Genomic DNA, 243,793 nt, shown 5'->3' with positions numbered 1-243,793 from the left:
CAGCTTTCCTAAACCCAAATATATAAATGTTATCATCACACAAGACAAAGAAAAACAGGGAATAATTACAATTACAAAAGAGGCTGAAACTGGGAACGTTTTGCATTTCTATTTGTAACAATGACATAAATGATTAATAAATTAGCTAAATAATTGCCGATAGTTTCTGTAGATCACGTAATTGAGTATTTTAAGCTCCACAGTTTATACACTACATAAATTATTTTGCCGATCTGAATGATCACCACAGATGTGATAATATATACATCACTAGTTACACCAGAGCACTCACCTGTTTTGTAAATTGAATAAGCTAAGGGTTTCAATAGCAAGCATCTAGATATATATTATATTACTTATATTGCTGTTTTATTTTTAAAAACACACCGAATAGTATAAATGGCCACAAGACTTGTTTTTCAAATGTTGACCGATGGAGGGCGCTGTAAACTCACATCAACGCTGCAGCATCATGACCAGTCAGATGTTACCGCCTTAAACACCAAGAAACTCACTTTATTATATTAAGAAAATACATTTTAAAACTCTTATCTTTATAAGATATAGAGTTTAGCCACATATACCGTGAGTATTTTAGCATGAGTCCTGTATTAAAGCTGAATTAAACTTACATAAGAGAGATGATTTAATAATTGATCACTGAGGTAAATGCAGGGAGATGATTGGTCTCTCTCTCTTTCTTTGCCTCTCTCTCTCTCTCTCTCTCTCTCTCTCTCTTTCCCTCTCTCTCCCTCTCTCTTTATCTCTCTCTCTTTCCCTCTCAGGCTTCAAGAAAAGTTGAACTCGTCTGCGCTCAGAATCAGCTTTAAAGATCTGCATGAAGCCGCATTCTTTTTGATCATAAGCTGTTCCAACTACAAGAGGAATAAGCAGCTTGCGTGTTGCCTGTGGAGGATGGTGACTGTGTTTTGAATCTACAGGGACAACGACAACAACAACAACAAAAACGTCACTTTTTTTGAATTTCTAAAGATAATTCATCGTACTGAGGCAAACATGCAGCAGCCTGAAAGTCAGCCAACAGTGGCAGAAGTAGTGGATCCAGCAGGTAGGCGACACACGACAGGTTACAGCAGCATCTTTAGAATCATTAGGACATTGTTCTAAACATGGTTTCTCACCATAGTGTGCTTTAATTCAATGAATAGGGAACGTGGCAGGAAACACAGAGCTAATTTAATGTCTAATTCATTTTAGAAATACTTGCAGAGGTGGAGAGTATTTACTTTGCTTTAAGGTGTATTTCTACTTTTTACCTAAATGAAGTATCAGAGTACTTCTTCCTCCACGGGTTATACTTTGCTGATTGAGATTTAAAAAATCTACAATAATTAACACAGTTCATGCACAGAAACCCTTATTGATGGGTGATTTAAAACAAACACTGTGGCTGTGAAAGAAACGAAAATAAATAGTTTATAAAACATGCAGCTCCACCATAGCACACACTTACACTTGTGGATCTACATGTTGATAATTACTTGAGTGAGAATATGAGTGCAGGGCTTTGACCTGCTTTACATTGTTGTACTGGTATATGTAAGTAAATGATCTGGATTCTTCCACCACTGCTCAAAAGAATAACAGGAGAAGTTAAATAAGAGCATTGTGAAATGATTTGAGTCCATGCTTATTCTAAAGATAAAAGGAGGTTGGGGTTTGGGATAAAGAGGTCCTCCTGTCGTCCATCCTCAGCTCACTACCTGCGTCGGAGGAAAGCGGCTCTGTGGGTGACGGTGTCCCTGCTGGCTCTGGCTCTGGTGGTGCTGGCTGTGGGTCTGATCTCGGCCACTCGCACAGACAACGTGCCCGTCGCTGGATATTACGCCGGCATCACCGTGAGTGGCGGACGCCTCCTCATTCTCAATCCTTAAATGCATTTGTCCTCACACTGGTACAAGTGGCACTGACCTGCCAATCACAACATGTTATCAGATGGTGTGTGTTTTCTCTAATTATGTCTTCCACTGTGATCTGTTTCAGCTGAGTTTTGGAGCTTTTCTGGGTATTGTTGGTATCCACCTGGTGGAAAACCGCAGAGCCATGGTGAGTCTGACTCTCATGTCAACCCATTTAAAATCACATTATAATGATGTTTACAATTATTCCATCCCATGTAACACCTTTATGGTCTTTATTTAGACTCCTCAACTATATAACATGTGTACTTTGAACTTCAAGAAAAGTCTTATTGTTGCATGCATGTTTGGTATTTAATTATTTAGCAGCTTTATACATTTCAATAAACTTTGACGATGACAGCTGGTAGCTAAGTGGAGTATTAAGCAGCTAAATACAGATTGGCAGACACACAAATAGATCTCTAAGGAGAGTGAATATTGGACTTCCAATCTTCAAATTAATGCTAATGTTGCTTTGTAACTGGATGTGCTAACAAGTACACCGTATCGAGGTTTTAAAGGTGAAAATATGTGTTAAGAACTTGTTCTGCTGCAGTGACCCAAAAAGGAGTGTGCAGTTGTTAAATGATTTGGCAAAAGCTTTCAATGTGATTGTTGACGGTTTTATGTTTTGTTTACAACAACAGCTCGAGTTGTGTGTCGCCTTTTATTATTTCTTTCTCAAGGTGACTTTTGTCAGCTTTTCAAGCTTCAAAATATGTATTATCTAAAAATGAGGCATTGTTCCTGGAATATGGGACATATATATATATATATACCCAGTAAATTAGAAGATTATATTACCAACTTTGCAAATTCACTAAACTGTTTTACTGGAAATTGCTCTATTATGAGCAGGAAGCAAATCCGATTACTGGATGGCGGCCGTAATGTCTTCTTGGTCCTTGTGCCCGGGTCAGAGGACGTGACGGGTTTGTTGTCCAGGGAAGTGAATGTGATTGGCTGTAGATTTCTATGACAAGAGGGGGAATTGCATTAGTATCGGTCAGCTACTGACAGCGCTGCACTATTGCAGAAAGGGACACAAGTATAACATCATCAAAGGCCTCTCTGTACAACACTCACAGGTAGACTGACGACCCGTCTGAAAAGATTATTGACTCTATTACAATTCTCACATTTCTAACTTTGTGAGCAAAGTAAAAGAACACAATTAGAAACTCCACTTCGAGACTTTGAGACTGCTCTAAAAGAAATACAGCACAACAAAAGCGCCATGAATTGATCTCTAATCATTTGTGACAACGGTCCAGAGGCAAATGCAAGTGCTCAAGAGCCGGAGAACGTCAGAAGTTGAAACTGTTCCCGAACGTTTCAGTCGGTATCACATTCACAGCACATGAAACCCAGCGAGGACCGAAGAGGACACCTGTGACACAGAAGCTTTAGCAGATTGCGAGTCCTTGTTTTCCAACTGGTGATTTGTCCCAATTATTATCTAATTTTGCCAAAAGGTTGAAGCTTGGAAGTTGATGAGAATACAGTGTTATTACATAATTAGGTTTCTTGATGACTCATATGTCATTTATTCCTATTTTAGAATATTGTATTTGTCATTTCATAATTAAGACTTAACAGTCTATTTCCCATTAGCATTCATTATATACGAGACATTACTTAAAATATGGTGAAAAAGAACAAAAAAAGAGTTACAAGGAAGAAATAAAAGGGTGAGTGAAACGTTCAGGACACAACAGACAAAACCTGGATTTTAAAGGTTCTCTATGGTTCCTACATATTTTCCATTAAAGAATTCCAGACTTCACGGTAGTTTTAGACCATATTTGACATCTGAGCCTAAATAGCTAGATGTTTTTTTTTTTTTTAAATAAATTGTTTTAGAATCAGTGTTACAATTTACGTGACATTGTGAGCCTAAATATTGCCAAATAATTGCCAGAAGACTGTTGCTTGGAAGGCTACTGTTGCTCATACAAATCAAATACCACCAAATCCAAGTTGAATTCACAGCTGTTTAAAAAAACAACCAATAAAGCATAAATATAAACGTTAGCTTGTCCGTAAATTGAGAAGTGTTTGAATGTAACGAGGGTCACATTTGTTCTCATCATACTCACAATTATTTCAGACTTTAGCCTCAGTGTTATGATATCATGTCTGTAGCCACCAAGTAGCCTAATTCAAGACTCCTTTCACTGGATTCTTGTTTTAAAACGAGCCAGCTGGAAACATTTCTTAGTTATTTCTTGTTAGCTTAATTAGCGATCGAGCTACAGTTGCTCAATCCTACTCGTGAGAGTTGTTGCTTCAGCTGATAAGAATCTACCGTCTAGAAATGAGAGTCTGCTTTCTATCGGAAAGTATTTTGAGTTGTAAATCTGCCACATTATTATTGTGGACGTCAGCGTTAGCATCGTGTGCCGTGGAGCAACAATAACAGGAGCGAAGCTTTCTCAGTTCAACTTAAATATGTTCAACTTGAAATACTATTTGATTATAAAACATCCCCAAAGTGTCAGTTTATTGGAACCAGAGTTCATACGTTTAGTTTTGGTCTTAGTCTGAAAATGGTTTTAAGTCTCAGTTGAGTAATGTTTTCGTTGTTTTAGTCAACATTAAATCAGTGTAACTAAGTGTTAATTTCAGTCCAGTTTTAGTCAGTTTTCTCAGACAGATTCATGATACTGTTATGGATTTTGCTGAAGGATATTTCTCCTGGCTGTAAAAAATTAAATGAGAAGTAACCATACCTTGGATGTGTTTAGTCATCTAGACTGTGTTACTGATTCACCACAGGCCAATTGTTTCACATCATAACAGACTTATTGCAACAACAACAAACATTATTTTTAAGCAACAAAACCACTTAGGTTTAAGTAAAACATCACGGTTGGACTTCAAATAAGTATGTAAACTATCATGAATGTAACTTTACAACAACTCAACACTTTAGGACACAAACACCGGTCTCCTGGTTTAAAGTCCTGTGTTGTTTGGACCTCCTTTTATTTAAATTGACAAACACCATGTGTAATTATTGGTACAATTTAAACGGGATAAACTAAAATCACTCTTGCCCGTTGGCTCCCGTAAATGTTTTTTTATGAAATGGCAACTCATGGTGGTCCATGAATGGGGCGGAGCTTAACCTCTATTTGATACAATACTTCAGAAACCAAACAGGTCTGACAATGATGGCGAGTAAGAGATACAGTCTGAAGTCATGGTGACCGCTGATGCTGTGGGCCCAGCCGAAAGGAAACAAAAATATTCAGTGTTCATGATGATGTCATTCTTCATATAGCCTGCAATTGTTATTAAGCAGATCATGTTGGTTCATTTTAATGGGTCACAGACATTCATCCATTCTAAATAGTACATTTTAATCTTGTCTGTAAATGACTAGTGATCGGTTAACAAGGGTTGGCTATCGGTCAGGAAAAAAAAATCTAAATTGACGTTGGCTATTTTGACTTGTCTTTACCAACCAAAGGCATCATTTAAGTTGTGGGGGAAAAAAGGACGTCAACAAATACTTATTGGAAACATTTTTGTTGACAAAGTTACCACTGATTTTAACTGCTTAAGTGCTAAAACCTCAAAATGTCCAATGAAAAACATTCAGGCACAGCTCAGAATGATGATATGAGATGACTGGTATATCAGTGTGTGTTTGTGAATATTTAATGTGGCGTCCAGGGTGTCGCTGTCTTGCGTTACGCTAGAATGTACCTTATCTAATCTGGTCTGCACAGATACCCTTCAAAGAGCTGTTCACATGAGAGTGTGTGTGTGTGTGTGTGATAATACATCCAGCTCAAACTAAAGCGCTTAATTCAACAAAGATAAAGACTACTAAATAACACTTTCTGTGGGCTCTCACTCCATTTGAGTCCTTGCATTGTTTCACTTCTTGTGTGTGTGTGTTTTGTGTGAGAGGGAAAGACATCGACAAAAGACCTTTACTACCTGCTGCATCGGTCTGCCTCTCCGGCATGGCTCCCAGGTCTGTGCTTTAAACTTTAATGATGAGATCGCTGCCACACTAGCGCCGGTCTACGGTGTCTCTTATGAGGCACATGTGGCACAATGTTCCTCTCACACAGGTGTCTTCTTCCCATCCTGTGTCTGAAGCTCAGCACTGTAACACGAGAGCCGGCTGGCAGAGCGAGGTTGCTCATTAAAGAACAACTACTGTAACCAATGTGCCGACAATGCCGGACATCTGAGATCTCTTCCCTTACTTCCTGGATCTCACAGGCCTCTCTCTGCTCCTCTGACCTCACAAAGCAGCAGATGGAGGCCATGATGTCGCTATCTCAGCCAGGCGAAAGTGCGGGGAGATCCTTAGCTCGGTCTGTGTGTGTGTGTGTGTGTGTGTGTGTGTGTTTGTGTTTGTTTATCCTTCTCTCCACAGCTAATCTTTTTTAAAAAATGGAGAAAACTGATTAACTGTAACGTAATGTAAATAGCGGTAGTAATAGTAATAGTTTAACAACAGCAAAACTATATGAAAACACAAATGTACAACCTGTGCAGTATAATACAAGTCCCATTCATCCAGTTGTATGGTAACTACTTCCCCAAAAAAAGTAATTTTCTAGTTTGAACTGTTCGCAGGCAGAAACAAGTTGATCTTCTGTTGCCAAACAGACACGTTTCCGGGTTGAGTGGACTGCTTCAATTGAGCAATTCAAATGTATTGTAATGTACTGGAGTGCTTTGCATGGTGATAAATATACAATGATAAACAAATGCACGACAAAAATAGAAACATGAACACATGAAAAAAATAAATAGCAATACACCATAAAAAACAAGCAAATAGAAGTAGATCATCTAGAATATTGAATCAACATTTTGTTGACTTTATTATATGTTGTGTCTATTTGTGGCCATGATTACAAATACATACAGATCAGTCTACCTGAGGACATGTTTTGTGTACAATACATGTTCCAAAGTACATGTATGATTTATGTACAAACACACATAGCAGCATATTGCTATGATTGTGGCCTTTTTGTTCTTCATGATTGTACCAGAGTGCATAAATGACTTGATTGTAAGTCATTGAGCCGCTGATTAAATGCACGTTAACACACATTAATCAATGCTGGAGAGGGTTTGCACTGGATTTTATTAAGTAAATGTGTGAATATTACCAGATAAATTCAGCTCAGGGATTCACATCTACTGTGGTCCTATAAAAATGGAAGGCATCTACTACAAATAAGTATAATTACCAAATATCTACAAAATGGCTATGATATCACTCCTGATAAGATTTGAGTCAGATTTATTTTGGATAAAGGTTTAGTTTGTGGTTTTGCTTGGCTTAAAAAATGTGGCACAAAAAATTGTAGTATGTGTTTCAAATTGAGACAATGTTTTGGTCATAAACAGACAGATTGTATTTTCTTCTGTGTGAGAGAACGTAAATATCAACAGCTTACACATAATAAGGTCCATAGAATAAAAAACAAGAGACCAGCCCTTTTCATGATCACATTTGTGCTCACTGACTCTTGGAGGAAGCTTTTCAAAATCTTAATGACTTGAATATCAATACTTTTTTTTCTTTTCGTCTTATCTTGTGCTCCAAAATGTTTAAAAAGGATGGTGGAGCATGACATCCTGTCTGTGGACTCCTATCTGCGCTCACCCTGCTGCCCCTAAAACAGGCTTCACTGCCCTGATACACTGAAGGATTTCTTTATGACTAAATGCTTCATGTAGCTCATGTTCTTTGTTCTGTAGTTACCGCCCGTATCTCACGGACCGTCGTCCTTTTGGTCACCTTGGAGAGCCGAGCGGGGAGCCTTTTTAAAAGGGCCGTATTTTACCCAACAAGTTTCTTATTACCGGCGTGTCCAGCTGTGGTCGTGATTGGTCACTGGACCACTGAGCAGGGGGAAAAGACCTTGCAGCGGTCAGCGACTTTAGTTACATAACATGATGGGTATCTTTACTGAAGCCATAAAATTCCCCCTTGTGTCTTTATCCCTTTGCCACTGATCTATTCTCCTCTAAAGCTTTCATCCGGCGTGTCTCTTTGTTCTTTAGTGGCTATACTGGATATTTTAATAATAATGTATCAAATATTTTTTCATGATGAACCAACGCAGAATTATCACCTGAATCTGAAGCTCTTATCAATTTTATGGAGCTTCATAACGAGGCTCAGCTCCTCGTTTAGCTGTCCAGTCGACAACGTTTTGTTTTGGTTCCCTCTCACTTCATTTTAAGCATCAGAAAGCAGCTGTTTTCAATGAAAAAGCTCTAAAAGCCCACTGAACACGACCTGCTCATCGCCAAACGACAGACACAGTTAACAACTAGCTGGTGAACATCGTGGAGCATTTAGAAACTAAAGGGCTAGATGAGAAAACAGAGCTAAAAGAAGAGTAAGTCTTGGTCTCACGGTCATTAGGTCTCCACATGAATGATAATGTTGCCTCCACGCCTGCTGGATATGTAACTAAGCAACCGTTTGCTAACAAGTGTTGCCAAATCAACTTCAAAAGTGATGACATATCACTACTTGTTTCCGCTCCCCTTAATTGCAGACTTAAGAAATGGTACCAGCAACCCGATATATAAAAAGTCTTCAAAAGTCTACCAGTACAAGAAAAAGTGCCTCATTTAGAAATCCTACTGATGTAAAAGTACAGAAGTAATATAGGCAAAATGTACTCATGTAAGTAAGATGTTAAAACTTGTAAACGTAGCTATCACTATAAATGCAGTGCAATAAAAAGTCAATTAGTTCTCCCTGAAATGCAAGTGAGTAAAAGTATAAAGTAGCATGAAATGGAAATAATTGAGAAAGTACAGCGCTTGAGTAATTATACTTTGTTTCTTTCCACCACTGGTCCTTTTAATACTTCCTCACTGACTCGACTCCTGAGAGCAGAAAACCATCTCCAGTGTGTCTGTGAGTCTTTCATCTTTTACAGCATTTGATTTCAGTTGTATCGGGGGAGATTCTGGGTTTTGGCAACCGAGTGTGTGTCGAGGTGTTTTATGTGCTGGCAGCTGGTGCTAAGGTAATGTGAAGTAATGCCGTTGTCAGGCTCTATTGTCTCTGCTACTGGCCTCATCTCCCACTTGCAGCCCATAAAAGCAGAGTCATTTAAACCGCTAATGAAGTGGAGAGTCTGGGCCAGAGGCAGATAAAACCCGCCAGAAAGGAAGCGTATTTTCTCAGCCCGGCTATTATTTCACTTTATTCAGGGCTATTCATTTTAAATGTCCCTTGTTCTCATATCCGTTTACTGAAGGTTTCTCAGCCTTAAGTGCAGCCTGTGGTTGATGTTAATTGGAAATCTCACTTAATCTCACATTTCCAGAACAGCTCCAGCAAACGTCAACCTGAACCTCAATCAGCCGCATGGAGTGAACACACCTGAGCAGGTGTGCAGCGCATCTAACGATTCATCCTGCTCGCATCACAGCCTCATCTCTCAGAAAATTAATATTTATTAGAAATTAGAAATAACCATCATTAACTATTTTATTCACATTTGATTTTCTTACCGTCACAGTAAGCCAAGTGAAAAAGGCTGTTGACTTCAAATATTAATTCTCATCCTTTCTTGGGAGCAACTTTATTATTATTTTAGGGTTGGTAGTTTCAATTGACAAAAAAAAAAATTAAAAAAAATACAAGAATACAAACAAAAAATCTACCGGAAAACGGTCTTGTTGTTCGTGGGACTTTGGGACCAAGGAAAGTAAACAATAATAAGAATTACTTACTTGTGCTTCTTCAACTTCATCAGCATAATTTAACCAGGAAAGGACTTCATGGATTAAATACATTATATTAAAGTCTGTCAAGAAAAACTGAAGATCTTAAATGGCATCAGAAATCAAGAAAAGGAGAAAAAAAGTCTCCTCAAATAAGTCAATTATGTCCATGTAGCATCGTTAGCTAAATTGATTATTTCACGACTATATAAACGACTTTACCATCTTACTTTTTATTGCTTTTGGGGACAAACTGCTTTTTACCGCATCTCCCATTAGATCCATTTTTAAAAGTGTGTTTTTAATCTGCTTCAATACAGCAGTTCGGTCCTGGAGGAGCGATTGAACGGACAGTAAGCGATGCTCAGTGATAAAGTTCAAGATCAGACATCTGTGATCAGCCAGCTGGGTCTGCTGGTGTGTGTGGGGGGTAGAGGGGGGGGGGGAATATGACAGAAAAGTACTTACAAAAAAAAAAGTACATTAAAAGCTAAATGGTGTGTGTCCCAGATTTAAGGTTCTTGATCAGTTTTCAGATTATTGGGCTCAGTTTGCAGAATTGTGTGAGATAAGCGACATTGTGTGTGTGTATGTGTGTGTGTGTGTGTCAGATTGAGAGAATTAGATTGACCTTGCTAGTACAAAAGGCCGTCCCTATGTCCTGCCCATAAATTTACCCACAAAGCACATCTGCGTTGGCAGAGCAAGAAGCCGTACATTTCCTTTATCGTCCTGCAGGACGGACGCTGCTAGCGACCAATCAGGCCACACACGTCACACGCACATACGTGTGTAAAAGCTTACAAGAATGTATACGTTGCCTTTATATTTACAGATTCTGGCATATTGATAAGTTATTAGATAGTCAGGAAAATGACTTTGCCGTCTTGATGTCTTTAAGCTGGTGGCAGCGATCATATTCATCAGCATCGGAGTCATCGCCTCTTTCTTCTGTGCCATTGTGGACGGGATCATCGCTTCAGAGTTCATCGTAAGTATAACATCTATTTACATGCTTGCACTGAGAAGAAAGAAATACTAACTAATTCACCTGTTTTTCGTTTGAACAAACTCTCAAACACACACCAATTCAATTACACATGCTAAGGCCTACAGACACGCATCTTCAGACTGGCACAGATACATCACTGAGATGAGGAACCAGACCACCTGATCTCAGGGCCCGACCTGCAGAGCGCAGGGGCTGATTACATTAAAAAGTTTAACAACTTGTGTGAACACTCTTGTTACGATGCAAGCAAATACACACTACATAAAAACACAAAATATGCACCAACCGAAGATACATACACTTTTTCAAAAAAAAGAAGAAAAATTAGCAAATGAAAAGAAATTCCACAAAGATTTTTATCTCCCTGTTATTTCATCCTGTTTCACAGGAAGAAGCCTCATTAAACTTTAGTTGGTTTAATAATAATAATAATAAATCAAATTTATATAGCGCTTTTCAAAACACACAAAGACGCTTTACATAAGGCATAGACAAACTAAACTAAATAGAAAGACAAAGAGCAAACAAAAACAAATAGAACATTTCAGGTAAAAAGAAAAAGAAACATAATTTGTCCCCTTTATGGCATCAGTCAGAAGACCATTACAAACTCTCTAGATTTTAAACAACTCCCAGACTAAATGACTACATGTGAAAATTTAATTTGTAAAAAAAAAATTAATTACTGAAATGAAATGAACAGAAAATGCAGCGAGGTCAAATAAGGTCACGGCTGCTCCCTTACTGGATATCTGAGACGTTCTGGAGACGCGGACACGAACGCCTCAGTTTGTCACATCAGCCTCATGAATTTTAATGAGTATCTTAATGAGTATGAACCAGAGAGTTTAAAAAGATGGCACGAGTCACTGATATTGATCAACAGAGCTATCAAACCCTCTGCAGATACATTTATTTTGTGCTCACGGGACAGTAACAATCATATTTATTGCACCTTCAAGCTTTGGACAATGAGGATTATTAAATTACCTTTCACAATATATAGAGCCCGGGGAGGTTTATTGCTGTCGCGTTCGTAGTTCAGTGCGGTGGACGGGTTTGAGCTGCCGCACGTTGTAAAGCTTCACTGCTGCAGTGACACAGGAACAGGATGGGCAGAACAACACCAACCAGGGTTCATGCAAAAAGTGCATCGATATTGAAACCCTTAAATTATAGAGATTTACTGGAGAAAAGAAAGAGAAACATTTAGATTACAGCTGTGGTGTATACTATATCAGGTTGTGTGTTTGTGTATTCAACACATCAGTCTCTTGTCTCTCTTAATCTTTCCAACACCAGGACATAAGGCCCTTGCAGGAGGACATGTGTGACTTCTACGCCAGTGGAGCCGGCTACGCCTACGACAGCTACTATACTGAGGTGATTCAGAGACAAAATAACTATCACCGCTTTACATTTGTGTTATTGTCTTTTACATGTTGTACATGTTGCTTGAAATGCTTTTTAGGTTAATTGTAGGATCATATTCGATGTTCTTGCATCCCTTTTCTGCTTAAATTCTAAAAGAAATCCACAAAGTGTGTCGTGACATCTAGTGGTCCAATGACGTTACTGCATTTAAAACAACGACTGCATCTCGTTCCCTTTGCATCGAATTATAAGGAAATGGAAGTTGTGGAAAAGATATGCTGAGATATAGACAGTTGTCTTCATGCAAACCGTTTGTCCAGCTATTGTATTTGTTTTCTTGAGGTTAATAAAACTTTGATCACAAATGATTAAAAGCTGCCAGAGCCTCTTTAACTCATCAGGCCTCCCCTCCCGCGCTGCAGGTGACGTGCCGTTCGTTTGACAAGGCGTGCAAGCTGAAGCTGAGGAGCAACACCTGCTACTGCTGCTACCTGTACAACTGTGCCAGGTGAGCAGCCACCAGCTGTTGGCCTTTGTTGAGCCGTCCGTGTGGGACCTTACTCGGGATAAACAAAGCATACAGCTGGCTGCATGCTTTAATCCCATTCACTTCAATGTGCTTTACATTACTGCAGAGTAATTTCATTCCAACTTTTTACTTCCAGGCACAAGTCAAACTATAGCAGTTATCTCAGATACTTGAAGCTTACTGGTGCAAGAGTGTCCGTCACAGTGAACGATAGTTCAATGCTGGCTGCATCTACAGGCTCCACTGTTGGAAAAAATCACTCTTAGGATGTTGGTACTTTCTTGCATCAAAGAAGTTCCTATTCTACAGCCAACTTTCAAACCCAAGATGTTGAGAGTTTTCCATGAGCTCTTGAATGCACACCAAAGAGGAAGCGCTTTCTAATCCCCCCCATTTGTGCAACTACGTTACTCGTTATTAGCCGATGAGTGGCTAAATAAAGTCATAAAGTAATGGACAGTGTGAGGGATTCTTTGCTTTCTTTCTTCCCTCCTTGGAAGGTATAAAACAAGAATAAATACTGTGATTTGCTGTGGAAAATGGTTGCCATATATTTGCCCTTTTTTAATGGCAAGACATTTAGTTTGAGCATTACCCGCCTCTCAGAGTAGAGCGGTGCTTTTCCCGCTATGACAAGTGAAATGTCTGCTGTGAAGAAGGCCTCTTGGAGGCCTCTTGGACATACGATTTGTGATGTACGGCCAGCAGTCAGATGCAAAGCGATTAGGACCAACTCCTGCTCTCTCCATCTTCCAGCACAGAGTTCCACACACAATACTACGCGTTCACCGGGGTCAGCAGCTGCTGGGACGTGATCCACCTGCACCGCCTGCTGTGGGCCTCGGTGGTGCTCAACGTGCTCGGCTTGTTCCTGGGCATCATCACCGCCGCCATGCTCGGAGCGTACAAGGACATGGTGAGCAGAAGTCCCAAAAAAGAAAAAAAATTAAAGTGCATCTTTAGTGTGTAGGCAAGAAAAGAAATCCGTTACTTTATAGCTTTGTCTGAAATACAATTTTGATTTATGTGCGGATGTTTGTTTCACTGCCTCACTTACATGTTCCAACACTTACTGCTCACACATGAAATACCTAATTACTTATATTCCCATGAGTCAATGTTTCAAAGACATAATAAATGTCTCCGATCTCATACATTCTACGTGCTGATCATACCTCTTATGTGATGCGTTTCATGTGTAACTGCACGCTCGCTCACGTTTGCCTTCAAGCTTCATTTGATGCTTCCCCATCTTACCCGAAAGCGCTTTCCTCCCGTTTCCTGCAGCAGAAGCCGACTCCTCCGGTGGCTGCCAGCCCGACGCCGCCCCCCCACATCCTGTACAACCCGACGCAGCACATGGTCACCTACGCTGGCTTCTGCCCTTCAGGTCAAACGCTGCCCACCTACCCCAACTATCCAATGAGCATGCAGGTACACACACACACACCCTAATAGAAGACAGTTGTCACAGAGCACAGGCGTGAATAATAAAAAGAGTTAATGTTATTTGTGCTATTCTTACTGTGAGAAAAAGGCAATATTCCATTCCAGACTATTAGTTTGGCAACCAGATGTGCAGCACTGGATCCCATTTCCTAGCACAGACGTTTAACTCCAACATCAAAGCACCGGATCAGAAGAGAAGTGATCGTCTGCACTGCTGCCGCGTCACATTCCCAAAAGAGAAACACGCCAATCATACTGCTGCTCGTCTGCTGGGGGATGAACCCGGTTTCTTCATCACAAAAATGATTTGATGGATGACTATGAAATGTTGACATTCACGAAGCCCAGCTGGTGATCGTGACTTTTCCTTTAGCGCCACCAGGAGGTCGACATGTGTGGTTTTCAGTGCAAGATCTCAAAAGCCATCGTAAAAAAAATATCATGAAATGTAGGCCAAACATTCATGGTCCCCTCAAGAGGACTTGTTACTGGTTTCTGGATCCTGTAACTTTTCATCTTGCGCCATCATCGAGTCAGTTTAATTTGTCCCATACTTTAAGATCAAATACATGCAACACTAATGACATTCTCATCAGCCTCAGATGTACTTTTGCGTTTAGTGCTAATCAGCTGATATTAGCATGCTAACACACTTAACCAAGCAAATGCACATACTTGCTAAACATCAGCATGTTAGCGAGGCCATTTTGTTATTGTTACATGTTATGATTCTTCGTCTGGTATCACTTCATGGGAGGATTTGTTGTGATGCCGGTCGGCCAAGAACCTGTTGATGCTATAAAATGAACCGGGACAAAGGCTGTGATTTTTAAGCAAGCCAACCATTAATTAGCAGAGGCACAGTTTTTAAATCATATTATGGGGACTCTGGCTGAGGATTTTCTCCTCAATGTATTGCTGATTATTGCTATCATTTGCTAAAAAAAAACCTGTCTGCAACCACATGAAACTACATGAAAACCATGCCTCACATAAAAATGTCATAAATAAATGTAGGTATCTTTGGCTCTCCCACTCCCCTCCACAGCATAACAGCAACTACCAGCCCCCTGCTACTCCGCAGATGATTCCTGAGGGAGGCACTGCCTCCAACTCCTGCCTGTCTGAGGAGAACCAGAGCCAGCAGCCCTCTCAGACTCAGCCACAGGGAGCCACCCAGGAGCCGGGGGGCTACATGCTGACACCCAACGCTCCCGTCCTCTACGGATCCGCCTACAGCCCCTTTGAGAAACCGCCACCGTACGCCTGCTGAGCCGTGAGACTGACACCTGGGGCGTGATAGAGAAATAATATCTTGATCTGGTTGGACTGAACGTAGCACAAGACATTTCATGGGTGACCTTGTAGATGGACCAGAGAGCTTCTCAACTACACTGTACTGATAGATATGCTACATTTCACGTGGTGGCACATTATATAAAACACGATTACGGTCTTTCATGTGAATTCATTCAAGGAAACGGTTGGGAAATAGGCTTTTTTTGTGGTTGCTTGCGTCTCGCGAGTTGCACGAGGAGATCGATACCTCTCAGCAGCCTGCTAACTGAGTTTAGCACATTGACTGGAAACAGGGGGAGGGGGGGGGGCACCCACCAGAGCCCTTAAATCTCACTAATTAACACCATAAATCTCCATAGTTTAATCTGCACAGAAAGGTCTTTAACTGTGGACTAGAAATAGAAGATGCCATCTCACCCTCAGCAAGAAAGCAAAAAAAGTGTATTTCCTAAAACGTTTTTACGTAAACCTAAAGCCGGCCTTCAGAAGCTTCCATATTACATGTGAATAGGTGTATCATAGTATCCTTGACCCGATAGTTGTTTCTATTCTAATCTGCGTTGACTAAAGGTCGTCATTGTCTCACTATATGCTAAATACTGTAGGAGTAATTACAAAAGGGCTTTCTTGAAATGTGAAACTGAAAGTAAACTACGATGATGTTGCCGTTACTTCATTATGTAAGTGTTAATCATTTAATGTGCACTTTAAAGTCAACACACTGTATATATTATTGATGATGCATGTTAACTGCTGTGGGATGGGATGCCGTAGCTGCTATAAAATAAATTATGTACTAAAGAGGCACCTTTTAAGAAATACATAGTCACTGATGCACAAAAATAAATGGGTAGGGCCTTCGTCAAAGTCTGTATGATATTTTGGGAAATGTGCTTATTTGCTTACTCGCCCAGAGTTAACTGATCAGATTGACACCGGTCTCAATGTTGTGGTATCAATCCGCTCATGTCAAGAATGTGATGGAGCATTTCCTAACATGATGAACTGTTCCACATTTAAGAGTTTCACCAGTACTTCTTTTACTCCAGAACCAGGTGTTTTGATAGTATTGTTTCAGCTTTAAGATGAACTATACATGTAGATCACACAATGTCTTCTTACAAATAAAAAGTTACATTCATGAGGATTACAAGTATTTTGTTCAACTCAATACAGTCAGAAGCTGTATTGGAAAAAGCTAGTTTAGAACATCAACATGCCAGACACAGTAACCACACATAATACAAATGCGTTTTTTGAAAATACAATTTTACTCTATAATGTTCATACAACTGCTTTTATTTTTAAATAGTATTTTCAGTTGAGGGAAGTTAAAACTCAAAAGGCAGACTCCTCTCAGCATTGTACACATACTGGCAGTTAAAAGTGAAAAATTAAAACTAAGAGAAAATTTCAATATACAACACATGATACAAAAAATAATAACTTGTCAAGCTCTATATTCTGGCATTCATTCATCAGAAAATGTTACATTAGAGGGAAGTAAAATAACACTGGAGCCCTTTTGGCGTTCACAATGCTCCTGTAATTCTTTGTTTTTATTGTGTTTTGATTTGCTCAGCACCTATAAAATAAAATTTAAAAAACTGAGTCCCAGATTTGATCCCTGTCACCCAACTCCTACTTCAAGAAAATATTTGTTTGTGGCTTTAAATGTTTGCAGGAAGCAGATGAAGTTCAGAGACTCAGATTACCGTTTTGTTACAACTTAAATGTGCAGGAAACCTCCGTGAGCAGAAGGAAGTGTTTTTGTTTTCTGTCTTCTACAAAGCATTGTACAGTCACATTATTTACATATTCAGTATATTACAGCACTCTCTCAGTAGCTTGTGTGGTGCAATGCAGTGCTCTCTCTCTCTCTCCCTCCCTCCCTCCCTCTATGGCAAGGGCCCCTTCCTGTCTCCCTGTGCTTCTGAGACTAATCATCATCCTCAGATCGGTATATGGCAGGTATTAATGTGTTTGGGTGATTCTGAAGGAGAGAAGGTGCCTGTGATGACGTTAGTGATTGAAGATTATTGAGAATCATGGTGTCAGTCAAGTCTTTAAAAGACTGTAATACTCCAAAATGCACAGGTGGTAATGCATAGTGTATTAACTGCAATGAGTACATGTTATTAGGAGAAGCTTTAGCTCTGTTGGTGTGTTACAGTACTGCACCTTTGTGAAGGGACTCACCTGTTAGGAGGAGAGCTGTTGTGAAGTTTGGGTTGGTTGTTCTTTGTAGGCACACGGTTGATTTTTTTTTAAGGTTGCAGGCAGACATGGAGTGCTGCTTTAGTCGAGTGGAAATCAAGAAGATTCACACGCAGTCCATTGCTACCTGCAACAATGTGCAATGTTCTCTACATAACACAAAAGTGTGGCTAAGACCACGCCACCCCTGCTGTGGTATGACGGAGGGGATTCAGCTTGATAGGAGCAAATAAGATGGATTTAGTCCCCAAACAGCCCCTAAAGTCATTATGCGCCAAACACTCACGAAGATCTGAGCACCTAGTCACACATTTTCTTCATGTAGCTGATGAACGACTATATTTCTGGTCCCCATTTTTTTCATGTCATCAGATTCTACATGAGAACTTGATTATTTCAAGCTTCGTGACGTGGGTCTTAGGTGGACTGGACGTGACCACATCTTTATCAGCCGAGTTGCTGCAGCAAAGAGTCCCAGCCTACAAAGTCCCAGTCCGATCTGCACAGGATGCGAGGCATAGTAGGCTGAGCCAAGACCAACTATTGGACATTGATCTAGATAAGAGGCTGTGATGATTCATGGGCAGTTTTTGAGGCAATGTCTTATCTTCTGCCTAGTACAAGGGACATTGCTCATTGGCTGACGAGCTGCCTTACTGAGTCATTAAACTGAGAATACTGTGACAATCCCTCAAATGCCTCGAGACAGCAGTGTCATCACAGTAATAGGACAGGGTGATCCTGGGCTAAGGCTCCAGCTGCAACCACAACGCCTGGTCCAGCTTTTGTTTTTAAACATTCCAAAACGTCTCCCTACCGGTCAAAGCTTTTATCAATATATTGGAAAACAAAATCCCCATTGCCTCAATGAACTGCCAATGGATCAGCTTTGGCAGACTAATGCACTGGTCACTGGTGAGAGTCCAGCAGGGGGCAGGAGTGTGAGCGGATGTCATTGTGTTTGTGGATGGCCTGGTCCAAGTCCAGAGACTGTCCGTTAACACTGACCTCCATACAGCCGCTGTAGGGCGCCGACACCAGCGTGGACACCAGAGAGACATCTGAGGGAGGAAACGACAACATGTGATCTAGCAGATAACAAGATACGACTGTGTGGGAGCCCTAGTCTGTGTGTTGAATCAGTCAGGCAAGGAGAAAAGAACCAAATCCATATTAGGTTTTCTTTCCAGTTTGGAGATTCCTGGAGTTATAAATCAGCTGCCAGTCACTGCAGAAGTGACTGGCAGCTGATTGATGAACTATGGATCATTATTATGGTTTGCCAACTACAGTAAGGCACGAGTGTTTTGACGGAGATTAGCAGAAAAACCTAATATTTATATAATTCAATAGTTCAGCTCAAGATAACAGAACGTGCCACAAACAAAATGTGCAATCCTGAAATGTACATGTGCCAAATACTGGACGTGTTGTAGAGCTACCATTTACTGAAGTAAAATACACAAACAGCCATCAATAATGTTAAATTACAAGCTTCTCACAATAAATACATTCTGAATCCCTCATTTCCACCTGAGTATTGAATACTGTCTGGCAGCTTTAGATGCCTATACTGTTTTAACACTTTAGTGTTCTCCATTTATACTTTTACAACTCTCTACATCTCCACTAACACTTTTGCTGCTTACTGTACAACATGAATCACAATCTACTAAATGTGTACAGAAATGTGTGTGTCCTCACCAGGGAGGCCTCCGATGAAGGTGCTGGACTGTGACACAGAGTCAAAAGGAATTTCGGTGTTTTCACTACGTCCAGAATGACCATCGACCAGCAGCAGGGTTTGGTTGCCTGAGATCGTCACGTGGATTTCATGACTCTCGCCGTCACACAGGGGGGCAGGAGAGCTGGCAATGATGACATCACCGACAGATACCAGAACAAACTGAAGGCACACGAAAGGTTAGTGTTGAGATCAAACACCGTGACTCATTTCACACACACGCACACATGTTGATGTACTCACATCTCTCCATTCATCAGTGCCGGGATGATAGTTGGCCAGAGCGATGGAGAGAGGGACTCTGTCCTGGTGAACCAGTGCAAACAGCACTCCGATCGCAGAAGTTGGACGCAGGGTCAACTGTACGCTCAGGTTGTGTGACTCTGGAGCGACGATAACAGGAGGAGAGAGAGAACAGCAGGTCATGAACTTTATCCACAAAACAAACCGTTGACGGCAGCAAACATTCATGCAAACAAACAAACAAATAGGAGAAGCCATTAGGCAAAGATATGCAATCCCGAGCCCTGCTATGCACAACACTCCCACACATGCACACACTGCACCATAGCTGATGTTGAAGAGAGCGAAGCCTGTGCCGGGGTAATACGATCCAGGGTTCTCCGTGCTGAAACACTGCATGTTGTCGTTGGAGCGAATGGTTTCTTGTATGGACGTATCTTCACCAGTCAACCACCTCCACTCCTTCATACAGCCATCCAGACGGGGATTCACCTATGTGATAATCACACCAGTTGAGAACCATGTAAAGAACATCTCCGTTTGGTACACGTTCAGGGTAATACACAAGCACAAATAAACACCTGATTGACGAGGCCGTCCTCTCTGAAAGGGACTCCTCCCACGGTGAGGTTGAGTTCGTGCATGCCTTTCTTGAGCGTAAACAGATCACCGTTGACTGCAATCTTCATGACGGCCTCCCTGTCAATCTTTATCACTAGACTCCGGCCCTGCTCCTCCACCGAGATCTGAGAAGAAAACCAGACCTTTAAAGAAGCCTTCAATCAGCTTATGTACACAGCGTATGACTGTTCACAAGAGAAACTCTAACCTTTCTCCACTGGCCATCATTAACGAGGGGTCCGCTGCTGGTGACCCTGCTGACGGTGCCGTATTTAAGCTGTAGTTCCAGTTTCCCATGGTGCATTGCCAGAACAATCCATGAGCTGTTTATGTGACCTCCGGCAAAGAAGATCACCCCCTCAGGGTCGTAGCTGCGGAAGTCAAACTCTGCAGAAAAGCTGGGAGGTGCATTTAAATAGGTATGTTAGTATGACAAAGATAGTTGAGAATAAACATGAAATAAAAAAATAAAAAATGACCAACATTATTTTATCTGCAATCCACTTGGCACTCAAACTAAGTGGGAGGCATTTTTCCAGATTTTTTTTTTTTTTTTTTAAATTAGCCAATATAACTTTACAGTGACAATATATGGTAAATAAAAATGTTTGCCTTTATGACATCAAACCAAGGGACTGTTTCAAGCTTACTGTATCATTGTAATACAAAAATACAATTTGTTAAATCTTCTCAATTAGAGAAACCAACGGTCTTACCAGAAGAGTCCATTTAGTCTTTTATCCGTCTTTATACTTACTGTAACAAGGGTATAAATGTAGAAAAGGTGTGATGTTTTTGTGAAGAGACTACTGTTGAGCATGATTTCCTCACCCAGTTTGAATCCTCCGGCGGAAACGCAGCCGGACCACAGGCACACCGCTGAACATGCGGCCAAGGTAGAGGGAACGAGAGTTCCTCTTCAGAGACGGCGACATGCAGGGAGTGATAGGCTGTGAAAACACAAACATAAAGCTAGAGATCACGCATGCTGCTACTTCCTGAGAACCATTTGTGAATGCAGCACGTGGCTCATTTTAACTGGTTAAACAGGCCGAGAGTGTACTTTACGGTTCACATTCAACCATAACGGTGAGGTCTGAAGTATGAAATATGACGGTTAATATTTGCCACAGTTAATGTGTTTCACCTTACAGCTCCTGAGGTCCTGGCTCAGCTTCATGCCCTGACGACCGTCACAGAAGCAACGGAAACTCCCCGGAGTGTTCAGACACTCCTCCGCACACACACCCGCATCACACTCATCCACATCTGACGAGCGATAGAGCAGGTTGAAGACGTAAAAGAGAAGGAGAGGTGAACGTCATGAGTGAGGTATGAAGGGTTACAGACAATCAGAGAGTTCATGAATTAGCAGAGTCCCATCTGTGGAGGAATTAAAAAAGGATCTTAAAAACACATTAGTTCCACAAGCATTAATAAAAAAAACATATCGGAGAATGCAAACACTTGAGTCGAGTGGCCTTTGACCTCGACTGGGTGGTTCCTCCCCGCTGCACATACAACCTTACATGGCCATGAGAAGTTTGGCTATAATAAACGTTAATTCTCAGAGGAGGGACACTGAGGTTATGAAAAGTCTGGTTTCCACTGCAGAGCAAAACAGGGAACAGGAGTGATTAATGACTTTGGTTTAAGTTTTCTTACTCAATGTGTCCACCAACGGGCCTAATAATGTGCCTGTTTATCTTAGTATATTATGTTATTAAATACCAAGACAAGCAATAGAAGAATGTCCAAGGCCAAAAGCATGGCGAGTATTAAACAGGATATAATATTATATTTGTACATTACATTTATGAAAGCCAAAGGCTTCTTGAAGATAAGGCTTGGTGATGCTGCTGGGATTGTGTTTTAACCTGTAAACCTGTGTTTGTGAATTATGAATACTGTATTTAGTTTTTACTACATTTATTTTGCTTTGATAACCATTTCTGTCCCGTTTGATATTAAAAAAAAGACACAAATAACAAGGTCCCAGGGTCACTCTGTATTCTTTTTCCCCCGTGAATTTAACTTTTTTTAATGGCATAGAGATGGTGACCTGTTACCTACTTATAGAGTTTCTCTCGTTGCATTCCTTTCCTGACCCCACAACACAGCTGTATCACGTCCCGCTGGGACTGAAGCTGCTCCTCAGTTCGTTCTCATGAAACTATGCGTTTGTGTATGCGTATATACACACACACACACACACACACACACTTACCAACACAGCTCTTGGTTTCGTTGTCGTAGACATAGCCGACATCGCACAAGCAATCATAGCTGCCCTCTATATTCTCACACCGTGCAGTTCCACAGACACCTGGGTCCTTACACTCATCCATATCTGAAAGAAAACAGGGAAGGGTACAAAGTCAACTCTTCAGCTGGAAGGACATGATCTGAGGAGGTCATGTGTATACTTCATTCGTGTCAGGAGAACACAGATGGTTGTAAATTCTGGTCCTGATCAGGGTTGCAAAATTCCGGGAATATTCAAAGTTGGAAACTTTCCACGGGAATTAATGGGAATAAACTGGAAATGTTGGGGTAATTTAACTGTATGTACCTTGTCATAAGCAGACATGCATGCAAACATTTATAATACAACTTTTAAAAATGACATTTTTGACATTTTGTGAATAGAACTTTATTCTTTCTTCGAACAACAAAAACATGAACGGTGAATAAAAAAGGTGTATTCCCTATGATCACCACCCCCCAACCCAATTTTTTTTTTGTTGTTGTGTTTTTCCCTGAATCCTTTCAGGTCTAAATGCGTTCTTCCTGGACCTCATCAACGTCCTCCTTACTGCTGTAAAAAGTTAGTCTATTGTATACAAATAAACTTGGTATTAAAATGAACATGGCTTCAGTTTACCAAGTAATCAATATGCTAGGTAATGACAAACAGTGTTGGGAAAGTTCACTTTCTACAACACTAGTTCAGTTCATAGTTCACATATTTTAAAATGAACTAGTTCAGTTCATAGTTCATAATTCAAAATGTTGAACTAATTTCACAGCTCCAAAAAATGAACTAGTTCAGTTATTTTTTTCATTATGTTGAGAGCTATAATTGAAATCTCCATCTGTCTGCAATACCGCTCTTGGCCTCTACGCAACTCGGCGCTCTCACACTTGCCAGGCATATATGGGCTGAAACGTTCAGACAACACTGATGACAAAGACGTTCAAAAACGTTTATGTTTCTGGCAGACAATGTTCCCAACCAGCTGCATTCAGGGTCCAGCTGAGCTAGGAGTGCATAGTCTTGTTCTCAACTACATTTAAGTTCCCTGTTATATGCTTTTGCAAATAAAATTCCAGAGACAAAATTCCCGTGGAAACTTTCCGGAAATTTACGGAAACTTTCCGCCCCTTTGCAACCCTAGTCCTGATTGATGAACCACTTGAATCAAAATGCTCTAGTCCTCACGAACCTTCGTCCTATTTACACTGAAATAAATATTGTCACAGAAGACCCCATTCCCATTTTTAGAGGCTATGCCATTAAATCAAGTGGACATTTCAGGATGTCTCGATCATAACTTCTGTGGGTTTAAAGAATGATTACAAACTCATGTTTTGCAAGCAATGTTGGACCTGGCAAAAGGTCTGAGAGGCCTAATTCATTAACTAAACCATTTATTCTTCACAATGATATTTATGTCACAAGACTAAACAACACCGTTATTGGCTGACTAAAAAGGACCTGAACCAAAAAACACCTTCAAAACATTTATACAATAACTGCAAAAACATTTTTCTTTAATATAGTTTGAAGTGGAGTCAAACAAAGTGATATTCGCAGCTGTAGTTTTGCCATGATTCCAGCAGTTTGATGAACTTACCATTACACATGTGGCGTCCTACCAACATGTAGCCTTGGTGACAGGAGCAGCGGTAACTGCCCATAGTGTTGTTGCACTCGTGGTCACACCCTCCATTTCGCTTGCTGCACTCGTTGACATCTGCAAACAGGGTGATGGCACAGTCAACATCAACGCAGGAAAAGCATCATCATGGGCTGTGAGCAGCATTAGGCTGTTTGGCTGGTGGTAAGATTTCCCATAGCAATACAGGATAGCTTTGGACTCAACATAACCCATTTGGAAATCATGAATAGGAGCGCCGGTGTGAGTTGCCAGTTTGATACAGTTTGAAAAACTCAGTCCAATGTCCTATGAATTTCTACTTTGTTAAATGGCTCACAAATACATGCCACACTATGTCATTGTGGCTGAGTGTTGCAGCTGAATGTTTAGGAGCAGTGCCGTCGTCAAGTGGAAAGGGCTCAGACCGAGTCGAACTGAATCGGTTCTGGTTTCCTCTCGCAGTAAGGTGGCAGGATGAGTCACAGTGGAAATGTGTGGAATGATGGCTTTGCCATAAGTCAACATGTTTCCCTCTCCCTCAGTGTGTGTGTGTGTGTGTGTGTGTGTGTGTGTTTGCCAGTTCCTGCTTATGAACTTAATATTTGTGACATTTCCCTTGTGAAAGTAGAATCCTTGATCTAAAAAGGAAAACCTCCCCTCGTGTCTGTACATGGTAACAAGCTTTGACCTCTAATGAGACAAATAGATTACTGTTGTGACTTCCCGTACATGCAGTTCATATTGACCTGCCACATCATTAATAAAAGGCAGCAACACTTGGATATTAAAGAGGCATGTGGAACAACAACAGTTGCAATTGTAAGATAACAGAAACACTAGAAGTTTTGCAAGGTCAAAATAAAAAACAACATTATTCACATCAACATGATGAGAAACAATAAAAATGTTTGACAATTATATGACTAATATAAGTGATGGAAAGCCAGATTTTGCCATCATTGTACGAGACAGGAGTTGGCTGTCAGAAGGAAGGTCACAAAGACTGACATCTATCCAGAGATGCTGCATATGACGTAGAGTGACGGTGCAAAAATCCAACCTCTGCTGCGCTCCAGCACAGTGTGCAACTATATATGCTTTCCCACAGAGATGACAATACCTTGATCACATCTGGCTCCTGCCCAGCCTGTGAAACAGTGACAGAGGAAGTCACCCTTTTTGTCCTCGCAGCGCACCGTACCTCCGGCATTACAGGGAGAAGGAGAGCATTGGTCTGGAATATCTTCAAGTGAGAGAAAAAACAAACAGACAGACACAGAGGAAGGTTAATATTTCTGTAAAATTGAGTCTGCGCACTTCGGATGCATACAATGAGTGGAACTGTAAATTGACACCAGACATAGGAAGGGCATCTCTTATGTTCCACATATCAGGAGTTCAGTATAAATAGCCTAATGCTGGCTTAGCCCTCGTGCCAGAGATGCCCTAATTCTGTCCTTCCCAGCATACCTGACCTCTAACTCACAAAAAAAAAAAAAGAAGACCAAATGGATATTCAACCTGTTCGTTTGTCCTACTTTTCTAACTTATGTAAGTGAGCACATGCATCAATCTTTTCTCTCCCAATCCACTTTCCTTCTCCCAGCAGTGTGGGAGTTTGACTGCTCGACAAGTCTGGGCATGTCAGCCGAAGTTTAGAGAGGGAAAAGGACAGTGTTTGAAGAAAAGTAGGGGAACAGGAGAGAGATAAGCTCACGTGTGAAACTTTTTCAGTGAATGATGTCAAATACTGTCCATATAAATACCGTCATTCCATCAGTAAAACATCCCATGTTTTACAGATAATCTTTCAGCACTTTTGAATTTGCACATTGACAGCACACTACACAGTGTAGTGTGCAGCATAAAGAGGAAAATCAGTATCAAGTACCATACTCCAGCTGTGAGAGGTTGTGTTCAACATTTGAGTCGAAGTAACTCGTGCTCATCTTTTTCCATAGTTGCAGAAACTTGAACCTTTGTCACAGACCACTAAAAATAGATCATCATCAGTACACATTTATGCATATTGGATGCCTCCTTAGGGCAGTCTTGTTGGGGTCTATGAACAAGCAGGGTTACAAACCGCAGGAGCCTCACTGGTTTCTCTGCTTAACATTTTAGAGGCCCCTTAACAGCATGTCATCAATTAATATCAACATTTTATTTTAATAAAGCAAACACTGTGGGCTACCACAATGACTGTTTTCATAGGCCCCTTCCAGGGTACAGAGCTGCAACAATTCATGTAACTTACAGTAGATGCTGGCCAATGGGAAGATGTGTTTTTAAGGAGTCCATATTTTCTGTGGAGCAATTTACAAAACATGCGTGTCCGCAAACTGCAGACTAAGGGAACAGAAACGGGGTGGAGTGGCAGAACAAACAGTCTCCTGTGCTTCTCATATGAGCAAATATAAAGTTGAAACTGTATCTTTCCATAACATGCCATGTTTGTTAATTCCATGTCCTAAATGTTTCATAAATGGAATTTGTGGAATGTCATGATCGGCCACCCACTGCACTGAGGCAGCAGACAGACGGCAGAGATTTGCAGTGAGAAGTAGTGAGAGAGATAGATGGTAGAGAGATGGTGAGCTGCCGTGCCGTGATGCTGCAGCTGAGTCATGGAAACCCCCCTTGAGGTTCCTCAGCCAATAGCAGTGAAGCCGGGTTGGTCTCTTGTTTTCTGATGCAGCAGAAATTCTGTGCTCCACTCGCGTCAGACTTTTTCCTTTCACGTCAGCCCTCCGCTGAACCAACTCACCAAGACACTGGTGCAGTCACCCAGAGATAGTGAGTGAGCGAGAATGTGACGACTGAAGGGGTGTGTCCCTCATCCGCCAATCCGCAGCATCACTGAGGCAAAGTGCTGCAACGTTACTCACAGATACCTGGGCTCAGGCGCATAAAGCACACACGCTATTTCAAAAGACACAGAATCAGGTGTGTCACGCTGCAAAACTGCAGAAATTCAGCACCTTTTTTTATTATTTATTTCTTCCCTTTCAGCTTGGAGAGAGTGTGTGCCACAGTGTGATGCAAAGCAGTGATACTGCAGTGCAGCCCAACCCTACATTACAACAAGGTTGCCTCTCTCTGGATGTAGTAATACTTGTGAAAAGACAGACAGAAAAGATGGCAGTCTACAATAATGCCATTCACAGATAAGAGGGCATCACACTTACTGTGAACACATGTAATCAGATCCTGTTTCTTCTTTTCGGCATCTCCAAACTTCTCCATGCAGGCTATACAAAAAAACAACATACAAGTAAGATTAACAACATAGAATCAGTCTTCATCAATCAGATGATGTGTTTTAGTCAGAACGCTAACTTACCTAAATATTTGGGATAGAAGTAGTCCTAAATCAGAGAGAAGAGGTGGAAAGAGATGGATAAAGTTAAATAGGCAACAAAAAACTAAAACAGAAAAAGATAATCTAAATAAATGGTCACGGCTAGTTGGGGGCGGGATTCCGTTAATACTTAACACAAGCAAGGTTTCGTTTCATGTCTGATCTCTGTGCTCATGGGAGTGAAAAGAGACTTGTAAACAATAATTTATTTTGGCATTTGAGAGATCACAATATGATTAGACTAATCTCTGGGTCTGTGTGCTCTCTAATGGGTGCGGCCCTTTGCCAAAGGGAATGTTCTGCATTCCTGATAGTGGGAGCATCCCTCCCGCGTCCTAGCTGCAGTACTCCACATGTAGGTCAGAATTTGGGGATGATCTACCAATGGAAATATCTGCTGTGGAGGAATAGAGACATTAGGGAATTACTGCTGTTGCAGTAGGAGAAGCTGCAGCTGACTGAGGCAAAAAACTCTCCTGCAAGAATCAGTTACGAGACAAAATCTCTGCTGAAGCTCAAAACATATTACACAACGTAAAGCCCGATAATACCAGTGATGCAAAAAATTATTTGCAACGGTCAGGCTGAGATGCAATGTGGTCCTAAAACTGACTAAACATAATCCTTACGTCAGCTGTGACACATTATTACTCTTTTACGAACTAACAAGTGAGGTACCAGAAACTCGGCGTAATCGCGTGCATGTAGCCAAAGCGTGAGTATCAAAGAACACCCCACTCTCCCTCTCTCTTTAGAGCCAGTAAGCTGCAGCAGAAGAAAATGCAGAGTCAGAGATGGGCACTTTCAGAATGAATAATGCAGCTATGAATGAGTCGGCAGCTTTGTGATACGACATGGTAGAGGCAAGTCCAGCTGATTCAAACTCCACGAAGACAGAACGTCACCCGACTTCACCTTTTCCTCTGATCCCAGCTCAACATCGCTTTAACCCTCCATCAGCTTCCATGTCTGTCCACTTGGCTAATCTTACGAGTAATCGGAGTCATCGATTGCCTCATTCACTCCCCTGGCTGCTACAATTAACAATGGAGAAAAGTAAGAGCAATCCCTAAAGAGCAGCGCATCACTAGTGCATTGAATCTAACTTAAGAACCAAGCACTTAACATTCAGCGTTGTCAGGATGTACTTGTTGCTGGTATGTTTCGACAGTCAGGCAAGATTCTGCACTGTAAATGGTCCACACTATAACTTTGCTTACTAAGTAACAATCACATGTGCAAACACAGCACATAGAGGTATTTCTTGTAAGACTTAAAAGTCCAATAGGCCCCCATTCAACAATTTCAGACACGTCGCATCACGTTCGTTTATATCTTTGGGGATGGTTGGCATATGCAGCAGATAATACATATTCAATAAAGAGAGAAGAAAAAGAGTGTGGGAGCATGGACACTAGATGAGTGAGGCAATGGGCACTACTGGTGTGGAGTGTGGGGAGCAGCATCTTCACTGCATTTCATAAAATTGAAATTAGTCACACATTGACTCAATGTCCGTCACAGAAACAAAAAAAAAGAAGATGAAGACAACACAGCAAGTTGTTGACATGAGGATATGATGTGCACTGACAGCTATCAGCGCTCTGGACTTATTGGAGCATGAAGACCAGCAGCCCCAACGATGAATCATTAGTCTGCTGTTGCATTACAGTCATCAATTCACAGTCAATATGAACATGAACAGCTTTATGTTTTCCAACAAATATCGTGTGGCAAATCTAGTTTTTGGACTCATTCCAACTGGTGAAATGTGTTTTGACTAGATCCCAGACTTATCTGAGTGTTAAGTCTTTCAGTAGCTCAATGGGGAACAGGGAGGTGTGGTGTTGTGGTTGCTGCATTCAAACCACAACTTCAGTGAGGGGTTCGGTGCCTTAACACACTCACCGTCTCCGGGTCGTTTTCAAACACTTCTCTGGCCTCTTCTTTGCTGCACTTCTCCTCCACACACTCCCTCTCCAAGTGTCCTTGCTTTGTCTCCTCGAAAACTTGATTCGCTCTCCGGTGTCTGCTCAGAAACTGGTTCGCCTCTTGGGGAGACAGCGAAACTAAAACAAAAAAAAGAAAGACACCGTCAAATTCACACGCATTAACCCCAAACAACGAGAGAAAACAACAACTCTGGCTCGAGGCACTATTTTAGCTCCCAAAGACGAAAACATGTTCAGAAAGGTTGCGAAACACCCCCGTTAATCACGTTAATATCATGCATCATCATCATCACCAGACACAACACAAACGTCAAAGAGGACTTAGCGAGCTAGCTAGCCTTAGCATGCAACTGTTTACTCACTGCTGTCGGACCAGCGCACCAGCAGCAGGATTAGCAGGGCGCCCGGGCCAAGGGACGCGGTCGGGGTCAGCCGCATTGTTTCACCGCAGAGAGTCGGACAAACTTTCTCCTGCCTCGTCTCGTAGTCTCTCGAACCCCCCGTCTCGGTCTCCGAGTCCCTCAATGTCACCGAGCCGAGTGAGAGAGCGAAGCACACTGCAGGTATTCAGGTACTCTTCCGACCGTTGGTCGCGAGCGTCTCTGACGTGAAACCGTTGAGCACCTAAACTGTAGCGCGTGCCTCCCGCACATCAATCATCACGGGGGCACATGAGGCGGCTGCTCTCTGGGGCTCTGCTCGTCTCCCCCATTGCGGTTTGTACTTTTTATTGCGTGACCCTCCTCTCTCTCGCTCTCTCGCTCTCTCGCTCTCTCTCTCTCAGGAGGGGGAGTGCGCTCTGAAAAGTGCAGCAGGAGTTTATAACGAGGCATCCCTCCCTCCCTCCCCTTATACTGTCTGTGCGTGCGTGCGTAATGAGGGCTAATCTAACAACACTCATGCAATAACTCTCTGCAATGCACCGTTTCGGAGAAGTCACAGGTTAAAAACCTTTTTAAGGCAGTTTATTTTAGTATTTTTTCCTTTTCCTTTTTCTCTGAATCTCGTGGAACCAAACATCAGTCTCAAGTGCCCTCTCCTATTTCTATTTCTTCAGCGCTCTGCTGATTGACTTGACATTTGACCTGTGTGCCACGTGTTGAACATACGTGTTATTATACAGGGTGTCACATTGAAATCATATTGATAGATATGTGAGCCTCAACAGAGTGTGTGTGATGTACCTGACAGGTTGTAACATTATAATTGTTTAAAATTGTCTTCATATTACTGTTGAACATATAAATATAAATATGGACCCCAAGTCTAACATTGCCTGATTTATGAACAGCACTATTCACTAAACACCCCTAAAACAACTATTGCAGTCATCTCCCAAAAATGCATTGGTGAGATGTTACTAACAATGACAACTTTTACAATGTATTACTGTATTTATGATTTTGACAACCTAGTGCCAAGTACCATACTCCAGTGATTGTTGCAGAGTGGAGCATGACGGTGCAGAACCATGTTTCCTTTCGTCCCTGCAGAAATGAAGGAGGAATCTCTCGATGTTAAAACACAAACACACACACACACACACACACGGTTCAAACTGTGTGTTTTGTAAATTACTGCGATACGAGTTTGTTGTGACACCAAGGACTTAGGAAAGATGGGTTAGCCACTGGCTGTGACAAGAAGACAGATAGGTGCACTGATGCAAACGTTGTTCAATACCATCAGGTTGCTTTGAACCATTTTATTAAAACAAACAACTACATTTAAGTCATATATTAAAGATCTGAACACAGACTGACCTAAACGCTACTACACCACCTCAGGAAGGCAGACCTCCAACAACGGATGCTACTTGTGCGGTTTCCACCACCACAATTGCCAGTTGTTTCCGAGACGTTCGCCTCCCGAGACTAGAATTTAAGGGAAGTTCGAGATAGTACCGTGATTCAACAACAGGGGAAAAGATGCAGGTGGTCTCAAAGCCTGGTCAACAGTGACCGTTTGTTTATTGTTCTACACAAACACAACCACTTCTTTTCAACACATGGTATGTGGCTACAGAGCACAGCTCTTTTTGAACGTTTCTTGGAAAGCATTTCATTCATAGCAACAAACTGCTACAAGTACGTCATCTAGCCGTCCAGCTCCTGCTTGTTCACTGGCAAGCCAGCTTTTGATGTGGGCCTGACTAAAAGAAAATACTCCAAAAAAATAATGCTCCATGGACAGGAACAATAATACTGTATGGATAAAAATCAGACAAACAAAGCTTAAAATGAACCCATCGGAGAAAGTCGGCAAAAATGACTATACTCGTCTACTCCCGTCTCCTCTTCTTGTCATTTCTTTCTCATCCCTCCATCCCATCTTCTATATCTCTCTTTCAAAAATATCCTAAGATGTGGCCGCTGTGGGATGTTAAGGTCAGGTCACTTAAGGTCTGTGGTGTTGCGTTGCCTCAGGGCGACTCTCGGGGGCAGACACAGGGGGGCAGGAATGGGACTTAATACTGTTGTGTTTGCCGAGAGCCTCGTCGAAGTCCAGCTGCTGGCCGGCGATAGTGATGTCCATGCAGCCGTGGTAAAAGGCCGTCACAGGGGTCGCAGGTAATGGGACATCGTCTGAAAGAGAGACCGTCAGTGAAAATGACAATAACAAAATAGTGGTCAATATAGCCCTTTTACTAACGAGGTTATAACATGCAACACAATAAATAAATAAAACTAAAATACACACATTAACAGGTAAAAGACAGGCGAGAACTGAATTAATGTACTTTAGTTTTAGGCAAAACATGGACCATCGCACTTCTTGACTGAAGTTTAGGTTAAGAACGCTAACTACTATAATCTGACTATGTACATTTACATATTCTAGCCCACAACACGAGAGGACGGACCTTGCTGTACTAACTTAGTCATACAATTAACACATGTTTGTTCAGAGAGAGGAAAGGTAACTAATACATATTGTTAGCCATGCTACCAGGGATTACAATATCGGTCTGTTGCTATTTCCACCACTTTGGTCCAGATTGAAATATTTCAACACCCGTTGGATGGTTTGCCATGAAGTCTTTTTTCAGACATTCATGTTTCCAAGAAAAAGCCTCCTGATGATTTTGGTGATGCTCTGGCTTTCCTCTCGCTCCACCTTGAAGGTGACATTTGAATTCAAGGGACAAATCTTCTCAACCGTTGCCAGGAAATTCCTGTCCCTCACTCTGATCCCTTAACCTTTAATCTAGCGCCATCATCTGGTCAGACGTGTAAATTGTGTCCATGAATGGAGAATGTCTCATGACATTCCCGTCATCCACAGCTGTGCAGTGCTAAATAGCATACGCTAACACCCTCAACTAAGATGTAAAAATGGTAAACATGATACCTGCTCAATGGCAGCACGATAGCGTCGTCACTGGGAGTGTGACAGCATGTTGACGTTAGCATTTAGCTCAAAGCACCAAGATGCTTATGAACTCACTCCAGTTATGATGTTACAGCACACTCAAGGGAATATTATGCTTTGCTTTGAACTTCTTTTCCTGCATGAGAATGCTTTCTTATAAATAGATGAGGACCGGTTGGTGTTCATACTGAAATGATTGCAGCCAGGCTGCCACATTGGCACATTTAATGGTGACCATATATAGCGAATAAACAATGCTCATAGTTATCTTCAAAGGAGTGACTTTAGTACTTTTACTTCAAACATAAACTAACCTGGTATCCCACCAATGTATGTACTGATGGGGCTCTGCATGGTGCTGTTGAAGTGCTTCAGTGCCTCCTGCAGGGCATCAGACTTCATGTAGGTAACAGTGGAGGAGTTAGCTGAGATTTGGATTTCTGTGGGAGTCACATTCAGCTGCACCGTCAGCCGTTCAGGGTAACACAACATCAGAGAGTCCAGCGTTGCCACGGAGACGCCGTCCAAGAACACTTGCAAGTTCTGGAGCATGGAGGTCAATAACATCACAGAGTTTAATCATGTGTGCGTGTGTGAAGACATGCAGAAACACACACGTTTATTTCCAACAGAAGTGTGAATGAACTCACAGCATCTTCTTCTCCCTTCGTTACCACAGCAACTGACAGGGGGACTTTGTGGTTGTGGACGAGAGCGAAGAGGACACCTGTGCTGCTGGACGGACGTATGTTCATCTGTACATCGACCTTCCAACTCCCAGAATCACCTAAGTTACACAAACACATTTCTTTTGTCAGCTTGCACAGCCATGCTTTTACCAAAAGTGAAGGTTCTCATGTTTCTCCATCAACTCAACTCCTAATAACAATATTCAAAGTCACATAGATCAAATTCAAACCATCCCATTCAGACGGTCTGTGTTCCTAAAGCCCTGATAGGTTGTCACGATATGGAATGTCCATACACAGGTGTAACAGCTTCAGGAGAACCCACCATATATGTAGTAGGACCTGGTCTTACTACACAAGACCAGCTCAGGTCCTTGTTAGAAACCCACCAACTTGGGCCTTACTCTGTGAAATTGAATGCCCTCTTTGTTCATGCGTTTCTTTCGGGTGCTTCACTTTCCTCAAAACTACATGTGGTCCTGCGACACTGTGCCGTGACCAGAGAACAAATGTTCCTATAGGAGTGAATGTAGTACAACTTAACTTACTCACTGTAGTCAATGTTGAAGTGTGCCAGGCCTGCCCCAGTGAAGTAAGAGCCTCGTTCCACATACACAAAGCAATGTTTGCTCTTCTTCTCCTGGATGACCTCCTTTACCCCAGATGCTCCCTGATTCATCAGGTTCCAGCCTCGAATGCAGCCATCAAGTCGAGGGTTGATCTAGTGGATCGGTGGACACGTACACTGAGCACAACGCTGGCTTGGAGCTGGCCCAATGTAAACCCTGGTATATTCATGTCAGTGTTGTTTGGGTGATTTCATTAGATGCGGCGACGGGTCAAAAAAGTATAATTCATTGTGCGCGCATGCTTTCAGACGACTCGCTTACAGGTTTGATGACGTCAGTGCGGTTGGGCAGACCAGCGATGTAGACCTTCGTCTCCAGTTTACCATTAACTGAAGTAAAGAGACTATCAGGGCTGTTGATGCTCATCACAGCTTCCTTGCTGATCTTCACACTGATGCTGCTCTCCAGTTCATCCACAGAGATCTGCATGTTTCATGTAGAGCACACGGTTACACACAACCCACTTTCCATCGATTCAGTTCATCGATCAGCACTTCGGCTTTTACTTTGTTCAAGTTAAACACGTGTAGGGAATTACTGGACTTGAGCTCATTCTTACCACGTGCCACTGTCCATCGTTGATGGCTTTTCCTCCACTGGTGACCTTGAACGTGTGCTGGTTTTTAAACTGGACTTCAATGCGACCGCCTCTTAGCCCCAACATAAACCACGAGTCGTGCGAGGACTCTGCGTACAGCACAACTCCCTCTGGGTCAAATGTACGGAAGTCAAACTCCGCTGCAAACCTAGCAGCCAGAAACAGAAAGATGGAGATGCTTGAGATACGTTTTTGTTCGACATTCGCTCAGATGGAGCTTTAAGCTAGATTGATGCTCATCTACTCTCATCTTGAAAGCTAAGTTCATTCGTAGTCTCCGACTGTTATTTTGCGCTGAATGTAGTAAAAGCCATTAAAAAAACAAACACATTTGATCCTTTAAGAATACAAGTACACTAGGTGTGTACTTGTACGTGGACGTGTGTTTGTGGTAGAACCTCACTTTGTATTTTCCGGCAGACGGAAGCGCAGATAGATGACGGGAAGGCCTGCAAACTGCTCTCCCAGGTAGAGCATCTCCGGGTGTTTGTAGTCATACAGCTCCACACAAACAGGGATTCGTTCACAGTACCGCTCATTCTGCGCCAAATGCTGACCCTCGCGGCCATCACAGTGGCACGCATAGCTGCCCACAGTGTTTATACACGTCCCATGGCACACACTCAACTCGCACTCATCTATATCTGCAAAAGACAGGAAAAGACAAGATTACAGCAGCGATCTTTGGTTCAATGTCTATGGTAAAAGTCTCAAAGTCTCACCATTGCAGGTCTTGAAAGTGAAGTTGTATTTGAAGCCCAGGGGACACTGGCACTCATACATGCCCGGTGTGTTGACACATTTAGCCGGTTCCTTGCAGATACTGGGGTACATCAGGCATTCATCAATATCTGGACAACAAGAAATAAAGGGGGAAAATGGGATGCTGGTCTTGTGAGAATTTGTAATATAAACAGTCGGAGTGCTAATTAAAAAATATAATTTGTAAATATATAGGCTATATGGTGTTGATTGCAAGTACAATTGTGGTACATACGTACAAATATTAAATATTAAATTACAATAACTACAATCGCTTATATTTCCATTGTTCAACCTTTTAGACAGCAGGTACGTTTACTGTAAACCGAGCAAACATGGATATCGTGAACAAACTATAGTTAAAGTTCAACCCAGCAACACTCAAGTTTCATGCCAGTCTCCTTCAATATGGTGCTGAACCTCATTTGATAATATAATGGCTCAAATCATTTATAAAGCAAAAAATTATAATTTTAATGTACAAAGAAATCAATGATTCCCATTGAGAAAATGTAAAGTATGGTCTCCAAATATCACGGCCACTCCCCCAAAAAAGGGGCAAAGCAAATTTACCAAACTGACTCAGTTCATGTTTGTGAAGACTTTGTACTCAACAAGCCGTAACACACTAAAGATAAACACGGAGTGAACTTCCCACAGATACAAATATGCGGAAATGAGACGAAAATCATCGACAAACTGTTAGCAAGTTCGAACAGCTCAGAGATGTGAGACGGGTGGACCATCTTTCCAGATGTGAAAAGTTTCTCATATTGGGTTACCACCTCAGGTCAGCTTTAGAAATAACAAATGGTTCAGGCCCTGAGCACAACAGCTGGACAGCAGAGATTTTGTTATGAAGTGTGTAGGGTTCCACTTCCCATATGATGAAATAAAAAGGAACAATACGCCCTGGACAATGTGTGTTTGTTCAGCTGCTTCGTAGCTCTAAACGGCCCTCTTCCATAGGGACAGTGAAAAAGCTCGACGTTAGGTGACGTAACAGCATTTAATACACGAAAACTGTACCATTCTGTCTTTTGGTCTCAGTGAAATTAAACTTTAAATGATCCATAATATTACTGCGGTTTTAGCTGCACAAATTGCAACTGAAATGAACTGAGTCTTACCCACGCAGTTGACTTTGTCGTTGGTAAAGTAGCCATTTTCACACGCGCAGTGGAAACTGCCGGGTAAGTTGTAACATATCTGGTTACATCCCGCTGGAAATTCAGGATCTGAGCACTCATCGATGTCTGCCCAGTCAACACATTACACAACAGCATTCATCACAGCCAGTTCAATTGTTTCAACAGGTTGAATTAAATCAGCTTCAAGCGGAATTATGAGCCTTCCTTTTAGGGACAACATATCAACACAAAATGTTAGCCAAAAAAAGCAAAGAGATGCAGGTTTTAAAAGTTGCACAAGATATTGAAAAACCCAAATGACGCATCAGAACTTACCGTTCTCACAGCGCGTCCCCTTCCAGCCGGGTTTGCACTGACACGTGAAGGAGGCCTGTCCGTCCACGCAGAGCTTTGCGCCCTCCTTGTAGCACGGCGGCGGTGTGCACTGGTCACTGATCTCTGCCATGCAACAAACCGTGTTGGACACACACACGCATATGATCTTAATAAGAGCCATGACCAAAGCATTTCACAGGGGAAGATAACCTTTTCTAGCCTCCCAGATTTTGTGACATCGAAATTGCAATACATATGAATAAGCCCCTTACCCTTCACACAGGTGCGAAGGTCTGACGAGATGACGTCTGAATTTGGATTGTTAATGCCGACGCGGTGTGAACCCAGACACGCTGAGACAAAGAAGAGTTTTATTTGTCAGTACAGACTAGTAAAGGCAAAGCAGAACTAATATTAAAACCTGGCAACCAAACAAGTGACACAATACATTCTGCAAACTTACCAACATATTTGGGGTAGAAGTATTCCTGGGAGAGAATAAAAGATTTCAAATTCACATTTGACAATGAAGACAGGAAGACAAAGAAAAGAGAGATTACAACCAGCTGTGCTCCAAATAAATGCTCTGTTTGAAACAGAAATGTGCATTAAATAATACCACAAATAAAAGTAACGTAGGTTTAATTCATTCTATATTATACTGAAGGAAAACGTTTCAGATATATAGCATCTGATTTTTAGCTGAAATGTTTAGTCAATAAATCTACAAGTCAATTGTGAGGAAATGATCAATCCATATGAATCGTTGTGTTTCAGTAAAAGTGCAAAGAATAAAAAATAAACATGTCTCAGTTTTGGACCGTTGGAACAGAGTGGCCTTTTTTTGTGCCAATTTAGGACACTAATCCCCAATAATGAAATTAATCATTAGTCGCAGCCCGAGTCTGATCTGTCGCTTGCATTCTCTCCCACTGCTCAACCCATCTCTGGATGCATTTCTTCAGGATGTTGCAGCTCTTCTCCTACCGTCTCTGGGTGGTTCTCAAAGATCTCCCTGGCCTCCTCCTTGTCGCACAGCTCCTCGATGCACTCCCTCTCCAGGTTGCCCTTCTTGCTCTCCTCAAACAGAGAGTTGGCTCTCCTCTGCCTGCTCAGGAACTGGGTGGCTGTGCTCTGGCTCAGGACTAAAGAGTGAGAAATAGATACACATAAACACACACTTGTGTCAATAAAGAGTGGAGCTCCATCTCTTTTCATTGTCGGTGATGTTTTCTATCACAACAATCCGAAGTGAACAAACCAATAAAGGGATACAGTCACATGTGTGATTAATACAAGCGGGCATATGCAGCTCTACACGATAACAACACATGACTGATCCTCATGACAGATGGCTGATGCCTGCATGGACGACAAAGTGGACAATCTAATTATTCTTCTGTGATTTGGTTTGAAGAAAAAAAAAAAAAACGTCATTGCGAAACCTTTATTTCCCAGAAATTACCTCTAGTTGTAACAAGCAGATCATGTTGTCCAATCATTGTTTCACTGTGCAGAAAGCAGTTATGACCCCCCCCCCCCCCCCCCTCCACACACACACACACACACACACACACACTCACACACACTTTATTATTTATGTGTGTCCATTTGCTTAAAAAGATTGTCAGTCATGAAACCGTACCCAACGGGTCAAATATAGGCGGACAGCTGCTTTCAATCAGAGGCACTGTCACGAAACAGACCCACGCTATTCCGTGACTTACTCCACTACGCAGGGTTCAGACCCCGAACGCGTCCGTACTTACATCGATAAGCATCGACGAGCGTCACGAGGAACACGAGACAGGCCACGGACTCCCCAAGCGCCCGTTTCTTTCTCCACATAGTCGGGCTGTTCTTCCTGCTAGGCCACGGGTTGGCTCCGAGTAAAGACTGGCTGAGCGCACGAAACACTTGATTCTTCCCGAAAGTGTTTTCGTAGAGAGAGAGAGAGAGAAAGAGAGAGAGAGAGAGGGGGGAAAGGGGGGAGTGGAGCCCGGGGAGCAGAGACACGGGGGTATGAGCGGAGGGGAGCGCTGCTACACGCTCGCCCCCTCACACACTGCTGTTGTTTGGCGTTACTTGCATGCATGTTGCTGCATTTGAGAGGCTGAACTCTAACTACTGACATACAGCAGAACTACTGACACACAGCAACACTATTGACATACAGCACTACTGACATAGAGCAGAACTATTGACATACAGCCAAACTACTGACACACAGCAACACTATTAACATACAGCAACACTATTAACATACAGCAACACTATTGACATACAGCACTACTGACAGAGCAGAACTATTGACATACATAACTACTGACATATAGCAGAACTACTGACACACATCAGCACTATTGGCACACAGCAACACTACTGACATACAGCAGAACTGTTGACATACAGAACTACTGACACACAGCAACACTATTGACATACAGAACTACTGACACACAGCAACACTATTGACATACAGAACTACTGACATACAGCAGAACTATTGATACACAGCAACACTATTGACATACAGCAACACTATTGACATACAGCAACACTACTGACATACAGCAGAACTATTGACATACAGCAGAACTACTGACATACAGCAACACTATTGACATACAGCACTACTGACATATAGCAGAACTATTGACACACAGCAACACTATTGACATACAGCAACACTATTGACATACATCACTACTGACATACAGCAACACTATTGACATACATCACTACTGACATACAGCAACACTATTGACATACAGAACTGCTGACATAGCAGAACTACTGACACAACAACACTATTGACACACAGCAACACTACTGACATACAGCAGAACTATTGACATACAGCAGAACTACTGACATACAGCACTACTGACATACGGCAACACTATTGACGTACATAACTACTGACATAGCAGAAGTACTGACACACAACAACACTATTGACATACAGCACTACTGACATACAGCAACACTATTGACATACAGCACTACTGACATACAGCAGAACTATTAACATACAGCAGACACTACTGACATACAGCAACACTATTGACATACAGCAACACTATTGACATACAGCAGAACTACTGACACACAGCAACACTATTGACATACAGCACTACTGACATACAGCAGAACTACTGACACAGCAACACTATTGACATACAGCACTACTGACATACAGCAGAACTATAGACATACAGCAACACTATTGACATACATCACTACTGACATACAGCAACACTATTGACATACAGAACTACTGACATATAGCAGAACTACTGACTTACACCAACACTATTGACATACAGAACTACTGACATATAGCAGAACTACTGACTTACACCAACACTATTGACATGCAGCAGAACTACCGACGTACAGCAAAACTTCTGAAATACATGTCATGTAAATTTGAACGTTAAATGTATTTCGTTAGAATTTTACTTAATTTACCCTCCTCTATACTTCTACTTCTACTTATACACGACAGCTCAGATGCAAATAGTATACTTGTTTTACTCCACTTTCATTTAGTTGATAACTCATGGATAATAGCCAAAGTAGGCTAAATAAGCTGCCTACATTTCACAGCTACTCAAGTACCTTTGGCCTACTCAATTACAAGTTAGAGGTACTTGTGTTTAAGTATTTCCATTATACTACTATACTTAAACTTGACTACATTTCAGAGGCATATATTTTAGAGTGGCACATGCATTACATGCAGTAGATTCAATACAAACTGAGACCAGGATTTGAATAGACGTTTTTGATTCAACGTGACATCCATTTGAAGTTGTCAGGGAAACATTTGATGAGTCATTGGACCACGGGGGGGAAAGCTTGACATCATTTAGAAGGCATTTGTTGAAAATCGATTGTAGACGTCGGACCTTTGACGGAAAGAAAAGCACAGTTGGAAGCAATAACAATAATTTAAGCTTCGTTCCATAAGCCATACCAGGAGCATGCAAAGTAATTAATATTATAGCCTCCATGTGCTTTCCCTGCTATGTCGTGTCAAAATGCTGTTGCAGAATAATTGATTGATAAAAGGCAAAACTTGGACACAAACAGTGGACACAAAGAGTGTGTATCTGCGCCACAGCTAAACCCAAACATAACGTCTGAACTAATTGAAACAAAGTGAAGATCCTGATGTGACCACCAGTCTCAGGAGATTTCAGAGTCGGACCTAGATGCAGATGGATTCACAAGGAGGCAGCAGGAAAAGTTCAAGGATTTATTGACTCTCTTACAACCTGAGAGTCCAGCGGAGGGCCGGTAGCAGGAAACAGGTGGCAGGTAAATACAAAACTCGGGGAAAACTGAACACTACAAAACAAAAAACATGGGGAAAAACAGGCAGGAACTCAAACGATGAAACAAACAGAAGACATACACAAAGGAAGGAGGGTGTCAACGAGGGACAGATGAAATTAATCAGGTAGCAGGGCAGATGATCACAAAGGTGGGAGTAAAACCAGAACCAAGAGGTGCAGGAGACACTAAAGCATGTATGAAACACACAAAGCTCCAGAGGGAAAACAAAGACAGACTAAGAAACACAAGTGACCCCCAACAATCCCAATGCCTGAATCTTTAAAGGCACGACTCAGTTCAGACCACACAAAAAGTCGTGGGGCATCTGGACACAGAGCCAGACTGTGACCATGACTCTGTAAGTTTAAAGGCAGACGGCACTGTTGTTTTCATAAAAAAAGACACAGACAACACATTTTCATTAATATTGGTTTCATTTAGTTATTCAGGGAAAGAAAAAAAAACACATCACATTTTCACCATTCATTCAACTGTTTTATGTACACATTTAACAGGGTTATTTTAATACTTTTAAAAGATTTGTACAAAATACACTGTTCTCCCTTTATAACGTGTTTATCTGAAGAAGAATTTCACTGCAAAGGGTCAGCGGATGTGCGTTGATAATTTGGCGGTCCTATTGAGGGGTTGTTACTATTATTGCATGCTGAAACACCATTATTGCATAAGTCATTCCTTTGTGGGCTTCTGGGTGGAGGAGTTACCGTTACTGTAACTGGCATTAACTCACCAATTTAGCCCATGTTTCCGGGAAGGTTTCACTGAAAATGATAATAAATATGATTATCAAGTTAGGGATGAGAGACAGAGCTGTTTGGTGGTTTATGCTTAAGTCCGAGTCTCCTCACTCTTGGCAAAAAAATTCAAAAAATACAAACAAGCAGTGCTGCAGAGTTTCATAAACCTGAGGAGTCAGTAACCGGTGGAAACAAACACTCACCAAAGTTCAGAGGTCACAGCAACGCTGCTCTCTTAAATGTTTCATAAATATTATTACTGTGTTACAGTTATAAAATGAGTGGGGAGATTATATTGGCAATGGTTCCTTGAAATGGAACAGTGGTTCTATACAAGAGGAAAGAGGAGACACACCATATCAGGCCAGAGTACAGTAACAGTGTTTCCACACTACAGCCTTTAGTAGAATTACAGGCAGTGAGTTTCTCTCTTTTTAACAAGTGAGACTTCCCTGACCTGTAACACTGGGGTAATTCAATTGGCAATACAACTCGTCATCTCAGTCACTCACTGACATATGCACAAACACGCACATACACGCACACACACACACACACACACACACACACACACACACACACACACACACACACACACACACACACACACACACACACACACACACACACACACACACACACACACACACACACACACACACACACACACACACACACCTCAGCCATTCGATTCAGTTACACAGCAAGATTTTTGTATGACAAGACATAATTAGAAAACAGTCAGAGAACAGTTGAATACTTTCATTATAGCTCTTGGATCAACACATTTGACAGAGAAAAAGATGTAATCTGAATAATTGCTCATCTGTTTTTAAAACAGTATAGGTTTTGAGACATTTTTTATTTATATATATATATAAATAAAAAAACATATCTAAACAATTTAAATTTTTTTGTGGTTTTTGTTTTTCATAAAGGACATTTTATAAAAGTGATGACTGGCACTGTTTGTGATCCTGTGACACCCATGAGGCTACATAACCAGGTACTTAGTTTTGGAAAATACAAAATTTGTTGAGGTTTGTAGTCACCTGGTCGCACAAAAGTGTCGCTGTGACTCCAGATTATACTTCACATGCACTGATTTTGGCGAGAGTGAGTGCTGATGAATATGAATGCTGATGAGAGTGGTTGCCTTTGGGAGGCGTACAACAACACAACTGGTTAACAACAATAAAATCCTGTATCTGCCACCAATTCTGGGGTGCCGACCGGTGAGATTCACAGCAGGTAGTTTCTCAGAGGAATGCATTTAAATAGGTTGAAAACTACAGGGCGCAGCTATTTCCAAAGTAAGACGGAGATAACTCACAAAACAGAAAAACTACATTAGGCAGCCAACAGTGCGACACAACCAGTAACACGTTACCCATTTCACAATCATAACTTGAGACAAGACTGGTTAAAATGTTAGTATATCTGTTAAAAGCTAAATAACGTCCTTGTTTAGGAGCTGTGCTAGTAGTTTCTACGTTGTGATGGTGAAAAGGATAGTTTGGCTTTACTGCCTTTTTCTCATGCAGTTTGAGGGAGTGTTGAGTGGATGGTTGAATTAGTCAGGCGCAGGCTCAACTACTGGATGCCCGGAACAAATATGGGCACCCCTTAAAAATAGCAAAATACACTATTTTCCATTACTATGAACCTGCAACAGAATAATTAAATGCACCATGGATGTGCGTGACTTTCAGCCAAGGTTGGACTGGGCAACTGCCCTTGGGCCCACAGGGGCTCCGAGAGCTCTTGGTTCAGCATGTGGCAATTTGTTTGTGTTTTGTAATCCAATTACAAAATGTGTTTATTAATCCAGTATGCATTCTATATTCGATATACACTCATTGGTCACTTCATTATGTACCTCAGAGGCAGAGTTGTTATTAGATGTATACATATAAATCAAACTGACTTGACACCGTACAGTCTAATGCAGTCATATGCCGACGTCTACTTTTATAATGCCAATAACATCCAGGTTAAGTTATATGTTTATTCTTGAGGTGACAGTGATGGGACTGTTCTGGACTACATTATATTCACCCTGTTCTTATATTCTGTCCTGTGCTGTAAATAAGAAGGACAAAAACATGAGAAACACCTCTCAATGTTGTCCAGAACAACAACACCTTTAACCTAACAACACATTTCCCACAATGTCCTTTGTAATTGAGCTGAATTGCAATAGATTGTACCGGTGCACCTAATAAAGTGGCCAGTGAGTGTATATTGTCAGCACACAATTATTTCAGTTTATATTGTGGCATTTTACTGAATAGATTCACAGATTGCGTGAGTCAACAGGGCCCAACAGCACGCAGCCCAGTGTGGCCAATATCCACAGGAACTGGTTCCGAAGTCATCCTCGAACGTCTGGGTTCAGATGAAGATTTGTCTGACTTAAAAGAGAAGCTGCAACTCGACGCCCATCGAGATAAAAAAAAAAGGCATCGATGGGTTTTTCTGACTCCAAAAAAAATAATCTATTCCTTCAACCCAGGTACTGTGAACACAGGAGCATGACATCCAATCACAACAGAACAAGGCTTCAAAAGAAACGTGAACACTTGACCCTAAACATCTGTTAGAACATTGTTGATGAGGATTAAAAATGAGGGATGAAATTGAAAGATCACATTGGTAACATCGAGCTGCTCTCTGCTGTGCTTGGTCCCGACAATCCCTTCTTCTTTTCTCCTTCTTCTTCTTCTGTGCGACAAAGGTTGGGCGACAAAGAAACAGCAAAAACACCACCTAAAGGTGGAAAAGTACAGTCCTATCTTCCTTCTGGAGTGAAATACAATGGCACATCTCAACATGTCAACCATTATCATAACCAAATACAAATCAAACAGATAAAATAAGTTTTTGAACGTGTGCTGCGATGCTCGTTCATCCAGAGATGTGGAGGCGATTAAAGTGCGTGTTGGTCACTGTCAAAAACTGTCCAGTGAAAACATTGGCCTGTTCCCTCGTCACATCACAGACAGGAAACCTACGTAGTTGTACGGTATGATTGTGTCTTAATTTGTATCCCTCCTTTTCTCCACGACTGTTCCTCTATTTTTTATGCTGATCTGAGGTTTGTTCTCCAAATTTGGAGGAATGCATCTTGAGACACTGCGGAAAAAAACTGTACATCCCCACAGCTCGTTCAGTCTGGTGTGGATAATTAAAACTCCCTTTATTTTCCTAAAACTGGACAAATAAGCCAGTCAGGTGACACTTGTTTCCAAAACAGCATGCTGCTTCCTGAAAAGTCTTTTAAAAAAGGTGAAGCATGGACACATTGCTTTGGAAATAAGTGAAATGATCTCACCTTGATGCCTTTCTTTAATCTTGTTTTGAGGAAAAATAAAGTGTTAAAACTCAATACTAGAAATGGAGCATTGTCAAGATGGAATTTTTTCCCAGTAAAGAAAAATATGCTGGTTCTAGGCATTGTAGAAACAGTACACGGGGCTAGATGGAGTAGGTGGAGCTCTCAGACTGCTGCCGTATGTAGCACTGAAAACTCTTGTCTCCAATCGGATGCTCCCTGAGGAAACAAAGAGAAAGATGGTGTGTTGGCAGAAGGTTACAGAGTGGGTTTTGGAGCTAAAAATAGAACATGAATAAAAAAAAAATATTTGCAGATTATAAGGGGCTGAGGAGAGCTGGAGGCCAAAAATTATGATGCCAACATCTTTATCAACTATTAAGTATGCTTCTTTTAATCTCCAACACACTTTGTACAATTGTGGACTGTACAACTGCTACACCTGCTGGCCCAAAGGGGAAGTTGCTTGGTATCAAACTAGATTTTACACGTAACATTTTTCCAGCAGTTCTTAGTCTGAATTGCATTGAATATAGAATAACTGTAGTTTGTAACTAAACATAATCTGAGCGTAAATAAACAACAAACCACATACTGGCTGCCTATCTTTGTCTTCTTGAACTTGTCACGTTTGTACTTGGTGTGCTGCTGCTCCAAGGTCTGCACAGCTGAAACAATCAGTTTCAGGGTTTTGTAGGTCTCCTGGGGGTCATCGATGACAAAGCTGGAGTACTCCTCCTGTTCGGGTCCGTCGTACACAGATTTGCTGCCGCAGGCCTCTGCAGGCAAAAACAGAGCAGCAGCCAACAGTGTGAAAATAAACATGAGAAACGTGCTCACGGACCATTTCAAACACTCTCGTTAGCGTCTGACCTTGCATCTTGATCAGTTTGGTCATGTATGTGCTGAACAGGGAATAAATCCTCTCTGTCTCTCTGTCTCCATCTACGTCCAGCTGGATGTTTGCAGGGAGGCCGCTGAAGACGGACGCACACAGGAGGATGAGAGAGTGGAAACGAAAGGGAAAGGAACATGGCGCCGGGGGAGATTTCTTTGACAACGTTACGTACCCAGTGCAGGGCGTACACCCAGAGGCCGTGTCCGCTGAGAACTTGCAGCACAGCCAGTGGCCGTTGAGGTAGGCTGAAGGGTGGTAGGTGCTTAGGCGTTTGCGGTTGCACTGGCTGACTTTGGTCAGGATGTCGATCCAGTCGCGAGCCTCGACGCAGTTGTTGGCCTGAATGTAGAGTGCCCGCTCCGGCTGAATGACCTGGAACATCTGGAGGAGGGGAGATGGAGACAGCAGGGGAGGGAATACTCTTTACACTTGGGTCAAATGCTCTAAACTCAAAAAGGTTCATGGCTGTGTTGGGTCCTTACATTTTTCATCTTGAAAGACTCCTCCTCTAGCCGCTCCACAGCCAAAATGTTCTCTATAGGAATGCTGCAGAGAGCGCTCTCCCCTGGACATGAAAGGAAACACATCAGACATGAGACAAAAAACCAGTAAAGGAATGCGTGAACAACAGCACAGTAAAACAAGAACTGCATTTGTTTTTGACTAACTTGAAAACCTGTTGTGTAAGTATGTCATTTAGAAACAGCTTACGTGTACGTTTTTGGCCCGAGATTTGTTTGGATGCGGCACAAATGTGTTGTGAGCTCAGTAACTTAATCTCTGCCACATGTGTTGAACACATTGTGCGCAGACTAAATGTACATTCAGCAGATTCTCTCCCTCCTGCTGATTCAAACAAAAGCACACAAAAGGAAACAATGCAACTGCAAGGAGATCCCGAGAGACCTTTGACCTTTACCTTTGGTCTTGTGGTAGGTAAACTCGTGATTGGTGAGGCGAAACCATCTCTTCTTGAAATTCTTCATTCCAAAACGGTTTCTCCCTTGAGCCCGCTTTATCATAAATCTGAGGAAAAATGGAAACACCACTGACAGATGAGCTCATGTTTCACTGAATCTTTTTTTGGAATATTTCACCATAACTTGTATTTATCTGGCACAATGCATCCCTTTTATATGTATGCAGTGCCTAACGTAAAAGAGTGTAAATGAATGGCGTTGCATCAAATTATTAGCAGCTAGCATTTCATTGTGGTTAAAGGACTCCTGTGCAGTCATCAGTCTACATTTATCATTCCGTTCACATGCTTGCCGTTCCTCGTATTCATCGCTGCTGTTCATGTACAAAGCTTCAGTCCAGCGCTCATAGATTTAACCGTCTATGGGTCTAAAAGGAAGATGGGTCAGCAGATCAAAGGTAACCCCAGCGTTTGCATATTCTACCCCATTATCTAGATTGTTACTACACTGTAAATAACTTCCCACTTGACTTTTTGCCAAATCAGACCACAATATTTCAGAGTGATTTCCTTCCAAAATGTCACTGGCTTCCATTTCATAATTTTACATTATGAGAGCTAATCCATCCCACTGGACAAATTCATGCTTTTCTGTGTTTTATATCACAGACTGATTGTCTTTGGTTTTTGGACTGCTGGTTGGACAAAACAATACTTTTGAAGTCATCATATTGATAAATCAAGAAAATGATCAGCAGATTAATCAATAGTGAAACTTACTTTGAGTTGCAGCCCTACAAGAAATTCACAATAAACTCCTAACAAGGATGTTTATATTTTCTTACTTTTTAAATTCTGGGTTGTAATTTCTGTCAATATCCAAATGCTCATGAAAGCAGTATTTCTTAGGCAACTTAGTTAGCAATAAATCAATCAATACATGCATAGCTCCACCATGATGGATTATCAATCTCAAGGAAATGTCTGTGCAAGTACACTGTAATAAAATAAATGGAACCACTGGATGGCTGAAATCAATCTAAAAAAAATGATGGTATGCTTTGGAAAATGTCTGTCCTTTCAGGGACAGTACACACCAGGATGTCTTTGTTTATAGAGTTTGGAGGCCAGAGTGTACATGAAATATGAAGCAGGGTTTTAAACACCAAAGTCACAACTCTGCCACAGGAAGACGTGGACTCTTTTGACACTACTACGCCAAGAACGTGCTGGTTTCACATCTGCCATAACGCCGGGGAGTTGTGCTGGAAACTCTAATGTGTGCGGTAGGGGTGTGGTCACAGTCTGGACAAAGGGTGTAAAGGGTCAAGATGCGGGCAGATATGAGATCCCAGAAATGTCTGTACAGTAACCAACCCTTGCTGTCACTGTCACACCAAGCATGTCTGGCATGGCCAGGGTTGAGAAGGGCTATCAGCACTATGGTGAAGGCTTGAAGGCGTAAAGGTTCACACTTTACTTTATACCGTTACGGTCGGTGTGTGCACCAGTCCACTGTCATGTAAATGCAGAAAGACTCAACTCCCTCACTCAGTGTCAGACAGTAACAGACAGGTTGCTTATGTGTAGGCCAGATATAAAGTAAAGTGCAGCAGCATCTGCAGCAGCGCATGATGTTGGTGGGAGAGAATATGGCCGGCTTGGTTCGGGGAGGGGGAGGGGGGGTTGCAGTGCACACACAGGGGGGGGGGGGGGTTACAAGGGCAATGCCTTTATATAGAGAAGCTCTTCTTACCTGCCCTTCGTGCCTTTTGACCCCTTCCCATCAACCCTCTTTATAGTGAGTTTTACACTCCTACGCCCGGTAGCAGAAACAAAAGAGGGTGGGGATGTTGATGAGCGAGGCGCTGGCACAACTACCGTCGACTGGAAACTGTCCTCGCCTTTACAGCCTCATTAGAAATATCACCAAAACAACGGCCCATGTGTTGGTAGAGAGGGATCAGTTTACAGCCTCGGGTATATCTGTGCTGTAACGGTTCACTTTGGTAACCAATCAGACTGCGAGGGCTGAGACATGTAACGGTTTAATCCACTTTAATGACAATTTAAAGGACCGGGGTGGCAATTTGGGAAATACTTTTGTACGTTTTTTTTTTAGCAGAGAGTTGAATGAGAAGATTGATATAACCCTTCTGTATGTATGATGAATATAAAGCTACAGCAAAGAAATAGTCTGAGAGGAACATTTGTACACAAGAAATACACAATTACATTACGCATGTAATTAGTGTTATTAGTCACCCTTGCACAGAGCCGGGCTCGCTGTTTCCCCCTGCTTCCATTTATCCGGAATAGCTTCATACCAACATACAGACATTCGAGTGGCATCAACCTTCTCATCCAACTCTCCGGCAGAAAGAGAATATTTCCAGAAATGTCGAAACTATTCCTTTAGGTTAGTCTGGACAGTTGAGCCTTAACAGTCAAGCCAACAGCTAGAAATAATTGCCAAGACGACCTTAATAAGGTGGTAATAAGAAAAACACTGAAGATGCCTAACTGGAAGTGAAAAGGTTACTGCCACAGAACATAAAACAGTTAAAGTTATAAAATCCCAAGTTATATAGGACTTTTTAGCAGTGGTATTGAGAGAGCTGTTTATGGACCTATTTTTCTTTCCATGAATATCAGTTTAACAATCAGCTGTCTCCTTACCCCTCTTTGAGCATGATTGGTGTTTCAATACTCCTCTGATCCCATTTGCCTGAGGTGGAGATCAGGTCCAGGAACTGTGGAGGGGAGTAAAGGATGTCATATTTCAACATATTTATTGTGGCTGTAACTTTCATGTAACTCCAACCATGAAAGCCACGCTTTGACATCCAGATTGTCTTCCGACATACAAGACAAAGAAATGATCTGATCCTGTGTCTACCGACTGGAGATTTATAGCATGCAACAAGGAAGGAAACGAGACACTCACATTCTTCACAGCGTCCGCATATTTCTGCTCATTGAAGTAGTCGTAAAATGCAGCCATGTAAGACTCTTTGAAATTGGCCTTGAAAGGAATAAAAGTATAGAAAGAAAGCGTGACAGAAAGAGGAAGATGAGAACGTTTTTAGATGGAAATACAAATGAAGTCTAGGACAGTCACGAGAATCAAGATAGAAAGATGCACTTCATTTGGAGAAACTCACAGACTTAGACTTGGCGAGACTTCCCAGGGTCTGGATCGTCTTGGAGATGAGGGTGAGGGTTCGAGAGGTGGCGGGATCCTATGGAGACAAAAAGACAGGAAATCCAATCTTAAAAAGTGATTACACATGACCACATCATAAAGTGGTCGGACCAGAAAGACAAAGAAATGTACTGTCTTCAAACTCAAGTCCTTCATGTGGCAAAAAAAGAGGAAATTTGAGAAGAAACAAATGTCAGGAAAACTAAACAAACTCTGCTTTTCCGAAATTTTATCCAAAACATTTGAAGCAACATATTTTCAGCAGCAGTTATTTTCAGAGTGTGCATATATGTTGGTTGCATGTATGTTTTGCAAATCAGACTCACTGGATGGTGCGGCCGTAGATGGAACAAGTTCGGGGAGAGGATGGCCGGAGCGAAGAAACGCAGGAAAATAAAACTGCTCACTGCTGTGTATCGGACATCTTGGTCAACTAGAGAGAAGGAAGGAAAAACATTCTGATAGTGATGATTTATCCCACTATACTTACTTAAATTATATTTGTATTTGTCAGTCTGGAATAACAAAAGCATATTTGTCCAATGTGCCATCTGAATCATACAGAAAGTTCCAAAATTGAAAATCAAAACAGTGTGTTCCTCTGACTGCAGTGCCCTGTGTCAGCCAACAGGAGGCAGCACAGCATCTAACACTGGGTGAACATACTCAATACTCCACACATGACCTTAATGTGTGTGTGGGAGGCTTCAGTGTTTTCAGGTTTGACACAAATAGCAGAGCACAAGAAGAAGAAAGCGTCCTTGGACATCTTGCACATCCCGTTCTTTGTTCTCTATTTCCTGTTACTTAATAGCAGCTTGCCTTCTTTCCTCCATCACTTGTTGGTCATTCAGAGGGCGAGTTACCTTGGAAACGGGTGGCAGCGGACTCTCTCAAAGAGAAGAAGATATCACACATGACGGTGGGACAGCGAACGCCGGAGGTGGTGATAGTGTTGAAGATACGGTCCACATACTGACGAAGATTTTCCTGGAGAGGGAAGGCGGGGCAGATATGTCAGATAACACACACACACGCACACACACGCGCACACACACACACACACACACACACACACACACGTTCCTACCCTGTTCGTCTCCAGGTTCTCCGATTCTTTGAGCTTGACCGGGTCGATTTCACAGGATTTGTGTTCTGTGCAGATCTGTGAAGATTTACAAAAGCATTAAAATAACCACTGACATTCGCAAGAATGTTCTGAGGACGGAGAAGGTCACGTGACATGAATGAAATCAAGAAATGAAAAGAGTAAAAACAATCAAACAAAGACGGAGGCCATACCTCATCTATGATGGGTTTGAGTGTCACTTGCAGATAGTGCATTCCTGCCAGCTTCATGGTCTCGTCAATGCACTTGGACGTCAGGGAGTTTCCCCGGAAAATGGTGTTAGGATCTCTACACAGAGAGACAGGGTGTGCTTTTATACTTACAAATCAGTAACGCTGATTACACAGCATGAGAGTCATTTAATACCCATGAGTGACATTACTGCGGCTGCCTATATAGTCACAGTCAAATCAAAATGTGAAGCTATTTGACCTGATGACCTCATTTCTACAATCACTTCAATTGATAAGATTCAAGAATAAATCTGCACCTGATTCAGAAGTGAACTTTAGAACAAATACACGATTCAGCTGTCTTATGTTTTATGCACTCTGATTAATACTGAGAAAGAGTTGCTACAGTTCATATCCTGCTAGTACGACACATTTTCTAAGTCTGTAAATTCTCCGACATCGGATTCGTCTTCCCGCGACGAGACACTCACTGTGTGCGGTTGACTTCGGCGTGAGCGATGGTGCTGATGAAAGGCACAATCTTGCCGTAGTGGAGAAACAAACGCACCAGGGGAATGGCGGCTTCTTGTTTCTCTCGACACACCTCCCCCAGAGTGTGAGCTGGGGACGCCGACACAGGCTGAACAGAGAGGTGTGCAAAGTCAACATGCAGCATTTAAACAGCGGTGTGTAAAGCGGCAGCTAATAAGCAGGAGGTGCTGCAGGACACCAGATATGTGTGAGCAGAGCCCGAGGCACGCTCCTGTACACTCACCGCTACATTAGCAGAGTGCAGCAGTAGATCTCTGAGGGGGGTGTAGTGTTCAGAGGGGAAGACGTGGTCCTCCGTGTAAACGATGTTCAGACGCAGAGAGCCGAGCTCCTCTACCTTCACTGACTTCCCCCCGTTCTCCCTGGGCTGGAGAAAGTACCTGAAGAAGAAAAAGAGATCAGACCGCGATCAAACTCGAAGGGATGATGGGCAACAATTGTAAAATAAAGCTGTATTAAATCAGTATTTCCTTATTAACGACCACATTTACGAGCACAAAACATGCAGTTGTTACGAGAAGGACAATATTCCTACTAAGCTGTTTACATGGCTGATGAAAATTAATATTCCCATTTCCATGCAGCCCACATGATGTACATCCTACAGCTACGCACTTTAAATAAGGTACAGCCTCTGTATACCTACATCTGTGTTTTTAGTTATTCTGGCTGATTAGACCTCTGCTCTGCTGACGGTGGGTTGAGTCTTTGATGGCATTTTATTAGTCACAAATCTGTTCATAAGAATGATAAAGGTGTAATTTGTCCCACCTTAACAGGTTCAACAGCACACTCAGGGAGATGTCACTAATTCAGTCTGGACAAACCCACAGTACAGAGGCTTTAAATGTCCGTCTTTCTTTCCAGTATGTTTAAAAGTAGATGTCTGATCAGAAAAGTGAACTTTTCTTTGAGGTAAGCATCTTTATTCCTTGCAAACCGTTGGCTAGTAGATTTGTGTACAACGCACAAAATGGGCCTTAAAACAGGCAAGAGGCTGAGTGTCTCCAACTGTAGTAAAAAACACAATTGAGACGCATATTCCAAACGTGCTGTGAGCAGAATGCTCCTTAAACCTTCTAATAACGGCCTATCCAACATGTCTTGATTGAATAACGCTACATTCTGGATAAAAAATGTTACGCGACTCCGTAGCTCTACAGAGCTTTTTTGCATCTCTAAGCGTATTGTTTTGGTGTTACAGCACGCGACTTTATTGTTTTAGTTAACTCTCACTTCCGCCAGATATTTCTTCCAAAAGTAAAGAGTTTCATTCCTCAGTCTAAGTAAATGCTGATGTTGCTTGATGTGTTAAATAAGCGTTCACCTTAAGTTGTGTTTACAGCTTTTTGTCCTCCAGTTGAGCCAAAAAACTCAATTAATGAAGGTTTAACTGTCCCATGAAAATGTAGAAAATTGAGTGACTGAATTAATTCTCATTAAATGTAAGGGGGTTATTATTCCACTCTGTATTGGACTACAATGAAAACCAATGTTGTATTCTCTTTGTCCTTATTTCCAAAGCAGTGCTCCTATGATTCATGAATCCATTGGGTGAGCAATGTTGGACTGGCTTCCTGCTCAGAGAAATCGACCGTGGTAAATAAGAACTTTAACTGTTGTCAATGCCGATACTTGTTGCTATGGCTCTGCTGTTGCTTTTGCAACATATACTCATAATGTCAACTGACAATTATGATAAAAATAATAACCACCCGGGCCCAGCAGGGTACAGTACAGTATTTGTTCAGTGGAGGATAAAAAAAAACATATAAAAAGACCCAAAATGATTAAAAGAGTGTGTGAAAGGAGGATTATGTTACATGTGAGCGATGTTCCTCTCACCATGCGTCATGGACACCGGCCTGACTCAACACTCGCAGAGGAACTCGCACCCCTCCCAGGAACTCATCCCCGAACTTCAGGTTGCTGGCGTTCCACAGATCCACCCTGAACACAAACCACAACGCAGTTAACTCCCAGTAGACGCTTCGAGTTCAGCACTGGTACGAACACAGAATAATCTTCTACGGGCTCACCTCAGTGCCAGCTTGTCAACATCCTCTTCCTCAACATCAAACTGACGCTTTGTGTAGCTTAATGGCCGCGTCACCTAGAAATGGAGGCAGAGTGAACATTTAGCATAAACCATGTGGAAGTCGGTATATCCTCCTGGTGAGCTGAAGGGTCATCTACATCCAGACAAACTAGGAGGGGGAAGTGGCGACAGGACAATGAGACTCAAATAATTTGTTGATTAATTAATATACACAAATTGTGTCTCTTTGTCATATTTAATTTTTTTAAATGCTGGCTGAATAAAACGGGAACCTAATTGTCAACGATGTCATTACTTTTCAACATTTATAGAAAAAACTATTTACCCACAAAATAAATTGCTGAATTATATTATATTATATTAATTGGAAGTTGCAACCCTAATTGAGACATCAGATGCTTTATTATTACATTGCAAATCATGAGATGTGGAAAACCGGATTTTCATTATTTTGTTAAAAGTAGTCGTTTTGCTTGGCAGATTTGGATCAAAATGGGAATCTATCAGATATCAGAATGTGCATCGTCCATGGAAGTTTGGAGCCATGAGAAACAAAAATCCAAAACAATAAAAAAAAAGGACAACCACATGACAGAGACATGATAAATGGTCTGGGTTTGCCTGTGGATTGTGGCCTCAGAACGGGGGGCTGCATGCAGAAAGCACCACAGGCTATGAGTCCTGTCCATGTGGTGGTCGGGAATAAATGAGACGGTCTTGTCAGATAGAAATCAATGGGCCAGATTGTTTGGCTGTGGTTTGTCCGAATCAATCATACTCTTGTCCTGCCATCTTCTAGTGCTGCAGCGGGGAGGCCAGAGGGAGGAGCAACACAAAAATGTCAGAGCAGAGCGGCTGGTGAGCGAGGGTTAACGGGGGCAGTGTGAAAGGAGGTTTGTGTGTGTGAAAAATATATATATATATATATATATATATATATATATATATATATATATATATATATATCATCACAACTCAAAATGAATGTGAACCACGACAAGTTTTTGAGAAAACATTCAGAGAAAGAAAACACTACAAACATTTATGCGTTTCCAGTCGATTTTGCAAGATACCAATCTCAACATTTAGAAAAGTAACGGTATGAAAGGGACTTTGTGAGTGTGTTTGTACAATAAAATCTATAAATATCAACTAATTATTGATTTATTTATTTTTGAAAATTTATCAGAACTTTTTTATTTTTTAGAAAAAACTTGGTATGGTACGAATATAATCTGATACAAATATATATAACATGCTTATCTTTAGAAAAGTTGACCAGTTAGCTAATGTAATTATGCTAGCTTGCTGATGTTAATTACACAGCGCATGCTAATGTTTGTTTATCAGGAATAATTAATGTTATGTTCATAACTCAAAGTTTCTGTGACGACCTTAGAGATAAAAGCTATGAAAGACAATGTTTTAATAAACTGTCGTTAGTCGCTAAAATGTTTAGCGACTAACGACAGTGTGATGCTAGCCGAGAAAAGCCGCATGACTTGTGCACACTGCAGCCTGCCATTTTCAAGGAGCAAATAGACCCCTGGAGAGAGATAGAAACATCTCGTCAACTTTTTTAGTTACTTAAACTTTATAATTTCCATGGTCAGTTGAAATTTGTCAATGAAACTCTTTGAACAAAGGTTTTTAGTGTCCACATTTCAAACATGTTGCTGAATTGTTGTCTGTGCCCAAAGATCACATTTCATAACTCCATTGAGTTATTAATACATGATAGTTTGATTAAAAGCCCATGTTTTCCACTTTTTCTGGTGACTTGGACCTCTACTCAGATTGAAGTTGGGTGGAGCCCTGCTGGAAAACAACCCACCCACAACAGGTGCAATAACAACAACAGGATGGACAGAGAGATGAGAGAAGAAGCCCGGTTTGAGCACCCACATGCTAATTAGAGATAGTCTAACTTGGCCATGGGTGTGTGAGATAATCAACAATTACATAGAGCTGTATTGTAGGTGTACACATATGTTTTGAACCCACACTAAATATCACGCTTTGACTAATATCCAACATGAAGACACAGTTTAACAACCAACAAGCAGATATATTTACCTCAAAATAGAAAACCTCCTCAAACTGTGGATTGTTGGTTTTCCTCTTCACTTTGGTCTTCTTAGCTTCTGACCTGAGAGAAGCAGAGAGGCAGAATGAGATTAAAAAAAACACGTGTTTATCGAGAGTTAACATAAGAAAACAAAGTTGTGAAATCTCGTCCAATCGTGTGAGCGATCTGACCTCGAAGGTCCTAGTAAGGAGACAGCAGCATAGGGATCACACTGGCCGTTGACGATTGGAAGACCTTGGCACTCCAAAACACTGTTGAGAAACACACATGAAACATAAATGAAAAAGCACACTCCTGTAAGAGCATAGACACACACACACACACACACACACACACACACACACACACACACGTAACACATTAACATAGCACTGAGCGATCCCATCTAATGCTCTACTCTGAATGACTCACCTTATCGCCTAAACGTCAGGGATGACTACACTAAAAGGGGAATGGTCTAATATATAAAATATAACACAGACAAAAGGTGACTTTGACAGTATCCTCATTTATGCTGAGGTATACAAAAAAAACAATAAACAGGAAAAAATGATCTCCAAATGCCAAATTGGAGAGTATGGAGAGTATGAGCCTAATCTCAGAGGCCTCTTAAAGCTTGATTAAGTTATCACATCATCAAATGGCGAATGCAAAGGGGTTACCAGTCCTGCCAAGACCACTGAGAGGTGACACTCTGTGTGTCAACATTGCATGTACAGTATGAAAAAAATGATGAAAGCTATTTCCAGTAAACAAGAAGAGATGCTACCTGCCCAGCATGACACAGCAGAAAAGACATTCGAACATCTAGCAGCTTAAGACGCATGTATTTTTCGTGGAGACCAAAGAGTCTCCACAAAGTATCGGACCTTTATTATTATCAGGTGACCAGAAACACGACTCCATTGGAATGATCATTCTGATACTATGAGGTTGTTTTGGAGACTTTCCCCCCTCCAAAAAAAACAAGGCCCTGAAACGTGCAGCCATGATTAATGTTATCAATGACAACATCCTCTTTCCCTGTGACAATCCATCTAAATGAAAAGTTCAACTCTACCAAGTGCAAACAACTCAGACAAGTTCAAAAACATTCAGCATCGACAAATATATGCACATCATCATGTGGACGTTTACAAATAAATCTGTATTTGTGACGTGGGTCATAAACACACGAGCACACACTCAGTGTTTGAGTGACAGGAAGACGACATCTAAAGAGAGCGTCGTATCAAGCAATCCACTCAACCGCCCCCGTTTTCACAGACATAAAACATCTGGTCCATTCATGCTGCAGCTCGACTCCTACGCTGGGAGTCCTTGCTCCTCGTACATTTTGGGCCAAGTTAAGAGCTCTCTGAGAGTTTTCCCAGCATGTGAAAATGGTCCCCGGTGTCAATGCTAGGTGTGTCTGTAAGAACTGCAGAGACCGAGAGAGAGAGAGAGAGAGAGAGAGAGAGAGAGAGAGAGAGAGAGAGAGAGAGAGAGAGAGAGAGAGAGAGAGAGAGAGGGCACCGATGAAAAGAGACGGAGGGAAGTAATTCCATTTGAGCTGTTGGCGAAGAGTTGTGCCAATTTTAAATCCTGTGTGATCCAGCAACTACAAACACAGCACAAAGACCACTTGAGAGCGACGGAGAAAAAATAAAACAAAAAAGCATAGGAGAGGATATAACTTCAGACTTCTGACTCTACGACAGAGAAATCCGATTGAGAGCAAAGGAGGAAACAAAGCTCAGACGGGGCAACAAAGGGAGAGAAAAGCAGCGCGTCTTTCTTTTCCAGTTCAGCCGGAAATTCTTTTTTTCCATATCGCATCGCATGCATTCATGCGATCGTTTCATTCAATTCAACTTTATTATCTTTGTAATTGCCTAAAACATAACAGTCTTGTCGTTCGAAGATCATTTTAATTTGACGCTGTTTTATACACTATAACCATAGAGTACAAGCAAACAGATATGAGCAGTTTGTTTCACCAGAACATCTGTCTGTTTGTCTTTCTATCTATCTGTCCATCCATCCATCCATCCATCCATCTATTCCTGTGCTCTGTGTCCAATGACATCATTGCTGTGTGTAACAGGATTAGCAAATGGGACAGGACACCCAGCGGGACGAATCACTTCCTGTGTGTCACGATGATGCACTACTACTCGCACCGCATGATGAATTACACAGCAAATCGCAGCGCTGCCCACAACTGAACTGACTACATACACACACACACACACACACACACACACACACACACACACACACACACACACACACACACACACACACACACACACACACACACACACACACACACACACACACACACACACACACACACACACACACACACACACACACACACACACACACACACACACAGGTTCCTAATAAGGAATAAGGAGAGGGCTGGGTTAAGCATCACTAATGCCAGAGCGCTTCCTGTCCAATAAGCTTGTTTATATAACCCCTGCTTGGCCTACTATCCAGCCCCCTCCTCTCCGCCTCTCCCTCTCTCACCGCTGTGAGCCCTGACATGCCAGACAGTGGTGGTGGAGCAGACTTGTTTGTTTTAGTCGACATTACTCATATCAGGGTAACGTGCTTCTTTATTGTGCCCACGTAACCTGTCAAAAACAGGGGATGTGATTATGAGTCTGAGTCACTGACACTATTGCAAGTGAAATAATGAATTCACACAGAACAGAGACCTGCGTAACTTCCATAGGAAAGTAATGTGTTTCTTGTAAGATGTTTCTTGTTCTCAGATGTCATTCGTGGTTTAAACCACAAGCTAACCACACCTTACTAATTGAAAAGTGAAACACGTATATATATTCAAAGGGGAACTCCATTGATATTCACACATCCAAGTGTGTTGACAGGTTTTGGATAGTTTAGGCGCCCCAGATGGAGCTGGGAAAAATCGGATAAATTGCCAGCGCCAGTTGGGGCTGAAGACTGCAAGTTTGACAATTAAAGAAATCGCAAGGTGTGACATGAGAAAGAAGTGAGTCCTCTGCTCCTCCTCTCTGCTTGAGGCTGCACAGAATAACACACCCGAAAGTTAGACCCAACTGTCGTTGGTCCAGTTGCATTGAGGGTAATGGAGGCACCGTGTTTTGACAAGGAAGAAGAATGTGTGGAATAAAAAAAGACAATTTCTCTGGGTCTGCTGCATCAATTGTGTTATTATTAAGTAAAGGTACAGTACTAGTATGAAGTAGAAGTACTTGTGATGCAAAAACTGGCCACTGAGAGATATATCATTGTACATTGTATTATTTGGTTATTAGTACAGATGCATTATTCTTTAAGTGGTATTTTATAGTTGTAGTTGTTTTTATATATTGTATTGTTATGTACATGTTACTTGAGGCTAAATGCATTTTAATGTACACTCAGTTGACCTGCGATAAAACGTGCTGTAAAAATAACATTACTTCTCCTTGTCTAAAGACAATTTCTTTCAATCGGTTAGTTTGATGTGTGGAGCTGAATGGACGCAGCTCTCTCTCTCTCTCTCCGTCCCTCTGCTACATGTGTGTCTTCCTCGAGAAATCTGACCAGATGACCTGCTGCTCTAAGCTCCTTACCCTCAATGTGCTCTGGGAACGGAGCCACGCGGGCTCGTCATTGGACTTTACTGCTGCACGTTGCAGAAGGAGAGCCGGAGAGCAAACCAGCACACACAGAATAATCCATCCAGACCGTGAGCGTATCATTCATCCGCTGAAGTCCACACATCACATGCATGTGCGGTACCTTTAAAAACACACACAGCAACACGTGCACACTGAAACAACGAGTAACGGCAGATGTATGACGTCCACAACGTATTGATTCACATATTCAAAAACAGACTTATTCTAAATGAAATTATTCTAAATAGTACCCTGAAGAAAAATCCATGGCATTAAAACTACTTCCTTCCTGATTCAACGGCAGGTACGTGTCCAACATCTCACTTTACCACGCTCGAGAGGAAAAGTCAGGGGATCACCAAAGTCTGCAGGATACATCCTCTGGGGACAATGCATGTGTAAATGTTGTGGTATCCATCTAGTAGTGTCAGAGATTGTTCAGTTTGGACCAAAATGGTGGACCATTGCAGTCCCTAGAGCCTCATTGCCAGCGTGGCTAAAACCAAAAGTCATCAGCTGACAGTAACACTGACGTAAAACTTATTTTTCTGTAAACAGCAGAAAAGCAATCTTTGTGACTTCAGAAGTGTTCAGGAATATTATTTTCTTTGGTTTACATATCTTTTTTATAAAACTGCACAAGTCGCTGAAACATAAGGACTGTGTGTGTGTGTGTGTGTGCAGTCTCACCGTGTGGCTAGTTTATGGTTGATGACCCCACTGTCTGTGATGACTTCACTCAGTCGCAGCTCCAGGTGCACTTTCCCCTGCGGAACACAAACACACACTGATGGATACATTTAAATGTAAATGTTCAACGTTCTGCAGCCAGGTGCCCGGTGACAGGTGCAAAGCATGCACTCGCCATTTTGACACGCCTCTACCCACAACAACATGAAACTTGATCCAATTTAAACTAATTATTGTTTTAAGGCTCAGTGACAATCAATCCCTCACAATAACTAATCCAACAGATTCAGCTGTGGGTCTCAATTTATAGAAACATGTAATCCTTCAAGTTAACTGAAAACACATCTGGTGGAGATCCCTGGTTTTGATTGGACAGTGAAGATTCCAGCTGCTTCACTCTTAGATGGAATTGCCAGTTTATTAGTGTCTCTCCCAGATGCACTAGAAACAAAAAATCCCAAAACGTATATTTATACGCGCATCATACACATGTATGTATGAGGCTGGAATTGTTTGAAACTCTTTTTCAGAAAAGGCCTGATTAGGCTTGCAAAGGGGCAGAAAGTTTCCGGTAAATTCCACGGAAATTTTGTCTCGGGAATTTTGAAAAAAAGAAGTTTATTTGCAAAAGCATATAACAGGGAACTTAAATGTAGTTGAGAACAAGACTATGCACGCCTAGCTCAGCTGGACCCTGAATGCAGCTGGTTGTGAACATTGTCTGCCAGAAACATAAACGTTTTTGAACGTCTTTGTCATCAGTGTTGTCTGAACGTTTCAGCCCATATATGCCTGGCAAGTGTGAGAGCGCCGAGTTGCGTAGAGGCCAAGAGCGGTATTGCAGACAGATGGAGATTTCAATTATAGCTCCCAACATATTGAAAAAAATAACTGAACTAGTTCATTTTTTGGAGCTGTGAACTTAGTTCAACATTTTGAATTATGAACTATGAACTGAATAGTTCATTTTAAAATATGTGAACTATGAACTGAACTAGTGTTGTCGAAAGTGAACTTTCCCAACACTGTTTGTCATTACCTAGCATATTGATTACTTGGTAAACTGAAGCCATGTTCATTTTAATACCAAGATTATTTGTATACAGTAGACTAACTTTTTACAGCAGTGAGGAGGACAATGATGAGGTCCAGGAAGAAAGCATTTAGACCTGAAAGGATTCAGGGAAAAACACAACAAAAAAAATTGGGTTGGGGGGTGGTGATCATAGGGAATACACCTTTTTTATTCACCGTTCATGGTTTTTGTTGTTCGATGAAAGAATAAAGTTCTACAAAATGTCAAAAAAGTCAAAAATGTCATTTTTAAAAGTTGTATTGCAAGTGTTGTTTGTATGTTTGCATGCATGTCTGCTTATGACAAGGTACATACAGTTAAATTACCCCAAAATTTCCCGTTTATTCCCGTTAATTCCCGTGGAAAGTTTCCAACTTTGAATATTCCCGGAATTTTGCAACCCTGGGCCTGATTCATAGACGGTAAGTGTGAGCCAAGTAAATCAATGATTCTTCTCTGATATATCTCCATGCAACACAAAAAATACACAACAGTGAAAAAGGGGCATTCCTCCACCAACAGAGACACTGTATGTAAATAGCTGTGAGCACCAACGTCATGCTGGAGTTATTTTCCCTCTCTGAAGTGATTGGATTAATGACATAATGACAGCGTAGTCGTCCAGCTGTCTAGAGAAGCTCCATTAATTAACAGCATCAGTATGCAAACTCACAGGCGTTGCTCTTTCTTGGCCGATTCAAGCCGAGGGAACAAACACACGCATTTACACATGTGCACACAGGCCAAACAATGTGTCCTCTATTGAAAAGAGAAGAGAGAGACACTCTATCTTCCTACTTCATTTGATCCATCTCCCTTGCTTTCTCTTTTCTCTCATTCTCTCACACATCCTTCCTCTCCCCGGCTCCTCGGATGAATGTGTCTCTGTTTCAGATCGCTGCTCCAGGGCTACACACTCCCATCTGTCTGCAGATGTTACTGTTCACATGTGCTGGGTGTGTGCGTACGTGCGTGTGTGTGTGTGTGTAACCATGCGTGTGGGTGAGTGAGTCTGCTGAAATACTGAATAGTAGAAAATGTTGCACGTGTCAAGTGAGCATGTGGGACAAGTGAGGGGAAAAACGCATCAGCTCACGACTGGATTACGAGAAGAAAAACAAAGAGAGTTTTTACTGTCTTTAAGGCATTTCCCCCAAAATTACATTGACTGTTTAGTTTGTGTACAACTTGCTGAGAATACCCAATGAGAGGCGCTGACCGCATGGCAGATACAAACTGCTGTCAATCACAAAAAGCCACTCAGTCCACGTTTAAATGTTTCCAGGAATTGCGCAGACTTTCCTGCACGTGTCAGTTTTTCTTAGTGATGAACACACTCTTATTATTTGTGTTGTTCCTAAGTTATTTTTGGAAGTGAATTTGATTAACACAGACAGAGATGTCAGTGCTAACAAAGTAGAAGAAAGTGCAAACATTGCCGATTAAACGATCGACACTTGAGATGAAAAGTCAACATTTCATTCAACACTTCCCAAAAATGAAGGAGCGATTTGCTTCAATGTGCTTTTTTTCCTCAATCATACGAGAACCATGAACATATTTCCTTAAATATATTGATCTTGATCATACTGCGTGGTCACTCTTTCACCAGCCGATCACAAACAGAGCGAATGGGCTCCGGAGCGCACACACAGGGAGCCAGGTGACTTTGACCCTGCAGGCTCAGGTGTTTCAGGTGCACACATGCTGTGTTTGTTTGGGTTCTGCCCTGCTTCAAACATTAACATGCAGGAACACTATCCCACATCAATGCACATACGGTATGCAGGTGTCTCAGGCTGGGTGTCGCTTGAAACCCCAAAAATATATATACTTTTTTCATATCTATATTTAAAAGAGGTTAAATAACAGGTTTTTCTCCAAAAACATTTTATTTTTAATAAAAGGAGCAATATTTCTCTCCAATTTTAAAGCGTGTTTTGTGTTTTTTGCTGAACAGCACCTACTGTGGCCACAAAGTGACACTTAATGTTAAAATGCTAAAATGTAGTGTAACTGTAGAATACATATAGTAAGATCATACCATAAGCAAACCAGCTCAAACCAGCTTAGTGATGTTGCCATCTAGCGAAACAAGCTCTATCCAAAACTTGCTCAGATGAGCTAACACTCATACCAGACTATGCACGGTTGTATTAGCAAAACCCACAAGTTGAAATTAGCGAGGGTGCGTTTAATTTAATGTACATTTCCACAGTACTAATTCCATCAGTACAGAGTCAAACAATACTCATTGAAATTAGAAAACAAATCCATTCTCTAATATTATGTCCCAAATAAAGGCCTCGCTCTTTCTGCCACCAACCCGCCACTGAGAATTTGTGGAAGTCTGACGTGAAATGTTGTCTTATCTAAGGGAGTTGTACACAAAGCTTCAAAGAGCGGAGAATCAAACTAATCTGAGCAAGCGACCAGCATCAGCCCATGTTGGTCAATACCAAAACGCATCCAGCCCGAAAACTAAGTGTCATGTGGTTTCTGTGGAAAAGCTGAGAAACAAAAACAACCGGATGAACTGCGAGAGAAGAGGAAGAAAAGAAACCGAGAAGAGTGCTTTGTTTTTGTTTGTGTGTGTGTGTGTGTGTGTTTTCTCTCTGTACTGACCTGCACTTCTGAGTCAGCGCTGACAGGTTGTAGCTGGAACCAGGTGTCTTTGCCGTGATATTTCTGCAGGTCTTCTTTCTTCACTGCAACCTTGCCTACACACACACACACACACACACACACACACACACGCACACACACACACACACGCACACACACACACACACACACACACACACACACACGACAAATGAGCTCAAAACTACCTTTCTGAAAAAGACCTGCATGCTCACATCTCTTCTGAATGCACCTGGGGCCGAAATACTCACAAAGGGTACTGTCGGTGATCTGGACCTTGTCATTTCTATCTACCCTGAAACTAACAAGTCATTTATCTGTGAACAACACCCATGAACATACACACACACACACACACACACACAGTAGCTGTTGGTGATACAAATCACATCTTGAGAAAGATTTTTCAGTTGGTGGTTGGTCACACGCACACAAATACGAATAGGAACCCACAAATATGCACAGTGACACACCCAACGACACTGACAAAAACATCCGCCCTCACACAGAGAGACACACACTTTTTTAGTACGAAAAGTGTAACTATTAAGGGAACTTGAAGGAATAATTCGACAATTTGTGCCTCGGAAGATAAGAAAGTCTGTATCTCTCCTCTAAGAAGTCACTAAGTTGAGTGCAATGATGCTGATGGTTGTTCTGATCCTTCAGGTTTGATTGGAGTGAAACTGAGAGCAGTGATATAATCTGTACCCCTGTGACCACAGCTCATTTAAATACGTAACCGTTAAATATTTAAAGTAGAAAAATGTTATAGATATAAATGTTTAATTACATTAACAGGGTTTTTACTTGGCAGACACATTGTTTACTTGCTAGGAAAACCCTTGATTGCTTTGCTATATTTGATCAATACCCGTTTTTCAATATCAACTCAATTCTTCAAATTTCTTTTTATAAAACATTTTTGGGGGAAAATAGTGAAAAGTGCCTGCCACAATTTCCAAAGTGCAAGTTAAAGTGATATATATAAATTCTCAACATTCGTTCCAAATAAAATACTAAATTGTTGCCTTATTTCAATCGATCATCATATTGGATATCGTGTTTTAGACATTTAAATATTAGTCTTTTTGCTTGAACCTATAAGGTTCATGCTGACATTTCTAAATTCAAAGCAGATCTACGGCGTAGATTGCCTCCGCGCGGCTCTCAACATGGCTACGGCAAAACAAAGCACAGAGAAGTTGTGATAACAACACAAACAGAGGGAGCTGTTTACTCACCGATACTGGAGTCCCTCCTGAAGACGTCCCTGTCGAAGATGTAGAAGGAGAGGTGTCTGAAGCTACGTGGAATCTCACAGTAAAAGTCCTCCCCGTAGAATGGACTGAAGGTGAGAGGAGACACAAGGCATGCTGGGATTAGACTCCTCTAGTCGGATTGAGCATGTTTCACCACAATTTAAGTTTGACATATTTAGTTGTTGAAAGATGAGAAAGTAGCATGTTGTCATGGGAAAAAAAAGAGGTAATTGACTGAGGAATGCAAAATCTCCTGTCGAAATGAAGGAGGTGCCTGCCAGCTGGATAAAGTGTCTATGAGGAACCTTTAACTGGTTATGAAACTGTTTCTGTAATGTGTAATACCGACACCGCTATATGACCCAAGTGAACAAGGACATGAGTGAGAAGATTGCCCATTTCTTAATGCTTGTCATCGTTGACACAGATCCGGCTTCGCTGCAACCTTCGCTCGGAGGTATATTGCTGGACCGGCGTGAGGGAAGGGGGGCACGGGAGAACCAGAACCAGGACTAAGCAGGGCAGGCCGTCAGACCCTGCTGCGGTTAAACGAGAGGTTTTCTAAAGGAACTCTGGTACTCGGAAACACTGCGTTTGTCCACACGGCCGGCCAGAATCAACAGGAAATGAAAATCTTCTCAAAGCAGCTTTAAAGTGTGATAATCACCTGCGAATGCGTTGTGTGATCAACCTCTAATTTTCATTCTCGCATTCATTCGTTATCCACTTAATGATTAATTGGTTAATTTGTAAACTATTTTTCAGTGTCGCTGTCCGACTGTGTCAGTCCACTTTAACCTACACAAGTCTTTCCTCATTCTTGCCCAAAGATGATTGATTTTGTCCCTTGGCCAGACATAAAAAAAATCACATGCATTTGCATCTTGCCAGAGTCATGTGGACTCTACAGCTCGCTCGCCTCCAACAATCGACCTGTTTGTGACCATTGGCTGGACGGTACATCAACTGCCAAGCTCTGCCTTACCTAAACAACGGTCAGAGATGAATTAGTGCAATGAGAATCTCGTGAGCTGCGCCCTCGGGGTTGCTGCTAACAATTACTGACTTCATCTGTAACTCCTCAGACATTAGGACACACAGAGGGCTGGTCGATGGACGGGCAGGCAGAGCATTCATATCCAACAATATTGCAGGGCCCTGAAATAAGTGTAATTCAATGTGGTCAACTCTGTGAGCGAAAAAAGGGGAACGTGTTCTTCATGTTTTGGTTGAATCTAAAACGATAAAGTTCTTACGTCATTATCCAGGTGTTTTCTCTTTAGTCTGGTTTGATATTTGAAATATTTTACACCGTCTATACAAAAGTCTGCTAAGTTTTTATTAACACCTTGATAAAGAGTTATTCTGTGGCCAAAGAATGTACTGAATTTATATACATGTATATACATACACATAAATTATTTCATGAGAGGGATCAAGCTCGTACACAGATGAAACCTGTTTGCTGTACGACGTACAGCAAACAGGTTTCATCTTTATTAAATACTATTGACGTTCAATAACTTCACTTCTGTCAACTAACTTATAACTAAAGCTACAGCTCTAACCCGGGGGAAGTAAATGTTTAATCATCCAATTCATAAAGGCAGGGATTATAATTTCACTCTCACGGTTGCACCTTTCTGTGTACATACAGACTGAAAGGATGACAACGACAACAAAAAGTGCGGAGGGCCCCTGAACGCACCAAAGGGACTTCTCTATGATCTTGGTCCTGAAGACCTCTTCTTGGTCCAGGTTGACGGTGCAGTAGCAGTCCCTCATCCTGTTTGGCCCCGGGTACGGAGGGATGTTTTTTGCTTCTCCTGCACAAAGAAAAAGGGCAGTTATTATTTAGAAAACGCTGTCGTAAGCAGTAACAATGTGTTTATTCAGACACACTGCTGTATGTGATTACTTATTTATGAACACTGAAAGCACGCAAAGTATGATGTAAATTCACGCCTCCTTTAGCTTTGAATAATCTGACCGCTGCACGTATAAAAGGTAGACTTCTTTTAAACTGGTCGCAAAAAATATTAAGACATGTACTCTGAAACAGACACACGTAACACACGTGTGTTGGGTTCAGTGTGTGTGTGTTGTCAGATATGTGAATGAAAGAATCTGCATGGGACATTTCCTGAATCCTGCTGAAGCTTAATCTGTTCGTCAAACATGTGTGACAGATAGCATTCCCTTTGACAAGAATGTGGTCCAACCACACACCGAGACACACGCACACACACACGCTCACACACACACAGTCCTTATGTTTCTGCTGTTTACAGAAAAATAAGTTTTACATCAGTGATAAACTGCTGGTGTCCCTCAGGAGCAATACATACAGTCTCCTCTATAAAGCACAGCTTCATTTTCACTTATTCTGCCCCCCCCTTCCCCAGGACCCACGGGACTCGGTAGTCTAAAGTTACATGCGTGTAAGTGCACCGTTGTCACGGTTTGCTCCAGTAACGCTCTGTTATCTGCACGAGAATCTGATGCTGCCGTTCAGCCGACGCCTCGCGCGGTTATTTCTGGCCTTAAAAGGAGTAACTTCTCCACAATGGCAGCAGGAGTCTGCGGCTGGGTTTACGATGTTCGCAAGCTGACACTTTGTCTTTCAAATTTGATCCCCAACGTGTGTGGCTTGTTGTTCATGTGAAAGGCCAGACAGTGGACACTTTCACTTTTTAAAATTAAACAATTTGAGAGTAGACACTGCTTGATTTCACGGCTTGTCAAACACATTATAACAAGAGATATATAACAATATTGTCATCTTGTTTTTATCTTTAGGGAACAAGAGTACAAATCTACCACTGGTGTAGCTTTTTTTTCTTGGTCCTTTGTTTTGGGGTGTTACAAATATTAACTTCAATCACCCTTTTCTACAGTCTGTTCAATACAAAAATGCCTTTGGCTGCACTAGAAAACAAGTCAAAACTATAGAAATCCTGAGCTTCTCATCCCCCTTCAATGAATTCTGTGAATGAGAAACACTGCAGTGCAGTCATCCAGCTCTGACACCTCATGTTGGGGATTGCACAAGAACTGAATCCAAACACAGAACCCGTTTTCTCAATACTTGAGAAGGAAAGGGTTGATGAAAAGGAGTGAGGGGGTGAAGGTGACTTATCACATTAGTCACGAAGCAGTTCAAAACATGCAATTACACTGTTTGGAAGAAAGCTGTGATTTATGTCTACATGTGTATAAATCCACAACTAACCGCACCCAACAAATGCACCATTTACTCATGTTTGGGTAATCAGCGCTCAGCTGTTTTACTATATATTTGTATATAGTATATATCTTTTTTTTTAGCTCTGCTACACATTGGGCTGTTGCTACTGGAAACTCTTTGTCAAATACATAATTTCAATATGTAATACGAGTGACTAATGGCCAGTTGTGAAAGAGAGCTCATCTGGTACAGCTCTACCTCTGATCCATAACTCTACACAGAGGATGAATATAAAAACCCCTGACACAAACAGAGGTGATTAAGTGTCTCTCTGTGGGGGTTGTATTCATAATGCACGGCATTATGACTTCTTTCCCTGCAGGCGGATTCATACCGTGTACAGCAACAGTTCCCAACAACAACGTTCATTCACAAATTCAAAAGACACCCGAGCTGTAAAACAAGACGCACGCTCCACCGCTTCCATTTGTCGTGACAGGATCCGACTCTGTCTCTGTTTATGTGCGAGAGCAGCGGGATGACGCACGTCTCTCTTATCTCTGTCTTTATCCATTGTCTCCCATTCTCTCTCGTTTATTCTCCCACATGCATTTCATCTTCCTCCTGTAATCCTCCTCATTCCCCTCTGCTGCTCCTGAATTCCCTCCAATCTCCTTTTTTTCTCTCCCAGCTCTCATTCATGACCTGTGAGGTCCCTTGATTGGATTGCACCATCCAGGATTACCACAGCTTTCTCTCTCTCTCTCTGTGTGTGTGTGTGTGTGTGTGTGTGTGTGTGTGTGTGTGTGTGTGTGATGACTCAACTTGCAGGGTAAAAACAAATCTGTGCCAAAATCGGAGCTCTGGAGAACGTTTATATCTACGTTTATATCTACGTACATCACACACACACACACACACACACACAGTTCAAACCCTGTTAAAGTGGTTACGCATATATAAGCACATTTGTACTGCAAATATTGTATTTTTTTACATTACTGCTGACCTTTCTACAAACCCTTAGACTGATGAGTGCATTTTTTTCCTGCTTGAAAATCAACATGCGGAGACTTGAAACTTTGCTTGAGATAAGTAATCCATCCATCCCAGTGAACATCTATTTGTCTTCAGCTTTCAGTCATTTTTAAACTTGACGTTCAGAAATGTCGGTGAAAAGCACTCCACGTAGGTGGAGTCGGAATCAAAGACCAACCGGGGCAATATTATTGGACGATTATATCTCATCACAGACGGATCGGTGTCGCCGTTAAGATGCAGTGACAAAAAAGAAGATATATTTGAGGTTATTCATAAACAGGTGTCACATTACATAGTTTGATCACTAATGAGTGGTTAGAAGTTTATGTTTCCACCGTAAAATGTCACACTCGATAGACATGTTAGTCACAATGCTGAGAAAATCAATATGGCCATGGAAACAGCCGGATGGAAGCTCGGGTAAACTGTGGAAAGGTTTGTGCATCGATAAAAGCAAAATGCAACACGGTGGGATGGAAACAGGCTGAGAGAATAAATCATAAAGTACACAAAGCATGCGATGTAAACACCCACTGTTGAACAGATGAAAAGCATCGTCTATGTGGGCCGATGATGATGAGACTCTTAACGTCCTTCAAATGAACACGCACGACCAACAGAAATGGCACGTATCCGTCATGATTTGTTTTCATGGTTCGGGGTTTGACAAAACATCAACAACACGGAGCAAAAAATGGGATCAGTAAACCCCCGTAATCCCTTTCACTACTTCCAAATGCGTCACCATGCAATGTCAACATCAGTCGACTTACAATGTAGTCTGTTAGTCTGTAGCAATAACCACAGTGACAGATTCTGAGTGACATCTAGCTGCTTCCTGTTCAGGGGGAGAAGGAACTGCTGGGCAGTTGTCCTTCCAGATGAGTCGATAAGCAGCATAGTTTGCCAGTTTGGTTTATCACAACAGCGATATTGCATGAGTGTGTGTGTGTGTGCGTGTGTGTGCGTGCGTGTGTGTGTTTATGTTTGATGGAGATCGAGTCTGTTACAAAGAAAAGGATAAGCCTCTCCAGTAACCTGATGTCCACAACGTTAGATGAAAGGCTTCATTGTGAAACCAGAGGGTGTAATCCTCTGTCTCAGCGCATCTCTATATTTTTCTCTCACTTTTATTTCATCCCGGTTCATGTGCTGCAGTTTTTTTTTTAATCCAAAAGTGTTGTTATCTATGCGTTATGTTGTCCTTTTTGTTTTCTTTTTCAAAATTAGCTTCAACCTGATTTCACTTTCCTCTATTTCTGGTTGCATCCGCTTTTTCATCTCTTTCTCTCATTTGAGGCGGTGCGTTGTCCCTCCTCAAGATTCTGAATAAGTGGTACATTTAAAACAACAACAACAACAACAGCTTTCTCTTTTCATCACTCATCACTGTAGCTGCCCTTGGAGAATATCGTGCCCTAGTATCTGAGGAAAAACACAGTGCAAAGACACACACTTGTAGGCACGTGTGAGTGCTGAGGTGGTGTGTACGCTAAATTCGAGGCGCATAGAAATAATAACGATGACAGGAACACCCCAAACAGGGCGAGAGTGAAGGGGAGCACTTTGACGCATCAAAAAAGGTCGACTACCTGCCTCATTCCTGCAGAGGAAAGTGAAGAAAAGGAGGCGAAGACAGAAGAAATGAGGAAGCACGACGCGACGGACGCGCTGAATGTGTGTCCGAAAGCTTTGTTCCTTTTCCTCTGTTGGCCTGTGTCAGTCGGCCACGCTCGCGTTGCACAGTTACAGATGCGCCGCTCGACTTGTTATTCTAATCCTCTCGGACATAAAAACACATTCGAGGATACACCGACGAGAACGCTTTCAGTGGACGTGTGCTCGACGAGCAGGCCCGGGACACACAGGAAAGGATAGGAAAAGAAGGGAGGGGGGTTGTTAGTGAGGAAAATACAAGCAGTGTACTTAATCGAGGGCGAGAGAGAGAGAGAGAGAGAGAGAGAGAGAAAGAAAAAAAAGAGAGAAGTCAGTCAGATAGAAAAATGGAGAGTGGTTAGCTTTGGAGAAAGCTACAACAGGAAATGAGATGAGGGGAAAGGAATTCCAACTGGATCCAAGATGTAGTTTAAAAGGCAGTGAACAGCCCGTTACTCCTGAGTGTGTGTGTGTGTGTGTGTGTGTGTGTGTGTGTGTGTGTGTGTGTGTGTGTGTGTGTGAGAGAGAGAGAGACACCGTAAGAATGGAAAGAAGGACTGAACCCCGTAATGGGACAATTTATTGTCCCACAGTTAATACTCAGTTCCTTTGATGGTCCTAATTAGAGACTCAAAACAAGAACTGCCCCCCCTACTCTGTGGATATATAGAGCAGTGGCTTTGATCCCACAGTAAAATATTCCTGTATCATTGAAAATAGGGCTGCAACTTGCATTTAGTTTCAATATGAGTTCATTTCTTACTCATGTGCTCGATAAAATGTCGAGAAATGCAGACAACAACACTCATTAACAGTGTTCAAATCCCCCAAGTCAAGCCTGGTATTGCACTTTCAGAAAGTCGGAGCCTTGTGAGAAACAGATTAAAACAAGAGTGGTTTAACAAACAAGCACACATGCTGACTTTTAGTCCTTGTGTGTGCCAGACACACAAACAACTGAATCCTACACGTGATGCAACTAGTGTTGTTTTAGACTTCCAATGCCGACGTCTTCCGAACGCAGACTTAAACCCACACACAACGCTGCGCTGTGTGATGCAATTTTGGCGTAGTGGTCACAGTCAGAATTGCAGATCGTACGCCCGATTTCAAGTAAACGTAAAAGACAAAAAACACTCAAATGATTATCTTTTGCAAAAAAAGATGCAAATGGTAGCAAGTGTATTGGCTGCGATAATCCAAGGTGAGCACTCTTCATGAGGCCCAAATGAACTCAACACCACTGACATTAAAATGAGCAACGTCATCACCGACAGGCCGTACTTTGAACCCACTCTTGCTCATCTTGAAACCCACAGTCTGAAACCTGCATCTTTTCACTATCCAAGGGTGAGTGAGGCTTGTCGCAAATCGTCCCAGCAGCTGTGCTGAAGTTGTCGATCGGTGAGGAGGAAAAGCGTGGAGAGGAAAGAAAAAAGGGGAGTTAAAAGACTGCACACACACACACACACACACACACACACACACACACACACACACACACGCACACACTGTGATAAACCACCTCTCAGTTACTGATCAAACTCGCTCTCCATCTAGTGCGTCCAGGAGCTAATGTTCAAACAGATTCGTTAGCCTCAATGGAAAACTTGAGAAGAAAACAAAGTCAGGTGAAGTTACACTGTGTGTGGGAAAGTCAGCTGTAGAATCGGCTCACACGTTAGACATCAGGGTCTGAAACCCGGTATGTTCCCTCCTGGATGTGAGTGCCATCTTTCAGACCAGTGTGGTGCCACATCTTTACATGGCCTGTATACGGCCCGGTCAGTTCAAATACTACTTTTTTCGTAATACTTTTTGTTTTTCGTCTTTTAAAAACTTTAAAAAGCTGTCAAACGAGTACAGCTCTCGCCTCCACACACTCACTCGAAACACACAATGACGAAGGAGATATGATATCTTTTGCAAGCACAGGAAAGGGAGAGAAGGTCGGGTGTAAGTCCCTGTGTGTGGCAAGCTGACATTGCTTGTGTTGCCAGAGGAAAGCAACACTGTTGTGAAACCAGATGTAATCTCTGTGTGTGCGTGTGTGTGTGTGTGTGTGTGTGTGTGTGTGTGTGTGTGTGTGTGTGTGTGTGTGTGTGTGTGTGTGTGTGTGTGTGGGGGGCCATTTGCTACAGACATTTTTCACCACTTTCTGTTGAACCAATTCAGGTTTTTACACAAGATGGAAAACTATATGTCAACGTGCTTCTGACACCTCTCGGCATGTTGGGTTTCTCCCTCTGCTCATTAGCAGCATGGCGAGTGTTTCCCAGCTGGTAGAGGTCATCCCAGAGGGGGATCCAGTCGACTTCCCCTCACGGGGCGTGTGAAGGACATCCTGAAGGAGCTGCGCTCCGGGTGCAGTCCCTTTATTTACCCCTGCTGACCCTGCATGCTGGCCACACGGCGTTACTTCCCCACTGCGTTCTCGTGGAGGGCACGTTACCTACCGAGTGCGGTGACAGCCGCTGTACCCAACCCGGATTATTCCACCAGCCTAAAGCCGCCTGGGCCGAAAACACGGCCCGCGTCTCAACAGTCAACAAACATGTTTACAGCAAACGACTTCCCAGAGAGCCGGCCTTCGAGGACAAAATGGAGAATCTACCGCATACATAGATGCCTGTATACATACTCCCAGCTCCACCCCACTCTCACACACTTCTTAGAATTCAATCATAGCCTCATGTGATGTTTGTGATTTTTCCTAGTAATTAAATCACAAAACCCTTCAACTAAATAAGAGCCGGAGTCTTCCACAACACAAAACATACTTCCCCATCCCTCTCCCTGTAACCCCGTAGCTCATATTCAGTCTGGACAGGAGGCAGTTTGGGAACCTCTGTTGGCCAACTGTCATCCAGCCCAAGCTGCCCGAATTCATCCGCCCACTCCGGTTTCTTCCACCTTCCAGCGCTCTACCTCCTCTCCACAGTGTGTGTGAATTCCACATGCTCTTGTTCCAACCGGGTTAACGGCCTCGACAGTTCAGGTGGAGTAGCTCACGAGGAGAGCTGCACGTTCAGTGGAGATCATCTACTCTCAGGCTAATCCAATAATGGACCAAACTCTGGAAGGATCTAAATCGTTAATTAGGGCTCAAACAGCAAATTGTAAACAGGCAACAGCGAAATGTGTTTAAATAAATAAATGGTAGACATTTTCACGAGCATGACATGTGGCTGGATGTGTTTCCCCAGTGCTCTGAATCTGTCCGAGTACGTCAAACTCTTCCGGCCTGTTAGAGAGAAGTCAAAAGCACACATGTTGTCGCTAATGAGTGCAAAGTCACGACTCCAGCTGTGCCCCTGAGATTCCTTCCCGTCTCTCCGAGCGCTGAGAGAGACACCGCCGCTGACAGATGAGTCACAGCCAGCTCCCGTATGTGAGACAGCACCTCTGTGCCCCGCCTGTGTCTCCCTACATCTGCTTTGCATCAGCCTGTTGCCATGCAGGAAAAAACACAATTCTTTTGTCGTCTATTCCAGCTAATCAGGAAGTGAATTGAGGGGGATGTTTCCTGTTTCCTGTGCCCGCCAGACAGCACGGATTCGGGGGCCCAGTAGCAACGTTCGGTTTTCCGAATCTCGTGTGTTCCTCCAGGACACTGAGGAGAGTCATCACCTGGTGGAGCACAACAATAATAAGTCCTTTTCTCTCTCTCTCTCTCTCTCTCTCTCTCTCTCTCTCTCTCTCATCTCTCTCTCTCTCTCTCTCTCTCTCTCTCTCTCTCTCTCTCTCTCTCTCTCTCTCTCTCTCTCTCTCTCTCTCTCTCTCTCTCTCTCCTCTCTCTCTCTCTCTCTCTCTCTCTCTCTCTCTCTCTCTCTCTCTCTCTCTCTCTCTCTCTCTCTCTCTCTCTCTCTCTCTCCTGCAGGTATCTGGCAGACCATCAGCTCTGAGTCATCCGCCAGCCTCAGTCTCATGCCGAAGGACAATGCTTTGGTGAAGACAACGTTGTGCGAGGGCCGTGGGGGTCAGACTGACAGCGAGTGCGGCTGCTGCTATAGGAAGGCGGAGTAAACTCTCCTGTCGTCGCCGTACAATATTAATGTTCTTCAACAAGTCGTGACATATTTCTAAAGTTTGGCAGCTATTTTTCTCAAACAATGTCATTTTGCCTGTGAAGGAATGTAGCAAAGTACAGTTACTTATGTACGGCACTTGAGTACAAATGTTACTTGTACTTTCCTTAGGCATTTCAATTTGACGCACGTTATACTTCTACGACAAGCTGTGAGTTACTTGTTATTGATGTTGCCACTTGAAAATGTTTTCATTATCGATTCATCTGCAGAATATTTTCTTGATTAATCGTTTTATATTAACAAAAGTCATGAAAATGTGTCTTCAAATATCTTGTTTTTGTCCGACCATGCCATTTCTTGGCATATTTGCTTAAAAAATTATTTACGACGACAGTTTCCCATTATTACATTTGACTAATAGACACATTGTAGCAGTTCAACCCAAAAAGATTTGCAACATTTTTTTCCTGCATTGAGTCCATTGACTTTTGACGCTTTATATACATTCTAGGCACGCTACTTCTGGACTTCTACTTAAGTAACATTTTCAAAAATAGATTTGAACTCGCAAACACGCTGCAGCATCGAGTCCATTACTTAAATAATGGATCTGGCTACTTCCTGCACCACTGCACTTTGCTGCCCTGATTAGTAAGCACGATTATATCTCGGAAGGGGGTTCGTGGTCCTCCACTCATTCAGTTTTCATTCACAGGAACTCAATGCTGCTGGCTGACTGAATATTCATTCAGAAAGTGCAGCAATCGAAGAAAAAAAAAAAGGCATGGTGAGTTACCATTACAACTCCCCTCTGGCATATCATCTCACTGGGGCTGGGCTATTTGATCAACTCGGGGGTGGTTCTACCTCCAGCTGTTTCCAGACAATTTGAACAGCAGGAAAACCACAGCCTGCCTTTGTGCATCAGCTCAACTGAATGCCGGCTGGCATCATTACACAGCACCACAGCTTGTATGTGTGTTTGTTGTTCTTTTTTGATTCTTTCTCTGCTCATCCCTCCTGTCGCATGTTTGGAGTCATAACAAACCGGACAGCGGAGCCAGGATGAATGGCCCGCCAGATGTCAGGGGAAACTGCAGCAGACACTTCCAAAACGTCCCGTGTTGACCCGAGATAACGGCTTAGAGCAGGCAGAGGAAATGGTTGTTTGCTTCCAATGTTTTGATGTGAAAAAGGCGAAAACAACCAAATAAACACTGTCGTAATGGTACAGTAGGGACATTTACTATGATTGCAAGAATGGTTGGTTGGGATAATAAGGGATTTGTCGGTTGACAGAGAATTCCGTCCGACCATGAATTTGTCATTAAAATACTTTTCCAAGCAAAACTGACACAAAATCTCAGATTCCAGCTTCTCAAATAGGAATTTCTGCAGCTTTTGTTGGTTTTAATTGACTGTAAATGTGGCTTTTCAGCTCTTGGTTGGATAAAAAAAACTATTTGAAGACACCAAATACATTGAATGAGAAAATAACATTCAGATTACTGACAATAATGAATATGAGTTACACCCCTTACTGTCATACTGTACAAATCAAGGGTGCACTTCAAAGTAAGCTTTTGGTTACAGTGATTTATCCCTCCTGTTTTGTTTACTAGTATTTCTTCTCTACGGCATTATCATTATAAATGTATCATTGTCTATTGTAATCCATAAAATACTAGTGGCTGTAGTGTCCTTTATGCACATACTACCGTATTAGCAAACAAAATCAAATCAAGAAGAACAACTTCTTGTACAGACAACAATCTCTGAATAGCAACAACCACAGTCCTCTCCACTAAATCCTGCATCTCAAAATGTACTCTGCCTCCTCAGATATGCAGTCACCACATGCCTCCCACAAACCAGGGGTACTCACTGGAGACCAGCTAGATATCTATAAATAGAAATCTGGGTTAACAATCAATAGCGACAGTTAAGCATAGAGCTGTTGGGAGAGGGGGGGCTGGGGGAGGGGGGGGGGGGGGGGGGGGGTTTACAATAACATGAATGGGTGGCAGCAGCTACGGTGTAATAAAGGTTTATTTGCATCTGGATCTGTGCAGCTGCGGAGCCTTTATGTCGCACAGCCCGCTGAATACCAGCCCGCAGTTCAAGCCTCCATATGCGGACCCCGAACACACATGATTCGGATTCCGATGACAGATGCCAAATTCCCACAAGGCTTTGAATCTCTCGATTAGGCTACTTTTTAAAAATAATTTGCGGTCTAAGAGGAACGCGTGTGATTTGAATTACAATAACAGCAGGAACGAGACAGATCTGCCTCCCCCCCCCCGGCTACAGTCTCCAGCCCCCCCTGCCTGCCTGCCTGCTTGGCCCGTTAGCATGGAGCCATCCATTGAGGCGCTCAGACTGGGGGTAGGGATTTTTTTTTTCTTCTTACCTATTTTTATTTTAACGCTCTGGAAAACCCGCAGACCTTCCTCCTCTACCGCCATGCTCTCCCCGTGGCTCTTTCCCTTTCCACGACTAGATGAAGACAGTCCCCCACGGTGGTCGGTTCTGGCCTCTCCAGCGCACGGATAATCCAGGGGTTTTGCACATCTATGCTCTCCGGACAGCGATCACACACTCCGATCGCGATCGCCGCTTCTGCTGGCTGAGAACAAGCGGGCAGATTCTGCTTCAGTCCCGCAGCAGCAGCGGCAGCGCCAGTGGAGGTGTGGCTCCACACAACACCGCCCACTCATGGGTATGGAGGGTGATCCGTGCCACTTGGAGGAGGGAGGCGGTGTCATTGAGGAAAACCGAAGACGGCCTCCCACTCTTCTAGTCCTATATGGAAAAAAATGTTACCAATAACTTAAACATGATTGAGTTAGCAGAAATGCATGCGTTTTTGAGATAAGATAGACTTGCAGGTTGCAGTACATAGTTTGCCTGGGTCCAGACCTTCGAATCCACTCACTCCACAGAGTTCAACTTTACTGATTTGTTTGGCATCATGAAATGAATCAGCGGTTTCTCAGTTAAAAAGCAACTGACCAATGAGCGCTGCTGGAAGAATAACGAGTAGCAAATCAGATCACGGGGTGGGACTAACGGCGTTGTCGAGCAGTGTGCTGTGGACAGCTTGTCTTCTCAACATCATTTTTAACTTTAATCTGCTCCACTCTTAAAACTTCTGCAAAACCAGTGGCGAGTTGAAATGTCGCTCTGGTCTCTTGTGATTGGTTTGGAAGATGGTTTCATTTCCCACGAGTTACGGCAGGGCAAATGAAAGTGAACACAGTTTTTATACTAAACAGATATTGACAGTGAGAACAAGATAGTTGTCATATTTCATATTAGCTTTTTTCCCCCTTTCTTATTTTTCCTATGACTGTCACTATGTGTAAATGAGAATTACAGGTGGTTTCTCCAAACAGTGCTCAGATCAGTATGTCCCGTCAGGTTCCAAAGGGCCTCAATGTGTGTAGTTATCGGACATGCTGTATTTGATTTGTCATTAAAAGTGAATCTCCTCACTTAATAGCGAGAGCAAAGTGCTCACTAAACACATGAAACCACTGTGCACCCAGTCCCACCCACACCTAATCCCAGTAACCAACTCACATGTCTTTATATCTAACTGTGTCTTCTCTTTCAATCGCCCCTCATAGAGGCTTCATGGTTCCTGCTGCTCTTTGGCATGAATCCCCCCTCATACAGGCTACAACGTCATGAGGATGGCTAGACTCTGAATTGACAAGAACTGGCTCACAATGTTGAATGATTTAGAAATATATAATTGTAGCTGCTGGCAGAGCTAGGTCACCATACTCATATACATCAGCGTTTTATTTGTACTTTTCCTCTCTGAAGATTGACGATGCATCTTCTGTGGCTGTTCAGTGTTACTCCCCCTTTATGGGCCCCACATGCAGCAGAACTAGGTCTGACTCAACTGGATCTCTCCAGATTGTTTCCTACATCAAATAGACTGCAGATGCAAAAAACAACAACTACAAAACAGCTTTAAATAAGCAGTTATTTCTGCAGCACAAATTATTTATTGCTGTTCCCATGAATTGAGCTTTACAGGCTGTAAACGACTAAGGATTAGCCTCACTCCCATTTCAAGTGCTGCACATTATAGTCACTGCCAAACTCAGGACATAGTGTGCAATAATGTGCTTTAAAAAAGTGCAGCACTATGACATTTAAAGTTGGCCTCTTGACACTAAACAAAATTGATCAATATGTGTCATCCAGCAAAATGTTTCCTTGAGTTGAGTCAGGGGATCTTTGGTTTCCCTACCTCAGTGTGGCCTTACAATGACAGAAAAGCGAGACAAATGCAAAAAGTAAGGTCCCTCACCACTTTAACTCAAACATCATTATTGAGTGTGAAAAACACTGTTTCAAACAAACTAAAAATAGTGAGCATTAAAAAATGACAACTTATTGTCATGGTTTGCATTCTGTTCAAATCTCTTGTAAGCGTCACGGTCAATGAATATTTCTTGGATTGTCAAATAAGTCCCTGTCTCTCAGAGTTCCACCGGCATAATTAAAAACGCTATCGATTTGACTGAATTGCCACAAAACTCTTATCAAACTATCCTGGCGAAAGACAAAATGAGCTCATGGAAACAAGGTGATTCCAGAGCCAAAAGAGAATTGTTCTTAAAAGCAAAACAAGCCAGCAATAACCTGTAAATTATTAATTTGTCCCCGTTTTCCGGATGACGCTGATCTCGAGCCAAATTTAACAGATGGAAAAATGGACATGGTGCTGGTTTGCTTAGTGGGAGGGCAGTCTGGATAGGGGTTAACATCCATTCAGGTGAAAGAGGATCATCATCAGCCCACACTTGAGCCTATTGGACCACGCCTCTGAGATCACCATGACCACATTCCTCAAAATAGCCCGACTCTGGTCAGGAGCACTCTGCAAACCCAGCTGGCCGGGCCCAACCCAGCAGAGATGTGGGACTGTAAGAACAGTCGGACAGTCTCTCCACCAGAAGCGACGGTTAGCTGCAGCGCTTCCCTCTGCCAGCTGAAGTGTTAGGATTAGCTGACTCCTTGAGAACAGCTCTAAATCTAATTAGGCTGTGTGTCCCATTGCTGCCATCAGCCTGTTGGAGTCTCCTCTTAAAGAGAAATGACACGTCTCCACACAACAACCCTGACGTGCACTAAAGCTAACTGAATGCAATATCGAAGGGAATTCAGTACATTTAGTCAAGTGCATTTCTATTTTATGCCACTTCTACTTCTACTCCAGTACATTTCAGAAGGGATCGTTATACTTTTGACTTCTATTCACTTTGCAGATTCAGATCATCAGTGTTGCAAAGAAACGGACTAGATATTAACCATGGTGTATACGTGACATTAGCACAGGGGAAAACATCAACAATGTAGGTCCTTTATGTTGGCCACATCCTGCCAGCTGCATGTCTGCGCAGCTCGTGGCAACATGGAAGAGCCAACTGGGCTCTACCTTAATACAAAGTCTATTTAGCCCAGCAGGTGAACTCTCCTCTAGACCGTATTTTTTGCATGCACATATGTAACACCAGTCAAATCAGCGTAATAGAAGACAATGCAGGAGTCAAGGGTTGCCACTATCATACCACAGCAACCAAAGTAGTAGCATATCTGCAAAAATGCGAGGTGGATAATACTGTTCTTTTGTAGCTGTGTGCGCGGCATCACATAGGGAAATAATGCCTTAAAGACGTTAATGACGTGTATTCATTTCAGTTTAGCTGAACCGGCTACGCCCTGTGGTAAACCACCACAAGCCTGTGTATGACTGTATGCGGGGGTGTATGAGTGCTAATGCTATAAAACAGAGAAACAGAAAAAGGCCCCCATATTTTGGAAGTCTAACTTATCACGTGGCAAAAAAATGTGAACGAGGATATCCAAATAAGTGTACGCTTGGCATCGAACAGTGTGTGTGTGTGCCAGTCTTTGCATACGTTTGTTTGGGTATGCGTGACAATGCAGAGCCACTGACAGAAAGAGGAAGAGAAGGCAGATACTGACTCTGAGCAGATTAGTGAAAGGATGCTCACTGTTGTTTTATTATGCACAAGCCAGCCACCAGAGCAGCAACTGAGGGCGTTGGCACACTTAAAATAACTGCACACTTACAACCAACTCTGCCTACCGGGGCTTGTTCTTCATTTTTGTGTGGTACAGTGTACATACTGTATGTATGTATCTGGTATATGTGAAAGAGACAGGGATTTCTGAGTTTAATTAACAGATGGCAATTGAGATGTGTAAAGTTAATCTGGTATTATGGGGGGAAAACAATTAAAATGTTGATGAATAGTACATTAATCAAATCTTAGAAGAATTAATGTGATCTGGTAGGTGGAAAGATCACCAATTCAACTGTATCGCTAATATTTCCAACTCACATATTTGCAGAATCCAAGTTGATCCGACTTGTTTGTTTTTAGTTGATTATTTCCACAGTCCACCATTCTCAACGCTGCATCTGGAGAAAATACAAAAAGCCGATATCATGCTATAGGCTAGTTGGTGGTGGGGTTACAGAAAAACTAATCAGCAACATATGCAGATGTGCGGACAGTCCATCCTTTCAGTTAAACCAGAAATCCAAACATTTATACAAAAACACAACATTATGTTCATCTGCCACAGTCAGTATGATATTGAGGGTAAATAAATAATTTCATGGAGGACGAAATGTAGTCCTTCAAACCACGTAATGCATGCAACTCCCCCCAAAAGACTTTTGATTAGTGCAAGCAGCTACTCTTCAAATGATAGATGTTTGCACAAAGACTTGTTTAGATAAACTTGTTTGAAGGGTAAATCTTGAGACATTAATGTCCATGTCATCCCAAAATATTGTCTAAAACGCATTCATTTTGAATTGCAGTAGCGGCAATTCATTTCTTCAATTTAGTTTAGTAAGCCCTTGAGAGCAAAGAGAACAAACAGAGTGTGACTGCAGCAATGCCACAACTATCACTATTATAACACCACCTAGTGTGCACTATGGGCCAGTGACCCCAACTTCAACATTTACAGGATGGAGACAATAGTCATAAAGATATTTAAGACTGGTCTGTATATAGCAGGCCTTAATAATTCTGCTGTATAGATGATTCATTTGAATGTTTTCCTCTTTTATATTTGGTGCCACTGGTCAATACATGTCACTGGTTGTTACCATGGAAACATGAGTTAGCCAAGGGGTAAGTAGCCACATTTTAAGTCAGTCGTAATAAACCAGCTATCTCTGCACTGGGTTGAGATTATGTAACTGAATGTTTTTTTGTGTTGTTACACTCTTGGCTAATCTTTCGAGGTCAAATGTCCTTATAACTGCTAGAGTAATCCTTAGCCCAACTTGAATTAGTCAAGAATTGGACAGAAAAAGGAACCCCCAGATATTTAAATCAAATGCAGCCTCTGTTGCTTCAGTTTTGTGTTTAATATATCACAATAAATGTAATTTTGATCAAGCTGGCACATGGTGAACTTGGGGCTTTCGCACAGAAAAAACAGGATCTGAATGCCAGGTAAGACAGACTCATGTATGATCAAGAACATATAGTGAGAGGCAGTCAGACAGTTAGTTAGTTAGTTAGTTATAGAGTTCATTTCTGTGGCAGGTCCGTTAACACAGAGGTTACCTGCTTCTCTGCTTTCATCTATGCAGCACGTTGTTCATTGAAGTGCTTTGAAGCCGGTTGCAAGCAGACGTGTTTAAGGCTCATTTAGAGGCATGACATCATCATATCAGTTGTCTGTGTTCACGTTGCGTTGCAGAAAGTCAGTTTTGTCACAGATTTGTGGTTGTATCATTTAGTTTTGTGTGAACTCCATCTGGCACAATGCACGTCTCCAGCACAGCCGTGACCTTCACTTGCTATCCAGGTAACTGAGCTACATACACAAATGTTATCTTCTCCGATGTGTACATCGTGGCTTCTAGGTGTGTCGTCTTTCTAATAACATACCTTCAGTCTTATATTTCAACAGTTTTACGACAAAATGCGTAAAAAACATTTGTTAATTTAACAAACATTATGTGCAAATTCATGGCACAATTCCAACGGAATCAAAGTTATTTGTCTCTCACCATTGATATATTTTTAATGAAATAAGGTGCCGTGGTGGTCCAACATAATGGGAGGGTCTATTTGAACAGTGATGCAACACTTAGTTTGAGCCAAAAGGTTCATTAACAACAAAGTCAGTTACTACAAATCTGAACTGAACACAGTGATTCTCACCAAAGTTGCATTTAGGTACATTTTTTAAACTTTTGTTAAAAAAAGTATCTTCTTTGGACTGGTTGTAGAGTGATATGGCAGCTGGAAGGAAGGAGTCCCTGGAGCGGATCTGGATCAGTCTCTTCCTGAAAGTGCTCGACCGGGAGGACCACCCCCTCTAATGGTTCCAAGATGGTTCACAATTATGAGATGCCCTTGTCATCTCATAACAAATAATTTACTTTTGATATGTCAATGTTTCATTGATCTATAGGCCAGTATATACCTGGCAATACTCTTTGAGCCAGACCTCTGTTTGTTGCAAAGTAAAAACACAAATGTAACTTGTGATTTTCAATATACAGTATTTCTTTATTTTGTATAAATACTGTACATACAGTGTACATGATAATGTTGTATTTTATGTGACAAATTAAATGCTTTTGGGTTCAGAAGTCGACTGTGGGTCTGGGTCGTCCTGGGTTAACGGGTTGTTTGACGTCCACCCTCAGCTTCCCCAAGACAGAGACAAAAGCCCAGAGGAGTCCTGCCCTGAGAGACACAAACACAAGAGATGAATACTTTTGAACTCAACTACACAGCCTTTACATTGTTGTGTTAAATCTGGCCTCCAATGATGGAATCTTATGACTGATACTTCTGTAGTCTTGGAGAGGGATCACTTACTCAGCCCACTGAAAGAAAGGCGACCGCCGCTCTCCATCTGGTCCTGTGGTCCTCCGTCCTTCTGATCTGGTCCTGTGGTCCTCCGTCCTTCTCATCTGGTCCTGTGGTCCTCCGTCCTTCTGATCTGGTCCTGTGGTCCTCCGTCCTTCTCATCTGGTCCTGTGGTCCTCCGTCCTTCTGATCTGGTCCTGTGGTCCTCCGTCCTTCTCATCTGGTCCTGTGGTCCTCCGTCCTTCTCATCTGGTCCTGTGGTCCTCCGTCCTTCTGATCTGGTCCTGTGGTCCTCCGTTCTTCTCATCTGGTCCTGTGGTCCTCCGTCCTTCTCATCTAGTCCTGTAGTCCTCCGTCCTTCTCATCTGCTCCCGGGATGTTGCTTCTTGTGTCATGGCCATCGATACCTGAGTAAAAGAGACTTGAAGACTTTTCTTAACGTTAGTAGTTTTTATCACACATTAGTCTGGTTCAGCCACCTTCACCTAACTATAACAATACACAGAGACTAAAATGAACACCTGGAACATATCTGATTTAATGCAGAGAATACAAGCACAGCTCCTACTGCAGTCGTACAGAGACCGGATAGCTCGGCACCCCTTACTCCCGCAGCACCCCCCACAACAACCCCAGAGGAACCCAGACGAAAGCCTTCTCCAAGTCAACAAAGCACTGGTTGGGCAAACTCCCAGGACCCCTCCAGTAGTCTTGCAGGGGTAAAGAGCTGGTCCACTGTTTCACGACCGGGACGAAATCCGCACTGCTCCTCTTGAATCTGAGGTTCGACAAACGGTCGGAGCCTTCTCTCCAGCACCCTGACATCAGCTTTCCATGGGAGACCTGAGTAGTGTGATACCCCGATAGTTCGAGTCGGCAGGCGGCGCCCTTTCCCGGACCCCTCCCACCGACTCCAAGAAGGCCGGATACTCTGAACTACTGTTCGGTGCATAAGCACAAACAACAGTCAGATCTTTACTCCCCCACAACCCACAGGGAGACGACCCTCTCCTGCTCTGGGGAAATCTCCAACATGGCGGCGCTGAGACGGGGGCTTGTGAGTCCAGGCGACGTAGCTAAAGTCTGAAAGATGAACATTTCGAAATACTACTTACGGATCTTTTTAGGTGAGAAGTTAGTTGTTTAAGACATCAAATCTGTGGTCGGTTTGTCAAGATTAAGCCTCCATAAAAATGTGCTCCGACGATTTGGTGGTTTGATGGTAAAAATACTAATATGATGTCATCAAGTGAGCTGCTGTTCTAATTGCAGAATGAATCCCGTCCCTGGGAGTCTGGACTCTCAAATTCAAACGCCAAAGTACACAAGTCCAAACTTGGTGTGCTTGGTATTGAGAAACCTCTGGACCTCTGGACCTCCCTCCTCTTTGTGGAGAAGCTGACACTGCCCCCCCCCCCCCCCAAACCTACGCCCTTCTTTAGGAAGTTTACTTTGTCTGAGCGTTAGTCCAGAACCTAAATAACACTTAATAATATAATGCAGAGAAGCAGCACACAGACGCAAAGAAGAGGGAACCATGTGTCCATGCTTGTATAGATGATCAAAAACAGTATTTCTGTTGATTGTCTTATTGACAATCAACAGAAATACTGATCAATTGCATACATCATCTGTGGAGAAAGACTCCACATTCGACATCAAAGGTCCTGGAGGCTATCTGCCTCTGTTAAGGGTTTCCAATCTTGGGATCAGCAATTTATAATATGTATGCCAATGCACATATTCATTCCAATATCTTGAAGTCACGGTATATCCGAGATGGATAGATTGTGCTGTGACATGGAGTATATGTTGTTTTCTTTCTTTTAGTTTGGGGCAAAGTATTTTTTTTTTTTTTTTTTTTTAAGCATTAAAATATATATTGTAAATGTTTTTTTCTTTTGACATTGTCCCAGGTATCCCAGGACATCACCCAGCAGCACCTACTTTGTAACGGTCCAATCAAATGCAAAGGATTAGATTTAAATACTTCTTGTAACTGCACTCCGCTCGATTATTCTCTTCCATTGGATTATACTCCCAATACAGAAGTCACTGGGAATTTAAAGTGTGTGTGTGTGTGTGTGTGTGTGTGTGTGTGTGTGTGTGTGTGTGTTCGTAGAAGGATTGGAGGGAAAGTGGCCAACTCCAGCTGCAGCTCTATTCTCCTGTACTCCGACTGTGAAGGAGAGAACAGAAAGGTGTCTGCCTGATGATGACCACCGACCGGAAGAGGTAAGCGTTTGCTGTGACAGACATTGTCAGTTATGATTCAGCCTGTTTTGTGGCCTGTTTTGTCTGTCGCTGTTTAGACATCGTCTCATGTGTCCTCAGAGAGGAGCAGCTGTAGATTCAGCAGACTTCGGTGGCATAAACGACGATGAGATGCTGGCAGCCGTGCTGGAGATGAGTCGTCAAGAGGCCGGGCTCTCGGCTCCACCCCTCCTGGAGGATGAGCCGACCAGCAGCCCAGGGCTTTGGACACTCAGATGCCCGTGACCTGGCCTATCATACAGATCTGCTGGAAACGGACAGCAAACAGCCTTCAGGTAGTCCAACCTCCTTTTGGTTAAGAGATTCGGGAAATGGGGTTGATACCGAGGGCAGTCCTGTTTTTATTTTGTCTTTTTCAAATTAAATGCAGTATAATAGAGGGGTAGTGTGAATGTCGCATTGTGTTACGATGACTAGTACTGCATATGTCGATTGTCTTGCTAGTTCACACTTCACTGAAATCATTCTGGCTTTCTGCATCGACATAAAAACTGTGTTGGCCGAAATGTACGTCTTACGCAAAGTAGCGTTGCTATATCAAACTCAGGCATATGGGTGTTCACTAGTATTTCATTTATTACGGTGACTGATTGTGTATGGCTCGATCTCGTGTAGATGTGCTGGATTCCCTGGACTTCACCATGGACGAGAACAAGGAGAACCAGACTCCAGAGAGCGTGCAGCAGCAATGTGAACTGGCCTGGGTACAGCAGTCTGGACCACGAGAGAGAAAAACAGGAGCTACAACAGGCTCCAGGAGCATGTAAGATCACATGACATCTGGAGGGCTGTCCTTTAAGACTGGAGCAACAGTGCTGCGTCTAAATACTGTCGTAGCGCCATGATTCCATGAACTAACCTGTATCTAATATGCAAACGAGAAATACGAGTTGAATGTCCAAGTTATTAGTAGTAGTTCCATTGTTAACTGCAAAGTCCATAAAATAACTAATCATTCGTGGTCAACTCTGGTGACCCCCTCCCCCCCAGATCACATGACATCTGCGCAGGGCTTTTTAAGATGGGAGCAATGGGGCTGCGTGTAAAGCTGTTTTTGTTTACTTAAAAGTACACACTTCAGTATAAGCATATGCGCTGTAATTACTCAGAACTCATCATTCGTGGCACTGCTATTATATAGTTATACAACACCAGTCCTTCTGAAACTGTGAAGTGATGTCTGGAAGTGTAGTAGTCCTTTACCTTGTCAGCACCTTAACAGCACACTTGGGCCATCCCGACATCACGTAGTGTTGAACCGTGTGCAGTTCTGCGTCCTGTAAAGGTCTGCTGTTGGACCATGTGGGAGCTTAGTGGGTGAAATGGGCCACAACCAGTGGATTGCTTTCTCATAGGCTTCTATTTCAAGAAATCCTTTAAAAATAGTAATTTAATAAATATTCAATATAATATAAGTGTAAGTTCATAAATGGAATTGTATATATTCTATATTAAATCAGACACTCATGGTACAGCACTGTGTATTGATGAGAGGATGAAAACAGAGGTATAGACGGGCCTACAACGACAAGAATAACCTCAGAACTCTACCAGACCTTCAGCCTGGAACCAGCGTTGCTGTGAAGCTGGATGATGAGAGAGGCTGGACAAAGTCTGCTTCGGTCCTGAAGCAAGGTGACACACTAAGGTCATACCTAGTCCAGACGGATAAAGGAGTACTGTGCAGAAACCATCGCCATCTGAGACCTCTCCACAGGCCTTCAGAGACTTTCCAGGAGGGAAGGGACGGATGTATAGTGAACGATGGAGAATTGAAGTCACCTGGTTCTGATGCAGACACACCTCCAGTTACATCTCAAGATACTATGACACAGACTTCAACACGCACAACCTCCAGCGGCAGAGAAACCACCAGACCGATACGGAGAGTATGTTCAGTAGTCAGGGCGTAGCCTGCATCAAGTGGCAGAATAATCCACTGCAGCTATTTTGGGGACTGGTAGTCCACCCAGATCCCAATAGTTCAGATGTATGTTAAATAACTGTTTAATTAATAATAATAAAATAAAACTGTTAAGTGCCAGTACCACCACAAGTTTAAATCCTGAAGAGATTTTGAAATTAAATGTATGTTATTAAATTGTTACTAAGAACAGTTAGTCATGCAGAAGATGTTGATAGACGATATTATGCCTTTTGCAGCATGTCTTAAATTACTTTTTTTTTTTTTGTGATGTCATTGTCAAACTATTGTTTCTGACATGGACACGTTATTTATGACTCTAACATGCTACATATGTGTGTGCGTTCTGGTTTGTATGTTTCCTCCTACTTAAAATATCAAAGTACTTCTTCCACCACTGCCAATATATGTGTAATAATATATATATATATATATATATATATATATATATATATATATATATATATATATATATATATATATATATATATATATACATATATACACATATATATATTTCTGAATGGGGCCATTCTGCCCAAGAAGTTATTTTACTTTTATGCGTCAAGTGCATTTAGCTTAGTTTTGAGCAGTATTGCTGTGTTTACTGAAGTATAAGAATATATATATATATATAATGTCAAAAGGCCTGCAGAGACATGTGGCTCGCACTGCCCCTTTAAACGTCTCTCCTCCCAGCCCTTCTCACCCTGTCTGTCGCTCTCTTCCCCATTTCGCCGCTTTGTTTTCATTGTCGCCCTTTTGACCATGGCTGCTCATTCTACCGAAGAACCGTTCCCCTTCCACGGGCTGCTCCCCAAAAAAGAAACCGGCGCTGCGTCTTATCTTATCAGGTTCCCAGAGTACGATGGCCGGGGGGTGCTCATCGCCATTCTCGATACCGGCGTGGACCCCGGGGCCCCTGGCATGCAGGTAAATCTGACCGGCTGTCGGCTACTAGCTAGCTGGTGCAAGCTAGCGATGCTAAAGGCCCGACTCATTCACTTTAGTGGTGATTAATACACAGTCACGGCTGACTGAGCTCCATTCATTTAGCTACACACACACACACACGCACACACACCATACATGGCATTTAGCTTCATAGCTGTTTGTGACAACCAAATAAACGCAAAGTAATTGACAGCAAGTACTTCCCCCCCTGCTTCAGTCTGAGACATAATGCACGAGAGCTAACGTGAACGGTAACGGTTAGCACGCTAGCCCCGGCAGCTAACAGCTGAATGTGTCGGCTTCTGTTGGCCGTCAATCTCCTTGCTGGTTTTAGTTGGTCCTGCCAGTTGGTCCCCGTGGGGGGAAGTGGGGCGAGGCCGTTAATAGCAGCAATAATGACGTACGATCAGTTCGTGAGCCGTGACGTTAACGCTAGTTTACGTTAGTGCCGAATCACACCGATATATATATATATATAAGCTTGTGGAATCATACCCAAGAAGACTTGAGGCTGTAATTGCTGCCAAAGGTGCTTCAACAAAGTATTGAGCAAAGGCTGTGAATACTTATGTACATGTTGTGTTTTCGTTCTTTATTTTTAATAGATTTGCAAAAAACAGTTTTCACTTTGTCATTATGGGTTGTTGTGTGTAGAATGTTGAGGAAAATAATGAATTTAATCCATTTTGGAATAAGGCTGTAACATAACAAAATGTGGAAAAAGTGAAGCGCTGTATATATATATATATATATATATATATATATATATATATATATATATATATATATATATATATATATATATTCCGGGATCAGGGTAAGTTAGTGCTATGCATCCCTCTCAGGTTGAACTTCGTAATTGATGACTGATTGCTTTCTTCATTGCTGCTAGGTCACAACTGAGGGGAAGCCAAAGATTGTCGACATCATCGACACGACAGGCAGCGGTGACGTGAACATGACCACGGTGGCAGAGCCGAAAGATGGGACCATCGCTGGCCTCTCTGGTAGAACACTTAAGGTCAGTAGACACCCCGAAACCAATAATAAAAACAAAAGAAAATGAGTAACAGCTGTCACGTAGTAAATGTTCTATCGCAGGTATTGTCTTAAATCTTAAATAACTTTTCATTGAATCTGTGTGGCCCATTTTTATATCTAATTATACCTGACTGTATTATTAGACTTACATTGTATGTTCCCTTCTTCATATTGTCTTCCAGATCCCTCCTGCCTGGGTCAATCCTTCAGGGAAGTATCGCATTGGAGTTAAAAATGGCTATGAGTTCTTCCCTAAGGCTCTCAAAGAAAGAATACAGGTAGGAAGATAGGATATAATTGCTGTAGTCTGTCCTGGGCTTGAGTTGTACAACATTGTGGTTTTGCCCAGATATCCTCTCTCAGTCTTACTACTTTTATATTGGATTATTCCAGAGTAGTAAAACAAAAATGTATGTTGTCCTGTAGATACAATGAATGAAAAGCATTTAGCTTGCCATCCTCTGGATTTTTTATCTTACTTTTCGTTGTGCTTTCGTCACCTAGAAAGAGCGAAAGGAGAAGACGTGGGACCCACCACACCGCGCATCACTAGCTGAGGTCTCTCGTAAGACGGAAGAGTTTGACCTCTCTCACCCATCACCGTCACAGGTCAGATCTACAAAACATAGTTCTTTATGAACCCGTCAGTGTTTGCATGCAGTTGTTAGTCAAGGTAGTGTGGTGTTTCCTAATATTTCTCTACTGTAATTCTCACATGTATCCTTCCCTCCTGCTTTCTCTCTCAAGATGGAGAAATTGCAGAAGGAAGAGCTGCAGAGTCAGTCAGAGTTGCTGGTGTCATTAGAAAAGAAGTACAATGATCCTGGTCCTGTATATGACTGTGTGCTTTGGCACGATGGCGTCACATGGAGGCAAGCCATAATAACTTTTTTTACCTCTTCATTCATGTTTTTTTTTTTTTTTTTTTTTAACCTTCTACTTCTGTTTTCTAATGGTGTATTTATCCTTCTTATTTTTTCTCCTCAGGGCTGTAGTCGACACTTTCGAGAATGGAGAGCTGTCCCAGAGCACTGTGCTTTGCTCCTACAGAGAGACGCAAGAGTATGCCACATTGGGAAATGCTGAGATGCTTAACTACTCTGTTAATATTTACGATGAGGGAAACACACTCTGTATCGTCACCAGTGGAGGTGAGGTATCCCAAACGCATATAATCTACAAGATAGATGGATGGATAGATAGATACTTTATTCATCCCCAGGGGGACATTTGTTTGTAGCAGCAGCAATCATGTTTACATTATATACAATCAAATTGCAGAGCAGGACATATTACATTTAAGAATTTAATTAATAAAGGAAATAAAATAAATACAGTGTATCTAAAGTGAAAGCGGTGCAAGGTTTATTGATGTTGTTCAATTTGAGTTGGATCTGGCCAGAGGTGATTTATTATAAAGTCTATAACCTCTAAAAGGAAGCTTTTATATGATTCAGTCCGTTAACACAAAAAGCTGTTTAGCGTAACAGGAGGTTGTTTCATGTTCACCTGCAAAGGCTGCATCTTATGTAAAAGTGCACAGTGTGTTCTCCAGTTTAACTTGTTTGTGTGCTTTTAAAGGGGCTCATGGGACACATGTGGCAAGCATTGCAGCCGGTTACTTCCCAGAGGAACCTGAGCGAAACGGTGTGGCTCCTGGTGCCCAAATCCTGGCTCTGAAGATTGGAGACACCCGCCTCAGCACCATGGAAACAGGCACAGGACTCATCCGCGCGGTATACTGCTGAGACAAATGTAGATGAGCAGTTTGGTTACCCTTTTCCCCCACCCTTTAATTTGAATTTTTCTTTCTTTCTCCTGTCACTCAAAGATGATTGAAGTCATCAACTACAAGTGTGACCTGGTGAACTATAGCTACGGGGAGGCCACCCACTGGCCCAACACAGGGTAAGTTGGTTGGTTGGTTGTCTGTTGGTTGTCTGTTGCACACTGCCATAAACTGGCTCAGGGGATGTACCACGGTTATACTAAAAACCAACACAATTTATTAAGCTGCAGTGAACACAAATCAAAGTGTGCAGATCCGTAATGAAGGCCATGCATGGATGTTTGTCATGCGTGCGGCAAAGGTGTTCAAGGTACCAAAAGAATGATGCCGAGTGGTTGTCTGCTGTAGCAAGGCAGACACAGAGTGAGTGTATAGCTCAATGGCCCAGATGAGCCTAATCCACCGTTGACCCTCCCGCGTCGGCCAGTTGATTGCTGTGGGGGAGGGGCGTCACAACACTGTCTGATTTTATGTCAATTTGTCTTTCAGGAGGATTTGTGACGTGATCACAGAGGCTGTGCAGAAGCACAATGTAATATTCGTTTCAAGTGCAGGAAACAATGGTCCGTGCCTCTCCACTGTCGGCTGCCCGGGGGGAACCACCAGCACTGTCATAGGTACATATGAATTATTTACAATGTAAAACACCAACATTGTGTGGAGAACACATGTATGTAGCCATGGTCACACTGGGTCATTAACAGACATGTGCTACAGTTAATAGTTTAGCCTATTGGTTAATGATCGATTACTTGCTTCAGTCAAGATGGCTGTGTAGTTTTTATTTTTCACAGCAGGAGAGCTATATAAACGCATCAGCTTTTGGATTCTTTGGTTGTCATTGTGATGTTAAAAATAATTATCCAGATGTGTTTTATCATGAAAATTGCACTGGTGGTAAAAGAAACAAACATTGTGTCGGCGTATGTGTAATTTTTCATGTTGCCTTAATCCTGCTCCCTTCTCTAGGAGTTGGCGCATATGTGACTCCAGACATGATGGTGGCAGAGTATTCCCTGAGGGAGAAGCTGCCTCCCAATCAATACACCTGGTCGTCCAGGGGCCCCAGCACAGACGGGGCCCTGGGTGTCAGCATCAGTGCGCCTGGTGGGGCCATTGCCTCTGTACCCAACTGGACTCTTCGTGGTACCCAGCTGATGAACGGCACATCTATGTCCTCTCCTAATGCCTGTGGCGGCATCGCGCTAATCCTCTCAGGTGAGTCCAGGGTCACAGACTTATACTAGAGAAGGGAATATACTGCATGTGTGGAAGTGCAGATCTGAAGCTTGGCTCTGATTTCTGTGTGATTCTTTTAAAGGACTGAAGCAGAACGGGATCCGTGCCTCTGTTCCTGCGGTGAGGAGGGCGCTGGAGCACACGGCTCTGAAGGTTGATGACATCGAAGTGTTTGCACAGGGTCATGGAATAATCCAGGTAACTCTTATTCTGAGCATGTTCTATCATTTTTATTTAGCCATGTTCCTGTGTGCCCTCCAGTAACCTAATCCCTTTCTTCCTCTCAGGTGGACAAGGCATTAGACTACCTCACTCAACACGCCACTTTGCCCACAAGCAACCTTGGCTTCTCAGTAAGTGTGGGATCACAGAGAGGCATCTACCTCAGGGACCCAGCCCATATTCTTACCCCCTCAGATCACGGAGTAGGAATTGAACCCATCTTTCCGGAGAACACAGGTACTGTTCATACTTACAACCACAATAATTTAGAGCTTTTCAAATTAAGTGTTTTTTAAAATCTTTTACACCATCTCTCTTCTTTTGACATCCACCGCAGGAAACTCCGAGCGAATCTCCTTGCAGCTACACTTGGCGCTCACATGTGCCGCCCCGTGGGTCCAGTGCCCCTCCCATCTAGAGCTGATGAACCAGTGTCGTCACGTGAACGTCCGCATCGATCCTGTGGGACTGAGAGAGGGAGTGCACTACACAGAGGTAGCGACCGGAAAGACAGCAGGACGAAACGATTAGTTTCCAAGTGTATTGATGTAATCTGGTCACTTTTAACATGTGCTTATTTTTCTTCAGGTCTGTGGGTATGATACATCAGCACCTAGCTGTGGCCCCTTATTCAGGGTCCCAATCACAGTCATCATCCCCGCCAAGTAGGTTCTTGCATCATATTGGATTTTTTTTTCCTTCTCTTCGTCACTCTTCCACGAGGTTTGAATGTGACAGCGCCCTCTTTCATCTGACAGAGTGACAGATAGTCGTAATCAGGAGGTGTGTTACCCAGACGTCCACTTCAGACCAGGCCAGATCAAACGCCACTTCATCACTGTTCCTCAGGGTGCCTCCTGGGCAGGTCAGTACATTGTGTGCTTGAAGAAGTACATAACATTTTGATTTGTATTTGATCTAACATTCAGCTGTAGTATAGTGTGTTGGTTTAGATTTTAAATTGGATTAATTTGTTAGGGGATTTTCTTGACCGCATTCGCACCTTGTTGTGAAAATGTGTGTGCTGCGCCTGTTGGTGTCGGGAGTTATTTTTCCTCCCACGAGTGTCACTGTCAAATTGATTTATTGTTGATAACAAATGCAATATAGTATGAGGGAAATTTAAATCCATCACCACAAGTCAGTAGTAAGAGAGATGTGACTTGAATTTACTTTCATGTTTTGTTTTTTTCAAAATAGAGATCAATGTGCAAAATCTAAATATTTTCCACCTCTTGTCATCTGCATTGTCTCTTTGCTCTGCTGGTTCTCACCTCCTGTCCCCGTGTCTCTCCTGCAGAGATCACACTGACCTCTCATTCGGGTGACGTGTCATCAAAGTTTGTTCTCCATGCGGTGCACCTGGTCAAACAGAGAGCATACAGAGCGAATGAATTCTACAAGTTTTCCTCACTGTTGGAAAGAGGCTCACTAACTGAGGTTTTCCCCGTGCTGGTACGTATATATGTTTCATTTATAATATCCGATTAATTGACTGGAATTTTGCACATGAATAATTCTGTATATGTACCAGTTAGCTTTAAAAAAAGAAAAGTACCTGGAATGAAAGTCACTTCATTTCGTAGATACATGTGAAAATATCATACGGGTGGGCTAATCTCTGCTTGTTTCTTGTCTCCTCCAGTCAGGAAAGATAGTTGAGTTTTGCATTGCACGCTGGTGGGCGAGCCTGGGTGACGTCACAGTGGACTACAGCATCTCGTTCCATGGACTCAACACTTCCCCTTCACCGCTGCACATAGTGAGAAGAGAACAGTCTTACAGATTAGCAACACGGACAAGTAAACATCAGCCAACACGGTATCAGTTCTCTGTCCGTAACTGTCATTTGTCTCTGCGCAGCATGCCTCAGAGGGAGTGACAAGTTTTGATGTGTCGTCGCCACTGAGGTACGAGGAGGTGTCCCCCACGATCACCCTCAAGTCTTGGGTTCAGCCTCTCAGGTAACTGCACACGCACACGCACACACACACGCACACCAACACACCAGTGCAGTTCATTGTTTCATCCTTGTTGTTGTTGTTGTTCTAGGCCCTTAAATTCCAAGATAAAAGCCCTGGGATTGAGGGACGTTCTGCCTAACAACAGACAACTCTACGAGATTGTCCTCTCCTACAGCTTTCACCAGGTACTACCAACATCATCAGCGCTTGAGAGGGAAATGATGAGTTCTTTTTTTTGCTTTGTTTTCCATGCATGTACGTTCTTTTTCTTTTGCTCTGTCCTCAGCCTAAGAGTGGAGAGGTCACCCCCAGCTGTCCCATGCTGTGTGAGCTGCTGTACGAGTCTGAGTTTGACAGTCAGCTCTGGATGCTGTTTGATCAGAACAAGCGGCTGTTGGGGTCAGGGGACGCTTACCCACACCAGGTACATTGAGCCACATTAAGAGCTCGCCCCTGAGATAACATCTTTTTTTCTTCACCAGATGTTTACTCGTATCTTTAGTTTTTGTGCTTTTTACCCATTTAACACAACTCTCTTCTGTCTGCTTTTCTTCTTCAGTATTCTCTGAAGCTAGAAAAGGGGGACTACAGTGTGCGTCTACAGGTCCGCCACGAGCAGTCCAGCGAGCTGGAGCGCCTTAAGGACCTACCATTTGTGGTTTCTCATCGTCTGTCCACCACGCTCAGTCTAGATGTCTACGAGTCGCACCGTGCTGCCCTCATGGCAAAGAAGAAGGCAAACTCTCTCAACTTGTGCCCAGGTGCCACGCAACCCTTCTACGTCACAGCCCTGCCTGACGACAAGTGAGTCGATTTCCCGAGGGACCTTTCGTTTGTATTGTATGATCTTATAGAGGGACATTCGATAATCTGTCAGCTAAACGTGATTGGTATGATTGCTGCCAGATCACAGAACAGCAGAGACATTAAAAAAATGCAAAGAGTATTTTTTTTTATCAGGACATATTTAGGCCTCCATGACACAATAGCGCTGATGAAGAAACGGCGGTGACAATTGTCGATTCTTTCAGATTCACAATAACAGGGGACACATTATATCTGAGGCAGTGCTAATGTTGGAGAATCAAGCTTGTGCTCAGAGTTCTACTTGAGTTATTTCCAAGCTGGGAATGTGAACTCTGTTTCTCAATATCTTCTGTATAAGTACCCTTCATCAAAAGCATTAAACCTCAAAATACTTAAGTGTTGGATTTTAAAATATTATTGCGATCAAATTTAGTCTAATTTTCGCATCTTTTTTCTCTCTCTCTATTGCGGTCTTTCTCTCTTTCTTTTTTTTTTTTCAGGATCCCAAAGGGGACGAGTCCGGGATGCTATCTTTTGGGCTCTCTGGTTGTCCCCAAGAGCGAGTATGGCAAGAAAGCAGTGAGTGGCCTTATTTGTTGTTCCTTTTAACCTCCAGAGCAATAGTCAGTCCTGCTCCTCGGGATCTAAAGTTGTGCTAGTTTTCATTCTCCTCCTCAAATCAGGGAATTGTTCACATTGACCTGATTAAGTACTCATTTATTATGTGATGGACTTGTTATCCTGAGGATCAGGAGTGAAGACCGGTGCTCCAATGCTTGTTGCTTCTCCTTTTTCAAGCGTTTATCATCACTTGCTCACATGATCAAAATGAGTCGTCAATCTGTTAGCCAGCCGGTGGCTTCTAGACCTTGTTTTAACTATTTGAAAATAGGAAGAATATTACAATGATAAAGAAAATTACTTTGCACTAAGGTGGGGTATTTATTAAGTACAGACATGATGTCTCGGTTTTATTCTGAATCTGTCTAGCCTTATAGATAACTGCCAGTTATAGATACCTTAGGCAACTGATTAATTTTGGTAGATTTTCCAAAAAAGCCTTCAGGTTTGATACCCAGTCCAATTGTTCACATGTTTACTTCGGAGGGGAAATCACACAAAAGAAAATGACTTCATTATTGGCACAGCTAGTATGTGCTGATTACTTTTCTAAAAGGACTTGACTGAAATATTTATTTAAAGGTAATTACAAAAATGTAATACACGCTGAGCTCATTCTTACTATCTCTATGGGCTGCAGGTGCTCCTCTTCACACCGCTAGAGGGTGGTTTCTTCGCACACGTCTGAATACTTTTTGTTTTAACGGCCCGACTCAGCAGCTCCAATGCAAACATCTTGTCAAAATGCAGCACCCATTTACAAAGGAATGTGTTGTTTTTTTCCTCAATGTTTTTCATATTGTTATTTCACATTGCATTCCTGAAGATGTTTAAATGTTTGAATCTCTCACACACACACACACACACACACACTTGACTGTCTTCAAGTCAAAGATTCACTGTGAATTCACATCATATTTTACTGTGGTTTTCAGTTCTCAGCGAAGATGCAGATGTAGTACAAACAAGTCGATCAGATTCGTTAGATAGAAATGTGAGCTCGGACTACGCGACTGTTTGCCACCGTAGCATTTATTAAAGTGTGACAGGTCGGTGGATTAAACTCTGACTCTGAGTGAGGGTGAAAGATTAAAACAAAACATGAAGAAAGAGCGAATCCTTTTTGGTGTGTTTGTGTTGTCTCTCCCTTACTGTGTGTTGTTCTGACCACCAGGGGCAGGCCTCTGCAAAACGACAAGGGAAGTTTAAAAAGGTACTGGATGAGCTAGAAACACTGTACAACAGAGCGTCCACTGCTCTGCTTCCATCAGGAAATGGGTTATTCCTTACCTTCAGATGGGATTTGTTATATCTTCATTAATTATGTCGAAGTATGTCATCATTGCTGTATTGAAGTATGCATCTGGCTAGTCGTAATGGGTATTTAATTTTGATTTAGAGTGTTTTCTGGTGGTCAGTTAATATTACTAACATCTATATCAACATCAATTGATAATAAGCTTGAATAACTGGGTATCGAAAGGCATTTTTCTTAACTGATTTTAAAGGGAGATACACAAAAGAAGTTGGGAGTCATAGGACATAATTAGGAAGTGAGAATTTGGGATGCTGATTCAAAGTAGCAGAAGAGGTCATGGATTGTATTGAATGTATTGGTTATTATTTTTTGACTAAACATTTTTTCTTTTTGTTTTTTTTGTATTCATACAGGATATCGTGCCAGTCGTCTACCACTTAATTCCCGCTCCCAACAAATCAAAGAACGGAGGGAAGGAGAAGGACAAGGAGGGGGACAAAGAGAAAGACGTGAAGGAGGAGTTTGCTGAAGCGATGAGAGACTTAAAGATTCAGTGGATGACAAAGTGTGCACACTAGCTCTTTGGTTTTGCTCAGCCACACATTGCTTGCTTTTCTTTTTTATTCTTTAATTATCATTTAACCATTCGTCATGTTCTCTCTTTGCTCTTCAGGTTGGACTCTAGCGCCATCTATGATGAACTGAGGGAGAACTACCTGGATTACCTCCCGCTGCATGTGCAAAGACTGCACCAGCTGGACTCTGAAAAGGTAACGGTACATACCAGGAGCAGACGAGGGCCTATGGAGGAAGCTCTGGCGAGAGCATTTCGTCATTCAGCTCCAATTCTCTCTGCTCACAGTCCTTTCGGCGCCTTCCGTTTGTTTTTCAGGAGCGTGTGAAGCGTCTCGGAGAGGTTTCATCAGCAGCCGACATCGTCATATCCCACATCGACCAGACGGCCCTGGCTGTTTACCTCACCATGAAGACGGACACTCGGCCCGATGCCGCCTCTATCAAGACGTATGTCACACACCAGTCTTAATGGGGGAAATATTAACATTGTTAGGATTCTTCTTTTCTTGATGGCGAAGAGGCCACTCAACAAGTAAATTACATTACAAGTCTTTAACTGCATTGAAGATTACAGACTTTGGATATTTTACATCATTAAGTGTGGAACATAAACCCATAGATACATTATATATTGTTCAGACGAGGTAGTACGTCACTAAGATCCCGACACATCTCACCTCATGATCAAGCTAGTTTGTATTTGACAATAAGCAACAATGTGTGGCTTTTAAAAGAAGAAATGGCAGAGGAAAAGTTTAAATAAATAAGCGAGAAACAGGTACCGTAACTCTATTAAATGCACTTTAAGGGTTCTGTTGGTACAGCCTCTCTTGGTAGTCTGGTGTGACCAATAGCTTATGTTGGCTAATGTTAGACAAACTTATGGTAAACATTCCTGTATAACTGACATTTGGGAGTTTTACAACATTTTAGCATTTACCACATCCAGTAATTTGATAAAGTTACCTACCAGCGGTCTCGCTTAACTTTTTATTTCGTAAAGGTGTATTGATTATTTTAAGTTGTCAGCTGAAGTGGTCTTTGTTTTAGGTGGCTCACCTCCGAACACCCCCACCCCACCCACATCAGAGTTGCTGAAGCTCAAGGCCTTAATGCTGTTTTAACATCTGTGTTTCAGCGACATGGAGAAGCAGAAGTCGTCTCTGCTGGACGCTCTGTGTAGGAAGGGCTGCGCCCTGGCCGACCAGCTCCTGATGCCCGACGAGCTCCTGATGTCGGACCAGCTCCTGATGCCGGACCAGCTCCTGATACCCGATCAGCCCCCGGGGCCACAGGATGGCGCCGCTGCTGTCTCCACGGGACCACCAACAGCAGAGGAGGAGGAGGAGGAGGAAGTTGGGGAACAGGTGGCCATCAGTTCTGACGACAGCGTGGTTAAAGCTCTGACAGATACGTTTTGGGAAGTGCAGAAGTGGGCGGAGCTAACTGACTCCAAGGTGAGCATCGCTCAGTACTTTCTGACTTCCCTTCACTGGTTCCTAGTGAAAATGGGAATGTGTTGGCTGTACTGCATGTTGCCATCAAGCAAGCTACTCTGTATACATTTATTAAACGTTGAGCTCATATCTTTTGTTCTTTTCCACTGCTCAGGTGTTGATGTTTTCATACAAACACGCTCTTGTGAACAAGATGTACGGCCGAGCCTTAAAATATGCCTCAAAGATGGTGGAGGAGAAGCCCAGCAAAGACAACATGAAGAACTGCATCCAGGTATGAGAGTGGCGACGACGATCTGTTCAGCATGCGTACCAGATATATTCAGCTGCATACTCTCCAAAGATGAATGTCCGCTTGGTTCCCTTTGAATCACTTCCTGTTTATTTTGTTTTCCAGCTCATGCGACACCTCCGATGGACACACTGTGCCACCTTCAGTGAGAACTGGCTTCCTGTCATGTACCCCGCAGAATACACGCCGTTCTAGGCACAGACGCACATGCACGCATGAGCAAGCATGGCCATACATGGTTAAATGGATATCATGTCCCTCAGGGTCACATGATCTATGCATCTGGGTTTTCAAATTTAGATGTAGGTGGACACCAAAATGAAGGATAACGCAGTGTAACTGTTTGGAGGTACTGAACACCACATTCGGCGAGAAGGGATCCTGTTCGCCCTGTTTTTAAATGTCTTGTTGCACATCACAGCTCTGCAGACCGTGTGGCACGACGGTTCATTTGAATGCCTCCAACAGATGAAAAAACCCCAAATAATTGTGTTTACATTTTTAAAAAGCTTCACACTTTTGACAGCCTGTAGCTCAGTACTTTGGTCGTTGGGTGTTGTCCTTTATTTTGCTCTCACCTACACATTTGGAAGCTTTCACAACCCCACTCATCCTCAGCTGACTCCACTTCACAATAACCCCATTCTCTTGTGTAAATACTGTATAAGGGCCAGTGTGGACTCCAGGGATGTATCCCTAGTCATAAAAAAGAAAAGAAAACTGTGACCCCATCGACTCACACAATCAAATCAACAGCAGAAAAACTCACAACTGACTGTTATGATACTTCAGTGACCGGCCTGGAGGACTTGCTGCTGCATGATGTTCGGACATAGGGGGGCACGCAGAGTCTGCCTGGTCCCTGACTTAAAAGGGAGACGGAACTTGATATCTTTTTTTTTTTTCTCCTTCGTTTTCTTTCTCCGATTGTTCCAGCCGGGTTGATAAAGTTAATATTTAGTCTGGTCTGTCTTTTATAAACTCTGATTCATGTACCCGGAACACAAACAGTATTGAGGTGCCTTCCTACATGTACCGTACCCTTTCTTTCTTTTCTTTTTCCCCTGATGGGATGAAAAACAGTGCGAGCCTCCAGAATCTCGAGCGCCAGTCGCAACTCAGCCTCTTGCAGTCATTTCACTCATCAGCCTTGTGTCAAATGTGGTTTCACAGCTCATAGCTGCAGCATGAGGTGCAAGCTGTCGGGTAACAGGAAGCCACAAATGCACCGTCTGGGCTTTGGCGTACCTCCATAGGCGTCGGCCACCTCCTCCTGCAGTAACCTGAGCAGCGCGTTTGACGAACCATCTTAACAGACCTCACTAGCGTAAGAGATGCAGCGGAAGGATGTTCAGATTTCATTGTGAAATGTTCACTGAGTATTAGATAGTTTTCTCTTGCAGCATTCAAAATGTTGCATTTGTACACAGTGTCATAAAGTAATGTACATACACAGGTAACCTAAACATATTAAGATGCAATAGAGATATAATACAATTATTATTCCAATTGATGTATTTTGCATATATGCATGTCTTCTAGGATGTAAGGAAAAACAATAGTTTTATTTGGAAGCAGATTTTTTTTGTTTGTTTTCAATTTGAGAGGTTTTTAATCCCAAATGCGATTGTGTGTGTGTGTGTGTGTGTGTGTGTGAGAGACTTAATGTGTTACTCGTGAGCATATTTTGTGTCCATGAACATTTTCTCCCTACAGAATTGAAATGATAGACGACTAGAGAGGTTAAAGCATGATTTAGTTATTTTTCTTCAGATACTTACCATCTTAACCTTATTCAATTTAAAGGACAATGCCAGTGGTTTTGTATGTTTTACTAAAAATCACAGCTGAACATTTTCCATAGGTTTTAGAATTTCTTTAATGGCTTTTTCTTATCGACATATTGGGAGACCTTTAAGTAGTTTGCAATAAAGGCCCTTAAAACTACATTTCTCAATCACCTTTTTAATATGAGTGATTGGGTTCGACATGAACACGCAAACGGTTTCATTATTCCTCATTTCTGCTGTCTCACTGGGTTGAGGTGGTGCAGGTTTATTTCTAAGCACCTATTTATTTAGCCTTTATTTCAATCAAAATGAGATGATGGGGTTGTATGTTTATGTTGCCATTGTTGATTATAATATGCCTAAACCACACCCACATACTTGATATGAAGCAGGTTGGCTGAAAGTATCTCTTAAGGATACATTTGGTGGTTGTTCAGTTGTGAATAGAAAATCCGACATTAATGCAGACTTGACGTTCACTTTGCTGAATTATACAACTTGGAAGAGCACTCTCCAGATTGAGCATTTAAATGCTATCACAAGACTGTTTAAAATGATTTTTAGTTGATCTAAACTTGCAAAAACAATGGCATGGTCCTTTTGTTAAAACACCTCACCTGATTCATGAAACAAATGAGGACTATGCTAAAGATGCAAACTACATATTAACCGTTTATCTTTTACAATTGGGATTCTCAACCTTTTCCGCTTGTTCGGTAAAACAAAACGTTTGAGCCGTAGTTTAACCAAAGAACGATAGGTTGGTTTAGAGAAGCACAAAGGCTGAACATTATCAAATGAATCTTCACAATATTGAATAGAAGAAGGAAATAGATTTGCCCTCAACCCCCGGGGTAAGGTCACCTTGCATTTCTGTTTTTAGCTCTGACTTCCTTCTCCAGGTGTGCACGGCTGCACTGGAGCCAGTTTGGTTCGTCGAGAGTTTGTGCTCATCGTCTTTCATTTCTGCATCTTCTGTTTACGCCTGTGTCTTCGTCCTTTTCTTTTCCTCCTCTTTTCCTGCGTCGGCTTTGGTTCAGGCACATGTCTACAGTAAGCGTTGCCAATAACAGTCTCTCCAAAAATGGCCTTAACTTCCACCACAGGACTGTACCGTCCATTTCTGTCACCAAACAGACGTCTCTATATCGGTTGCTTCTTCTGGATGTTGAGTGTTTATATTTGTAGTCATAAAATCTAGTCAATGCCAATATTTTACAGAAAGTTATACGATAAGGTTGTATGCTCTTAGTATTATTTTATACCCATTCTTCCTCGATGATGTGGGAAAGACCCGAACTGTCACACTGTGTTGTGGTCACATGGAATACGTCACAAACAAGGAAAACGACACTGAATAAAAGTGATTTGGAAGAATCTTTTTTTTTCTTCTGGTCTTTTCATTGCTTCAATACTCTTTATTTTACTCTGCATTTGTAATAGCTGGGCAAGAGTGTGTCCATAAATGAAGTAAAAGAAGTTAAACAAACATTTTCTTTTTACTGTATTAAACAATATAAATGTTAAAGAAAATACAATTCACATGCCAACAAAAACAGGACATTTCAGTAACTGTTGAAGCAGAGAAAGATATATGATTATTGTATCTATTAAGCTGATTAATTGTTTTCTCTTAGAAAAGCATTAAATCTGTACTTTTGAGAAGCTATTAAACGTTTGGCATTCGTTCTTGAAAATGACTGAAAAGATGTCTCGTCAATCAATTTACAATTTGTTTCACCTCCACAATGAGTCATAATTGATTTGATTCTAATGAACCTTATGGAACACATTTGATCTTTTCTGGCTAAATATGGTGCTTCATGTGTAGTAAATATGGTCTTAGACCTCGACGACACAGTAATAAGTGTCTAGAAAAATAATAATTTGATATTTTACTAAATTAAAATTAATATAAAACATTCTGGGAACCCCCCCCCCCCAAAAAGGAAACCTGTAATGCAGGTTGAATGTTCTTAAAGCTGAACTAGTGTAGTGTTAAACTAATTTAAATAACATTACTACCTGGAGAGGCGCTTTCAGTAGAGGGAAGAGCTCAGCCAGGTGTGTCTGCAATGACCATTGCTGCATTGTGAGATTGAACTATTACAACCCACCATTGTCTAACTCCCTGTCTAGACACCAGAGGGCTGTAAGGCGACGTGTACAACACATTCATTCAAACTCAAAAACAATAAGTCACATAAGACACATTTCATCCAAAAACAAAATGAGGGTCAGATATTCACTTAGCTGTGTCACCACTAGCGCCCCCTACCACTCACAAAACTACACACAGGCACACACGCGACCGATCGCATGACCCTCCTAGTGGAGATCATTATAATTTATATCCTCGCCTTTGACTTTCCAAAGCGCAATGTTCATAAGACTCGAAACAAAGGCTCTAATCGGACTGGGCCTGTAAGGGTTGTTGAGTTATCCATCCATATTTTTCTGTCTCTCACTCTCTGCACGTTGCCATGAAGATCTTCATCTCCCCGTCTTCGGCCAGCAGACTTGTGTGAAAAGCCTTCTTAAAGCTCTCAGTGAAAGTCAGATCTGTCTCAAACCTCACCTTGTTGGCCCAGATCAAAGTGGTTCCTGGTTTGCAGAAATGCTTCATGGTGACCAGGAGCTCGTCCAGGAAGTAGTGATGGTAGACCACGTCAGCTGCCAGCACGTAGTCGTACCGGGAGACGGATGCAGGGAAGGTGCTCTCCAGGTCATGGCCCCAGGACAGAGCTGCCACCTGGGGAGTGCATCTGCAGCGCTCCCTGGTGTTCCTCATCACATTGGCCCGGAGGTTGCCCAACACCTCAGGTAGGTCTGTAGCTGTGACTGAGGCTCCTGAGGAGAACAGGACATCTGACATCAAAATAGCTACAATACCAAAAGAAAGCATACTGGCGACCTTTGTTAAGGAGTTTGTGGTGTGCAAAGACCACAACATATGATAGATATCATTGGTGTCTGTTGACACCTGTCACATCACATATGACTCTCCGGTTTGGGAATATTCCCTCAGGTTTAGCTTCAGAGAAGTGTAGCCGGACACTTTGAACTGTTTCAAGGCACGTGTAGAGCATTTAGAAGAGGAATGGACCCTTGGAAGAGCCGGGTCCCATTCCTCGTCTCACATTTATGTTTTTTGACTGACTTGCACTCTGTACTTGTGCATTGGCAAACAAAGTTGAACATAAAACGTCTTACCGAGGAGCGCTGCTACAACAGACATGAGGCCAGTTCCTGCTCCGATCTCCAGGACCGTCTTGTCCACAAGACTCAGCTGTTCACGTTGAGTGTCCAGGTAGTGACAGAGAGCCAGAGCCTGAGGGCAGTCAAGATGACTTTGAGTTACAGGAGGTACAAGAGCAGCAAAAATCAACCCGGTCTTTGTGGATGAATGTTGTCCAGGGGCCTGATAGATGATATCCCCATAATCCAGAACTGACACAAACACTGTGAGAGCCATTCCAGAAAAGAAAGTATTGACAAGTGTCATGGTAGACACAGGTGTTGTCTGTCATATTCTGGCAAATGAGGTTGGAAACAAATAAAAAGGTGCTACTCACCGCCGGCCATACCGTGCCTGCATAGGAGTCAAGAGCCCCTCCGATGACAATCTCCTGCCCGACGTAATAGTGCACCTCCTTATCGGCTCTGTAGTAGAAGCACGGAGCCCAGGCTGGTCTGTGTTGCTTCTGATCGGCTGACTCATCTGAATAAGACAGAAATCAGCTGCTCAGTTCTCTGAGGTCTCTCGCCGTGAGTTTGGAAACGTTTCACAGCCGTCCTTTTCTTGCATCCTTCATCTTACCTTTCTCCTCCTCTTTATCTTTTTCACCCCCATCTTCCGCTTCCTCTTCCTCCTCCTCTTCCTCCTCCTCCTCGTCCTCGTCCTCCTCCTCCTCCTCGTCCTCCTCCTCGACTTCCTCTCCACTTCTCATATCATGGGTTACCCCGAAAAGGTGTGTGGACAAAGTATCCATATAAAGCCCTGTATGGTGTTGGACTTGTGATTAGAGTTTGTTTCTTTTTTTTCTTAACTAAGCTATCTTGCTTATACAATAGTTAAATCATTATTATAAAGACAGGATTCATACAAGATATAAACAAGATTATACAATATTTTCTAGTCATATATTTTTGATATTTTTGCTTACTGATGCTACTGTGATGTCCACCCTTATCTGCATAATTCTGCTGTGTTTATATAATTATTTATTTTCTTTTAACTCTTAACTGCATTCCTTCAGTCTAGCCAGCTTCATAGGCAAAACAAGACCTCCAACGTGACCATAAACAGAAAACAAAGTACCTCCAACATAGCTTTTATAAATGCAATGAAAGCCTCACTTTCAAAACCTTTGACCTACCTGCTGCTGATATATTTCCCAGTGAAGGATCTCAGGAGCAGTCGGACTGCATCTGGGGACCTCTGACTTTGAGGTTATAGCATCCTGTTGGTTACACCCATCATCATCACAAGGGCACAAGGGTATTTTTAGAGCCAAGCCCAGGAGAAATGAACACAAGCAAGATCAGCGCACATGTAGACACACGCACATACACACACACAAACGCAGGCACGTGCACAAATGCACGCACGCACAAGACTGTGAAGGAGCCAAGATACAGGCTTGTATCTGTGCTTCCAGTGTCGCTTATGGACTTCTCTGCTGGTGCTTCATAGAATCCTCCACAGTGTGTAAGCTCATACTGAAAATCATTTGAAATTATATAATATGAAGTAATACTAAAGCTGTTTAAAAAACGTCTCTTGCAATAACTCTGCTGAATGATTTGCAGCTACTTTGTAGTCTACAAATAGTCACAGAGGAAAAGCAGACCAAAACCGTACTTGCGTTTTTTGCTTGAGGGCATATTGGCAGAAAGCCCTTAAATCACCCAAACATTTTTATTCCCGAAGCCCCATAAAGTAATTTTAAGTGCTGTTAAGTTGGCAACACTTTTATCAGTCTAGAGAATGTAATGTAAAGATGACACAGAAAGGCTGGAACGTGTCTATGCTGCCGTTGCCTACTCGTTTTTCTTGCAATGACCTCAATCGCTTCACCAGAGATGGGAAGTAACAGGATCAGGTTGGCATGCAACATTCCTCCAAGGAAAGAAGGGGGCTCCTGTAATATAAGACCTAATTAGACCTCCCTCGGTTACATTTGACATCTTTGGCCATGAAGTATCGCCTCCCAGTTTCAGGTATCGTCAAACTAAATACACTCACGTCCAAAAACTTGAAATCCATCCAGGACCTTGTGGTTTGACCTGTTGATCGAGTGTGCAGTGGTTAGGTCATTCCTTAACCGCGTGTTGTTGATGTGGAGCCTTACTCGGAACAAAAGATAAGAGCTGTTAAGCTTGAGTTGTTGGCAGCATCTCAGCTGTCAGTGAAAGGTTGCTCGTTATCAGGGGACTAGTGAAAGTGTGATGAAGTTAACCGATGCCTCTTCAAAGGCCTCAGACAGTTTTCAGCTGTTGAATATTTGTTTGTCTTGACAATGATACACGGCGCTTCCAGCAGAGAGCGCCTCTGTGGTCCCCCTTTAACTCAGCGGGTGTTCATGCAGCCAAACACATATCCATCCCAAGGGCAAAAAGACAGGGAATGACAGGAACGAACATGTTGGAGGATTTGGAATCATGAATTAGATATCAGATTCATAAGGTTACATTAATAGCAGATGACTTCAACTCAGTCTTTCCAATATAAATAAGCCGTACTGGTGACTTTCCAAAACATGCAAAGTTTGTGTGTGACTCATGTTACTGAAGCAGCACATGCGGCCCAATATGGATGTGATCTTTTAATTTGACCTCGTTAAAATATTTTGCAGCGGAATATTAAGTCTTTTGTGCGTACGTTGCAAAAGCATGATAACATGTGTTGGATTTGACTTGGTAGCAAACAGTTGCTCAATAATACATCCAGATGTCTTGGTCTTTACCAACAAGAACATATGCTGCTCCTCAGCTTGCTCAATGCTGAGCTATGTTCACCAGCGTGTAGCTATCTGTCTGTCTGCTGTTGGGTGCTGAGCAGGACGTGTACAGTTTTAAAAAGAAAATTACAAAAAAATGAAGCCATGACAGCAGTAAAAGTGGATGAAAGTTGAAGTGAACAATTAGCTGAAACTTGCTATAAGGTAGCAGCAGATTTGTTTGTGATAATTCTCTGAAGGTTCATAACTGCAAGCGAAACAATCACATTCGGGGAACACATGTTAAGTTTGGCCTGAGGGTGGTGCCAGAAGAAAGATTGTATTGGTTCCTAAATCCTCAGCGGGTATCCTTTGTATACAGATGGTTTTGTTAGTTTTATTAACTCTACTTCTTCAGATCTGTTAAACTTTAAAGCTCCGCTTTGCTGGCTGCTGACTGTGAATGAGATTATCAGGTTAACACTCAAGTCATTCATGGTCCCCAGAGGATTCATCGAGAAGGGAACCATCAGTGACTGATCCAACATTATAGGAAAAGTGTTTTTTGACAACTGTGACAAGTCATGATTAGGTGACAAATACAACATGCTTATAAAACATAAAAAGCCTTGAGTGAGAGACATACATTTGCCAGTTTATTCAGCTAAATTATCAGATCAGCTAGAAATAAAACTGTTCAGCTTCTGTTGACCCTGTTTTCAGATGAATTTCAATGGGCATTTTAGTGTTGCAATATAATTACATGTTTCTAGTAGTTAAATACTGTAAATAATGTAATAACGTGTAAAAACATGGATCACAACTTGAGACTTCTTGATGTAGACATTTGCACATGAGATCCACAATGTGACATTACAATCCTTCCCATTCAGCAAAACAATAGAGACATTTGACATAACTCTGCAGTAAAAACACAATAAAGAATATACAGTGAATATTAACAGGCAGCAGCCTCTCTCTGGTCCTTCGCCCTCTCGTCCTTCCTCCAGGCTCGGTACAGTTTGATCCTCAGACTGGGGAGGTCGTACAGCTCCTCCACGTGGAAGCGCTGCCGAAAGCGGTCAACGAAGCTGTTCTCTCGGTCCAGACGAAAGCGCATGGCCCACAGGATCTGTGTGTTTTCCTGGCACAGATGATCAAAGGTGTCCATCAGCTCCTCCAGGTAAGGATGGGCATACACCACGTCAGCTGCCAGGATGTAGTCGAAACAATGTGTGGCGCGCGGGAAACGCTGCTCCACCTCCGGACCCCAGATGAGCTCGGTGACCTTGAAACAGAGATGATTGAGGGGGAAACACCAACACAATGCTACAACCATTGCTGATGGTTGGATTTTTAAAGATCAACCCAACAGTATGAAATGTGAATATAAAAAAAAAAAATAAAAAATACCAGAGGGATGTACTTGCATCGGTCCTTGGTGTTGCGCATGACATTGTACTTGAGGTTCCCCAACACATCCGGCAGGTCAGTGGAGGTCACCTTAGCACCTGGAGAGAGACAGCTGGGTGTTAAAGGGAATGAGATACAAACGGCAACAGAGAGGGGAGCAAATGTAAAGTCAAAGAGGCTTGTTAGAGCTACCATGATGTGCTTTGTTTCCATACCTAACAGGCTGGACACCACGGAGACCAGCCCAGTTCCAGCACCGAGCTCTATCACATTTTGGTCCATGAGGTTGTGTTTGTCTCGGTTGGTCTCTAAGAAATGACACAACACCGTCGCCTGTTGGGGAACACAGGTTTAGAGAGTGGTGCAGCTGGTTATTTGGTGATGATGTATCGATCGGGGCGTACCGAGGGCCAGAGCACAGCTCCGTAGAGGTCTGTGGACTCTTTGATACGGATCTCAATGCCAGAAAAGACGTATCCCTCCCAGGCTTCCGGACCGAACAAGGAGGGGTGGAAACACCGAGCCATTATGGCTTTAGCTAGCTCTGCATCCACAGGAGCTAGGTGAAGAAAATAGTGTGATACTGTGGTGAGTGAGGACCATGCAGAGAAAAGATGGGACCTTTTTCCCAGCAGGCATTCTGACCACAGCACGAGATGCACAGGTGTAATTAATCACACTGACTTAAATGGTATGAAGCTATAATTAATGCTATTTGTTAACTTTTTGGTGTGAAAAAGGTAATTAGAATACACAGTTTTAACCGATACGATGCTGCTGAGGCAAAATAACCAAAATGCCTTATAACACAGTTCAGTAGCTCAATACTAGTTTTGTTAAAAATAATAATGGTTGTTTTTGATGAAAGACACTTAATGGCTAAATTTGCATCGGAATTTGATTTTGAACAAGAATAGTTCATTTGAATATTTTTGGCATGGTGTGGATTATCCAGATTAACAAGGACGTTATAGCCGAATAGACATGTGGATTTGTTTTAATGCCATTTCTCAAGATGAGACGATTAGACGGATCTCTTAAAACTTGGTATAGAGTAATTTAGGTGAAAGAGTCTCAACATGAGTTGAAAAGAAACCTGTCAACAACAAGCTGTTAAGGCTGCAGGGCTACTGTGCAGGATTGGGAGGCGTTTCCTTTTTCTTTGCACTGAAATGTGCCAAACCCTAAATCAAACAGATGGGTCACCATGTGATTATCTGCTCTAAAAATGAATCACATTTAGGCTCATAATGCCCCTCTGATCCTACGGTTTGTCCGTCACGTCATGTCGGTGTGTCAGACTCCAGCTAAGCTTCAGTGCCGACGGATACTCAAGAGCATCTGATACACAACTTCAGTTACCCTGGTTTGGGTAAAAGGTCGGTGGAGCCCATAGAGCAGCTACGCTACGGTAGGGGAGTGCATTTATAGCTGTTATGTGTATAAATATGTTCTATATTTCATTAACAGTTGTTTTCATGCAATACATACTTCAACATCTTATAAGCGCTGACATTCCATTCGTACTCAGCTGATTTATGGGATTTAAAATTAACTGTGACCTTCAAAAAATAAAGTGCACCATACTGCCAGCATCAATTAACGCCAATGATATTAGAAAGAACAATCTTTAGTTTTTAGTTGTGCATTACACATTCTCACCTTCTTCTTTGGTGTTGGAGTCCTCCTTTATGGCCTTGGACTGTTGAGTCTCCATGTTTGAAGGAGTCCAAGCAGGAGGGCAAGAATGCCCCAAACAGAAAGTATACCGCAGCAAACTGATTCTTTGGTCCCTTTGGAGTCAACCTGGATCCAGATATATGGGCTGTTGGCTGTCACCCTCCAGGGTTTTAATTTACACACAAATAAAGTGTTTCCTGACTTCTTATCCAACCACTTCAACTCCACCCAACATGTGGAGCTCTCTCTGGGCTGCCTACCCCCCTCCCTATTACAGAATGACTGACGGACAGCGACAGCTGCTCCGCCCGACTGTTGAACTGGAGCTGGGGAGCGAAGAGGAGGGGTAATGTTAAAACACTGTACTAAAATATTAAACAATATATTTAACGACAAGTTAAAATAGAACTTTGTGGACGTAATAGAAACCTCAGACACACTTGAACTTTTCCCACATGTGCAAAAGCCTGGGTTGTTTGTGTGTTTCCGAGGCAGAAGGCGGCGGGTCAGTGTATGCAGGAGCAGTTTGAATGCGACTGACATACTACCTGAAAGAAATCCGTGGCGCTGAAGACTTGGACAGACGCTGAAGCACCTGTCCCAGTCTCACGCTTAAAACCTGAATGAAACTTGCATCGACTGCAGAAATACTTCAACTACCAAAAACATCGAGCTCAAAGATTTAATGCAAAAATATTCTAATTCTTCGCACAGATCAAAAATCTCTAAACATATGAAAAAGTATTTTCAGTCATGTCAATAGTTGAAAAAAAATACATATAATACAGACGAAAGCTCAATTCATTACATTATTCATTTCCCCATTTCCTTTATAAATATCAAACAGAATATCACAGACATTATTTGGGAGTTTTGTGATTCACAACACAACTGCTTTTGTTTGTAGTCCAGTCACAACTTCTTCCCCCTTCCTCTTCCTCTCTTGCTTCCTCTCCCTCGGGTGCTTTTCGCTCCACGGCCTCGTTGGCTGCCGTCGAAGATGGATCGGGCTGTAACCATAGCAACTTCCCCGCCACCGCCGCTGTCTTCACTAGAGCTGCTGCTGCTCCTCTTGGCCCGCTGAGGTACAGCCTTAGTAGACGGGGGGGCGGCCTTCACTGAGACAGACTCCTGGCTGGTGCTGCTCACATCCTTCAGAGGTGGAAGAGGAGATTCATCAATCACCTCCGACCCCAGAAACCCTCCTCCTGCCACAGGCCTCTCCTCTTCTCTCTCTCCTCCTCCTCCTCCTCCTCCTTTTCCTTTCTTCGGACTCTTGCTTGCTGCCTTTCCTTTCTTAGTTTTGGATGGGGATGGTCTTTCCTCGTCACTGTCCTCCTCCTCCTCATCTCCTCCTTTTCTCTCCTTCCTCTTCAAGCAGGTGACGGCTCTGAGCAGTCGCTGGCTGCGAATCGCCTGCTTTTCCTGTTGCTCCATGCGGAAGAACGAGTCGATCCGCAGCTGAGTCTAAACCAAGAGTGAGAGATGAAGTGTGAATGAGCTCCGTTAGTGGCTTTTTCAAATTGACACAATCACACTGCAGACATTCAAGAGAGTGTGATTCAGAACAAGAGACGAGGGGGGGGGGGACGGGGGGGGGGGCTTTGGGGTGTGCTCACTGGACTGAAGGCCCAATTGCATCACGCAAATCTATAATCCCATTTGGCTGTTTATGTTCCATGTTAACGCAAACATGTGGATGTGTGTCCTTAAATTTTTATTTTAGATGAGTTGCTGAGTTAGCTGGCATTTCACTGCAAAAGTATCCCTCGTGGAACAAGTACACTGGATACCTGCTGGCTGCTGAGCTGCTTGATCACAGGCTGAAGAGTCTCCTCTGTCCTCTGACTGCTCCAGCCGAAACGACTCAAGCAGAATGTAAACGACTGGTTTAGGAAACGTAACACTATCATGAATACACACACACACACACACACACACACACACAGACACACAAAGGATATTCTTTGATCATGTCGAGTTGTGGCCGCCCCCAGCTGAAGACGTTGTCTGTCTGGTCCACGGCAGGCTGCAGGTAAGCCTGAGCCACCGCAGGGTTCGGGAACCCAGGATACAGTTTTAGGTCTCTCAATTTCTTCTTGACCTTCGTATCCCGAGGGTTGGCCACCAGGCGCTTTTTCTCCTGAACCTCTGACCACCATTCCCTAGAGGAAAGAAACGATAACCAGGGCAAATCAACCTAAATATGATCTTTTTTTTTTTTTTATCTAGTTCAGTTCATACACACAGGCCAATATGTACACTTATATATAAATGTAATGGATTAATGAATGGGCTTCAACAATAAGTTTATTTTGCCTGTATTTGACAGTCACAGTAGAGAGAGACTGGAGGAATTAAGGTGGTGGCGACTGCTAGCTGCAAGATGACTGCGTAGTCAGTCAAAAATAAACCACATGTTTGTGGGCCCAGTAAAGATTTGAGCAAGAACCTTTTTTGACACCTACTTTGTAAATCCATTAACTTTTGAATAACCTGTACCGGTCAACTCAAAACACACACCTGAATTGTGTGAGGGGCTCCAGGCCCGACCCTGGGAACTCATTCAGTATCTCCATGCCAGTCACACATCCGACCCCCGGCACGCCCTCTGTGTAGTCACTTCCCAGCAGGTAAGCCAGGTTGATCAGTTTAGTCCGGTCCAAACCTGAGACAGAGACAGAAAGTTGGATTGGAGACAGGGATGAGAGAATGAGAAGTGTTGATGATGAGAAGTCAAATGCTGTGCTCTCTACTAGCTCATTACAACACCAGCACCCGTCTCTGAGCTCAGGTCATTTGTTACAACACCTTGTTCTTTCATCTCTGGAGGCCACAAAACAGCTGAATAGCACCATCTGCAGTCGCGTTTCCATACAAGTAAGAATGAATAAACCAGTCATTTACAGACAGACATAAAAGTCATACAAATATATATATTGCAATATATATATATATATTATATTGAAAAATAATCCACTGGCATATTTGTCTGTGTTTTTTAAAATTAAAAACAAGATATTAATTAAGGCGTAACCTGCTTTGACTGAAAGTTGTCTGGGTTCCCCCCAAAACTAACTGTAGACACTTGTCTCATACACAATTTCAAATTATAACAATAATAATAATATTTTTAATTGATTTGGCATCTCCAATGATCTTTTAGACTCCAACATTAAAATGAACACCACTTCAACAATCACATTTTTAAAAAGCAGAGGAACTGAATTGTGAAACATGTCTTCCTACTCGATCAGGACCTGTGACGGCAGAGCACTGACCCAGTTGGTTCTGCATGTCACTGAACTGGTAGTGTTCAACATATTTGCTCTGGCTGAAGAAGTTCCTGTAGACGTGTCTCCCTCCAAACAGCCACACGTCGGAGTCGTCCGTGATGGTCCCGTGGGTGTGGTCAGCGCGGTCCAGTGATGCGCACTGAGCCTCGGCCTCCATCGGCGCCACCATGAACGGCACGCCGAACAGCCGCAGCAGCTCCTGGGATCACAGAGGAAAATAGTCATGACTCTCAAACGCCTAATAAAGATCTGGCACTTTAGATGTGTTGCCTTACGTGGGCGATGGTGGAGGACAAAATGCTTATTATACATGTACGATCGTAAAGACGGCGTGGTTTTAATGTGTCTTTCGTTCACCTGGCTCTCCAGGTGCATCTGCCCAGTGACTGTGTTCGCCATCCTCTCCTGCTGCTGTTTCAGCTGCCGCAGGCTGCTCTGCTCCACCTGCAGAGAGCTCTCCAGAGCCTCCAGCTCATCCTGTGGCACACGTCAAAGTAGAATGATGGCTACAATCTTAATTTTCCTTAAAACTGTTATTAGCATTGAAGTTAAAAGCTTGTGTGTCTCAACCATCCTGACAGGAATGCTTACCATGTCAAAGTGTTCCCATTCATTTACCGCTGGAGTTGAGCTGGATTCTGTCTCTGTTCCCTCCTTTGACTCTTTCTCTTCAGTCTGTCTCTTTTTGTCTTCTTCTTCATCATCATCATCATCATCATCATCTTCCTCCTCCTCCTCCTCCGAATCAGCAGCTGGACTGCCAGGAGCATTTTTCAAACCATCTTCTGTTTTTTCTTCCTGCTTGTTCTCCTCTTTACGGCCCTCACTGGGAGATCCTTTCATCCCAACCATTACAAGTGAATCCTCTGCACCCTCCTCTATAAATTCTTCGTCCGACACCTCGATGAAGCTCTCTGGGAAAGACAAAAGAAGCCCTTTTGTTACTGTTTAAGAAGTTATGAATAAGTGTGAGCTTTCCTATTTCCTATTACTGTACCTCCAGACTCGCTCTTCTCACCGCCCTCTGACTTCCCATCGTCTCCGTTCCTCTCCTCCAGAGCTTCGATCACCTCGTCGCTCCTCTGCTTCAACGGCCCAGGATGCATTTCAGTCTCCCCACATGCCTGAGAAGAGCGATTGGTGGATAATGTCTTTCGATTGAAAGCAGCAACAGCGTTCGTCTTTGTGATCAGCTCTTCTTGTTTCTCCGTCTGTCCTCTATTTCCCAGCCTTATGTCCTCCGCCAACTCTCTTTTCTTTGCCTCCGTTTCTGACTTCATCGGAGTGTTTTGCGGCGCCGCAAAGCGAAGTGCTTCATTTCTCCGACCCACCGTGGCCTCCGTCTCATCTTCGGAACTACTAGCGAACAAACCATCTTCCGCGTGTAAACGTTGGACTGCAGAGTTCCCCTTAAAATCAGATTTTTCATGAGGCAGAGAGTTCACACCATCAGGATCTCTCTCTTCCTCTGAGCTGCTGATGACCACTTGTGGCACAGGATGGGGAATATTGGCCTGCATTTTGGTGGTTGGGCCGTCTTCGTCCTCAGCGAGAGCTTGTTGGATGGCCAGCAGGGTACGTGGGGACACGCTACCATCCTTCTTTTCCCGATCCAGCGTCTCCTCCTCCGAGCTGTCGTTCATTGCAGCCCGGATCGCTTTAAGTGTCCGAGGCGAGGGTGGTGATGCGTCGCCCCGAGTCGGTTTCGACACCGAGGGTTTGGAGTGTTCTGAAGAGGGACCCGGCACTTCTGCCTTTCCCTCACAGGCAGGACGCCACAGGGGCTCGGGTCTGTCTCGTCTGGTGCCGCCTGCCAGGGAGCCCCCGGACCAGGCGGCAGCTGCCGGACGGCTCTCAGGGGCAGCCTCACTCTTTTTGGAGCCTGCGTAGGGAAAGCAGAGTGACGTTTCAATACATGAAAACAAAAACAAGGCAACACTTTTGGATTTAAATCATACAGTCTTTTTTTTAATTTGAAATCAAGCAAACCCTGTTAAGGTCCCATTCCTCAAATCATTGGTTCCAGACAACAATAAATTTAAATATGGCACCAAATCTGTGTCAAAATACAGTTGAGATGAGTAATCTTTTACACTGAATTAGTCTGCTTTATTATATATTAACGGAAAACTGTGTAATAAAGCAGTTATGAGCAAAATTATTTTGGAAACTTCTTTTTTTATGACGCATTCTAGAAACAGGAACACTTTCCTGAAACTGAAATCCTGTCTGAGTAAACGCAGCATCACAGCCTCCCTCACCTTTATTAATAAGGATATAGTGGGAATAGTCCTCTGAAACCAGCCGGCGTGACTCGACGCTGTGCTCGTCCCCGTCCTGTTGGCAGAGCTGTAGACTGCTGCCGGCGCTCCGCTGACTCATCTCTTTCTCCACACTCTTCAGCCGCTGGTTCAGCTGGTTCCTCTGCAGCAGGCCGGCCAACTGGTACTGGGAAAAGTCTCCTGAACACTGAGAGGAAGAGGAGTCTGTGTTGAAGCGCAGGAGATGGGTAAGTGCATGTGTGTGTGTGTGTGTGTGTGTGTGTGTGAATAAACAGTACCTCTGGGGGTTTGTGGTACATGGTCCTGCGTCTTTTGGAAAACTCTTTCATGTCTTTGAGTATCTCGTGTTTCATTTCAGGAGGCAGGCTGGCAAACTCCTCTGAGTTGATGTCCACTGAGTTGGGGTCTTCATACAATTCACCCTGAGCAGCCAGCCAACATAAGAACATGGGAATTATGGGAGGACTTTTTGTCATGAGACACCGAATACTTTCAGAAGATACTGACACATTGTAGAATTCTATGAAACTAAAAAGACTCTATGATGGCAAAAGAGAGGCCTTCACTCAGCAAAAACCCTTTATTGGAACAAAGCCAGGACGAGACCAGGACCCCACAACAACCAAGCAATATTTAAACGTTACTAAAAAAACAAACAAATTATCATCAATATTCACTTGAACAAACTATTTGAAGCTCTATCATTTGGTGGTGGTGCTATTCAATGTTTCTCTCCTGTGCACGTGATAACTTTACCTGATACATGTGATAACCGTCATCCGTCTCCTCCAACTCTCTCTCTTCCTCCTCCTCCTCTGAACTGAATGAATAAAAACACATTCAAATGATTAAAGTACCATTATTATAGGTAAAATAGCTGTATAAAACAAACAAAAAAATTCCATACTTCATGCACAGTGACCGTTTACTTGTCGTTGATTAACCCGACCCTCCCATCTAACATATGTGAAGACGGGAAGCTTTCCAGCCCGTTTAAAGCTGTGGATGGATTGCAGATATTCTGACTGAATTGGAACAATGACTAGTGAGGAGTGACCGTCCCAGACCTGCTTTTGGCCTTCTCCTCTGCAGCTGGCAGGGCTGGTAGAACATAGATGTCGTCAACCTCATCTCTCCTCACAGTGGAGAGGCTGGGCAGAGGATCCTTACTGTGGCAAGGTGGGGGAAAATAAATCTTCAATTAGATTTAAATGGACTCTACGAAGAGAATAGACAGTTCATTGTGTAGGGAGAGAGAAACATGTTATATATGTCATTCCTCCACCTGCACACGGCCCCCCATCACTCACCTGTGGTCCCCAAGTGCAGCTTTGATAGCCTGTCTCTTCAGAAATGTCTTCAGGAGTTTCTCGTTGGTCTGTTTGGACTCCCGGCTCAAGTCCTCCTTCCTCTGCCTCCTCACAGCCTGCAGGAGAGCCACAGTCGCGCGTGATCATAGAACAGAATGCATGGAAATCACGTGCATTTTTGGAAGAAATATCTATATATCTATATAATGTATCGACACGGGCATTTGTTCCAGGAAGCGCTGGACGTACCAATGTCTGTTTCTTCAGCAGCGGCGCGTCCCCGTCGAACACGAAGATCGGCCTGATGCGGAAGAAGAGCAGCTTACAGACGCGGTGGAAGAGAGTGAGCAGGTGCGCGTTCTGGACGCTGTTGCCTTCACGGTCCCTCACCCCCTTCACGGCCTGGTTCAGCCATATGCTGATGTCTGGAGGGGCACGGTTAAGGTGAACAAAGACAGGCGTAGAGAAAGGCAGACTAATAGATCACAACCAAGTCAGGGAGGATACCAACGGCCAGGATCTTCCCCTCCAGAGTCTCGGGGTTGACGGGTTTCCCTGTACTCTCCAGCAGCCTCCAGAGTCCATGCACTCCCATGTTAGAGGCCGAAACGCACGCAAAACAATGTGAATATCAAAAACCAGATAAATGTACCGGTGCATAACTAATCTAAGCACTTTATTGAGTCAACTCCGACATTACTGACGATGAATGAAGAAAAAACTGTAACGACACTTGTAACGATCGTTTTGTTGTGACGCTATATTTTTGTCCGTAGAGAAATTATTGACTACGCACGAAGGTTCCGCATTATTTACTTCGAGTCATATTTAGGTGTGACACCACCAGCTTCGGGCAGCATCCTTTTTCTGATCTGTAATCAGTTGAACAGTTAGTTGCTGTATGCATGTCAATCATAAGAATCCCTTTAGAGCAACACAGTAACGGATTGGGGATCGGTTTTGTGTTGAGTGGAGGAGGACGGACCGTTAATAAACTATCGTTATTATTTCCTGGATTTAGTCTGTCAGGTTCTCTTGCGTGACGCTGCTGTTGCTTCGACAACGTGTAGATATCGGAGATGCATTCAGATATTGTCGGCGTGAATGTTGAGCTAACGACCTTTGGGTATTGATCTGTGCACAGCTTGAGTTTGCAAAAAGAGGAGGCATTCCTTGACCGGAAGTGTTGCCTGAAACACCAATCCCGGGGCACAAATCACCATCTCCTCGTCAAAGGCCAACTGTGTCCGGTGACAAAAGCAACAGCTTGCTGCTGTTTACACAAATCAATCGAGGAGGTTGGATCCATTGTTACCAGGTATGTTATCTAACCATTTGTCGGAATCCCCCACATAACTGCTTGGAAGTGTGACGTTCAGTGTAGCAAGCACCCGTCGTGACAGCGGTGATGCTACTTTAACTCGGCATTGTTATACTTCCAGCTAACCGCTCCTTTACAAGTTAGCTGACCAGCTTAGTTAGCTACCGCTCTAATGTGAAGTTATCCAGCTGTAAACCTTAGCCTTTTGACCTTTTTGGCCTCATTTGCTCGCCGTCGTGAACACCGAATATCCCTTTTCTCTTTCGTTAACTCACAGGACGACGAGTCACCTCAACCCCAGGATTCCTCCTCAGCGGACTCCACCTCCACCATGACTGCTGCTGTGAGAGGTCAACGCCATATGTTTTGATTACATCTCCATATTTACATTTCATCAGAGTGCTGACACGTCGGCCTTGTCTGGGTCATTTGTTTCAGGCCGTTATCAGTCCACGTAATTTGACACATATAAAAACTGTTTGTTTTTATATAAAAACTTTGTTTTTATATGCAGGGAACTAGTTTATGCTCCTCCAGCTTTGCATAGTAAAAGCCAATAGTCTCCGATGTATAATCTCCAGTGTTTTTTATTTGAACTAAACACAAGCAGCTGTCCAGCTGTGTTGCCTGGAGGAGTTAAAACAAGAACTACCTGGTCCATTACGAGTCTGACCGGTTTGCAGTACTTGACACACTAGACTTAGTTGGGTACCATTACCCAGCCCTACATGCTGCTAGAGAGCGTTTGTGGCTACACCCTTGGCATCTATTTGATAGCTTGAAGTCTGTGTTTGGCATTGGACAAATCAACCGTTGCAAGACATTTTGGTGCAAAGTGTGAACCTGGCTTTATTTCTTTTCACCCAGGCTTGGCCATTGTGCCTATCCGAGGGGCTGGCGATGGCATGGAAACTGAAAAACCGCCCGCCACCATTCTGGAGGCAAACACAGACATGTTGCCACCAGGTCCGCTGGCAGTTCCCCTCCTGAAGGTGGCGAGTCCTAAACGTAGCCCCAAATCCACTCGACCTGCTCCCCCTGCGGCTCCGCAGCCTCTCGGGGTGCTCCACCTGGGCAAGGTGAGTCGAGAGGCCTGCACCGAGGTGGAGGCTGTGAGGATCATCGTCCCCCGTTCTGCTATTAGCCGGCGCACCCGCAAAGGACCTGTCGAGGGCAAAGGGGAGGCTGGGCACCAGGCGGACGTGCAGGGCTGTGCCCCGCTGCCTCTGGCGGAGGACTGGAGGGGACAGCTGGAGAAACTGCTGAACTCTGAACGCAGGCTGCTGCAGGACAAGGAAGGCCTGTCCAATCAGCTCCGTGTGCAGACAGAGGTAAGGCCCCAAATACAGCAGATGCATTCTGTTTAGATATACGGTGGCTTTGCACAGGCAGGTTCAATGCTGTTTACACGTTTCAAAAACATGCAGGAAGTATAGATACATGTGAAATAGTAGAGGGATCGGTAACATTATCAATACATTTCAATGTTTCATGTTGAATTTCTTGAGTTTATAATTCTGCATAGTTTTTACAATATAATCTTGCTCCTTATTTGTCTTGCGATTAGACCTTTTGTGTTATTGTTTTATCCTTTCAGCACTTTTAAGTGAAATATAAAGGAAAAATAAATTTATCCGGCTATGAAAGGAATTTGTTTATTTTTACTTTCGCGTGCCAGGTAAACCGTGAGCTCAAAAAGCTGCTGGTGGCGTCTGTGGGTGATGACCTTCAGTACCACTTTGAGCGTCTGTCGCGGGAGAAGAACCATCTGATTCTGGAGAACGAGGCTCTCGGCCGCAGCCTGACACACACTGCAGAGCAGCTGGAGCGAATGAACATCCAGTGTGACGTTTGGAGGAGCAAGTTCCTGGCCAGCAGGTTCGACATCAACAAAATTAAATTAGAAATGACAAATGGAAAACGTTCCCCTCGTCCTGCAAGCATATGTCGGGGACAGTCTTCTATGAGGAACAATAAGGGATGACTAATAACGTTATCGCGCTGAGTAAACACAACATCCATGTTGTCTGTTCAGAGTCATGGCAGAGGAGTTGACGAATGCCAGAGCTGCTCTGCAGAGACAGACCAGAGAGGCACAAGGAGCCATTCAAGACCTGCTGTTGGAGAGAGAAGAGTTCTCCAGCCACATGGTGCTCACTCACAGGTAACGCGCAGTATATTCATAATGACTAAATTATGGGAATGTTTTGTTATACTAGCTTGCAATTTGAAAATCATGCTGAGGAAAAGACAGGACGCACACAAATGTAATGTACCAGGACTAATTGCAGCTGCGTAGTATTCATTTGCATCCACAAGATTGCAGACAGTACATGGGTAGAGGTTGTTTTTTAAAGTCCATGTAGGCTAGACATACTTTGATTTTGAAACATTTGTAACATGAAATTATTTAATTTGACTGAATTAAAGTCGATGGACTGGCGGCCTGTCCAGGGTGTCCCCTGCCTTCGCCCTATGTCAGCTGGGATAGGCTCCAGCGCCCCCGCGACCCTAATGAGGATAAGCGGTATTGAAAATGGATGGATGGATGGATGAATTAAAGTATTTTTAAAAAAAATATTACATGAGAAAATACGCTTAATTTTGCACTTTTACCGCACTCGTTAACTTAGGACGGCTGAATTAAGTAATTGACCATTTATAGCAAATTAATATAAAAAGTGTCTGCTTATTGAGATCGTTGTGTGAACTTCACATCTTAAACGAGTCAAACATAACAAATCTTGACCACAGATGGTTCACAGCTGAACCACTGATACTTAAGTTTGTAGTTTTTTCTTCTTCCTGTTGTCAGATCTCTGGAGCAGCTCCTGGTCTCTCTGCAGTGGGGCAGACAGCAGACGTACTACCCCAGTGCACAGCCCCTTAGCACAGGAGAGCTGGCAGCAGCCAATTACAAGCTAGCAGACGCCATCAACTCCCACCTGCTGGGCAGCAGCAGCAGCAGCAGCAGCAGCAGCAGCAGCAGCAACGTGGTGGTGAAGAGCAGCACTGCAACGGCGGAGCTGCTCTGCAGCACTCCGGCTGAGAAGATGGCTGAGAAGGTACGAACTCCATACCGTTGTAGAAATCTGACCATTTACTAACAATGTTTCATAAAGTCCAGAGCGTCACCGATGTTTTGCCTGTGTTCTGTCCTAGGTGCTGAAGATTTTAGACCCAATTTCCTGTTTGGAAATCAAGGCAGACCCTCCACTCAGCGACTCCGTCCCCTCGAGCTTCCTCGGCAGTAAGAAGAGCATCGGCAGGTTTCACCCATATACCCGCTATGAAAACATCACTTTTAACTGCTGCGAGCGCTGCACTGGAGACATCCTGGTGCTGTAGCGGGGTCAAAGGGCAGCAAACACCAACCAATCCGACGCTGACGCAGCATCAGAGGTTATTTCAAATGACCGATATTCGGACAGGAGTCTACTCTGGAGATTATTGCCGCTGTGTGTCATGTGACTTGGCTGCTCCAAGTGTCCTTTGTGCCACACATCGACTGTTGGATTTCCACAATTTCAGATCATGTTTTTAAATTGTATCAACCTGCTGTTTATTTTGCTCTTTAACTTTAAAAAAGAAAGAAAAAGAAGCTAATAAGAAAATGTAGTTGTTTGTTCAGGGATCGTGACGTCATTGCAGCCTGTTTAAACTATTGAAAGGGCTATTTATGGCTGGGATGCAAGGTGCAGTATTACATGGTGAACAGACAGTTAGGGTGTCTGCTTACTCTTACTTGAACATAAGAATGATGTGCTTTAAGTTCTTTAAGTCAATGAGCCCCTGGCGTGATGAGGCAGCCTGTCCTTCCAGGAAGTTAACTGATCATGAGCTCCTCTCGTACTGCAGGGGTCGCCCAGATTTCTCAGTATGATGGTGCCGTCATGTTTTAAAAACACAGGAGGTATTTTGTATATCATGCTCCAAAAACGTTGTCATATACACTCAATATATTGGAAGCGGTTTGAAGGTACAATAGACTTATTGTACACAAATCATAACAAATATGGTTATTTGCAAAGAGTTTAACTTGATTTGTTTTCTTTGAATGTCATTTATTTTGGGTGGTTTTCTTTTGTCATTTTTTTTTCTAAGCCAAGCTGTATGATAATTAGCTTATTTTCTGTTTGGAAAAGTGTTCAATAATGTTTACGTCGTATTTTACAGTGAAAGCACACCATAAAAACATTTATACATCTTGTTTTTCATGTCAGAATGAAATAAAGACCAAAGTAGTTTCTACCTTTTTTATTAATGTCTTTTCTTGTTTATAACCTTGCATTGGAACTCAAAGCAGTCAGTAAGCACCAGTGATTACCTGTTACAACACTTCAATCCCTTCAGACACCACTTGTATGTCCTTATTGTCCACAGTTACAATTTCTGTTGACTTTACTCATCATCATCATCCCCCCACAGCTTGCTTTTGCCTGCACTTTTTCTTCCCTCTATGTGGCTCTTAAATGAGGTCCGTACTCTGGTTGCCGCCGGTTTGTTGTCACCGGGCGGTCCAGCCACTCTGCCTCTCCCACTGAACCCAGACTCTTTAGGGAATCTAGGAAGACTTTGGCCCTCATTTTTAAAAGTCCTCTCACTGTTTCTTTCTCCCGATCTAAGCGGTCTGTCGCCATCCTGTCTGCCTCTGGGGTTTGTGACTCCCCTGCCTCCGCTGTTGACCATCTCTTTCGGTGTCTGTTGGTGGAAGCAGTCATACTTCCTCTTGGGCACAAACTTAAACGCCTCCTCCCATTTCCCCGTCTCCTTAAGAGCGAGCATGATGCGGATCATCTGGTCCAGAGTCAGATTTTTGGCTCCCATCTCCCATTGGAGGAACTCGTCCAGGGGTAAACGGGCCGTGGCCAGGTTCAGACGCTTTGCATTGGCCAGTGACAGGCCCGACTGGATCGACCGGTCCACCAGCGCTCCAACGATGTAGACCTTGGAGTGGTCATACGTGCGGAGAACGTTGGGGGAGTCCGCAGTGAGATACACGAGCTGTTCCCGAGGGAACCGGTCCACGTGCTGCTGGTCAGTGCTGGTGACCAACAGACGGTCCCAGGCCTCGTCGCCGTATCGCTTGACCAGCTCGCTCCTGTAGGCGCCATCCGCCTGCAGGTTGCAAAAGTGGAGGTGGTAAGGCTCGGCGGCACGTCGATTCCACCCTTCCACCTCCAAAAGTTGTGCTACGGTGTTGTCCAACTCCCGTCTGGTCATGTTTGACTCGTAGCTCATGTCAAACACCAGTGGCTGACCGAACAGCATGGCCTGGGCGCTCCTCCAGGCCAGGTGCTTGTCCAGGGAGCGCCCCCAGAACTGGAGGAACATTGTGTTTTTAAGTCCCCTCTCGTCCTCCGCATCGCAGTCCTGTATTCTCCTCTGCTCCAGCGAGGCGTCCCTTGCCATCTTCTTCTGCTGCTGCTTCTCCTTACGGGACCTTTTGTGGCCCTCCTTGATGGCCAGGTACTTAAGGTACTTCTTCCTGGAGGACTTGGTGGTGAGCTCGGCCAGCGTCTGGACCTCATCATCGGCCATCTCTTGTGGTACAAGCTTCCCAGCTTGGCGCCACATCGCAACCAGATCGCGAGTGGCCTCCAGGGAAGAACTGCCCTTTGAATCACCACCTGGTTCTTTGAGGTTTTCACCATCCTCATCATCGCTGGCGTCCTCTTCCTCATCGCGCTGCGGCCTCTCTTCTGATGCCACTTGGGCTCTCATCACAGATTTCCATTTGTCCAGATCGAGGGTCTGTTTTTCGTCGAGGTTGTCTCTTGTTGGCTGGAGAGCATCCTTCCACGCCGGGATCCCAGTCCGGAAGTGACCAGCAGAAACGTGCGGCAGGTGACGACCCGCGCTGCGGACTAAGAGAGAAGTTCCGACTGGCCTCTTGGCGACACAGGGCGCCGAGCAGAGGCCTCTCCAGAGTTCATAAACACCCTGGGAAGCGAAGCTCCGCAACATCGCGATGCAATATATTAAACTGCAGCGGAGTATTAAAGTACAAAACAAACAAAAAAAGGAAATATAGACTGCTGGACTCTCACTCTGTCTTTGACAATTTAAACGGAACCACACGTATCGTCTGCATCTCGAGTCTCATGCGTTTTCGTCCACCTGTGCTCGCGACGTTCACGCTCGTCCAAAAATCAAGAGAAGGTCACGTTGTTCAAACGGTGTCACACTATAAAGTGTCGTAGTGAAACGACACCGGTCGTGTGGCTCCTCCTGTTTCTCTCACTCACGTTGGCGGACGATATGAAGACATGTCAGCCAGCACCGTGTGTTTGCTGCTCGCTGCTGGTGCTTTAATGTTCCACGACAGCTCGATGTGAATTATAACAATCACTTTAATACTCCTCGTCATTTCACGTGGTTTCCGGCCGGATTTGTTTTCACGGTGTCGTCGAACATTTATGACGCAACTTCCTCCTCTCCGCACAACAAGGGAAGTTAACGTTTTTCTTTTTAGCCTTCAAGATGAGTTTGTTTTTGCCCAAATTAGCATGCAAAAAAGACATCGATGAAGTCATCAAAAGCGTAGCAGAGAAGGTCGTGGTTTTGAGGTTTGGGAGAGACGAAGACTCCGTTTGTCTGCAGCTCGATGAGATTGTAAGTAGGATGTTTAATGCAGAAAATCAAATGGCTGCTCAGTGGCGAGACTGTTTAGCGTTTCAAGATTCAAGATTTTTATTTGCCATTTGTGGATAAGAGGCCATAAGAGGGCTCTCCGAGTCAACGTTTCAGAAGTAACATTATAAGAAAGAAAAATACAAAATATAAAAGAGAACACAATATAGAAGTGGTGATGTACACAGAGGGGTGGTACTATGTACAAGGACAAGAGAGGTGCTAGTAAGTACAGTTCGGGGTACAGTTTTAAATGAGACAGTTTTAAATTATATAGTTTTAAGTAATAAAAGGGCACATATTGCACATAAGTGTAGTGAGGTAGTGTTGGCTTCTTATATTTCAGTGGTTTTGTGTTGCCATCAGTCTGACAGGCAGGGAAGAAGCTGTTGAAGAAGCATGTTCTATGGGTGATGATGCTGTCCGCTCTGCTGTGTCTCAGGTTGTACGAGCATTGTTTGTGTCTGAGCAGAGAGTGAGCTGGGTGGAGTGAGTTTGCAAATGTGTCCCGTTTCTGTCCCTCCAGCTGTCAAAAACTGCCCACGACTTGAGCAACATGGCATCCATCTACATCGTCGACGTGGATAAATCTCCCATCTACACACGATACTTCGACATCAGTTACATCCCCTCCATTGTTTTCTTTTTCAACGGGCAGCACATGAAGGTGGATTACGGGTGAGTGAACGGAGGTTAACGCCGCTGAGGTTGTGATTGTCTCCTCGTCAAACTGTTTCACCAAAAGGGCGGACATTGACGATTTCCATCTTCAATTAAGATGCAGATTATTGTTCAGCCTGGTAATTGTTGACATTCTGCAGAGCCCGTTGTTATCTTCAAATGTATTGTGTTGCACTACAAAAAGTGCTAAACCCCACAATATTCAATTCATAAACTTACAAAATAGCTGAAACCATTTTTACCTAAACGGTTAATTTATAATGAAAAGGGTTGTAGTTTAATTTTCTGTAGTCGTGGTAAACAGCCATCTCCCTCTCAGTCCACACCCCAAAGCTCTTGAGAAGCTGGTTTTGCATATTTATCACAACTACAACAGATGCACACGCTGTAATAAAAAAAAAGAGTCTGACCGGCCTTATTTTCTCTCAGCTCTCCAGATCACACCAAGTTTGTCGGCAGCTTCAAGACCAAACAAGATTTCATGGACCTGATCGAGGTCATATACAGAGGGGCCATGCGGGGGAAGATGATTGTCCAGAGTCCCATAGATCCTCGAAATATTCCCAAATATGATCTTCTCTACCATGGGATTTAAACTCGACGACATCGCCACTGTGCGGCCTTATGATCATAATTGTGTCCCACTGAGTGGCGTAAACCACAGCTGAAAAACTGAAACTTTGATATTCAAGCAACCGTCTGAATAAGTTTTGTCATGTTCATTTTTATAAAGATGACAAATTGTACAATACAAGAGTAAGTTGGAAAGTCTGAAATCTATACACATGTTAGACTTAAACTTTAAGAAATGACAAGAAACAGACAGTGAAATGGGCTCTGTTAATGTTCCGATCGTCCTCCTCCATTCTCACGTTCTCCGTGTCTAATGTTTGATAGAGAAGATGTGCGTTTTGATGAAATAGGTTCTGCTAATTTATTCTGATTTTATTTGTGTCTTTTGAAAATGCAGTCATGATTTTTCCCATGGAAAATAGCTGTATTATCAGCAGTGAGATACACATTATTTATCCAATGTACATGCTCTGTTTTTTTTATAATAAACTTTTATATTTTATCTTTCATCATTAATCACAAACTGTACTGTAATTTCTGGATAATAAAGAAAAGAAATCCATACACGAATTTACGGTAAAATAAGTCATAATTACACCAAATTTGGTCTTTGGTTGGTGGCCCATACTAGTGCTTGACGATGATTGAATATGGTAATTTATCATCTTTCAATGGAAACATATTGTGAATAAATCATATCGCTTTCTGTGATCAGTGAAGTTTTCAATTAAATGAGAAAATACGCAGTACTTTTCATTTATCAAGTATTTGATTCACACAAGATGATAAAAAAAAACATTAGGTTGTTTCATAGATAGTGTTTCTATTTTATTAAATTACCAAATATCATGCTATATCTCTTTTTCTAAGATATTTAATGATTATATCTTGATGGTTTTGGCCATATTGGCCAGCCCTTGCCCATACGGTCTACAAGCTTATCTTCATTTAAGCTCTTCGTCTAATTCACTCTCCATCCCTTCGAATCGAAAGGCGCTCTTCCCCGTTTAGAGTTGACTCCGCGCTGTCTCTTCCCATTTCTGCCACAGCGTCGATGGCCGATGCTTTGTAGACGTTTCTCCCTTTAATCCAGACTGCAGAGTTGGACCTGTAAAGAAAGTAAGAAGCGATGGATGATCCAATAAGCTTTTTAGCTCAAAGAGGAAGACCATTTTCTCATAACATGAAGGAACCTTCAGTTTATCATAGACATGAAAAATCTCGAGATACCCGCTTTTCCCCGGACAGGAAGGGTATTAAAAGTGTCATGGAGTGAAAAGAGATATAATGATGCTGTATACAATGGAGATACTCAGGTAGGTAGAAGTACCTCAAATTCATACTCAAGTACATAACTTGAGTAAATGTAGTGTGCTACATTCCACCCCTGCTAATAACCCTTTTATTGCCCACACAGGCACTGGTTTCAAATAGACTTTATGAACCTCTCTTTAATTGAGTATTTGACCAATAATTACAATACTTGTCAACAAATCTGTGATGCACCATGAGTTATCGTGCCGTTAAAGTAGTTGTGCACCAGGTTGCGCATCGAGCTTTTCAAGTTTTGGGGATGGTTGGTAAACTCATAACCTGGGAGTATTGCATTTGAACTAGATTTAGGATTTTCTCACCCTATTTTCACTTCTTTTTACATCTTACTCTTTTGTTTTATTTATGTTTTAGAATTCTGACTTGCATAAATGAAGGGCAGTTGAAATTCTTGTGTCAGAGATTTGATGTAAAAGTCACCAATAAAGAAATATAACATACAAATTATACCTTCAAGCATGTTCCTGAAGCTGATCTTAGAACTCCTGTTATATGGTTGGGTGTCAAACTCTTGTTGTGCCAGTGCGTCTTCAACATCCTTGGTGGTTGGCATGCATCGTGTACTTTGGATTTTTCCCAGGGTTGCGGATCACATAGGCAGGATCCTCGTCATCAAAGGGTTCACAGATTATACTAGGATTCATATGATAGGGACATGTGATCTGTGGAGAGAAGAAAGAGGAGGACATGATACAAGTCAGAAGAAGAAAAAGCACAGGAAAAGGAGCGCTTTCTCACCGTCCAGTTGGAGAAGAGGGAAGCACTGTCTATACTTCTCTTCTTCTATTAATATAGATTAATATTACATTTTTTCCCATTAAATGGTATATTTGATACTGAACTAGTTCATCTTTATCTCAGTGATAGTGTCCAAATAAGCATAAAATATCACTATGACCCTGAAATTCTGTCTCTTGTGTTATCATATACTGAATGAAGCGAAACTACACACTCTTTCTGATTGAACCAATCTATGAACTGTCGGAAACAATGGATATCAGGGGCCCCAAGAAAAATTAGCTGCGCGCTACATGTTCACAAGGGTATCACTCCCCTTGGGGCTTAGCCCCCCCCCCCCCCCCCCCCCCCCCCACCCACCCCACCCCTTTCTTTGAATCCTACAAACGGCCCTGCTCTCCATCCATCTGATACTGTCCCGGCCCGTCTGTCAAATTTTAAAAGTCAATGTGGCCCCTGAGCCAAAAAGTTTGCCCACCCCTGGTCTATACGACCCTTTTTGCTAACTCCCCCGAAGTACTGGTTGGTGCAGATCTTGCAGTGGTTAGTTCTGGTCCAGTCCCAATAAGGAATTTAAAAATCTTGGTTCCCAGTGAGCTCCCTGATCGCTCTCTCAATAAAACACTTGGTGCCAGAAGACAAAAGCAGGGCCCTTGTGTGCAGAATGGGTGTCATACCCCTCATATCTCTTAGCTGAGTAGTAAAGCATCCACACATACATATTATAGACAGTCGCGTTGTGGAAAACATACTTCCCTTCCATTCCCATGTCATTGCTTCTCAGGATCATATACCGTCTGCTGTGGCTCTGTTTGGCCTTGTGCAGGCTCGAGAAGAAGGTCTCCCTCTCAGAATCAGTCATATCTGTTATCTCTTTCCTCTCTATGTCGTGCCGTTGCTTGCATTGGGGTCCTCTCCAGCCCGGGAGGCACTGACTACAATCAAAACCGTCATAGTTTCCCGAGCAATTAAAAGCTGCATCATAGAAGTAGCGAGGCCAGTCCACCCTGTAGTCCAGGGGTGTTGGCGAGTATTTATGCCGAGCTTCTAAACAGATTCCTCTCCCTGAACTAAACACACAAACAGAGCCGTTGAAGATGAGGAAACACGTCCGGGTGTTTAGAGCCCCTGGTGTTTAGCAGGCCCGTGGGAACTGAACCTCCACCTCTCTGGGGCTCGTCAGATACAGCACAAGGACCAGCCATAACCAGTGCAGCGACAGCATCCTGTCGGAGCAGATGGAGACAGACAACCGCCCAATAAGGTCCACTTGAACTCCTTTTGAAGAGTAAATCATGAAAGGCTCGTCAGCCGAGTACTACGCATGAAGTCATTTATCAAAATAACAACATTCTTGGTTACAGCTTCACAAATGATAGGATTCGCCACTTTACTCTCTTTAATGTCACTGGCTCATCCGCCCCTGCTGTTGCCTACTGAATTAAAGGAATAGTTTGACTTTTTAATGCCTTTTAATGTTGTCAGTTCATTTTATTTTTAGTATTATTTTGAATATTTCATGGACTGACAAATAAAATATTGGACAATTAATAGATAAACTGAGAACGAACATAGTTCCAGCTCTAGTCATGTACTGTATCGTTTCAAAAATATGTGCCAATCAAATATGTCAACCTACGAGACATTTGAATGTTATTGGTTAGTTGTTGGATAAATGTGATGATATTTAGTCTGCCAAACATGTCCGGCCCTGCGTAAATAGTACTGCTAGTCAAGAGTTTTCTTCAAGTTAACCGGGCCCACCGTCTGAATTTACTTTACTCCTCTTCTGTTTACTCAGGATGAAACGAGGTCTGCAAGGGGATGAACAGGAGGAGGAAGGTGGTACAAGCTGTGGGTCTCAGGAGACTCTTAAACGGTCCCGCAAGCAGAGGAGGGAGAACGATTTGGAGGGGGAGGGAACCCGCGGGGGGTGTCTGCCTCAGGAGATCCTGCTCCACATCTTACGGTACCTGCTTCTCCTGGATCGGGCTTACGCTTCTCAGGGACCCATAAGGAGCCATCGGCCATCAGTCACCTGTGTTGTTGTTTCATGTTGTTTTAGTTACGCCTTTACTTCATTTCATACCCTCGGGCGACTCAGAACAAACAAAGACACACCTCGTCTTTTTCTTTCTGTATATTTGTGTGGAAAGTCAACTATTACACGTGCTTTGTTAAGAAATATGTCTTCTTTAGATAGTTGCAATACTCTGTCTCATAATATTATCTAACGCTGAGTACAAGTGACAAGCTGACAAATTCAACAAAGGCATTGAGCCTTTGGCAAAATAGAAAACATACAAGATGTTCAGAATGGTTGGTAGTAATGCTTTTATTATTATCATTCATCAGAGACACACAGCTTGTTTCTGCTGCCTAAAGCAAAACACTTGTCACAGGCTTAAAGTAGTCCGTTGGACTCTTGACAATACACCAGAGAAGGTTCAACACACAAACATAAAAACACTCTTACCTGCTGTTTTTTTTCCTCTTGATATTTGAGTTAAGGTGAAGGCTTGTCTTATTTATGATTTCTGTTTTCTCCTGGGAGTCCTTGGCTGGAGTTTCAAAAAGCATTTTGTCCACAAGCCCTATTGTTTATTTCAAATACAGTGTAAAGTACATAGCGAAGCAGTGTGTCCTCAGTTTGTTTTTGCTGTGTGACATTTTTTTCTTCTTTTTTTTCTCCATTGTCTTTTGTGGAGTTTTGAATAACTAAAAAGGTCTCCAGACTAACTTTTCTACAAATTCACGTTCATATTTTTATTACTGATAAATGCTTTAAAAAAAGAAAATCTACAGTAATACAAATATGCTGTTTTATTTTAAAGACAAAGAAATCAGCAAGGGAGTAGTGGGTGACTGTGGGTCAATGGCTAGCAGGTCCGTCTTTCAATCAGGGGGTTGGCGGTTCAACCCCGGCCTAGTCGATGTGTCCTTGAGCAAGACACTTAACCCTAATTGCTCCCTGTAGCTGTGTCTACGGTGTGTGATTGTAAGTCGCTTTGGATAAAAGTGTTAGCTAAATGAAATGAAATGTAATGTAATGAGTAGCACTTTCTAAATATAGAGTAAACATATGTTCAATCACATCTTATGGGCTACTCCAACGAAGTTACTATAATTTGAACTGAAGTGTAATGATGTGTTTGAATTCTAAATTGATATGCATTAATTCATTAATTATTCAGGCTTGTGACAGCTCTAGTGTCTGTGGACCGACACACACACACACACACACACACACACACACACACACACACACACACACACACACACACACACACACACACACACTCAACCAAATACAGAAAATGTTTGAGTCGGACCACATCTGATTTAGTTTTTCTTGGTGTCACTTCAGGTGTGCTGGGGGATGGGAACCAGGCTGGAACCAGACTGGAACCAGTCTTATCACATGCCAGAGCTGTGGCGTTGCTTTGAGTTTGAGTTGAGCCAACCAGCCAGCTCCTACCTGAAGGCCACACACCCAGAACTCATCAAACAGATCATTAAAGGCACTCCTACCACTCTCAGGAACAAGTGGTATTACAAGACAGGACGGACTGGAGCGGGTTCATTTCAGTAAATGTCTTTGCAACACAATGCATAGACGTCTTTGACATAAAGTTAACACCATACTGTCTTCACATTTGATAATGTTTTAAACACAAAGTCTGAGACGCAGATGGTCTGATTATTGCCTGTGTAAAGTACGACAGTTAGAGATATAACATTTGGGAGCTTTAAAAAAACTAAATCACACTCACACATTTTCTTTTCTTCTCTTAATCTTGAAAGATAAATCACAAACAAAGTGCATCTACATCTGAAGGGGCCATGTGGAGTCGTGGATCACAGGTGGTGCTGTGGAAGATTGTTTTGATGAAATGGATCTCTGTTCCGTTTGCCTTTTGTGTTTTACAAGCACGTAAACAAGGATGCACGTACATCCAGACATGGGGCGATATGACGGCAGACATGTCTGCCAACTGCAGAGGGCAGCAAAGCAAATATATACTGTAAGTGAACTAGATGGCGGCTGCTGACTGGCAAATTGATTGATTGATGTCTTGCTGAATAAAACTAGCACTTAGAACTATGGTGTGGTGATGACTAAATGTGTTTCTCTTTTGCTCTGTTCAATACTCTCACTTCCCCTCGGTGCTGACGGTGGTCTTCGTCAACTCCAAATCGTTTTCCTCCCTGAAGATCGATGACACCCCTCAAAGTCCTGGTGGCCAATAGCAGTGACACCCTCACACTGCTGAAAATGAGCAGTTGGCCCCATGTTTCACCTGCAGGTACTAACATATAGAAGGAAGGGTCGCTCTTAGGGGTGTTAAACAAAAATAATGATTGACTAACCATTGTAAAGAATTTGACTGATCAAGACAATTATAACTGACGTCGTGAGGATGAGTTTGGCTCATTATTTCGCGATGAAATGCCCGACACGCATCTGTACTTCGGACGCTCTGCCAGTAAAGAAGTGCCGGGCCGTTGGTGGTGTGTGCCAGTGGACTGGGACCTCTGGATGAGGAGCTGATCCGCATCGGTCATCGGCTTGGGGAGTGCGTAGTGTCCTGCAGCGCCTTCGTGGAGTTCGTCAAGATTGAGACTGACACAGCTATCCATCATGGAGGAGGAGGTGCTGGTTCCAGATCAGCGCGACGGGCTGGATGATATGTCCAATGGGAGGTGTCAAAGTATTCGGGTCGCGTCTGGTTCCCAGACATGATGACTACCTGTTAGATCTACGGGAGGAGATGTACATACACATTGTGTCCAGGTTTTTGTGAGTGTCTGTATTGGTTTTCTTTTTGGAGATGGACCTCTTTTTGTTTCCCAGGCACCCTATGGATGTGTCTGTGTTTCTCCCTGACTACATGAAAACATTGCATCATATTGAGGATGGTTGTAATGAAACATATAGCATTGGTTTCAATTCTGCGATACCGTTCTATTTATTTATTTAATGTATATTTATATCTGTATTTGACCTGTTGCCACTCATAGTATCTAGCACCTTATTCTCTGAGTCCTTTATTTAGGGCTAAAAACACCCTGCAATTGTTTTCCCCGGGAATGAGTGGGAAATGATTGGGGCTGTTTTTAATGCCTTATATGTAGGCAGATAAAACATGTTATCATATCATAGGTGTACATAAGTACAAATCATTCCAAGAGAACGTTTTATTTCAGTCAAGTAACTTTACAAGCAGACACGTTTAACAGATTGTCCTCACAAAGCAAAATGTCTTTGAGACCAGGGAGAAAATAGTCTTCACGTGTACATGCCTGAAATGAGGTTGTTCACCATTATAAGCCAATATTTGTTGGTGATATTCAGTTAACGCCTCCGTCCTTTATAGTAAAGGAAGGTTTCTGATTACATTTTTAGAATAACACATTGTGACTGGACAAGAATACCAAACATTTCCTTATGAGGCGACAGTCCCCATTAAGTGGGAAGCTCGTGATAGACGGGATGGTTGATGACTAGACTCTGTCAGATCGGCCAGAGCACATATCCACGTGTCAACTGCTCCGGCCTCCTGTCGTCATGTTTCTATTGGACGTCTTGGAGTTTGTTTCTGAGTCACTGCGTCTCATTTAGAAGAATGGAGCCGTCTCTTACTCTCAGCCATATTCCTATTGAAATTGTAAATGTAAATGTTATATGGCGAACCAAATGGGAGGAAGACATTTGAACTGATATCATCTTTATATTTACTGAATCCTACTGATGCACTTATACTCGAACGAAGGACCCTAAGAGCCGCAAGATGAGCTGCAATGTCATTCGGGCACTTTGCAGTAAATTGATTTTGATAAGTTGGCCACTTATAGACTGTTATTCTTGCTAGATTTTTATCGAGTTATTTTCTATCCTCACAAACATTTTAGGTTCTAAGGAATACAATTGTTGGGTGGAATTGTCTGATTTTTGAGAGATAAGCCTTTTGGGAAAGGGACAAACCAAACCTGCCGGACCGCACCATCATTCACAATGCTCATCGTTTATACAGACAGCAAGATATATTCTGGCTGAGCATCTGTTAAACACCCTTTCGAGGTAAATGTACTCGCCATGAGAGACACTCTCAAATTGGTTGACAGCCAGGTCTTTTAATACACGTTTTTTTTCATTAGCCATGTCAGCAGCATATTCATATTTATGATCAAATGAAAAACAGTTTTTCTCCCTTTGAATTTAGCTCAGATGTATCGAGTAACATAATTGCTACAAATGTTCAAACAACATTTAGCAAGAAGTTTCTCCAGCTACCAGAAACAAATGGCTGGGATTATTTTTAAAACTTAAAATTGATGATGGTGATAAATAGTTTGTCCTAAGTCATATTTATCTGCATAAAATCAAGTGCCACATTATCCAGAAACCAGAGCGAATGTAAAGCAGACAAGACAGCGTGCCAGCTGAATGTTGATGTCACTGAATGTGAATAAGAATGAAATATTTAAGTCTCAATTGTTTTGTTTTTTTCTAATAGAATGAAAAAATAATAGTTGCAAGATGCCGTAAGGTGGATTCATCAAGGTTGATGTCTTCTGTGGACACCCTTGAACTGTGCAATGAAAGATAATTGTACATCATTGTGATCAGTTAAAATAGATACTTGTTCGCTAACCTCTAATGGGGACCTCATACGTCTTAATTTGATGTATTATGCCTCTGAATGTCACTGAGGACTTTATCCTTTACTGACATTTTGTTTTGCAATTATGAAGTCATGCCATCTGCTGATATAATATTGACTGCATTAGTATTCAGTTCTTATAGATAATCATTTTAATATACAAGGATTGGCCAATGGCCAAGTAAGGGCTGCAGCTTTCAATAGTGTATCAGTGACAACTCACAATTCACTTACATTTAATTTACTTTTAGTATCTTGTTAATTATGTATAAAAATAGATAAGAAATTATCTTAAAAATGGTCCTAAACTTAAATTCATACTTGAGCCCATTCCGACAGGATTTATTATTTCAGTTTTTTTCATCTCATAAGTCTCTGATCTTTCCACATCACTAAAAGCCCTGACTACCTGCAGTTATTCAGAGAGTCATTTTGCAAGTGTTTACACATAGGTTATGTTAACGGAGTTTCATCAACTTAGCTGTCAGTAAGACAACTGAAGTAATAGAAAAGGACATTAGTGATCAACTTGTTATCAGTCAACTCACACAGTGATGGACATATAAATTACTGGTAAATAATGCTAATATTAAAAATATCCATAAACCTCTCAGGGATGAAGATCACATGTTTTTTAATGTCGAATTACTTGTTTATTACAGAACCAGCTCCTGTCGTTAACCTAAAATACCATTTGGAACTTTTTTCTATGACATTGATAATTTTATTGATCAGTTTAGTTTAAATCACAACAGATTCCTGTACTTCTTGTTTATAGTCACCATCATGTCATACAATTGTATTAATACTGTATACATTTAACCAGAGAGAAAGAAACATAGAACATTTATTTAATTTAAAATATATATATTTGATCTTATATATATTCTATCTATTTTATTTTTTGGGATTGAGGAAGAAACATGATCCCCAGGAGAAAACCATTTCCCAATTCTGAATAAAGTTGATAATTTAGAGTTTCCAATTAACCTGTCAAGCGCCTTTCCCTGCATGTGGCTCATCATGATTTGCAGAGCCCGGCCCTCGGTAAACTGTCGATGGATTAATAAAAAGTCACAGAGGAAAATAGAGTTTATTTCTGCGTGGGCGTATTCATTTGCTTTCACTGCCAACTTTGCTGCCTGACGTGTATGCTTGATATGTGGCGAGAAATTAGCAAACAACAAAAGATTAACTTCCAGAACAAGCCCTGTTCTAAGGGACCTTGTAAGGGACCTTATGCGAACTGTGGGAACAGGGATTGAAACTGCAGGACGGCCACTCTACCCCGCTGTTTTGTTTCATTGGCTGTATGTGATTTTGGTACGTCCCAAATGGTTAAATGACACTAAATACACCCCCCCCCCCCCCCCCCGACAAAAGTATATGGTTATATTGTCGACAACAAATTATTTGATAAAACTAGTCATTTTGATCACGTATATTCTATTTTCATAATAATGTTGATTTTTTTGGTCCCTGAAATTGCTGTCTACCCTGCTCCTTTAAGAAACCCTCTAATGCTTTAAAGTGGTCAGTGGAACCATTCTGAAGAAGTACAAGCTCTCCAAAAGCATGCCTACTCTAAGAAGAGCGCAAAGTATCCTGTGGATCTTACCTACCGTGGAAGGAGGCGCATCAGTAGAAATGAGATGAGGAAGAACGTTACATCGTTTTTTCCTCGAGATGATGTTAGTTGAATGACTAACAAACAAGAAGAAAAAGAAAGAAGAAAAAGATGCAGAAGAGGTTGCTTACCGATACAATGAAGCACATAGGAGGTTTCTCTCTGAGCACATTGGCCACATGCCATCCATCTCCTTTTGCCGTCTCAGACCCTTTTGGGTGGTAAAATGTCTGAAGCAACCATGTGCGACCCAAAAGCCAAGGTCTGTGCAGTGAATACCTCCTGACGTGTCACCTGATGCTGAAAACTCCCGGGGAAGAGAATATTCGTTTATCGCAGAGGACAGAGAAGATCACGAAGGATGAGAAGGTGTCAACAATCACAATAAAAAGGGAGATAACAACTACGGAGCATAACCTTAACACAGATTTCCAGGAGAGGCTTCTCGATTTTAGGCGCCATATCTTCAACATTAAATGGCAGTTTGATGCTTACAGGGGAGCTCAGGAGGAGTTTGAAGCACAACGAGTCTGTCTTGCATATAGATTTTAGCGAAAATTACTCATGCAAGTACAGTGAAGAAATACAATCTGTGCATTTTGGAGGCTCACACCAGCAAGCGCCACACACATTCTGCTCCACCAGAAGACACAACTCTGTGGCCATCTGGGCCCATCTTGATCCAGTTCTGAAGGTAGTGAGAGAACGACACCCTCAAGTCAGCATACGTCAATTTTTCATCGACAAAAGGGACATTTCTTCAACCTCTCAACGGAACCCTACAAGATGTCTTCAAAGAAATAACGTGGAATTTCTTTGAGGCTAGTCATGGGAAGGGGGCACCAGACGGTGTGGGTTTAGCTGGTGTTCCTGTTTCATCTTATGAGTACCTCTGATATTTTTTTTAAACATAATTTCCTTTCAATTAATTGAATTTATCAGGCAATTCAATGACATTTCACAACATGTCCACCCTGTTTTACCCAAGGTACGCCCTAACATGTTATTGTTCACCCTGTAATTTTCATGTTTTATGAAAATAAACAAATTATTTTCACAATTTAGCAAAATCCTTTGTGTGATTCTTTTCTAAACAAATTGGGGTCAAATAGTATTGTTTGAAAGTTTGACCAGATATCTTTGTTGTTCGATTTTATTTAGAAAAGAACAACATTTGCAACAAAACTTCATTATTATCCAAATACTTTTTTTTTTAGAACAGGTAAAATATCAATACAATGTCAAGAATTGTCTTTATTCTTGTTCTATAATATTATACAAACAAACTATACAACTTTATAAGCTATGATATCAAATAGTTTTTGCGGCTCCAGACACATTTTATTTAGTGTAAAATAGGGCAAAATAGAGGGCCATGGGGCCTGGCCCCACCTTGAGCCACAAAAAAAATAATATATATATATATATATATATATATATATATATATATATATATATATACATACACATTTCCTTAAGTGCATTTCTTCATACGTGGTTGGGATGTAGTGCTCACTTATACAATCGGAATCGCTGCAATGGATATGAAATGTGGCTTGAAGATCTCCAGCAATATCAGAATCAGAATCAGAATCAGAAACCGTTTATTGCCAGGAATGTTTACACAAACGAGGAATTTTTTTGGGCGGAAGGTGCAACATTAGACATGACAAACAACAATCAACGTGACAGCAACAGTGCAATGTGTGTATTAACTTAAGTATAAGATAAAGTGCTCGGACAACAAATAACGTTAAAGTGTTTAGGTGTGTGTTTCAAGTGACGTGTGTTTAAGTTAAATTGTATGTTACATGTGACGTGTGTTTAAGTTAAAGTGACATGTGTGTGGAGGAGGAGGAGGAGGAGGAAAGAGGGAGGAGGAGGAAAGAGGGAGGAGGAGGAGGAGGAGCCTGAGGAGGGAAGAAGAAGGAGGAGGATGAGGAGGAGGGAGGAACCTGACGAGGGAAGAGGAAGGAGGAGGAGAGAGGAAGAAGGAGGAGAGAGGAGGAGGAGGAGGAAGAAGGAGGAAGAAGGAGGAGGAGGAGGTAGGAACCTGAGGAGGGAAGAGGAAGAAGGAGGAGAGAGGAGGGAGGAGGGAGGAGGAGGAGGAGGAAGAAGGAGAGAAGAGGAGGAGGAGGAGGATAAGGGATGAGAAGGAGGAGGAGGAGGGAGGAACCTGAGGAGGGAGGAGGAAGAAGGAGGAGAGAGGAGGGAGGAGGATGAGGAAGAGGAGGAGGAGGAGGAGGAGGAGGAGGAGGAAGGAAGAAGGAGGAGGAGAGAGGAAGGAGGAGGAGGAGCCTGAGGAGGGAAGAAGAAGGAGGAGAGAGGACGAGGAGGAGGAAGAAGAAGAAGGAGGAGGAGGAGGAAGAAGAAGAAGGAGGAGGAGGAGGAGGAAGAGGAAGGAGGGGGAAGAAGGAGGAGAGAGGAAGGAGGAGAGAGGAAGGAGGTAGTCCTGGGGGTGACAGAGTCAGTCAGTGGGGGACCCGGGCTCCATTGATGAGCCCGACTGCCGGCGGGAAAAACTTTTGGTGTGGCGGGAGGTCTTTGTCCTGATGGACCACAGCCTCCTACCAGAGGGGAGGGACTCGAACAGGTTGTGTCCAGGGTGGGAGGGGTCAGTGACAATCTTTCTGGCCCGCTTCAGTTTGTGAATGTGTGAGGAATCTGGTGACCGAGACAAACCACCAGCTGTGAGTGAACACAGTGCACGCATGCACGGAAAACCAGTAGGTTTGAGAACCAGTTTGGGTGTGGTCCCTCGAGCAGGACCTCAAATCTCCAAAATCGTCACAATAATCTTGACAGAGCACAGATTTGATGTTTAAACAACTAACTTCTCGCCTGTAAACATCCTAAAATGACATTTCCGTGACTCAACAACAGTAATATTGAGTCCTGTCTGACTGACGATATCGATAAAGTGTAATACAATAAAAAGTATTGTACTTACATCTCACTTTGGCGGCACATGAATCTTCTGTAGAAACCGCTACACTAGACTGGTTTGGCTAGCTGGATGCTGTCGTGCTAATGCCATATTTAGCTTTCCATGTTTGCTTTTTCTTATCAACATGGACAGATCCAGCATGGACAGATACGGGAGGTTAAGGGACATGAAGCACACAGAAAACATGAGAGATAACTCCTCAAGCAGCCATATTGAGCAAAGTGAACGTGGCTACCAGCTGGACGACGGACACAGGAAGAAACACAATGAAGAGGATAAAAACAGGCACATTTGAACCCTAACAAGGTTCATAGGGGCATCTTAATATAAAAACATGTTCTATTGGATAATATATTTTTATGTGATTATATGATATGTATATATATTTTATTATAATAAATTCATGAAATGTATATTAAATGATATTCATGATATTTATATTGTATATTTATGATATTTATATTATATGGTATTTATATATCATATTATATATCATATTATTATTATATATAAATATATATATATATCATATTAATATACTGAATTATATGAATAAGATGTGTTGGAATAAATATTCAATATTTAAGTAGAAGTTCAATAATTAAGTAGAAATGCGTGTTTGATACTTTTTTTTATTGAATCATACTGGGATGTTTGCTGAAATTGATTGGATGGCCCGACCAAAAACAAATTCCACCAGCCGCCACTGAAATTACATACAGACTTTGCTCAAGGGAATTACCCACAATTCATAGCAATGTGACATTAAACACGCAGTGACCTATTCACACCATTTCAGGCCCTTGCATCCTCTCACACTCAACCATTTACCAGGTGACGTCAGTAAGTCCCTGAGGGTTCAGGGTTTGAGGCCTGAGGGGGACATTGGGATTGGGCCTAAAGTTGAGTTCATAGCCACATTGATACATATGCCTGTTTGAATATATATTTCACGTCTGAAAAACAGTGTTGCTTTAATGAGCTTGTAGTTTTCTTTTTGGGGGAGCGTGGAGTTGCACAGCTATCTTGCTTCAAGACTATAAAGGTCTGATTTGTTCCGTCTGTGCCAGCATGGTCCCCAACATTTAGTATTTTTTAACTCTTAGTAAAAGAGTCACAAACTATTAGTCATTCAAAATTAATGATGTACACACACCCTCATTATTCTGGTACACAGGAGACCTGAATGTCAGATGTGGTGAATTTGGCTCATCGTTTGATTATTTGCCATCAAATCGTTTCGTTGTGCGAGCGATGCCGCTCTAACATTACAAACCTACAAAGCCTTGAAAATTAAATCATTTGCATATGTTTGTTTGAATTATTGTCAAAGCATAATGTTGTACAACAAAAATAGCATTAATGTCATGTTTAAAAAAAAGATTATTTTCTTATCTATATAATGCTCTTGTAGCCATTCATAACTCCTTTGTGTTCCTCCTGCTGAGCTCTTTTCCCTTGTCCTCAATGGGCCCCAAATAACATTTTATTAATCAAACACTGCAACATATCCTGTGTCTAATGGACAAAAATGGCATGTTTACAGAGAAATTGGCAAAACATAATAATGTTGCTAACTAGACAAATACACCTACAGGAATAACTGCGTCAACTCATTTATCTTTCAGCCAATGAAAAGGGTTATATCAAGCTTCAAACCTCCCTGTGAGAAAAGGTAATACAATACAAGTAACTGTTATTTATACTGCACTTACCTCCAAGCAGAGTGCTTTCCTTGAAGGCATATAATACCAATAGCAAACACAAAGATATAAAAATAAGCACACAGGCATTTAAATGATCCAATCTGATACAAGACAGAACCTGAGTGCTCGACCCACAGCTAATTATATTTTCTTTGTGATGATTCACATGCTGGTGGCACTTCAGGTACGGACTAAGAGCCAATAAAGTCAGATGGCTGGTATTACTCAAATCCACAATATCTCTCCATCATTCCAAACACAGTTGTATACATTTTATGAAGAGTATCAGCTCAGAGGAACATTCTTGCCTTCATTCTTTACCAAAAATATGCATTCAAATAGTTTATGTGTATAAAATTGTGCGTTAATTCAGCTGTCAACCAGCACTGTAAACAGCTCCGCCCGTCTATCAGATTATTGCATAGGGCTGTTGTTACTGTAAGCTATTATGTTGAGTTACTTTAACAGTGTTCCAGTGTATGTGTCTGGGGCTTTTATTGTGAAGGATAAAACGTAAGGAGCAAAATACATTTTCTAGGACTGTGTGAAAAGAAATAAAGTGGTTGTCGTCTTGTGCAGACTACGGAGCCTCAAGTTATTATTTGATTACAGTAATAAAGTATAGGCGCACCATAACCCTCGGCTACAATGGTGGCAGCGGTGCTGGGATTGGTACGGTGAAGGACACGCTCAGACAGTCAGGTGTTCCCCAAGCAGACAGACTGTTGACCCCACCACCCATGGTGAACATCCAGGGCTCTGATCTCATCACAGGGGGGCAGTCAGTGGAGCCGGCCAGTGAGTTAGATGACCCATCTTTCATGCATGCACTTTCACATGATGGGACTGGACTGAAGCAACTGCAACAGGCCAACCTTGATATTGGCACGGTGTTGGGTTGGAGTATTTCTAGACCACCTCAGGGTCAGATGAAAGGCAGCTCCAGGTGGCTGCGGAAGTTATGGGCTGAATATCCTTGTCTTTCGGTGGTGAATGGCCTACTCTGGTGGAGAGTGACGTCTTCCCTCACAGTATCAGGTGGTCGTACCCTCATCGCTTGTCCCTGATGTGCTGCAGCATCTTCATGGAGGCCCTGTGTCACTGGCCCTCTATGTTCAAGGACATTCGACAGTGGTGCGAGGAGTGCCTCCCATGTCAGACCTGCAGAGCCCCTGCGCCATAAGCACCGGGCACCAATGGGTGGGTCCCAAGCGACTCGACCATTCCAGAGAGTGCCAATGGACATTCTTGAATTACCAGTGACTTCTAAGTGCAACAGATATGTGTTAGTGGTAGAAGACTACTTTTACAAGTTTGTAAACTTGTATGCTCTTCCTTATCAAACGGCCCAATCAGCAACACAGTGTCTGTTTGAGGATTACGTGTTGGTACATGGCGGTCCAGAAGTAGTTCACAGTGACCAGGGCCGGCAGTTTGAAGCTGGGATTGTTTAAAGACTGTCAACTCTCAGGGATTAGGAACAAATCTGTATAATCCCAAATCAGAAGGCATGGTTGAAAGATTTAATCGGACGGATGTGTTCCTACCGTGGCATATGGTGCGCTCGGCCATACCTCTTTCTCATGCTGACTAAGTGACCTCTGGCTGAAAAGATGCAGACCAAAGATGGTGCCCATGAGAAACAAAAACTGTACTATGATGGAACGGCACGTCATGAGCAGCATGGAGAAGGGGATCTCGTATGGCTGCATAATCCTAATTTACTCCCCACTGGAAGAGACCCAACAGGGTCCTGGTAGAGCAAGCAGGGACTCATCTATCGACAAGAAATGTTCTCGGGAGTGTGTGAAAAGAAATACAGCGGTTGCCGTCTTGTGCAGACTCCGGAGTCTCGTGTTATTATTGTATTACTATTATAAAGTATAGCCGCACCATAACCCTCGGCTACACTACAATGAGACTTGTTTAAACGCCATGGAGGACAGTTCGATGGAGCAGCTAATGACGTCACACTTTTGGAGACCCTCCCTGAGGGTGGGGGTGGCCTGAAGCCGCGGCCAGCCAACAACTCGGGCGCGGTGCGTGTCTACCAGGAGGGGCACCGCGCGGCACAGGACGAGTCTCTTGGCGGACACAGCGAAAGGAACTGGCCCACCGACACACCTCGGCGGCATTAGCTCCGTTCCCCGCACACCGTCGTGTTGAGAGGGGATGCTCGCGGTGGCCGGAATGACCGGCAGGTGAGACGCTCGCTTCTGTAACTGACCGGTTAGCAGCAAAACGTTCACGCAACCGCTGACGTCATATTAGCTCGTCGACGTAAGAGCCGGGGGCGAAGTTAGCTAGCCGCTTATTTATGGCACCAGCAACAGCTGTGTGATCAATTCATAGCGCAGTCGGGCTGACCGTTTAAAACGGCCTCCTCCCGGCTGAGACATGTCGTAGCTAGCGTTAGTTAAATCACGCTGTGTGGTGCTCACTTGATGTTAGCCACTTGTTGTAGTAGTTTTTGTCTTAATACAACATATTTATGTCTAACACGCAGTGGCCTCACACTTTACTGAACTACTGGCAAAAGGTTGTGTTGTGTTGTGCGTGCGTGCGTGCGTGCGTGCGTGCGTGCGTGCGTGCGTGCGTGCGTGCGTGCGTGCGTGCGTGCGTGCGTGCGTGCGTGCGTGCGTGCGTGCGTGCGTGCGTGCGTGCGTGCGTGCGTGCGTGTGTTTTGAGCTTCCAAGGCTCCACGTCGTCATTCAGCTATGTTTCAGTACCTCTCTTCCTTTACCAAATTAGGAGGTGGCTGTGGAGGGGGTAACGGTGTTAGTGATTCGCATACTATGTGTCCACTCTCCACGGTGACAGCTGCTGAAACAATCACTGGCAGTTAACGTAGTAGCTAGTTAACTATGTGAGAAATGATAAACATTGGTCCAGCCTTGCATCCCAATGGCCAGCCTAACATTTCACAGGGACTCTGGGGGAAGTCGTGTGCTAATATCTATATTTCCTTGTCTCGTGCAACAGCATCGCGAATGCCCTGGCCAGTGCCGCCTGTGAGCGCTGCAAGAGTGGCTTTGCTGCGACCGAGAAGATCGTCAACAGCAATGGAGAGCTGTACCACGAGCACTGCTTTGTGTGTGCCCAGTGTTTCCAGCAGTTCCCAGAGGGACTCTTTTATGAGGTAGTGCACCGTAAACCGTTTCACAAATCAATACATTGATGAGTTGTACTTTATGTGCTGCACATGCGCTGGTGATTTGTCATTACTCTTTTTATATGGAGTATGTTTTCACTGTTTCTCTTGAGTGAAATACTCTGAAATCCTCTTTTCTTCACAGTTTGAAGGAAGAAAGTATTGTGAACATGACTTCCAGATGCTCTTTGCCCCTTGCTGTCACCAGTGTGGTGAGTGTTACAGGGCCTCCTTCATTTTGTGGACTGTCCAGATCTAGTGTGTGGATCCCAGAAAGATTAGACTACATTTTGTGTGAATATCAACGTATTTTGTATTTGAATATATATATTTGACCTTGTCTAGATCTAATTGAGATACACCTGGTACCAGAATGCATCTTGGTGGTCCTCAAGTGCTTATTTGAGATTAGACTTTGCCTCCCTGCTCACAACCGATTTGAAGGAATTGATTTTGATTTTTTGAAGACTCAATTTTATTAAGATTCACGACCAGTCTCAATTTTCTATTTTTTTGGGATATGGCTACTTTGTCATCAATTAATACATACAGTCAGATAAATCTGGACTTTTTATTTAGAAAGTGGTTTAAAAAAATCAGACGACAACAGTGTATTATTAAAAGTTGCATATTTTCAATATCTGACAATTTAATTTTAGCTGGTATGTATTCATGTTTTTCTTCAGCTCAACATTGTCAAAACAAACAGCTAATATTGGTTGCGGGGGCAACAAGCTAGCGGACTGGCGAGTGCATATTGTGTGTAAGTTTAGCCTTGTGAATCCCAGAGATTAAAGGAGTAGAGCCGAGGTGAGAAAGAAGAGATACAAGCGTGACAGTAAAACCCAACAAAGATTCACACTGACCTGAAATAAAGCCCAGGCACCGGATTATGTTCTGTCACTGCATCGATGTAGAATCGTTCACGTCTGTGTCACAATGCATCTTAGAAGTGAGAAATTTCCGCCCCTCTGGTATACATGTGTGGAAGGTTTGCCATGGCATATTAAAATATCTTGATTAAGCTTTAATTTAATGCGGTCAGTTTTCACGCAGCAAATCCTCTATGTTGGTCCCCCTTTTGCTTTTGGATCGTTGTCTCCTCGAATCATCTTGACAAACCTTTCATACACCGCTCCATATCAAGTGGTGTGTACCAAAGCATCAGGCCGTCACCACATCGCCACACTTTGGGAACCACTGTGTTACATTTGCATGTGAGCATCCCTGACCGCCATCTGTTGTTTGAGAGCTCAGATCCCCATGTGTCCTCACTGATCTTTAAATATATTCATACTTTTGTTTAACATTTTACTTAGAACTTCCCGCTTGTGTTTAGATCACCCAAGATGCATTTTAGTGCTCCATTTAGTCCTAAGCTTAATTAAAATACTGCTCGACTGCCCAGGGAGAGACGGAAATGCGCTAATCAAATTAAATGGATACAATTAAAATGCATTCAACAGTAAAGTGACACTTTGAGAACCCTATAGGAAGCACTATGGTGCATTAAAGTAACGCCAGAACTCCATAACTGTGCTCATTAGGAATATATGAATGCATTTTGTGTACAATACACTGTGATAGCATGCAGTACCAACACATATTGAAGGACTCAGACTTGCCTCAAACTGATCTCTCACTTATGGGTTTCCCTCAGGGGAGTTCATCATTGGTCGTGTCATTAAGGCCATGAACAATAGTTGGCACCCTGACTGCTTCTGCTGTGACATTTGCCAGGCTGTGCTTGCAGATGTGGGGTTTGTCAAAAATGCTGGCAGGTAAGGATCCCGCCTTATTACAGTCTTTATATCGAGACACTGTGACCGCCTGTAAAACAAGTGGTTACACCCACGTCAAGCTGCTGACTCGCTTGTGTTTGCGTCCTAGCAAATAATGGAATTTTGAGCTGCTGTTACAGAGTATGTCAACACTTTACTTTATACTTATTGTACTTCTCTTGACACCCCTACATTTTGTTCTCAGGCACCTGTGTCGCCCTTGCCATAACCGCGAGAAAGCTCGTGGCCTGGGCAAGTACATCTGCCAGAAGTGCCACGCCATCATTGAAGAGCAACCCCTGATCTTTAAGAATGACCCCTATCACCCAGACCACTTCAACTGCAACAACTGTGGGTCAGTCTTGCCTCTCAACCCCACTGTTGAGCGCAGAAAGCGGTACACACTGAAGATTGTGTTTCGTGACGTCTTACATATGTTCTTCAACGTGTTTTTATGTTTCTGCGCCCACAGGAAGGAATTGACAGCTGAGGCCAGGGAGCTGAAGGGAGAGCTCTTCTGTTTGCCCTGCCATGATAAAATGGGCGTGCCGATCTGTGGTGCCTGTAGGAGACCCATCGAGGGGCGTGTTGTCAATGCCATGGGCAAGCAGTGGCACGTGGAGGTTTGTCAAAAAGAACGAGACTATTTATAATGCGCTGGATACAGTATGTACGCAGTATAGGTACTTTAGGAATCGTGACCACGTTTACCCTGTTTTTCTTTGGAGAGAAGCGTAGCCAGGCAAGTGTGACATTATCTTTCCATTGAGTTGCCAACTTGATGTAGTTTATATTGTATGAAAAGTTTTGACACTGAAGCAGGATACAACTCTTTAATTAATTTCATATTTAATTACCATTACTTATGGACAGGAACATTTTATTCATTGAATACACAACTTTGGTACCAAAACACTGTTAATGAGCTCATTCGAGGCAGTAGGAGAAATGTGAGCACTCTTAAAAAAGCTCATTTCTCTGGAGGCAGAGTGTTCATCCGTCTTGAGGCTGCTGAATCTTTTACTGTTTAAAAAGCTCCAGACTATCAACTGTGTATCGTAGTCAATTTAATGCTAAATACAGTCATTGGCGGAAATTCATTTAGTTTCTAACCACTTCAGGAACTTTTATCGCGCAGTCATCAGAAAAGTAGAGCTATTTTAAAAACACCGTGGGACACTTTTTTAAAAACAAAACAAAAACAACAGTAATATGTCACCACAGGTCAAGTCTATAACTTTTAAAAACATTTCTAACGAGGTAAACGTATTCATAGAATGCACATGTATTATTCATGTTGTGTTGGCAACTGCTCCTCTAGTCCATTTCCGATGCCCGCATTAGGAGTTGTTCCCCCTCTTACCTCAACAACATTTATTTTTGTTGACAGCATTTTGTGTGTGCCAAGTGCGAGAAGCCTTTCCTCGGTCATCGGCATTATGAGAGGAAAGGGTTGGCCTACTGTGAGACTCATTATAACCAGGTAGGAAACAAAAGAGCCAGGTAAAAGAATGGACATGACAGACATAATCTTAGCAATGCTGGCTTTAATAACAAACCAACTAAACAAAATCCAATCTCCTTTTATTTGTTAAGCTCTTTGGCGATGTGTGCTATCACTGCAACCGTGTGATTGAAGGCGATGGTGAGTATCAATCTGATATCTTATCTTCAGGGCTGTGTTTTAATGGAATTTACATAAAATGTTGCTTGAACAGACAAAAGTGTAATGTTCATTTCCCCCCTCCTCTCTCTCTAGTGGTGTCTGCTCTCAACAAGGCCTGGTGTGTCACTTGTTTCTCGTGCTCCACCTGCCAAACAAAACTCACTCTCAAGTAAGTGATGTTGCTCAATAATCTACTTACTAACCAATTGTGTCTAATACTGATATTTCCTCTGATTGTTGTGTCACACACTTACTTAACACGTCATTTAACAATTCTCTGTGTGCGTTTCACTTTCCTGCGACACCTCTTCCCTCTTTGGCTCTTTTCTCTCCCGTTTCCTCCCAATTTCTCCTCTTACATGCTTCACCTCACTTCTGTGGTTACTCAGAGATAAGTTTGTTGAAATTGACCTGAAGCCGGTGTGCAAGCACTGCTATGAGCGCACGCCAGATGAGCTGAAACGCCGCCTGGCTCGACGCGAGCGCGACCGCAAGAAAAAACCTGCTGTCTGTCTGTAGTTATTAATCTCGACAACTCACCTCTCCGTCCTTGGTTGGTGCTATCTCTGCCTTCTTCTTTTTCTGTGGTGGTTCATGTTTGAAAGGATGGCGTGATGTCATTATTCATCTTTTTATTTATTAGGGTAGTAGTTTCCTGTAATTGTTGTGTTAATGGGACTTTTAAAGTATACATTCATATACAACTTATGCTTGGCACAATTAATGCTAATGAGTAGGGCTTCAACTAACGATTATCAATGAATCTGCTCAATTAATGGAGTAATTGTTTAGGTCTACACAATGACATAATAAAACACAATTTAAAGTGAGGAGATTGTGACTTAAAAACACATTTTAACCTGCAGTGTTGATAACGTGTAGAATAATGCAGCTGTGAGGGGAATCTGAACGCTTACTGGGAGCTAGAAACAAGACATTACATTTAGTTTTTGACATATTCTTTCTTTCCTTCTTTGCAGGAACAAGTTTGTTGAGTTTGACATGAAGCCTGTTTGTAAAAAGTGCTATGAAAGGTTTCCTCTGGAGCTGAAGAAAAGGCTCAAGAAGCTGGCGGAGTCCTTGGGACGCAAGTGAGCGGCTTTACAGCCAAAACGACCTGGAAGTGTTCCTGCTGTCTGCATAACAACACGCGGACCCAGAGGTGTACCAGTACATCATTGTACATTTTAAAATGAATCCCAGATATATATATAAATAATCACTGTGGCCTTGTCATAAAGGTGCCCGTTAGCAGATGACTTTTGGCTTTCGTTCTACACACAAACGTGATTTTTATTTTATTTTTTAACATTCCTAAATTGGCCAGATACGTTTTTTTTTTATCATAGAAGTGATTGGTGTCCCAGTTTATTATACCATTATACTTTACCATGAGCATGATTGCCAACGGCTGTCTAAAATTTTCTTGAATTTGAAGATTGTTGTTTGATATTATATTGAATAACATGTGTGCCTTGAATATATGAACTATGTGTCTTAAAATGCAAATAATGGTTAAAATAAAACTTACATGCAGTTCTGATAGTTATGCCTCATTATATGCATCTCAATTAGACTGAAGGCATAATTCCAGCCTTTTCCCCTTTGGAGCGTTTGCACCTCAGTATGTTTAACTACAAAGTAACCACTATGCTCTTTAGGCTATTGTAACAGTTTCTCTGGGAGCAAGGGTCATATACAAACCTACAAGTGTTAATGAATCCACTGCTTATGGTTAATATAATAAATTAAGAATGTGTGCCTCGTGTCCCTTTTCTACCAGCATGGCTTAACAGGTAAATATGTTATTCAGATCCTTTGTCCACAGTGAGTTGGCAGAAAATATATCAAAGGGTGCTAATATGATAAGAAACACCACAACATATGCTTACTGTACAGTGCTGTCTGCTTTCTGTATGTATGGCAGTGAAATGTTATTGCTGTACAGTAAACGCCTTGGGATTGTCAGCCTCATATTTATATGTAATGTTTGCAACCTTCTGAGGGAAATAGTTCAAAGGAAAACATGAAATGAACTTGCAGCTGAGTATTTAACATGCAAACACTTTGATGTAAAAATATAATAAACGAGTCAGCACACTGCTCGGGCTGTTTGTACACTTGCAAATGTATTTAGAAAAAATGAGATGTGCTACACAATAAAAATATATATTTGCTTGGATAAGTGTTTTTTTTTATTTTTTATGAAACACTTGCATATTGTACTGCATGATGGAAAATTACAGTTTACTGCAAGTACAATGTTTTTTAATCAAATAAACTCCCTAACGCGTCACAGTGAATTCAAATCTACGAAACACCAAGTAAACATGAATGCCTGTCCAGGCTCTGAAATAGATGCAATCATACTATGAAGGAATTTCCACAAGCTAAATGTGCAGTAAATAGTTGACTTTATTAAAGGTTGCGAAACATGTAGCATGCATAAATTATGTATTATATAGGCACATCACTTTATAAATATTCTGTAATTCCAGAAGTAAGTTACAGTACAAACAAAAGAGAAACTAAGAAAACAACCACCAAATGAACGTGTAACACCTACAATCCAATATTGTGCACAGAGGAGCCTCCTGTTAACCCTTCTTTTAAACTAAAGCTTCGAGTCGTTGATGAAACACCGCTAAATTTAAGAAACATCATTTTCAAGTTAATGCCACTCTTTTGTATGCTAGAGAGGCAAAGGAAGAGAGGACGTGGAAAATGGAGCATCGTGATCTGTAATTATATATTTCAATAGTCCTGACGATGAGTTTTAACGCAATGTTAAAACACGTTTCACAGCTTTTTAAAAAATATTTGGGATCCTTTTCTGTTTGAAACCTTCCATAACAGATACCGACAGAAAAAAGAACCGCAACAATAACGCATAATAGTTATTTTTCCCAGCAGACATTCTGACTTATCATAACAGGAAAAGCACAGGTGTTATTAGTAACATAAACAAAGGCTCACAGTGAAGCCATTACCGCGTGACAGTGAACCAACATGCACAATACCAGGGCCCTGAAACTGAAGCAGTTAATGATATTCAGACATCAAATATCAAATATGTGTTTTTCTGACTGCAGCAAGTTGAAATATCTGCTTTGAAAAATACCTTTTTATAGGAAAATGTGATCCATGAAAAACACAAATGTGCACTCAGGTTATACTACAGCTGTCATTGCTTGTCCCCCTTAAGTTAACCAACATGCACGTGGCAATGTTTTGACATAATTACACCAGATTTAAAAATTCTCAGCAGAATCAAGAGTTTGCTCCTGTAGCAACGCAAAACCATCCATCCATTTTCAATACCGCTTATCCTCATTAGGGTCGCGGGGGCGCTGGAGCCTATCCCAGCTGACATAGGGCAAAGGCAGGGGACACCCTGGACAGGCCGCCAGTCCATCGAGGGCACATGTAGGGACATACAACCATTCACTCTCACATTCACACCTATGGGCAATTTAGAGATCAATTAACCTGCAGCATGTCTTTGGACTGTGGGAGGAAGCCGGAGAGCCCGGAGAGAACCCACGCTGCCACGGGGAGAACATGCAAACTCCACACAGAAGGACCGCTCCGACCGGGAATCGAACCCGCGGCCCTCTTGCTGTGAGGCGACAGTGCTAGCCACTACACCACCGTGCAGCCCAACGCAAAACCAATGTAATTGACGCAGATCATAATGTGTGGGATATCACATTTGAAATGTGATATCACACACTTACATGCTGTCAACAGTAGACGTCTACTGATGCTGATGGGGATCATGGAGGCGAGGTTTCGACGGCTGCTTCTGAGAATGGGAAGGTGATAGTGAAACCAGGAAGTGCAGTCTGAAAGTTGCCCATTCACCCAAGGTCATATCTAGGATGCGTTTAAGGTCCTCTGCATCAGCAAAGAGCAGTGCCATGCCACTGAGGTCTTTGCTTCTTACAATATCAATATACTTACTGGGATATGTCATTCTTTCCAACTAAAAAAAGAAAAGAAAAGAAGAAAGCGTAAGCATTATCAACACAGAGGAGTGATATGATTTAGTTCCTGAACCTCCCCGATATGATTAATTTGATCTTTTCTGTTGCATTTGCAAGAGTTCATACATACTTTGGATTTTAACCATTGTGTGAGGTGAATAAACACACCCATTTCAATAGATACTGCTTTGTTGTGTTGTGTGTGTGTGTGTTATGGATACTATTTACAGTCAGCTTAAAAAAAAAGTTGATTCATACATTTACATTCAGTATATACCTCATAGTTATATTGTTAGTGGCAGGGTCCGCCATTCCAGTGCTGGATTAAACTTTATGCACAAGGGATTCTACTGGTGCTTTAACTGTGAAGTACTTACAGGAAATGCCATGTATTTGTCACCGACAGCGATCATTATTCAGAAATGCTTCTACAAAACATACTCATTACCTACATCTTTTGACTGAGGAGCCATTTAGAAATATGCAGGACGTAATGGGACAGTAAAGAGGAGCCTCAAGATGAAAAATCTTCATGAAAACAATCGTTATTTTTGGCTGCATAACTTAGATCATGTAGCTGCTCAAGTGTTACGCCACACTTGCTGTCGCCGGCAAATCAACTGGGACTGAAATCTGAAAGATTATATGTGAAGAAGTTTCTTACCTCTTTACACACATCCTCTTTATCCATATTGATGATTGTTGTGATTGGCAGAGGAGCAAGGTTCCTCATCCAACCAGTATCGTTCAGCCTGGAGGTCCCTCTGAGGTGAGCCAGCTCCTTCCTAATTGAACGATCCAAGTTCACCGTTGCCACTTCAAATGTTTTCAAGTCCTTCACCGTGAATCGGAAATCTATTTTGAGAAATATTTCAAACATCTCGGGATCTCCATCCTGCTCAAGGAGGTCATCAATCTGTGCACTCATCACGTACAGCTCAGCCCTGGAATCACTGAAGACTTCCCACAAGGTCTTTGAATCGTCAGTGTCGGCCTTATTGTTACGATCGATAACTGCTCTCTGCTGAGCGTCTTCCACACACTGGATAATCCAGCTGAGGCGGCAGGGCCACTGATTAGCCAAGACCACCCATGCTGCCATGGAGTCTGGTTGAGGAAGCTCCTTCTTCAAGGCATTCATAATGATCACAGTCAGTCGTATGGAGTTGATCTCCCTCCTCATGCACATGGCATCCTCTAGCATGTACTTGTTTAGATTCTTTTCATAGCTGGCCAGGGTGCTGCTGATCAGCTCCTCTACCTCCAGTGCATCTGCAGTTCTGTCCATCAGTGGATACGATTCTTTTGTGTCAAATAAACTCTCCACTGAGGAAGGGGTCTTTTCGAGGCTCCCAGTTCTACGTTTGTCTTTGTACACGATTACGCCCTCAGGTTTTTTGGAATTCCTCATGAGGCTGTCAAATAAACTGCGCTTTGAATCGCCGCACAGTGGCGGGGCGGTGAAGGCCAGCGTCACGATGCGGTTCAACAACGCATACGCCCTGTCTTCTTTGCTGAAGCAGCCATCCGTAAAGTTCAGTTTCTGCACAAGAACCTCTGGGTCGACGGCCAGGATGGAAAAATAAGGACTCTCCTCGTGTGAAAGCAGAATGTTGATCGCATCCATAACTGAGACAATTTTCTTGGGGGAGCAGCGGTCCAGATTGGTGATCTTCAGTACCACACGGATCCTCCTCCTCTCAAACACCTCCATAAACTTGATGAATTGAGAAAGAAACCACATCTCCTTCCTCACTTCGTTCATGAAGCCCAGCTGGATGCTCATGCGCTCATTGTCCATCCCCTTCTTGATGTTCAGATCCAGGCTGGAGATGAGGTTCTTACCCATCTGAAAGAGAAACCTCACTGCGCTTGCGGCGGGGACTCCAATGGCAGCAATTACCATGCCATCCATCACACCCACCTTGGTGGTTGTTCCGTTCACCAGCGCTCCAGGTTCCAGCTCATGCCCGGGAAGGCCAAAGAGCAAAAACAATACCAGGAGGATAAGTGGTACCACAAGAATGGACAGGCAGAGAAACCACAGTGGGCAGCAGCAAATCTTTCTGGACCTCCAATGGTTTGGACTGTCCTCCTCCACTTTCTGAGTTATTTTATAAAAACAAAACAGAACAAACACGAGGCACGTTAGATTTCACTGAAGGGTTTTGCAACACGGTGGAAGTTAGTTGCAGTTTGTTCCTCCAGCATGAAATATTTTAACACTATTAGACAGCAATGAATCCTAATGACTTTGGTGATTCCCTGACTTTTCATCGAGCGCCATCAGCAGGTCAAATTCATCACTATCTAGCAACATCTGATAAATGGATTGCCACCATGTTTTGTACAGACATGGTTGTCAGCCGATGAACGCTCATACATTTATGGTGATCCCCTGACTTTTCATCTAATGCCACCTTGACGTTGACATGAGTGAAATATCGCCTCAACTTACATGATCCACTCGGGATAAATTGTCTTAACTTTGGTGAACCCCTAACTTTTCATCTAGCGCCATCACCAGATCAAAATGTCATTTTCTTCACTACGTATTTTGAGGTATTGATGTTACTAATTATAGTCACTTTTGTTTTTTTGTGTGCTTGTATTTTTATTCATTTTTTTAAAAATTGTCCTTTTTGAAGACCCCATTGACTTACAGCATTTTTTTTTCATCGCAGTGGCATAAATGGGCTTCCATAGTCATGTTATATTAATTTGTACTCTGCTACATTATTGTGATTTGGGGGAACCAAAACGTATTTGCGTGAACAGGTGCATTCTGGGAGTGGGCAACACGCTAAACGCGTTCATGCACGGTGAGTGTGGCGACGGCCACTGGGGAACGTTTCCCTTCAGTGAGGCGTTTGAGGACTTTCTGCTGTTTTCACAACAATGTCCGTCACACTGGCTGCAGAGCGCTCTCATTGCTCGAGATGTTTGACATCTCCGAGGAGCGCAGTGGGACGGAGAGACTTGGACTGGTTATACTGGGACAGAGCGGATGGGGGGACTGGTTCTCTTACACGTTGTGAATGAACGAGCAGCGAAGTTGAAGCTGGAGCAGATTGTGGGATAATGAGAGGTGCACAAGACTCGTTCAGACGTTAGCGGTGTGCGCGCGCACCTCGTGCTCTGTCTTTGTTTTCATGGTCTGTGTTTAGATGTGTTGACTGCCTTGGTGATGTTTTATTCTGTAAGAAGTGGTGGGCTATTTTGATTGAGCATAACACAGGATGCTGCTTCATATATCTTGGTGCACCCGCCGCGGTGTCTGTCTATTTATTTATTTATTGTCGTTTGTGTAATTGTCTGAGTTTCGTTTGCTTTTCCGGTTGTTTAAGTTATCAGCTGTGTACTCCGCCTGCAAAGTGCTCTTTGCAGAAATGAGAAATAATGGACTTGTTTCTTTGGACAAAAGTGCTGTTGCTGTCGTGGTACCTTTTTTTTGTTGCCTAAATGTCTTAATAGGTCTGTCATATAATTATCATGTACTCACTTTAAAAAAAATAATGTTTTACCCTCTTTTCAACATAAAATAATAAGTTTTAACTGATCTACCTTTTTACTTTCATCTAATGACTTAATTTGACTTGTAATTGAGTAAAATTACTTTAAAGTGCATTTAGGTGACATATTATAGTACGCTTTCCATCACTGCACATCTTATAATATATCTTTTTATTTATATATATATATATATATATATCTGCCACTGAGACTCGACTCCCATTCCAGTACATTGAATGGATGTGATGTGACTTGGCAGAAATAGACCTGGCTGTCATCAGCTTGCACTGGGGGGGGATAAGATGGATAACATACTTTGTAAAGCCACACAGAGCCACTAGCATGGCTGTAGACTCTGTAGATTCACAAACCTTCTTCTGGACTTCTTCTTCTTCGTCATGTTGAGCCACACGGTAGAGCACAATATTTAATTTCCCAAAGTCCATCTGCATGGCCTCAAACAGCCGCATGGCTATTCCAGCCCAAAGCAGGTCACTGCTTGCAAAATGCCAGGGACTAAAATGTACATTAATGAACCGGATGTTATGGAAATGCTGGTTCTCCTCTGTCCAAATGGGGCTGTAGAAGAGCATTCGACCAATGAGAGCTAGAAATCCATGAAATGAAGGAGTAACTGAGCGAGGCTTATAGCTTCCTTTGTATTTCTGCTCAATCTTCGAAGCTTCCTGCTTCATGTACACTGAGGAAACACAAAGCATTGATAATATCAGCATCTTGTATAAATAGCAGGTTGGGGTAGGGCACATGTGAGGATGAACTTTATGAATCTAGGCATTGAGACATGTAGACTGGCAAACATGTTGGGTAGTTAGATTGGACACAAAGAGGACGTTGTCTTTTTAGAATTCTATGTTGAATATTATACGTTGGTGAGTTTGACTAATTAGGCTCTCACCAACTCTGATAAAATGCCCTGGCACAGGGAAAATAATCAACCCGACTTTTCTGCGATGATAGGTATTTATTTATTATTCAATTATTCAGATCAGGGCAAGAAAAGAAAAAACATTCATATGAAAGTGAAAAAGAAATCATCCCGACAGCCCTACAGTACACAAAGACCAAGAACCTTGAACTTGTCTTTTCTATTGGAGTCCGCAGCTGCACATGCTCCATTCAGTCTGTTCAATGTCACTTGTCCATAAAATGAAAACTTAAGTTTTCACATCACATATTTCCAATGCAAGGTCACTATTCATTTGTGGAATTATGAAGCCTACTAATATGTGGTTCATTTTTAGTGTGTTCTTATTCAGAAATGTGCCTCTTATTTGTAAAGTTCAAGGTGGCACTTGCTCATCTGTCAATCGTGAGATGAAAATATGCTTACAATTTTGCACACAATTGCCGTAAATTGTAATTTGATGCGGTACATTTGCGCGGTTACAGTCGATCTTGAGGGGGATTGTTTGGACACAATGTGCTGCCTCGGAAATACTGTCTTCTTAAGGTCATTTAAAAAAATTAATTATGTATTCCATATGGCATGAATGTGTTTGTGGGGGGGGGTACAGTCCACACCTTACATGTTTCAATTAATCAGATTAAATGAATCATGAGCCAGCTCTGAGGCGGTGCACAGCTCATTCATATGCCAAGAAGTAGCTCAAGTCAGTGCAACATTACGTTCACTTTGTGGTCATTATATTGTGCTGCCATAGCATTTGCATTAGCAGTCAACACAGCCGTGTTCTCAGTGAACATTGGGGCGGTAACTCTGGAAACCAAAACGTCACTAGGCCTTAAGGGGTTGATTTTAAAGCAGGAGTCCTCCAGCAGACAGAATAGATGATATGAGTGTTTGTACATACCCGCCATTTGTTCGAGGATCATGTTAATTCGATCATCGCAGGAGGAGTAGAGTCCCACAGTTGTAGGTGATGAAACCTTTGTCAGGGTCTTAGACAGCGCATATGCAAAAATATCATCTGTAAAGAGATGATGAATATATATGTAAAAGAATGGCATGGATAGCTCGTTTTATATTTCACTTTTTATTCAAATGAACTTCGCTGATGCTCTTCTGTGAGCAAAAACACAAAGTTGAACTGGATCTCCGGTGAACGGACTAATCATTATTGACAATATTCTCGATTAAAGGGAAACAGGTTTTTCTCCTTTCAGCCCAATAAGGCTGAACTAAACTGAAATGACAGTTAAGGTATGAGACACTTTAGGTGTTTATTTGCATGTTCGTGGCGTAGACTGAATTCCATGAGCATTTTCCTTTTCAGAGGAAAACGGGAAGTAAAGAAACCACTTTTTATTGAATATTATAGATTATAATGTATAGGCTTTAATATAGGTTACATTTAACTTTGAAATGTAAACATGGTTCTTATGTATTCCTCTCACTTTAGAAACTGGGTTCGTCATAAGTTATTTAAAGAATTAAGCTGGATGAAGACTCATTGTATGGTCCTTAAATCATGTTCACCCACAACCAATAGACATAAATTCTTTGAAATAATCAAAGACATGCCCTTCATGAAGTGGGCTCTGTGCTAATTGATTAATGACAAACAATTAAGAAGAAAACATACAGAAAGAGTTTCTTATTCCTGACTTCTGCCTTTCCTTGGCTGTACTAACAGAAATAATAATACAAAGGCTGCCAGTGAAATTATATAAATTACAATAAATAACTGCTGAAAGGAAAAATAGGAGCCTGCGTTAATAATAGTAATAATATTTCATTCAGACGGGCAAAGGAACCGAGGCTGGAGACACAACGCGCACATCCCTTATTCCGACAGTATAAGCATTTACATTCGATAATATTCACTGACAAAGTAACAATGGAGCCCTTCTGAGTATGACAGGAGAAAGCTGTCGCACACGTGTCATTAGCTGCCGATAACTCACCATTGGTTGTCTTATACATGTTGACTGTGTTGCGGGGTTTGCAGCTTGCACAGATAAATCCCTTTTGACCTGCGAAAAATGATAAAACAGCAGGGAAGTCAGCGTAAGCAGTGGAGGCGTGTTTGTGAGTCTTCAGGCCTGAGCAAGACAATGTGGTGCTTTCAGTCACCAGCAAGCTCCAATGCAAAGATCCCCCCGGGGGGTTGATTGAGTGCACTCATCGAACTTAAAAGATGGAATGAATGTCTATGAGTACGTGGCAAAAACACAAAATCACAACCTGCATGTTCTTTTTGAGTGACAGGCATTTAAGTGAATTGTTTGAAGATGATACCCTGACATTCATGCATGGACATGCACCCGCCCAGAGCGCAGGCTGTTCTTTTTTTATGTGTAGGGTAATGTCAACAGTTTTGCTCTGTCAATTATTACCTTACATAACCTAATGCCGTTCCCTGCTGGCAACATATTTCCTTTTATGTTCTTGCCTGTACAAATGCTCAATGGACTCGTAGACGGTCTTAACGGAGCAAAACGGAAACAGAGTTACAGACAGACCTTTAGTCCTGAAACGGATTATGTGTGACTCTGATCAGTGTGCACAAAAGAATACTATATTATCGTACACCATGACACTGTTGTTATACTCGAAGCAACACAATTACTCATGTGTCAGAAAGGTCTTCCTGGTAAAACAAGCTTACCTGGTTGATGTCAGTCTTGACCTTTTATTTTGACTTATCATTGAATCGTTGCTTCTCGCGTATCCAGAAAAGCGAAAGGACCTTGCAGCTAAGGATTAGTGAACCTTATACCCCCAGGACTTCAATGCCATAAAACTTTACAACACTGATAAGAGGAGGAGGGAGGGAAGTCAACTGATAACCACAGACAACGTCTCTGAGATGGACACTATCCAGGAAGTGAGGTCACATGCAAGAGGAAATCATTTCTGAGAGATGGAGCTGTACATTTCTTCTATTTTCTCTTTCAAATCTGTTACACCATACTACTCCTGCTGCTCCCCAATCTTCTCTCTATTCATAGAATCTGAGGGAAATGGGTAGTTCCTGAAAGCATAACGAGAATCCCCATTCTTGCGGTAGCTTCTGGCATTCACCGTCCAACTTTTTCAGTCCATGGAAAAATGAAACAAATGAGTGCTTTTCATGCTGGAGCCTTGGGTCTGCATGAATCATCCATGTTTGGAGTCCCTCCGGTTTGGAATGGCTGGATTGCTCTGTCTGGCCTGAACCGACATGCAGAGCAGTTAAGATGCCGAAGCAGCTGCACCAAAGCCTTTTTTGCCCTGAGCAGGATTTGTTATGACATAACTGGTTAGTCAAGCTTTGACAAACAAGCTAGAAGCCTAATTTCCCGTGGCACATTTACTTTTTTTTTCTGCATTAGCTTACTCTTTCCATCTGGTGTCGCAGTATACCTTTCAGCATAAGTCCTTGACAAGCTAGTACAAATAGCCATTGAAGTAAATCATGGCAAGGTGGCTTTTTGTGAATCCATACATTCCCAATGTGTACATTTCAAGCAATAAAGAAGCATCATTTTAAATGTGTGCATATAGAAATGCATATATACGAAAGCATATATTGGTGATGTATACTAACAGAGCTCTGTGGGATTTTAAATGACTTTATTTTTCAAATTTGATTTCAGGGGAGATGCAAGATGGATCTCGTTTAGAAAGGCAATCTATTTTTGTGACATTCTATGTGGATAGAAGACACAAGTCTGTGTTTGCAGTGTAAGGTAAAATGCAAGAAGCTATGTTCTTGTCTGACAAACATGTCACCACTGCAACAATATCTTGGCTGTCTGTGTCAACATGGGCTGGAGGCTTATATGTGCCATGTAATGACATAATTACTGTAACTATCTATACTGTATGAAAACGTACACGTACCTCAAGCATATTGGTGTCAACACTGCAGACAACCTCACACCTCACGATAGGAAAGGATGGAAACAAGGTTTAATTAGTGGACGTCTGATTAAGATATAAAGTGCTCAGCCTGGGGGGTGACTATTACTCAGACTACTGGATTGTTCAACTATTTTAATTAACTTGATTGTCATAGAAAGAGAGTGTGTGTGTGCGTGAGAGAGAGAGAGAGACTCTCAGTTATTGCTTAACCAATACTGAATTAATTGGATTGTATCTCCCCTTGTATGAACCCTCACCGCACATCGCCCTTTCACCACATAAACCTTGCAGTTAACTTAATGAATTCACCTTCATGATTAATCCCAGATAGGTCCAGACACAGATAAATTGTATTTCAGAATTGTGCAGACTTGGAGTGATATCCTTTTACTTTGCTAAAGGCAAGGGGAAATTAAACTAATATTGTAATATGTTAAGTTCAGGGTGTAGCGATTGTTTTCTGTCAGGAACCGGTTGAAAGGATCATTTGCATCAACTGTGAAGTCAAATTATGCAATTTATATATTTTTTGAATTGTGTTGTAATTAAATACGCCTACAGAGGGCACTAAAGTATTGTGCAGTAAAGCAAGACAATGACATTTGATCAGCAGCCCCTCATCACACTTCTCCTCTATTTGGTATGTAGGAGCCGACCCGACAGTGAAGGAGGCATTTACTGAAAACTGGGAGCGGTCAAGAGCTTAAGATGTGCTAGAACTTCTCTTGGATGGGCTGATGTTATGTAAATCAGTAACTACACACACACACACACACTCTAATATGTATATGCTTTTATTTCTCATCCATTGTTCCTGAGGGCGGACAGGCCTCAGTATTGACACGCAGTCTGACACAGCTTGCCCGGCCTAATTGGCCTCAAGACCTCTTGTTGGTGTGATCTATTGATCAGCCTCACTGCAGCTAAGTCACAGGGAGAGGACAGAGAAAGAGCCATATATACAGAATGTAAGTACTGCCAAATCTGGGCATGATGTCTTAAGCTTTGCGGCTCCCTTGGCAGAGCTGTGCAGCAAGCGAAGATGATGATAGGGTCTTCACCCTGAGGCGCAGGGGTCCAGATCCCTGCCACAAACTGATTCACACACACCGATTGTCCTTTATTGTTACCAAGGGGATGATGGCGGCAACAATTGGAGGCTTCTGAATGCTGTGACCCCCAAAGATCTATAGACATTGTCTGCTTTAACAATCCCACCAGAGAGGGCCTGATGAAAAATCCTCCACGCCAACAAAATCCACTTTTTGTTTGATACCTCTGCGACAAATATTAGGAGAACAAAAAAAAAAGGCAGCTATGAGATTGCCACTGAAGAGCCCTTCTGGGGCAGGGGTGAGCGAAATGGTATGCATGCTGATCTTGTATCTATCAGCACAAACATCCCATGCATGATTATTTTTGCCTGCACCTTCAACCTCCTTTCCATTCACATTCAGATCCAAGATCACATCATTGCATCCTCGTCTATTTCCATTTCGACTTCCTCTCCCTTCTCGAGCAGTGCCGCCATTTCAATTTAAATAGTGTCTCTCTGCCGCTTAATCCTCCTCTTTCATTCTGTACAGCCTTCCCTCAAATCCCACAAAAACTCATAGGAGAAACATGCGCATGTTTATGAGGCCTGCCACACAATATGTCCTTAGCTACCTCCTAAAAGGCAATACATTCTTCTTTATGGGGCGCACACATTTCCTATTCTCTTGCATGTGTGAGAGCTAGATTCCCATATGGTATTACATTTATGATGCATGACAAGGCTTATCCATCTCTTCTGCAGCACACTGCAAGGAACCAGAGCTGTCCAAAAGTCAAGGCTGTGACAACGGGCATCATTATACATTTTCTTTCTGTGCGGCTGCCTCTTTGTATTCCTCTCCACGCTTTCATGAAATCTGTCTGTCTCTCTCTCTCTCCCTCCACCCCACACCCCATGTGAGAGTACAGCTACCAGGTGCACAACAAGCTCATCTCTGGGTGGTGGTGGTGGTGGTGGTGGTGGGGCCCACTCCTGGATCTTTCCCCAACACGCGACCTTACACTGATGTGTGCACATATGCACGCCTGCTCGCTTATCCTGCCTCCGGTTTTTCTGTCAATATCGGTCCGTTGAGGGGTTGATGGCTGTTGACGGGCTGAATTGTGGAGGTAAAGATGATGACAGCTCTTTCAGAGATAGAATAGTCGAGGTTGAGACCCCTTGGAGGGTGTTATTAGGCTGTTATGAAATCTGATCCCTATCAGACCTTCACTGAAGCATGGTGGAGGTATCTGTAGAGCCAAATGCAGTGCACAGTACAAGTGCTGGGTCTCTCCCTTCCTCCTATAGCTTCCTTGTATCTACCGCTGTACTACACACACACACACACACACACACACACGTTTTGTTTTATATTTCATGAACATACACACCTCAAGGCACGCAGCATGCACTGCATCATGACACCAGAATCTGCTGTTCGGTAGTTCAAAGCTCCCGACAAGATACCCGAGTACGCACTGATTAGTGAGAGATCAGAGAGAGAAACGCCGTGAAAAAAACACCACAATGTGTCGGCCATTAATACAAACAAATACACAAAAAAGAGAACGGGCACAATGCAGCGCGAGAGCATGGACCCGTTTGAATGTTCAAACAAAAAAATACAATCTTAGTTTGGAGAAAATGTGTTAAAGTCAACATTCTGGCTAATTCACTTTTGCCTGTATGCTTTCTTTAATAGTGTTTGACCACCTTTTTGCTTCGGTTGTTATCGCACATCTCTATAGCTTTTTATTTCTGTTCGTGGTTGGAATCTAGGGATGGCAATGTTATTCAGGCAATCGGTCCACCACTTTGGTACAGACTGAAATATCTCAGCAACTATATGATGCATTGCCATGAAAGTTTGTCAAGACAGAGGATGAATCCTAATTACTTCATCTATCGCCCTTGTTAGGTTGAAATTTGTGGTTTTGAGTAAAATGTCTTGACGGATTGCCTTGACATTTGGTGCAGACATTCATGTCCCACTTTGGATAAACTTTGATGATCCATACATTTTCTTATGGAACCATTATTCTATCAAAATGTTAATTTCTCCAATAGTTTGGTTTATGACCAAATATCTGCAAAACATCATCAGCCTCAGCAGTAGTGAGCAAATTAGATGTTTAAATGGTGAGCACTGTACCCGCTAAACACCAGCGTGTTAGCACCCCTGTGACTAAGTAACAGCCTTACAGAAACCACAATCAGAACTGTTTATTGCCAAGTACGTTTCACATACAAGGAATGTGACTTGGTGAAAGGTGCATAACGATAAACAGCAAAAAGGAAAAAGCTTGCACGGCTGTAGCTTCTTAGTCTAGTTTTAAATCAATAAAGAAGTTTTACAGTGTAGTAAAAGTCACCTGCCTGTGATGTGCACAGAGTGTGTGTGTGAATATCTGGCTTCTCAAAAGCGATGCTTTCGGCGGGCTCATGCTAATGCAAAATCAATGTACACACAGCAACAACACAACTAGTTTGTTTTCTCTATTTGCAACTCAACATTGCAATAAAAAAAACACAACTATATCCATGTGTGATTAGTAACTTGATTGCAATTGACCAGCAGGGGCCTGCATTGTGTTCCTGACAAAGACACACTGGCAAACAAAGGAGTAAGTGCTGGCATTGTATGTCTCTGCAGAGCCGGCACTGTTTACAGCTAAGTGTAACTAAGTGCTTGTAAAAAAGGATTTCAGGTTTGCAATTATATTGATTTGAATGGAAGGTATAGACAAAATAAACAGTTTCCACATGGCAAAAACACGATTCATGTTAGAGAAATACTATCCACACACACACACACACACGATGTGTTTGAGATTTGAATTAGTAACATGTGAGAGTGTCACATGGACATGTATTTGTGAAAAACCGGTTGCATACACTCATCAGAACAGAATTTCTCACAAGTTCACTGTTACAACCCGGCTCAGAGACTGCAACATGGATGGGAGAACAGACGAGTTAAAAACGATAGACATTTATTTAAAGAATAACACAACTAGCTCAAACAAACAAAACAAAACATAAGCTGTAGTGGAGAGCAGCCAGCCAATCAAGGGAGCGACCTCTCTCTTCTTTATAGCAGCCTCCTGGCTCAGGTGTGGCTCATCAGCTGATGAACAGCCTGAAAGACAAAACAGGACCCAGACCCCTAGTGGAAGGGAAGGGTCATCACACCCCCCTCCATTAAAAACAATGTTCCCACCAGGAATACAGACTTTTGAATACAAACTATATAGATTTCATATTTACAGATTCCTTACCAGTCTTCGTGCATCTCCCAGCCCTCTAATCAATCCAGAGCCACCGAGCAACTTCAACATGTGGAGAAGCATCTAAGAGTGAGCTGAGAAAGAAGGAAGGCTAGAGAGATTACACTGTAATATGAAACGGCACCAGATTGAACAGTAAGGTTTCTCAGGAGGGCCAGTTCATGCATAGAGAACTACTAACCTGCTCACCATATGAGTAAACCAAGAAACGGTAAAGGCTTCCAGTTTAGGACCAACAGCATCCAATCCAAACAACAAGCGCTCTAGTAACTCCTACAGAGCTCTCAAGACTATCCACAGAAGCCATCATAGAGGAAACAAACAGACTGCCTGAACAACACCCGAACAGCAAAAGCAACCCATACACAGCCATCACTGCTGTCCTGTCCCTCTAACTGCCTAACCAGAACTAAGTAAGCTCCTCCCTAGTCTTCAGGTGTTACTTGTGGTGGGTACTTATGCACTAAAACCTGCAGGCCCGGTAAAGCCACCATAGACAGGCAACCCACCTGCAGCCTCGGACGTGCCTCCGAGACAACTGCTCCAACTATTTATCACCACTACACTAGCACTCTGTAATAACTGGTGAATGTGCTCGGTGATGCCCATGAGGCTGCAGCACATATATCCTCCACTAGCTCTCAGGGTTGCCCATGACGTGGAAACACTCCTGGTAGAATGGCCCCTCACTCCGGATGGCAGAGCACGGCCATTAGCTTTGTATGCACAGGCAATGGCCTCCACTATCCAGTGGGACAGGCGCTGTTTTGAAAGGGCACAGCCCTTCCTAGACCCACCATAACAGATGAAAAGCTGCTCTGACTGTCGTATGCCTATGGTGGCTTCGACAAAGGTTCCGAGGGCCCGCACAGGAGCTTTGACCTCTCCTCTCCCAACGGGGGCTCAAACTGTGCAAGCCGGACAGACTGGTTGAGATACAAGCGTGCCAGCACCTTAGGGAGAAACGCTGCATTAGGCCATAGTGTGACACCTGAACCATCTGAGTTCCACCTCAGACAGGATTCACTCACCGATAGGGCGTGCAGCTCGCCTACTCGCTTTGCCGAAGTGATGGCAAGGAGAAAAACAGTCTTTGCCGACAGCCATCTCAGCTCTGCCTCCACCGGGGGTTCAAAAGGAGGCGAGCATAGGGTGTCCAGTGCCACGGACAGGTGCTATGGAGGAGCCTTTGGGGTGCTCGGGGGACGCAGTCTCTGAGCCACTTTTTTAGAGGGACACCAACCTGTGGCTCCCTACAGTGTCATTGTCGATTTTAACATGCTGTCATGAGATGGCAGCTACATACACCCTCAGGGTAGAGGAAGACTGGCCCTTATCTAGGAGGGACTGCAGCAACTAGAGTATAATAGGCATGCTAAAATAGTAGTTAGCCTGCATAGCGAGAAAATGAAAAAGGACTGATCTTGGGATGACACCGGAACTTATACCCGGCTGGGGGTCATCCAAGGTCACAGGTGACTTTGTCGTTATTAAGACTCCCGAGACGGAAGATATCCAGTGCTAAGCACCGCCTTTGGCAGTCAGGAAGAACGAAATAGAATAAATAAGCTGTAGTGGAGAGCAGCCAGCCAATCAAGGGAGCGACCTCTGTCTTCAGGTGTTGCCTTTTTAGAGCAGCCTCCAGGCTCAGGTGTGGCTCATCAGCTGTTGAACAGCCTGAAAGACAAAACGCAAAGCAAACAGGACCCAGACCCCTAGTGAAAGGGAGGTGTCGTCACATCACACATGTAAACATGCATATGGAGATTTCTCTGTTGCAGAGGCGTCAAGACGCAGTAATAATGTTGTCAATAATAAAGGTTCTCTCTGCTCTTGTATTGCTGTTGCATCTATGACAAAAGTACTGAGATGTCATATCTGTTTACATGGTGCACGAATACAGCAGCTACCAGGCTGGAGAAAAGGCAATAGGTGGACACAGAAATCGTAGCGTGAATGCGACTGTGATTTGTGCGACAATAATCATTTAAAGTGTCTCTCAGAGCTCTAAACTCCTTCTGTCAGCTATGAGAGAGCACGCTCTAATCCATTGTCACTGGGTGGATTCATTTGCATAATTCCACTATTGAGCAGCCCCAGATCCTTTTCTGCGCCCTCCTTCACATGTGAAAAGAAGAAGGGAAAAAGTCTCCCAGACCTTTTGCTACTTGTTGCTTTGGAAACACAGATGAAAAAAGCAAAGGGAAGTACAGAAGGGCACGAATGAGAACTGCCAGAGGATAAAGTGGAGCAAAAGTTAAGAGATGGAGAGGGCGTCCGAGTGTAAATATGATGAGCGGGGAGCATAGAAATGGAGGAAGAATGAGCGGAGGACAAGGGAAGGAAAGGTGAAAAACGGATAGAGAGAAGAGAGGAAACTACTGTTCACTGAATGGAATACAGAGCAATTGTCTGTTACTTAAAGAGTAATTTATCTATGTCGACAGTCTATTAGTCATGTATTCGACTGTGACCCCCCCCCCCCTCACACACACACCCTTTCCTCTATCACACCCATGTGTGTGTGTGTGTGTGTGTACATGTGTGTCACTGTGTGCGTGTTGTTGTGTGTGCATGATGAGGCTGTATTGCTTTTTCCTCAAGGGAGGGGAGCTGGAGGGAAGCGAGGGGGTGCTAAATTGCACAGATAAGATCAATATGTAGTTAAGGGGTGGGGCTGTCTTTCAGAGTGAACACTGTATAATATTGCAGTAGCCCTGCGCAGTTTTAAATGGATTATTTTTTAAATGTGATGTGGAGAGCTCACTTGTCAAAGAATAACATTTTAGGACGATCACTCAGCGATTCTTTTCCCCCCCCTTTCAGAATGCATCAAAGGTAACTTGAACAATGCTCCTAAAATGCCATACATTTACTTTTCCAATTATTATCATTATGAGTCAAAGGAGGAAGTAGTGTGACACTGTCAGAGTCGACAAAGGTAGGAGGTCAACAAAACGTCAGACTTTAACACGGGAGACGGTCGACAATGGTTTCTTTTAATGACGATAGTTCCCGAACCTTACCGAGTCGTTTTCATGCCTATACACAACTGAACTTTGACCGTTAGTTGTCACATTTATAAAAACAACTCATTCATCCACAGGGATTTGTAGGCTGTGGAAGGCACATAATGTATTTTCAATGTCAGACCATAACACGCTTGTATGGGTTCATCTGGATGGCAGTTTTAAGGAAATATATTTTGTCAGTTAAAGAGGAACTTAAAGAGGAAATCGCCAAGACTCCTTACGAGGACACATCACGTTTTTCACCAGAACGTAATTGGGAAAACAATATAGCACGATATTGATTTCATTTTGAGGACGTTCACCTCGTATGTAAGTGCCCTCAGAATTGCCTCTCCCCATGCTAGCTGAAGTGGCAAACATGATAGTAATATTGTCAATCTGTACATTTTTAAACAAAACTCAGGAGGTGACACTGCAACAGACATGGATGCAGACATTTTGAAAACAAATGTCTCTAAACATGGCCAAAAACAACAACAACAACCTAACTGCACGGAAAATGCCACTATGGCCGGTTAGAGAAAATGTGTTATTTGTTAATTTGTGTGAAATTAATTCAGATTCAGTGAGACTAACCAGGAAGCATCTCTTGCCCTCAGCTGAGAGACTGCACACTGTTAACCCTGCTGGCATGGGATGGAAACCCCGCAGAGCTGTGTCCTCTGTCTCTCCGGCTGCCTGTCTCACTCCCGGCTCTCCTACTGCCTTGATAAGCAAAACAGCATGCCCTGCTATAATCACTGTGATATATTAAACATAATCAGGTGTGTTAATGAGGTCATAATCAAGATAATGTATGCATTAATTACCAAATATTTCTCTGTCAACACACACCTGTAAAGAATCCAACCAACCAATGTGATCTATAACTCTGGACACGATATCCTGAATACCCATCTGAAACAGTCCAAGAAGTACTGGATACAATGTTGGAGCGGTATTTATTGGCATTTTGTTTTTAGTTTAGTTTAGTTTGCAGCTAAATGGGGTTTGTGTTATCACCATCACTTTGTAATCACCATGTCAACACCCTAAAAAAAGAACAATCCAAAAGCAACAACCAGAGTTTAGTAGTTACATTTATGGGTGGGACAAAGTTTATACAGCAATTAATTGTATTACTTCCTCTTGGGTTACATTATTAATACACTGGCGTCGAATATCATTATTATTAATCATATAAAACATACGGGCGCTCTACATGCCGTGTTTGAACAGTTGAAAAGAAGCTAGCGTGTTTAGCCTGGAGGTTGAGAGGCTGCTCCAAGCCCAGAAGCAAATTCTGTGAAACTGACGCCACAATGCACTGAATAAATACATCACTCTTTTAGGTGGATTTCTCATCTTAAATTAAACGGATGTTGTGATGTATCGTATCGCAGATATCATCGTTATTGTGGGCAACGTATTGTGATAGTATTGTATGGAGAGTTACTTAGTTTTGGTACTTTTTGCTGGTAAGAAAGAGAGAGATTTGGCCAATCCACATGCACAAATACCTTCAACATGCTGCACTGTAGATCCCGGCTGTCGTATCGGAGAGCAGCGACATTAGCCGGCTGTCAAACCCCAGTAGAGTACAGTAAAGGAGGATGGGAGTTTCATTGCTTTCATTTAGCCCACTATGATCCATTCAAATATGCGTGGATCGGCCCCGACACCTCTCCTTAGTATCGGCTTGGGACATCTCTAATAATCAATATTTTTATATTAACTATGGATCGCATGATCGCTTACTTGTATATGAGATTTATGAGCTAACTCTGAAGTTCCCCTCAGCTCTACGCAGCATTTCAGCCAGCATTTTCCATCTTCTTTTGTGATTTAGATTTTACGGCCGGCAACTGTACTGTTTTGGTTCACTCTAACGGCTCTCATCAACGTTGATTCCAGCAGTAGGCGTTTGTTTTCACAAAAAACAAACAAAAAAAACTGTAGAAACCATTAGACGCCTGAAAGAAAAAGTTAGCAACTAACTGGTGAACATACTGTAGCGGACCATTTAGTTTATAATCAGCCTGATGTTTCTCTGGAGTTGGTGAGGACCAAATCAGATCAGAAAAAAAGGTCATGTGTGATATGGTGTCTTACAAGATTTTACTCATGTTTATTCATCCAAAAATATGATGGTGCATTCTTGCTCATTTTTCAACAATGCTTCACATTCAAATACAAATTCTCGCAAGCTGTTTAGTTCAACGGCAGGCCTTGAACTGTCGGCCAACACTAGAACAAGATTGGGCTTCAGTGTGGGCCTTGCCTTGGGGGAGATGGAAAAAACTGAACCAGAAAATAAATGTCTCGGAATTTTGAATAAAAAAATACATTTCCATAATTCAGTGAGGAGAGCTGCAAGAAACTGGAAAAAGGTCGGAGGAGGTTCTGCCGAGGTGTCGATTGAAACTATTGACCTCGTGATTACATACATTTCACACAGACTATCTTGTTGAAGGTGCAGAACACAAGGTTGACAATATAATCTCAGCTTTAAGAAAGAGAACAAGGGGTAGTCACTTGTGGCGTTGAATTTGTTTTCAGCTGGAAAGAAAAATCCATGGTTCAAAACTGTGCCCTTCAAACCATCATATTAACGATTCAGCTATAATTGAATCCAAGCTCCAAGCTGCAGCCATAATCAGATTACACTTTTTCAATTACTTACTATTCAAAGGTTTGCTTTTTCGAGTTTCTGCCGCAAACACCGGCCCTATATGTTTATTCATGTAAGCTCTCAGCCGAACCGAGTGGACCATCCATCAACACACGGCGAGAAGTGACTTCCGCCCCCCCCCCACACACACACACACACACGCACACACAAGAGCGGAGCGTGTTTGCTGATGAACGCAGTCGCCACAGAAAACGAACGGCGGCCCCGGTCATTCTGTCATGGATCATGAAAAGCAGTTCATTGCTATTACTTCCACAGTTACACTCAATGTTGGAACAACAGACACGGTGTTCGTTGTGATTGGTAGTTAAGACGCATCATGCTAAGAACACCTGCTGGTTGCTAATTGTCGCAACGTGGCAAAGGGATACAATCGAACGTCGTTATGTGCTCCGCATTTACTGACTGACACACACACACACACACTTTAATGGGCCAATGTGTACTTTAAATTCTCTTTGATGCTGTGGATACCCCCTGCTGTTCACCATATTACTCTGTTCACATCAAACAGGTTGTTCTGGGAAGAAAAAGGGACATGATGACAAGACTGCGGCTCATCCCAGTGCAGAGCTTTTTGTTCAAATGAAAAATGGGTTCCTCCGCCCCTTTTTTTTCTCCATTCTCTCTTTTTCTCTCTCTGTTGTTCTGCCACGGTTTCTCTTTTTTGTGCTTTTTTTTCCTCACTTTTTCCCGCTTGTACTGTCTTTCTTCCTTTAGTAACTCTTGCATCTGTTTTCCTCACCGGTCTTTGCAACAAAAAGAAAGAAAACTGGCTTTGTATAAGTCTTCAGACCCTCCCGTCTTTGCTCTGTCCATGGCTTGTGGTTTTTCTCATCTTGATTGTTCCTCGCAAACTGCCCTCCCCTACCATTCTCCTCTCGAGTCACCTGGAGCTTGTCGCAGCATGCTCCTCCCCCATCATAGCTGACCATCCAGACAATGTCAGCGTGAGTCACGGTTCACAGATGATAATGACCCCGCCCGGCTGCTGTGCAACCTGGGACTCACTGGGCTCCTCTAACCTCCGGTGTGTGTGTGTGTGTGTGTGTGTGTGTGTGTGTGTGCGCCCATGCATGTCAATTTCAATGTATGTGTAAATGGGTTTGTACAAATTCTTTATGTGCAGGAAGGAAGCGGGTGGGAAAGGCAATACATTCCCCACTGGTGTTGATTCTTGATGTGTCCCTGTGTGCACCGAATTCACTGAACTGAAGATTTGTGTGCCGCTATCTGTGCGTGCATGAGCCTATTGGTATGGATAGCGCGGCGTGATCTCGAGCCTGATCTGTACTGTCTTCCTCCAAACCTTCCCCCTCCCATCCCATAATTCCACCGCCACCTCCAAAGCCCTTCTAACCTTTCTCCTGCACCCCCACCTGTCAATCAGGTTCATTGCAGCAACATAAGGACACTTGGTTAAGTGTTAATTGAACCCTCACAGTTTACATTGGAATAAACCAACATACCTTATCTTTTATTCCTGATGTAACCCTTTGCAGAGCCATTATTAATCACAGCACACAGCTCGGGGAACATCTCTTGGCTGGTAATGCATATGAAAAAATTAGCTGTCTATAATTACAGATGCATTAACTAAATATTTACATACATGTATTAGCTTAAATGTTAAATGTAAGGCTGTTCAAAATATTGAAATGTTTCCTCGTTCTCAACTGATTCAGTGGAATTAGTTTCCTTTAAAATGGTGAGAAAGACTTTGCATGAAGCACATTTCCTCAGACATAAAGGTCAAGCCAACTTGAGGCATAGCTGTAGGTGTTCTCCAGTTGAAGAACTGGACTCATGTTTGGGATAAAAGCTTGTTCCTCTCATCATAATGTTGAACCTCACTCAAGGTCATCAGTATGCTTCAAAAGAAACGCTTGTCTAAAACGCCTTTTCCAATACTTTTACACTTGGAAATGTTAGGGAATCGTTCCTCATTGACAAAGGAATCCGTTGATGGTAAAATTATACATAGTTTTGTTTTACAGCTGTAGAATGAGGTTTATCACTTTAAAAGCAGAGCATTGCACGGTCTTGCATCATGTGAATTGCCACTTGGAACTGAAAATGAATGTAAAACACAGAAATGGTAAAGGATCTGTCTGATCTCTCAGTGACAAGAGTGTGTTTCTAAGAACAACTCTGCCTCGCTCCATGTTCTCTAAACGAAATGACGGCACAACAGTGCAACGTCTGTGACAAAACGTCACATCAGTAATTGTCTCCCGCTGCTTATCCGCTCCACAGCGAGGAAGGATTTCCAGTATTTCCTGCTCTGTCCATCTTTTAATCAATTCACTGGGAGAAGGTTAAATTCTCTTCTCACGAGCCACTAGCTCCACCTGTGGGGAAGAGCCTCGAATAGAGATCAGACCGCAATCAATTGAGCGTCCGCGTCATTACAGGATTAGCTCTACCTACAGCATGGTCACATACATCTGGAAGCTTGCCCAATAATGGGCAGGTAATAGAGCAAGTGACTGCATGTCCCCTGGGGGAGATTAGTGCTCCATGTCCCATATTAAATAGAAGACCTAGGGAGCAACAAATGGCGCGTAACAGAAATAGAGTTCACTGTTTTACAGTTGAATTTGTCACAGTTTTAGATACTTTTCAATAAAGAGTCATGTCTTGTTTGATTTCTTACACACATAATTAGTGCCGTAGAAATAAACGCAAAATTGGAAATACCAATAATTGTAACGTATCGCGCTATTGACCACGTGATGGCAAGCGACTGCTGTATTCACATTTTTTCTTTTATGAATTGCTTGCAATGGTAGTGCCGCATATTGACACTATGCTACAATATTCAGCAGTGCAAGGAGGCCCTGAGTGCTGCACGTTTTGTGTTTTCTTTTCTTTTTTTGTTACTGGTCGTCGAGAGTTGAGTGTTCAATTTTGGGTAAAAGGTTTCGCTCGTCCCGGTCACTTTTTTTGTCGCAGTCGTTCGATCACAATGGAAGAGGGGCAGGACAAATGGCATAACGACCAAGCATTACATCCAAGTGCTGAACAACAATGAAGGAGAAATGAATACACATAGACCGGTGGGTCCATCCTTTCTCCTTACTGGCTTTGGCCCGTCTTCATTCTAGTGCAAGTACTCGACTGTGCCCACACCTTTTACTTCTGCAAATATTCCGTATCATAGCAACCAGCCCCAACCCAAAAAACCCACTGCACCTCCAATACGTTTCTGATGCCAGTCCAACATCCGTTGAATTCATTTGGGTTTAAGTTACATTACATTACATTGTTAGCCATTTTAGCAGTGTGCTCTGTAGGATGAGGTTGGTCCATCACTTTGGCCTCCATTCATGGTCTGGAGGATGAAGGCTTATAACTTTGGTGTTCCCCAGACTTTTCTTCTAATGCCACCATAAAGTTCACAATTCAGATCTTTTGTGAAATGTCTCAGCAGATATTGGCTTGATTGCCATTACATTTGGTACAGACAGTCATGGTGCTAAGAGATGACTGACTGATCCCCTGATTTTTCAACAACAACACCACCACGTTCTCCAACAGACTGCTTCAGCGCCGCTGTCACAAGGACAGAAACAGGAGAACATTCCTGCCAACTGCTATTAAACTTTATAATAAATCACCTCTGGCCAGATACTCCTCAAATTGAATCAACAATTCACTTTATATACTGTATATACTTTTTCATTTAATGTTCTTATATGTAATATGTCCTGCTCTGCTATTTTATTTTAGTGTATTGTATATTGTGTAACCTTGTTTGCTGCTGCTACAAAGAAATTCCCCCCGGGGATGAATAAAGTATCCATCCATCCATGCCTTTTTGATTTTTTCTCTGAAGACATTTCTCGTGGTGCACTTATACATACACATATACTACATAAAGCAATACACATCTACTACATAAAAGCAATACCAATACAAGTGTTGAATGAAGACTTGTGTTTTTATGGGAATGTGGCTCTTTCAGATATTTAATTAAGAGTGTCTTGGCCATGACTTGTCTTGGTTTTAGACCAATTACATTCCCTTCAGTAGTTTATATTTAGTACTGATTCAGAGATCTGAGCATGCTAAGGGGATAAAGCTGATCTGGTAAACATGACTTGAAAGAGGCGCGCGCCACTTCCTTCGCAAACATTTAAAAACAAATGATGCGCTCCTGTGTGAAAATTCTGTTGTGCGGATGAACATTTTGGAGACACGGGGAAATTGGCAACGCAGATGGTGAGGTGGTGAATTAAAACCTGATTGTATAAATCGAGACATTTCATTTCACTTCATATCACACTTTTACATTGCACACAAAAGTAAAACCAGCAGTGTTACCAGTGAGCCATAACTATGCCATATGCACCTTTCAAATTGTAAAAAATATAAACTCAAATAACATTTTGCTTAATAATTCATCAGTGCTGTCTGCACCTCGAGGCGCATAGGAGAGGGCCAGACTACCGATGCTCGCTGTCAGCTGTGGAGCGAGCAATATTATTGCAATAATCTTCTAATACTGTGCATATATCACCAAGTACGATCTTCTGTCACAACCGGGGGTGGGAAGGCAAAAATCAGGAGCAGAGGAACAGACAGGAGTCAAGGTGAGGTAAAGCAAGTTTTTTTTTTACTAAGCACAACACTAGGAAACAACAATACAAAACTATAGGGTCGCAGACAATAACACACAGGGGGTTGTAGCAGGAAAGAAAGAAAGACAATCTGGCAGGGGACAAGGGGGTATATGAGAGGGGAAACCACAGGTGTAGGGCATTAACAATCAGGAGACTCACATGTATGGCAGGGAGTGGTTGAGGGCAGGTGAAGGGAATGAGCATCAGGAGACACACACACACACACACACACACACACGGACTACACCGGGTGTTACACTTCATATAGGTTTTCTGCATCAAATTGCTGCAGTGAACACGATTTTAATGATTCATTCATGGTTTATTCCATAAGGTCCGATACTGTACACAGACAAAGTGACAACAGCGATCCGATGTATCAGAGCTCACTGGAGTAACCGCGGAAACTGTCACCTCATCCGGCAAATCTTCACCACCTGTGCATGGAGATTGTGTAAATTAACAAAGTGTGGAAATAAAGCCAGTGACAGCTGTCTCACAATGACTCCATATCTTCATTATCAGTCCGAATCATAATGCCAGAGCAAAACATTAATGCATAAATAGTGTTCACCGATCAAAACTTCCTTTTTTAAATAATATCCAGAGTGGTGGATTCACTGATTGTCGCGATCATTTTGGAAGCGTTCAGTATAAGTGTAGTAAACATAAATACTGCGATGACAATTGTTATGTGTTATGCTCCATGATAGATACTCTGACACTGCCCGTAAAGACCCATTGATCAGCAGGCTCATGTCTATGCACCAACATTCATAAGGTGCTTTGCATTGACCAGGGCGGGATGTGAGGCTGAACCAGCTGCACACATTTACAGATTCATTTTTGGACTCAAGCACTCGCAGGCGTACGCAAGGTTTTATTAATCAGAATACTTTTGGGCGTATGTGCATTTACTCTACTTTTAGTATGGATTATACACACTGTTTTATAAATGAGACAACTGCTTAGTCGAAGTCTTGTTCCCATTCAATAATCCATCATGGATTGAAACGTGACCTACCTTCTCCTCCAACTGGATAAATAAAGCTGTCTTTGATACAACAGTAGACAAACGTCACACATTTCTGCATATACTGCACATTTTTAAGAAATGGACTCTCTGTCAGTGACACACACACACACCTGGACAGATGCACACACACACTTTTACAATAATTATGCCATGTTTAAGATGGTCCGTAGAGAATGGTGTTTATCCAGCTCCATCGCTGAGCTTGAATAGGCCTCATTCCTCTCAATAGTTCCTCATTATCTAGCCTGCTGGTGTTTGAGTTTGATTGATAGCCAATAAAACATGCATGACCCTCATGAATTATTGTGAAAGAACATCCAATAAATTGTTTTAGGTGGCTTCTTACAACAGTGTTACTGGCCTGGCATATTAAATAATTTGCAATCCTGTAAGTTAAACAGGCGATTTGAAAATAACCCATTAAAAGCATCACGGTGACATTTCTCCACTCAGCGACATCACCATCTTCGTCACAGCTCTTTTTAATCAAGGGGGATTTTGTCATCAATCACATTCCATTAGGCCTTTAATAAGATACAGACTGAATCTAGAAGAATCTGCAGGGTTGGAGGGGGAGTTTTATGAATATTAGCTGGTTGACGGTGAATAATGTTCTAGCTTATAAAGACACAACTATCAACTGTCTATTTTTGCTGTTTTCATTTCATTTTGAAAGACGCAAGTACACATCTGTAGTGAGGACACATGGAGTTAGCATATTAAATAAACCCCAAAAATCAAAACATTAAAAATCCTTTCAACAGAAGTATTGCTTTCTTTCACCATTCACCTTGCAGCTACCTGTCTGCATTGAGAAGTTGACTTTCATGTGGATTTTGATTTGAACGCACCTTCGGTCTTTGCCAATAGACATAGAGCTGGTCAAGCGTTAGAAATGTGTGACCCTCTTTCACTTTCGCTGCATCCCATGGGTGAAGTGAGGAGACAGGAGGGGGAGGAGGAGGGGGCAGACGGGAGGGAAAACAGAGGGGACGCTCACTCCGCCGCCTCCGACCTTCATGTCCCAAAGGAATACGAGTCAGACTTCAAAAATAAACTTGAAGGACTGTGTGACTTGGGCAGCAGAGCAGCCACAGGGACTTAAGTGGGAGTTTATAAGTAGCCACTTGATGCAGGTTCTGAAGGAGCACTTCATCGTGTTGCCTAAGATCTGTCTTTGACTTAAATTGATGGTTGAGCAACAGATGTAGATGCATTTTCTGTTAAACAAGAGTTAATTCACTTTGGTTTACTTTCAACTTTTCCTTTTATTGAAGTTATAGTTTTCTTGACGGGTTAATTAAACATCTCTAATATTCCATGATAAAGAGGAGATCTTTTGATGCGAGGCAGTCTTTGGATACGAGGCCGTTCTGAAAGACTCTCAGCTTTGAAGGTCCGCAGAGTTTTCACACACTTTGTCCAGCTCAGTCCTTGAATTCAAATGATGTTCATGACCGAAAGGCACAGGGTCAAGTGTTGCTTTACACACAGGTTCCAACCTCTGATTGATTTGAACCACAATTTTATTTGATTCAAGCTCATTTATTCATATTAAGATTCAAGTGTTGTCGTGAATGTGGCTCCTGCAAGCAGAGACATGAAAAGAGTTGTAGATGAAGGGAGTGAGTGTACATTCACCACCTACCTACACCGCGTTTGATCCAAACCCCACGCCTTTGAAGTGTGTATGCCTTTGTGCTGGGCCAAATAAGGCCATGCAAGTGATGTCATCATTTACACACACACACACACACACACACACACACACACACACACACACACACACACACACACACACACACACACACACACGCACAAATACGCCACGTGCACATTCATGTGCACATGCATCAATACATAGCCACACCCACACAGATGGGAAACTAATAGGGAAAATGTGTCTCCCACAGATTTATGGCTTAAAAATGTTACCTTTTTGCTTTTCTGACTGGACTCTCAAATGGCAATGCAAATGTTCATTTTTATCAGATTGCACATTTGAAGCTGGGAGAGGTAGAAAAGAAGTCTCAAAATACCTAACATTACTAGTTTTATATTAACAAAGCCGTTGCTCATAGTGATGAGCCCTCAAAGAAATATAGCTGCAAGTGGCAAATCTGAGGTTCAGCCAACACAGACCATTAGAAGTTAAAAGCTTTTGATCTGGACCTGGTCCAATTGAAATCTTTCAATTTGAATTCAGTGTGATATAAGGATGGTGACAACAAAAGTAAGGTTGTACTAAGTACTTTGTGATGGGTCAATTTAATATTGTTACTAAACTTGAAATAGTAATACGTTATACTACTCACCACTGGAAAAATGTATATCGTCACACATTAAAACCCACGTCAACCCATTTGATCTGTGGCGCCTCTTATCGGTCAATTTTAAGATCATTTTGAAAACTTAGTTCAACAATTTTATCAAGCACAAGATCGACACGTTGCGTGTAAACACAAGATTGATGACCGACAAAAGGCACGGAACAACTGTCCCTGGTGGACGTTTACGAACAGTAAGGAGTCAGCAGGCAGTCAATGGCGGTATATAACACAGAAAATAAAAGTGTTTTGAGAAAGTGTGAGTCACTGCATCATTGAGAGGTCCTTGAGCATGCTGCAATTACTCACCACTTAAAATACTATACGCATCTTCCTGCAGCGGAATGCTAGATTAGCCGTGGACAACACAGATGTGCACTCGCTCACTCACTTACAGTGTGTGCAATACAAAAGGTCTCAGAGGGTCCGAGATTGATTGACAGTTGAGACCCACTAAAAGCCCCAATAGCAAATTGAGGGGTTGTTTGGAAAAATCCAGATTTTCTTTTCTTTGTAATTGTCAATACAAAATGTCTTAAAAATGCTTACTTTATCAGGCAGTAGCCACATCATCATTCAAACTGCAAACCATTATAAAACAAATAGGAAATGTTCGCTGTGTGGGTTTTGTTGCAGTAGTTGTGGAGTGGGCCTTCAGTGTTAACGATATTAATTATTGTAGACTATATAGCATAGTGAGTCTGTGTAAGACTTGAGCATAACATTGAAGGTAGCACTCGGTAGGAGAGACCACCTGGTTTCCACCAGGTAATTCTCACAAACTCACAACCGTAAACACACACACACACACACACACACAATGAAAGAAAGAGGACTTTACCCTATTTCACATGGAAGACCTTTTGTCCTTCATAGCAGGAAAAAAAAAACAAGTCACATAATTTCCCAGTGGACTTCCCAGCACAAAGGACTACTATTTTGTCTAAGTGGCCATGCCTCTTCTGAGCACACATGTACAGACTTGCTCCTTTTCTTCTACCTGGGTTCAGTTCCAGTAGTTTCCTATTATTACTGTTAGTTGCTTTCTCAAAATGTTATCGCTTAAACTTTTAAAACATGATGGTTGATATCATGAGCACTGACCTGGTGGTTCAATTTGAATAATGTGTGATGTTATTTATTTGTGGGGAGCATATCATTTTTTTTCCCTACCAGTTTGTACCATTCAGTTTTACAGTGGCGTGAAGTAACCACAACTTACTTGACCCAATAGCAGCGCAATACTCTGCATGTAAGACAATCTTTTAAAATATAATGACAACAATATTTTTAACAATAGCCTGGTTAGATGTTTATTCTGTAAAAAAAGAAAAACGCCACATCTGGCCTGTGAATTGGTAAAGATGCCTTTCAGCAGCTTCAGGGTTCCACAATAGAAAACTTGTTTTATAAAGTGATACTTTTATATTCAACCATTTCATACTGCCTGATCTTTGCTATAAATTAAGGAAACACAAATACATTTGGTGCGTTATGAAGAAATTAAAAAGATTTAAGGGGCTTTATTCCCCACTACATCCCTGTCTGTGACCAGCTGTTACTCAATAAATCAAAATGAAGGCAGCTGAATTCCAATTAGCAGATCTACATTTCAAAAATAAGATGCTATTTGTTCTGCAGGCTAAGTTCCACTAAGACGGAGCAAATAACAAATAAAAGATTGCTCTTGTAAACATGTTGTAATATAACTGTGTGGAAGAGCATTTGACTGTTAACAAAAACAGGGGAAAAAACCCAGTAGCAATTTAATCGTAACCCCTCGGTGGAGAACTTCCTGTTGTGCAGTTAACTGTCAGATGACGGCGTAAGAATGGGGGTAAAAAACAAAGGGGGGAGATGAGAACAGGAAACAAGAGTGGAGGAGCTGTCAGCCCCACTCTGGCTTCTTAGGGTTTAATATCTCTTTCTCATGCACACATCTAAGCCTGCTCCTCATCTGCTGTCAGTGAATGCCAGCTAGATGTCACTTTAACTCTGGATTTCCAGCTCATGACAGAGGAACTGAAGGTCAAATCACTAACTGTGAGCTCAGTTTAATGGGACTGAACATATACCCCAGATAGTCTTAAAATACACTCAACAGCTGAGTTGTTTCAGGGGATTGATCACGTTTAGCAGTATCTGCTGCACATCTCCGGTGGACCCTTTTATTCATTATGTATAATATTGTGGAACATAGGTCTAATGAAAATGTACTCCTGGTTGACATTTTAGTATAAATAGGCAGTGCAGAGATATGACAGTGTGCTGCACTATACTTTATCAAGCAATGAATAAAACTAGGTTGTACGGATACCGATGACAACACTGACTCAAATAACGTGATCAGGTGTCAATGACAATTGGGCCGATCTATTCAACCCAGTTCAGTCTACATACATTAAAGACTGGAACTTCAATTCCTGTTAATTTTTGACCAAGTTGCTGCTGGTGTACTTAAGGTAAATTATTTAAAAAAAACAAAGCAATGTCGTGATTTTATATTTATGCAGTTATGATCTCAGTGTCTTCCTCGTGGTGAGGAATAAATACAGCAGCGTATTAATTAAACAGCAATATCGGATACCACTCAAATGACCATAAGTTGAACTGATGCCTCGGGTAACTTTTGACTTTTACCAAATGCTGTGAGTACCTAATACGTTACTGGAACTTCAATTCCTGTTTTGTTTTTTACCAAGTTGCTGCTCGTGTATTTATGGTCAATTATTTGTTCTGTACGAACATTTGGTAACAGGGTTGTATTTTCATAGTTTTGGATGTTTAAATGAAACTAAATTAATTGATCATCCAACAAGTCAGACACATAAATAAGACAAGGTAAGAAACACCAGCACTCATGCAGGATTCATACAAACATCCAGGGTTTTGCTAGACTCTGGTTTAGATCATCCGTTAAACCGTTGACTCTCCTCTAACCTACAATGTCACGTCTCTGCAATGTTCTCCACAGAACACCAGACTCAAGTTGTTATAAACCAGAATGATCCTATAAAGATGGCAGGGAGATCTGTCTTGTTACTTGGAGCAGGATCCATCTCCTTTTTACATATTCTTCCCCATTTTCTGGTTTTCCACCATGACCATTAAACCCAGCAATGGCAATAAAGACGTCTTCATATTTTTAGTTGCTGCATCAACTTTAATTTTCAGCAGTTCCAGTTTCATTCCAGCTCTGTCTTTTGATCAAAGAGTCCGTGTCGTAGAAATGATTCTTGTTGAGTGAGACTATTACATAATCACGATCATACCCATCGGCCAATTTTTATTGCTTCAGTCATTTATTAACTCGCCATGATGCATTGATCCCTGATTTTGGCCTATTATGACTGATGACAAAATGAACATAATAATGGATTTTTGATTTAGGCTAGAAGCTGATTGAGGACGAACAGTATATCTGACATGACAGGAAGATCTGTATTCATCTGGGTGAGTGTGTGTGTGTGTGTGGTCCCATTTCTGGTTTGGAGTGGTTGAGTGAGTGTTTTTGTGAGTAAGGTCACACTTTGTGAGATATCAGAAAAGCAATTTTCCCCCAAGTTCAGCGGTATGTGTTGGAGAGAGGAAGACCACAGCAGGAAGAAAGGGATTGTGGGATGTGGCTCTGATAGTCATCTCTTGTTCACTTGGACTGCGTGTATTGCTGCTGGCCTGTGTGTGTGTGTGTGTGTGCAAGTGAGAGAATGTGAAGAGTTTGAATTTTTGCAGTACAGTGTGTCCAAACTGTCATAGTGGCATCTGATCATGATGTGCATGCATGGTAAGCATTTAACTAACGCTCTTTAATATGGAAATACACATTAGACGATAATGAGAGCATTTGTAGATGTCCATAAAAGTGAACTACTCTAGTTATTATAATCATCAACTAGAATACATGTTATGTGTATCATTTCATTTGTGGGATGTATGATAATGGTTTCTTTTTAAACAAATTACAGTCCGACGTCATTAATCTACAATGTTATTACAGCATCTGTACAGTCAAACCCTTTCATCAGAAAAGAACATTTTAATAGACGATTCAGCTAAATCAAATCACGTTCAGCTAAATTAAGACACCTTCAAGCTGCACTTTGTTAATCATTTTCCAAGTTGTAACCCTTTGTTTAGCATCTCCTTTTATATATTAAATACATATCAAAATCTCTCACTTTTCTCTTCCTGTAAAATATTAAAATCATAACTCTTCTTGAAAATAGTGAGATGCTAACATGTTATAAGGATGAACTCACAGCTTTTATATGGTACATTTTACTTTGAAACACGACACCATGGAGCAACTTCTCCAGCTTGCTCAGAGATGTCAGTCAAACTATTATGAGCGCACAGTGTCCAGTAATTCACTGGAAGTTCACTTTGAGTGCATACAAGTGTATGTGTGTAAGAATGTATTTCCCCCTTATTATTTCCTGAATATACCCAGTGGTTATATTCATCATTGATATTTCCAGTTTTCAGACCTTTTGAATTTTGACGTCGGACTGTAAGAATATAATTCAACAAGACAGTTATTTGATTTAGTTTTTATAGTTTTTTTATGAATAACTTTTCTCAATTAGCTTATTTCTCTGAATTATGTAGTTCTAAATTACTTTTCTGCCAAAGCTTGAACAGTTTTGGTAATTAGAGATTTCTGTATTAAATTTCTGTCTGTGTTCTTTGCACCGGTTTGAAGTGGGCGGGGCTGTGTCGGAAATCATGGTTGCCTCCCATGTTGTGCTCCATTTCAACTTGGCAAACATAATTTCACGTGTTACAAAATGTACGTGTTCAGGACACAGATTTTTTGTTCTTGAATTGTGTTGAATTATAATAATAATCCATTCAATTTATATAGCGCTTTTCAAGATACTCAAAGACACTTTACATTATACACCGTAGACACAGCTACGGGGAGCAATGCAGGGTTAAGTGTCTTGCTCAAGGACACATCGACTAGGGCGGAGATTGAACTGCCAACCCCCTGATTGAAAGACGGGCATGCTAACCACTGACCCACAGACGCCCCTATTAGTCATCTTATTGACAAAGATACACTTTAAGTGGAAGTGAGAGACTTTCTTTTTATGACAAATTGCTTTCTCTGGACAGACAATTGTAAAATGTGTTAAAAGTGACCATTATTATATTTGGACTATTTTTTCAAGTTTTTTTCTCATGCTCCTGGTATTTATTAATGCATTATGTAGAGATTAATTTTCCTTTTTGGATTTAAAGAATGTGTGACATTTTTGAATACTTTGCCAGGACAGAATTGGTTAAAAGGTCAAACCTATATTATCAAGTTGTAATACTTAACTTTAACTTTCCCCTCTTTAATACAACCCTCCGGTTATTGGCACAGCCTCTCTACCACCCTGGTTTAACTGCTTTACATTGGTTTGCTTCTTCATCTACTTTGCATCCCTTTTAAAATGTTTCACAAAAGCGATTATTCTTTTAGTGATATTTTCAAATTTTATGTGGGCCATTTTTTGAGATGAGCTTCCACACACCTGCTGCTTCCTTCAGCTTTTCAACTGATGAGCCGATACTTTTTACAGCCAAAATACTTTTAGCCTTCCCACACATGCTAAATGCCACACATATAATCATAACCGCTTTGGTAGCTCTTTCGTACACAGTAAACAGTGAAAATGTATTTGCTGCAGGAGTGAATTTTGTATTAACAGTGAGCATGAAATGTCTTCCCTTTAACAGTCCGTCTGCTGAGAATAGGTGAATTTCAGATTAATTTTCCTCCATCTAGTTTTAAAATGCCTCGCTCCGAAATAGTTGGTCTTTAGAAAGGTCAAACTATGACATTTCCATGATTTAGTAACAGCAACTTGTATAACTGCAAATATTCCCTCTTTAACACCAGCCCCATATGCAGAACTATAAAGGGCCTGAAGGTAATTCCGGTTTGCTCGTTGAAATGGGGTCAATCTTTCTTTTGAGTCTAACTGCACCGACCCTAACGGCCAACTCACGGTCGTGGACAACACATTGCCAGAATGAGAGGGCTTCAAAGAGTGGGACATCTCTACAAAGCAACAGTTCAAGCTTCAGAAGCGGCAACAAACAGGGACTGGCCATCAGCCAAATTGGGGCTTTCCATGAGATGTGAATGTGTGATAGGATGGGGTCAGCCATTTTGAACTAATTAAAAGTTGGATGAAAGAACCAAAGTAGAGATGAGGGTCAAGTGTGTACAATTTTGAGGGATTTATTGTCAGAAAAGGAATATCATATGCAAGTTTCATGTTCATTCATGTTTTTATTAGTGTATATTATGGGTGTACCTGAAACTAACAATCACTGTGTTTTTGTTAATGTAGATTTAGCCCTTCATATCTACATATGGAGCTGGTCCCCTTCACAGATGCCAAGTCAAAGAAGCACCGAATGGAGAGACCAAACCCTGGCTCTAGAGAGAGCCTTTCGGGTTTTTATGTTCTCTGAATGGACTGTAGTTCTCCGACATGCTTGGAAAGGGTTTGGTGTGTAGAGGGTTATTTACTTGTTGGCAATCTGCAACCTCACCACTTGATGGCAGTACATCCTACATATTGGTCCTTTTTAAAAAAGGGTTTGTTTGAGGGGCTGGGGTGGCCTTGGCATCAGATACCGATAAAATATAACAAGCTTAATTGTTAACCCTGACACATCTACAACTTCTGATAGAGGGGTACCCAAGACCCCAAGAAGAACTCAAATTTTTGTAGTTGCCAAATTATAACTTCTGGGTCAGACATCTGTAACTCAGACGATATTTCTTTTATGATCTAAAATCATGAGGTCCTAAAAGTCCGAAAAAAAAGGAGATGCTTGTGCATTTCCTCAATTTATTAATAGAATATTTCATTTACAATGCACTAATACAACTCAGGTTTTTTTGGGCTATAGGTACAGTATGCCTCTGTATTGCTCAACCCAGTCCCCTCTTCTTACATGAAATGTTTTGGTTCTGCTGCCAAACCAGGAGCGAATGGTACTTTCTAGCAGAGTGAATTGCGAGTGATGAGTGTCTGTGGAGCATCATGCCTCAGCTTCTGAAAGATAAAAACTGGGTATGAAAATATAAAGAGAGAAAGGCGGTGAGAAAAGAAAGGGCGACCAAGTTCTTCTCAATATATAGAAAGGTAGGTGTGGTCCGTGAGGGCTGGACATTTATCCGTTAGCCTTAGTCCAAAATAAAATATGCTTTGTTTGGTCCCCTAACATTGATCACTTGATATCTTCATTGAAGATCTGAGTCTTTACATTTGACTAGTCTTTTAACTGACATGTAATCAATGCAGACAGATTTTTAGCAAGCTATTCATAGTAAATCAGTTGTCCCCGTCTGGTGCCGGGCCCAAGTCCAGATGCAGCTTCAAGCTCAGCGCCCCGTCTCCCCATCCCCATATCTCCCAAAGGAGGTTTGCAGCATTGTGTCGAATCACATGTCAGTTGGTAGTAACTGACATTTTTATTATGGGGGTATTACACATTTGATTACAAAATGATAATCCTATAAAGGGTAATGTTAATTTATATGTATGGTACATTTGTTTTAGGTTATCCATTACAGTTGTATTGTAAAGAGAATCTTCCGTTCAAGAGTTCGTACCATTAAAGTTACATTTATACTGTAAAAGACGTCTCTCTGCATATTTCTTGCAGATATCGTACAGTGAGTATTGAACTACATGAGAAGGTAGTATTTAGCTAAAGCTTTGAATGGGTCCATTGGGTCGTGGAGGTGTGGTTACGAAAATTATATAAGTCAAACCGTATCCCCAAAACACGTAGGTAGCTTTGAAATTAATGGTGTTACAAGATAGCAGTGATAAAGTGATTAAAACAATAAATAAAAAATGAAAAAATCAAGAAAAACACATCAAAGTGCACTACTGCCATATGCTGTTGTACACACATTTAATTATCTTGTTTAACTCCCAACAATGTGAAACACAGCTGCTTTTGATTCCCCTCCAAATATCTACTGTAAGGGAAGTCTTTTAACTGTCATTGTACTAGAAGCTATAGAAAGACTGGAGTTTACTGTAGTGTGTGGGAGTACCACCTGTGGATGTACTATAAATGAATCAAACATTGTTTTTGCTAAAACACTTACAAGTGAATTAATTATACAATTGAAAAGCAGCATTTCATCAACACTGCTTTATCAACTAAGTATGTGTAACATGTCACTCAAAGCAGGTCATGACATGCTGTGGGTTTGATTGTATGCTGATCTTTTACAAAGAAAAATATGCATTTATTTATTCAAGTCATTGTGTGTTCCTGTGTTTCTTCCAAATCAGTGATTCTAGATGTGGATGCACATCTAGTCTACTGTAAAAACAATGTGAAAATGTTATTATTTGGTATGACCCTTGTGCAGTGTATCTTAATATTGTTAATACCCAGTAGGAGGTCACAGTAGATATCAACTGGTGCCCTAGGTCGACCTTGGCATGGAGCCACATTTTCTCTCCTTATTTGCTGTGCCTTCACTCCAGGAGACGGCATGCCGTCTGCAGCTAGGAATTGTGTTATTTCTTATTTTGTTCTTTGATTGATTGCTGATTAATTAGACGTACACAGGCTTGTCGTTGTGAAGTCCTTAGAGACATGTACTTTATGATGATATTCTTACAGGCTATCATCATTATCTCACTGTCAGACTTTGTTAGGCTTTTGGTAATTGTCAGACGCCTTTTTTCTAACACAGTGTATTAGTACATTTACTTGAGCAAGGACAGACTCATTTATAATTCTGAGGGATTAATCATTCTCATTATAGAAGTTGGTGACTTGAGCTCGTAACAATTGAGCATGTCAGAATTGTACACAATCATTGTCCATCCAAGTTGGACCAGTAAGCCGTCTTCAACTAAGCTAGCCATGCCAAATGTGAATAATGGATATGTTTTTGTTGTTCTTTAATTAATTATGAATTGTTATATTAAGTTAACATGTTAATAGCAGATAATAAGAAAACAGATCTGATCTGTTGAATTTTCCAATTTCTTGAACATTTCTTGGCATTTGTTGCTGATGATGTTGTTAATCTTTTTTTCATGTTGGGAAACTCATGTATCTTCACCTTTTATTTACATTGTCATTGTCAATAAGCCACACAATCATATTCTTGTTTTCTTGTTTGCAAAAGAAATGTAGTCACAACTGTGCTCTGAAGTCGGCTTAATACGCCTACAATAAGCCATTGCAGACTGAGTTCTAATTGTCTTTTCATGTCTAAACAGTCCAAAGTGGTTGCTGACCAACTCGTCGCCCACCTGTCCTTTTGATCGATTCAGTCTGAGCTCAGATGTAAACTACTGAAATTACTCTCACCAGGGTAGCAAGTAATTGTTAATTGCTGTAGATTCTCATTAACAGGAACACTTGGTCCCCTCAGATCTCTGTCTGGAGAACTCTGTTGTTCTCGAAGGGCTGGTTCTTGTTCTATCTGAGAGAACTCAGCATGAAGCGTCAAATAGTTCTGTATTGGAATGAGCTGGTGCTAACGGTGGTGTCCCACAGGGATCTGTACTTGACCTGCTTCTGTAATGTGTTAGGGCGGCCCCTTGATCACATCTTCAATAAACAGGACATACACTTTCACCGATGACATTAAAATCTATCTCCCCATCAAGACTTGCTGCTGCTTTTAGTTTTTAAAGGATAATAACTATTTGATGAATTACCATGAAATGAAACCCCAGTCTGGATCCTTGTAGACCAGCTGCTATCGTCTAACAAAAAAGGGATTTGTATCCGCCAAAATAGATCATCAATGATCGGCAATTTGTATCAGCTGCAAAAGGGATCTCTAAAAGTTATATTTGCTCACTATTTCCTTTTGATACGATCAGAATCGTGAGCTCTATGATCCGTTGCACCACTATTTATTATTATTTCTTATTAACTAATGTGAGCATGCTAACCTGCTAAACTTAGAAAGTTTCTTTCGTAAAGTTGTACTGAGAGTAAGGGCTTTGGGGGGGAAACATGTGACAAGGAAGGAGTTTATTTTTTGGCATTATTTTCAATCAAAGTTATATTGACCCTTAGAGAAGTTCAATAAAAAACTGCTGGGTATGAGTTAAGCTGAACAAGGCCTTAGGGAGTCTAAAGAGTTGCACATAAAATAGATTTATCACAGCATCTTTCTAGTTCTCACAGGTTTTCACTTGCCTCTGAGAAACATTTTTCTAAAAATAGAAACTTAATTAAGGCTATGATCAAGGCTTTAACCATACTTACTTAATACTTGAATCAATCACACTGCATTCATTTGACAGATGTCTTGATTCAAAGCGACTTGCAATAAGTGCATCCAACCTTTAGGCAAAAAGCATTTACTACAATAATTAAAGTTTAGCAAATCCATTTTCTTAAATACAAATTGGCACAGTTTTTGGTGTGAGCAAATTAAAGTGCTGTCCTTTTTTTGCCAGCCTCATTCTCTTGTGCAGAATTGAAACTGAATAATTATTGCAGGTTTTGACTGCGGGAGATACTGAAGCACTGATCTCAGAACTGCATAATCACGATAGTTACCACACCAGCTCACCTGCAGGTGTCTATTAAAAAACAACATGTCACGTGGACAGGGTCGGGAGTTTTGCCATCCGACACCCCAGTTTTGTCTGCTAACTTAAGATGATCTCAATTCACACTTTGTCTGTACATTTAAGAGCAACATATACATAGTATATATTTAGCATCTTCCATTAAGGACACAATGATGCTGACCTATAGCTGTGGTAAGAGGGTTAAAATATATGCCTCATCCTGCACTTGTGTTGTGTACATACATTAATACAACTAGCCAACCGCTCCCATCATATAAACCAACACTTTGGTCAAAGAGATGGATATCGGTTGGCGAAATGTTGTTTAGATTACATAATTGCAGTCAGATCTATGAATTACTCCTGTGTCCTCTGTGTGGATGGAGGTACACAGTGCAGAGGAACAGGAGGACGGGCTCTGCTCTGCTGCCGAAGCCTTGTATGGACTCAGGCCTCACTGCCTCTGCTGGACGCACCTTGGGACTACACTGGTGTGTGGCGGCCCGAGTGCTTCTGCACTCCTCCTGTCCTCCCCAATTGTTTGACTAACCAGCCGTTGCTGGTTGCTGTAACGTTAGCTTGTGATATGTGTGGTGGCTGTGGGTCCTCCAGTCCATGTCGATGTGTCCTTGGGCCAGATATCTAACCCCATCAGCGTATGAATGGGTGTGGATGTGATTTAGTTTAGTGCTGATGGGCAGGTGGTCCCTTGTATGGTAACCCCTGCCATAAGTGTATGAATGTTTGTGATGATGCGCTTTGAGTCGTCGAAATACTAGAACGATGCAAAACAAATTTACCAATTACCGTTTAGATGGACATGTGAGGGTAAAGACCACTGATCTAAGACCAGCTGTTTTCCTATATGGTATTCACGTTTTAACCAATATCTATGTTTAACTAGCAGAAACCCTGCAATCCTCTCAGCTACAACCTTCACCTCAGATTGGGACAGTTACAGCATTTAGATAAAAAAAACATATATTGCAATTTTTTAAATAATAATAATTTGGCCATTTCATGCCTCTATTTGACAGCGACAGTGGGAAAGTGAGAAGGGGAATGACATGCAAATGGCCTGGCCAGCCAGGAATGGAATTGGAGACTCGCTTCTCAGGCCATTTGTCCCCATGTGGTGTACGCCTCTGCTATCAGCCCTCCCGAGGCTCTTTTTTAATAACCTTATTTAATTGGGCAGTTTTGTCTGTGTGGATTTAGGTGTGTAAGTATGAATTTAATGCATGTTACACATGTTTATTTTTATCTTCTAAAGCCCTTTGTAATTTCAACTTTTGATTACTTCTTTAATTATTATCACGTGGTTCTCCAGAGAGAACAAAACCATCTGATCAAATCTCAATCATGAGATGCCCTAACTTCAATTTCCCTGTCTGCAGGTGACCAGATGACATCTGGGATGCAGTTTAAACTGTTTTAAAGCATAAACGCATATAAGGGAGATTAAAAAATATATAACTGAATTCAATCAGCACCCCATAGACACAATTTATTTTCCCATTACAAGGAATTATTGTGTCCAGCCCATCCTAGTTCGTCCCTTTGCCTTAAATCCCTCTGTCCTTTAAAAATAAACCTTCACATTTCAAACATGAAATAAATCAGTTGAACGGTAAACCCTTCCTGATCTTTTGGTTTTGGTAGGCTACAAGCAATGCAGCAGTGAGGAGAACGGCTGACCCTTCTGTTTACAGAAGGAATTCCCGTTCCCTTCCTTCATTTTAATGTGTAAGGTGTTTGTGAAATATGAAAGGGATGGTCGTGCGTGTGTTTGTGTACGGGCGTATTTCTGTGTGTGTTATAACTGAGGGGAAGCAAGGGGAGAGGCAGAAGATGAACATGCTTTATGGCAGTAGTAAAATTCTCCATGGTCCGTCTGCTAGGAAAGAGCCAAGGGCAAAATGTTTATGACTCCCAAACATTATAAACTACCTCTGTGCATTTACCTCAAGCTGCTGTGTTTGGCCAGCCATGTCCCTCCGCAGCAGAACAGGGCGTCGGAGTGGCGTGTCTCTTCATGAATACTAACTATACCTCTGTTTCACTATCATTAAATGCATCTTTACTATTTCCAGCCTCACCTCAGCTGCTCATAAAGTCGGGAGCACTGAAATGTGATTTTATGCAGGGAATATCAACTGGTCCACCTCCTACACAGGCTGAATGCATGCATGTCTCTGTTACTGCAGGGTATCCAAAACAGACGGAACACTGTATGATCCTCCCGGAGTGAAACTGCAATAATACATATGAAAAACATCACTAGATATCTGGGCAATGGCCAATTTTGGGAGACTTGACGGACCGCTACGGCCTGCAGGGCAAGGGTAATGTAACCAAGCTAGCATTGCTGCTACAAAGCTAATCTGCTAGAATGTTTACAGCCGGCTGACCAGTAGCTATGTGTGAAGTATGACACTGACTGCTAGTGTGACTGTTTTGTGTGCAAGGGACACTTTTCAATAGAAATTCCATTCCATTGTTATCCATTATCCAAACCGCTTATCCTATTTAGGGTTGCGGGGGTGCTGGAGCTGATCCCAGCTGGGATCCCTGGTTCACCCTGGACAGGTTGCCAGTTTATTGCAGGGCACATATAGAGACAGACAACCATTTACACTCACATTCACACCTACAGGCAATTCAGAGTCTTGGAGTCTGTGGGAGGAAGCCGGAGCAACCGGAAGGAACTGTAGAGTTTTATAGTAATAATAGTTTTATCTTGACGTGGACAGGTATAAAGAATGTCTATGCTTAAATTGCAATACATACAAATTATATGGTTATTAATAAGGGCTATTATGATGAATATTATGAAGAATTTATTTGGAAAACAGAAGAAGAAAGTCACTTTTTGTTTATTATAACTGTAAGATGATTCAGGTATAAATGGAATGTATTGATCATAGGCATAGTCAAAATTGAGACTGCACGTGGAGACGTAGTACAAATAACTTCTGTTCCCCGGAGGAACTATTTGTTGCTTCACAGGAAGTAGAGAAGCTACAGGAAGTAGGGGAACTATTTCTGAGTAGGACTGTTTACTTCAGGCGGGATTCGCCCCCATGAAGCGATTAGACATTAGCATGTTGTGTTGGATATTTGCATGTTACCGGAAACTAACCAATGGAGAGGCCATAAGGCTAGCGACTGAGAGTACTCGACCCACGCAAACCTTTGTTCAGGGCGATATTGTTTCACGTGAATGCGATAGACAGATAGACAGAGATTGCTTTTAGCCTGTGGACCCGTAAACATGTGCCCTCGTATATGCTGTTCATCATTTTTGTTATTAAATACTTTTTATTATAAATCATTGGATTCTGGAATTTCTCTCCGCATTAGTCGCCCAAAGTTAACTAGACTTAACAGAACCTACGCTGCCACTGAGAGAACGTGCTAACTTCACACAGCCCGGGATCGGGGAGCCGTGCAGCCCCTCAATAGAAATTGATTATTCTCTAATAATTCTAATGGCATTGAGCTGTCCCCTTTCATTTTCTTATATTAGTCTAATACTAAAAGAGTTGCGGGATCCTTTGCTGGGCGCAACCCATTCAATATTTAAAAAAATGTTAGGGAACATTCTATTGATAGACCTTCAAAAGGTAGCTTATTTGGAGGGGATCCTTAAAATGTGATCTTCAAAATCTAATTAACTAGAGGCCATGGTTGAATGAGTTATCACAATGGATACTATATATATCATATGTATATATTGGGATATTGAGATATTTCTATTATGCTTTCTCTCATGATCGTCATTTCTACAGTTTAAAATCATTGTAAATTTGTCAGAACTAATGGTGAAGAATACATTTTTTACGTGTGCTTGTTGATAGTTGGACTTATTCTCCAAAGACAGTTGTGTTATGAACTTCTTAACACTGTTTACCTTCTTCCACAGTACAAGCAGAGAAGTCAGCAAAGCTAGCCAAAAACGACCTGACGTCCGCCAGTCATGTACAACTTGACTTTTTGCTGAGTCAGGAGTCTCCCAGCCTATTTATACATGTGTAACTATTGTGCTACGTTGGGATATGATTGATCAATAAGAGACTAATGAGCCAGTGACTTTCACTTCATTTCTAGGTCACATGCAGTACCCCCTCAGAGCTAACCCCTGTTGTTCCAGGTGAAAACAGATGAGGTCCACATCCAGCAGTCACAACACAACACATCTGCAACGTCATACCACATAATCAACTATCGGTGGTCATGAGTTATATTCAGCACCCATATGTTTTCTCAAGTTCAAACTAGTTCACGTTTTTTATTGGTCTGCAGAATAAGCAGCACCAGCTCTTGGTAACAAGAATGAGTGTGTGTAGAGTCTTGGTGCACAGACGTGCCTTATCTGAATCCTTACACCATTTTACACTCCGACTCTGAAAGCTGCCGTCAAGGGATAAAAGATTTATTTGCCTGTAATTGCCTAATTTTGCCTTTCCTGCAGCTCCAGAGCTGCAGACCACCAATAGACAGCATAACCTTGCCTACTGAGGAACAGTTCAAGGATGTAATACTGTCAGCATCACATAGTCCTCTCTGGTGATTTATCACCACGGCCTCCCTCCCTCCCTTCTCCTCACCTTCTGCTTGAACAAACACGTAGTGAGTTGTTATGGCTCCGCTTATTGAAGGTAAACTCTGCGGCATGTTTGCGTTGCAACGCAAAGGAGGGATCTGTTGATAGAGGTAACTTGGAACTGAGACCAGCGGGGTGATGTGTTTAAAGACTGCAACACACCCTGGACATGTTGTTTGTCAGGATCAATAACCCAGTCTGAACAAGCAAGCAAAGGAAGTGTCTTTGTTATGCTGGCCTGGATTCGGGGTCAGTGATGACGGTTCACTGATTATGAGTGTTTACTCTTTGGAAGTGCTGAGAGTGGAAGGCGCAAGCGGACATTTCCGAAAACATAACGGCATTATTTTGTCGGTACCTTTTATCAAATCTATAGTTGTGTAATAACTAGCTTTTGCAGGTGCAGACATTGGGGAGGGAAGCACTGATTTGTAGCTCAGTCAGACTTTCAACAACACATAAATACCCAAAGTAAGACACTGATGTTGTCCTACTTTGACATTTGAGGAAGAATTCATTCTTTCTCTAAGCCTCTGTTGATGAAATTTGTACCTGGGACATTTTAAAATGATATATTGACCAGATGGTATATGGTCACGTGGTCACATAGAGATTATGTGTACACTGAGGTACATGATGCGTGAAGCCTATAGCCTATTTTCCACTGTGCATGAAGCAGTATGCTCACTTTTACTCCTTATCTACAGTCTCTCACCAACTTTTGCTGGGATTAGACTGGGCTTATTCTGTACACTACATAAGCAGTCTTAAGACCTTGCAGCTTATGGCTCAAGTGTAAAGTTTTTACAAACAATTATGTTCAATATCCACTCTCTAAATATAATTTTCTTTAAAGCTAGAGAGAATGTTTTTTAAAAAACTTTTCTTTGCAGCAAAATTTCCATCAAGGATGCAAAAACATCAAACATGTTTAACATTTAAGATCCGTTTGGTTACAGTTGTTATCGTTAAAGAAATGTACTCACAGTTTCCGTGTGTTTGTGAGAATTCAGATTTTTGTCAGTCAGTTTGAACCAACTGATATTGACATGTGTGTCACTTGGCTAGACCTTGCATTTAGTTTGTTAGGGCATGATTACGCATTAATAAATAAATCCATTCCACATAACGAGTAAACTACACTTTAAAATGTGATAGGAAGCCATAGCAGCAGCATAGCCAATTCGTCAGATGATACAACAAGCTGGTTATTATTATGGCAAAAATAAATCCTGACTGACTGAATCTGAATCTACTACTTTCCCTTCAAACATAATTACTTTAATATTGGCTGTCTTTTTAACCAAGATATTGGTTTGAAGTGGTGTTACACGCCTAAGTAGCTTACAAGCATCTATCACAACAGGACTGAGGCTCTTGACGGCAAACAGGCCGAGCTCACCTTATACATTATGCTTCAATTGTTATGGCAGGACAAGCACAGTGGAGACTCACTCTGTTCCATTTATGTGCGGCAAAACATGACAAAACATGCACAAAATCAGGTATTCCCCTCCAAAATAATGGATATCCAACATCCAAAAAGGATGCATAAAATAATAATGTTATTAATCACACCACTGTTTAAAGTGAAACTGTCTGCTGTGATCAATGCCCCAGACTTGGTGATTTAAATCAGTGATGTTAAGGCTGCCACACACGTACACAGGTATTTTAACAATTTATTCAGATGTCTTCTCTTCTCACGTCTCGCGTACAGACTGTGCTTGATTGACATCTCCCTCCCTCTCCTGTTTGATTCATTAAACCTCTTAGGACAGGGCAACCTACAGCTTTATCTTTTCAGCACACTCAACATTTATGGACAGAAAGACAGTTTGGAGCAAAATAATTGTATTTCAAAGCAGTCGCCTCAGTCAGATGATCCGCATGCGGACGGACGTGCTGCAAATTTTCTCTGTGCTTTGACGTTCAAATTTGGTGAACTCTGACTCGCATTTGCAAACATGACATTTACTGGAATGGAGAGAACATGGCAGTCAGAAAGGTGGGGATCGTATTAGCTTTGAAGTGACATCCAATTCTTAGTAATCCTGCTCTGCTGAATGAATAAATGCTGAACAAACTTTCCACTATGAGTATATTTCCAATGTAGTAGTTTTCCACAGTAGTATTTTTGCAATGACTGAAACTCCTCCCAGGCAATGGTGGCAACCGCACAACCCTCAGGTACTGCCAGTTGGTATATGCAACATGCATGTTTGTCTGTATGAATTAAAGGACTGCAACTTTTCATTATCGATTGATCGTTGAGTCATTTTCACCAATATACATTGTCAGAGAATGGTGACAAATGCTGACTGTAAAGCTCCAAGTCCAAAGATATTACATACTCATAGCTGAGAAACTCGAATCAGAGAGGGTTTGAAAATGTGGTTGATATATTATCAAAATTGTTTCTCATTTATTTTCTGTTGATTGACATGTTTCAGCTCTCATGAATATATTTAAATGTTCTAAGGTGTACTATTCTCACAACTCAGTCTTATTATTATTATTATTATTATGTTCCAGCACAACCTGTTTCATAAGGAACACTTTCCACTGTGCCTCTTTCATGTGTAACTGGGCACTTATTAGTTACTTAGAAGCGTTGGTGACCTTGTGTAATTTGGAGTGTACAGTAGGTCAGCCAACTGTAACCAGAACAGAAGTCTAATTAGTCAGAATATCTGAAAATGTCTGTGTGGGTCTGCAGGGTCCTTGGTCCATTATGCAAATACAAATTACACAGTGTGTGTATGTAATTAGTTTTTTTTCCATCAAATGAAAATACCCCCATTTTGTTAATAGGATCTCTGGTCTCTTTAGGTCCATTTGACACCTTGTATTTTACGATATATCTCTGAGTTGTGCCATCAAGCTGCCGTACTGCATATACTCTATTACCCACCTCCCCCTGGAATATTAATCCCAGCCAACAGGGGCTTTGGTTATGAAACACTTTGCTCTGTGAAACAATGCTGCACTCAACCTTTATTATTAATTTTGGTGCTGGTAATGATTGCAAATGGAGGTGAGAGATCACATTCTAAGTGTTGATGCTTTTCCTTTAGGGAGGGTCCAGGTTCCCCAAGCATGGCACCTTAATTTGACCTCTCAATTTACCATTATGTTGATAATGGGTTCATTTGTCAGTGTGAATTGGTGGGGTTAATTTCTTCCCGCACAAAACTAAATGGGAAGATTAGCTTAGCAAATTACCACTGATAAATGACCCATTAGGAAAATCAAGCATCACAGGCTACTTGGCTGCTCATGTCCTGTGTGGACAGTCACTGATCTGACCTTGATTCAGACAGCAGCCTTAAAACAGTAACATTACTGGGAGGCCATTCAACGGTCTTGTTTTGACAACTCATGAAAAGTGAATAATTAATTAATTTGTTTTTCAAGAGATCTTTTGTCTGCTATTGTGCCCCTCATGGAGAATGAGGTTTATTTAGAGGGTTAACTCTTTAGGTCCCCTTATTTAGCACTTATAAGCGGTATAACATATTTCATAAATGGTTTATAACACACTGTAACGGTGTAAAATGTTCATTAAGTTACAGTATTTGTCAACAATTATAGTTAAATATATAATATATATAACACTTTATTTTAAAGATAAAAACAATCATCAGTAACCTTTTATTGAATTTAATGGAAACCATTTACAATCCATTGTCTTATTGTTTCTTCATACATTCCCGAGAAATAACTGTATTTGTTACTAATTAGAAAGAACAGAGGGATTTCATTAGACTAACTGCTTAATCCAAAGCAACGTTAATATTTGTTAATGGGTTAATTAATGTCTTTTACTTTTATCTTTGCATGTTAAGCTGACATTCTGTGCACCGATTAAACAACTCTGTTTTACACCAGCATTTAATTATAAATATTTAACTGGAAGTGTACTAGCTGATAATCATCTACTTTATTACTTATAATTGTTTCTATACTTTTAATAATTAGTGTTTTTTAAAAATGTCTCAGGAATTTATAAAAAAGAAACGGTTCTAATTGTTGTTGTGAAATCTGCTGATAAATGACACATACTCGTCAAGATTAAACTTGTTTTCAGCTCACACAAGTGGCTTGAACAGAGCAGATGAAACGCTTATAGGACTCTTGTATTGTAACTATGGAGATGAGACTCAAAAATCTGCTGCATCCTTTTCTCGTCACAACCCTGTAACAATGATTTAGGAGCAATGATTCATCCTCTCCATCAAATAATGCCTAAGGCCGGGAGGAAAAGACAGCACATTCATTTACACTAAAAGTTCCTCATTTTGTGTAAAAAGGTCTTATCCCTTTACATTTACCTTCACTTGTTGCACTGGCGTTTGGACTCCGGTGTCACAAATTAAAAACCAGCATCCACGGCTTCCGTTTGCCTGCATAATGCATTAAATTTAAATGCCTATCTGCTTTGTCAATCAGTAGCACAGACATCCCTCAGAAACAATCAGAAACAAGCTATCAAGACCACCGTGTGCTCATCACACATGGCACCACACACTAATTAATCCAAATATAGGCACCACGTATTAGTCATATTAGACACACGCTATCATTTCCAACTTGAATGCTTTGAAACTTGAACTTTAAAAGTATGTGTCAATCTGAGATCATTCCCACATTTCCCTGAGAGCTTTGTGCACCACGCACTGATAATTCCTGAATTTCCACAGGACAACAAACTTGATTCAACTTCAGTGATGTGAATAGTGCATTTCAACATAAATACTTTTGCTTTTGAATAGGGATGGTCTCTGGCCTTTCTTCTATCCCATGTTCTGACTCATCCCAAACACTTTCCTCTTTCTCTTTCTCATTTCCAACTTTGATTTGATGCCCATGGCACTGGCAACAGCAGTTGCCTCTGTCAGAAAACAGAGAGCAAATGCCTCCATCATGTGTGAGAAAAGCAGTGCGGAGAGCAGCCCAAAACCTTCTGGAGGATTCCCCATCGGTGGCCACTCACAAAGAAAAGGAGTGTATGTGGCGAGAGGATTTCTACTCATTTTGCACTCCCGTAACTGTTCCTGCCATGTTAGCTTCGTTATCAGAGCGCTTACCTCTGCAGGGTTTGCATCACCCTTTATGGAATAGTATGTTCACTGTAGACTTTTGGGAAAAGGCTGCCTTTAGCTGTGTATTTTCCATGGCTTAATCCTCTCCTTCTGCTATCTGCGCTTTCTATTTTGCAAGGGCCCTGTCGCTGCATCCTGTGCATCGCACCACTCGAGAAAAAAAATAAACAAGCCCGAGCGTTGTTTAGAAGTTCAGAACACAGAACATTAGAAGGATTCAGACCGATCACCACAGAGCTGCTATGCTAGACTAGTTACCAAGGCTTGGACTCTTTTTCCCTGTTGCCTGTGCTCCCTTATATGTTGTGGTAGTTTTGCCAAATGCTCAATTATACTCAGAAAAAGTCCATTATCTCTTACATCAAATCTGTTTGGGTTGCCCCTGAATAAAAGATTCAGGTGTAAAATCCAGCATCTCTAGGAGTGCTTTTTTTGTTGTGCAATTTCTCACAGGGTTTTTGCTGTTGGCTGTCAGACGACTGTAGGATGGAATACTGCAGGTTCTTCCATTTCCAATACCAGTGTTTATGTGCACGGTTTCTCTCATGTTCTGGATATTTTTAGTAAAGCTTTCATCGTTTGATAGCGGCAACTTACATCCCATTAATGGAAAAAAGGTGCACTGCACAACCTTTTTATCTCTAAGAACAGCAAACATGGTAAGCAAAATAATGCTTTAGTTTGAGCTGCTTTATATGAATTAGTCCCTCTAATAATTTAGAATAGATCTGTAATGCCCTGCCATCTGCAACTTTTCTTTTTTCTTTTTTTTGCAATCTCTATGAAAGGTGCTTTCTTGGGCATGGCACGTACCAGGTTGCCCCTGTCAGAATCATCGTTGAAGTCGGCCATAAGACAAGACCACTAAACTCAGTCTCTGATGCTACTTCGCTTGTGCTTGCGTCATCCACCATGCTGCTCTGACTCGGGGGGGGAGGGGGCAGTCTCCGTTCCCTCTCCTGTCAGGCGTGTCCGGTGTTACGCCGTTTATACCAAACAACCTGTTAGAAAATGAGCTGCGCAGATTTGTAATGTTTGCTAGTGGACTTAAAACGGTCAGTTTGGGATGTAAGGATCCCAAACTGAAGCACGTGCTGTCTCTTAGATGGCGGATCTTTATGTTCCTGTATTCACCGACACAAATACTGGAGGTGTCATTCTGGGTGAAACACGGGGACGGTTCATATATTGTGTACGCGAGCTCGGACAGATCAAATGCTTTGAGTGTGGAGACGTGCTCCACGTGTCCGCATATGCAGCAGAGAAGTGTGGAGGCCGTGGACGCGGCTATTGCTGCAGGAGCAGCCGATGGGACCCGTGGGCGGGCCCTACGGACGTTGCCGGTCCCGTTGGTGGGGGTGTGGGCGGTGCGGTCGGCGGCGCATCTTCTTCAGATAAAAATAATGTCGACAAGGAGGATCAGGGCCAGTCTTACAACCAGCAGGCTTCTGTGGTTGCACATAACCTCACTACATCTGGTACCAAAGCACCACCACAGTCAGGCTGCGGAGAGGCCGCTACAGGTTCTGCAGGTGGAGATCACAGCAGAGTGTAGGAGCTGTGTCCAACAGCCAGCTGTCTTGTGATGTAGAGGAAGTCAAGTATGAGAGTCAATCAGATACTGCATCTAATTCAGAAACATGCCAAAAAAGCACTGATCTTTATTCATTAGCGGTAATAAACTTATTTTTGAAGAAATCTGTCAAAGTGGGCGAATATTACAGCGACGTTGAGAAGTTCATACAATCTGTTGGGGTGGTGCAGAGAGAGGTGGGGTTTGATCTTTTAGATCAGAGGTGTCAAACTCATTTTCACCGTGGGCCACATCAGCGTCATGGCTGCCCTCAAAGGGCCGGTTGGAACTGTAACACTGTATAAATGTAACTACTCCCGAGCATATTGTTAAATAACTGTCTTTGTATTTGATTATTGTTTATTCGAGTGTCAAAATATTGTACATGCGTTTATATAAATGTAAAAATATATATGCAAATTTCTCTAATATTCTAAAATAAATCCATTTAATTATATTTATTAAAACCCACATTACTGTATCAAAGATCAAACACACGTTATTACATTAACTTTGTTCAATGCTTTTTTGTCACAGTTGAGAAGGACATAACTCTGGTCCGGGGCAGTGGTTCTCAACTGGTCTGGGGCAGTGGTTCTTAACTCTCAGCTCTCCGTCTGAAGAACGTTCCCCACTGAACTCCTGCTGCAAGTGGTCCTCTCTCCAGGATTGGAGTTAAGGTTTTTATTGGCCACAGCGTGAGCCTTTTATGAGATGATGCGAGGGAGAAGAAGAGCGATGGAGTGCAGTGTGGTAGCTGCTAAATGTCGGGCTGCTGTGAGTTGGACTGTGTCACAAAATGTGTTGGTGGCATTCAAGCAAAGTTAACTTGCATTTTACCACATTTAAAAGTATTACTGTATTATTTTTGCGAGACACTTGAAGAACATGTTCAGACACTCTACTAGTCTTTAGAAATCTAGAAATCTTTTTCGTTGAAACGCTGATTTTCTGCCAGAAAAAAGGAGCTTTGTTGACCCTTAAACTGCAGCTGTTTGCCATATTAACTTAATAAAGTGATAATATATCAAGGTTGTGTTTACAGCTTTCTTCCGCTGCCTCAAAATGGCCCCCCAAAAAAAGAAATTAATGAAATATATTTATAATTTAAACTACCAATCCCTCTTATTTGTCGACAGTAATTATATTTTAATTCACAATGACATACAAATGCATCCTGTAGCATTTTTTAGTTGGTATCCAGAGTGTTTTTAGAATGTTCTGTGTTTTTGGAATGTTCAGTGTTTTAAGAATGTTCAGTGTTTTTTGAATGTTCAGTGTTTTTAGAATGTTTTTTAGTGTTTTTAGAATGTTCAGTGTTTGTAGAATGGTCAGTGTTTTTGGAATGTTCTGTGTTTTTAGAATTGTCTGTGTTTTTAGAATGTTCAGTGTTTTTAGAATGTTCTGTGTTTTTGGAATGTTCAGTGTTTTTAGAATGTTCAGTGTTTTTAGAATGTTCTGTGTTTTTGGAATGTTCAGTATTTTTAGAATGTTCTGTGTTTTTGGAATGTTCAGTGTTTTTAGAATGTTCAGTGTTTTTGGAATGTTCTGTGTTTTTAGAATGTTCTGTGTTTTTGGAATGTTCAGTGTTTTTAGAATGTTCAGTGTTTTTGGAATGTTCTGTGTTTTTAGAATGTTCAGTGTTTTTAGAATGTTCTGTGTTTTTGTAATGTTCAGTGTTTTGGGAATGTTCAGTGTTTTTAGAATGTTCTGTGTTTTTGGAATGTTCAGTGTGTTTAGAATGTTCAGTGTTTCTAGAATGTTCAGTGTTTTTGTAATGTTCTGTGTTTTTAGAATGTTCAGTGTTTTTAGAATGTTTTTCAGTGTTTTTAGAATGTTCAGTGTATTTAGAATGTTCTGTGTTTTTGTAATGTTCAGTGTTTTTAGAATGTTCAGTGTTTTTAGAATGTTCTGTGTTTTTGGAATGTTCAGTGTTTTTAGAATGTTCTGTGTTTTTGGAATGTTCAGTGTTTTTAGAATGTTCAGTGTTTTTGGAATGTTCTGTGTTTTTAGAATGTTCTGTGTTTTTGGAATGTTCTGTGTTTTTAGAATGTTCAGTGTTTTTGGAATGTTCAGTGTTTTTGGAATGTTCAGTGTTTTAAGAATGTTCAGTGTTTTTTGAATGTTCAGTGTTTTTAGAATGTTTTTTAGTGTTTTTAGAATGTTCAGTGTTTGTAGAATGGTCAGTGTTTTTGGAATGTTCTGTGTTTTTGGAATGTTCAGTGTTTTAAGAATGTTCAGTGTTTTTTGAATGTTCAGTGTTTTTAGAATGTTTTTTAGTGTTTTTAGAATGTTCAGTGTTTGTAGAATGGTCAGTGTTTTTGGAATGTTCTGTGTTTTTAGAATTGTCTGTGTTTTTAGAATGTTCAGTGTTTTTAGAATGTTCTGTGTTTTTGGAATGTTCAGTGTTTTTAGAATGTTCAGTGTTTTTAGAATGTTCTGTGTTTTTGGAATGTTCAGTATTTTTAGAATGTTCTGTGTTTTTGGAATGTTCAGTGTTTTTAGAATGTTCAGTGTTTTTGGAATGTTCTGTGTTTTTAGAATGTTCTGTGTTTTTGGAATGTTCAGTGTTTTTAGAATGTTCAGTGTTTTTGGAATGTTCTGTGTTTTTAGAATGTTCAGTGTTTTTAGAATGTTCTGTGTTTTTGGAATGTTCAGTGTTTTAAGAATGTTCAGTGTTTTTTGAATGTTCAGTGTTTTTAGAATGTTTTTTAGTGTTTTTAGAATGTTCAGTGTTTGTAGAATGGTCAGTGTTTTTGGAATGTTCTGTGTTTTTAGAATTGTCTGTGTTTTTAGAATGTTCAGTGTTTTTAGAATGTTCTGTGTTTTTGGAATGTTCAGTGTTTTTAGAATGTTCAGTGTTTTTAGAATGTTCTGTGTTTTTGGAATGTTCAGTATTTTTAGAATGTTCTGTGTTTTTGGAATGTTCAGTGTTTTTAGAATGTTCAGTGTTTTTGGAATGTTCTGTGTTTTTAGAATGTTCTGTGTTTTTGGAATGTTCAGTGTTTTTAGAATGTTCAGTGTTTTTGGAATGTTCTGTGTTTTTAGAATGTTCAGTGTTTTTAGAATGTTCTGTGTTTTTGTAATGTTCAGTGTTTTGGGAATGTTCAGTGTTTTTAGAATGTTCTGTGTTTTTGGAATGTTCAGTGTGTTTAGAATGTTCAGTGTTTCTAGAATGTTCAGTGTTTTTGTAATGTTCTGTGTTTTTAGAATGTTCAGTGTTTTTAGAATGTTTTTCAGTGTTTTTAGAATGTTCAGTGTATTTAGAATGTTCTGTGTTTTTGTAATGTTCAGTGTTTTTAGAATGTTCAGTGTTTTTAGAATGTTCTGTGTTTTTGGAATGTTCAGTGTTTTTAGAATGTTCTGTGTTTTTGGAATGTTCAGTGTTTTTAGAATGTTCAGTGTTTTTGGAATGTTCTGTGTTTTTAGAATGTTCTGTGTTTTTGGAATGTTCTGTGTTTTTAGAATGTTCAGTGTTTTTGGAATGTTCAGTGTTTTTAGAATGTTCAGTGTTTTTAGAATGTTCAGTGTTTTTAGAATGTTCTGTGTTTTTGGAATGTTCAGTATTTTTAGAATGTTCTGTGTTTTTGGAATGTTCAGTGTTTTTAGAATGTTGTGTTTTTGGAATGTTCTGTGTTTTTAGAATGTTCAGTGTTTTTGGAATGTTCAGTGTTTTTAGAATGTTCAGTGTTTTTGGAATGTTCAGTGTTTTTAGAATGTTCAGTGTTTTTAGAATGTTCTGTGTTTTTGGAATGTTCAGTGTTTTTAGAATGTTCAGTGTTTCTAGAATGTTCAGTGTTTTTGGAATGTTCTGTGTTTTTAGAATGTTCAGTGTTTTTAGAATGTTTTTCAGTGTTTTTAGAATGTTCAGTGTTTTTAGAATGGTCAGTGTTTTTGGAATGGTCAGTGTTTTTGGAATGGTCAGTGTTTTTGGAATGTTCAGTGTATTTAGAATGGTCAGTGTTTTTAGAATGTTCAGTGTTTTTGGAATGTTCAGTGTTTTTGGAATGTTCTGTGTTTTTAGATTGTTCAGTGTTTTTAGAATGTTCAGTGTTTTTGGAATGTTCAGTGTTTTTAGAATGTTCAGTGTTTTTAGAATTTTCCGTGTTTTTGGAATGTTCAGTGTTTTTAGAATGTTCAGTGTTTTTGGAATGTTCTGTGTTTTTAGAATGATCAGTGTTTTTAGAATGATCAGTGTTTTTAGAATGTTCAGTGTTTTTGGAATGTTCTGTGTTTTTAGAATGATCAGTGTTTTTAGAATGATCAGTGTTTTTAGAATAATCAGTGTTTTTGGAATGTTCTGTGTTTTTAGAATGTTCAGTGTTTTTAGAATGTTCTGTGTTTTTGGAATGTTTAGTGTTTTTTGAATGTTCAGTGTTTTTGGAATGTTCAGTGTTTTGGGAATGTTCAGTGTTTTTAGAATGTTCTGTGTTTTTGGAATGTTCAGTGTTTTTAGAATGTTCAGTGTTTTTAGAATGTTCTGTGTTTTTAGAATGTTCAGTGTTTTTGGAATGTTCAGTGTTTTTAGAATGTTCAGTGTTTTTAGAATGGTCAGTGTTTTTGGAATGTTCAGTGTTTTTGGAATGTTCAGTGTTTTTAGAATGGTCAGTGTTTTTGGAATGTTCAGTGTTTTGGGAATGTTCAGTGTTTTTGGAATGTTCAGTGTTTTTAGAATGTTCTGTGGTTTTAGAATGTTCTGTGTTTTTGGAATGTTCAGTGTTTTTAGAATGTTCTGTGTTTTTAGAATGTTCAGTGTTTTTGGAATGTTCAGTGTTTTTAGAATGTTCTGTGTTTTTAGAATGTTCAGTGTTTTTTGAATGTTCTGTGTTTTTAGAATGTTCAGTGTTTTTACAATGTTCTGTGTTTTTGGAATGTTCAGTGTTTTTAGAATGTTCAGTGTTTTTGGAATGTTCAGTGTTTTGGGAATGTTCAGTGTTTTTAGAATGTTCAGTGTTTTTAGAATGTTCAGTGTTTTTAGAATGTTCTGTGTTTTTGGAATGTTCAGTGTTTTTGGAATGTTCAGTGTTTTTAGAATGGTCAGTGTTTTGGGAATGTTCAGTGTTTTTGGAATGTTCAGTGTTTTTAGAATGGTCAGTGTTTTTGGAATGTTCAGTGTTTTTAGAATGTTCTGTGTTTTTAGAATGTTCAGTGTTTTTGGAATGTTCAGTGTTTTTAGAATGTTCTGTGTTTTTAGAATGTTCTGTGTTTTTGGAATGTTCTGTGTTTTTAGAATGTTCAGTGTTTTTACAATGTTCTGTGTTTTTGGAATGTTCAGTGTTTTTAGAATGTTCAGTGTTTTTAGAATGGTCAGTTTTTTTGGAATGTTCAGTGTTTTTAGAATGTTCTGTGTTTTTAGAATGTTCTGTGTTTTTGGAATGTTCAGTGTTTTTGGAATGTTCAGTGTTTTTAGAATGGTCAGTGTTTTTGGAATGTTCAGTGTTTTGGGAATGTTCAGTGTTTTTGGAATGTTCAGTGTTTTTAGAATGTTCTGTGGTTTTAGAATGTTCTGTGTTTTTGGAATGTTCAGTATTTTGGGAATGTTCAGTGTTTTTAGAATGTTCAGTGTTTTTGGAATGGTCAGTGTTTTTAGAATGTTCAGTGTTTTTAGAATGTTCCGTGTTTTTGGAATGTTCAGTGTTTTTAGAATCTTCAGTTTTTTTAGAATGTTCTGTGTTTTTAGAATGTTCTGTGTTTTTAGAATCTTCCGTGTTTTTGGAATGTTCAGTGTTTTTAGAATGTTCTGTGTTTTTGGAATGTTCTGTGTTTTTAGAATGTTCAGTGTTTTTAGAATGTTCTGTGTTTTTAGAATGTTCTGTGTTTTTAGAACGTTCAATGTTTTTAGAATGGTCAGTGTTTTTGGAATGTTCAGTGTTTTTAGAACGTTCATTGACTTTGGAATTTTCAGTGTTTTTGGAATTTTCTGTGTTTTTAGAATGTTCTGTGTTTTTAGAATGTTCTGTGTTTTTAGAACGTTCAATGTTTTTAGAATGGTCAGTGTTTTTAGAACGTTTATTGACTTTGGAATTTTCAGTGTTTTTGGAATTTTCAGTGTTTTTTGAATGTTCAGTGTTTTGGGAATGTTCAGTGTTTTTAGAATGTTCTGTGTTTTTGGAATGTTCAGTGTTTTTAGAATGTTCAGTGTTTTTAGAATGTTCAGTGTTTTTGGAATGTTCTGTGTTTTTAGAATGTTCAGTGTTTTTGGAATGTTCAGTGTTTTTGGAATGTTCAGTGTTTTTAGAATGGTCAGTAATTTTGGAATGTTCAGTTTTTTTAGAATGTTCTGTGTTTTTGGAATGTTCTGTGTTTTTAGAATGTTCAGTGTTTTTGGAATGTTCTGTGTTTTTAGAATGTTCAGTGTTTTTAGAATGTTCTGTGTTTTTGGAATGTTCAGTGTTTTTAGAATGTTCAGTGTTTTTGGAATGTTCAGTGTTTTGGGAATGTTCAGTGTTTTTAGAATGTTCTGTGTTTTTAGAATGTTCAGTGTTTTTGGAATGTTCAGTGTTTTTAGAATGGTCAGTGTTTTTGGAATGTTCAGTGTTTTGGGAATGTTCAGTGTTTTTTGAATGTTCAGTGTTTTTAGAATGTTCTGTGGTTTTAGAATGTTCTGTGTTTTTTGAATGTTCATTATTTTGGGAATGTTCAGTGTTTTTAGAATGTTCTGTGTTTTTAGAATGTTCAGTGTTTTTAGAATGTTCTGTGTTTTTGGAATGTTCAGTGTTTTTAGAATGTTCAGTGTTTTTACAATGTTCAGTGTTTTTGGAATGTTCAGTGTTTTTAGAATGTTCAGTGTTTTTAGAATGTTCTGTGTTTTTAGAATGTTCAGTGTTTTTAGAATGTTCTGTGTTTTTGGAATGTTCAGTGTTTTTAGAATGTTCAGTGTTTTTACAATGTTCAGTGTTTTTGGAATGTTCAGTGTTTTTAGAATGTTCAGTGTTTTTAGAATGGTCAGTGTTTTTGGAATGTTCTGTGTTTTTAGAACGTTCATTGACTTTGGAATTTTCAGTGTTTTTGGAATTTTCTGTGTTTTTAGAATGTTCTGTGTTTTTAGAATGTTCTGTGTTTTTAGAACGTTCAATGTTTTTAGAATGGTCAGTGTTTTTGGAATGTTCAGTGTTTTTAGAACGTTCATTGACTTTGGAATTTTCAGTGTTTTTGGAATTTTCAGTGTTTTTTGAATGTTCAGTGTTTTGGGAATGTTCAGTGTTTTTGGAATGTTCTGTGTTTTTGGAATGTTCAGTGTTTTTAGAATGTTCAGTGTTTTTAGAATGTTCAGTGTTTTTGGAATGTTCTGTGTTTTTAGAATGTTCAGTGTTTTTGGAATGTTCAGTGTTTTTAGAATGTTCAGTGTTTTTAGAATGGTCAGTGTTTTTGGAATGTTCAGTGTTTTTAGAATGTTCTGTGTTTTTGGAATGTTCTGTGTTTTTAGAATGTTCAGTGTTTTTGGAATGTTCTGTGTTTTTAGAATGTTCAGTGTTTTTAGAATGTTCTGTGTTTTTGGAATGTTCAGTGTTTTTAGAATGTTCAGTGTTTTTGGAATGTTCAGTGTTTTGGGAATGTTCAGTGTTTTTAGAATGTTCAGTGTTTTTAGAATGGTCAGTGTTTTTGGAATGTTCAGTGTTTTTAGAATGTTCTGTGTTTTTAGAATGTTCAGTGTTTTTGGAATGTTCAGTGTTTTTAGAATGGTCATTGTTTTTGGAATGTTCAGTGTTTTGGGAATGTTCAGTGTTTTTGGAATGTTCAGTGTTTTTAGAATGTTCTGTGGTTTTAGAATGTTCTGTGTTTTTTGAATGTTCATTATTTTGGGAATGTTCAGTGTTTTTAGAATGTTCAGTGTTTTTGGAATGGTCAGTGTTTTTAGAATGTTCAGTGTTTTTAGAATGTTCCGTGTTTTTGGAATGTTCAGTGTTTTTAGAATCTTCAGTTTTTTTGGAATGTTCTGTGTTTTTAGAATGTTCTGTGTTTTTAGAATCTTCCGTGTTTTTGGAATGTTCTGTGTTTTTAGAATGTTCTGTGTTTTTGGAATGTTCTGTGTTTTTAGAATGTTCAGTGTTTTTAGAATGTTCTGTGTTTTTAGAATGTTCTGTGTTTTTAGAACGTTCAATGTTTTTAGAATGGTCAGTGTTTTTGGAATGTTCAGTGTTTTTAGAACGTTCATTGACTTTGGAATTTTCAGTGTTTTTGGAATTTTCTGTGTTTTTAGAATGTTCAGTGATGTCATGCTGTTGTTGAATCAGAAACTATGGAGGATAAGTTGATCGTCTGGAAGCGGCCGTCATCCAGACGCAGTTCCTGGAGAAGCTGTGTGCGGCTACGGATTATATTATATATAATATATATATTCTCTTTTGGCGTGAACACAGCATGAAGGAGAGTAAACAGATGGCACTCCGCTGCAGAAAAAAATTACCTTCAAAATAAAGCACAGGATTTTCTTTCTGAAATCTTTTTAAGAAAAGGCGATCATATGTCTTTCAAGCCGTCGCGGGCCACATAAAATTACGTGGCGGGCCGGATGCGGCCCGCAGGCCTTGTGTTTGACACCTGTGTTTTAGATGAATGAAAGCGCTTTCGTTCATCAAAAGAAAGAAAGGAAAGGTAGAAAAAGGATTACAGAAAACTAAGTAAACCGTTTATGATCATGTTTCACACAGGATTTTCCATTGTCTGCTTATTTCTCTTGTCTTTTCTCCTTCTTTCCACCTTTCTATGCAGAGCTTCAATTTAGGGTCTTGAAACATCAATGGATAGGCGTAAAAGGGCATTAATAATGGAAATGGTAGATCAAAAAAGGTTGGACATCAACATTTTGCAAGAAACTCACACCATGCCATCAGTTGAAGTAGACTGGGGTTTATGGTGGGAAGGCTCATGCACCCTGAGCCGCGGCACCAATCTTGCCGGGGTAGCCGTGCTGTTTAGACCTTGAATCCAACATAAAGAGTATCGAGGAAGGCTCTATGGGCCAACTGCTGAAGGAGGTTGGAGTTAAGCTCCTTCCTGCAGAAGAGGGTGAAGGGAGCTCTGGTCAGGTCTCGCTTTCTCCAGCTGAAGGACATGAATGCCCCAAGCTCGTTTTTTTTCAACCTCGAGAGATCGGTGGCGCAGAGGAAGTGGATGACCTGTCTGAAGCTCCCAGGAGGCAGGATAACCACGGACCAGAGGAAGATGAGGACTCATGCTTCTACGCTGCTCTGTTTGGAGAAGAGCAATGCTGTGAGGAGAGCCGTAAGGAGCTCCTGGAGGGTCTTCCACAGCTCAGTCCAGCGAGAGGGCGAAGCTCGACGGAGAGCTGACGCTGGAGAGCTGACGCTGGAGAAACTGACGCTGGAGAAACTGACGCTGGAGAAACAGACGGCTGCAATGAAACAGATGTCTTCAGGAAATACTCCGGGAATTGACGGCCTTTCCACAGATTTCCTTAAGCAGTTCAGGAACATTATCGGTTCTCACTTTGTTCTTCAACAGCTTCATAAGGACTCAGATGCGAATGCGTCCAAGAGAAGCCGGCTTCACTAAACTGGGACACTTGGTGAAGATGTCATCAACAGCATCAGCCATGGTCGTCTTCAGGCAGAACACCAACGTCACGTTTTCCCCCCGAAAGGCAGCTGGAGGTGCTTGTACAAGCTGCCAAATGAGAAGCGGACAGCAGACCTTCAGTGGAGGGTAGTGCACGGGGCTATAGCCACGAACAGATACCGGGCACACCTGGATCCACACATTGGGGAGGAGTGTTATTTCAGACGGAGTTCTCGGCACTCTTTGATCTTGAAGGGATGGTTTCAGGGTCTTACTTTTCTTTAATTTTATTTATTTACGGTTCAACATATTGCACAAAAAAGAAGGCCGTCCATACACTGGTTCTGCCAAGTTGGCCATCTGACTGACACAGAAGAATCGGGCGATGGGTGGCGGTAGTGAGGTTCCGGTGAAAGTCGACCCAGACATCTGACCCGGTGTTCTCCCGGTGTCGGCGGTCCTGGATGCTATATATGTATTCACTACTCCTGCTGTGTTCACAGCATCACTGCCAGGGCCACTTTTGTTGAGAGACATTTAGGCTTGTTTTTCGAGCTGAATGTTGCTCAGAAATATTGGCAGTCACAGGGTTTGTTTTTCTGGGCTTGTTTTCAAAATGTGCTTGGTCTTTACAGCCTTGTTTGAGTTCACATGCTGAATACACAGAAAACAAAACGGCCAGATAATCTCGGATAAGACACAAGCTGTCAATCATTACCACCCACTGCTCGGCACTGATACCTGCACCTGCAACTGACCTGTCTGCACAGAGCACCGGCTCTGTCTGTGTGTCTCTTTGTAGTTGTGTGTTGTAACACCCACTGCAGCACTTTGAGGTGGGCCTGCAGGCGTTCCATTATCCAACCAGTCACAGCAAGGGGCAAAACACCACAACACGGAAAAAGGTTTAACAGCTTAGCTTTTTGTTTCATATAAAATATGTTAAAATCAAAGGGAAATATCTGGGGCTTGTGGGAATAATTACTCAACAATTTATAAATAGGAGAGTGTGCCTCAAGTGGACCTTGGCCTGCACACAGACAAAGACAGGAAAGTGAATGCTCTTAATATCTGATATCTACTTAACTTTCACATACATAAACAACACATGCAGTAGGACTGCCAGCAGAGTTTGCTGCATGTGGCATCGACCACACACACACTCACACACACACACACACACACACACACACACACACACGCACACACACACACAATCTGTGTCCAATTGTTTTAGAAATAAGACAGCGTCTTGATTGGAGTTATACTGTAGACATTAAAAATAATGGAACGGAAACAGTAGGCATCGGTGTAATCATTGTAAAATAAACATTAATAACATTTCAATTAAAATTAAATTGCTTCATTAAATGGTAATCAAACTGATTCCCTAAAAAACAGTTCAAATCAGATCACGGAATATTGATTTCATAGAAGATAAAAAAAAAAAAAAAATCTTATTTTATCTCTTTTGTTACATCAAGGACTTGATTCATGTTAAGTCACTTTCTGTAGCTGTTCAGTATTCCAGATTCATACCCCTGCATACTTGAAAGGTGGCGGGTTTGGCACGTTACTCTTTTAGGAAACAGAATTCATGGCATGTCACTTGCAATGTGTTCCATTTCAGTTTTGAGTTCAAAATGTCCACAGAAAATTGTCAAACCACTCCAAACCAGCATCATTCACTTCCTGGCTGTCAAACATGTTGCTCATTGTCTTTGACCTTTTAGGAGATATTGGTATTCAGTCAAGGTAAAGTGGCTGGTCGTCAACACATTTCTGAATCTGCATCTTTGCCAAAGCCTGTTAAGGTGGCCCTGTAATTAAGGCTTGGGCTTGGTGTACAACCGTAGACTGTAGATGTAGTCTTTGTGGCGGCATCCATTGGTTTGTGTACTGCCATCAAGAAAACTCGAGTTTAGCATTTTGGCTGTCACCATCTTGGATTTTAGCAACCAGTAAACTGAAGTTACCATATTTGGACTATGTAGGAGTGACAACATGGTAAAGACACCATACAAAGTCTCCGGTAACGTCCTGTCAATCACAACCCATGTCAAAATAGAGCATAAAGAAGGGTATGCTTAATACCCTTCTTTATGCTCTATTTTACTCTAAATTGACCATTTACTAAATGAACATCATGTTGTATTGAAGACTTGAAACCATGAACTCCTATTTACAATGTTTACTGAGGTAATAAATCAAGTGAGTCATTAGTTCCATATAGTTTGGCACAACACAATTCCATGGCTGTAAAAGAAAAATTATGTAAAGGTTGGATGATGAGCAGGAGCTCCTGTGCTAAGAATTAAAATGGTTGTTGTTGTTGTTGTTGTTGTAACAGGGTGTGTGCTTACTTACGGCTAGACCATCTCCTGGCTCTGGAGTCCAATCAAACTTCTGGTGCCTGGCAAGTACTCACATTTTTCAGAAGGTACATGGCACGTCTCTGAGGCTCTCTGGAAGCTCCGCAAACCACCTCTGCGGATCTGCGGAAGCTCTGCACAAGCCTGAATTATAAATTAGGCATAAGACTAACCCAAAGTAGTCTTGTGAAGAAACAAACAATGTATTTCATCTCATGCATACTTTATTTGTCTGTTATCTTTAAATACCTCTTCTCTTTCCTCCTGTTAAGAGCATTCTAACTGGAAAGAAATCAGAGTGATAAAGCCACCCGTAGTTTATTATGAATGTCTGGCTGTTAGTGCCTTCTGTGCGTTCATCTGCTATTCAAAACATCCCTCCTCAGAGTGTCTGCTCTGTAAAATTGGGTGGGGGGTGTGGAGGAGTTATGTTCTCGGGAAGTAACCAGGCTTTTATGTTAATTCATCAGCTGGTAATCATGGTAGAAAACAGCACCAGTTGAATGGAGGTGGTGCGGCTCGCTGGCTGTGGGCAGGAAGATCATGTGTGAAAAATATGTACCCCAAATTATTATCACACTTTTTTACAAAAATTAAAAAAAATACCAAGTGACATCTGTCTCACTCTCTCTCTGCTCTATAACACTTTCTCCAAAATGTCCAGAATGTGCAAACGCACCAGAGTTAGTTTGAACACAACCAAAAAGTTGCACGTGAAAACACCTTTACAATCGCATCATGATGAACGTAGGCGCGTCTTCGCCACTGTAACTAAAACGCACCATCAGGAGTGAACTTCGATTGAACTTAATTAGCATGAACACTTGTAATCTGACACAGTTCTGCCACCGCTGAATAAACTAATTCACAGGCAAGTACACATCTGAACAAGCACCGGCCGTAATTTGCATTCAAACATGGCTCCAGACAAGTATTGACCACCCGCCTGGTGTCCTGACTGAGTGAGTGCAACACCACGGGGAATCACTGCAGTTGAGCTTCCAAGTTCTTACCTTGACCTTTTTAATATTCAAATTAACTGCGCAGGACTTTGGTCACCTACATTCCTTTACTCACATTTGCACATTTAATCACATAATTAGCCAGGTGTAAATTGTGAATTTGCCAAAGAACAGGATTTTTAATACAGTTAACTTATGTCCCCATTTTTGGAAGTGATTGCCATATAAATTGTTAATATGGTCATATATTTGAGACTCAACTTACATATTTTTGTCACTATTAAACATAATTATTATAAACACAAGTATTGCTTTTATTTACCTCGTTTCACTCTTCTCCTAAAGTCTTCTCCTGAAGACATTGTTGCTTGTCATAGCAGGAAAAACACAGGTGCATATATATACAGTTCATATCACTAGTTCAACAAGAGTGTCCAAGGCGTACCTTATGGCCGCAGATCTGATGATAGAAACACAAAACCCATCATCGATCTTTGACCTACGCTGTTCTGATACCAAGTACATTTAGAAACCACCCTATGCTCGAACATTATGGCCAATCCATGACTAGCACAGAAGTATAATAATAGTCGGGCCGTTCCTACCAATCACAATTGTAATTTTCTTTTCAGTCTTTTAGTAGGCTAGACCAGGACTGCATAACTACATGAAATGTTCACAATCATTCATATTGCTTGTGGTTTTGGTTTCAGTAAACATGGTTTCCTACCAATTTCTGTCACACTTTACGTTTTTGGTTCATCCATCCATCCATCCATTTTCAATACCGCTTATCCTCATTAGGGTCGCGGGGGCGCTGACATAGGGCGAAGGCAGGGGACACCCTGGACAGGCCGCCAGTCCATCGAGGGCACATGTAGGGACATACAACCATTCACTCTCACATTCACACCTATGGGCAATTTAGAGATCAATTAACCTGCAGCATGTCTTTGGACTGTGGGAGGAAGCCGGAGAGCCCGGAGAGAACCCACGCTGCCACGGGGAGAACATGCAAACTCCACACAGAAGGACCGCTCCGACCGTTTTTGGTTCAAAGGATGTCAAATGTTCAGCACATTATATGCTAAATACAAATAACTGTAATCTTTACTTTAATAACTCAGTCACACTTTTAGCAGGCAAATAAATAGTTGAGCCTTTTTGGGGGAGGTACGTTTCTTGTTTAAGGCCACAAAAAGTTGAACCCAATCTCTGTCTCGGAGCATTTTTGATGAAACAAAAAAAACCTCTGAGCTATGTTCAGAGTCAAATCCTTCAATACATATGATCTTATCCTGAATGAAATATTACATGCATGTATTGGACAGTAAAAGAGTGTGGTGTGATTGGGCACAGCATGTCTCTCCTAGTCCTGAAGCTCAGATATTCAACAGGGTTATAATGACAGCTCAAACAGGGTGTGCGTGCGTGTGCATGTGCGTGCGTGTGCGTGTGTTGGGCTACAAGGAAGGGTTACAGGAGAACTGGCCGGATGGCGAGTATGAAAGACAGATGGACAGAGAGGAGTGAAAGAGACAGATGGAGAGAGAGAGGAGGAGAGAGAGAGATATTGCATAAGAGCACATAAATGGCCATGATTGCTCACTGCAGCATCATTTAAAGCATTGCAGCCATCAACATTTTTCTATTGCCCTTTCAATAAACTTTTCTCTCTTCCTGTTCTTCCTGTTTCGTAACCAAACAACACAGCAATTGTTTAAAAAAAGGTGTCACAGTGTATTACAGTACATCATGCAAACCATAAAGGTGGCAACCACAAAGGTCAAACCATTAAATGTAGCAAATAGACATAACAAAAAACATCAGGCAAAACAGCTGTTAAAACAAAATGGGCAACCACACTTGCAGCAGCATCTGACACAACATGTGGTGGGAATGTTGTCATCAAGACTCACAAGGGAGATGATGTCTTTCAAGGTTGTATTCTGGAGAATCACCTTCAACAGTGACATATACTGGACAGGTATTGAGCACATTTCTATTTCCAACAGTCTATTTTTATACATTTTAAGTTACATATGCCTGTTGCTGAAACATCGAGATCGGCTACAGGAGGTCGTGCACAATCCTCTGATTGGCTATGACACTATCGTATAAACACAGGAGGAAAGTACCCAGAAACATAAAAGTTAACATTCATGAATCATTCCAGTTCGCTTTCCTTTTCTACTCTCCTTTGCTTCACTGCACCCAAACTGTTTACTCCCTAAGGTTGAGGTCACTCTTAACTATGTCAGAGTGTTCTCCGAATTCTATTTTATGGCATATAACAAAATAATAAGGCTTCAATTACTCCCTCAAAATATATTTTTTTGTCACACAACACATGCAGTGAAGACCTGTGGTGAGGTGTGTGTTCATGTGCTGTTGCACAGCAACATCATGTGCAACAGCACATGATGTTGCTGTGATGTGCTCACTGAAGCTCTATGTTTGTTTGACCGTACAGATATAGACCACTTCACGAACAGAGATATATAGCACATGTGGAGATGGGTAGTGCAGTACAAAGGCAGAGCAGGCCAGATGCAATAATATGGGACAAAGTATACGCTCACTACTTACCACCTGCTACATCTTCTATAGGGTTGTGTTGTTGCCTTTGTAAATGTGGTAGCATCTGATTTATTAAGAACTCGCATTGAAATTAAAAGGAATAGTTTGATAATTTCGGACATACTGTACAATAATTAGCTTTTTGGTGGAGGGATTAGAAATTAGATTAGATTTTCCTCAATCTTTGTATTAATCCAGCTAACTAGCAGTATAATATCCAACAGAGAAAGATGAGAGGCAATTGTATAAGTAGAACACTGAAGATGCAAATACACGCCCATAGTGTGAATAAAGGTGTAGAACACGTCAGTAATATATGAATAATATGTTGGAACAATTAATAAAGATTGTAAATGCTCAAACTGTCTTCTATTCAGTCACAATTCTGTCATTTTCCACACATTTTAATTGGACCAAAGACATGTGACAAAGATGCCAATAATCTGCTAGTACCAAGTGTTTAGTTTTCTTTTGTCGACTAGAATAATACGAGAATAAATACGGCGTGTACTAAAAGTATACATTTACAAATGAAGTATGACCATGTCACAGTAACATGACATTTTCATCACAGCTGGTTTTCATCTTCCTTCTGCCTCAGACACGTCTCTAATGGTGTAACTTGATACGGTGAAGAAAGCAGTGATAATAATCATGTCAAAAACACTGCAAAAGCTAAAACGCATCAGCCGTCAACCAAGAGTTGGTGATCCATGAACCTCTGAGTAGAAATACAGCAGCCATCTGTACAACTAAATAATTAGTGATCTGAATTAGCACGATAGCAATACATAGAACATCTGATCCCCATGCTCACCTTGTATTATTGAACCAAGTCTTGACTGGTCAGGACTTCATCCTCCAGTGGGCAGATATACAGTGGTGAAAAGCTGTTCTCAGACGAGGAGAAGCTGTGCGAGGCCCAGTGCTGTTTGGTCGGGGCAGAGGCTGAGGCTGGACCTCTACGTGGATATTGTAATTCATGCAGCTTTGCACACTGGCCAGGGATAAGCTCACCTCAAGGTCAGGGAGCTGTGAGCGGAATACTCATTGGGAAGTCTGGGCTTATTTTCACATCTCTGCACATCCTTCTCCATCTCTTCGCAAATGAGGGTAGATTCTGCGCTGTGTGGCAGGGCCAGTGTGCAACAGCACTGGCCCTGAATGAAAACTCTGTCAATAGAAACACTATTGCGGTTTCAGAGGTGTTGTGTAGCTTTACCCATACCAAAGGTGTGGAAATAAAAGCAGAATAAACCACTGTGTATTTTTCTTCCGACTCCAAGTGTTGCAATTTCACCACCAATTTATAAAAATAAATAGTTACTATCCTTTTGCCATGTCGATTTTAATGCAAATGTCAAGGATCGTGTGGGAGTCTCATATGCAGTTTACATTCTACGTATACTCAAAAGATATCAGCATGCATACATAATGTATATGCTGTAAACCCACCTCACCCATGTGTGTAAAAAAGAAAATAAATCACAAACGCACACACACACACACACACACACACACACACACACACACACACACACACACACACACACACACACACACACACACACACAGACGCACAGACAGTTGAAAGAAGATCCCAGGGTACACTGACAAGTTTGCTTACCATAGCCCGAGGTAAAACAGAAACTAAACAGAAGCAGTCTGCTCTCTAGCAGATCCATGACAATAACAAATTGAGGGAGTTTACTTCTCATATATTATTTATATTATTTGATAGGGTTGTAGGCGATCTACATGGGAGAGAAATTCTGGAGAGAATACAGAACATCTTGGAAGTTTGGATGAAAGGAGCTGCTTCCTCCAAGGTTTGTCGGATGTATGTTTTCATCTGTCACATTTAAATGTGAATAAGAGATACTTGTCCTCTGCAGCATTGCAGCACTGAACCAGACACACGCAAACATAATGACAAATCACTGCTGTCAGTCAATGGAATAAGAAGTTGTAGCAAACAAATATGTATTTTCTAGTAACCAAATGTGTCCCGAGGATATGGACTCCACATGGTTATTTACAGGAAAATGTGCATTCTCCTGTTTGTGATCGCTTGGAAGTGGATGTTGATTTTTTTTTTCTCCCGAAGGTTTAATGTCTAATATTCATCTACTAAACCTGCAGGCTAGAGGATTGTGTCTGATTCCTTTGAATACTACCACTACACATGTGACATTTTGTGTCCAGGATGAGAGGTAAAGTCCTGTCCGAAAAAGAAAAAGAAATCAAATAGCCTGTTTTTGAAACAATTTGACATACCTATTTGTTGTGGTTTAGTTGCTGTGATCAATATGGTATTGAGTAAATACAAATCATGAATGCCCATTAATGGGAATGATATTAGTTGTGCCAGTTTTTCTGTCATCCATCAAAGTGTTGGGGAAACATACATTTTGACCTGATGAAGCTCAACAGGGTCTACTTGAGGCCGCTGGGTCCTGTGTGAAGACTTACTTTAACTTACTTTTGTTATGTAACTTACGTACTTATCTTAACCCAGACCATGCACAGTCTTTTTCCTGAACCGTATCACAAAAACAGACTCTGCCCTGTACAGGAACACTTGTGGTGCAGCACATTCGTAGGAGAACGCAGAAAAAAGAGAAACACATTCTTGTTCGATATCACATGCATCGTTATAAGACGATACATTGATACCTTCACATGTTAAATACTCTGCTACATGTGAACAAAAACATGTTCTGTGCTTTACATGAACATCATGTAAATATGTTGGTCCTCTGTATGTCTGTAATTATTTGCAGTTGGAAAGTGTTTGAGGGATTCTTTGTTTTCCGAGAATCTAATCCTGATTACTTGTCCGGGATATCATCTCCGTGTCTGATATGTTTGTGTGTGCAGGAGACCACCTGCTGTTGTTATAGCTACCTATTTTATTTGGCTTTAATCCACTGGTTTATTATCTTGCCCCACTGATTGGTTATAATTCCCCTCCTACAGTTTGACTCCGAAGTTGTGGCTGATGCGTATTAAGCCTGTGCTGGGAGACCTTGTATAATTCAGACTCATTTCATTATTTTAGTTAGGTTTGTCAGGAAAATGGGAAAATAATTTGGCTCATGGTTTTCCCTTTGCAGTGTTTATTTAGAAAATTAAATTGAGGGAAATGGATGGCGCACAATGTCATTTGTCTTCGTGTTTTATTTGTCACACATATTCTCCACAGAAAAGAGCATTTTTAGAAGTACAGTGCATGCATGTTAGGAGAGTATAAATGCTGGGATAAGTGAAACAAATACTAAAAAGGCATTAAAAAGAAGCAGGCAAGAGAGGTGGATAGTAAGAATAAAGAAGCAGACCGTTCTACTGCAACATCATCGTGGGCATCTGTTGTCTCGGTTTTTGAAATGGGAAAATACAAAAAAAATGCTTTCAAAGATTTGAGCCTTCAATTACAATAGCAGTCGATGGCAAAGTCAAAGTGCACTCCCAATCCATTACGGGTCAGAGCTACAAAAGTACAACTTCACAGAGGAGGATGCGTGTGTGAACATTTTGATGCTGGAGATGTGTGTGAAGAGTGAAGACTGTGGGATGAAGAGCACATTTGAAGGTTTTTTTGTCATGCCTTAAAAAACATTGCTCCTCATTTCGTTTGTTACATCATCCTCTCACCGACTGCACACAACCATTATGAAGACTGAAAACATCTGAGGAAAAGCAGTAAACTCATACTGTAATCTTTGAAAAACTGCACGAGAAAATCAAAGAGCCAAAGTAAAGTAATAAACTACAAAGGGCTGTAAAAGAAAAATTATGTAAAGGTTGGATGATGAGCAGGAGCTCCTGAGAATTAATATGGTTGTTGTTGTTGTTGTTGTTGTTGTTGTAACAGGGTGTGTGCTTACTTACAGCTAGACCATCTCCTGGCTCTGGAGTCCAATCAAACTTCTGGTGCCTGGCAAGCACTCACATTTTTCAGAAGGTACATGGCATGTCTCTGAGGCTCTCTGGAAGCTCCGCAGTTAGAATGACGTTTCCAGCTGAAAGTATGATGCGGGGCACGAGGTGTTAATTGATGAATAACTTCTAAAGAAATCATGTGACTACAGCCAAAACATCTGCTTTTAGTTTAGTATTAGTATTTATGTGCCTATTGAGACACGTTCTTAAAATACTCTGACTCTAATGTGTTGATGTAAAACAGGAAAGTAGACATCTGAAAAGTTTTTAGATCATTTCTATTTCCTCTGACTCTATATGACATGAGCCACTTCATTATTTGCACATGAATGACTGTCCAGATGGCCAACATGCAGCAGTACTATGGCGTAGTAAAAGCTACGCTTCACTGGGGGAAAAAAATGTATCATGCCATCACAAATCTATTTTTAGGACATTATCTCTAATGGTCGTAAAGACAATGTCCAATTAGCTTTGATTAGAAAAATATTTAGTGGAAACAAACTTGACCTCCCTAGATTGACGCCATTGTTATGAGAGTTGAGAGAAAGAGATCAAACAGAATTAGTAGTCAACTGAGCTGCACCAGCTCTCACACAGAGAGCAATTATTAACGGAGCTCAGATGAGCTGGATTCATCAGAATCATCATAATAAACATGACATCTGACACTCATCTACTTTACAGCATCTACATGACTGATTCGTCACGATTTCATCTGCATACCAGTATATAACACATTGGCTTTTCATATTTAAACACATCGACTGTCTGAATGTCACCCTATACACTGTAAATCAATACGTATGTCTTGACGTCTGTTAAAGTCTCACGTAGAAGGGGTTGTGTAGAAACTGGTGGAATGATAATTGGATACCTGTGAGAGCCACCGACAGGTGAAGCACTTATAAAGTAATGAATAAAAGCATTATTACCAATAGTTAAAAATGTTCACCACATAAAGGAGTTAGTTAATTGATGTATGATTCGATTATGTTGGAGAGCTTAGAGAGGTGCTTTCTTTTGTAACATTAGTTGAACAAAATAGTGTCTAGAAACCACGAAAGCCACTGATTAATACAAAGTTTCCATCATCCATCCATCCATCCATTTTCAATACCGCTTATCCTGAAAATAATTATTTTTCTGTTCTAATGTTGAAACCACACTTACAAGCACACACTTGTCTTACAAGCCTAACGATCTCAAGCAAGTAATTCTAATAAAAATAAAAAAACACCCCCAAAAAAATCAGAGAGTGGAAAAGATATCGACTAGATCTGGGATGCCTGTAGAGGCTACAGGACACATGTTCTCATTGCTTTTACAGCATTCAACTCATATTGTTCAGACCACACCTATGAGAAATGGAGAAGATATCGGAGTTTCTGAGAGCTAACATCCTTTTTAGTTGACACAGATGCTGCAGTAGAGATGTAGTGTTTTTTTTTTGTCATGAACATTGAAGACACATGCTCCTGGATGTCCAGTGGACGTGGCAGCGCTGTATTATGATTGGCTGTGCCTCTTTCACGTCTCCGTTACGGTTCAAGAGTCCACTGAAAGTGTTTCAGAAATGGAGCATCTTTAACCCTCATCCGACCATCACACTGACATACCGGGACCACCATCTGGGAACCCAGGAATAAACCACTGTTAGAAACAACATTAGTTATGTAATAAATAAACACATTATTATTATTACTACTTTAGGGATTTGACAGTTGACATGCATATTGTCTAAAACCGACAGAGCACTTGAGGAATTGACTGTCTGTCTCCTTCAAAAGAGTGTCCCTCCCCCTGGAATGGGATGTGACCTCAGGGTTCTGCGGGGACTCCAGTTGGGCGGAGTCATCGGCGGGACCCTTCGATAGCGTGTCCAGTGGAGCTGGAAAGCGACACAGCTGCATGCAGTAGACATTAGAGGTAAGAGTTGTTATTTCTGGAAGTCAGCTCACAACAACCTGTCGGCCCACTGCTGCGTTGATCTCATCCACACATGTTGCCGTTTTAGTTTAGAATTGAGTCTCGCTCCGCCACGGCGTGAAATCTGCTTTCTTAATCCTGCCTTTAAGTCTCTGATTGGTTCAGGTTTTTTTTTTTCTTCTTCTAGCCACCGGTGAGAAGAAGAGTCAACGGAGTAAAATAGTTCCTGTGCCATCAAACAGTTACATTTTCCAGTGTGTCGCTATTGAATCACCAAACAACTTTATCCATACAAGAACATTTTGTACATTTTGATTTTGTGATTTCATTCTTTCATACTACAAGCATACCTCTGTGGTCTGATTACATACTATGTCAATCCTCCTCAACCTCTACAATCATAGGGGGATATTATGCCTGTCCTCTTATTCTTTCATCATTCAGTTTTGATTTAGACAGAGCAGGATGCACCATAAACACATGTCAAGTACTACATATCTGATTGTACAGATATAAATGTGCACAATCTGCAATGAGATACGTGTCTTTATGTCTGTGCCCTGTGTTTGTGCAGAGTCGATGCGGCTCAGACCAGCTCTTCAGTATCCTACTGGCTAAAGGAGAAAATGACCCCTGATGTCCACTAGGGGACACTAGGTTTGCTCTGTTGAACTCAAGTCTCTCCCTCGTTGCCCTCTCACAGTAAGGACACTCCCATAAGCCCAAAGGACTGTCTGTTTTAGAACATTCACATTAGATATGCATTACCAATCCATGCAGGCTGACAATGTAAAGGAATGTGATTTGTTTGTGTTCTGCAGAGATTCCCACCATCGGGGTTCAAAAGAAACAAAGGCCTGGTTCAGACCTGGGGGTGTACACATGTACACATCCTTGAAGCAAACAATATAAGCAATATCTTATATAAAAAAACATAGCAAGCATAATAAATATAACACATTATATGTAAATACAGGTGGGAATGCACCCGAGGCACATTAAGATCCGATAGCTCAGACCGCATTTGGACTTGGTTTGGGCTGCTTATGGCTTCATTCTTTTAGGAGTGTGTCCTGGGCCACATTGACGGACCGCCAACTCAACTTGTTTGTGTGTGTGTGTTACTCACAGAGAGAGGTGCACAACAGCTTGTGTAGCCAAGGTTTTACTACCGTCACATTGTTAACAGCAGTACAAGGCCGCTTCACTGTAGATATACACACCGCATCAAGAGGCCACCATAGACCGTATACAATACAGACGTTGTCTCTGTGACATCACCCGTAGGTTTCTAATGAGCTGTTGTGAATCTCAAGGTGGGTGGCCATCTTGGCAGCCTAATTTATGGCTAATTTATGGCTAAAGAGGTGGATCATTGGTGGAGCGAAGGCGGGCCCGGCTGACGCAGCAGAGGACATAGCTAGCGGCTAGCAACCTGGTACAGCAACCATCCGTCACTTAAAGGGGCCACTTCCTTAAGAATGCATAACTTTATGCGTTGATGTCATTTGAAGGTAAGTAATATAAAAATGATCGTACAGTTGTCACAAACAGGGAAATTAGCTTTGGAGAACCAGAACCGTTTTTGTACCAGGCTGTAAACCTGTTTATTTCTCCTCTAATTTACCATTGGGGCTCTATGGGAATTGATCTCACCAGCCTCAAGTGGCCATTGGAAGAAGTGCAGCTTGTCCTGCTATATTGGCTTCATTTCTTAGCAGCAGAGGTTGCTGCTTGGAGGCAATTCAACACAATAACATAATGTATAGATGTGTAGCTTGTTGGTGACGTGTTGGTGTTTGGTTCCGGTGCTTTGCTGATCTGACACCTTCACGCTTGCTCTCATTCTCGCTTCTTTCAAGCTCTCTGCACTGTTCTTACCTGGCAAAGGCAGTGGTTTCGGCGGAAGTCCCCGGTAGATAATAACCTTATGTGTTCGATATTAACATAGCTGTTCCCCTGTGATCACCCAAGATGCATCACACCATTTTATTTCCTACATTTCCTTATTCCTATTTCATCACAACAAAAGTCCTTTATCTCTTTTTGCACATTATGGGCGAGCAACGCAGCTGATGAATGTGGTTACACAAATGTACTCATATTCACCATTACCTAGGTGCTCATTAGCATGCATACTACTAGTATATTGTCTCTTTTTTAGTCATAATAAAGCACTTAAATGACAAAAATAGATACAAAATATGAAAATCTATTCAACTGCACATGTGTTATTCTTTGAAAAGAAACCTATCATAGACATGTTTGAAAGTCTCTGAAGTGGTCCATTAATAAAGGACGATGAGTGCTGAGATTCTTCTACCACTGAATGGGAATAGTATCTGTGCATCTCAATAGACCTCCATCCCTTCACTTAAGCATAGGATCTGGTCATTGCAATAGTTGAAAGCTCTAGTGAATTGACTCAATTTTTACGAAAGACGAGGCAGCTGTAGAATTGGGAACCTGTGTGGGTTTTTAAGTGTCAACTGCCAGTGAATTAGTTATGAGCAAGACTCACTTTATGGGGAACACGTTCTGAGTTAGACAGGCTTAAGTTATTATTATTTGGACACTAACACTTGTAGTTTTGTTATATAAGAATGGACCATATTTATTAACTGTAATTAAAGGAGAATGACTATTCTTATGGTAGCACCTTATAAGGCCCATACTGAGCAAAGCATTAAGATCCTAATTAATGTACAAGAACTTCTTACTTAATATCAACAAGAAATTATTGATGGAAAACTGTTAATTTAACTGAAACTCCTCCACTCCTTCAATCGTGTTTTTTTAGTGGTCAGAAAAGGCACCAACAGGTGATGAATTTTACTTATTTTATTGGCACAGCATTTGGGAGGAAAAACCTTACACAGCCCAAAATCGGGTCTTAATAAGTCAAATTAAATTAACATGCGCTATTTACATCAGCAGCTGAGGGTGTGTTTATGCAACAGAAGGTGCAGTGCAATTTACTGTTGTTTTTTTGCATGAAATTATGCTGTGATTTTCTTCCTGCCCAGAGACCACCTGTGAAAATAAAACATTTGTCATGGTTGTATCTGGTTTGAATATGCTTCATCTGCCCACCACACAACATCGGTGTGTTCCTGTGCCCTATAAACCTGCTACTTCTCCCTTCATCAGGCCCCATATTCTCCTGCCTCACCTGTTGTCTCGTTATCCCTTGTATATTTAAACCCCTGTCTTGACTGTCACTTGTGTTGACTTCTGTTGCCTTGAGTTCCTGAATCTAATTTCCTAGTAAAATTTCTTGCCTGAATGCTTCACCTTCACTCTTTTAAAACAGGAATGCATTGTTGCACCATAGTGTGTTCATACATTGTAATATAAAGCCAGGACTAGAGAGACTCTATTATTTTGTTGAGCTGCCTCATGGTGAAAAGCTCTGAGTGAATTGTGTTCCCTTTGTTAAGCAGTGTATGTGTATAGCTTTTATTGTGAAAGGTAAGAGCAGAACAAGTGAAGCTGTAATGCACCACTGTTGGGTCACGTAAATGGACCTGTACTTGTATATGGTGCTTTTCTAGTCTTCTGACCACTCAAAGCGCTTTAACACTACATGACATCATTCATCCATTCATACACTGATGGGAGGAGGTAAGGTTCCACCTGCACATCAGCAGTAACTAACATTTATACACACATTCATACACACATTCATACACCGTCGGCACAGCTACAGGAGCAATTTTGGGGTTAAGTTCCTTAACCAAGGACACATGGGCTAGCACGAGCCAGGGATCGAACCACCGATCCTCTGATTGAAGGACGACCCTGCTCACCGCTGAGCCACAGTCACGTGGAAGCAGAGCGCAGCAGCTCTCGCTGCACACACACACTGCCCCTACTCAACACTGTTAAAGTATGTCAAATAAAAACAGGTATTGTACAGTTTTAAACATCAGGGTAATGCGATACTTTTCTAGTTTCGGTATATATCCACATTAGCTAGGTCTGTATTGTACTTGTAATGTCAAGGCTCTGCGTTATATCGGAAAAAAAGGTGCACAGAAAACTATATATATATATATATATATATGACTGATATTATCACATGACGTCCGTGTTGGACAAAATATGGTAGTTAATCTTTTTTTTTACGATTCGTACAAGATTGAAATCACAGACGACCTTATCAATTATTACAAATCACGACAGGTCCCCAATTATAGTAATACTAGTCATGTGCTACTAGGGCAAACGTTTCCATGTAAAAGGATAAATGAAAGAACAGGTTGCTAACATTTTGCCAAGATGAGGATCACATTTGGAATATGTGCACTTAGTTGGCAGGCGTGAGAAAGAAAATACTCTGGTGCTGCCTCGACCAGTGTGAAACAGAAGATGATCCCACCATTCATGGGCTATTCTCTTCTGGGTAGAATCCTTCTCTAGGACTACAGGCATACAGGAATGAGAGTGACTGAAGGATCCTCTGCTCGGATTTCAAGCAGATGCGCTTCGATATTGGTAGCCACAGTTGCGCTTCAGCTAAATATTGTATGTACAATAAATGAAGTTAAATTGTCACTGTCATTGTTTTCACATGAAGTCATTTGTAGTTTCTGGACTGCTCATAAAGTGTCGCAGGTAGATTTGATATGACATGTGTGTGTGTGTGTGTGTGTGCGTGTGTGTGTGTGTGTGTGTGTGTGAGTGTGTGAGAGAGAGAGAGAGAGAGAGAGTGTGAGTGTGATGGACACATTTACTTGCTTCTCCTTCAGTCTCCCTCTTCATACATGGCATTCTTTCTCTCTGTAAATTGTGTGGAGCTTGTCAGAGGGGAAGCTGGGATTAGGGAGGCTTTAGCATCACATCTGACAAAGGAAATATCAGTAATTAGTATTCACTCGAAGAGTGAGAAAAGATGGACATGATCAAAGATGGTGCCAAAGGATTTTACGCAGGTGAATACACTTGTGAGTCAACAAAGCACATTTCTCTGCAGTTTGAAATAGTTTCAAGTGTTCAGTTTGACAGCAGATACAAACCAACGAAGGTTGTCACTGGAAATGCCACAAATGAGGTGAGCAAAATACAGCCCTGTTTTTTTAACTTATAATTCATACTTAACCCAATCTATGCAACAAAGATGCAGACTTTGAATGATATTTTCATCATTAGGGACATTACAGGCGATAGCTAATTTAGAGAGATTATAAAATCTTTGCAAAGCAGGAGAGTAATCAAAATGAATTTCATATTTAACCAAATGTGGTAAACCATTAGTCTTCATAATTGTCTCATTTTGTTACATTAACTGAAAACAATTGCAGCAATGGATTGAGCTCAATTCGAGCAGGCTCGTCTGGCACCGCACACATTTTCATGCTGGCCAAACTAACCCATGTCTGTTGGATAGAAATAGTCGGTTGAGCTTGAAATATACAATAATGAAAAAAGCCAACCTGAAGGCAAGGAATTAGCAAGGTGACAGAACATATGATATCGAACGTGAGCTACGTCTCAAGTTTTTGCACTCAAGTTCTAGTGTGTGTTTCACAGCATTAGTGGCAGAATTTCATTGAGCCAAATATACCGCCCAAACCCTCATTTGTTAATCCTGTGTTTCGAGGTGTGATTCAACGCGCCACTTTGATTTTCACAGCCACATTTCCACGACCATTTATGTTGATTTGTCGCACAAGTGCTGCAATTAAGGGACGCCCTTGATCGACAGGTTGACTTACCTCCACTTAACTGCAGTATCTGCTCTTCTGTCGCCCCTCTGTTGCTTTAGATTTGTCAAAGCAAGGCCATCAGTGCCAAGCAGAAGAAAAGGGATAAGGGAACAGGACCTGTGAATTAAGAGTGCAATCATCAATATCCAGGAGCACGGCCTCACAGTGAGCTGCACAACTGTAGCGGCTTCTCTCTGTTGAATTTATGTGTACAACACGCTTCCTGGGTGGGCACCCCTTTTCTGACTGAGAATAGCACCTATCTGGTTGTTACTGTTGATTCTTATGTCGAGTGGGGAGAAATCTATTCCCTTTCCTTTTTAAGCCTTTGTCAGATTAAAGCGGCCTCATAACCCACAGAAGGTATTCTGTTATCACTAAATGGTCAGCTAAAAGGATGAAAAGATGAAATACAAATTGTGATAAATAGACGCCATATCATTTAAACAACATGTATCACTAATGTTTAGTGAATACATTTGGGATCACAGTGGAAGTCCTCATGACTTGGTTTCTATGTTAATACTACTGTACTGCTGTTTAACATTTCCCTTACTAATGCAACACTGTTGGGAAGCCTGCTGAGGTCAGCATCCACAACACGACAGGTGCTGCTGCCCATCTCCTTTTGGGGCTCGACATTACCATATAAACTTTGTTAATGACCTTGTCATTTACACAACATAATTACTAGAGTTGTGCCCCCTGAACATCTTCCCGTATGAATTATACATCAGGAAGGTGGCTTGAGATGAGAAGCTGGAGGGGATTTGGAGAAAGGTATGCCAGCTCAATGCGTCAATTAGAGGAAGTCTCGTGTGTCTACCATGTACGCAAAATAAATAAATAACCAACCAATTGGGAGGGTGAAGGGCATCATTTTAATTAAAAAAGCAGCTTGATTTTGGATAAAGAGGAACACTGCGTGATTTAAATCTAGTGAGGAAAATATACCAAAAAAGTATTTTTATGGTGACAAAAAGAGGAAATGAGATAAACTCACTCTTATGTGAAGTACGTGGTGTGTTATAATCATTTAAGTAGGAATAATACAAAGTTGCTGCTACAGTTATTATCTAGGCACAATGGTCAACTGCAATGCATTCAATGTCTTACGGTATTTGTCATATTTTACACTTCACACAACATTGGTCAAGTTTGCAAAGGTGCCAAACGGTCCCTCTGGCCAAACACGGTACTGCAAAACAGAGAGCCATTAATGTGCATGTGCAGATTGGCTACACAGCATGAAAGCATACGAGGAAGAACCAAACCTCAACGAAACTCCTTTATTTTCTTTTAGCTGCTGCTCTGCAACGTGACAAAAACATTGCAACACACAACAATATGGACTAAAACTGTCTTTGGTGCCCCAAAGAGTGAGAGACATCAAATGTGAAATCATTTATATTTTCTTGATAGCAAAATAACATCAACTTTTTAACCTTTATTTTCTATCTGAACGTTGATTAGGCAGAGAAAACTGTTACCACTACATCAAAGCCCTCAACGCTGGAGGATGTTCTTTGATCTGACGTTGAATTCTGCTGTGAGTCTGACAGACAGAAGATTTGTACATTATGCTTTGGCATCTCTGTCCCACCAAGTTTCCCTCTTAATAATGATTGTCATGTACATCGACTTGTGGCTCTCGAAAAGAAGAACGCACAAGAACCCCTTCGATAAAAGAGTCAGCTCTGACAACAGTCTAATAATAGTCAGCTAGCAATAAAACAATTTGATGTGCGTGAGTGCTGTCGCAATCTTAAAAGGCCAAGGTCTCAAGTTTTTTGTTCGAATAATGAAATGACCTGATTCAATGGTTTAAAGTAATGACCAAAAAAACAATAGGCGAATATGTTCTTTTAATGAGCTATAACTAAACAGTAATCCCTGGCAAGAATGAAAAGGTTTGGTGTTTTATTCAGTAATCACAAGGGCTCCTATAAAGCTGCAGGACACTCACTGTTATCTTCCATCACACACACATATGTTCACATGAAGTGAAAAACACAGAGAACAGACATTAATATTTAATTTTTCAATTAGACCCGTCCACACCACCTTAGATATTGAATGTTTCTCAACCACTAATTGTGTTATTTGTGCATTTAACTGCTCAGAAACTCCCACTCAACACCTCTCAACCTGGACTTTGTCTTTTTTTCTGCCCCCCCCCTGTCTGCACCCCAGCTGACATCTGGGAAACCTGTCTGCAGAGCTAAGATGAAAGCTGGCTACGTATCCTGTCTGTTTATAGCTGGTGTTGTGCAGCCCCGCTGCTGCCTTTTGACACCAGGAGCTACCTGCACCTTTCACAGTAACAGTGTTATAATTATTACGTAACTGGAGGAACTAAGCACCGTTGTAAATCCCCTGCAGAAAGCACACCAGTGTCACAGAGCTTGGACACCAGCAGCGGAGGCAACGACAGTGTCACCTTGTGCATTACATATACTCACAGTATGTTCTGAAATAATTAAGATGTCAAATCATGTTTTGAAATCAATCGAAGTTGAAAAGAAGTTCTCCTGTCTGCGGCAGCAGTCAAGAGACAGTTTCTTTGGCACTGTCATATAGATGTTAGCGCAACATTACAACAACGTGTGGACTTAACCATGGCAGTGTGACCATAACCATGTTATGCTCTCAGGAACAGAGTTAATGAAGATAGGAGTTCAAGTGGTTTAAGCGAGAGTCCCAAAAGGTCATTTTTAAGTGACTCTAGCAGCCGAAGTAATTAGGACAGCAGCAAAAGAGGAAATCAGGATATTGTTGAGGAGCGATAAAGTCCACGTAGGGAGGAAGTCTGGGTGGATGCATGGCTCAACGAAACCTCGACTGTAACCGCTAATTGTTTTTAAAGCGTATTGTTCCACAACCTTAACCATGTCTTTATTATTGTATCTGTGAAAATGAAAACTGAGAACTCTTTTTTTATCCCACACCATGATCTTTCCAACCTAAACATGTCGCGTTGGTGGCTGAATCTAAACGAACCTGAACCGTGTTGGGTAAGCATAATGTGAAACGGGTTTGGAAGGCCGGATGAATGTCAGATCAGAAAAGGCTTCATTCCTGAAAGCATGGATGATCAACATATTTTGTTGTTTAATTTGGAGGACGTGTTGGAAGATTGTAACATAGATATTCTTCCTTTCTTTTACTGTCGGCTCACTTTTACACAATTGAACAATGAATAATTGAGTAAAGAGTACATTTTATACATCACTGTTATCTCTGGTGAACTCATCATAATTCCAGCAATGTAAAACCCTTTGAATATGTCTGAAAGATTCAAACAGTGCTCCCGTGGGTTTGAATGAAAGGTTGACTATTCAGCAGACACATAGACCTCGATGGTGAAAAGGTCACTCCACTCTAAATAGTCACTGTTGCTGGAGCCATTCCCATGATAGAACCGCTGATAACTCTGTAAAAATGAAATCGTGCTTGTGATGCATTGCTCTGCCACCGCCATTGGCGTTAATTCATTACAGAAGAACCAAGCAGAGATTACAGTTTTGTATTCCTTGACAATGTCACGCAGGCCTGCGCCACCCAGATAATTATGAGTCGAGAGCTGCGGCCTCAGAATGAGAAAACTCTCTGAGCTCATCTCATTCTTCTCAATGGGCCTCTGCCAGATACTGACAATGACTGACCTTGTGCTTGGAAAATCGCACTGAATTAACCATGGAGCACATATCACTTATACACCCTGGCTGCATTCCTCTTGAGGGGCCTAGAGTCGTCTTTCAAAAATGAATCAACTCGACTGCCTAAATTATGTCCCTGCTCCTGCCACACAACAGAGACATGCACATTTTCTTTTTTTAACACCACATCCTGTGGCTGCATCTCTTAGAAGCTGTGATTGTCATCATTGTGGATAATTGATTCTTAAACTGTGGCACTTACCAACCCGACATTAGGCGATAGCATTCGTTTTAAATTCTGAGAACTGAAAATTGTACAAGATAGGCCTTATTTCTCACGATAAACTTAATATGAAACATATTTCTGATGTTTTTTTTGAAGTGCTGTCAACTGTGAATAGGGAAAAGCAACAACACTACAAAACAACAATACAATTGATGAATATCGATAAGGAGGAAAGATATAACTCATAACTCTAACCTTCCTGTCAAACATCAACGTGGGTGTAATTGGCACTTTGTGACATTTAGTAACTCCACAAAACGATTTCATTTGTATATCTATCCACAGTAACAACAGATCAACCAATGGACTATTACCAGTCTATCTAATAATAACATGCATACAATCTGTATAAACCCACCTGGATACATGGTTGATTAAAGATCCCCAAAATAGAAATAAAACATATTTAGGGGAGATAGCCCTATTTGCTGAGGCTCTTAGATATCCACCACTGAAACTTGAGCTGCCATTTTAGTACAATAATGGTGAAGGACATTTTGTTTGAGATGTAAAAAGCGGGGGAAAATGACATTTACGATACTCTGCCGAAATGGAGAAACCAGAAGCAGACGCCAGATACCAAAAGGAGTGTTTCTTCAAATGTATTCGGTAGAATTGACATGAATCCTGCAACAACTGAATTTGACTTATCACCGTCACCTGGGGCCCATTCCATAAAGCAGGTTAAGAAAACCTCTTTAGCACACTTTGCTCTTACTTAATGCACACAGATAATTTCTTGCATGGACAGAGAGAGAAAAAACAAAAACACTCCGGGCTTTTTCTGCATTTAGTGCCTCTGGCCGGGCTTTCTTGCATTCCATGACTGGCTGATAGACGTTGTTGACTGAAACCTCCACCCTCTCAATGGCTTTTTTTGAGAGCGCAACTCCCAAATGAAATGTTATTACTGCTCAATTGAACACTCAATACGAGCTGTGGTCATTCATTTGTTTATGTGTTCAGCTGTGTGTGATGCTTTTCAAGGCCTCTTGGTTAGTGAAGTAATCACACTGCACTGCAGCAGATTTAAATTTAAATTTAGATTACTTACCTCTAATTTTTTTCGCACGCGTGTAGGGTTTTATCAAACAAGTAGAGGTGCATTGTGTTTCGTGGCTTTGTAACCCTACAAAATGACGTTGCCATGCAATAAAACCGCACTCTCAATTACGTTTGACGGAAAAACGTATTGTCACCGTTTGAGGTTAGTAAAAAAGAAAAGGTTTTGGGTTGAAATCACTGCGAAATTGAAACAAAAATTCCACCCAAAAAAGTACTTGGTTGGGTTTATGCATGCAACAAAACTACTACTTGAGGTATTTTGTTCACAAAAGACAAGAACAGCAGTGTTTTGTGGAAAAGCCCTGTGTTTTGTGACAAATCCACCACCCGACAGTGCAAGGTGTGAAAAATAGACCCGAAAAAATACATAAAAAATACAACTTTACAGTATGTCATTTTGACAAGCTGAATATTGACTTGAACTTCATAGGCTTCTCGGGGAAGGACTCAAGGGCTCCTATACGCATTCGACTAAACAGGTGTACCCACTGAAGTGGTTTCTCGGTGTACTTTAGTAGTTAACACTGTGTGTGCTCAACTGGAACAGAAGCTTTTCAGTCTAAACAGGCACTGGAGCTAAAAGTTAAAAGAAAATGAGCCACATCTACATCTCCCCTTCGGTTCCTTCTCATTTCAGAATGGCAATGCAGATGTTCATTCAAGTTTTGGCTCAGAGGCTGTCTCTTTGTAGCAGCATTGCCTTCCTCTGAGCCATTTATGTTTCTCTTCTTCTTGGATTTCCTGTTGAAGTTGGTTTCTGGTACTGTTCTTATTCGAGCTATGGTGCCTGTTATTCATGCAAAACTGACAAACCAATATTAATATGTAAACGATAATTATCTGCTGTGCCCACATGCAAAGCGTTTCAACTTTCAACTGCGATGTAAATGTGCTCATGTTAGAATAAAATATCATCAAATTAATCCACACCACACTGGAAAAACAACTTTCTATCGGGGAGGTCAGACAATGTAACCGAACGCAGCCAGTATCATAACTGTAAGCACGGAGATCAAAGCACAGCTGAAGTGCAGCTAAAGGGGCGTCAGGCGTACACTTGATCTTAATTTTAGTCAAGTCTGAGAGCCGAGCAGAGACAGTACGGCAGTCTTAATTGTCAGAGTATTTTTATTTTGATGACAATGCTCAGACGTCACCCTTTGCAGTTTTTCCTGCACTGTCACAATGATCCACAACAGCAACGTTATCTCTCTTCAATTTAGTTAAAACAATCATCAGTTGCAAGCATTGCAGCCTCATTGGGCGTGTAACTCACATTTAGTGTTATAGAGTCCTAAAACCTTGAAATGAGTTAGTATTTGTGCACGTCCGGTTCCCTCATCTCGAAGTCCAGTGTTTTTGGTTATATACCTAAAATAGGGTCTGTTTTTAACAATGTTTTTGCCCTACCAGATAAAACACATGATTTATTAAAGCTTTAAGTGTACAAAGGTGGTTTAAAAGTGGCTAAATGACACTACAAAACATCAGCACGCCCACTAGTCCGCCTCTACAGCCTCGTTGTGTATACTTTTTTGCTTCTGGCGATTGCATTCACGCTTAAAAAAAATCATGAGTGGATCCTTTTTTAAGATTATCTTGCTGAACAAAACGTGTAAAAGAAATTATGTTTGACACAGAGCTTATTTTCTGGAATAATCCAAAATGTCATTGTCTTTTTCTCGAGGGAACTAGTACGACGCTAGCTTCCGGGGTTGGCCCGCAACACATTTGCCATCTCTGCAGCACTCTATTTCTTTTATACACTTAAAATGCAGATATATAATTTATATCGAACCTTCCCATGATCGTTGCACCTCCCTCCATGAATGAGATAATTATCAAGCTCTGTCTGCTCTGTTGATTTCGAGGTAATGATGTGAGCTTCTTTTCTAAAAGATTGCAGCTGCGGGCTTGAGACCAAATCCTCTCATCAGGTGACATGCTCTAAGATTGAACAGGTAAGCAGCAGCCTCACATGGCTCACTTCCTGTCATCGCTGCATCTCAGGCCCATCCACCCCCAGCCCGGCTGTCTAGCGTGGTAATACATATCACACTGCCTGGAGCACACTCCTACACTTGAGATGAAAACATCTAATCAGATATCGCATATGGTAATCCTGATTCAATAGTTAAGCATGCTCGCACGCATTCAACAGAGAAGAAACAGACAATATAGGATTTAGACAAAAGCACAACTCGTACACTTTGTGCTCTGATTTTACCTGCTTTCAACAGGCAATATTCAGTTCTGTCGCTGCGCCAACGCCCCCACACCTCTCTCTTGCTGGTTTCTGAGAGACGGAAGTCAGGCAACCAGTCGGCATTAGCTGCTTTACATTCCTTTTAATTCAGATCGGATTTACAGAATTGTTAAAATTGACAAGATGCAATGAAGCATGAGTTTATGCCATTGACCGAGTTTCTCAGCTCTTTGACGATTCCTGTTTTATTACATTACGCACACGCACACGTCTTTTTCACAACAGTGATTGAGCCTAAGGCCCACTGACACTGATGGAAGATTTTTAATTTGCAGTATTACAAACTGAGTTTCTGTGGCCACATTTCCTGGAAAAATCACAAGTTGCTGTGAAAATCGTGTCGATTTATAATGTCAAGCAGTTAATTGTAAAAATGTCTATTTAAACCAAGAAGCTGAACTGATCATTCAACTCTTATTTTTCCCCTCAGAATACAAATTTGTTTTAGCAATGCAACGAATTCACAGGCACAGACTGATAAACTATAAACAAACGAACCAATTAACAAATAAATTAATTAACTGCTGGAAAGAGGAGCAAACTATGATAATCTGACTGTGAGTTCATTAAAATAACAAGAATATAAAGCCCAGGCAAAATATGATCATTCACACCTGGACCGTGGTGCTCTGTAAAGTTAAGTAATGGCTGCTATATTTTGGAGACAACCCCCCTCACTTCCTCCCGCTCTGCTTTGTAGACTGCTTAACCAAACAGCTGACGTGAGATCAACTAGTCTTGCTGCTAAATGGCCTTGCTGAGCCTGGGAAACTGTAACAGCCAGGTGTGCTTAAATTGGAGTGTGAACACACCTATTGTGAAAGCATAGATCTCTAGTACATTAATATTCAACATCAATAGGTGAGCACACAAGTCTTCTAGCTTGTTATCAAAGTCAATTATTAGGTTCAGGAAGTCAGCCTGCTTTTTGTAAACTAAGACGTTCAATGAAACGGAGGGAGTTCTTGTCTGACTGAAAAATGGGATTGCTTTGTCTTTGTCCCTAGGCTTGTGTACCAATAACTTCAAAACATGAGAGATACGGTAAATATAGCTGCTCCCCAAACTGTCTTTTTTGAGTAACCAAAGAGGGAGAACCACAACAAAACAAAGGAGAGAACATGCCGTGAGATGTTTTATTCATTCATTAAAGCCATCAGCAGCTTAGTACTGAGACGGCATCAAAGATGGATACAAACATACAAAATATGAAACAGAATCCAAACAAGGTGTGCTCGGCGGTGGCCTGTTAGAGTGCACAACATGTTGTAGTGGAGTCTGAACTGTGAATGATATTCTTCTGAGTATTTGTCTCTTAAAACCGCCCGTCACCCCTGGCAAAACTGCAGGCAGAAGCCTCGGTAGCTGTGAACAGAGCATTGTTGGAGTCACACCCTACTGTGGATGCAAACAGTACACCAGGTTTCACACCCCCAGTTTTGCAGATGCATGCTTGCTGTTGCTTTGATGTTTGACATTAACGCCACTTGTTTCCTGAATAAGAAACACTTCACGGTTGCACATGAATAAAAATAAAGCATTGCACATATTGTACATCCTTTCCAGTTTAATTATGCCTACAGATGGTGTTTTAAAATAGCAATGTGATTTTATTTTTTGAAAATGATTCCAACAATAGTTTTAAAATGAGACAATGTTTATGAGGATTTCTGTGCCCACACAAGCATGCAGAGCGATGCCATACACTTCCCTGCAATATTGTCAGCTTTTTGGGCGTGGAAAAAAACCTATGCAAGCTAACAAACATGGTTTTAAAAACAATGCATGTTTTAGAATGTTTAATGAATACGAACACGTTTCACATGGTTGTCAGGCCTCAGGGACGTACGAACCAAATACCAAACACTGAATGTAAATATGACTTTGTTCGTTACCAAGAAAACTCCACAGGGTATCTTTAATTGAGTTACATTACTTCATAGCGTTCGACAGAAGGCTATACATCAATTCTGACAGAGTACATTACATACAACTAAGCTTGGTAGATATACTGTGAACAGGAGCCCTTTGGCTTATGCTCAGGGATCAGTAAAGAATTCATTATTAAAGCCTGATGAGTGGCACTATGGTACTTTACTTTTCGAAGAGCATGGCACTCATACAATTTTAAAATGTGCACAGTATAAAATGGTTTGATGCTCCATGTACAGTATAGGGATGCAAGAGGTGATATTGTATTATGGATGCTTAGTCTTACATAAACAAATGAAAATCATAAAAGGAAATTGGTGCCATATTGCTGCACTTTTAAAGACAATTTCAAAACAAGTGTATGATATTATGTATTTAATGTCTTTTTGATTTTTCTTTTGTTTATTTGTATATTATATGTACACATATGAGTGGAGTCAAATTCCAATAAAGCTGATTCTGATTCTGCTATTAGTCATATGGCATTATTTTTTTTTAGAAATTATTACTACAAAATAAATGTATACAGCACATTTATTATGCACACTAATATGTCCTGGCCTCATGTAAAAGAGCAGTTGATGTGTGCGGGGTTTCAAAGTGCCTTCGCTCACCGTCTGCATCATCGACATTAATATTAGGCTTCATGCACTTTTTGGCTGTTAGTGTGAGGTAGAAGAAGAGAGCTGTAGGGTACGTAGGTTAATTTAGTTTCCTCACAAAATGTGAGCGCCTTTAGTCTTTAGCATTTAATTCAAAGGGAGGTATTTTTCAAGAAGCCAAAAGGGTGTGTGAAGGGTAATAAATCCCCAGCTCGACTCTCCAGATCCTTGCAGAGGTTTCAACACATGCTAAAAACCTGGACCCTTGGCTATATTGTGAGAAAATAGTGGGTAAACTGCTCGGCTGAATAATGCACAAGGTTAAAAGGTCATGATGTAATTTCCATTTCTATAACATTTAAGAGAGACGCAAGGTGGGAAAAAGGTCCAATGCAATTACTTTCCTTCATAAGAGGATGGGGACCATGCTAATTACTTGATGTATTAATAACCACCCTTGCCGCTGTAACGTAAAGGCCTCCACTGCCTTTACCTTTTTATAATTCAACTAATTAAAAAAAATCAAGATTAATTACTCAAGTTGTTTTTCCACCTGTTCAGACCATCTCCATGCAATCATGGCATTTTAAACTTGAAAGTCGAGTTGATGATACCCCTTTCAAGCCGGTAGCAGGGAGAGCGTTTAACCCTCTGGACACTATGCTTTGGTTTCATGACTTTACAAACACATCACATCTCTTGAATTGGTAGCGGCCCCCAGACTCCAGAGAGGCGACAGGAGCCTAAGACCTAAACCCTGAACCCGGCTCACTTAACTTAACCTGCTGTTTGTGCATGAGTGCAAAAGGCTTTAAGGGCTTCTAATGATATAAATACAAATGGGACAGCACATTACGGTGACATATCATCAAAGCCAAACGCCAAATCGCTACAATGGATAGAATTGTGGTTTTGGACTTTTTATTAGACTGCTGTTGTATTTTCACTTTGGTAACCCCGTGTTTTAGCTTCACACCGCTATGAATGGTGGGTTATTCCCTCAGGCAATGTACTTTCTGATCGGTCCATTACGGTAATTTCATATATTCTTTTCAAGATTTAGGATTAAGTGTTTATAAGGAATGTTCAATAAATGTGTTTCTCTGGCTGAACATAAGCAGATAACATTTAACTAGCTCTAGCGTATGAAAAAGGGTTCTATTCAGATCAGGTGAGTAACAATCCATGCATCCCAATATAAAGCGCAGAGAGAACTAAACACCTAAACACTCATTGTGCATGGTGTTACACAACATTATCAAGACAGAGCTTACGGTGAGTATAGTATAACTGTGCTTCAGGTGCATATTAACTTAAATAACCTAAGTGAATACGATCTTTTGCCTCCGTGCCCAAGTCCTTGTAGGCTGTACAAAGAGTGAGTCAGCCAAGGGCACAGCAAACATGGCACAGGGGAGACATTTCATATGTTCTTTAGGCAAGGACATCTTTGTGTGTATTAATTTTCAAAATGTGGTGCACATAGGAAACTGCTGCATTTACTTAATACAGAGATAACAAGTTCAAGGGGATGCTGCTGATAAAAGATAATAATTATTCTAATGATGTTATTTCTCCCCAACATGTTTTCTCACTCAGCCTGCGCTGCTTCTCCAAGTGATTTTCAGCTCACGTGGACGCAAATCTGACATTTTCTGAAATGTATTATATTATCAAGGCCCACAGTCTGACCTTGATGTTTCCTTGGAACATTTAACCAACCCCAAGGTGGCTATTATTGTGATGAATATTCTGCACTGCTGACAGCATCATGGCTTATTTATTTACGCAGCGAGAGGTAGCTGGCTACCTCGCCATGACCTCACGCTGTGTCTTCCTCCCTCATTTGTCAACTCGCACCTCCTTCGGTGGCCATGCATGCTCCAACGAAGTGAGGGGCGTGAACACAACATGCAACTAAAGTAGATGACGTTTAAACAAACAAACAAACACACACAAACAAACAAACAAACACACAAACAAAGACACAAACAAACAAAGGGGAAAGCTGATGCAACAAATTACCCTCATACATCTTCATCTTGATCAGTTTGTGCACGCCAGCCTGTGGTGTTGAACGATTTATGTTGCCGACATTTAAAACAACTGAAAAATGGCAGTATGAGCTCAGTGTATGGGGTGAGATTATGTTTTGGTACAGATCTGTCAAGTAAACTATTCATACTTTTTTGAATGTCCTTTTTAAGTACCAGTGACAGACTACAAAATACATAGTTTCCAAAAGGTTTACATTACATTACATTACATGTCATTTAGCTGACGCTTTTATCCAAAGCGACTTACAATAAGTGCATAAAACCCGTGAGTCCAAACTCCAGAACAACAAGAATCAAGAAATTTCTTCAATAAAGTTAAACTACCAAAGTGCTATCAGTAAGAGACATTTAAGTGCTACCAAAGTTCTACTACGGCGCTACCTTCCCTATTCAAGGTATAGTCGAAAAAGATGTGTTTTTAGTTTGCGACAGAAGATGTAGAGACTTTCTGCTGTCCTGATGTCAATGGGGAGCTCGTTCCACCAATGAGGAGCCAGCACACCAAACAGTCGTGACTTCGTAGAGTTTTTAGCTCGTAGTGACGGAGCTACAAGCCGATTGGCAGAAGCCGAGCGAAGTGAACGAGCTGGGGTGTACGGTTTGACCATGTCCTGGATGTAGACCGGACCCGATCTGTTCGCAGCACGGTACGCAAGTACCAACGTTTTTGAAGTGGATGTGGGTGGCCACCGGTAACCAGTGAACGGTCGCGGAGGAGCGGAGAAGTGTGGGTAAATATATAGTAACACCATGTGCTTAAAGGCTTTTCACACAACTGAGTGTCATCCGAAACTAATCAAACTTAATTAAACACTTTGCACTACTTCAAAGATGTGTCAATATTTGACTATCCAAAGAAAGCGTGATCCTGAGATTTATTTAACGTGTTCGTCAGTTCTAAAAAAAACATCAATGAGGCAAGTTGACAACTGAATTTCGAGCTAAATTAAATCTTCAAAGTAAAAATGGTATGCCAGCAATATAGCTTCTTTGCTATCACATACAGAATACACAGTTTGAATGAAGTCCTGGCACACTTTGTCAAAAGATCAAAACGTGGCAGATCTTCAGAGAACATAACACTGATCACTGAAACAAGCAGTTTGCTCTGCTCTCTGAAGTTGTGCTACATTTTTGTAGTCTTCTTTTGCAAGTCTGCCGTTACTTCATTAAGCACAGAAGCTCCTTGTTGATCTTTTTCTGACTTCTTTATTCAGGCTTTGAAGATCTTTACTTTTGCATTTCTATATATAATCTGAGAATTCTTACAGAAACATATGCAGAGAAGAAAAGACCAAACAGCCTCTACGAAGATGTGCAAACACGTAATAAATAGTTAATGCCACATTATAATGTAGTTGTAAGCAGATATTAGTGGTTTTTGTCAACAACTACTCTGTGGACAGTGTATGATGAATAACATGGTTTACAATTGGTGTATGTTTAAAATGTCTTATCTGCTTCATAGACACGTATGTTCCTCTGGTGCAGAGGCTGCCTGTGACCACCAAGACTGTTAGGAGGTGGTCTCGGGAAGCTAATGACGCCTTGCAGGACTGCTTTGAGTCAACGGACTGGGATGGGGAGGACCTCAACAGCATGATGGACTGCATCACAGAATATATAAAGTTCTGTGTTCATACCACCATACCATCCCGGACTGTACGCTGCTTCCCGAACAACAAGCTGTGGATCACCAGTGACCTGAAAGCACAATAAGAAGAAAGCAGCTTTCAGGTCTGGGGACAGGGACGAGCTCAGGAGAGTCCAGCGTGACCTGAAGGTGAAGCTCAGGGAGTGCAAGGACTCCTGCAGGAGAAAGCTGGAGGCCAAACTCCAACAGAACAACGTGAGGGAGGTGTGGACCGGAATGAAGCAAATAACTGGCTTCAAGGTTGGAGGGTGACAACCAGGGGGCTCCCTGGAGAGGGCCAACAAGCTAAACTGTCTCTTCAATAGGTTTAGTTCACAGCCCTCATCTGTCTCCTCCACACAACACACCTCCCAAACACCTCCCCCTCTGTCCCCCCTTGTGAGCTGCACAAAGGCTTCTTCCCCCCTTCCTCTGTGATGACTGACCAGGTGAGAAGACAGCTGGAGAGACTCCCCCAAGGCAAAGCTGCAGGACCTGATGGCATCAGCCCCAGGGTCCTGAAGACCTGCGCTATCCAGCTATCGGATATCCTGCAGCACCTCTACAACCTGAGCCTGAGACAGGAGGAAGTCCCTGTGCTGTGGAAGACGTTGTGCCTGGTCCCTGTTCCAAAGAAGTCAACTTCATCTGACCTCAAGGACTTCCGACCAGTTTCCCTCACATCAAAGTCAAAGTCAGCTTTATTGTCACTTCTTCCATTTGTGCAAACATACATTACATGTCATTTAGCTGACGCCTTTATCCAAAGCGACTTACAATAAGTGCATTAAACCATGAGTCCAAACTCAGAATCAAGCAAGTACAATTTCTTCAATAATGTTAAACTACAAAGTGCTATCAGTAAGAGACATTTAAGTGCTACTAGAGTGCTACTACGGTGCTACCTTCCCTATTCAAGGTATAGTCGAAAAAGATGTGTTTTTAGTTTGCGACGGAAGATGTAGAGACTTTCTGCTGTCCTGATGTCAATGGGGAGCTCGTTCCACCAATGAGGAGCCAGGACAGCAAACAGTCGTGACTTTGTTGAGTGGGTGAGTGAGACACATACAGAAGATCTGAAAGTATGTTTCTCTCTTGTCCAACATACAGTGTATACTGTAATACTAATAATAGTAATAAAGTAATAAAGTGCAAAACAGCTAACAACAAAAACAAAGAACATTTAGACAACATATAAATTGAGAACAATGTAAAACTAACTTTATGTCTGTATTAAAGCAGCAGTATGACATAGAGTTTGAGCAGCAGTCTAAAAGAGTAGGAGTGGGAGAGTGGGTGAGAGAGTTCAGCTTCCTAACAGCCTGGTGGATGAAGCTGTTTGACAGTCTGGTGGTGCGAGCCCGGAGGCTCCGGTATCTCCTCCCAGAAGGCAGGAGGCTAAAGAGACCGTGTGAGGGGTGGCAGGAGTCACTCACAATCGTGGTCACTTTGCGAGTGAGGCGGGTGTTATATATATATAACATATATATATATATGTTATATATTCTTCCGGCGCAAACTAAAAACACATCTTTTTCGACTATACCTTGAATAGGTAGCACTTAAATGCCGTAGTAGCACTTAAATGTCCCTTACCGATAGCACTTTAGTAGCACTTAAATGGCACTTACGGATAGTACTTTGTAGTTTAACTTTATTGAAGAAATTGTACTTGCTTGATTCT

General features: G+C 41.7%; 13 protein-coding genes and 1 long non-coding RNA gene across 21 annotated transcripts; 6 read left to right on the top strand and 8 right to left on the bottom strand.

Moving 5' to 3' along the window:
* The first annotated feature begins 792 nt into the window (after positions 1-792).
* Positions 793-16,506, top strand: LOC117751485 (transmembrane protein 255B). 2 transcript variants are annotated; one of them, XM_034563381.1, is made up of 9 exons: positions 793-1,069; positions 1,717-1,859; positions 2,005-2,067; positions 10,558-10,647; positions 11,971-12,051; positions 12,465-12,550; positions 13,328-13,487; positions 13,859-14,005; positions 15,069-16,506. In XM_034563381.1, the coding sequence occupies exons 1-9, from the start codon at positions 1,018-1,020 to the stop codon at positions 15,291-15,293; spliced, it is 1,047 nt and encodes a 348-aa protein (XP_034419272.1). In that variant the 5' UTR covers positions 793-1,017; the 3' UTR covers positions 15,294-16,506. The 2 variants fall into 2 exon arrangements, with proteins under 2 accessions (XP_034419272.1, XP_034419281.1); XM_034563390.1 differs by lacking the exon at positions 15,069-16,506 and adding an exon at positions 14,126-14,676.
* A 94-nt stretch (positions 16,507-16,600) lies between these two features.
* Positions 16,601-30,134, bottom strand: gas6 (growth arrest-specific 6). The gene is made up of 15 exons (XM_034563369.1): positions 29,701-30,134; positions 29,295-29,455; positions 27,369-27,393; positions 27,214-27,276; positions 25,146-25,268; positions 24,002-24,121; positions 22,372-22,494; positions 21,292-21,413; positions 20,976-21,094; positions 20,353-20,542; positions 20,105-20,269; positions 19,847-20,015; positions 19,524-19,663; positions 19,241-19,442; positions 16,601-18,597 (listed from the first exon to the last, which is right to left on the bottom strand). The coding sequence occupies exons 1-15, from the start codon at positions 29,774-29,776 to the stop codon at positions 18,446-18,448; spliced, it is 1,950 nt and encodes a 649-aa protein (XP_034419260.1). The 5' UTR covers positions 29,777-30,134; the 3' UTR covers positions 16,601-18,445.
* An 866-nt stretch (positions 30,135-31,000) lies between these two features.
* On the bottom strand, positions 31,001-38,940 carry pros1 (protein S). Of its 2 annotated transcripts, none has more exons than XM_034529643.1 (14): positions 38,624-38,939; positions 37,842-37,999; positions 37,318-37,342; positions 37,127-37,207; positions 36,855-36,977; positions 36,519-36,644; positions 35,349-35,477; positions 35,030-35,270; positions 34,588-34,774; positions 34,290-34,451; positions 33,952-34,120; positions 33,361-33,497; positions 33,025-33,253; positions 31,001-31,923 (listed from the first exon to the last, which is right to left on the bottom strand). In XM_034529643.1, the coding sequence occupies exons 1-14, from the start codon at positions 38,700-38,702 to the stop codon at positions 31,736-31,738; spliced, it is 2,034 nt and encodes a 677-aa protein (XP_034385534.1). In that variant the 5' UTR covers positions 38,703-38,939; the 3' UTR covers positions 31,001-31,735. The 2 variants fall into 2 exon arrangements, 1 of the variants encoding a protein (XP_034385534.1); XR_004609256.1 differs by having other exon boundaries at positions 31,016-31,923; positions 33,948-34,120; positions 38,624-38,940.
* Positions 38,941-41,613: 2,673 nt separating this feature from the next.
* On the bottom strand, positions 41,614-78,308 carry rasa3 (RAS p21 protein activator 3). Its single transcript, XM_034556762.1, has 24 exons — positions 77,954-78,308; positions 67,334-67,451; positions 65,608-65,711; positions 64,346-64,440; positions 60,646-60,722; positions 56,485-56,565; positions 56,302-56,374; positions 54,206-54,279; positions 54,012-54,116; positions 52,390-52,546; positions 52,106-52,254; positions 51,615-51,729; positions 51,403-51,477; positions 51,179-51,302; positions 50,639-50,745; positions 50,272-50,349; positions 50,055-50,132; positions 49,787-49,860; positions 47,108-47,214; positions 46,671-46,753; positions 46,361-46,569; positions 46,164-46,267; positions 45,886-46,069; positions 41,614-45,509 (listed from the first exon to the last, which is right to left on the bottom strand). Exons 1-24 carry the CDS (start codon positions 78,006-78,008, stop codon positions 45,434-45,436), a joined length of 2,502 nt encoding a protein of 833 aa, XP_034412653.1. The 5' UTR covers positions 78,009-78,308; the 3' UTR covers positions 41,614-45,433.
* Positions 78,309-85,452: 7,144 nt separating this feature from the next.
* Positions 85,453-88,925, top strand: LOC117750880. Its single transcript, XR_004611827.1, has 4 exons — positions 85,453-85,567; positions 86,563-86,675; positions 86,775-86,989; positions 87,330-88,925. It is a non-coding gene; the product is annotated as an uncharacterized LOC117750880 (long non-coding RNA).
* Positions 88,926-89,346: 421 nt separating this feature from the next.
* On the top strand, positions 89,347-104,026 carry tpp2 (tripeptidyl peptidase 2). Of its 2 annotated transcripts, XM_034562211.1 has the most exons (29): positions 89,347-89,571; positions 90,485-90,613; positions 90,816-90,911; positions 91,138-91,242; positions 91,381-91,505; positions 91,621-91,784; positions 92,215-92,369; positions 92,465-92,541; positions 92,912-93,039; positions 93,392-93,640; positions 93,744-93,859; positions 93,949-94,120; positions 94,221-94,378; positions 94,472-94,548; positions 94,642-94,748; positions 95,184-95,338; positions 95,529-95,645; positions 95,747-95,847; positions 95,936-96,032; positions 96,134-96,271; positions 96,407-96,651; positions 97,155-97,233; positions 98,450-98,488; positions 98,947-99,098; positions 99,207-99,303; positions 99,426-99,556; positions 100,248-100,566; positions 100,721-100,840; positions 100,964-104,026. In XM_034562211.1, the coding sequence occupies exons 1-29, from the start codon at positions 89,407-89,409 to the stop codon at positions 101,051-101,053; spliced, it is 3,903 nt and encodes a 1,300-aa protein (XP_034418102.1). In that variant the 5' UTR covers positions 89,347-89,406; the 3' UTR covers positions 101,054-104,026. The 2 variants fall into 2 exon arrangements, with proteins under 2 accessions (XP_034418102.1, XP_034418110.1); XM_034562219.1 differs by lacking the exon at positions 98,450-98,488.
* A 13-nt stretch (positions 104,027-104,039) lies between these two features.
* On the bottom strand, positions 104,040-106,568 carry LOC117751409 (protein-lysine methyltransferase METTL21C; the record flags this gene model as incomplete). Its single annotated transcript, XM_034563268.1, has 4 exons — positions 104,040-105,498; positions 105,862-105,979; positions 106,224-106,369; positions 106,469-106,568. Coding segments are annotated over 4 exons (750 nt in total), but the record flags the coding sequence as incomplete, so codon positions are not given.
* Positions 106,569-109,447: 2,879 nt separating this feature from the next.
* Positions 109,448-112,310, bottom strand: mettl21e (methyltransferase like 21e). Its single transcript, XM_034562271.1, has 5 exons — positions 111,666-112,310; positions 110,408-110,562; positions 110,219-110,336; positions 110,004-110,101; positions 109,448-109,878 (listed from the first exon to the last, which is right to left on the bottom strand). Exons 1-5 carry the CDS (start codon positions 111,718-111,720, stop codon positions 109,549-109,551), a joined length of 756 nt encoding a protein of 251 aa, XP_034418162.1. The 5' UTR covers positions 111,721-112,310; the 3' UTR covers positions 109,448-109,548.
* Positions 112,311-112,394: 84 nt separating this feature from the next.
* Positions 112,395-119,502, bottom strand: ercc5 (excision repair cross-complementation group 5). The gene is made up of 15 exons (XM_034562231.1): positions 119,079-119,502; positions 118,821-118,996; positions 118,572-118,687; positions 118,329-118,430; positions 118,018-118,081; positions 117,540-117,683; positions 117,241-117,448; positions 115,977-116,861; positions 115,571-115,893; positions 115,337-115,456; positions 114,965-115,178; positions 114,207-114,351; positions 113,648-113,848; positions 113,477-113,561; positions 112,395-113,150 (listed from the first exon to the last, which is right to left on the bottom strand). The coding sequence occupies exons 1-15, from the start codon at positions 119,164-119,166 to the stop codon at positions 112,596-112,598; spliced, it is 3,426 nt and encodes a 1,141-aa protein (XP_034418122.1). The 5' UTR covers positions 119,167-119,502; the 3' UTR covers positions 112,395-112,595.
* A 106-nt stretch (positions 119,503-119,608) lies between these two features.
* Positions 119,609-124,148, top strand: blzf1 (basic leucine zipper nuclear factor 1). Its single transcript, XM_034562259.1, has 7 exons — positions 119,609-119,889; positions 120,170-120,242; positions 120,760-121,223; positions 121,571-121,770; positions 121,928-122,056; positions 122,708-122,957; positions 123,055-124,148. The coding sequence occupies exons 2-7, from the start codon at positions 120,224-120,226 to the stop codon at positions 123,238-123,240; spliced, it is 1,248 nt and encodes a 415-aa protein (XP_034418150.1). The 5' UTR covers positions 119,609-119,889; positions 120,170-120,223; the 3' UTR covers positions 123,241-124,148.
* trmt10c (tRNA methyltransferase 10C, mitochondrial RNase P subunit) lies at positions 124,135-126,275 on the bottom strand. The gene has a single exon (XM_034562245.1). It carries the CDS (start codon positions 125,857-125,859, stop codon positions 124,294-124,296), a length of 1,566 nt encoding a protein of 521 aa, XP_034418136.1. The 5' UTR covers positions 125,860-126,275; the 3' UTR covers positions 124,135-124,293.
* Positions 126,135-134,177, top strand: txnl4b (thioredoxin-like 4B). Of its 3 annotated transcripts, XR_004611826.1 has the most exons (5): positions 126,135-126,507; positions 127,052-127,203; positions 131,651-131,818; positions 133,217-133,874; positions 134,065-134,177. XR_004611826.1 is itself a non-coding variant. In XM_034562288.1 (4 exons), the coding sequence occupies exons 1-4, from the start codon at positions 126,376-126,378 to the stop codon at positions 133,305-133,307; spliced, it is 543 nt and encodes a 180-aa protein (XP_034418179.1). In that variant the 5' UTR covers positions 126,135-126,375; the 3' UTR covers positions 133,308-133,889. The 3 variants fall into 3 exon arrangements, 2 of the variants coding, with proteins under 2 accessions (XP_034418179.1, XP_034418187.1); XM_034562288.1 differs by lacking the exon at positions 134,065-134,177 and having other exon boundaries at positions 133,217-133,889; XM_034562296.1 differs by lacking the exons at positions 131,651-131,818; positions 133,217-133,874; positions 134,065-134,177 and adding an exon at positions 127,636-128,281 and having other exon boundaries at positions 126,143-126,507.
* Positions 134,178-144,779: 10,602 nt separating this feature from the next.
* On the top strand, positions 144,780-151,572 carry LOC117728033 (LIM and senescent cell antigen-like-containing domain protein 1). 3 transcript variants are annotated; one of them, XM_034528704.1, is made up of 10 exons: positions 144,780-144,995; positions 145,777-145,933; positions 146,091-146,157; positions 147,606-147,726; positions 147,932-148,081; positions 148,199-148,349; positions 149,117-149,209; positions 149,323-149,371; positions 149,486-149,561; positions 150,373-151,572. In XM_034528704.1, exons 1-10 carry the CDS (start codon positions 144,967-144,969, stop codon positions 150,485-150,487), a joined length of 1,008 nt encoding a protein of 335 aa, XP_034384595.1. In that variant the 5' UTR covers positions 144,780-144,966; the 3' UTR covers positions 150,488-151,572. The 3 variants fall into 3 exon arrangements, with proteins under 3 accessions (XP_034384595.1, XP_034384615.1, XP_034384605.1); XM_034528724.1 differs by lacking the exon at positions 150,373-151,572 and adding an exon at positions 149,782-149,926; XM_034528714.1 differs by having other exon boundaries at positions 144,806-144,995; positions 147,635-147,726.
* Positions 151,573-153,082: 1,510 nt separating this feature from the next.
* On the bottom strand, positions 153,083-160,623 carry nkpd1 (NTPase, KAP family P-loop domain containing 1). The gene is made up of 6 exons (XM_034527936.1): positions 160,482-160,623; positions 159,778-159,846; positions 158,724-158,840; positions 157,263-157,591; positions 154,043-155,482; positions 153,083-153,377 (listed from the first exon to the last, which is right to left on the bottom strand). Exons 2-6 carry the CDS (start codon positions 159,794-159,796, stop codon positions 153,150-153,152), a joined length of 2,133 nt encoding a protein of 710 aa, XP_034383827.1. The 5' UTR covers positions 159,797-159,846; positions 160,482-160,623; the 3' UTR covers positions 153,083-153,149.
* Positions 160,624-243,793: the final 83,170 nt, after the last annotated feature.

Source organism: Cyclopterus lumpus, chromosome 3, assembly GCF_009769545.1.
Source record: "Cyclopterus lumpus isolate fCycLum1 chromosome 3, fCycLum1.pri, whole genome shotgun sequence".
Taxonomy (NCBI): domain Eukaryota; kingdom Metazoa; phylum Chordata; class Actinopteri; order Perciformes; family Cyclopteridae; genus Cyclopterus; species Cyclopterus lumpus.
Note: the sequence above shows the minus strand (reverse complement) of the source record. Positions and strands in the feature narration are given on the sequence as shown.

What these genes read in the sequence shown, in the direction of transcription:
- LOC117751485 (XM_034563381.1), top strand. Translation starts at nt 1,018, where the DNA reads ATGCAGCAGCCTGAAAGTCAGCCAACAGTGGCAGAAGTAGTGGATCCA. An exon ending in TCATCGCTTCAGAGTTCATC is followed by an intron (nt 10,648 to 11,970) that starts GTAAGTATAACA and finishes TTCCAACACCAG; the next exon opens with GACATAAGGCCCTTGCAGGA. An exon ending in TACCTGTACAACTGTGCCAG is followed by an intron (nt 12,551 to 13,327) that starts GTGAGCAGCCAC and finishes TCCATCTTCCAG; the next exon opens with CACAGAGTTCCACACACAAT.
- gas6 (XM_034563369.1), bottom strand. Translation starts at nt 29,776, where the DNA reads ATGCGGCTGACCCCGACCGCGTCCCTTGGCCCGGGCGCCCTGCTAATC. An exon ending in CGAAACCAAGAGCTGTGTTG is followed by an intron (nt 21,414 to 22,371) that starts GTAAGTGTGTGT and finishes ATCGCTCGTCAG; the next exon opens with ATGTGGATGAGTGTGATGCG. An exon ending in AGGACCTCAGGAGCTGTAAG is followed by an intron (nt 21,095 to 21,291) that starts GTGAAACACATT and finishes GTGTTTTCACAG; the next exon opens with CCTATCACTCCCTGCATGTC.
- pros1 (XM_034529643.1), bottom strand. Translation starts at nt 38,702, where the DNA reads ATGTGGAGAAAGAAACGGGCGCTTGGGGAGTCCGTGGCCTGTCTCGTG. An exon ending in CGACAAAGTCAACTGCGTGG is followed by an intron (nt 35,478 to 36,518) that starts GTAAGACTCAGT and finishes CTTGTTGTCCAG; the next exon opens with ATATTGATGAATGCCTGATG. An exon ending in GCACTGACGTCATCAAACCT is followed by an intron (nt 34,121 to 34,289) that starts GTAAGCGAGTCG and finishes CCGATCCACTAG; the next exon opens with ATCAACCCTCGACTTGATGG.
- rasa3 (XM_034556762.1), bottom strand. Translation starts at nt 78,008, where the DNA reads ATGGCGGTAGAGGAGGAAGGTCTGCGGGTTTTCCAGAGCGTTAAAATA. An exon ending in AGAACCTGGAGACGAACAGG is followed by an intron (nt 51,303 to 51,402) that starts GTAGGAACGTGT and finishes TTCCCTCTCCAG; the next exon opens with GAAAATCTTCGTCAGTATGT. An exon ending in ATGCGGACGCTGTGAAGAAT is followed by an intron (nt 49,861 to 50,054) that starts GTGAGTGTCTCG and finishes TCCCCTCCACAG; the next exon opens with TTCCTGGACCTGATCTCCAC.
- tpp2 (XM_034562211.1), top strand. Translation starts at nt 89,407, where the DNA reads ATGGCTGCTCATTCTACCGAAGAACCGTTCCCCTTCCACGGGCTGCTC. An exon ending in CTCACCCATCACCGTCACAG is followed by an intron (nt 91,243 to 91,380) that starts GTCAGATCTACA and finishes TTCTCTCTCAAG; the next exon opens with ATGGAGAAATTGCAGAAGGA. An exon ending in AGGGTCATGGAATAATCCAG is followed by an intron (nt 93,860 to 93,948) that starts GTAACTCTTATT and finishes TCTTCCTCTCAG; the next exon opens with GTGGACAAGGCATTAGACTA.
- mettl21e (XM_034562271.1), bottom strand. Translation starts at nt 111,720, where the DNA reads ATGGAGACTCAACAGTCCAAGGCCATAAAGGAGGACTCCAACACCAAA. An exon ending in CGTGGTGTCCAGCCTGTTAG is followed by an intron (nt 110,102 to 110,218) that starts GTATGGAAACAA and finishes GTCTCTCTCCAG; the next exon opens with GTGCTAAGGTGACCTCCACT. An exon ending in GATGCAAGTACATCCCTCTG is followed by an intron (nt 109,879 to 110,003) that starts GTATTTTTTATT and finishes CTCTGTTTCAAG; the next exon opens with GTCACCGAGCTCATCTGGGG.
- ercc5 (XM_034562231.1), bottom strand. Translation starts at nt 119,166, where the DNA reads ATGGGAGTGCATGGACTCTGGAGGCTGCTGGAGAGTACAGGGAAACCC. An exon ending in TGAGAAGAGCGAGTCTGGAG is followed by an intron (nt 115,894 to 115,976) that starts GTACAGTAATAG and finishes TGTCTTTCCCAG; the next exon opens with AGAGCTTCATCGAGGTGTCG. An exon ending in AATGGGAACACTTTGACATG is followed by an intron (nt 115,457 to 115,570) that starts GTAAGCATTCCT and finishes CGTGTGCCACAG; the next exon opens with GATGAGCTGGAGGCTCTGGA.
- blzf1 (XM_034562259.1), top strand. An exon ending in AGCTCCGTGTGCAGACAGAG is followed by an intron (nt 121,224 to 121,570) that starts GTAAGGCCCCAA and finishes TTCGCGTGCCAG; the next exon opens with GTAAACCGTGAGCTCAAAAA. An exon ending in CACATGGTGCTCACTCACAG is followed by an intron (nt 122,057 to 122,707) that starts GTAACGCGCAGT and finishes TCCTGTTGTCAG; the next exon opens with ATCTCTGGAGCAGCTCCTGG.
- trmt10c (XM_034562245.1), bottom strand. Translation starts at nt 125,859, where the DNA reads ATGTTGCGGAGCTTCGCTTCCCAGGGTGTTTATGAACTCTGGAGAGGC.
- txnl4b (XM_034562288.1), top strand. Translation starts at nt 126,376, where the DNA reads ATGAGTTTGTTTTTGCCCAAATTAGCATGCAAAAAAGACATCGATGAA. An exon ending in GTCTGCAGCTCGATGAGATT is followed by an intron (nt 126,508 to 127,051) that starts GTAAGTAGGATG and finishes CTGTCCCTCCAG; the next exon opens with CTGTCAAAAACTGCCCACGA. An exon ending in ATCCTGCTCCACATCTTACG is followed by an intron (nt 131,819 to 133,216) that starts GTACCTGCTTCT and finishes GTGTCACTTCAG; the next exon opens with GTGTGCTGGGGGATGGGAAC.
- LOC117728033 (XM_034528724.1), top strand. Translation starts at nt 144,967, where the DNA reads ATGCTCGCGGTGGCCGGAATGACCGGCAG. An exon ending in CCCTTGCTGTCACCAGTGTG is followed by an intron (nt 146,158 to 147,605) that starts GTGAGTGTTACA and finishes GGTTTCCCTCAG; the next exon opens with GGGAGTTCATCATTGGTCGT. An exon ending in GCAAGCAGTGGCACGTGGAG is followed by an intron (nt 148,350 to 149,116) that starts GTTTGTCAAAAA and finishes TTTTGTTGACAG; the next exon opens with CATTTTGTGTGTGCCAAGTG.
- nkpd1 (XM_034527936.1), bottom strand. An exon ending in GATCCTCGAACAAATGGCGG is followed by an intron (nt 157,592 to 158,723) that starts GTATGTACAAAC and finishes GTGTTTCCTCAG; the next exon opens with TGTACATGAAGCAGGAAGCT. An exon ending in AAGAGGATGTGTGTAAAGAG is followed by an intron (nt 153,378 to 154,042) that starts GTAAGAAACTTC and finishes TTCTTTTTTTAG; the next exon opens with TTGGAAAGAATGACATATCC.